Source organism: Mustela lutreola, chromosome 1, assembly GCF_030435805.1.
Source record: "Mustela lutreola isolate mMusLut2 chromosome 1, mMusLut2.pri, whole genome shotgun sequence".
Lineage (NCBI taxonomy): Eukaryota > Metazoa > Chordata > Mammalia > Carnivora > Mustelidae > Mustela > Mustela lutreola.
In genome coordinates, this window is record NC_081290.1 from 151163681 (window position 1) to 151452038 (window position 288358).

The window sequence follows — 288358 nt, forward strand, 5'->3', positions numbered from 1 at the left end:
CATTGGGGTGGCGACAGGGAGAGGTGTCAGGAAAATTGCAAAAATAGTTTGAGCCACTGGCCAGCACTATCAATTTACAAGGCACCCCCACCCCAACTCCCTTCCACCCCCAGCCCCCCTCCCCACCCTGAGGATAGAGCTCTAAAGGTAATGGTCACGAAGACACCCCCCTCCATTGATTGGTTAAAAATTCAGTCTCGATACTAGAAGGTCAGACCTCGTACAAGAGGGCAGTTTGCCAAGGCTCAGCCTTCCCCACAGTGCAGCTGCCAACCCACAACTGAGTCAGAAATGTCCTCATCATTTTTAGTGACTGAACCTTCCGACCATCTCTGGGAAGCAGCTCTGATTTGAGGCTCCGTTTCACAGAGGGAAAACACAGGAGTAGTAATAATAATAAAATAGCTAGGGGATGAGATGGAGGAGCAGACAGGAGGAGGAGGAGGAGAGGGGGTACTAAGGGTAGGGGAAAGGGAGAGGCAGGAAGTGGAAGAAAACACTTTATCATGGAGTCTATGCCATGTGTTAGGCCATTCAGAGGGCTTTCCATATATTAACCCTGTGAGGTAGGTCCTGTTATTATTTCCACTTGTAGAGACAGAGACACTTAGTAACTTGTCCAAGGTCAAACAGCATAGAGCATCAGAGCTGGATTCTGCCCTAGGCAACGTTTCAGTACCCTAACCATGAAAAAGTATCCTTTAGTTCCCCATCAATTCACAAACCTCCCTAGGAATGCAATCTTAAAAACAGCTAGAACTGTGCTCAACACGTTCTGTCCACTGATCTTTGATGTGGGGATGTGCCTATTGGCAAGAAATGCCTGTGGGTTAGTAAGACCTCGGTGATGTCCTCCTTCGCCTAAACAAAGAATACTTTTTAATACTTCCACACTGGTGTGCCCTCGCTTGGAGGAAGGGCAGGAGGGGGACCCAAATGCAGTCCCAGCTATTGGCTGAGCCTCTCCTTAACACTGATAATCAATGATACACAATTGGCAGAGTCTGGTGTCTGCCCATGAGACCCACACGTAGGCACAGAACCGTTAAACTGTAACATTTCAGGAGGAGCAAATCTTATCCTTTTAAACCCTGTAGCTTCAGGCAAAGGGCCATTTCTGTCTTTTGTTTCTGGTTCACTGCACTTCTTATAGTGGTAAGATTTGTCCATGCTGTTGCATATACAGTGATTCCTTCTTTGATTTTTATTTTGTGCTGAGTAATATTCCATAGACCACAATTTGCTTATTCCCTTATTGAAGAGCATTTGGGCTGTTTCCGATCTTTTGTCTGCTCTGAGTACAGCCACCCAAACAAGCAAGGGCACATTTGATAGTGAAGTACAAGAATGACCCGCAGGCCAAGTTTTCTAATGGCTGAGAGTCCTTCAGACAGGTGGTAGCTCAAATGACACCTCCTTGTCACCTAAAATCAGAATGGCCCCAAAACTGTTTTGTTTCCATTCAATCACAGAAGGCATTTATAATAGGCATTCCCTCCCACCCCCCGAAAGTATTATGAAAATGCGATTACATTGAAGGAGAGTTGAACACACTTCTGACTCTGGCTGCGGAAGCTAGTCAGGCCCACCGGAACACAGTCCATATGCTCACTTTTCCTGCAGTCTTTGAATGATTTCATTTGATTGACCCAGTAACTTTCTAGGGTGGAGGTGGGGAGGGAGTTATCATCCCCTGTCTGCGTAGGGAGGAACTGAGTAGTGTTGAACCTGAATGGCACAATGCTGGGCTCCTGGACACAACATCCACAACTGTCCTTGACCTCCAGAGCATCTACATCTGCAAGGAATGCTTCCATACATTCCGTTATTCATTCAACAAACATCTGTTGTGTACCTTTAGGCAGTGTATTCCAAATCTTCTTACGAACATGAATTAGACCCAGAGCCCATCCTTCAGCATCTGGCCCAGGGGTCAGAGTCCGTCAGAGTCAGACTAGTGGCCTAGTCACTCTAATATTTTTTACCTGAAGTCGGAGTCTGTAATTCCTGCTCTCTGTGCCTCTCCATGGACACCAACCGATCTCTGCCTGGTGGATTTCCGTGGGCAGTTCCATGTGCCTGGAATGACTCCCCCAGATGTTTGCAAGTCTCACTCCTTTGCATCCCTCCAGCCGTTTCTCCAATGTCACCTTCTCAGGGAAGCTAAACCTAGTGGTTCAGTTTCAAATTGCTGTCTACCCCTGAGCACAGCTAATTCTCCTTACCCTGTTCCACTTTCTTTTTCTTTTCCATCACCCTCATTGACTTAACTTACTATGTAGTTCGCTAGCTTGTCAGTGATCACTAATGTATTATTTATGGTCTGTAGAAGATCAGCTCCATAAAGGCAGCTCACTTACGCCTCCCAAAGGCCTGGAACAGTGGCTGGTGCATACTAAGTGCTCAATAAATATTTGTTGGCTGAAGATCTGTGGAAAGTGCATCCTAGGTCCTGGGAACAAGGCAGTTCGAAGGTCCCAGTATGGAAACACAGTGGACATTCTAGAGGGGCAGGCAGGAGGCCTGTGTGGCTGGAGAACAGAAAATTCAGATGAAGGCAAAGAGCCACAGAGCCCAAGTCTTATTCTGAGTAGAGTTAGAAACCCAGGCTGCTGCTCTTTCTATGTGACTACCTCTTCTCCCAGAGCACACAAATGTTATTATGTTATATCTTCACTCTAGTTTGCTATTTCTTTAATTTCTAAAAATTTTTAGTTGTACTAAAGTACACATGACATAAAATAGACCACCCTAACCATTTTTAAGAGTATAGATAGCTTAGAAACACGTTGACACTGTGTGCAACCACCATTCCCACCCAACTGCAGAACTCTTTTCATCTTACAGAACTACACTTTGAACTAACTACTCACTAACTAACTACCCACTGAACACTAACTCCGCGTTTCCCCCACCTCCTGGCCACTGGCAGCCCCCAGTCTGCTTTCTGTCTCTACAAACTTGACTGTCTAGTGACATTGCTGTTTCTTCGTTTGTGGATTTGTGGCCTGCTCCATAAAACATATATATATTATTTTTTTAACATATATTCTTTTTAAAGAAAAGATTTTATTTATTTATTGGACAGAGAGAGAGCGAGCACTGGCAAGGGGAGTTAGAGGCAGAGGGTGAGGGAAAAGCAGGCTCCCCACTGAGCAGAGAACCAGACGTGGTGCTCGATCCCCAGACCTTGAGATCATGACCTGAGCCAAGGGCAGATGCTTAACTGACTGAGACACCCAGGTATCCCCAAAATATATATTCTTAATTTTTGTCTTTAGAATTTTCTTTTTCTCTAGTTTTTAATGCAATGTATGTGAAATATAAATATTTCAAAAACAGTTTTTGTCCATTGTTCACAAACCACTGTGCATCTTTTTCTGTTGTTCAGCTTTGCAGAATATCCTGGTGACAACTATGTCATCTCTCAAAACCCAGAATTTGGAGTTGCCTATTTTTTTCAAAGTAACTACTGTTTAATGATACAATGAATCCCATCAACTTAGGGCTTTTTAAGGAGATAGTTTTGGTTAAAAAACGGTTATTATACACACAAAATGGTATCAGAATTTGGCTTTTGTGACTTTATAACATTTTTGTATGCCTTCTGACTCGCCATCTTGTTGTTTTTCTGAAATCGCTCATCTGATCTCAACTGAAACCCACTTAATCACCACAGACAGCAACCCCTCTGCCAATAAGAGCTAAATGTGAGGGAGTGAAGACAGATCCAAAAAATAGGGCTTCCAAGTGAAAAAACAGCCCAAACCTCTGGGAGAGTCTACGCCTGATCGGCCTGAAGTCATTCTTGGTGATTTTTAGTTCTTCCTGTAGAACTTCCTATATCTTCTCCCACAAAATAATTATGCATACTCTATTAATTAGAAAAAATATAATAACCTCTTTAAAAATGGCTCAGGGCACCTGGGTGGCTCAGTGGGTTAAAGCTTCTGCCTTCTGCTCAGGTCATGATCCCAGGGTTCTGGGATTGAGCCCCCCATTGGGCTCTCTGCTCAGCAAGGAGCCTGTGCCCCCCCTTCTCTCTGCCTACGTGTGATCTCTGTCTGTCAAATAAATAAATAAAATCTTAAAAAAAAAAAAAGATGGCTCAGACTTTGTAAGGCTGAATTAGGGACAATGACCTAGATTTAAAGTGTCAAGTCCAAACTCTAATCTGACCGTTCCTGGTTGCATGTCCTTGGGCAATCACCAGACTTCTTGGTCTCAATATTCTCAGTAGACCTAAAGATAATCATCTCTTATCACAGGGTAGTTGTGAGGATCAGATGGGATAAATTAGATGATAGTATGAGCCTACAAGTATCATAAGATGTTCCTAGGAGGGTCCTGAAAAAGCATTCTCTGGTCAAAGCAAAAGGTGTTCCTTATTTACAGGACTTATCAGAGCCTTTAAAATGCTATTGAGCATGGTGACTTTCCACAAAGGTAGGGGCAGGGGGAATGTAGTCTTAAGGCTTTTCCATTTTTAACTGAACACAGAGAACAGGGCTAGTATTCCACAGGATGCACTGAAGGAAGTTCTGAGCTAAGGTAGTCAGGTGACTTGTTTACAATTTAAACAAAAACAAATTTTAAGAAAACTGGAAGGTCTTTCCTCTGAGTGCCAGTCAGTGAAGATGTCTTATGCTACTGAAGTGTGGGGAGAAGCCATTTATTCTGAAAGGACAATAATACAATCCTGCCTGTCACCTTCCTGAGGGAGCGACCATGTCGCACTTGCCCTCATCATCCCGTCTTGTAGTGTAGCGCAGAATGTCCGTGAGCTGGACACCCAAAGCATGAGTTTCAGCTCTTTGCACCAGGCCAATGGCTGTCCACTCAGTCTTGTTTTCTTTCACTTTGACCACTACCCCCTTCTTTCTTGGCACTTAGGCCCGTCCCTTCTCTACACCCCCCTACCGAGACTTCACCCACTGCCCACTGGATAGCTCTATCTTCCCGGACTTTCAAACACAACTCGTGCCTCGGGGCCAGATCAAGTTCTGTCCCTCACCTGGCACCTTCTCCACTGGGCCTCCTCTTCTTTGGAGGACTATTGTTTTCAGAGACTGTTCCATCTGCTCAGGTCCCTGAAGAGACTGTTTTAGGTTGCTCAGAGCTCACTGAGGTCGGAGTTCATGTGTTATACTCTTGCACATCCCCGCCCCTAGCATGGAGCCCAGTGACAGGCCCAAAGCAGCTGACAGATCAACACTTACTTATTGGTGACGGGGACAGTAGGCTTCAGAGATGCCATGTGGTGAAGAGAGCGGATTCCCAGGCAGGACAGCCAGCCTGTTCTCCCGGGTCCGCCCCCCACCCCCAGCATCGTGGGTACAGGCAAATCACTAGACATCTTCGAATCATCCTTTCCTCATCTGTAAAACTGGGTTACTGCTTCCTGGCCTTCCTATCTCCAGGGTTATTGCAAGGAAGAGGGATGTTGAAAACTCAAAGCACTTCACGAACGTTAGCCACCGTTAATATTTTTCACGGTTGACAGACCCTGACAAATGAAGTATTCATCATAACGCGGTTCTCGCTCTAGCGTCCAGCTGCTGACAGCTGGTGCTGAGTCTAAGACGGTGGGAACAAGGGCCTCCGCCTTGTGGAGTTCCCTGCTCCTCCTGCATCATGGAACCCACCCAACCATCTGCTTCATCTCCATGGGCTCGGCTCATTTTCATTCATTTCCCAGAAGGTGTGGGGATGATAAATTACATCAGACAGCCCAGGTTTTCTGACGCTGGTCCAGGTTGGAGGCGGCAAGGCTAGAGAGCCCTCTCCCACCATGTGCACAGGCCAGAGACCCAAGGGAAGGGCTTGCCCGCACCTCTTTCTGTTATAAAATTTAATGGCCCAGTGTACTCGTAACGGGTCATAGAGTGAGGGGCTCCAAGTGGATCTGTCCTGGAGCTGAGATGATGTAAATTTTGTTTGGGAATTGGATGATGAAGTAATTTGAATGTGTGAGCAATTTTCAGTTTGTAGCCAGACGTGTTCATTCAAGTGAATCATAAGAAACTTCTCAAAACTAGGGTGAGAATGTGGGCCAAAACCGCGAAGGAAAGATTTTAGCGGAATAAATGTACAACAGACAGCAATGTTAGAAAAATTCATCTGCTCACTAACAAGGTAGGAAGCAACAGGTTTCCCAGAGGCATGTAAGAGAAACTTAAGATTTTAGGTGACTGAGGTTCATGTGAGACTTGAGAGAAATGACAATTTCAAAACTTAGGCTGTGTTAATAGAAGCATGGCGAGCAGAAAAACGGAGGTGACAAAGTTCCTGCAGTCTGCACTGGAGAGCTTATACCTGGTAAAGTATGTTCAGTTCTAGGTGCCTCTGGCTGAAAAACTAAGTCCCAGCTTGGAGGTTGCCCATGGGAGTGACCAGGGACATGAAGGATCCAGAAACCAACAGGGAAGAACAGTGTTTAGCCCAGAGAAGACCCAGTCAAGGGGACAAGATTTCTGTTTGCAGATATATTGAAGGCTGTTATGGGGAGCCATGTTGGTATTTTTTTTTTAATCATAGTAGAGAGAGAGGCAGACTTCCACTCAACATATAGAAGCTCTTATTCCCAGTAGAGCCATCTGGATCCGGGTGTCTTGGCTGATGACTGCAAAGTCCCCAATCATGTTGTTTAATCAGAGCCTGGGTAGTGTCTGCCAGACAGAATAACCACAGCAGGGTCTCCTACATTAGTGGACTGGGTGGACCCAGTGACCTTTGATATCTCACCCAAGTCTAGGAGAACCTTCACACAAAAATTTTCTCCACCTTACTAGAAAATAACCTGCCACCGATATTGCTTCTTAGATTGCTTCAGTTGGGGGAGAAAAAGAGCAGTCCATGCATGCTCTTCACATTAAGAACTAAGAACAGGAAACATTATATTCAGTTTATTTAATAAGTAATAATAATAAAGATATTTCAGCTGCATATTATGCCAGGAGGAGAGTAAAGGAGAAAAAAGGAAAAAGGAAAAAAGGTTGCAGGAAAATTTGAGAAAGAATGATGGAAATAAAGGAGAGGAGAACAAGGCAGATCAGTGGGATAAGAGAGAAAGAGGCAGAGGCAAGAAAAGAATGAAGACCCAGAATATACAGTGATAAAATATTTTCCTTTCTTTTTCTGCCTTCTTGAAGCACGATACATACCATGATTAGTGCAAGATGGAGCTCTTCTGTTTCTAATTTAGATTTTACATTTATCAAAGATATGCATACATTTTAATAATCTTCTCAAATAATCTTATATCAAATAGCTTATTACAAGCTTATTATGGGAGCAGCAGCTCCTAACCTCTCATACCCACGTCCTGCTTAACCACAGGCACCTGGTTCAACCTTTAAACAGTAACTTTTTATATTTATTTCCACATTTGTAAATAATACAGTTATACCACTATTTCTTAACTTTTGTTCTGTTTTATTAAATGGATTGTCTCTTCCCGCTATGGAGAAAAGAGTTAACTTTTTTTACTCTATTTCTCATTTAACACACATTCTTTCTCCTATCTTCATGATGCAGTTATATCATGCTTTCTTTTAGGTTGTTTTTTTAGTTTACTTTATTAGGATTGTACAACCAAGCCATGCACTGTATTTTCTTATGTAACATTTAATTTTTCCCTAGAGTTCATAATGATCTTCTTTTTCTATTTATCCATCATCAATTCTTCTTCCATTTCCCCCACCCCAACCCCTATACCATTTTCATTCATCTCCTCTAGATATAGTCAAATACATCAGATATTCTAATTTATATTTTTGTAGATATCTCCCCTAAATGTTCTGATTTGCTTCATACTGGACCCATTGCTCTCCATATCCAGCTCATAGATGTTATCCAGAGATTTTCTTTCACTTTAATCCTGGAGCTTCTCCTTAATTCTGCTTTGGGTCAGGGCCTCTGTCTTCTTACTATACTGCCTTTCTCTTTCTTAATTTACCTCCCTGTTTTGGTGGAGCACATTTACCGTGGGATACATTTATGGAGACCTTCCATGTCTGAAAGCATCTCTACACTCTTACCATTACCCTTGACTGATAGTTTGTCTGGGTATAAAATTCTAATTGAGATTGCCTGCAAATTTTGAAGGCATTCTACCATTGTTCTCTGCCTTCCAATTGTATGAAGTCCAAAACTTATTCCCATTCCTGACCTTTATATAGGACCTTCTTTTCCTCTCTAGAAATATTTGAAATTTCCTCTGTCCCCACTGTTTTAAAATTTTTGCAAAGTAAGTTTTGGTACGGGTCAGTTTTTATCCTTTATCCTGGGTACTCAGTGAGACCTTTCAATCTGGAATCTCGGGTTCTTTATTTCTGGGAAATTTTCTTGAATTATTTCCTTCATATTTTCCTTCCCTTCCCCCTCACCCCTTTCTTTTCCCCAAACTCCTATTATTTAGATATTGGACTTCCTGGTCATTTTCTCTCATTTTCCTAACTTTTATCCCCTAGCTTCCATCTTCTCATTTTTTTTTCCTGTTTTACCCTTGGGGAGATTTCCTTAAGCCTTTTTTAATTTTTAAAAGAATTCCTGCTAGCAGTTTTTTTTAATTTCCAAGAGTTTCTTATTCTGCAATAATTTTTTCATCATACCACTTTCTTGTCTCATTGATGCAATATCTTTATATCTCCCTGAAGATACTGTTTTTAAGGATCAGCTTTAAAGAATATTTTCTTTTCCCAGCAATTGCCTCTATTTCCTCTAAGCTACTTATATTCTGTTTATTTATCTTTCTCTTTCACATGAGTCTTTAGCTTTCACATGAGAGACTTATTGTCTAAAATATTGGTTGTCTCCTCATATTTAAGAGTGAAGGGCTAGAAAATCTATTTGAAAGCTCTGTGGACATGGGCAGGTCAGCTCAGGGTTTCACTATGGAGAGACTTCAGATGGGTTTTTCTACTAGCAAATCCCCCATGTTTGTCTCTAAGATTTCTTTTTTGTTGTTTGATCATCTTCGGTCTTCTGTTTGGAGAGTCTAGGAGTGGCAGCTAATCTTCGAAGAGCTGAAGGGGGAAAAACAGCTGGCAAGTCGGTCTTAGCATTCTGTATGTCCACTTAATCAACTTGCTTTCAGCGTGGCATAACCAGGCTGATGCCCCTCAGTCCAGACAGCTTCCAGAGGGGAAGGAACAGTTACCCAGAAGTGTGCAGTCAGAGAGGCTAGCTGGGAGTTGAAATGCTTAATAAGCCTATTCTCAACAAATCATTTGGTTTTAAGTCTCACCTTCAACCCAGTTCAAGAGGAACCTGGTGCTGTCCGTTCCTGAGACTTTGGGGAGTTTTATGGTATGTACCAATTACTATTTCTGTGTAACAAATCATCTAAAAACCCATTCTAGTAAGTTCCTGGGTTCCATGGGTTGGGAATGTGGACAGGCCAGGCAAGGGCTTCTTTCTAATATGCAATGTTTGGAGCTTCAGTTGGGCAAACTCAGATGGCTAGAAGTGACTCAAATGGCTGCAGGCTAAAACAGCTATGGTTGGAAGACCCATTTCCAGGATGGTTTCATCATCATCTACCTAGTATTTGGGCTGTGATGACCTTCAGAATGGGTTCAGCCAGGACTGCCTACTGGAGCAACTATACCTGGTCTCTTCATGTGGTTTAGGTCTCCCACAACATGACAGCTGTGATCTGAGAGCAAGTATTCCAAGAAGACCAGGTAGAGTTTGCATGAAATGACCTTTTATGAATTCACTTCAGAAGTCAGGGGCACCTGACTGGGTGGCTCAGTTGGTTAAGCAGCTGCCTTCTGCTCAGGTCATGATCTCCAGGTCCTGGGATTGAGCCCCACATGGGGGTTCCTGCTCATCAGGAACCTTGCTTCTCCCTCTCCTCCCGACTTGTGCTCTCTCTTGCTATCTCTTAAAAAAAGAAGAAGAAGGAGTCAGACAGCATCATTTTTGCTATACTCTATTGATCGAAGAAGTCACAAGCCCTTCTAGATCAAGGGGAGAGGACAGAGATATGTCAAAGCATTTGGGGGCTGTTTTAAAATGACATTATGTTTCAAATTAGATTGTTGCTCAGCCTCTCTGCTTTCCCCACTCCCAACTTAGGGTTCAATTTTCTTGAACTGTCAGCATCAGGTTCAACAGCAGTAACAACAAAATATCAAAAACCCTTTTATGGTTTTCTTAGTGGGGTTCTAAAGGCAGAGGAGATAATTGTTTATATTCAATCTGCCATATTTATCCAAAAGTCCCATTTACTTAATTGATATAATTCTTTACACATACAATTTTATACTAAGTCATTGATTTTATCACCCATGATTTTTTCAACCAATTTTTAACTGTATTTATCATTTTACATATGGCATTGTATTGAGACCCTTTACCATTTTGGTCACATTTCTCTGGATAACCTATTCTTTCTCAAAAAGCTTGTTGAGATGAACCACCCAACATTGAACCCAGATCTGTGGAAATATAGCACCTTGAAACAATTGCCTCCTTGCTTTGGATGCAAGATTTTGCTTTGCAGCCTGAGACCAAATGATGTTTCTTGGCTGCTACTTCACACTGTTGACCAAGTCACCCAAACCACCTTTACACATGAGCTATTAAACCAGGTTTTCTCCCTCTTGTTCTTGTGCAGTTGACTTGCAAATTCTGAGTGAGAGTCTACTTTACATTTATTCCTAGTTATATTTAATCTTGTTAGCTTCAGTTCATTACTCCAATCTGTTCAGTTCTTTTGAATTTTGATTCTATCTTCCATACTATTAGCTAATTCTAGCTTTGTGTCATTTACAAATCTGACAAGCCTGCTACACGCTACAACAAAGCCACTGATAATATGCTGAAAATCTCAGGACTAAGGCTCTGGGTGACTTCACCAGCCTTCTCCCCAAGATAACGCCAAGTCACTGAGCAACTGTGCTTGGTTCTTATAACTCAACATGTTTATATTCTTGGAATTCAACCCACGTTTCTCCATCATGACCACAGAAATATCATGAGTCTTTTTGTTTCTCTATGTCAATGGAAAATTTTCAAGATATAAGGTATCAGTGGACTTGAAGTACACTAAGGCCAATAGATCAGGACATAATTGCCACTGAAAAGATAGCTTGTTCCTCAGAGCTCTCAAGAAGGAGCATGCCACACCATGGCGCTGGGTTTGGGGGGGGGGGCACCTGGGAAACACCAGGGTTGGTTAGGAGGCAAAGGAAGTGAGGGGAAAATGTGGGGAAGAGACTTTGTTGTGATTTCCTTGGAAGGAACAAATTAAACAGGGTAATCAGGTTTAGGATGGGCTAATTTTAGTAATTCCAGCATGATCTAGGGCTTGGGAACTGTCCCTAGTTGTCTGGTAACTGGCCCTGGGATGATTAGTGGAGGAGGATAGTGGCCCAGAGTATAATAGCCCAATAAAGAAGGTGGTTTTCAGTGTCCGTTGTGGACTGATAGGTTTGCATTTGAAAAACACATCACACTTACCAGAAGGCAAGTTTTTTACTATCTCTAGGAATTGGGGTGGAGCCTATTCCCTCCAGAGTCAGCAAGGTCCCAGATGTCAAAGTATCAGAATATAGCAAATAAATGGTGTGAATCATACACAAATATAGTGTGTTAGTACACAAATACAGTGAGCTAATGTTGATGCAAGGTGAGTCTGTGGACAGTCTCTGAAGAGTCCTGCCACAGTGCTCATGACTATAAATGCCACCAAATATTTCCTTCCACATTCCTCATCCAAAAGAAGGGGAAGAAAGGGTCAGAATAATCTGGCCACTATTTCCACAGACTATTCCTGACTCCTCTCTACTCATCAGCTTTGGGGGTGCTCCGTGGAGGGGCACAGCAGAGGTCCAGCATGCAGGGAGTAGCCGCCACTGAAGATCCCTTCCCTGCATCCCTCAGGCTTCTCCTTATAAAGCATGTGCACACGTGGGTGTATTTCTCAAGATGGATTCATTCCTAGATCAATAGTTTTCCCTTTCCCCAATTCCTATGGAAACTTATGCATGGAAACCTCAAATCCAAGTTAAAGGCAATGAGTTAGAATTAAAACTGTCTGGGATGAAGTGTCTGCTCCCTAAGATCCACCAGGATGAGCTTTTGGCAAGGGCGGGTGAGTATCCTTGCCGTAGGTTATCTCTCCTTTCCTCTGTTGGATAACTTTTGCCACTTCCCCAGCAGATCCTGGCTCTCTGCCACACACATGCCCCTGTGCCCCTGACAGGGCAGACCACATCCGCCAGAATTTTAGCACATGCGAGAACAGACTGTGAAGCTCATTGTCTTTCTCTAGAAACTCTTCCCGTCCCTTGAATGGGTAGAGGGAAGCTGCTGAGGACACAGACTGAAGACGGCCAGATCTCAGCCAGAGGCAGGAGCTGAGCCAGGAAAACTTTTCAGGAGCAATTACAACTTTTCCACCCTGGAAAGACCCTTTCCACGTCTTTATGAGTCATGTCACCAGATGAAGCCAGGGTGCCAGCAGGTGGCTTATTTGTGTGAGCATAATCCTCTCTCCATTTGGTCACATTTCCTTAGGCCGCTGTCTATTGCCACAGGAGATGGAGAGACACAGCTCATCCAGCCCCATCTCCCTCCATACCCTTCCTTGGAGCCTGCCTCCCCTGCAGGTACATCTTGGATCAGAGATTCATCAGAATCCCTTCTACCTCTTCTGCTCTCTGACTGTGAGTTTTGATTGTAAGATCCCTTCAGAGGGATCCTTTAGAGGACACCCTCCAGGGAGGAAGATCTGTTCAGATTTTCTTCTTTGCAGGGTCCTCTATCCAGCCATGTCCCTGACTTTGGGCACATAGAGAGCCCATTCCACTGCATAACTGATCTTCAGAGTGTGTAACAGTAGCTCTCGAGACAACAGACACATTGCTGAGGGGCTGAAGCCCAAGCATCCAGATGCTGACATGCCAAGCCCACACCCTTGGCCTCTCTGAGCCCTGGTGGCTTTCCGGATTCGTTTGGTGGTGACACTACATTACTCAGTTCAGCCATTCAAGCATGCAGTCTCCTATGACTAGCATAGCTTGGCATACTTTCAAAGCACTTCACAGTCACTCCCAAGCTTCCCCTTCTAGACACCATGTCCCCTTCTGTCTAATCTTATCTGGTGGAAAGGGAAAGGCCCTTCTCAGGGTGTCCGGGGACCTGCCATGGGTGGGCTATTGGAAGAGTATTGATCTTCCAAGCATACAGCAGTCCGCTTAAAAATTGCCAATGTAGTCTACATGGAAAGGAACTTTTGTGGGCACTCAAAAGTTAAAAGAATAAACAGAACCAGGAAGGTTTGCCTGGCAGTCCCAGGGCTGCTCCATTGTACAAATCTAGGTGATACCACTCACATGAGATTTGCTGGGATTTGCATTCTGGGAGTTGAGCCCAGCTACCTGCTGATTCTTCATCTGGTCTCATTGCCATTTAGGACACATTTTGCCCTACCTCTTGACAAACTTCAAGTTAGCCTTTTAGGCTATGAGAGCAAGATGGGACTTAGAGCTTAGCAACACACTATTAGCTCATTTTGAGATGGGGAGATTGTAGCCCAAAGAGGTGAAGTAACAGGTGCAGGCATCCCAGGAAGAAGAGGCAGAAGTGGCTCCCAAGGCTCTTGACTTCCTCTTTACCTTTGCTCCCAAAGAATGGTCTAGAGACCAGCAGCATGAGCAGATCCAGGAGCCTGCTGCAAAGGCAATGTCTCCAGCTCCAGCCCCAGCTGAATCAGAACCTGCCTTAAAGACTTCCTGGTCACTCGCATGTGCACATGAAATTTCACCAGACCTAGGAAGGACCAGTGGAGACTTCTAAGCATATTCTTATTTTTAACGTGACCCAAACCCCCCATTGGAGAAAAAAAGGATGGATATTGTACATGGAGAAGGAAAGGGGGCTAAGATGTGTGCATTTTATGAATCTGTTCATCTGGAGAGACTAACCCTTCCAGGTAGATGGCCTCAGAGGGGACATCTGTGGGACAGGCTCCTGTAAGTCTGGGGAGCTGTGACCTCACGTCCTCTCTCATTCTCTTACTTGAGTAGGTTTTTGTTTTGGCTTCTGCCTGATTGAACAAAGGCTCAACCTTTTGGCTTCTCACCCTCTTGATATCAGGAGCATGACTCTTTTGCAGAGGGGGAGGCCCTGGTATCTGAAGCAGCTCAGCTCAGCTACTGTCTCCTGGTGCCATTGCTCTGCAGGAAGAAACTGCAGCTTCTGGGGGGCTAGAGACTGCATATTTGTGTTCCCCAAAATTCATAAGTTGAAACCTAATCCCCCATGATGGAGATAGGAGGCGGGGTCTTTGGGAGGTGATTAGCTCAAGAGGGTGGAGCTTTTATGAATGGGTCAATGATCTTATAAAAGGAACCCCAGAGAGCTGCCTTTCCCCTCCTGCCATGTGAGGACACAGTGAGAAGACAGCCATCTATGAACCAGGAGGAAGGTTCTCATCAAACTTTAAATATGCCAGCACATTGATCTTGGACTTCTAGCCTCCAGAACTGTGGAATAAATTTCTGTTGTTTAGAAGCCACCCAGCCTATGGCATTGTTACAGCAGCCTGGATGGACTAGGACACAAGACACATGCTCCTCTCCCCACCAAACTCCGTAACTCTTTGGACCTCTCTTTAGAATCTGTTTGTTTCCTCAAAGTCATCCCCACATCTCCACTATACTGCAAGCTGCGTTGAGGGGGAACTGCTTCCAATGCATTGCAGCCTTAATTGGATTTAGCAGATAGGCAGTGCTGACCACAGATTCGCAGAAGGACTGGTAAAGAAAACACGTCTGCAGAGTGGGATCAGCCCCCTCCAAGAGGCCAGCATCTGAGGACTTGACCAGGTGTGCCCTGGGCCTCCCTTGGTTCTGGGAAGACTGGCCCATTGTTATGGACTGAATGGTGCCCTACTCACACACATTCATGTGCTGAAGCTTAATACCTTCCCCCCCATGGCCTTAGAATGTGACTGTAATTGGGGATAGTGCTTTTAAAGGGGCAGTCAAGTTAAAATGAGGTTAGGGTTGCCCCTAATCCAATCTGACTGGGAGCCTTATATAAACAGGAAATTAGGACCCACAAAAGACACCAGGGCATGCCGACAAAGGTAGACTATGTGAGGACACAGGAAGAAGGCGGCCATCTACAAACCCAGCAGAGAGGTCTTACAAGAAACCAACCCTGCTGACACTTTGCTCTTGAACTTCTAGTTTCCAGAATTGTAGAAAGTACATCTCTGGTGTTTCAGCCACACTGTCTGTGGTATTTGATTACAACAGCTTCCACAAACTAAAATACTCATGAACATGCATAGTGACCCAGATCCTGAATCACCAAGAACTAAATATCTAAGCACTTATCATAGTCCATTTCCATGAAGAACAGCGATTTCTAAGCTCCAAATGGAAAGAATTACTTTGATATAAACAAGTGATAGAAGGAAGTAGAAATTTGTGGACAAAACATAAAACGTTCTCCCCACCCGGAAAAGAACCCGCAATGTTTTGGACTGTCTTATGGCTGTGGTCTTTATTAGCATATTTTGCAACAAAGAGTGTATATGCTCACTTTTCCAGGCATAATTAGATTTCCTTTAAAGTTGGAAAACCAACAGTCTGGATCTGATTTGATGCTTTGCTTATCAGCTTATTACCAATATTTCTAAAACTCTATGCCCAGAAAGGCAACACTTAAAAAAAAAAAAAGTAGTTTTATTTTATCTCTTAAGTGCATGGCTGTTTTCAAATATGTGGGTCATATTTGTACTTCCAGGACCCTGAGATCATGACCTGAGCCTAAGGCAGATGCCTGGGCTCAGAGTCTGACTGAGCCACCCAGGCGCCCCAGGCTTCTCTTTTTTTTTAACTAACAGTCATGTTACAATGTCAAAGAGGCTCCCCATCCCTATTATAGAAGGCAAACCTAGAGCTGTTGGCGAGTTCTGTATTCATGGCCCCTCCTTAACCATCTATTTGTAGATACCAGGTGTGATTCTAAGGTAATTCTGACTTCTTTCCTGACCTAAGATTCTAAGTTTCCTCCTTTCTCAACCCCATGTCCTCAGTGGGAACAGACTTGGAAACTCAAGAGACAGCACTGATTTTCCTAGCAGGGGAAGAATACAAACTCCAAGTTCCAAGAAGATGCCCGTCACTGAGGGAGTGGGAACCCTCACCCACAGATATGGGCCAAACAGAGTGCTATTTAAAAAAAGAAAAAGAAAGTTCTTATTTATTTATTTGTGTGTGTGTGTGAGAGAGAGAGAGAGAAAGAGAGAGAGAGAGAGCGCACAAGCAGGGGGAGCAGTAGGCAGGAGAAGCAGGCTCTCTGCTGACCAAGGAACGCGATATGCAACTCAGTGCCAAGACCCTGAGATCATGACCCAAGCTGAAGGCAGACATTCAACTGACTGAGCCTCCCAGGTGCCCAAACAGAGTGCTTGAATCCACCCACAGTGTCTAGGTCCTTTGGTCAGCACCCATCTCTTCTACCCTATACATCACCGCCGGGTTATTCTTTTCTTCTGAATCAGTCTTTCTGGACCCATAACCCACACCAGTCATCAGAACAGAGAGAATTTAAAATAAAGACTTGTTTACTAGGTATAAAGTTGATAAATAGGTAACAGAAAGAAGAAAAGACAAACCCTGCATACAGTTGCCATCAGTGTATGTGTGAGTGTGAGTGGGGTTGGGGGGTCCTTCTCCTCCTCTTCATACCTGTGTGGGAGAGTGAAAGCATTCTCCTTCCCCTCTGCCTCAACTCAGCTCTCATCTCTGTGCAAACCTACACAAGGCCTGCCCTCTCCATCATCTGCTGAAAATTGCTCCAAAATTAACCTTCGAGGATAGATTTTTAACAATCACTGCAACCTAATGGGGTTGAACTCTAAGACACAGATAGTTTCAGAATTTAAACTATTCCAGCTTTTAAAACTTTTTCCTACTATAGGTTTAAATTTCAGGGGAAGAGAGGGAGAGAGAGAGAGAGAGAGAAAGAGAGAGAGAGAGAGAGAGAGAGAGAGAAGCGATTGCCTTGAACTTGTCTCCCAGACAGCAGTCCTCAGCTTTCTTCCTACCAGTTATATACAGCCATACCACCATCTCTTATCTTCTAGCTCGAGGCAAAATCTGCCTTTCCCCCCCCCCATGATGCCAAAAGATAAAGATCATGGTCATATGACTTGTCTCCTTTCCAGCAGCAAGAGCCCTCATGTTTTTTCCAGGGCGAAAAATAAGTGAAAGAACTTTTATATAGGCAATGCGGCAAGAGTTTAAAACAGAGATTTAAAGTGGTTTTTATCACTGATGGGATCTCGGATACAGTCTTACCCAGATTTTGTGAATCATTATCAACTCTCTCTTTGTCCCTAATCAGATTAGACTGTGAGATTTAGGAGAAGGGGGGATATCCTAAGTTTTGATGTGATACTTAGATAGAAGAAAATAAACCAGCACAAATTCATCCTACTCTGAGTAATTCAATTGGAAGGGAGAGAAATGTAAAAGAAACAAAAGACCAAAAGGTCAATTAATAACACTGGTTTCACTTGATACCACATTTTCAGAGAAAGTGAGGGGTCTCTTCTCAATGGTCTTCTTGACGTGGAAGTGTTGATTTTATATTTTAATAATAACACCTCCTTCAGCAATCAGGTATGAGGTGCTCGACACATAACACATCCCCTGATGTCATTGGGCACAGAAAATGTTTTATTTTTACAATTTGGATGCTGTTCTAAATGTTCATTTCCCTTTGCTTAAGCAGAACTTACTTGGCTGTAATTTAACATTTTTAATGAATCAGAACTTACTTGGCTATAATTTAACATTTTTAATGAATCAGAACTTACTTGGCTATAATTTAACATTTTTAATGAATCAATCACCATTTTTGACTATCGTAATGTCATTCAGGCAGGATACAGCCCCCAAGGAAGATACCTGGGGATAAGAAAAAAGCTACTTGAAGCTGGCATGACCCAGCTGAGACAGATAGGGTAGATAGATAGATAGATAGATAGATATAGATGACAGATAGATAGATGATCCAGATAGATAGATAGATAGATGATAGATAGATAGATAGATATAAATAATAGATAGATAGATAGATAGATAGATAGATATAAATAATAGATAGATAGATAGATAGATAGATAGATAGATGAATGATAGATTAGAACAGAGTCTATCTCAGGCTTTAGTGACATCAGCCCAGAACAGGAGGGCATACAGGGGCCTTAGCGCAATCACACCAAGAAACAATCCAAAAGTACACTCTCCTTCTATGAGCTAAGGCAGTGCTGAGTTGAAATAATGATAGTAATAATAATAATAGTAACAATAATAATAATATTTGCTTTGAGAAATGTGCTTGCTCACAGGTAATGTACAAGGTCACACAGTTTTGGATATGAGTATAAGAGTATTTTAGTCTCAAACCGTTTTCCAGAAACACTGTCTAATTACTAGCAAGAATGGGAACTGCCGTGATGCTGATGTTTGTCCTTTAACCAAAAATGGATATTATTGTTTTCTGTAGAGGGAGAATGGGACCCGGTTATTAGCATTACCATCTGGCACTGCTCACTTTCTTTTTGCCATTTATCCTTAAACTCTGAAAAAATTTCAAACATACCAAAAAGTTGTAGTGCTAGTAGCTGGGTCCTCAGTCAGTTAAGTGTCTGACTCTTGATTTCAGCTCAGGTCATGATCTCAGGGTCATGAGACTGAGCCCCATGTCAGGCTCTGCACTCTACAGAGAATCTGCTTGAGATTCTCATTCTATCTCTCTCCCTCTGCCCCTCCCCTTACCCATGCTCTCTCTCTCAAATAAATAAATAAATTTTAACAAAAATTACTCTCAAGAAAAAAAATCAGAGATAGGGACAAAGATTTCTATACAAGAATATTCTCTACAATGTTATTTACAATGGGAAAAAATAGCACCTTCTAAATGTCTAATAATAGAATAACAGTGGAAGTAATGATAGTGCATCTATACACCTCACAGTCTTCTGAGCAACACACCTGCTTCCCTCCTCTCCTCTAGAACTAAGGCCAGCCCTGAACCACACAGCCTTGCTGTCTCTGTCGGTAGCATACAGCTCAACCCTTTCCTGGGGACAGGGATCTGTTGTGACTTAGAACCCATGATGGAATTCATGGGCTAGACTAAGGAACACGATGAAAGACTGTTTCTCCTAATATTAACTTTCTAAACCTAATATTAACTTCTCCTAATATTAACTTCCCAAACCATTACATTCTGAGGTTCCTGTATCCCTCTTGAATCTACCCTTAGTGTCAAAAGTTTTTCCTTTCCTTTTGGCATCAGTTCTGACCTTTCTTGGATTCGTGTTTGTATCAATCTGATGCCTCCTGCCAGGACTTAAAGCTCTGCCTCAGTTTCCTCCTCATTCTCTCTTCTCCACCAGTGCTGGTGCCTGTCTGATGGGCAGCTCTTGGTTATATCCTTCAGGCAGTGACCATATAGCCCTATTGCCAGTGCCAGCTCTGACTCACTTTCCAAGCTTTGGCTGGAGTTAATGCCATTGCTCCTCACAATAACAAGGTAATTTCATCTGGGCAAAACTGAGATTTAGACAAGAGAGATTTAAATCCAACACGACGTTAATAAACGGCCCATACTTGGCATCAAGGTTATGTAGAAGTATGTTCTTTACTTTCCAAATATTCAGTAATTTTACAGATTTCTTTAAATTCCACTGGGATCAGAGAATAAACTCTGTGATTTCAATACTTTTATATTTATTGAGATTTGTCTGGTGGCTCAGGATCGGGTCTATGTTGGTAAATGTTCCAAGGACCTAGAAATGAATGTGTACTCTGATGCTGTTGAGTAGAGTGTTCAGTAAATACCCACTTATAAAGTTGGTTGATAGATTGTTCAAGTCTTCTATATTTTTCCTGAGTTATCAATAGAAGGTGTTGAAATTTCCAACAATAATTGTGGATCTGGCTATTTTTCCTCTACGTTCTATGAGCTCGTGCTCCATGTATTGTGAAACTTTCTTATTAAGTGAATAACAAGGTTGGTATGTCCTCTTGATTACTTTACAAGTTTATCATACATAGTGTCTCTCATTATCCCTGGAAATACACCATGCTCTGAAGTTTACTTTGCCTCATATTAATACAGCTACTCTTTAGGTTAAGATTTGCAAGTATGTATTTTAAAACTTTTAACCTACGTGTATCTTTACATTTAAAGTGCGTTTCTTGTAGACAATGTATCATTGGATCTTGTTTTTTAAAATTCAGTCTGATCATCTCTGCCTTTTAATTAGTGTTTTAGACCATACACACTTAATGTGATTATGTGGTTGGTTTTAAATCTACTATCTGGCTATTTTTTTTCTATTTTATCTTCTGTTATTTGTTCTTTTTTCTTCTTTTCTGAATATTTAGGATTTTGAGTATTTTTAATTTCCCATTTATCTTCTTAAGTGGTTTATTAGATATGTCTCTACTTGTTTCTAGTGGTTGCTTTATGGTTTCTAGTATACATCTTTAACTTATCACACTCTACCTCCAAGTAATATTATATCACTTTAGGTACAGCATAATAACTGAGAATTTTTCAAACAACAATATACTACCATTTCCTCTGGCCTTTGTTTTATTGTCATATATTTTACTTCTACGTGATATAAACCTCATAATATAAAACTTATTGTTATTTTTGTTTTAAACAATATTTTAATTCTTTTAAAGAAATTAAAGAAAAATAAGAAAAAGTCTTTTATGTTTACCCACATATTTACTATTTCCAGTGCTCTGCATTTTTTAATGTAGATCAAAATTTTCATTTGGTGCCATTATCCTTTCAATTGCAGGACTTCCTTAACATTTCTTATAGTACTAGTCTTCTTGTAATAAATCCTGTCAGCTTTTGTATGTCTGAATCATTTCACTTTTGAAAAATGTTGTCTTCTGAGTATAGAATTCTAGGTTAACAGTTTTGTTCAGTTCTTTAAAGAGATTCCTTGTTTTCTGGATTGCATTTCTGAAGAAATGTCTGCTGTCATTCTTATTTTTAATCCTCTGTATGTAATATTTCCTCTTAAAATCTGCCTGATTTTAAGGTTTTCTCTTCATCACCGGTTTTCAGCAATTTGATTATAATGTGTCTAGGTGTGATTTTCCTGTTGTGCTTGGTATTCACTGAGAATTTTGGATCATTGAGCATCTTGGATATATGTTTATAGTTTTTACCCGGTTTGAAAAATTCTCAGTCATTATGTTTTCAAATATTTTTTCTGCATGTCCCTATCTCTTTTATCCTCTGTGATTCTAGTAATACATGTTTTGGGGGTGCCTGGGTGGCTCAGATGATTAAGCATCTACCTTCAGGTCAGGTCATGATCCCAGGGTTCTGGGATCAAGCCCTGCATTGGACTCCCTGCTCCACAGGGAGCCTGCTTCTCCCTCTCCTTCTGCTGTGCTTCCTCCTTGTGCTTTCTCACTCTCTGTCATATAAATAAATAAAATCTTTTTTTAAAAAAAGAAAGAATAATACATGTTTTAGGCTGTGCAATGCTGTCCTATAGTTCATTGATATTCTCTTGATTTTTAAAACTTTTTTACTCTCTGTGTTTCATTTTTGCTCTTTTCTATTGCTCTATCTTCAGGTTCATTGATCTTTTCTTTTTTTCAGTTTTAATAAAGTATATCAACAAATTAAATTGTAAGATAATTGAAGTGTACAAAGTTTTATTTTATTTTTTGTTTTCATTTCAATTTTTATTTAAATTCCAGTTAGTTGTCATATATGTTAACATTGGTTTCAGGTGTAGAATTTAGTGATTCATCACTTACATACAACACCCAGTGTTCATCACAACAAGTGCCCTCCTTAATACCCATCACCCATCTAGTCCATCTCCCAATCACATCTCTCCATCAATCCTCAATTTGTTTCTCTATCACTAAAAGTCTCTTATGGTTTGCTTCCCCCTCTCTATCTCACTCTCTTTTTTTTTTCTTTCCCTTATGTTCATCTTACAACATCTTACAACATGATGTTTTGATACAATTTCACAGATGTATACATTGTAAAGAATTTTCTCCCATCAAGTTAATTAATATTGATTACTTCAAAGATATCAATTTACCTTTTCTAAAGTAATATTTTCTTTTTTAGTGTCTATTCTATTGTTATTCCCATCTGAACATTAAATCTTCAATCTCTAGAAGTTCTCTAGGTCTTTTTAAAGTTTTTCCATTTCTCTCCTTATGTTAATGCTTTATTCTATCTTCTTCAGTGTTTGGAGTAAATTTATGATAGCCATTTTAATATCTTTATCTGTTAATTCTATCACCTGTGTCATTTCTAGGTCTCTTTTATTGATTTTTCTCTTCATTATAGGTCATATTTCCCTGTTTATTTGCCTGCCTGGTAATTTTTGTTTGGATATTATATATTGTGAATTTTCTGTTGTTGGGTGCTGGAACTTTTTATTCCTTTAAATGTTTTTGTATTTTGTTCTAGGATTTAGTTAATCACAGACTTTGATCCTTCTGAGGCTTGTTTTTAATCTCTGTTAGGTGGGTGGACTAGGATTATCGTGGACCCACTACTAAGACAAGATTCTTCTGAGGACTCTGTTTGATGCCCCATGTGTAAGGAGATTTGTCCACTCTAGCTACTCCTAACCTGATATAGGATTTGGGGATTTTTCTGCCTGTTTCTTTCCAGTGGTTCTTTCTTGGTAGTTTTATGTACTAATCGGTATTCAGTTAAAGATTCAAGAGAGTTCTACTTCATATCTCTGGAGCTTTCTGTCTGTATTGCTCTCTTCTCCACAGTAATCCACCCTATTAATTCTAACCATCGCGGACTTCCCAAACTCTGAACACTGTCTCTTCAACTCAAGGAGACTGTCAGGCTCTGAATAGATTCCCCTTCCCTGTATAGTGGCCTGGAAACTCTATCTAGGCAGCAGGAGGGGGTAATTTTAGGGATTACCTTGTTTGTTTCCTTGCTTTCAAGGATCATTGTCCTATACTATTTTCCTATACCTGAAAATTGCTGTTTCATAAATTTTGTTTGTTTTTTAATAGCTTAACATCAGAGATAAACCTAGTCCCTGTTACTCCTACTCCTACATGGCTGGAAGTTCAAGTCTTCCACATCCCTCACTTGAAAAATAAAAAGTGAAACTATACAAACTGCAGTCAACCTGTGTGTTTAGAAGTTTAAAATGGAAAGGGTCTGAGACCCAGGGAGACCCACCTACATGGATGAATACTTTTTTTTCTTACTCAGGCAAAAAAACATTAAAATAAAAGTGGAAGGATTTCAAATCCTAGAATATCAAAGCAGCCAAGACTTTTTAATCTTCTAGTTCACTTCCTTCATTTGGTATATGAGGAAATGAAATCTTAGAGATGTTAAGGAACTGTCAAAGGTCTTATTAGTACTAAGCAGAGATGGGATTGAAACTCAAGTCTCCTGACAAACTACCATTAAACCATGCCACCTCTATTCTACCCCAAAATAACCACTTATCAAGTGCCATTAAGATTAAGTACCACATGTCAATATTTTGTAAGCATAATTTCAAATTTCATGACAACTCTAGTAGTGTTGTTGTAGGTATTAACCATTATCGCCATTTTACAGATAAATAACCTGAAGCTCAAATAGTTTAAATAATTTATCCAGTAGTTCTCAAAATGCAGCCCTTAAAACACTTCTCTGGGTCTCCCAGGTGAGGCTTTCTTCATGATAAGATTAAGATGCTGTTTGTTTCTTTGTTGTTTTGACCATGTTGACACTTGTGCTAGAGATTTAAAAACAAAGGTGAAATTTGAACAAAACCACTGACACCTTAGCATGAACCAAGGTAATGGCACCAAACTATACTAGTAGCTTTTGTTTTTTCACTGCATACTTTCAGTTTTTTGGTTTTTTATTTTAAAGCAAATTTCACTTAAGAATGCTCCTAATGGAGCAGCTGGGTGGCTCAGTGGGTTAAGCCTCTGCCTTTGGCTCAGGTCATGATCTCAGGGTCCTGGGATAGAGCATCACATGGGGCTCTCTGCTCGGCAGGGCACCTACTTCTCCCTCTGCCTGCCTTTCTGTCTATTTGTGATCTCTCTCTCTCTGTGTCAAATAATTAAAAAAATCTTAAAAAAAAAAGAATGTTCCTAATGAAAGAGTAGAAGTTATTTGTTCCATTAATTATTGATTCTTAAGAAGATGCTGTTTTGTTATTTCGTGTGACCAAAAGGGCAGCACAACTTAAGGCACTTTTACTACCTTAAAGGCAAATACTTGTGTGATTGAGTTGTCAGCTGTACTTGACTTTTTCCCCACAAAACATGATTTAGAATTGAAATAATAATTGACAAACTATGGTTAATCATACTTGATTATGTGGCGGACATTTTCTCAAAAATAAACAAAAATGAACTTACCACTTCAAAGAAAGCAAATGACAATATTTGTTGCCAATCATAAGATAAACTTTAAGGGGAAAATCGAGATTTTTATAAAATTGTATCCTTTACCATGAACTTGACAGCTTCTTGAAGAATACTTCAAGACTTTCCTGATTAAGTTGGTAGAGATATTAACAAGTCTGATTTTGTAGTATATTATATAATGAAATATGTCATTTGGAAGATCCGCTTAATTCAGTGGACAGATATTTTCAAAATGACCAATGCCACAAAATCATGGACGTAAAAGATACATTCAGATTGTGAGCTAGAAATATATTTTAATGTAATAAAATATCAAACAGCTCACCAATATTTCAGATTTTATATGGCAACTAGCCGTTAAGAAACTATCTTCTGTCAAGATTGGATCAAAGAAGAATATCCAGAAATTATTTGAAAAGGCTACAAAGTGCTCTTCCACATTCCAACTCTAAATCTGTGTGAATCTGTATTTTCTTCATATACATCAACTGAAAACATGTGACAAGGCAGAAACAGATAATAGAATCCAGCTGTCTTTTATAAAGCCAGAGAATAAAGAGATTTGCAGAAGTGTAAATAATGTCACTCTTCTCACTAAATTTTTTTGAATATAGTTTTTCCATAAAAATATGTTTTTATATTAACATATAAAAAGTTTATTAAATGAGTTAGTAAATAATTGTTTCCTATTTTTCTCAGTTTTAATTTTGAATACAGCAAATATCTTGAAAGAAGTTGCTGTGGCCGATGTCAAAGAGGCTATGTTCTCCTATGCTCTCCTCTAGGATTCTGATAGATTCCTGCCTCACGTTGAGGTCTTTTATCAATTTCAAGTTTATCTTTGTGTATGGTGTAAAAGAATGGTCAAGTTCCATTCTTCCACACATAGCTGTCTAATTTTCCCAGCACCATTTATTGAAGAGACTAGACTGTCTTTTTTCCACTGTATATTTTTTTCTGCTTTGTCGAAGATTAGTTGACCATAGATTTGAGGGTCCCTCTCTGGGCTCTCTACTCTGTTCCATTGGTCTATGAATACAGTAAATATCAATCCACATTAACAAAAACTCTTTAGGTTTCTCAATAAATTTTTACTAAAATGTTTGAGAAGTACTGATCTTAAATAACACCCCTGGGAAATGGTAAAGCCAGGTCTCTTCTTGTCTGTCTGCCCTAAAACACATGTTGCTTCCATGGCACGCTGTTACCTTCTTACCCAAAAGTCTCATTAGTATTAAAATGGGAAATAGAATTGGGGCCCCATAGCTTTCTTATGCAATGTCTTTTTCCATAATATTTATTTTTCAATGTTTAGTATTTTTCTTTGCTGAAGCACGAGTTTCTAGACCCTAAAATTTTAGAACTCCGTTAGGGACTCAAGATGATTTTTTTTTACTATTGAATAAAAATGAAATGGTGTTTCTCAGCAGTCAGCTGATGCCAGAAGTAACAATATTTTGCATTTTATATTCTATATAAAGGCCAAACAATTGGAAGATGTTCTTTATTCGATTTTTAAAAACAGAAGTGATTCTGGTTCTTTGGCACCAGGCTTATTTTTCATCTACTTGGTGCTAAGCCCTGAGAATTAAATTTAGGCTTTGTGGGGAACAGCTTTGCTTGGGGACATTCTCAGAAGGAAATCTTGCATGCCTCTCCGCAGCACCGCATTTTCAGCAACCTCTTTCAGGGTTCTGTGTAGCTTTTCCATCTCCTTGTATTCACTTTTGACATCTACAGAAGAGCAAAAGGCATACATCAGGAATTAGTGTCCTTTTCAGAAATGTCCACAGAAAACAAATCTCCTGAGGATCTCATCACTTGTCCCAGAATGTGATATCTGGGATGGAACTTAGAGATCAGATAGTCTGATCAATTTCTTTTACTCAAAACCTGATCAAACTGGGCATTCATGCTCTTACCTTAAGGCTCATCTCAGCCTAGGGGTCACCCTCCAAAGAAACACAAACCTACCCATAAAAAGGTCCAGGAGATCACTGGGTCTTTACTAAGTCTTTGCAAGAGCTCGGTGAAAGGAGATACAAACCCCACCACACAATAAACCTCCCCTAAGTCCTCTCCAGGCTTCTCTCTCCTTCCTATGACCTCTGCTCTCAGCAGTTCTCATTCTAGGTGAATTTCTCTGTTTTGGCCTCTTGGGTTTTCACCTCATGAATGGCAACGAAATTAAATCCTTACAATGGTGAATTTTAGGTGTCATCTTGTCCGGGCTATGGTGCCCAGATATTTTGCCAAACATTATTCTGGAAGTTTCTGTGAGCATATTTTTGAATAAGATATTCATTTAAATCAGCAGACTTTGAGTAAAGCAGACCATCCTCCACGACATGGGTGGGTCTCCTCTAATTAGGTGGTGGTCTAGCCATATCAAATGTTGGTCTCCTGCAAACAAGAGGGAATTCTCCAGATGACCACCTTTGGACTTCATCAGCAACATTAGCTCTTCCTTCTTCTACAGCAAACTGCTTTGTACTTGAACTCAATCAAGTCTTTCCTGTGTGTCTAGCCTGTTGGCATCCCCCATCAGATTTTGGACTAAGCAAACCTTCATATTCATATGGGCCAAGTTCTTAAAAGAAATCTATCTATCCATCTGCTTATCTATCTATCTCTCCACACATATTCATATCCTATTGGTTCTGTTTCTCTAGAGAACTCACAGTAATATGGTCCTCTTTGAGGGACACTTCAGACTGGCCCTGAGGTTGGTTCTGGCATTGCTCCTGAATGCTTTTCCAGTCCACCTGGGCTCTACATGTTCCATATCATTACCCAGACTCACCCGCCCTGAGCCTGGCCAATGATGAGACTCATGACCAAGAAGGGTATTAGAACCTTGAGTCTATCTGTCTTGCTCCTGAGTCTGGAAAGTCTCTCTTCTCCTCATTGCTTCATAAATCCAACCTATCTTTTCATGCTCTACTCCAGGATCCAGATTATATGGAGCTTCACCCAAGATCCTGGTGCTGAATAACCACTGTCTTCTGAATAATCTGGTGGCCAACTGTGTTCCCTCTGTCAGGTTTTTGTTTTTTTTTAAATGTCACATTCCTAGTGAGACTTTCCTTGATTACCCACTCCCAGCCTTCCCTCTCCCCTTTCTCTGCTTTATTCTTCTCCATAGAACTTACTACCTTTCACATGTCACATATTTTATTTATTGTTCTGCTCATTGCCTACCTTCTGCCCACTGGGCTGGAAGCTCCATGAAGGCAGAGATTTTTGTCTTTTTTGATCACTGCAGTATTCTCGACACCAAGAATACTACTCAATACCTAGGAGGAGGTCATTATAATCACTTGTGCAATGAATGCATACTATCTTCTATTTTAATATACATGATCACACACCTTGTTTTACCAAGCAGGTAAGACTCAGAGCAGGGACTCTTATAGACCTCTTTGGCTCCTGGCACAGTACACCCTACATAGTATATATCTGCCATTGATGGAAAGAAAGGGAAATGATCTTAAATTATGGCAGGAGCAATTTACATCAAATTCAGTGGAACTTTTTTTTTTTTTTTTTTTTTTTTTTTGTGGGAGACCTGGGCAGTTGGAAGAACTTGGCGAGTAGGAGTTCTTTATTCTTTTTTTAAAGATTGTATTTGTTTATTTATTTGAGAGGGAGTGAGAGAGCAGGGAGAGAGGCAGAGGGAGGGGGAGAAGCAGACTCCCCATGAATCAGGAAACTTAACAAGGGGTTTGATCCCAGGACCCTGGGATCATGACCAGAGCCAAAATCAGACACTTAACCAACTGACCCACCCAGGAGCCCCAGGAGTTCTTTAAAGAAGACTTAACTGGATAACTATAATCTTGAAACAGTCTCCTGTGAAGGCCTAGTCAGAAGGTCATGAGAGAGTTCAATAAAGTATAGTATAAGGGAATTTTATCACCTTCCTGGGAGACTATTGGGCACAGGTTAGATGTGTTTCTCACCAACCAGAGACAGAGAGTAGTAAGTTTCAGAGCAAGAGAGAAGTGTAAGATAGATGCTTAGAAGCAGCAGCTGTGGCTTTTACTCTGGAAATAGCTCTGACCACTTTCTTTTATTATTATTATTATTATTATTATTATGTTATGTTAGTCACTATAGAGTACATCATTAGTTTTTGATGTGGTTTTCCATGATTCATTGTTTGTATATAATACCCAATGCTCCATGCAATATGTGCCCTCCTTAATACCCATCACCCAGCCAACCCATCCCCCCACCCCTCTAAAACCCTCAGTTTGTTTCTCAGAGTCCATAGTCTCTCATGGTTTGTCTCCCCCTCCGACTGACCCCTTCATTTTTCCCTTTCTTCTCGTAATGTCCTCCATGCTATTCGTTATGTTCCCCAAATAAGTGAAACCATATGATAATTGACTTTCTCTGCTTGACTTATTTCACTTAGCATAATCTTCTCTAGTTCTGTCCATGTTGATGCAAAAGCTGGGTATTCATCCCTTCGGATAGCTGAGTAATATTCCGTGCATATGGACAACATCTTCTTTATCCATTCATCTGTTGAAGGACATCTTGACTCCTTCCACAGTTTGGCTATCATGGACATTGCTGTTATGAATATTGGGGCACATATGGCCCTTCTTTTCCCTACACCTGTATCTTTGGGGAAAATACCCAGTAATGAAATTGCCAAGTTGTAGGGTAGCTCTTTTTAAAAATTTTTTGAGGAAGCTCCACGCTGTTTTCTAAAGTGACGGCACCAACTTGCATTCCCAGCAACAGTGTAAGAGGGTTCCCCTTTCTCCACAGCTTCTCCAAAGTTTGTTGTTTCTTGCCTTGTCAATTTTGGCCATTCTAACTGGTGTAAGGTGGTATCTCAATGCGGTTTTGATTGAGTCTTCCTGATGGCTAATGATGGTGAACATTTTTTCATGTGTCTGTTAGCCATTTGTATGTCTTCATTGGAGAAGTGTCTGCTCACATCTTCTGCCCATTTTTGACTTAACTATTTGTTTTTGGGCGTGGAGTTTGGGAAGTTCTTTATAGATCTTGGATATCACTCTTTGTCTCTAGCATCATTGGCAAATACCTTCTCCCATTCTGTAGGTTGCCTCTTTGTTTCGTTGACTGTTTCCTTTGCTGTGCCAAAGCTTTCACTGTGACATACTCAATGACATACAGCAATGACATCAGGTCAACTTTTTTTTTTCCCCAAGCAGGCAACTGTGCCCACAGTTTAAAATTTAAAAGGCACAAAAGAAGGGTGCCTTGGTGACTTAGTTAAAGTGACTAACTCCTGACTTGGGCTCAAGGTCATGATTTCAGGGAGGTGGAATTGAGCCCCACATCAGGCTCGACACTCAGTGGAGACTGTGGAGAAGAGGAGGAGATTCTCTCCTTCTCCCTCTGCTCCTACCCCCTGCCACTGTCATGCTAATACATGCATGTTCTCTCTCTTTATAAAATAAATTAATAAATCTTTAAAAGAATAAAAATATTTTTAAAAAGACACAAAACATACAGATTGCAAAATAAATTTCCCACCTTCCCTGTCCTCCAGGCTCCTGGTTCCTCTCCTTGTAGATAGTCAGTGTGGCCTGTTTCTTGTGTATCTCAGGCAATTTTTATGCCTATACATATGTGTTTCCTTTTCTTCCCTCACAGATGGCAACATATTACACACAGTTTTTCACTTTGCCTTTTTTCACTTTACCATATATTTTGAAGATTGTTTCATACTGCTACTCTGCATTTTTTAAAAAGCCACTTTCTTCTTTCTAGCAATTGCACGGTCCTCCACTTGGTTGTGTTACCTAAGTCAACCAGTGCTCTACTGATGGATATTTGAATTTTCCAATGTTTGACATCATAAGCAACGCTACCCTGAATAACTTCGTCTACATGCCATTCTGCACATGTATGAGGATACCATGGGATAAAATCCCAGAAGTAGGATTGCTGGGCCAAAGGATATGTGAATTTTTAATTTTGCTAGAAATTTCCCAATTGCTTTTGTACTAGTTTACCCTCTCCAGTTTATACCAGGAGGTCTGTTGGAGCACATGGCAAGGAGGAGATTTGATTACATGCAACAAGGCATAGGCAGCTGGTCATGCATCCCCAGTCTCCTGGGAGATGAAGAGAAACCTTTCTCTACCACCACCAGTAAGTGAGCCTTTTCATGAGAAGCCATCTACTTCAAAGAATGGGTGTATGGAGGTGGCAGAGCCACTTTCCAGCTATGCATCCTTGGGCACATTATCTAATCTGAGTCTCTGTTTCTGCATGTGCAAAATGGAGCATTAACATCTCCCTCTGAGGGCTAATATGAGAACGTTATAAGATGTTGCACACAAAGCCTGAGTATAATGTGTGGTCTCAAGTGGGTGCTCCACAAAGAGTGGGGCACCCATGAACTTCTCCATCCCATACCCTGGAAATTCATCCTAACTTGACTTCTTTAAATCCTGCAAAGGGCAACCACCGCTAGGGGGTGTCTTCAAGGTCACCGCTTATGCAAAAGTTTTATGTATTCACCTGCAAGCTCCTTGTAGAGACCATCCCCCTGGGATGAAGCGAGAGTCAGCATGGTGGCGATACTGCCCTTCACTTTCTCCGTGATTCCATTCTGTACAACAAAACATGGTCATTCTGTTAGGATGGCACAGCCCAAGGGAAAGTTCAGATTATGAAAGGGAACCCACCTAATCCTGCAACCAGAGAGTGTATAGACTGGGGTTGCTAAAATCAAAGTCAATTCCAAGGGTGGGCCACCGTAGCACACAGCGAATGGCTCAGGAGTCATCAGGACAACGTTTTGGGGGGTTCCACTCGTCTCAGCATCTCCTTTCCTGCCTATCAAGACTTACAAGGGATTGGACCTCTGGTGCTGCCCAGCCTTGAGTCAGGAGCTAACGAGGCTTCATGGAGGTAGAGGGAGGGGGAGAGAACAGCATTTACAGAGATGGAAAAAGAGGGAAAGTGCTGGTCACTAACCACCAACATTTTGCTCATTCGGTCACTGGATATATGTTTACTGAGTACCTGCTTTGTGCAACATACCACGCTTGACATTCCTGATGCTCTGTCCAGGCTGCCTAAGAAATGTCTTCTTTCTTATTTCAGTCCTGCAACCAATGAAAACCCTTTTCCCTCTTCTAACCATTTCTTGACTACCTTTGAAAAATACCTGACTCTTCCCTTTAGCCTCACACAGCCTCATTTTAAGGCTGGATCTCCTCACTCTTGCTTTTTTTCCTCAACACATCAGGCCAAGAACCCTCAGCTCTAGTCTCAGGTCTAGCTGTGAGCCTTGAGCTAGTAATGTAGGCCATCTGGGCTTCAGCCCCCTTGTCCATAAGATCAGGGAATGGGGATGCTCTGTGGCCTTGCCCAGTTTCAACTTTCTACATTCTGTCATTTAAGATGCGTTTGTACATGGCCAAAGTACAAATCACTTTTTTTTTTTTTTTTTTTTTTAGTGGAGTTGTTTTGGGGGAGTTCCTTCAGGGTCAATTTCTATACACCCAATAAGGACCACATGCTGTAGGGTTTAGCCAATTTTCTGCATGTGTTTGTAGACTGTGATAATATGTTAAATGACAGAGAGTAAACTGCTACTGGCAAATGAGATGCCTCTTAGCCTACTCCAAGAGAAATGATATGCTTCATATTGTGGAGAAAGGTATTTTTCCAAAAGTACATTGGGGTGGGGGACAGGGGCACAGGGCTGAGCAGAAGCGGGGTGGAAACATTTGAGGACGTAGGTTGGTTCAGAGGTGAATGGAAAAAACAACTAGCCAGCTTCCTTAGCTATTTAGGAGAGGGTCAACTAAGACCCAACTGAGGCAGAAGACCATGGAAACTCACATGGCCAGGAGGGGCCAACAGTGGCTTGAACAAAAACAAAGAACTTATATTACTTGGGAAGGTTGTAGTCTGCAAAGAAAACCAGAACTCAGACACAATGACCCAAGGGTACTTGATAGATGCTTTAGTTTCAAGGAAAGTTTCAGGAACTGTTTTCTGAGATAAACAGAATCAAACCAAGATTCTCTGCTCGGTGTCATACCTGACTGACCTATAATAGTTTATTGGCATTGATTGATTGATTGATATGTTATGCAGACCAGACATTTCCCTCTTTAAAAAAGGAAAAATCTGCCTGGAGATTAGCTATTGTGGGAGACCCTGGAACCAGGTTATCTAGTCCCAGATCCTAGTGCTGCAACTTCATAGCTATGGGGCCTGTTGTTACATCTCCCTCTCTCTCTGCCTCAGTCTTCTTACCTGTAAAATGGGAACAACAATAGTCCCTACCTCACAGGATTGCTGGGGGGTTAAATGAGCTCATGTACGTCAAGAGGTAAGGACCCCCATCTGGTATCACAGTTGTTCTACTGATGACCCAGTAAAGAGGAAGGGTGTGAGAGAGAGCCAGAGGGGCTGCGTTTCTGAAGTCACACCCCACAGAGATCCTGTGCATTTGGGCACAGTGAAGGGACAATGTGCAGCGCCAGCTGGTCTTCTTTTTTGGTGTCATGGGCACGAAATCCACCTCCCTTCACCCCCCGCCCTGCAGAAGCCATCGGCTCTACATGGGCCTGAATGACTTACTATGTCTCCCATTTCTTTTTTTTTTTTTTTTAAGATTTTATTTATTTATTTGACAGAGCAAGATCACAGGTAGGTAGAGAGGCAGGCAGAGAGAGAGAGAGGGAAGCAGGCTCCCCGCTGAGCAGAGAGCCCGATGTGGGACTCGATCCCAGGACTCTGAGATCATGACCTGAGCCGAAGGCAGAGGCTTAACCCACTGAGCCACCCAGGCGCCCTATGTCTCCCATTTCTGTATCTCTTCTTTGACTCCCCCAAGGGGCCTGACTGGAGTTCAGACTATGAATGTATCATACCTTCAGTAGCTGAAATTGGTGCCGCATCCTTTCTTGAGCCCTTTCAAACATGCCCTCGGCCACCTGCCGCTCCACCCCTCTTCTGAGGACATCTTTCATCCTCTCACAGGCTTTTTTGCCAGCGATCTGAGCTGCCTCTGGCAAAAATGATAGCCATGGTCACGCCACAGCAAGGACTTGCTCAGACATCTTCAGCATCAAAAAGAAAGGTAAGCAAACAAAAAATATATATACACAGAGTGTACAGAGGTCTACATCCACACATACACACACATGCATACACACATACACAGACACATGCATACACACATGTATTCATATATGCAGCACCATTTTCCACACAGTGGAAATTGTTTAATAATCGCATGGTAGAAAAAGATCAACACTCTCCACATTTAGGTAACTATCATTCAGAAAATCTAATAAGTGAATTAAGCAGTAGTTTACAAAATTCCAATGCCCCCCCAGCAGAAAAATCAATGGGACCGCCAAAATGAGAAGGAGTTGGAAAAAGGGTTTACAAACAGTTCAGGGGCATAAGAATGAGAATTGGATAAGGGGTTTTATAGTTTAGTTAGCGGAGATGCAGCAAGGACAGGAGAAGCAAGACAAATTGACAAAGAAAGGGTGGTCAGAAAGCACTGGAAACACACAGATAAAAAATGACTCATGCATCACCTCTCCCCACACCCTTGCCATTATTTGGTTTTCAGTTCATGGAGTAAGTGTCTGAGAAGGACTAAGGATACAGGAGAGCAAATGCTTTGAGGGGGAAAGCAGAAGAAGACGCCGCCAAAGAAGCTGAGAGAAAGAGCCCAGAGGGAGTGGATGGGTTGCCCTCTGGAGCCCCTACCTTCATAACAGGGCTTCAGGTCATTCTGAACAGAAGTGGTGAGAGATTCATAGATCCTCCTCTTCTTTCTGAGGATGTAATCCTCTAGGCCTCCCAGGATGGCGCTTATCTGCAAATCCGCATTAACAAAAGGCCATTGAATCATGAGAGACTATGGACTCTGAAAAACAATCTGAGGGGTTTGAAGTGGCGGGGGTGAGGGGGGTGGGAGGTTGGGGTACCAGGTGGTGGGTATTATAGAGGGCACGGATTGCATGGAGCACTGGGTGTGGTGAAAAAATAATGAATACTGTTTTTCTGAAAATAAACAAATCAATTTAAAAAAAAATAATAAGAAATACTTTAAAAAAAAAAAAAGGCCATTGGTGCCAAATCCTTCCACAGAAGCAGGTCAGGGGCTCCCACATGTGGTCACCTTTCCCCTCCGCCTTCTATTATGCTTGGCCGTCCACATGGCGTTTCCTCCACTAGGCTGTGAGCTTCTCATAGGCAGGAGCTTTGTCTTAAGGGGGAGGCACGGGACCGTTCTCTAGCGTTGCCATGTCATTTGGGCTGGGCCTGTGCTATGGGCCCAATATCTGTGTCACCCAACATTCATGTATTAAAATCCTGATCCTCAAGGTGATGGCATGAGAGGTGGGGCCTTTGGGACATGATGAGGTCATAAGGACAGAGCCCCCAGGATTGGGACTATCCTCCTTACAGAAGAGATTCTAGCAAATTCCTCTGTCCCTTCCACAATGTGAAGTGACAGTGAAAAGACAGTCATCTATGAACTGGGAAGTGGACTCTCACCAGGCACCAAATCTGCCTGAACCTTGACCTTGCACCTCCAGCTTCCTGTGAGGAATACATTTCTGTTATTTATAACCTACCTAGCTTATGCTATTTTGTTACAGCAGCCTGAAGAGACTAAGACAGCCTAAAGGAAAATGGGTCACATAAAAGAATATTGGCTACTCAGAATTTTTAAATGATCTGCAAGAAAAATGACATGTCTTTCAAGTTTCCCTGCTTTGGATAATACTTCATAATTTTGGCAAAAATGATAGAAGGTTAGTGAAAGTGTTACAGGTGCATTCTAGTGTTTGTACATCTTAGGATTCTTTGGAGATTCTTCCTAGACACTGAGTCTCCTTTCCAACCTCAGCATTCCCTGCTGGTTGCCTCGAAAAGGCACAGAGCCCACCCGGTGTCCCACCCCCCACCCCCCATGGCAGTCTCAGGGCTGCTCTTCCCCACCCCATCCCACTGTGCTTTGTGCCCCAGACCACCTGCTGTGTGAGACATGCCTAGACCTGGACACTCCAGGGGAACAAGGGGGGAGAGGCCCATAACTTGTTCAAACTCCTGCTGGAAAGAAAGCACTGCCCAACCTCCCTGCCCTCTCCCCCTTACGACAATCACACCTCCTGGATCAGGAAACTTTTTTTGTAGCTTTCATATTTCCAGCCATTTCTTACTCCAATTTCCATCATTTTCTCCTGCAGGGAGTGCTTAAAAGCTTCTATGTGAGGCAGCAAAGTGGAACCAGTGGGCATTCCAGCTCTATAGAAGAAACAAAATAAAATGTTAAGGAACAACAGTGGCTACTGTGGGGCTAAAACAAAGAAGGAACTAGCTGGTCCCCTTCCATTCGCTTTTAAGCCAGGGGGATGAGAACCAATAGTTATGGAGTTCCTACCATGTGCCAGGCACTGTGCTGGGCCAGGTCCTGGACATCAAAGCCTATGAAACCAGTGTAGTGATGCCCATTTTACAGACAAGAAAACTGAGGTTCACAGACGATTGCTGATGTGTGCCCAGACAAATGGCTAGTAAGTGACAGAGCCAGACTTTGGACACTGATCTGTTCAACCTCAAAAGTCAGTCTCCCCACTGCCAGGGGGTTTCCTCTTGAAAGGGAGAGACTTCAGAGATGTGGAAGATTTGGGAAAGTAAAAAGGAGGAGGAGTTATTTCCTGTGGGGACAACACAATGAACGAAATTTCAGAATCTCCCAAGAATAAGAAACAGTCGGTTATAAAGGAGAGGGCATAGGTTTAAAATCCTGGCTCTCTACCCCTGAGCCGAGTGACCCTGGAAAAACTACATCAAGTCCTCTGAATCTCAGCTTGTCCCTTGTAAATGGCCAGAAGCTACTTGGGAGGGCCATTGAGAGATCTAATGAGATCATGCATGCACAGTGCTTAGCACAGGCCCTCACACCTGTCAGTTGCTCTCTGCAACCCTCCAGGCTGGTTGGAGCCGGGAGCGGGCACTGAGCAACAGGGTGGGCGGAGGGAGGAAAGGCCAGCTGGAGGCCGGTAGAATGTCTTGAATTGCATCTTTTTTTAAAGATTTTATTTATTTGAGAAAAAGAGAGCTGCAGGAGGGGCACAGAGAGAGAGAGAGAGAGAATCCCAAACAGATTCCCTACTGTGCATAGAGCCAAACATGGGGCTTGATCCCAGAATCCTGAGATCACAACCTGAACTGAAATCAAGAGTCCAGACACTTGCCTGAGCCACCCAGATGCCTGCCCTTTGAATGCTGTTCTAAGGAATTCGGAGTTTTTGCTATAGACCTGTAAACAGGATAGGGGAGACAGATGGCATGAGCCCAAAGGAGTTTAAAGGAAGATGGGGGCAGGGCAGGGGAACATGAGTAAGAATCCAGCAAAGGAAGAATGGTTTGAGTAGGAGCAGGTGACGAAATGCCAGAGGCGAAGGAGGGGGACTGGGCGCAGGCTCCTGCACTGGGGGATGAGAACAGTCTGCTTCTGTTGATGGAGAAAAGGACTGAAGGTCAAGGAAGGAACAGGCACTGTGAAGCTCACACAGCTAGTAAGGGAGCAAGCACGTGGTATGTCAAAGACAAACAGAGTCATCGGTCAGCCTCTTTGCCTTTTTGCATTCAGGAAAATTTATAAAGGCCGTGTGTTTGCTTTAACTCCACACTCTCCAACCAAAATAACCTGCCCGGGGCTGGGATCCACAAGAAAATATATCTCTTGCTGCTTGTATGAGATATTTGAAAAATACTGGAAATCATAATATTAGTCTGAAAGCAACAACTCTGTCTGCACTCCAGGTCACCGTGAGAAATGAAGGAAACTCAACCAAGAAGGCTTTTGTGTTTTGCCAGACCCTAAGCTCTCCTCCTCCGGTTGCAAGCTACTCTTTACACTTCCAGATCCAAAGCACAAATTCTTCTAACGATGAGACTCTGGCCCAGTGCTCTTCAGTTGTTTGTTCGTGAAGGAGCAAGAGAAAGAATCCTTTACCTAAAAATGCCTCCAAAAACGGGGTCAATCTGGTCATAGATGGGCTGAGTGATGGCTTCATTCAGATCTATTCTTGCGAGGGTCCTGGAGGCATAGACGCCATTTTTCAGGCAAACAGCTTTCAGAGTCTGGTGAAAGCCCTGGTTTCCTCTACTCCTCTAGGTAATTAAACAATAGAGTTAGTTGAGTTAGTACAGGTTCACTAGAATGCCATGGGATCAGAATCAGATTGCCTTTGGCCAAAGCCTATGACCAAGAATCACAGGGAAGAGTACGACAACGTGATCTTTTAACATAGGCTTAAGCTAGGCAGAGGGCATAGCAGTCATGTCTTGAGTTCCAGAGCGCCCTATGCTTCTTTGATCCCCACCTCCTCATACAGTTTATAATTGTCTGTTTACTCATCGGGCTTCTCTGCCCAAACACCAGCTTGTTGGGAAAAGGCACGGCATCGTATCCAGCCTGATGTACTCACCATCTGTCCACAGTGTAAGTAGTACTTGATGAACAGTTGTTAAAGGAACAATTTTTAAATGAAAATGTGCTATGACTCTACCAGGGATATAGGTTTCACATTTTCCAAGCGTAACCCAGGTGTTTTTTTTTTTTTTTGGTACTCTTTGTTAAATGTCTAATGAAATGTAATTTGATTTCTGAATCTTCATATTTTTTCCCAGAGAAATAAATTCACAAATCAGAGGCAAAAAATATATGATGAAGTGAGAGCCACAAGAGATATTGATAAACCTTACCAGATGGTGATCCCTAGTAAAAAGAATAAAAATACATTTGCACAGACCGAAATTTCAGTAGAGGTTCTTGTGATCAATGATACATGCTTTAAGGAATTCTGTTTCAAGTGCAAGGATATGTCCCATGCTATGACTAGCAACATACCGTATGTATGTTTTAATATTCTGTCCTTTTCACTTAGTATTATAGTAAGGACATTTCCTCAATTCATTGCAAATATTTTCAAAAATTACTTCAATATCCACAAAATATAATATCATATAGCTATAACCTAATTCATTTTACCACTCTCTTATTATTACACATTTTAGGTTATTTTTCTATATTATATAGCAATATGACATCAGCATTATAAATGTTTGCCCAAATTTCTGACCATAAAGGAAAGTGGCCTATCAAAGATACCTCAGACATGTTTGGAGTCACCAAGAAAAATGCCTTTACAGAACTGATGAGACGAGACAGTTCATGGGACAACATCCTGTGAAGGTCTGGGGATGGCTGAACCGCTCCTTTCTTTCATGGAGATGAAAGGAATGGTCTCCACTTTGTGTCTTCACCTTCTCAGAATGCTTTTACTCACTTTGGGTGATCTGGGATCTTTCAGCATCATACAGAAGCCATTCTCCACCAGAGTGACTTACTTATCTATTGCTATGAAACAAGTTACCCCAAACCTAATGGCTTAACAAAAAAACATTTATTGAGTATCGCTCACTAGTTTTGTAGGTCAGGAATTCATATATGGTTTGGCTGTTTCACGATTCACAAGATAGCCAAGCTGTGAAGCTAAGGTCAAAAGGCAGATAAAGGCCACTAGAGAAGAGATGAGGGCATGATTCAAGGTCACGGAGAACAGACATTCTGTACACTAGGCTCAAGTGGTACAGCGTTTACTGACAGCAAGAGGAGAAATGTGTGCACACGATCCAGCCTTATGCATGGGTCCCTTATGGCCAGCAGACCCATGCCACAGCCACTGTGGGTGACAGTCCTGCACACATCCCACATTGTGTGCAGTACCAAGACCCAAGCTTTCCCCCACAGAATCTGAGATACAGACAACTGGGAGCTTGCCCAAGGGCCTTGGATGCCTATACCAAGCAGAACAAAGAAGTATTCACTGAGCATAAAGCAGAGAACAATATTCCCAAGCAAGTCGATAAGCCCCGTACAGGCTAAAGGCTCTTTTATCTCTCCATAAGGAAGTGTTCCCGGCCCAAAGCCCATTCTTATGTGGCCAAGTTGAGGGAGGGAGGGGTGGAAAGTCTACATGCCCAGGCTGACTCTACCCCCAGCTGGCCGGTGCTGGCTCAGGGCTCCTCTGTGAGGCTCCATCCAGCGTTGGCTGGGGGTACAGTCACCTGAATGGGGCTGGAGGATCTGCTCCCAGGGTGGCCTGCTACAGAGCTGGCCAGGTGACACTGGCTACCTGTGGATCAAATTTCGTACTTTTATGGGGACTGACACATTTGAAACGACGTAACTGGTCAGCCATTACAAGTAGATGCCATAGTTTGCCGAGCACATTTAGGGGGTGCAACAGGCACGTGTGGGGGTTGGGCATCTGGGCTCTGAAGACAGATGGGCCTGTGGTAGACGTGGATGCCATATGAGGCCACAGAGAGTTGTTCGGCCTCTGTAAGTCTGTAAAATTAAACAATAATAAGAGTGTTTAGCATCCAGAATTGCTGTGAGGATGGAATCAAGTAATGTACAGTATCTGGCACCAGAGTAAGCATTTCATCCACATTGGCTGGATGCATGAGGGAGTGCGTGTGCACATACTATATTCATGGACATTCAGCCCCCGGACAGCCATAGGGAAGGCATTCTTGTCTCTCATTCTCCTGTGTCAAAACTCTAACAGTCCTCTCCAGGGACCCCACGATCATTCCCACTGCTTTATTCCTTCAGCCCACGGAAATGTAGAGCTCCATTACACACCACCTTCTCACTGCCAACGTTCTAACTCTCCAACTCATATCACAACAATGGCAACAACATACAATCTATGCACTACTCCCAGGTCTAGAGACTTCTGCACTGTCCTTGTCACATGAGCAGTGTTGTTAATCACTCCTTACTCTTAACTGGTGTCATGGCGTGACCTGTATTCCTCTGACTTGACCTGTTGAAGCTCTGAGCCCAGATGTGACTATGTTTGAAGACAGGGCCTTTGGGGGGGGGGGGTCTAAGTGAGGGCATAAGTGGTATCCTTATAAGAGAGGGAGAGACTCCAGGGATGGACACACAGAGAAAAGACAATGGGAGGACACAGCGAGAAGATGGCCATGTTCAAGCCAAAAAGAGAAGCCCCAGGAGAAACCAACGTTACACTGCCTTGATCTTGGGCTTCTAACCTTCACAACTGTGAGAAGAAATGTCTGCCCTTTAAATGACCCAGTCAATGGTATTTTATGTTATAGCAGCCCTAGGAAACTGATATGAGAAGCCTCTTTTTTCAACAGTTAGCCTTAAATAAATACAACCTGGCACTTATATCTTTATCCTTCAGAAGCCATGTAATAGTGCAAAAAGAGCTTGGAGATAAGGTGAATGTCATTGAATAACACAGGTCCTCCCTGGAGAGGCTCACTCACCACCAGGCATGCCCCAAGGATCCGTCGGTAGGAAGTCCTGGCATTTCGGACTCCTTCTTGCAGAGGCTGCTCTATGTGGGCAAAGCACTGGTCAATGGCCTTCTCCAGCAACTGTATCTTTTCTTCCACAAATCTCCGCAGGCCACTCATGTGCAAGTATTCATTCTAGGGACAAGGGCCATAAGAAGCATGAGGCCATCTCCTCCCTAAGGGCACTTTCTCTTCAAATTTTGCTTCCTTTATGCTTGCCCACCAACACAAGATTTAGTTTGAGCTAACCATCCTTAGTTGACTTCTTTCCCCCCAATAAAGCATCCCTCAGTGGAGAGACCTCCTTAAGCTTTGTGAGTTGGAGGACACATATAAATATATATATATGTATATATATTCCTCCTGCAACTTACTTTAGGTATCTAATCCATTAGGCTATTTCAGGGAGTAACTAAAATAAAATCCAGTTGCTGTTAAAATGCATTTTTTCAATGACAACTGATTCTACATCCTTTAGCAGCCTTTATGTACAAAACAGTTTTTGAGGATCACGTTTCTCAAACTTTAACATGTGTACAAATCACTGGTAGAATTTGTTCAAATCCAAGGACCTGAGATTCTGTAACTCTAGCAAGCTCCTAAGTGATGCTAGTCTTCTGGGCCCTGGACCACACTTTGAAGAACAAAACTACAGGACACAATAATAAAGACATCATCCTTTCTTCAAAGGAGAATACAGTCTAGTCGAGGAGGAAAAGATCTCCTCAATTAATACAAGGGAGAGAGAGCCTTGACCTCTTGATTTCAAACTGGGAACTCGGTAGTGCTGTTCTCTGGGTGAGAATCTTGGGGACCCCACAATGCCTACAGCAGATGGAAGCCACACTACTTAGCCCAGCACTTAAGGGCCTCTCACAGCCAGGACGCAGCCAACTTCTCCAGCACCCCCAGTTGTTTACCCAAAACGTCATCCCATCCCCGGGTAGCTGCTCCTGAACTTGCTACTATGCCCCAAATGTGTCTTCCATTTTGTACTCCATACTTTTGCACATGCTTTTCCCATCCTTCCAGACAAAACTCAAAACCCACTCCCTGTGCGATGCTTCCCCTGACCTCACCAAGTGAATCTGAGGCTCTCTTTCCGGTGCTGTCACTGATTCTTGTAAACCCCTGCATTACAGCCCTCCTCTTGCTGTGCTATGTCTGTCTCATTCCATAGCTCCTTCCCTGGACTAGGAACTTGCGGACTGAGTTATTCATGTTTGTTTATTCCGAGTTATGGCACAGAGTGCGCCGTGGGTAAACATTTTGGAGAGAATGAAGACCAGAGAGAAACTGATAGATAATGTGAGCTTTTAAATTCTATTCTAAATCTGATGACATAAATTGCTCTAAATTGATATGTGACCTTATATAAATGACAGCTTTTCTAGATCTTGACTGCATTGGAGTGAATGAGGCTGAATGTTCTTAAAAACACCCTTAAACTCCCATAGTCCTCAAGACTTAGAGTACGTGAATATTAGAGTTTATAGAGACTATTCCACAGATTCTCATAGTTTTTCCACTAGTAAGAATTCCATAAGCCATACTTTTCTTTCAGAGTGCCCTCTGGATTCTTCTGAGTTTGTGATTTCACTGGTGGTCAAAAGAAAATAAGAAAGATGTCATCAACAGAAACTTTACGGGTGAGGTACCTGGGTGGCTCAGTGGGTTAAGCCTCTGCCTTCAGCTCAGGTCATGATCTCAGGGTCCTGGGATCGAACCCCGCATTGGGCTCTCTGCTCAGCAGGGAGCCTCCTTCCCCCTCTCTCTCTCTGCCTGCCTCTGTGCTTCTTGCGATCGCTCTCTTTATCAAATAAATAAATAAAATCTTTAAAAAAAAAAAAGAAAAAGAAACTCTACAGGAAAGATTCTCACAATGTTTCATACTCAATAGATCATTGTTAAACAAAGGAATGATAAGAAGGAGCAAGTCTGGGAATATAAGAACAGTAAGAAAAGGAAAAGCTTACAGCTACTATGAATAAATGCAGGGTTCGTTTGACATTGAGATGTCATAATCAGCTTCCTACTGATTCATAAAAAGAATAACTAGATCCTTACTCATTTAGAATCACTAACTACCCAGACTCTTTTTTTGTTTGTATGAGTCATAATCTTAAAAAATGACCAATCACTGCATTTTTTCAGAATGCAAAGGAACTGACAAAACTCTCGCCTTCCAACTTTCCATCAATGAACTAAGACTGAGACCAATATCTGAGGCCAAAGGATTTTGAGGAAAAATGCTGGCTGATGCTCATGTGAAAGGCTACCCCAGAAGTGCCAACCAGCCCCCTTCTCTGTGTTTTCTGCCACCTACAGCCTGGCCTCTAGGGAGGATGGCACAGAGTCCCTCCATAGGCTGCCCACCCCTCCCCCTTAGCAGAGAAGAGGACCAAGGCAGGCATTTCTCAGTTTGATTGCAAAATGCCTTGTCCTTGTGTTTATAAAACAAACCAACCACACACAGTACCACATCTGATATGTTTTCCATCGACACTTCCAAAAGCAATCTTTCGCTGGGCAGAGAGGCAATTTTCACCCTGAAGAACATTTTCGGGAAGTTAGAAGGTCAAATACTTCCCTGCTATTTCAGAGGACAAAGTTAGATTAGAAAATCCAACTTGTTGCTGTTGTTTTGTTTTTCTTTTTCCCTCATAGAATAAGAAATATGGTGAAAAAGACAGGGAACCTTGTTCTGTATGTCATTTTTATATAGAATTTTTTAAAATGCAGACATTTGACCAAAACTGTGATGACTATCTACAGTTGGCATGTCTTACTTTTCACATTGAAGTCAGGTCTCCATTATCTGCCTCCCGTGGCCACGCCATAGGGCCTTTCCCATATTCTCAGGACCAGCCCCTTAAACTCTCAGAGAGCCCTACTGGTCCACTTTCTTTGCTCCCTCCTTGTTCAGCATAACAAAAAGTTGGACAATTTGGTTGAACAAATCTGATGGTTGATAACAAGTGTGGAAATAAACACCAACCAAATGAGAACATGTGAAGGCTATTTATTCAGAGCTTGCTAGAGCAAGAGAGTCAGCCATCAGCACTTGTGTTTGGCAGAGATTCAAAGGCAGGCTGAGGAGTGGGAAGGCGTCATATGCCCTCATCAGAGGCCGCTGGCATAGGGGAGCTGTGGGTAAACAAACTAGAAGTGAGGATCCTATGTGATTCATTAGGGTGCATGTTTGACTTCTCTGATTGGAAGCAGGAATAAAGATTAGGGAAATTGGCAGGGGTGGTGAACCATGAGAGACTCTGGACTCTGAAAAACAATCTGAGGGTTTTGAAGGGGTGGAGGGTGGGAGGTTGGGGGAACCAGGTGGTGGGTATTGGAGAGGGCACGGATTGCATGGAGCACTGGGTGTGGTACAAAAACAATGAATACTGTTACGCTGAAAAAAATAAGTAAATTTAAAAAAAATTAGGGAAGCTGTCAGTTAGTAACCATCAGCCCATTTGGGTCTGATTATTACAAACATTATTGCTTAGGTTCTTGGATTGTTACTAGAGATAGCAGTTTGATTCCCTATGAATCTAACTTACAGCAGGCCGCCCTCCTGAGCTGTTTATTGTAGATATGGAGTTGGTTTCCCAGGCAGGTTACTGCAGACTGTGGGTCAGAGTTCTGTTTTACAATAGGACTGCCCATTTATATATTCAAATGCAATTCAAATGTAAATGCCTCACAAAGAAGCAGTATAGTTGGTGATTGATTGGAATGACAGATTTTTCTCCAAAACTCTCCCTTGCCTCTAACTTAGCAGCCAATCCATCTTATTTTAGGGTAAAAACAACAACAACAACAAATCATCAGGGCAGCTGGGTGGCTCAGTGGGTTGGGGCCTCCGCCTTCAGCTCAGGTCGTGGTCTCAGGGTCCTGGGGTCGAGCCCTGCATTGGGCTCTCTGCTCGGCGGGGAGCCTGCTTCCTCCTTTCTCCCTCTCTGCCTGCCTCTCTGCCTGCTTGTGATCTCTGTCTGTCAAATAAATAAATAAAATCTTTTTTAAAAAATCATCTATCAAAGAGATACATTTGTCTATTCCCACGAGAAGAGTAATTTGGAACTGGTCATTCAGCAGCCACCATTCCAGACTGTGAAAATATATACCTAAACTCTTTGCTGAATGTCCCTGTTAGCTCCCTTCCTCTCACATTATTGTACTAGGCTGCTCTGAGTTTGAGATTCTGATAGCAGCTAAGTATAAATGAAATCCATAGAAAGATGAAAAAATTTTTGGACGTATGCATAACCATGTTTCTGTAGGATAACCAAGAATTGTATTTTACGAGGGTGAAACAAATCACTTCTGTTATCACTTAAACACATTCCATCTTATTCAAGTTCCCAGGAGAGGTGAAAGTAGCTGCTGATCATTTCTACATCTTCCTCTCTCAACCCATCTGTCTCAGGCAAAATATCATTCCTTCATTTTTTACTCAAATGTCACCATTGTAACCCTCGAATTATCTTTTTGTTCTCTTTAGATTTTCTGAGCTTAGTATCTTCCTTTGATATGAAAAGAAAAAAAAAAATATCAGAAGTTATTTTCCTAACTCAGTAAAAGGGAATGTTTTGTCCAGGCTGGGAGGCAGAGATTAAGTTTCTTCCATACCGGCGGGTTTTCCATGCAGTTGAAACTGTCTGTGAGGAGCAATAAACCAAAGGCTTCAGTCACATACTTGGTCACCATCCTCCTCTTCTTGTCCAGGAGCCTTTTCCGGATATAGCCTCTTAACCTGGGGATTTCTGGAATTCACAGGCAGCACAAACAATTTGAAAAGGGCAGAGTTCACAGCAAAGAGAATTCACAAAAATGAACAGATCGGAATGGCAGTCAGCCTTAACTACAGCTAAAGTCCTACGTGGGATGACTGCCCACTCCACCAACTTTTCTGGGGATGTTTTTTCTATGTCTAGGATCAACAATGATAAATGGTAGATCAGCAATCATGAATACTAACTTTTATTTAGTGGTATAAGTCCAACTAAGTAGAAAAGTGCAGGCTGGTTAGAAACATTGGCACTTCCCTCTGGAATGCTACTCACAAAGAATTGAACCAAAGGTGCTCACAGTCCCAGAGTCTCAGCTCTTCCCTCCCCCAGACTTTTCCATCTATATCAAAAAACCCATAATACAAAAATCACTCATGCTTGCTGTAGGAAGGATGAGAATCTCTGCTGAATGGGATTTCTGGATTAGAAATTCATCTCAGCCCTAACCTTTTGTTAGTCAGAAGATAAAAGGCGTCATCCGACTTTTCTCCCCATTATTCCTATAAATGGAAATGCTTCTGTATCATTTCTTGCATATGCCATGCTGATTATTTCTTTTATATCCTTGTTCAAGAAGTTCCCCCATTTCTAGCAACATTTTATACTTTCTGCCCCTTTGCCTCCTCTCCCACGCAGACGTGTATGGTAAAATGCCTGCACATCTTAAGCCATTTTAAGCTCAGGACAATGTCAAGTTCAGAGCCTGCCTGCTTGCCTACTTCCTACTGCGTGCTCCAGTCACACAGACCTCTAGGTTCTCTAGGCTTCTATCATATTCATGGCACCATTTAACTAAGCCTTATTTGTACCTTGATTTTTACACATGGCTTAGTACGAGCTCCTCATCTTGGTTTTAAGTTCTGGGAAGAAAGGGGTCATGTCTTCTGCTTTTTCTTTTTTAGGGACAAAGCATATACCAGATGCTGGATAAATACATCTAATACTTGCAGCTAGGTGAGTGCAGAATTGCAAACCAAATACTTAGGAAATAACAACCCAATCTCTGACCTCCACCAACTCTTGGTAAAAATTGGATGAAAGAGGAACTGTGGTCTCAGGCACCACAGCAATGCAGAGAGAAAAACGGATACATCTGCTAATATGTATAGAATCTGTGACAATCTGGAAATGTCACAGAAAATTCTAGAGAGGGAAATTCAGCATGCCAAGCTTCATCTTGAGAATTCCAGTAATTGAGATTAAAAAAAAAACATATATATATATATATATATATATATATATATATATATATATATATAAATTACCAGTTTCCTCCTCAGTGAGGAGAGCCTGCTGCCAGTATTCCTGGGCGCTGACTGTATACACCAGGTCAGAAGCCTCCAGAACCTTGGAGTCACCGGGCAGTTTTCTCTGACGTGTGAGAGATACAGGGAACAGAATAGTTCAATCATGGTGAAGGAAACAACACACAGGCCTTATAAGAACTGTCAGCAAGCTTCAGCTCACTCACTTTCAACCCTGCAAGAGCCCCATAAGGAACACAGCACACCCGTACATCAGGTGTTCCCATCTGTCCACACCCCACAAGGTTGGACATTGTAAGAAAACCCCTGCAGAAAAACTATTCTCTTGGGAGTTAAGAATAACAATTCTAGGGGCACCTGGATGGCTCAGTGGGTTAAAGCCTCTGCCTTCGGCTCTGGTCATGATCCTAGGGTTGTGGGATTGAGCCCCACGTAGGGCTCTCTGCTCAGTGGGGAACCTGCTTCCTCCTCTCTCTGCCTGCTTGTCTGCCTACTTGTGATCTCTGTCTGTCAAATAAATAAATAAAATCTTTTAAAAAATTATTTTAAAAGAATAACAATTCAAAAGGAAATATATAGAGAAAATAGTTCAAGGTGTACTGAAATGTTCAGAGAAGGGGAAAGTACCCAGGATGCTTTACGGGAAAAACAAAAAGAGCTAGAGCTGGCTGTAATCAATTCTGCCTTTAGTGACATCACCCTGGTACCTTGAACTTGGCAACGGTGGGAGTATTACACCTTGGGAACCAACAAATGCTAGAAATCAGGGCTTTTTTGCTTTGTTTCTTTTCTTTTTAAACAGAGATCTGGTTGTTAAATATTTATCTACACCATACAACATGGGACAAAGGTGCTGTGAAAATGCAAGTTTCTTAGCTGGGTACTTAGTAATCAGATGCATTTAAAAGCAGGGCAATGTATAAGTAAAGTATGGTCTTAAATGTCAAGGAGTTATGAATGTGAGAAAATCTTTTTTATGATTAGAAAATTCATCATCACAGAGAAGTCCCACTGGGATTAGACACAAATATTGTTCCATAATCGCTCCTTACTTTCACTTACCAGAAAAGAAGGGGCACCTGGGTGGCTCAGTTGGTTAAGCATCCGACTCCTGGTTTCCGCTCAGGTCATGGTCTCAGAGTCATGAGACTGAGCCCTGAGTCAGGCTCCATGCTGAACACAAAGTCTGCTAAAGCTTCTCTCTCCTTCTCCCTCTGCCCCTTCCCGCCTCACTCTCTCTCTCAAATAAATAAATAAATAAATCTTTAAAAAAACGAAAGAAAGAAAGAAAAGAGAAAAACTATAAAGGGTTGTGTGTTTGTGTGCATGGGTGTTTGGGGTCGGTCATTAGAGAACCATGGAGAATTGTCCATCTCTTTCTGATGCAAAGACACAACAGAGCCGAGCGAGTAGTCCACCAGGAGAAGCGAGAGACCACATGTCTGGCAATCTGTGAGCCCGTGCAGTCAAGGCTGGGATAGAGATGCCTGGGTAGGCTTCCAGAAGCCCCACACACAACAGTCAGGGCTGAAATAATACAAAAGATCTGCCAAGATTAACTTTTTTCCCTTTCTGATAGAGTTTTGACTCTAGCAAAAAAGTTTAGGGAAAGCTGAAACTATTTTCTACTAGGAGATGAAACGGATGTGGAATTAAATCTAAGTAGGGTTTTAGAACAATTGAAAGAAAGAAGTATGCCTCACTTTGCCTAGGTGCTTACATTATTTAAAATCTTGCTCTAAATTCTGTGTACCTCTTCTAAAAATTTCTGACAATTAGTTAACACTTATGCTTTCATTATAGTACAGAGAAATATTTTTATAGTGCCAATGAAGCGACTATAGTATGCAGGTTCTGTGTCATTATAAGAGATATAGAAACAGTTACAACTGGAAAGTAGGATCCAAGAGGTGAGTGGATACTCATCAGATTATCCCATGGAAAGATGAGTCACTGTTATAATTTACACACAGTGTTTGTTAGAACAGTGTATAGCACCATAGATATTAAAGTTTGTAAGAAGATATGATATATGAGGAGAAAGCTTGTAGCCCAAAACAGGAGGGATATTAGATGAAAGCAGAATCAAAAAAGGGATAGTAAAGTTGGAGGTAGCTTGAGATCAGTAATATAAATCATGACCCATTTTCAAAAAAAAAAAATCTCTTTTATAGCTTCATCATTAAAATAATTTTGCAGTGATATCACCCTACCCACTGCTTTTGCTTTCATTTGATATGGATCCCTAGCACCCCAACTTTTATTTTTAGCATGGTTCTTTACTAAAAGAAACCCAGGTTTATTTGAGAGTAGGAGGTCTCCCTATCTTGTGGCAGGGAAAAATAAAAGGAGCCTGAGTATCTTGTTGTTGCCAAAGAACAAAAATATTTTTTAAAAAATGTCTGGGTAAGGCTAAAAGGAACCAGCTTAAATTACAGACTCCCATTGGCCAAGAGGTGAACGGAAACAATAAAAAGAACACAGTATTTCCGTGAAAAGCCATGAGTCCTCAAACCAAGTAAAATAATAATAAGAAAAATATATATGTATTGGTCTCTGCCCCCAGATTCTGACACAGGAATTCCTTATAAATTGGGGTGCTAGGACAATCTTTGGTTCTAACATTAGTCCTGGACCCCAGTTCTCAGTACAGAGCTCCTAAAACCATTGTCATTTCCTAAGTGGTAAGAGCCTTAGAACTATCTCTTTTTCTAATATTTGGTCTTTGACTCTAGTACCTGACACAGATCCTAAATCCCTTAGAATTAGTCCTCAGTGAGAGGAGTGTCTTCTTTTTCTAATGAGGCAACTCTGGGTGAGCTCCTGAATAGGGGCTGGTTACAGAAGTTCAGGTCATTAGAAGTTTGGAATTTTCAGCTCTACTCCACCCACACCCCATTCTCCAGAGATGGTAGAGGGGCTAGAAATAGAGTAATTGACAATGACTCTGTGAGGAAGCCTCCGTAAAACCCCAACAGGATGGGGTTCAAAGAGCTTCCAAGTGGGCAAACACATCCCCATAACAAGAGGGTGATGTAGCCCAATGCCATGAGGACAGAAGTTCTTGCATTTGGACCCCTCCCAGACCTTTCCCTTTCATCTTGCTGTTCATCTGTATCTTTATTCTTTATTGTATAAAAAAAACTGGTAAGGGGCTCCTGGGTGGCTCAGTGGGTTAAAGCCTCTGCCTTCAGCCCAGGTCATGATCTCAGGGTCCTGGGATCGAGGCAGGCTTCCCCCCCTCTCTCTGCCTGCCTCTCTGCCTACTTGTGATCTCTGTCTGTCAAATAAATAAATAATATCTTTAAAAAAAAAACCCTGGTAAATGTAAGTAATTATTTCCCTGCATTCTGCGAGCTGTTCTAGTTAATAATTGAATCCAAGGGGAAAGAGATCATGGGGACCTTCAATTTGTAGCTAAGTCAGATGGAAGTTGTGGGTAAACTAGGGACTTACTATTTGCAGTTGGCATCTGAAGTAGGGGGAAGTATTGTGGGACTGAGCCCTTCACCTGTAGAATCTGATGCTATGTCCAGGAAAATATTTTCAACTAAATTTCAATTAAATTGTAGGATGCCCTACCTCATGACCCAGTAATTGCACTACTAGGTATCTATCCAAAGGATACAAAAATAGTGATTCAAAGGGGTACATGCACCCTAATGTTTATAGCGGCACTGTCCACAATAGCCAAAATATGGAAAGACCCCAGTTGTCCACTGACAGATGAATAGATAAAAAAGATGTGGCATCACACACACACACGCGCGCACACACACACACACACACACACACACATATATATATATAAAACACAGCCATCAAAAAGGATGAAGTCTTGCCATTTGCAAGAACGTGGGTAGAACTAGAGGCTATTATGCTAAGTGAAATAAGCCAGTCAGAGAAAGACAAATACCATATGATTTCACTAAACGTGGAATTTAAGAAACAAAACAGATGAACATAGGGGAAGGGAAGGAAAGGAAAAATAAAATAAGATAAAAACAGAGAGGGAGGCAAACCCTAAAAGACTCTTCACTCTAGGAAACAAACTGAGAGTTGCTGGAGGGGAGGTGGGTAGGGGATGGCGTGACTGGGTGATGGGCAATAAGCAGGGCATGGGATGTAATAAGTAACGAGCACTGGGTGTTATGTGCAACTGATGAATCACTAAATTCTACCCCTGAAACTAATAATACACTACATGTTAACCTAAAAAAAAAAAAAAAAAAAAAAAAGAATGTAGTGTCACAGAGAACTGCTCAGTGTGGGGGAAAAAATCCCAACACCGATGTCAGAGTGTTGTTAATTGTGTTAGCATAGACTGGAAGAATTAATACCATTAAAATGTGCATCCTGCCCAAAGCAATCTACAAATTCAAGGCAATCCCTATCAAAATACCAAAAGCATTTTTCATAGAACTAAAACCAATAATACAAAAATTTGTATGAAACCACAGAAGAGCCCAAATAGCCAAAGCAATGTTGAGAAAGAAAAACAGCTAGACGTGTCACAAGTCCGGATTTCAAACCATACTACAAAACTATAGTCATCGAAACAGTATGATACTGGCACAAAAACCAACACATAGATAATGGAAGAGAAAAGACAGCCCAGAAATAAACCCATGCTTGCATGGTCAATTAAACTACCATAAAAGAGGCAAAAATATACAATGGGGAAAACACAGTCTCTTCAATAAATGGTGTTGGGAAAGCTGGTCAGCTACATGCAAAAGAATGAAACTTGACTACTTTTTTAAACCATATACAAAAATAAGCTCAAAATGGATTAAGACCTAAATGTAAGGCCTGAAATCATAAAACTCCTAAAAGAACAGATAGGCAGTAAACATTTGGACATTGTATTTATTTGGATCTCTATCCTCAGGCAAAGACAACAGAAGCAAAAAGAAACAACTGGGCAGCCATCAAAAGAAATGAAATCTTGCCATTTGCGACGACGTGGATGGAACTAGAGGGTATCATGCTTAGCAAAATAAGTCAATCAGAGAAAGACAACTATCATATGATCTCCCTGACATGAGGAAGTGGAGTGCAACATGGGGGTTTTCGTCGGTAGGAGAAGAATGAATGAAACAAGATGGGATTGGGAGGGAGACAAACCATAAGTGACTCAATCTCACAAAACAAACTGAGGGTTGCTGGGGGGAGGCGGTTTGGGAGAGGAGGGTGGGGTTATAGACATTGGGGAGGGTATGTGCTATGGTAAGTGCTGTGAAGTGTGTAAACCTGGCGATTCACAGACATGTACCCCTGGGGATAAAAATACATTATATGTTTATAAAAAAATAAAAATAAAATTAAAATAAACTGGGACTACATCAAACTAAAGAGCTTTTGCCCAGAGAAAGAAACAGTCAACCAAAAAAAAGGCAACCTACTGAATGGAAGAACATATTTGCAAATCCTACATGGGATAAGAGGTTAATATCCAAAATATATAAAGAATTCATGGGAGAATACACCAAAAAAAACCAAATAATCCAATTAAAAATGGGTAGAGGAAAACAAAAAGATGAATAAGGAAACTGCACAGACATTTTTCCAAAGAAGACATATAGATGGTCAGCAGACAAATGAGAAATGCTCAACATCACTAGTCACCATGAAAATGCTACTTACAACGGCAAGATATCATCTTACACCAATCAGATCTTTTTTTATCAAAAAGATAAGAAATAATAAGTGTTAGTGAGGCTGTGGAGGAAAAAGAACCCTCATGCACTGTTGATGGGATTGTAAATAGGTGCAGTCACTGTGGAAATAAGCATGGAGTTTCCTGAAAAAATTAAAAATAGAAATACCATATGATCCAGCAATTCCCCTTCTGGCTACTTATTTGAAGAAAATGAAAACACTGATTTAAAAAAATCTATGCACCCTCTTGCTCACTGCAACATTATTCATAGTAGCCAAGATATGGAAGTGACCTAAGTGTCCATTGATGGATGAATGGATAGGGAAGATATGTTATAGACACATACAGTGGCATACTACTCAGCTCTAAAAATGAATGGAATCTTGCCACTTGCAGCAACACAGATGGACCTACAGGAAGTAACACTAAGAGAAACAAGTCAGATGAAGGAAGACAAATACCATATGATTTCACTTATAAGGAATATAAGAAACAAAACAAATGAACAAACAAAACAAAATAGAAACAGATTCACAAATGTGGAGAACAGACAGGTGTTTGCGGGAGGGGAGGGGGATGGATGGATGGGCAAAACAGGTGAAGGGGATTAAGAGGTACAAAATTCCAGCTACAAACTAAGTCAGTCATGGGGATGTGAAGTACGGCATAAGGACTAAAGTCACTAACACTGGAACAACATGGGGACAGATGGTAACTAGGCTTACTTGGTGGTGATGGTTTTCTGATGTATAGAACTGTCAAATTACTATGTTGTACCCCAGAAACTAATATAATATTGTGAGTTGACTGTACTTCAATTAAAAAAAAAATTGTCGTGAGTGTGTTAATAGCGTGAGAGGAAAGGAGAGACACACCGGAGGAGTGGGATGGTTTTCATTCCAGGTACCCTAAAGCTGTGTCATACCTAGCTCCAAGGACGCACCTGAGAACAGAAACACCCAGCTCTCTTTCACCGGTCACATAAAATTAGTCATCCGGACTTGGGGGTATAAGCTCCCTAACATCTCTCGAAGGTCTCTCCTCTCCTCCAGGGCTGTAGTGACTGCCTTGTTCAAGCTCTTAGCTCTTCCAGCGGGATTACAGGAAAAGCCTCCCCAACAGGTCTCTCTCGGCATCTGGTCTTCACTTGCCCCTCCCCCCACCCATTCTCCTTAACGCTGAGAAAACAATCTTTCTAAAATACATAGTATTTCCAGACTACGCTCTACAAAAGGAGCCTCAGGGATCTGTCCTTTTTCTTACAATACATTTTCCTAATTTTTATTTTTATAATAAAAAATCAGCATAGACATCTATAGGAATGACTGCTTTATAATCAACTTCTGCCTCATATTTTCTATGATTAAGATTCAATTTGCTCCAATGAAGGCATGCAGTACAGGGGAAGGGTTCACAATAATTCAGCTGAAGTCAAGTGGTCAGAGAATTAAGGTATCACCTGGCCCTCAGAGGTGTAGGCGTGCAGACCTGTATGATAGAACCCTAGTCACCCAGCAAGCTGACTCACTGTTGTCCAAACCCTATTTCATATGCACCAACGCACCACATTTATTAGCAATAAATGTAGTTGTGAATTGTGTATTGAAATACTTTGTGTTTTTGTTTCCAGAAACAAAATGATGAGGTACTCGTTAAATGCATATTTCTTGAATGCCAGCAAGAAAGCTGAAGAGAATAGGAACAGGTTTGCTCACTTATTGCCTCATTAAAAGCAGCATTTAAGAATTGGTTGGTCAAAGGTTTTGGCTTAAGTACAAGGTCTGATTATTCTGAATTAGAGACAAAAGTTTTGAAAATTTCAATTCCACTTTGTACATCAGACGTTTTCTGCATCAATGTAATTGAATTCAAACTGCAGAATGCAATTAAATATAGAACTGGACCTCGGGCCATATGTTTTTACTATTACCCAGAGCCAAAGATTTAGTTTCAGCAAAACCAAAACATCTATCCCATTATGCTGACCCCAATATACCACTTCTATGTTTTGTTTGTAGTTTATCTTAAAACTGCTTTCAGTTTTATCATTGTATAAGACAATTATAGTAAGGAGATTTATGTCTGTAACTTTATTTCAGTGGCAGAATAACAAAAAATAATTTGAGAAAATACAGAGATTCCCACAGAACAGGGGAATCGCCCCAGGGGGGCGCCTGGGGGTGCTCAGTCAGTCAAGCATCTGACTCTTGATTTCAGCTCAGGTCATGATCTCAGGGTCATGAGATCAAGTCCCGTGTGCTCTGGGCACAGAAACAGCTTAAGATATTCTCTCTCTCTCCTTCTGCCCTTCCTGTCCTCCATCTCCTCAACCCCTTGCTCCAGCTCTCTCTCTCTAAAAAATGAAAAAAATAGCTCCAGCCGCATCTCCCAATGCTTCTGCAGAAGGCCCTTTCGCCCACATCCTCACCTTACTAAAGACTACTGGTTCTTTATAATTCTGCCCAAGGGCATGAGGAGTTTTCCCTGCACCTCTCTGCAACACCGCCTCTCTGCCTGCTAGTGAGATCTGGAGAAGATCGTGTGTCCCCACAGCACCCTATGCATTCCTCCCTCGAATCATCCTCGAACAGTGTGATGACCTCTGATATCACCTATGGGTATCTCTCTCTCAGTGGACCGTATGCTCATCCCATCCTTCCAGCAACCACGGGAGGTAGATGTTATCAACTCCCCATTTTACAGATGAGAAAGTGGAGGCTCAGGGAGAAGTAATTTGCCAAAAGTCACAAAGTTATTAACCAGGAGGACTAAGTTGACTCCAAACTGTTTGTTCCAAAGCTTTTGATGTGGCAACTACACAAGACCCAGTAGACATCTGTTTCTGAAAATCTGAGTGGTTGAAAAGCCAGAAAACACATTTGGAAATCTGTTAACTCACCTTGAGCTTTTCCTTGAGAATTCTATTCCTTTGTAGTTTTATCATTTCATTTCTTTCTAAAACAGCCTCCCGCTGACTCAAAATAGCTCCCTAGGTTGGGAAAAGAAATGAAAGCATGACAAAGAGTCCAAGGTTATCGAGAGTGATATGGTGATAAGCTACACAGTTATTTCTGGCATAACTTCATTTGGCCCAGACAAATGTGTATGGCTTTGAATTTTATAGTATTAATCATGAAAAGTATTATTAAAAATAGCGAGTTCTTGCATATGTCCAAACTCATTAAGTTGTTATATGAAATGCATGCAATTATTTGTGTATCAATTGTATACCAATGGAGCTTAAAAAATAAAAATAAGTAGTCCGTACTTACATTTCTCACTTTTCTTTCCCTGAAAAGAAAATTGTAACAATTACTTAACTCGTTTTGTGTGTCACAGCAGTCTTTCGACTTTCCCTGAAAGCAGTATATACGGTTGTGCCTTAATTCTTTCACATAAGCTTTCTTTGGTCCAAATGTCCTCTCTTCTGATCTACCTCCAGTGTCCACTTGAAACAAGGGTCTTTATTTCTCATTGTTTTGTTGGTGCTGGAATTTTCTGTGGCCCCATCCCCCGGCCCAATCAAAATGCAGCCCCCTCTCTCTGGGTCCCCATAACACTTTGCTTGTCCCTCTCTTATAACCTTTAACCTTCTTGTAAGAAAGCAGACTTGGTGACTAGGTGCTGTGCCCTTCTGAATGTGCAGCCCCTACCACAGTGTTCAATAAGGGCTTCATAAATCTGATGGTAATGTTCAGTTGCAGAGTTGGCACTGGAAGGGAGCACTGGAGATACTATTCTGGGGCAGGGGGCGGGGCGAAAAAAGCCTGCAGGCCAAAAAAAAAAAAAAAAATTGAAGCTGAAGTTCCAACCTAACCCATGAGAGCAAGAAGCAGGGGAAACATCCTTGGTCTTTTTCTTTAACCTAGACGGTGTCTCTGCTTCATGAATTCCTGGAGACACGGGTGCAAGTTTCAGTGGGGGGCGGGGGGGGGGAAGGGCAGAGATGACAGGTGACCGGTAAGGATGCTCTAATTAGAGCAGGGAAGCATTAACAACATTCTCTCTGGTGACCATAGGCCCGTGTACCCAGGACAGACAGGTTGATACTTGCTGTAAGGGTTAAGAACACCCCCTTTCCACTTTCAAAGCATGCCAGTTGAGAAGGTAAGTTATGGCTCTCTTGGTTACAGAGATCCACGTGGAAATGGGCACACTTAACATCTATTAAACTCTAAATGCTTACCTTCCACTAAAATTTAGTCAGAATGCTGTTACTTTTGGCCAAAGCTCTGAAACATCGAGAACCTTGTTCCACAGGGGTTTAAAGCCTAAAACAGAATCTGACACTTTAAGGTTGTGCAATGTCAGATAGCACTCTAGACACTGCCTACCAGCTGTGGGGGCGTCTCCACATCCCATATCTGTGGGGCGCCACCACAAGTCTGAGAGGTGCTCTTTGCATCTCCTACACATGAGTGGCACCCTGTATGGGGACAGCCTACTGGGTATGGAGCAGCTACTCTGTTAGAGGGCCCACAGTGTTCAGATTCCCAAGGCAATCTACCTAAGGTCCCAAGGGTCCTAATGTCCTTGGAGGTTCCCCAGACTTCTCTTTTATCCCCAGCAGTTGCTTCCCTGGGTCTGAAATGCCCAGGAGTCAAAGCTCTGTCATTACAGCAGTTGGGACCCATAGAGGAAAGCCCACAGACCCTCGAGCCCAGCCCTGTACCTCAGATATTCCGGCAGGTGGAGTTTGTCAGTCTTGGTGACCACCAGTGCCACGTCTCTGCAGAAGCCCCTTTGGCAGGCTTTGATGCTCTCGTTCAGCAGGTCTTCATGGGCTCTCCCTCCAGAAACTCTTTCAATGTCACAGATCACCCAGATCACTGAGCATTTATCAATGGTCTGTGAAACAGAACCACAATAATTTTAAGAATGTAAGTGGCATCTCAGTTGTAGAGGACATGAGCCCTTAATGTATCATTTATGTCCTCCGCCCATTTATGTTGCTCTGTACCATCTCTCCTCCAGTCCTGCCTCTCAGCTCTCCCCACCACATTCTCCATGTACCAGCTAGGCTGAGCTTCTTGAATTTTCTCAGATGTAACTTGGTCTTTCATCCCTCAGGACCTTTACACTTGCCGTGACCTCTGCTTGACCCCCATTCGCCCTTTGGATTTGACCACCCCTCCTCTGCACCCTCCAGCACCTGGACTTACCTGTTATGGTATCATGGTATCTCTCAGGCTTAGTGCTAGGCTGGGCTCTCTGTACCTCTTCACCCCGCCTGACCCCACATCACCTCTAGACTGTGAGGTACTTGAAAAGAAGAGGTTGCACTTTGCGGCTTAGAATTCACATCCCCCTTTGGCACAGCGATTGATCCCTCCTGGAGGCTTCATAGCTATTTGTGGCATTACTGATTGATAGAATTCAAGAAATCAGACCTCCAGCCCCAGATCTATCACTGGCTTGCTTTACCTCAGTTGTCTCCTAGGGAAAATTATTGTCTTTCCAGAACTAGTTACTGGTCATGCATTGACCTCAAAGTTACCAGCACAGGGCATCAGTTCCATGTTTGCCCCTGCGTATGCAGCACACTGCCACCACGTGGGGGCAAGGAGCCCCTGGAGACATTTTTAATTGTTACAACTTGGGGTAAGCTAGTGGGCGGGGGTAGAGGACAGGAATGCTGTTAAAACATTCTTTAGCGCCCAGGTAAGCAGCCCCCCAAAATGTCAACAGTGCTGAGGCTGAGAAATCTTGGGTTTTGAGTTTGTTTTTACCAGTGGAGTCTTTTTCAACTGAAATCTTAGGACAATTTCCAAAAGATTTTTTAAAATTGAACTGCTTTAATTGAATTGGAGATGGAGGGTTTGGAGCCCCCCACCTCCTCAGCATCCTCAATCCTCTGTCCATGCACCTCTTGGCTTTGTGGATCATTATTTTTAAACTGTCTATCTCCAGAGTTAGACAAACTTCACCATTTTACAGAGGTAAAAGGTCAGGAGGCTAAAGATCAGTTTGAAGGCCATACAACTATGGGCCCTGAGCCTCCTCCTTATGGATGGACTCCCCTTGAGGCAGGAAAATAAAAACTGGCTCCCTCCATTTCCCAAGCTATAAACTATCTAGGGAAGATCGCAGGATAGCAGGCTACCAGCTCCCCCAGGGCAAGGCCTCTTTCACCTTTGTATTCCCATGGTCCTGGGAAACTGCAGGTGCTTCCTAAATGTTTATTAACATAAGAGGACTGCAAATTTCTGGCCCTACACAAGGCTCTGACTGCCAGGACTTGGTCAAGTTAGAGGCTCAGAAGAATGAAAAACACTACCTAGAGCAACTAAATTTAGGAATGAGTGGGGTGACATCCGTGCCAGCCCAACCCTCCCTCCCATGAGAACAGGGCCTCAGAGGGCTCAGGCGACAGGCTGAAGGTGTCATGACTTCAAGGCGGCAGAAAGAGACACAGGAATTCATAATAGTCTTAGCTTAGGGACAGCAAGGCGGGAAGCTAGAGGGAGGAGGAAGGGGGCATTCTGCTCTGTTCTCCTAAAAAGTGGGGAGTCTTTAGTCACTCCACGTGAGAGAGTCTCACAAAACCACAGGCATGCAGGGGAGCTGAGGCCAAGCAGAACAGGCCAGGAACCATCCCTTCACTGTAGCCCGACCTCCTCAGAGAGGCTGATCTGGGCCAGATCTGCCGGCTCCTCTGTTCTGAGCGGCCTTTGACAGGCTGCCCAGCATATCGCAACTGGCAGCAGCCATGGCTCCCTCCAGGGAGAGAGGCTGGCTGCCTCCTTACGCTGCTGCTCCCAGGCCTAGCCTGCAACTAGCCAAGGCTGGCTATTTCACTTCAAGAGTGACAAGAACCTCAAGAAACAAAGGCCCTCATGTCAGGACTTGAGCAGACCGCCAAGGGGAAGGACATTCAGACTGCCTGTATCTTAAAGAACTGTTGCGGGAGGTCCTGTGGGAGAGAGAGAGAGAGCCTCAGCTGGGAAGGTGGGGACCTGCTCTCAGGTTCAAATTCTGCCTTTCGATAGCTGTGTGGTCTTGGGAAAATTACTTCCCCTCTCTGAGCCTTCATTTCCTCATCCATAAAATCAGGCTGATTATCTGTCAGCTGTCCTCCTTTCATCCCGATCTTGACTGCAAACTAGTCTCAAAGCTCCCCTGACCCACAGTCATGCATTTAGCACAAATCCGCAGAATTTAAAGTTTGCATATATCAGAGAATTGATGGTTCTTTATGGAGCCTTCTACAGTGCAGGACTGATCATGACTCACTGATCCCAGCCCTCATGCCCAGTCTTCTTTCAGCTCCTGTCCTATGCCTCATTTCCATGTTCCCTCCCCATGCTTCTGAGCTCCTCACCTGAAGATACCCTTTCTCTCTCTATCACATACCCCAGTACCTCTCGTCATTCGAGCTTCCCCAGGAAGGGTAGTGTTTAAGCCCAACTTTTGGGTTTGCCTTCTGTAACCCTCTCCTCTGTACCCCACAATCCTTTCCTCCAGCCACCCCCAAAAGACTCATCCTTCCCCCAAAACTTGGCTCCTTCGTTTCTCTGGGTCTTTGCTGCTGTCTGACCTATGACAGTGCTCAGGGGTCCCATTCTCAACAATCTTCTCTGGTGACAACTGGGCTTAAGCGCCCTCTCTGAAGCTATCCTCACATGCAAAAAGAATGCACTCTCATTGTTAAGTAACCTGGTTTGTTAAGTACTATAACTAATTAGATTCTCTCCCAGACTACAAGATTGCCAAGGGCAAGGACTCTGTTTCCCTCCATCCAAAACCTAATGCAAAACTGAGGAGAGGCTCAGTGGGTGTTTGCTGAAGGAATGAGGTCTCTCGTTGAAGGTAATTTCTATTTTTGAGCGTTGATAGCACCTTAGACTTCTCGTGTCTCACAATCTGCCAAGGATTTAGTCATCTGTAGGTATCTCCTCTCCTGTTAGACCCTAAGCCCCTTGTAGGAAGGTTCTGCTTCTCGTTCAACATTGATTTATTTTGTTTTCAGCTTTTTAGTTTTTTTGTTATATAGGGATTACACGTTCATGCAAAATATAACAAACAATACACAGGTGTGTGTAGTAAAGAGTAGTAGTAAACATAGAAACTCGTTAACAGTTGGGTGTCTATCCTTCCAAAAGGCAAGAATCTCCTTTTGCTGTTCATTTACAAACATTACACACACACACACACACACACACACACACACGCATGCGTGCACATGCATTCGCGCAATTCTTAACATTAAAGACCATGTTCTGCATCTTTTAATTTCGTTTTGTTTTACCGCATAAGTTTATAGAGTTGAAGAGAAGAGAGGCTTTTGAGCCATCCTGCCTGGGTTAAAATCCCCAGAGTGATAATGGGCAACTTCCTTCACTGAGATCAGTACATAGTATAAAATATATGCTTGGTAAATGTCTGCTATCATTATTATTATTGGCTATAATCTTTGCATCCTCAGTACATTGTCTTACATATTATATGTGTTTGATGAATGAAAAGCAAATGAACAAAGAGATAAATTCTTAAAAGATGTTTCAAACTCTAATCATTAGGTACAGATCTAACCACCCCAATGCTTAACTCTCTGGCTGTAGACATATCCGGGGGTGCCCCATCAGCTCTGACTTCATCTGCCGAGATTTGAAACCCTACCCAAGATTTTGGCTGAAAGGACAGACTTTCAACCACCACTTCAGCCACAGCTGATTGCACTAAAGATTGATGCTTACACCAGAGAGGGTGAAGCATTAGCTGGGAAGTACTTAATCCCATTTTCCTTCTTAGGAATTTGAACTAAAACACATAGAGACTGAAGTCAAACAGTCATAGGCGGAGGTGGGGGGTCATTCTCCACGACGTGGAACCTAAGGACTAAGTAGAGAAAGCTAAGTGAAAAGCAGGACTTTGCAGAGAGATGCTCAAAGAGGAATAGTCCCAAGAGCCAGGCAGAGGGTGAGAGAGACAATGGCAGCTTCTGTCCTGATAGGAGGCCCTGAGGTCTGGCTGTTTCAGGAGATGCTCAGATACTTTTTCAATTAATCCCTCTTGGCTTGGGATTGCTTTATTGGGCCTCTGTGCCTTACAGCTAAACACCTTAGTGGCCTCCTGGTTCCTTGGTGCTTAGCTCTCAGCTTCTCCACTTTGTACCCACCCCTTGGCCTCCCTCTCCCCCTGTCTGCATTTCCTCTGCTTACTCCTAGACCGCACTACTTGGTTGCTGACCTTTCTCCTGTTCTTCCTACTCTTGTTCTAGCTTCCAGGCCTGCCTCACGATTCCTCCCTCCCCAGTTTCTCTGGCCACCTCTCTCCTGCCATTGACCTGGATAGACCTAGCAAGTAGAAGAATCTAAGCCCTTGAGCTCCTACAACCCCAGCAGCTGAAGCAGAGCATTCTTTGTTGCTTTAGAAAGGGTGGAGGAATTTGAGGGAGGAGGGAATGAAGTCACAGGAAAGAGAATCACCTTTTTCCACATTTCATCCCTCTTGCTGTTGAAGTCGCCTGTGCCTGGGATGTCCACCAGCACAACGCCTTCTGGAATCAGCTCTGATTTGGGAAGAGTTACTTCCACGTGTTTGATCAAGGGCCAAATTTGTGTCTGAGCTGACTCTCCATCCAAGTCTCTCCTCTGAGTCCGGATGTAGGGGTCCAGCTTGACAGACAGCTCTCCTGCCTGAGGAAGAAGGACAAAGTCACACACACCAGATGTTCTCCCAGTTCCTCGATCCCGGATCAGCTGTGATTTGTGTTCAGTGATGGTACACTGAGTAGTGGCAGGAAACAGCACTGGGCAACGGGCTGCAGGAGGCCTGTGATCCCACCTGCAAAGGCCCTATGCTCTGAGAGCCAGAAAGGACCCTGGAGATCAGAAAGTGCAAGCTCCTTAAATGTATGTTGAAAAAAACCAGAACCAGTTAGAATGGGGCTTCAGCAAAGTTATAGCTTCACTGGATAATGAATTCAACCTCTAAATTCCATTTCAATTCTAAAATTAACATTATTAATATGCAATTGTCTACATTTTGGGGAGAGGGCATTCTTCCCCCATGGCTAATGCAAACATTTGGATTACCAGAAAGCCCTGACTTTGGAAAATTGATGGTGACATGGTGACCATATTTTCCAAACTGAAAATTAGTCTGAAATTGATCTTTAAAAATGTTTTTAAAATTTTTCTTCCAAATACAAAAAAAAATCTTGATGTGTAGGCATTTCCAGAATGTTTTAATGATGGGGGGTGATGGGGACTTGTTCTCTGCCCATTATTCCTAGCATGGGACACATTCATGCCAGCAACCATGTGTGGCAGCAAATCTCTACCAGGATACTACTTCAAAAGACAGATGATTTGGGATATATGATAGTCGTTTTTTAAAAAGATTTATTTATTTATTTTAGAGAGAGAGAGAGAGCACACTGGGGGTGCAGGGGAGAAGGGCAGAGGGAGAGAGAGAGAGAGAGAGAGAGAGAGAGAGAATCTCCAGCAGAACCCCTGCTGAGCATGGAGATTTATCCCATGAAAACTAAGATCATGACCTGAGACAAAATCAAGAGTTGGACGCTTAACTAACTGAGCCACCCAGGCACCCCTTTGGTGGTCATTGTTAATAAATATCTATAAAATAGTCCTGAAAGAAAGATAAGAACAGAAATTCTTAAGAGAGTTGAGATTAAATCAGGGGGTTTGTTGCAATATGGGTAGGGAGTCACAGAATTCATCAATTCTAATCAAATAATAGGAAAATGTGAAAGAAAAGTTCTTTAAGATATTTAATTTAAAAAACAAAAGAGATACTGGGGGTGTTTAGGTGGTGCAGTTGGTTGGGCGGCTGACTCTTGGTTTCAGTTCAGGTCATGACTTCATGGTCATGAGATTGGGCCCTGTGTTGGGCTCCCTGCTCAGTGCAGAGTCTGCTTGGGATTCTCTCTCTCCTTCTGCCCCTCCACTCACGCTCTCTCTTTCTCTCTCTCTCTGAAGTAAATAAATAAATCTTTAAAAGAATAAATAAAGCAGATACCCTAAAGGCAGTGTGAAAGAAAAAGCATGTCCTTGAAAAGTCCCTTTGTCTAAGACGGTGGCTCAACCCAATAAACTGGCTCAGGACAAACTATTCTGGAAGGCAAGCTTGGTTTCCCTCAGTCCGATCTAGAACCCTGGACTCAGACTTTGAATCAGTGCCCTCATTCACTGAGATGTAACTGTGGTATTTCAACTCCTAGTTTCAAGGGGCAAATTTGTAACACTGAGAAGGAATATTTCTAAATACAGGGTAGTGAAGAAATGGTTACTATATTGGTACCTTGGTGTAGCTTACTTGGTGTAAATTGTGTGTGTGCTGATAAAGTAACCAGTTTTGTAATCATTGTTTCTTTGGACATGCTCAGTCTATGTTTTAGACAAAATAAGAGTGTAATTATTTTGAAGAGTGATATCCATTTAAATATAAGAAGTGGCTATTACATTTGATTTCCTAGATTTACAAGAGCTAAGTGCCTTGAAAGATTCCATTTATTTGACCTCTAAATGTGCCTGGTCAAGTATTTAAAAATTTTGGAGAGAATGGACTATATTAAATCTGAACCATAACACAGAAAGTCTAAGGAAACTCGATTAATTATACAAGTAAGCATTAGCTACTTAAGGAGAGACTTGCTATGTTAACCTTGGGAGATAATTGAAAACATTAAAATTTAGAACAAGTTTAAGTAATTGTTCTTACTTCATACCAAGAAAATGTCAGATTTATATACAGAATAACAATATTTTAAACACGAATCTTAAGAGACAAGAAACATTAGGCTTTAAATGTATAATTGTAATAAAATTATGCATTAGTTCTACAAGTGTTTTACTTTACTTTAAAAAGAAATTTAAAACGAATATTGATGATAGATGTGAGGAGAGCATTGTTCTACTAGCTGCATATCCAATATCCATCCCGTGCTTCACCCGTGCTAGCAGAATAGTGTTTGTTTGTTTGTTTGGGCAGTGGATTCAAATTGGCCTCAGCCAATCACAACATATTTGCTTCTCGCTTTAGACTCCCTTTCAGCTAGAAAGGCCATGTGACTGAATCCTCTGAACAGGAAATTCTACCCAGAAGTTTACTGGGGATGTTTCTGAGAAAGTTTTTACTTTCCCAGGAAAGAGGAGATGTTGGTGCCAACTTTTTATCCATTGCTTTCTTCTATGAAGCCAACTGTGAAGTCTAGCACTTCAGTAGCATCTTATGAGTAGGAGGCAACAAGTCTGAGGACAGGCCAAGGGCGCCCAGGAGGTGTTGATCTTGACATTGATGAGCCACTGAACCAACCCACAAACCCAGCTGCTTCCAGGCTTTTTATATAAGAAAATGAATAAATCCCTATTCATCTAAGCCACTATAAATCGGATGGTTTTGTTTTTAGACATTTGTACCCCCAAGCATCCTTAATTAATCCTCAAGTAACTGTAAATAGTCTTCCCTGGGCACTAAAGACCCCCAGTCAGACACTAACATTTCTCATTTTACAACCATAAATAATGAAAAAGAACTCGGGCAGGGATACTTCTGGTTTGGGTATCAACTCGTTTCCAACAAAAATACCGTGCTGTGAGCCAATTTCCTCAATGGATTTGATTCTTAAACTTGTGACTCATGATAAAATGAAGAAAGAAATCTCAGGGCTACCTCTTCTGCCTTGAGGGTGATGATTCTGGAGGTGGGAATCTTTCCTTTGGGCCTTGCCCTCAGTAGCTCTTCATAGCTCTTTCTTTCCGCTCCATTTCCGTAAAACATCTGTAGCTTCCAGATGGCTTCCTCTACAGCATCATCCCTGTCCCACACGTCTGCCTCTTCTCTGTCTGGTTCCTCTGTCCTGTGCAGGAGTTTAGTCAAGTTCTTCAGCTCCTCCTTCCACTCCTGCCAAGGGAGAGTAGGGCCAAGCCCCTCATGACACAGACATGGAAAACAAGGAAAAAGGGGAATCCATTCCTGGAGGGACTGCCTATTCAGAAACTCTAACATCATGGAATCCAGCAGGGAATCATCTAATCCAAACCCCTTGTTTTGTCATTCAGGAATCAGGAGCCCAAGGAGGGAAATGGCTTGCCCAAAGCCCCGTAACAACAGTGACAGGATGCAGGCTAGAACCCCCATCTTGCTCTACAGAACTCTCTCATTCTGTACTATGTTCTTTTCTTTTGACAAAGGCATACACTATATCTACAAGGAATATTATGTTCATCTCTAGGAGAGAAGGAAAAGAAAAGAAAGAAAAGGAAGGAAAGAGAGCGGGAAGGAGGAAAGAAAGGAGGAAGGGGACAATTACCTGGTCCGAGAGAAGGTGGATTTTAGCCTCATACTGCTCACAGCAGCCTGAGCTCACTTGTACAATACATGACGTACATATACTTTCTCCAGATACTGGTAGAAACATTGCTTGCTGGATGATAGCGTTGATCAAGGAGCTCTTCCCAGCCCCTGTGCTTCCGAATAATCCAATGTAGATTGGGTCCAATGATGGTTTTTCAATCAAGGCAAGAAGCCTGTTTCTAAATTGATTTTTAAATGCACATGGTCAGGGTCATCAAAGCATAGTGGGAAGAGTACCAAAATAGAACATGAAGGAACTGAGTTGCAATCCCAGGCAAATCATCCATCTTTTTGAATCTCTGAGACTTTCTTGATCAGGAGGGAATATTAGTCCCCGTTTCCTACATAGAGGCGTCCTGAGCCTCAAAGGAGATTATGCAAAAATACATGGTAGTGATGATTCTATACAAACTCTGTAATGCCTACCCGGATGTAAAGCATCCTTGTTTGTGCTCTATGGAAATTATATAGTCTGGATCCTGGAAATAAATTTTAGGAAGAGGTACAGTATTACTGGCAGCAACCTGGAGACTTTTGTGAGTAAGAGATTCAGCCCGGGCACCAATCAAGTGCTTCAAGTCAGCTCAGCCCAGTGGTTGAGGCCACAGGCTAGAGTTTCACACAGCATGCGTTGGATTCAGGCCCTTTCGTTTACCAACAGTGTGACCTTGGTCCATGTCTTGGTCTCTCTAAGCCACAAGTTCAGTAAAATTGGGAAGATAATAATAGTTCCTACTTTATAGGGGTATTGGGACAAGTAAATGAAATTTGATATATGTAAAATATTTAACAGGGTACCTAGCAAGTGTGACAACCCCATGAATGGCAATAATAATCAATCAATCAATAATAAATAATAGCCCATAGCTAATGAATGTTCAGCCTTCTTTGCTTAGTTTCTAACTAAGAATTCCTCTTCATTGTTGGAGAAAAGCACTTACAATCACCTAAGGAAAGAATGGATGGAAGATTTGATGGGGAGCTGATACCAGACTCACATGAGATATTCGACTCCATTAGGAATGCTGTCATCCAGGAAGACAGACTGAATAAGTTTCTGATAAGTGTTGCTCAAAACCCTTCTGGTCCGTGACTCTAATTTTTCATCTGGAATCAACAGGAATGTATTAGCCAACACATACCTGGCAGAGATGAAGTACTACATCTCCAGAAGAGGAATGTGCTCAATACCACACAGAAAGGAAAGAAAGAAATGAAGTGAAATGAAAAGCCAATTAAATATGATAGCAAGTTATCTGACACTAGCAATGATTGCTCATGGGAGATAGCAATTATTGATTGTGAGAGCCTCCCAAGGGCCCAGTCTGCTCCGAAACCCCTTGTAACAGAAGTCGGCATATCTTTGCTGTGGGCTATAGCCCTTCTAAATTCTTCTCTCCTGTGGTCATAAAAAGAAAAACTGCCAGGGCATCATAGAAACACTCACCAAGGCACCAAACCAACCATTTTCACAGTCATTTTCCTAATCAGGAAGAGGTTATTTTGACAATCTCTTATTTTGACAACAACTCTCCTATCCAGAGACTCATAGAGATGCATTGTCAAATTATATATCCCTGCCCCAAGGCCTCCTTTTCTGGCTCAGGATCATTTGAAAATATTTCATCCTTCTTTCCAACTGAACATTCTCCTCCTTTGAGCATTTTCACACATTTGGAAAAGAACAGAGCCACATTAATACAAGCCACACAGCAGGGTCATAATACTCACATTCCTTAAGAGCACTTTGTTCCACAGAGGGAAATGCGCGGAACCTCTGGTCTCTATCTGAACGTTTTCTTTTTTTCATTGGTTCTTTAAATACATCATCGTCAACTAGAGATAAACAGAGGTTATATAAAATTAGAGGTCTTGGGCACAGCATACTTGCCTGACCTCTATCAGAACACAAACCCAAAGAATCTAAGAATTCTTTTGCCACCTCTGCAGGCCTGTTAACTCCTATCAGAGATAGGCACTGCTGGACCATTCTAGTCTGGTTCTTACTTCCCAGAGTCATAGGACTTCGCATCTAGCTCCAAAATGCAGTCTAATGTATCTCCCCAGGACATATGTTGAAATGAAATGAAAAGTCTGGAAATCCCGAGCCACCAGAATGGCTGGATATTCTTCACTAAACGCCAACTGTGTACAGAGAAGCCCAAGATACAACTAAGTGTGGGGTGAAGGAAGGCCTCTAGGAAGTTTCTCCAGACTGGGAAAGAAACTGATCAGGAGCAGAATGCAGAAAAAAGAACGGACCACATGATCAGGGCAAATCACTTCTCCTTGACTACCTGTAAGATGAGAGGCCTGACAAGAATATACTCGATGTAAGAGCGTGGGAGGGTGTTCTACCAGGGGATGCCCTTCCAAGGTTAAATTTGGAAGAATTTTCCCCTTCCTCACTGAAAGTCATTAGCAGCTGCTTCCTTACATAAAAAAGAAGAGAAATCCCCAAGCAGCAAATCTTTGTAGTACTCCAGAGATTTATTCCTTTTAATGGTTTCCCTTGGTTATGAAGTGAAGGGCTGGTAGGATCCATAATCCTCAGAAGGGTACAACCAAAACATTGTGCTTTGGCTGTGTCTTAGAAAATACCCACTGGTGGTCTTCACCTGGTTAGAAAAGGGCCATAGGTGGGTCTTTAAGTCAAGGTGATTGACAAGGATCCTAACCCAGTGTTCTTAGAATCAGTTTAGGCCTTGGGAAACGGCCATGAGAGTGATGAGGGAGCAGAAGGCTGGCTGAGGACAAAGCAAAAGGCTGACACCTTGCAATCTCCCCCTCACCCCCACCACTACTGGGTGGGACAAATGTGACATTCTTTAGGAATCTCCCAACTATCTTGATGTTAATGGCTTGCTAAAAGGGAAAGACAACCTTGATCAAGCCGCAAGACCTCTGGTATCCCGGCACCTTGTAGGCCCTCTTTAGCATATGAAATCTCTGTTGAAATCTCCCTTTCCCTAACCTTCCCCCAACCACATAGTACATAACCTGCCATCCCTCACAACCTGGGGCAGCAGCTCTTCCTGCCCACAGGTACTGTCCCTGTGCTTTATAAACCACCTTTTTGCAGAGACATCTTAAGAATTCTTTCTTAGCCATCGGCTCTGGACCTCACCCCACCGAACCTCACCTAGATTCTAGAACTTCATCAAAATGAACTCTTAAAGTTGATTCCCAAGAGTCAAGGCACTCCAAGTTCATTTAGGAGTGTGAGGCCCCAAGACTGTGCATGACATTGAGAAGTCATCTTTCCTGAAGAACCGCAGAGAAGTTTCACTCTGATACCCAAGATGGCAGCCTGTGCAGAAGGCCTAGCCTCCACCATTGGGCTCCAGACAGCAGATGTTCCAGATGGTTATTCTGTCGTTCCCCCTTGCAAAAAAGAGCTTTTGGGTTCCGAAGTTGAGATCAAAGCCCGACATCCTTCACTTTCCTCAGCAGGTTGTAGAAACTTCTTGGAATCCTGAGACACCTTTTATAACGTGGTTCAGCCTTATGGCTTCCAGCACAAACCCTGCCAGGTCCTGGAGGCTGCTCAGAAGGGTATTTCAGACCCTTCTGCCTCAGACATTTTAGCTTCTTTAATTGAGCTCAACTCAAAGAATTCATCATGGCTTAGTTGAAGGACTGCCTAGAATTAAATACCAAGCTGCTGGCTCAGTGGTTGGAACTGGAGAAGAAGCAGGGGAAAAAAAAAGAATCTACCACTTAGGCCTCCCTAGGCCAGCGATAGGCCGAAGAATATTTTAGTCCACGTTATAAAAGGTGTCTCAGGATTCCAAGAAGTTTCTACAACCTGCTGAGGAAAGTGAAGGATGTCGGGCTTTGATCTCGACTTCGGAACCCAAAAGCTCTTTTTTGCAAACAATATGTGCATAGTATCTCAGCCACGTGTATAAAACAAGGGATGGGTCCATGCATCCATGGCCTTTATTTCCATTTTATAAGCACTGGCAATTAATGTGATAAATGATCGGGAGCTTATTTCTCAACTAAAGCAAAGGCTAAGAAGTCAGATGAAACAGCAGGGTTTAAACTTTGTCTTCAGTTTCTGAAAAGAAAAGCCACTTGGAAAGGAGAAAGTTTACTATCTGGGATTTAGACCATTTCAGGTTAGTCTTGCTATATAGATTGTAACTGGAATGAACTGGTCTGAACCGGCCACACCTCGTCTCATTCCCTATAACTGCTCAAGCACTCCCTCCCCCTTTTCAGCATTTTAAAGGGAATCACCCAAGAAAAAGAGCAGTGGGAGTGGGAGGGCATCCGAAGCTAGTCTACTGCTGCTGTTGCTTCTTGCTGCCACAAGGTGTCGCGTTTGAAATGTCCCTAAAAGCTGGACAAAGGATACCGGCTCGTTAAGCCCGGACAGCGGCGGGTCTTCCAAGCAAGTTCTCTCAGGGCTAAGCTCAACCAAGAGAGCCCCAGTGTTATCTTTCTTTCCATTTACGTGCCCAGCCATGTCTCGGATGCTAGCCACCACCCCCACTGACTCAGAAACTGCGTACCCCTTGCCCCTAAGGGTTTTCATCCCCTGTGAGTGAGGAATTTTTCCTCTCAAAACACAAAGGAGGTGATACCCCCTGTTTTCTGTACCTAGGGGTTACTCTCCTGCATCCTCCTAGGGAAGGCTCCCTCCTTAGCTCCGGGGCCCTACATCAGCCTTCTGGGGAGGGAGGCCGCCCTCACTGACTCCAAAGGCACTCACTCTATAACTCCCCTTCTAAGAAAACCACCTGATATGATTCCAGGGGCCTTACATTGCTCACTCTAAGAGAGATTACCCTCAGAAAATCCAAGATGGCTTTCTGGAACCTCCTTTTAAAAGGGAGGGGAATGGGGCACCTGGATGGCTCAATGGGTTAAGCCTCTGCCTTCAGCTCAGGTCATGATCCTAGGGTCCTGGGATGGAGCCTGGCATTGGGCTCCCTGCTCAGCAGGGAGTCTGCTTATTCCTCACCCCTCCACCCCCGCCACCTGCCTACTTGTGATCTCTCTCTTTCTCTCTCTATTAAATAAATAAAATCTTTTTAAAGTTTTTTTTTTTTTTTTAAATAAAAGGAAGGGGAGCCTGGATATACAAATATAATTGCTGGTTGGACAGGCCACTACATTATGAATAGCTCTATTTTAAGCTATTGTTGAAATAATTGACATTCATTCACTGTTATGTCATAAGAAAGCAGCTTTTGAATAAAGATGAAGGAACACTGATGATAATTAAATACAGTCTCAACCCATCAGCCCTCTATTATATAATGATAAATAGGAACTATTTACTCCATCAGGGGATGTTGTAGGGATATTACCTGGATGTGGCCCCTTACTCACAAAATCCTCAGTGTCTTCCATTTCCTGATAGGCAAACGTCTGCTTTTGTCCACTTAGGAGAACCAGCCTGAAAATATATACAAAGGATGGGGGTGGGGGGCAGGTGGATAACAGCAGAAATTGTAAGTACAAAAAGCAAAAGAGTAACAGCAACAACAATGTGTCAATCTGCTTATGCTTTGTTTCTCCAACTAGATTCCAACCTCCTAAAGGCCAATAGCCATTCTAATTTGTCTTTGAATTCCTCACAACACCACATATACTACACGTCTATTTAAATAAGACAAAGATCCATGTTTGGCCATTAGTTTTCAATTGTAGTTACATCTGTAGAAATTTAAACTGATACTATCTGAGATCTTTAAGACAATCCACTCTGACAATCAGCCTCTGGTGACCAGAACCATAAAGGTGAGATGATACGGTTTTGCTCCTTTGGGTGACATCAGGGGCCCAATCGTGTAAGCCTCAGGTTCAGTTGTATTTAGTTCCACAGGTCTCAGCAAGAATCTGGAAGATGGATGGAATATTTGATATTCCCAGGGTTCCCTGGGGTGGCTTTGGAAGCTACTGAGTGGGGCAGTAGAGATGCGATACCCAGGTTCTCTGGATCTTCTTCTTTTTTTTTTTTTTTTTAAGATTTTATTTATTTACTTGAGGAAGAAAGATAGAAACAAAGCACAAGCAGGTGGAGGGACAGAGGAAGAGGCAGAAGCAGACTCCCCGCTGAGCAGGGATTCCCAGGACCCCAGGATCTGTCGGAGGCAGACACTCAACCAGCTGAGCCACCCAGACGCCCCTACTCTGGGTTTTCCTTGCCACCTCACTCCACTTCAATGAAGAACACACCCCTACTTGGCTCTATACGCAACCCCTCAGTTTGGGGCATCTGCCGGGTTAGGGGGTGGGGGAAGAGAGGCACACCCAAAAGGAGAAGTGTCAGACCCCACCTGTCTGCAGTCCACAGGCTGATAAAGCTTGGGCATGGAGGGAGAACGGAGCCCAGAGAGGACCAGAACAGACTGCACAGCACAGACTGGGTAGAGGTGTGCTATCTTAGAGCTTCTTCGTCTCCACACATAGAGAGGAATTTGAGCAACACACGTGAGGAGCACCTAAAGGGCTTCCTCTCCTTATCTGATGTCGCTGTGTGGATCACTCAGCCGTGTACTTCAAAAGCAGACAGTCACTGGCCCTTTTGAAAAATGCAAAATCTGATCTGTCAACTGCCACTAGCCCCCTGGGCTGTTAAGAGTCAAAATAGCCTCTTCTGCCTAGCTTGGCTGGTGGATATTAACTGGCGGATGGTTTCTGTACTTGGTGGGTGTTGGCTGGATGTGGTGGGAATTCCTACTATGTGCAAAGTCCTGAGGCTTAGGTGGAGTTCCTCATCTCTCTATTCCTGATCTTGAGGCTCCCTCTCAGGACTCCCCAAACTCCTTACAGTTTCCCAATGCAGGGTCTCCTAATCCATGCAGTTTAGTGTACGCTGTTCCCTCTGGGGAGTACCCTTCCCTTCTTTCTCCCAGTGAATTCCTACTCTTCTGTTAAGATCCTGTTTTAGCATATGCTCTGTGAAACTGTCCTGATTCCCAGTCATTCCCTTCTTTTGTCACCACTGCTCCAAGCACACCTTTGTTATAATTCTTTCTTGCCCCTTGTCATATCCACATTCGTTTCAGTGTTGTGTTTCCATCATGAAGTACAATCACTAACAATAAATACTGAATGAATGAATAAAATAATGGATAGGAAGCTTCTGATGAGATTCTACACCATAGGATGTTTTAAGCCAATTAGTTTTTTAAAATTTTTATTTAAACCAATTTAGTTTACATAATTAGAGTCCCAGCTTTAAGAGTAAAGCGAAGAGTAGGAACAAAAGGACAAGTGTACAAATGGAGCAGCATCAACCACAAAGAGTGTTGGGAATCCTGAACTTGATAAAGGGATGACATGGCAAAGGCAGAAGATATGGACAGGAATTCATAGTTGTCTCCAAATACATGACCTTAGAGTTGATTATACAAGAGGGATGATACATGTTTTCTGTGATCCCAAGGGAGGACCACTAGGGCTTTTGGTTTCTGTGGAAGGTATATTTGGCTTAACATTCTCTAGTAGTTAGAGTTGTCCAAAATACAAGGAGCTCCTTTAGAAAGTAATGAATTTTCTGCCACTAAAGGTATCTAAAGGTATGACCTGATAACAATCGCAACAGACTAGATGTATTGTAAGACCTCTTCAAATCCCAAGATTCTATGTTCTTACTTGAAATGTTCACCAGCAAAGCTAGTAGTAGAAGTTCTCTGAGAGGTCACAAGAATTCACGAGAGACCCAAGCAGCTCCTGGTTTGTAATGCTGAGTTAGAAGAGCTAAACTACATCAAAACCTAGCTAAGATAGGAAAACAAACAGGTAGATGAGCTCTAATGTATGCAAGTACATGGCAGTGCCTATCAATAACCCATTTTTTTTAAAAAGTAGGCTCTATACCCAATGTGAGGCTCGAACTCATGACCCAAAGATCAAGAATCGTGCTTTACCGACTGAGCTGGCCAGGGGACTCCCCTCATCAATAACTTTAGATACAGAACTAAGAATTACCCTAAGAAAGAAACCAATCTGTTGTTTTCTGAAGACAGTAGCTCAATGAGCCACAGCCACAGTCACACAAAATGCTAGGCACTATATCATAGGGAGTGCTGGAAACAAAACAAAATATATGGTCCTAGCAATAGACAAATCCACTGTAGAACCTCTAGAATAATTTGTGTTCTGGTAGCCACAATCCAGGAAGAAATAGAGAGGTCAGATGAAGTCCAAAAAAACAAAAAACAATTTGGTAAGCGTTACCACCATACAAATGCTGAGATGAAGGCCCTTCAATCTGAGAAAGAAGGAGATTTAGAGGAGAAGCAGACATGTTCACCAAATCCTGGGCACTAGTTTTGACTTCTTTTAGAGTCCCAGCAACGTCAGTTCATCTAACTTCATTTATGAAATCAACAGTACACAATGACCAGCAAGGGCTGTTACCATGTAACTATCTGTGTTTGGGCTGGGCTTAGCTGCTACATGCCGCAGAGACACCAAACCATTGGTCTCCCAACGCCGGGGCAGCTATGGTACCAGTACCTGAGTAATTTGTGATCCCTAACTGAAATGTGGAGAAACTGGAAGTGATTTGAGTTGTGGTGTGGCGAATCGGGCTTCCAATTCCTTCTGCCAGTGTTCAAAGACTGGCAGGAAGAGATCATTTGATCGGCGAACCAAGACACTGGAAAGTGGAAGGTATCAGCAAGAAAAAGGCTGAGAAAGTAGAATGAAAGAAACACCGCGCACTTAAAAGGAAAGATTTAAACAAATATATCACTAGGGAGGGTAGTATGCTGCAGACCGTGAGTACCTAGTCACTGAGCTCAACTCCGTGATGGTAGGAAGGGTAGTAAGCTACCAAGCAGGTGTGGAAGGTACAGCTCTGGTTTTGCTACCAGTGAAAGGAGCTGGCAGCACTTCAGCCAAGCCATTTTATCACCCTGGGTCTTAGTTTCCCCATATGAATGAGAGATTGAACTAGTCCTTCTCGGATTTAGTTGGATGCCAAAAAGATTAAAATTCTTAATATGAAATGTCACCTGCCGTGTAATTAGGGCTCCCGTGTCATCAAAAGTAGCACAACCAAGATTCCTGTAATTTCGGGTTCATTTCACTTTCAGGAGCAAACAAACCATGGGGGCACAGTCCTTCCTCAAACGATGTAGGCATCGACTTTACCCCCAAGAAGACACAGTGGTGATAGTTGCATTTTGTGAAAGTTTGGCTGCTGCAAAGAAGCAACTGAAAAGAGTTCAAATTGATTGCTCATACAGGCCAGGTTTTCACGTGTGGTTTATTTCACTTGTATTGCAACTATGCGGTTAGCAGTGAAGTTTTGATTTTAGTACTTATTTACATTCATGTGCACTGAGCCTAAGAATAGCATCTTTTAAATGAGACTCTCTGCATATTTAGCTTGATATGGGAAAGTTGCACAGAACGCATTTCCTGTTAAACAACTGTGACTTTTGACAGTTGTTTTTGCTTCTCCCACTCTCCCTCTCTTGTTTGTGTTTACTTGATGTCTTTTTTTTTTTTTTTTTACATCAAATGCACAAATGCAATAGTTATTCCTTTACTAGAACATCTTCATATAGTGGAAGTAAGTAAAGAATGCTCCTGAGCTCCTTCTTCTACAGATATGGACAATGAGGCCCAGAGAGGGAAAGGAACTTGTCCAAGGTCAGAGCAACTCCGAGTTCACTGTTCTCTCCATTCCACCAAGCAGCCTCTCACAGGTACTATATAAATAAAGCCTCTGGAGCTTAAATGCAGGAGAAGAAAGGGAACAGCACTCCCTTCAAATACATGACAAAAAGGCATTTTGGGAATGAAGGCTATTGTGTTGGACTAAGACAAGCTACTCAATAAAATTGTACTTGGGGCTTAAACTGAAGCTTTTGATTGAACATTCATTCTTCACTGCCCTCAGAAGTAAAACAAGCCAGTGTGTGTGTGTGTGTGTGCGTGTGTGTGTGTGTGTGTGAGAGAGAGAGAGAGAGAGAGAGAGAGAAGAGAGAGAGGTGGGCATGAGAGACTGAGGAGAACACTTACACTACATTCCGTTTGTGATGCGGAATTGAATGTGCGTAAGAATTGCAAACATCCTGTCCTTGTCCCCCTAGCTCTTCTCTTACAGCCAGAATCTCAGCTCACCCTTCCTTGCTTCACAGCATCAGGCTCCCCTGCTCAGCAGGGAGCCTACTTCCTCCTCTCTCTCTGCCTGCTTCTCTCCTACTTGTGATCTCTGTCTGTCAAATAAATAAATAAAATCTTAAAAAAATATATTTGTTGCATGTCCATTATGTGCCAGGCATTGTTCCTAGGTGCTGGAGCTACATCAGGGTATGAAGGGGGAAGGTGTCTATACACACAGAGCTTACATGCCAAAATGTGAACGGCGTAGTGGAAATTACTCAGGATTTGGCATCAGAATGTCTGGATGCGGGGATCATGTTCCAGGACTCCAACATAACACTGAACAAATCACCTGACCTCTGTAAGCCTCAGTTTATCTACATATAAATAAGTATCTCAAGTACAAAGAGACCTATTTCAGGAGTTCATTGTGATGAGTAAATGTGATATTGCATGCACGGTTGGTCTGTAGGCACTTAAGCGGCTGTAAAAATGTTATTTATTTTTAGAATATTTGATGAAGACAGTTAAATTAGAAATCAGTACAAGGATTCACCAGGGTCAAGTCTATTTAGTTTTGAGAGTACATATGCCATTTTCACTGATAATCTGACTCCATTCTTGTCCACATCAATCAGTCAATCACCTCGAGAGTTCTATCTCATTGTCCTTCGAGAGTCCTTGGTGAAATCTTAACCTCCTTGCACAGAGAGGTGGGCTGGAGTATGAAATAAGAAGGAGAGTCTTAATAAACTGATGGAATGTTGGTGACATTTAGGATTTATTTCCTTTCTTCTTAAGTTGTAAGTACATTTGGTATTGGCAACACGTCCTAACCACTTTATTGGACGTTGCACTGCTCTTCCAAGCTAGCTATGTGCCAAAAAAGCCATTTAAACACATGAGCTCTGAAGCAAAAGTGAAACAAAGGCCTTCAAATCCCCAAAGGTTAAGACCTACATTTTCAGCATTAACACACAAGCTAGTACTGTAACCTGAGAAGGGAAGCCCACAGAAGTACATACAGAAAAGGAGCTATTAGAATAACATGATTTTCTCCCCCTTCACACCCACACCATGAAGAGGTAAGTAAAATAAGCACATATTTTCATAACGTGCATTATTAGAGTCTAACAAAATGAATTCCAATTCTCTCACACCACTTCCCCAAGCTTACCAAAGCTAATGAGGCATAAGATGGCATTAATAGGGGCGCCTGGGTGGCTCAGTCAGTTAAGTGGCTGCCTTTGGCTCAGGTTATGATCTCAGGGTCCTGGGATCAAGTCCCGTGTCAGGCTCCCTGCTCAGTGGGAAGTCTGCTTCTTCTGCTCCCTCTGCCCCCCAACCCCATGTTCATCCTCTCTCTCTCTCTCTCTCAAGTGAATAAATAAATGTGATATTAATACTACCCCTAATGATGACTGAAATTGCTGTGTTTTTTAGAAGGGAGGAATGATTAGTAACTTGCCTAAAATCACATTCTTATGTAAAATTCAAGCAAAAACCTGATCCTCTGAATTCTAGTTTATTGGTCTTTGCATAGCCTTATGATTCAGAAAGTGATACCCACTTTCCCTCATGAAAAAACTACTTTAAGATGATTAAGAGAGGGAAAAGAAACAAGTTTTCCATATAGAAAAATTCCAAATATTTTTTGTAGGTACTCTACCCTCAAGAAGAGGGAGCATAACCATCTACTCCTTAAGTGTGGGCTTTGCAGAGGGACTCCCTTCCAAAGAGGGCAATACAAAAAGGAGGCAAGAAGAGTAACTTTACAGTAAAGAGACCTGGACACACACTGCACACAGCCAGGTGATGAAGGTCAACATGAATATTAATAGATCAAATCATCTGTATGTACCCTTGACCTGATATGATGAGAGCAGCCCTTTAACTCTGTGATCTCCCTCCCCTAAACCCATCACTTCAATCTAATCATGAGAAAAACAGTTACATCTCAATAGGGGTTAAGCCTACATAATATCTGACCAGCACTCCTCAAAACTGTCAAGGTCATTAAAAACAAAGTCTGAGAAACTGTCGCAGCCAAGAGGAGCCTAAGGAGACACAACAATTAAATGTAATATGGTGTCCTGGATGGGATCCTACAACACAAAAAGGACAGTAGGAAAAAAAAAAAACAACTAAGACAACCTGAATAACTTTTAGCTCTTAGTTAATAATAATGCTATAAATATGGATTTATTTATTGCAACAAATGTACCATTCTGATGTAAGATAGGAGAGAAACTTGGGTGTGGGTTATATGGGGACTCTTATCTTCTCAATGTTTCTGTAAATCTGAATTCTATCTCTTTAAACCAAGCACACATTACAGCAAAAATTACATAAGAGAAATGACTTACCAGATGTCACTTTTTCTGCTTTGGCTCTAGGAGTCCACAGAGGGGATGGTGGCAGTTTCTCCACCTTGGTAGAGATATGTGGAACCAGCTGGGGTATATAGCCCTTTGTGGCTGCAGTCACAAGCCACATTCACACAAGCAGAAGTGAAACTAACTTGCCATCCGAGGGCTATTTATGAGGATCTCCCCCTTCAGAAATTGATTCGTACTATTTCCCCCTTTTCATTTAAACTTAAATTGTGTGTTAATTGGGGATCTTACATCCTTCTCAGCCCTATTCCTACAAGCAGGCAGGTATTAGTCATTATTAGTCATTCTTTTCTTTCCAAATAAATTATAGCATCCATTCTGCAGCATCCTTTCTTTGAGGGGGAATTTTACTCTGATGAATCTTCATTTTAAGACTTGTTTTATTTATTTATTTGAGAGAAAAAGAGAGATCACAAGCAAGGGGGAAGGATAGGGAGGAAAGCAGATACCCCGCTGAGCAGGAAGCCTGACTCAGACCTCAATCCCAGGACCCTGAGATCATGACCTGAGTGGAAGGCAGATACTTAACCAACTGAACCACCGAAGTGCCCTATTCTGATGGATCTAACTTACTTGAGCAGATAGGAAAAATACCCCAGATCGAAGAGAAACAATGCACTTATTCCTGCACCACACCCCAAATACAAGATCACTGCCCAAGATAGATGACGCAGATGAAAAAGATAAACTGACTCTTGGTAACGAAGCCTTGAAACTCACCAAAAACCAAACACCATTGGATTGTTTGTAGAAATGAGGGTCATACAGTTTTAAAGATCTCTTTGGAATTTAAATTTTACATCCATATTTTAAAAAAGAGAGAGAGAGAGAAAGAGAGGTGCCTGAGTGGCTCAGTTGGTTAGACATCCTACTCTTGATTTCAGCTCAGGTCATGAACTCAGGGTCGTGAGATCAAGTCCCAGGTCAGGCTCCATGCTCAGCAGGAGTCTGCTTGAAATTGTCTCCCTTCCTCTCCCTCTGCCCCTCCCCCCCCATACTTGCGTGCACGCCCCCTCTCTCTCTCTCTGCAAAAATCAATTAATCAATCAATCTTTTTTTAAAATCAGAAAAACAAATAGTTTTAGAATGCTATCCAATGGAGAAGAAGGAGAATCTACTCTACTTTGCTATGTTTGGCCACCTAAATAAGCACATCATGTAAGGGGAAATAAAGGAACTTTTAACCTTCAGCTTCAGGTAGCATTTGACCTTCAAAGGCAGAGTCAATCATTACCAGGATTACTGTCAGTACCTGTAGATATTTTTTAGTCCAAAGTGGGGATTCAGACAGCAAAGAGGTTAAAAAGAATTAAAGACAAATATTTAGACTGTGATCTTAAAGGTTGCTTTGAAGTTTTAGCAAGATGGTATGCCTCGTCCATAAGAGAACCATAGAAATAACAGTATAAAGTTCAAAGCAAAGAACATCAACATGAATACCATCATCAGTGTTGGATCTTCTGTTTCTGGGCAAAATCACACCTTAGTCTTGTGTTCACGTCACATATACTTAGGTCTCCCCCTACCGGCTGTTTCTTTGCTCCAACAGTTAACCATATTCTAAATCAGAGGTACTACTAAAGTACCTAATAACTAAAATTAATTTTGATCATTTTTAAAGCTGCCTGGGTTATTTATGGTGGTCCTTCATGCCTGCTATCAGACACTTGAATGCTAGGTCTGTTAAAAGTTTGGGAAATCTACCAGGCTGCATTTTCATTGAATTCACTGGAAACACTGAAGCAATTGAAATAAAACTTGCTCAGAGTCCCATCACCACACCAACCATCTCTCAGAATCTGCACCCCTGTGCTCTGCCTTCCAGCCTGTTACTAGAAGAACTATCCATGCACCCATCAAAAGCAAATCCCTTCTTCTGTGGTCCTCTCTCCAAATGCAGGACTAGGAAGAATAGTTTTCTCTTACAATTCATCAGATTTTCACTCTCCATTGGATTATTCCCATTGGCATAAAAACTGGCTATTATTTATTATTATGTTTTATTTTATTGTGAAAGATTGTATTTATTTATTTGGGAGAGAGAGAGAGTGCATGAGTGGGGAGGGGAGGCAGCGGGAGAGGGTCAAGCAGACTCCATGCTGAGCACAGAGCCCAGTGTGAAGCTCTACCCCAGGACTCTGAAGTCATGACCTAAACCAAAGTGAGTTGTTAAACTGACTGACTCACCAAGTGTTTATTTTAATAAACACTTCCTTTGACACCATTTTCCCTGCTGCCTACTACCCCAATTCTCTGTACTTCTTGAAGACAAAATCCTTCAAGAGTTGTCTAAACTCACTGTCTCAAGTTCCTCTCCTCTCGATCTGTCATAAACCTTTCGAGACAAGCCTTCACATCTACACTTTCATAAAACTCTTGTTGTCAAAGTCCCCAGGATCTTAGTTTTCAGCCCTCATCTGACTTGACCCTTCAACAGCAGCATTTGATCCAGTAGATCACTTCATCTTCCTTAACACACTTGCACTTGGCTCCCAGGTAACCACCACTCTCCTCCTAGTTTTCTTCCCACGTCCCTGGGGGTACCTCCTCAGCTTCCTTTGCTGATTATTCCTCATCTCCTCAACCTGCTAAGAATCGAATGTCCCCAAAGCTTGGTCTTTAGTCCTCTCTTTCTTTTCCACTCTTACTCTGTTTTGTAGCTTTAAATTTCATCTATGTGCCTGTAACTCTCACTTGGTAGGTCCAGCCTGAACTTTTTCATGGCTTACTGCTCGCTAGGATCCCAAACATGACAAGTATGGATTGACCTCCTCACACGCCCCTGCAAAACCCCACTCTGTCAACAAGCTTCTCCATTTTAGCCAACGGCAACTTCCTGGTTCCAGTCCCTTTGTCCAAAAGTTTCAGTGTCAGTCTTGATGTTGAGGTCTTTCTTTCTCTTATATCTCACATCTGGTGGATCAGGAAAGCTTGTTGAAATCTTCAAAATGTTTTCAGGTTCTGAACACTTCTCATCACATCTACAGCCTACAACCCTGACTCAAATTATAATCATTTCTGGGCTCGTTTAGTAGTTCTCAAACTTTGCTTCCCATTGGAATCACCCAGGGATCTTTAAAACCTGACTGGCTCCCACCCCTTGATATTTTTATTTAATTGGTATGATATGTGATCCAGGTAATGGGATTTTTCACTGTTCTCTAGGTGATTCCAATGTGCAGCCAACTTTGGGAATCTGTAGCATAGGTAAGAAAATAGCCACCTAATTGATCTCTCTGCTTCTGCCCATGCCCACCTCCAGGGCTATTTCTAACACAGCAAATAGAGACAATGTTATTTTACTTAAAAAAAAAATATGTATTTATTTGACAGAGAGAGAGAGACACAGCAAGAGAGGGAACACAAGCACGGGAGTGGGAGAGGGAGAAGCAGGCCTCCTGCAGAGCAGGAAGCCCAATGAGGGGCTCTATCCCAGGATCCTGGGAACATGACCTGAGCCGAAGGCAGGCACTTAACAACTGAGCCACCCAAGCGCCCCGAGAGAGATAATTTTAAGTTATAAATCAGATCATGTCTCTGCTAAAAAGTCTCCAACAGCTTCCCACATCATTTAGAGTAAAAGGCAAGGGCTTTTGGCCTACAGGGTCTTATATAAACTGCTCTGTCCCTGACCCACCCCACCCCACCTCATCACCTCTCTATTACACATCCCTCACTCAGTGCTCCATTGATGCTGGCTTCGTTACTTTCCCTGAACATACAAGGCACCCCCTCACCCCAGGACTTTTGCACTAACCATTCGCTTTACCTGAAATACTCTTCCCCTTGATATCTGCATATCAAACATTAGCTCAAATAACATATTCTCAATAAGGCCTACCCTAACCATGTTTTAAAATTTACCACTGTACTTCTACCTCACTTATTCTCTTGTGTGAGTCAAAAGAGTGATAAGGTGAATGACCGTGACTTCAGATAAAGAAGAGTGGGAAACAGGCAGATATGGAATAAAAATAGAGTTGTTTGAGATGCCCAAAACTAGATACCAAGATCTAACCAGAGGTCAAATGGGGAAGCTGGCCTATAAAAGTGGAGGCAGATAGATGGTATTTATTTATTTTTAAAGATTTTTATTTGACAGAGATCGCAAGTAGGCAGAGAAGCAGGCAGAGAGAGAGGAGGAAGCAGGCTCCCTGCTGAGCAGAGAGCCCGATGCCGATGCCGAGCTCCATCCCAGGACTCTGGGATGAAGGCAGAGGCTTTAACCCACTGAGCCACCCAGGCGGCCCTGGATAGATGGTATTTAAAGCTTTGATACTCTTGGGATCACCTTGGGAAGAGACAAGGATGAGAAGTGAAGCCTGTGCTACACCAATATTTTGAGGTGAGGTGAGGTAGAGGAGGAATCCACCAAAGAGATGGGGAAAAAAATAGAAGAAAAACCAAGAGTGTGGAGGGTCCGATCATGAAAGACTTTCAAGGAAGCTAATGTTCTTTGGTACCAGCATGACAATAAGGACAAATACTAGTGAATTTGGTTTGATGGGAAGTCACAAAACTTGGCCAAGACTGTTTCATTGTCACGGTGGGGTCAAAGACCTGGGGTTACCTCAGTTCTAGTGGGAAGAAAGGGACTGGAAGCAGCACCTGTTCCTGTCTTTATGTTAATGAAAGGAGTTCTATGTTTCTGGCCCATGAACAAAGATCACGGATGGCTTTCAGGAAAGCGTCTTCCCAAGTCCTGTCTCCAAACTCTGCAAAACTTCGTGCGTGTGCTAGTTTTTCTGGAGTTATTTTCATTGCTTTCATGATGTTTATCGATAATTTGTGCCATTCATCTGAGACTAAGGTGATTAACTGGTGTCAAAGCCTGCCCCTCAGACTGATACTCGATTCCTGTATGGTCTCTTCCAGGCTCTGATTTAGTTTCCAACACACTAGGTGGTTACCCTCAGACGATCGATCTCCCACTCGCCTTTCAGCCCCGCCTCCTTGGACATGGCGCGTCCAGGGCTCCTCTTTAGAGACCACCTACATTCACACTCCCATCTATGCCTGCTAGCGCAGCTCCTATTCATAAGCATTGTCCGGCCGCTCTGTTATTCAGGTCGAGCTTTCCAACGCCCAAGCCCCAGCTGTCCTTTACCGTCAGCCCATCCCCTGTACCGCCCTTAAACCCCAGCAGAAACCTCCCAGGCGAGCACATTTTCCCCGCCTCCTGCAACTTCGGGAGCCGCCGCTGAGGGGCGGGGCGGGCCTTGGCGCGGGCTGTCTTCGGGGAACAGCTTTACGATACGTTGACCGTCATTTTACGACAGGCTGGGGTTGCTTTGTGGCTGTCAACTTTCCCCGAGGTCCGAGTTGGTAGCTACCCAGCGTGCAACGGCGGTTACTGCCGCGGCGGAGAAATGAAGCAGAAGCGGAAAGGTACCGAAGGGAGGGAGAGGAAGTAGAGGCAAGCAGGGTGATAGGGAAGGGGCGAACACCTAGGCGGTCAGGTGCTGAACGCTGTTTTTCCCGCGGAAATCGTCCGCCTGAGCCAGTCGCCCTGCCACCCTAGGGTCAGTCCCTGTGTCGGCTCCAGCCTCTTGCCTTCTCGTTTTACCTGTTGCGCCTTTTAAACCCAGCCTACCCTTACCGTCTTCCTTTTTGGTAGTCATTTGGTGTCTTTTGCACCGGTGGCAGGAAAAGCTGTATTCCAAGGTGTGTCCTCCAAGGAGTTAACGTGGTCGGTGGATTTAACGTGCTCTCGGGTCTCTTAATTTGCTAAAATTTGTTTTAGGATACATTTCATGTATTTTTTTCAGGTTTTTTTTTTCTTTTTTTTAAGATCTGGGTTTGAAAAAAAAAAGGAAGAGTCTGAGTTCTTGAGTTTTTTGTGGGTCAGCTATGTAGTTTTTTTCGTTTATACTACCTCCTCAGTTACCCTGGAGAAGTTCCATCTTTCGTTTTCAACAGGATGGAGTCAAATTTTCAAGTCTTTTCTCACAAGTTCTAAACTTATCTCTGTACACTCATCTGAGCAGTCGGTCTGATCATGATCGATGGCTATTGATAATAATAGCTACTAGTTATTGAGCCTTTGCTAATAATTTTTGAAGTTGATATCATTTCCACTGTGATGGAAAGTAGAATCATTCCCACGGGAGATTCGAAGAATTAAGTAACTTTCCCATCGCATCCCATCTATATCCCATAGGAAGTAGAACTGATGGTCAGACTGTGTGTGTGCACCCAAAAAACCACAATTTTTTCTTTTAAATCTGTCTTTGATCACTGTGCCTCTGGGCATCCACTACCATTTCTTGGAACAACAGCTCCAGTTGCCCAGGTTATTTTCAGGTGTCTTATGGCATCAAATTACATGCCCCCAGTTAGTCATCTTCTTCCTCTGCCCTGCTCTTCCTCACACTATCAGGCCAGACAGCTTCACACTCTTCCCTTAATCTATCACTAAGCCCTGCCTCTTGACACAGTTTATTATTCATCATTTAGGCCACCATCCTCCTAAACCACCTTCATCAATAACTAATATTTGAACATACTTTGGCTTTCCTATGTGTTATTTCATTTGGTTCTTGCAATAGTCTTGTCAAGTGAGTATGTTTTATCCCAATTTGGCAGGCAGGGAAATGGGCGTACAGAAGTCTTTGATCTTCCCATTATCACACAGCCAGTAGGGGTTGGTTGGCATCTAGGGATGGGAGCCTAATGTCCGAGGTTTTTTTACTTAAAATCTTGTGGGGTTTTTTTTTTACATTGTTGCCTTTCAAGGGCCTTTTATTTAGTATCAAATTATATGTATTCTCTTCACCTTCTGAATTATTTTTATATCATTTTCTTTATTTTATATACTTTTTAAAAACACTACTTTCATCTTTTTACTCCCAAACCTGAAAATATATAATTCTCCACTCCATTTAAATGCCTTTTTCCAGTAGTCAATGTACCCTGTAATCTGTTTTTTATCGAACCTTATCAGAAAGCCTATATTCTTGTCAGGCGACACTTCTTCACACAAAGATAGGTAATTCCTACACCTGACATTGTTCCTTCTGAATTCCCCTCTGTTTTGCTTGTCCCCTCCTTTCCTTTCTTTAAAGACCCCTGTGCCATTTCCTCCATGAAGCCTTTTCTTACTAATTTGCTTCTCTAGTTAATTTTTTATATACTCAAGAGCTATACATTTGTGGTTTTCAAATCTTTATTTTTATCACCTGAATCCTCTTTTCCTCGCTTCAGTATATTAAAGATGCAAAAGCTGAGCTGCTTTGGTTTAATGAAGAAAGAGACCCTCCTTTTCTTTCCTTTCCTCCCTTTTCCTCTTCTGGCACCACCACCAATCCTATCTCTGTTATATTGTTCTTGAAGCGCCTTTTTGGAACTCTGGAGGGCTGAATTACATGGTTTCGAAAGCATTTAGCCTCTGATTATAGATGGACTTTTTTTTCTCTCAACATTGTATGTGTTAACTTTGTTTCATTAAGTAAGAAGCAGCCTAGTTTAGTGATAAAAGGGTGGAAGTTGTGGAGAAAAACCTGGATTTGAGTCTTAACTATGCCATTTACAATGGCATCTTAACTTACTTTAATTTTTAACATCTGTAAAAGGGGCTAACAACATCTACTTTACAGTGTTGTGAGGTTTCGAATGAGATAAAGTAAATGAAGGGGCTCCATAACTGCCAGAGCTTTCTCGTCTATACTTCTCTCTGATGATTCCATCGTCTCTGCGCACTAGCTTTCTCTACAGGCCGGCATTATGTTTGGTGGCAGTTCCCAAGCCATAGTCTCATGGCTTTTATCAGTGGTGGGAAACTGGCATTTTTTTGTCTTGAAGAAAGAGCTCCGCTTGGCCTGACTTGGGTAGGTGCCCATCCTTGAACCAATCTACTGTAATTGGAATGGGGTCATGTAAGAACATGTCGGCTTCTGCTTGTCTCGTCAGCCTCAGTTGCCAGAAGGTCATGATGGTGAATAGATTATATTTTAGAGGTGCATTAAGATCCTTAAGCAAGTACAGAACCAACATCCTTTGTATTACAAGGTAGCATTGCATTCCTTTGTAATATTACTTCTGTGGATACCTGGATTTGAGTTTCAGCCTTGCCACTTGGTGGCATTTTTAATGGAAAAGCAAATATTCCTGTTCTATGTACTGCATTCTGAGAGTTAGGTGAAAGAATGCATCTAAATGTCATTACAATTCTGGAGATAAAGGGAAGCTATTTTAACCACTTTGGTGCTTTCTTGTGCAATTAGGTTCTTTCTCCGCAAGTTTGTCTCTCTTCTTCCCTGTATTTATCGTTCTTACAATGTTTGTGCTTCTAAAGTGAGTTCTTCCCATGTATAGGTGAAGCAAGTTTGTTCTAATTAAAGTTACAAAAGATACATCAAACTGTAAACAGTGGAAGTTTGGTGTTTTTTTGTAAATTTGAGCTGTTCATCTGGGATGGTTGGAATTATTTTGGGAGGAAAAAATAAATACAAAAAACTTTACTGGGTAAAATGAATTTTTATATTGTTAAATATTATTTTTCTAGGAGATCTCAGCCCTGCTGAGCTGATGATGCTGACTATAGGAGACGTTATTAAACAACTAATTGAAGCCCATGAACAGGGGAAAGACATCGATCTGAATAAGTAAGTTGATTTATAAAACAAAGAAGGCGATCCTGTTCTTAGGTGGTAGATATTTTTATTGAAATTATAAATACTACTTGTTTTCTTTCTCACATTTTAAATTTAAATAAGAACTTAGCTTTCTGCTCTGCCCTACTCTGCCCTGTCTCTCATTTATGGCAAAATTCTCTCATAGTAGGCTATGAGCTTCTAATATTCATTGGGCACTTACTATGTCCCAATCACTGTTAGTAGTTTATTATATTAGTTCAGTTGGTCCTCTCAAAAACTGTGGGAGTTAGGTACTTACTCACTTGCACATTTAGCTTTGTGAATGCCCATCTGAAAACATGCAAACATACAAACATAGAGCGTGAAACAACTATGCCTTATACCTTTTGGCATACCAAGTACTTAGGTACTTTTTATGAATCATGTACTAAATTAACATCGTTTGAAAATGATGCAAGTACTTCACAATATTTTTAGATGGATTAAAATGAGAAATTAGGGTTTGCTAGCAGCAAAGAAACAAGAAACCAATAAAATAATAGAGAAAAGCAAGGAATTATTGGCTGGGCTGAAGGTTATTTCTAGGAATTAGGGATAAAGTTATAATCGGGAAAGGGTATAGTCTTCTGAAGTGCTGATCATATTCTGTTCCTTGGAGTGCAGTAACATAAGTGTTTGCTTCATAAATGTTAAAGAATGTTTATATGTTTTATGTTCTGTTTTTTATGTATACACTACTTTATATTAGAAAAAATTTTAAAACACTAAGAATATATGTACTTTATTTACTATTCAGTTCTGCTCACCTTTCCTTTAAATTATTTTTTGTTTGTTTGTCTGGTCTAAGACCATGGCTCATAACCAGTCATGATACCCACCCTCCCACCCACCCAGGAGATGTTTCACAATGTCAGGAGACATTTTTAGTTGTTAACAATGGAAAGTAGGGTGCTGGTGGGTAGAGGCTGATGAAGCTGCCAAAAATCCTGCAGTGTAATAAACAGTCCCTTACATCAGAATTAATCCCAGATGCTGTAGTGTTGAGGTTGAGGAAAGGGTGGAACCCTTGAAAGCCAGAGCACTTTGTTGAATGAGGCCTACCTTGTGTCACTGTCCTGCCACCCTTCCCTTTAGTCATCTTGTTTTCTTTCTGGTACTCCAGGCTAAGAGAAGAAGTCGTTGATATGATTTCCTGATTTTCTGATACTCACAAATGTTAAAGCCACTGTTGTCATCGCCTAGGGTGACAGGAGTTGATGATGTCATCTGTAGGTCATTCTTTTGGTAGTTTCAAGTTTATGCCTTGAAATATTATGATTTTGATAATGCTAGGTGCTTTACTTCCAGGGTGAAAACCAGGACAGCTGCCAAATATGGCCTTTCAGCACAGCCCCGCCTGGTGGATATCATCGCTGCTGTCCCACCTCAGTATCGAAAGGTCTTAGTCCCCAAATTAAAGGCAAAACCCATCAGAACTGCCAGTGGGGTGAGTAGTTTGGTTCATGAAATATTGATTGTGTATCTCTTCTGCCAGAAATCCTTGCCTCCATGTAACATCCTAGATTCAGTTTAATAAAATCCATGTATTATGATTTGTGCTGCAGTAGAAACACGTGCAGAATGTTATGAGGTCATGGTGAGGAAAAACACTCATGCTTAAAGGAGTAGATGATATTCTGAAGGCCATAAAGGTATAAATTGAGACATGGTGACTATCTCAATATGATAAATATTGTTGGCCATTTTAAGCTCATGGCTTTCGATACAATTGATACTTATAAAAGGTACTTTTATTTTTAAAAGATTTTGTTTGTTTGAGAGAGACGGAGAGAGAGCACATGAGCAAGGGAAGAGGTAGAGGGAGAAGGAGAGAATCGGGCAGACTCTGTGCTGCGTGCAGAGCCCGATACTGGGCCCAATCTCACAGTCACGACCTGAGCTGAAATCACGAGTAGGACTCTCAACAGACTGAGCCACCCAGTCACCCCTTGTACTTTTGAAAGGTAATTAATAGTACAAAGGCATTCTGTATATGGTATTTGTGAAGTGACTGACATCGTGGGAAGCATTATGGAAGTCCAGAGGACAAAGATGTCCCTGAAGTAAAAGAGACTAGGGAAAGCCCAAGAGAAAGCATGGCACTCACTTGACATATAAGCTGAGAAGAGTAGGCTTGAAAAATAATGGGACCAAAGGCACAAGGAACTAAGGCACTAAGAGGTGTTATAAGAGTATGATGTGTGGGGCGCCTGGGTGGCTCAGTAGGTTAAAGCCTCTGCCTTCTGCTCGGATCATGATCCCATCCCAGAGTCCTGGGATGGAGCCCCGCAACAGGCTCTCTGCTCGGCGGGGAGCCTGCTTCCTCCTCTCTCTCTGCCTGCCTCTCTGCCTGCTTGTCATCTCTCTCTGTCAAATAAATAAATAATAAAATCTTAAAAAAAAAAAAAAAAGAGTATGATGTGTGCAGGGAACAGTTAGTATCTCAGATTGACTGGGGTTGATAATTGATTTGAGAAAGCAGTAGAACATTAGGGTAAAGAGTTAGTTTGGGAATGAGCTTGTAAAAGATCTTAAATGTCCTGTAAAGAAGCTGGGTAATAGGAACCTGTTAAAGATATTTGAGGAGAGTGATAAGAACAAAATAGACTTCCAGGAAATTAATTTGGATCCAAGATGTGGAGTAGCTTGCTGCCAAAAAGACCAGTTAGGATACTCTTGGCTTGATCAAGGAGTAAGGTTAAGAGCTAGAATTAGGGTAGGGGCTTTAGGATAAAAGAGATGAGTGTGAAAGATAGGATTTGGACCCTCTTAAAACATGATATCCAGAATTAAATTGTGTGTGTGTGGTATGATCATAGAAATTCAATCTGTTATTTGGATAGGAGTATTATACTTGGTAATAACAGTTTATGTTGACTTGTTTGGTAGTCTTATCTCCTGGATCATATTGCGTTTGTGATTAATTAAACCCTAAAACTTTCATATACAATGTATCACCAATCCTGGTCTCTTCTCCCTGTACTTAAGTGGGTTTTTTTTTTATTTATTTGTATCTAGTGTAAAGGTTTCTTTAAGAGAAATTAATACCGTTGAACAACATGGGTTTGAACTGCATGGGTCCACTTACAGGCAGATTTTTTTCCCATAGGTACAGTACTACAGATGTATTTTCTTTCTTTTTTTTTTTTTTTTTTAAGTTTTTATTTATTTATTTGACAGAGAGAGAGATCACAAGTAGGCAGAGAGAGGAGGGGAAGTAGGCTCCCCGCTGAGCAGAGAGCCCAATGTGGGGCTCTATCCCAGGACCCTGAGACCATGACCTGAGCTGAAGGCAGAGGCTTAACCCACTGAGCCACCCAGGTGCCCCTACAGATGTATTCTCTTTATGATTTTCCTGAAACTTCCTTTTTGTGTAGCTTACTTTATTGTAAGAATACAGTGTATAATACCTATAGCATGCAAAGTATGTATTAATTGATGGTTTCTGTTACCAGTAAAGCTTCTGATCAACAGTAAGCTATGAAAGTAATTAAAAAAGTTTCTGGGTAGTCAAAAGTTATATGTAGATACTCAACTGAGTTGAGTGGTTGTCATCCCTCAACTCCTGCTTGTTCAAAGGTCAACTATATTTTCAAACCCCTTACCTCCCATTTTTCCCCTCAGGGCAAGCACTTTTAACTCTTAGCTGATTTCTTGGTGTCTGCTTCCATATCCCCAGATAACACACTCTGTAGATAAGCCTTGATGTTTCGTTTTTCAGCATTATGTATGAGCTTGCCACTATGGAAGACAAAACCTTATCAAACTTTCAACCTAATAAGCCTGGCTTCCATGACACCATTCTCTCTCTTCTTTTACTCCTACCTCTGATTACTTTCCTTTCTTTAAGGTCTATTCTTGTTCTGCTTGCTTCTAAAAATTGTTGTTTTCTGTGATCCAGGGTCCACTGTTCTTAGTACCATACATGCCTTCTTTGGTGATTACCCATTGACATTTCTAAGTATTGTTATATGCTGACTTCCAGCTCTGACCACTCCTCAAGCTTCAGGCATTTATCGAAGTGCCTGTTAAACATCTCTCTTTTGACTGCCTGTATATCCTCAAGTATAACATAACCAAAACTAACCTCAAACTTGCTCATGCATCTTTTGTCTCCATCCTAGTCCATGGTGCCTCTGTCCATTCAGTTTCCAAAAGATGTGAAATGCATTGTTCATTCCTACCACCAATGGTAGCAATATTTTGGCCTTCATTATTTCTTGTTTAGATTATTTTGGTCTTTTCCTAACTAGTCTGCTTTTTCTTACCTGCACCAAATCCATCTTTGATAGCGTCACAGAGTGAATTATTAAAAATATCAGAAGTACAGGGAGAGGTTAGAAGATGACAGAGTAGGAGGAACCTAGGCTCACCTCATCCCACAAATATAACTAGGTAACTATCAGATCATCCTAAATACTCCAGAAATTGACCTGAATAATTGCAGAACAAACTACACAACTAAAGGTAGAGAAGAGGCCACGCTGAAGAAGGTAGTAAGTGTAGAGATACAGTTTGGGAGAGAAAGATATCATGCCACTGTGGTTGAGAGTGAGCCGCAGTGGCAGAGAAGGGTGAGAGACAAACTAACACTGTCATACCAAGGAAGACACAGGGAAAATGAATCCCCATAGCAATTGGCTTGGCAAGTTAGAGGGGCTGAATTTGGGGAGTTCTTGCTACCAGCGGACATAAAATCTGGAATTTTAAAGGTCAGTGGGCTTGGCTACGATAGAGCCCAGAGGGCATTGCACTGCTCTTATAAGTTAGGCAAACAACCTATGACATACAGTGTATAAACAGTAATCTGAAGAGCACCTGGAACACACAGTGCAGAGGTTATTTGCTCATCTCAAGAACACATCCCAGAGAAGTAGAGTTCGAGGGGAGACCCTTCCATGAACAAGGAACTAACAGGCACCATTTCCCTCCTGCATCCCTCATATGAGCACACGGCCACCGTGGGAATCAGTGTAGCGCCCACACTTGCTACCTAACTTGCTTATACCAACCTTACTTCAAGTGCCTTTTCTCCTATGGAACTGCTTTTCTATGTCATGCTTGCCTCAGTCCCAACTTGGCCAGTCCCCTCCCCAGAAGACAGATCCAAAGTCCTGCTTATACTGTGTCTCCTGACTCAGAAGTTTTGTGGAGCCCCTGTTCAGATAGCAGTGGTGACAGGTCTCATTCACAAGCTGACCAGAGCACACGTAGTTAAAATGTACTATATTCAGGTCAGGGCCAAGCACTACTCACAAAAGGCAAAGAGAGCCTTTGAAGATGACTTGCCTAAAGGGTAGATCAGCTAGGATAAAACAGCAAGCATGTGCACCACACATTGGTGACATTCCCAGAAGCACCAGGCCCTGCGGAGCTGGGTACAGTACACAGTAGTGCAGTACAGGACTTTTTCATAAGGCCATAACCCTCAACAGGAGATATAGCTGACTTTCCTAACACACAGAAACAGGCACAGAGACTTAGAAAGAATAGGACAGAAAAGGAAAGAAAGGAAAAAGATAAGGCTACAGCCAGAGATCTAAGTGAAGCAGATATAAGTAACATGTGAGGACTGAATTAATGACCTATAAGATAAAGTAATGGAAAATAATCAAGCTGAACAAAAGAGAGAAAAAAGAATTATGAAAAATTGGAGTAGAGTTAGGGAACTCAGTGGAACCCAGTGGCTCCATCAAATATAATAACCTTCATATTATAGGTGTCCCAGAAGAGGAAGAGAGATCAAGGGGGGTGGAGAATTTATTTGAGGAAGTCATAGCTAAAAACTTATCTAATTTGTGGAAGGAAACAGATATCCACATCCAGGAGCAATGTGAACATCCAATAAAAGCAACAAAAGCAGATCCACCCCAAGATGTAATGTAATTAAAATGGCAAAAAGTAGTGATTAAATATATATATATATATATCTTAAAAGCAGCAGAGGATAAGAAGACAGTTCAAACAAGGGGAAACCCCCCATAAGGCTATCAGTGGATTTTTCTGCAGAAGACTTGCAAGGCAGAAGAGAGTGGCATGATATATCCAAAGTGCTGAATGGAAAAAATCTTCAGTCAAGAATACTCTATCCAGTAAGGCTATCATTCAAAATAAAAGAGGAGATAAAGAGTTTCCCAGATAGGGGTGCCCAGGTGGCTCAGTTGGTTAAGACTGCCTTCGACTTAGGTCATGATCCTGGAGTCCGTGGATCGAGTCCTGCTTTGGGCTCCCTGATCAGTGGGGAGTCTGCTTCTCTGACCCTTTCTCATACTGTCTCTTACTCTGTCTTTCTCAAATAAATAAAATCTTAACCAAAAAAAAAAAAAAAGAGGACTCTTGGAGTGGAAAGGAAGATCAAAAGTGACAATATGAAGGTAGAAAACAACAAAAGCCGTAAAAGTGAATATTTATGTAAAAAATTTGGTTATGTAGAAAATCACAAAATAAAAGGATATAAAATATAACACCATATAGCTAAAACATAGGGAGGAGAGGAGTAAAGAATGGGTTCAAACTCAAACAGCCATCAACTTAATATAGATGGCTATATGCATGCAAACCTAATGGTATCCACAAATCAAAAAATAATAGGTATGCCAAGAATAAAAAGAAAGGAATCCATATATATCACTAAAGAAGACTAGCAAACCATGAAATAGAAAAAGAGAAGAAAGGACCAGAAAAAACATCAGAAACAACCACAAAACAAGGAATAAAGTGGCAATAAATACGTATCTATCAATAATGACTTTGAATATAAATGGACTAAATTCTCCAAAAGACGCAGGGTGACAAAATGAGTTAAAAAACAAGACCCACCTATATGCTGCTTACAGGAAACTCATTCTAGACCAACTGACACCTGCAGACTGAACGTGAGGGGATGGAGGAATATCTCTCATGCAAATGTGTATCAAAAGAAATCCGGAGTAGTGATACTTATATTGGACAAAATAGACTTTTTAAGGGCGCCTGGGTAGCTCAGTGGGTTAAGCCTCTACCTTCGGCTCAGGTCATGATCTTAGGGTCCTGGGATCGAGTCCCAAGTCGGGCTCTCTGCTCAGCAGGGAGCCTGCTCCCTCCTCTCTCTCTGCCTACCTCTCTGCCTACTTGTGATCTCTCTGTCAAATAAATAAATAAAATCCTTTAAAAAAATAGACTTTAAAACAAAGACAGTAATACGAGACAAAGAAGGACACTATATAATAATAAAGGGGACAATCCAACAGAAGATAAAACAATTGTAAATATTTATGCACCCAACATGGGAGCATCCAGATACATTAAACAGTTGATAACAAACATAAATGAAAAACCATAGTAATGCAATAATAACAATAATAACACAGGGCTTTTCCAGCCCCCTTAAATTGATGGGCATATCATCCAACCAGAAACAAGGAAATAGTAGCTTTCAATGACACATTGGACTAGATGGGTTTAACAGATATATTCAGAACATTCTATCCTAAGATAGCAGAATACACATTTTCCAGAAAAGATCACATATTAGGCCACCAAAAAGCCTCAGCAAATTCAAGAATATCATACCATGCATCTTTCCTGACCATAACACTATGAACCTAGAAGTCAACCACAAGAAAAGATCTGGAAAGGCTACAAATACATGGAGGCTAAATAACATGCTACTGAACAATGAACGGATTAATCAGGAAATAAAAAATTTAAAAGTACATGGAGATAAATAAAAATGAAGACACAATATTCCAAAACCTTGGGATGCACCAAAAGCAGTTCTAACGGGGAAGTAACAATACAGACCTACCTCGGGAAGCAAGAAAAATCTCAAATTAACAACCTACTCTTACACCCAGAGGAGCTAGAAAAAGAACAAATGAAACCTAAAAGTAGCAGAAGGAAGGAAATAATAAAGATTAGAGCAGAAATAAATGATACAGAAACTAAGCAAATAATAGAACAGATCAATGAAACCAGGAGCTGGTTCTTTGAAAAAAATCAATAAAATTGATAAGCCTCTAACCAGACTTATCAAGAAGAAAACAAGAGAAAGGACTCAAAATCACAAATCAGGAGAAATAACCAACATCATAGAAATACAAGAAAATATTATGAAAAACTATATGCCAACAGATTAGACAGTGTACAAGAAATAAATTCCTAGAAACATGTAAACTACCAAAACTGAAACAGGAAGAAATGAAAAATCTCAAGAGACTGATCACCAACGAAGAAATTGAATCAGTTAAGAAAAAAACTCTCAACAAACAAAAGCCCAGGACTGGATGGTTTCACAGGCAAATTCTACCCAATTTTTTTTTTTTAAAGATTTAATTTATTATTTGACAGAGAGAGACACAGTGCGATAGGGAACACAAGCAGGGAGGGTGGGAGAGGGAGAAGCAGGCTTCCCGCTGAGCAGGGAGCCTGATCCAGGGCTCGGCTCGACTCCAGGATCCTGGGATCAGTACCTGAGCCGAAGGCAGACGCTTAACCGACTGAGCCACCCAAGTGCTCTCTCTCTCTATTGCACTTTTATACACCAATAATGAAACATCAGAGAGCAAAATTAAGGGGTGCCTAGGTGGCTGTCAGTTAAGCATCTGACTCTTGATTATAGCTCAGGTCATGATCGCAGGGTCATGAGATCAAGCCCCATGTCAGGCTCCATGCTCGGCATGGAATCTGCTTGAGATTTTTTTTCTCCCTCTGTCCCTACCATACCCTCCCCCGGTCCCTGTTCTTTCTCTCTCTCTCAAAGAAATAAAATCTAAGGAAAATAAAATTAAGAAACCAGTCCCATCTACAATGACACCAAAAATAGTAAGATACCTAAGAATAAACCTAACCAAAGGGGTGAAAGACCTGAACTCTGGCAACTGCAAAACACTAAAGCAAGAAATTAAAGAGGACACAAAAAAATGTAAAGACATCCCATGCTCATTGATTAGAAGAACAAATATTGTTAAAATCTCCATCCTATCTAAAATCTACACATTTAATTCAATCCCTATCAAAATGCCAATAGCATTTTTCTTAGGACTGGAACAAGCAATCCTAAAATTCATATGGAATCACTAAGACTCCAAATAGCCAAAACAACCTTGGTTGGGGAGTGGGGAGCAAAGCTGGAGGGATCACCATTCCAGACTTAAAGTTCTATTACAAAGCTGTAGTAATCGAAACAGCATGATACTGGCACAAAAATAGACACAAAGATCAGTGAAACATAATGGAAAGCCCAGAAATAAACGTCCAGCTGTATGGTCAATTAATGTTTGACAAAGCAGGAAAGAATATCCACCGGGGAAAAGACCGTCTCTTCAACAAACCAGGTATTGGAAAACTGGGCGGCAACAGGCAGCCAAAAGAAAACTGGACCACTTTTTTCCACCATACACAAAAATAAATTCAAAATGGATTAAAGACCTAAATGTGAGACTTGAAACCATAAAAATCCCAGAAGAAAACACAGGCTATAACTTCTTTGATATCAGCCATAGCAACTTCTTTCTAGATATATCTTCTATTATGGGGATATTGTGGCTACATCAAAATAAAAAGTTTCTGCACATCAAAGGAAACAAGAAGCTACTGAGTGGGAGAAGATATTTGCAAACAACATATCTGATATAAAGAACTGATACAACTCAATGTCCACCCAATTAAAATGGAATAAAAATGGGCAGAAAATGGATAAAAAATGGGCAGAAAACATAAGCAGACATTTCTTCAAGGAAGATATCTAGATGGCCGAAAGACATGAAAAGGTGCTCATAATGACTTACCATCAGAGATAGGCAAATTAAAACCACAATGATGGGGCGCCTGGGTGGCTCAGTGGGTTAAGCCGCTGCCTTCGGCTCAGGTCATGATCTCAGGGTCCTGGGATCGAGTCCCGCATCGGGCTCTCTGCTCAGCAGGGAGCCTGCTTCCTCCTCTCTCTGCCTGCCTCTCTGCCTACTTGTGATCTTTCTCTGTCAAATAAATAAATAAAAATCTTAAAAAAAAAAAAAACCACAATGATTTATCTCCTCACATTTGTCAGAATGGCTAAAAGCGGCAGCACAAGTTATAGCAGGTGTTGACAAGGATGTGGAGAAAAAGGAACCCTCTTGTACTGCTGGTGGGAATGCAAACTGGTGTAGCCACTGGAAAATAGTATGGAGGTTCCTCAAAAATTTAAAAGTAGAACGACGCTACAAACCAGTAATCACACTACCAGGTATTTACCCAAAGAATACAAAAACGGTTACTCAGAGGGGAACATGCACCCCTATATTTATTGTGGAATTATTTATAATAGCCAAATTATGGAAGCAATAGCCAAATTATGGATAATATTGATGAATTATCCATCAATTCATGGATGGATAAAGGAGTTGTGAGATATATAGATACAGACATATGATGGAATATTATTCAGTCATTAAAAAGAAGGAAATCTTGCCATTTGCAATGACATAGATATATGGAGTTAGAGATATGCTAAGTGAAATGAGGCAGTCAGAAGAAGACAAATACTATATGATTCTTCTCGTGTGGAATTTGAGAAACAAAATAAATGAGCAAAGGGAAAAAAAGAAAGAGAAATTAGGAAACTGCCATGAAGTATATAGTACAAACTGAGGGTTACCAGAGGAGAGGGGTTTAGTGGGATGGGTTAAATAGGTAATCAGATTAAGGAATGCATTTGTTGTGATGAGCACCAGGTGATATATGGAATTGTTGAATCACTGTGCTGTACACCTGAAACATGTAATACAATGCTGAATGTTAACTAACTGGAATCAAAATAAAAACTTTCAAAAAATTAAAAATACAGGGGCGCCTGGGTGGCTCAGTGGGTGAAAGCCTCTGCCTTCGGCTCGGGTCATGGTCTCAAGGTCCTGGGATCGAGCCCCATGTTGGGCTTTCTGCTCAGCGGGGAGCCTGCTTCCCTTCCTCTCTCTCTGCCTGCTTCTCTGCCAATTGTGATCTCTGTCAAATAAATAAAAATCTTTAAAAAAAAAAAAAAAAGAAAAATTAAAAATACAAAAATACCAGAAGTACATACACAGGTGATTGTTATTCCCTATCTGCTATGCATCCTGATCTTCATGCCTTTTTTTTTTTTTTTTTAAAGATTTTGATTATGTATTCATGAGAGACAGAGAGAAACAGAGGCATTAGGAAAAGCAGGCTCCCTGTTGAAGGACTCAATTCCAGGACCTTGGGATCAATCTGAGCCAAAGGCAGACGTTTATAATCCACCGAGTCAGCCAGGCACCCCATCTTCGTGCTTTTATTCCTGATGTTACCCTGCTTTGTTGTTATGTGTGTTTTTTTTTTTTTTCCTGTTTTTAACAGAGCAGTTTTAGGTTTACCTAAAAATTTAGCAGAAAGTATGCAGGGTTCCCCTATACTTCCTTTCCTTCCTGCCCAGGTTGCCCTTGGCATTGGTTTGCACATTTGTTAAAATTGATGAACCAATATTGCTACATTATTATTAAGTGAAGCTTATAGTTTATATTGGGGTCACTCACAGTAGTGTGTATTGTGGGGTTTTTTTGTGTGTGTGTTTTTTTAAAGATTTTATTTATTTATTTGACAGACAGAGATTACAAGTAGGCAGAGAGGCAGGCAAAGAGAGAGGGGGAAGCAGGCTCCCCGCGGAGCAGAGAGCCTGATGCAGGGCTCAATCCCAGAAGCCTGGGATCATGACCTGAGCCGAAGGCAGAGGCTTTAACCCACTGAGCCACCCAGGCGCCCCTGTATTGTGGGTTTTACCAATGCATAATGTCATGTGTCCACCATTTCAAGATCATGAGGATTAGTTTCCCTTCCCTAAAACTCCTCTATTCATCCTTTCTTTTGCTCCAAACTTCTGGCAAACTGATCTATTTACTGTCTCTGTAGTTTTACCTTTTTCAGAAAGATGTAGTTGGAATCAAACAGTAGGTAGCCTTTTCAGATTGGCTTCTTTCACTTAGCAATATGCGTTTAAGGTTCGCCACGTCTTTTTAGTGGCTTGGTGCAGCTCATTTGTTTTTAGAACTGAATAATATTCCATTGTCTGAATGTACCACAGTTTATCCCTTCACCTATTGAAGGGCATCTGGGTTGCTTCCAGTTTTTGGCAATTATGAACAGGACTGCTATACACATTGTTTGAAGGGTTTTGTGTACATCTAAGTTTTCAACTCATTTGGGTGAATACCTAGGAGCATGGTTGCTGGATTATATCATAATCCATAAAACTAAACCTTTGTGAAATTGCCAAACTGTCATCCAAGTGGCTGTGCCATTTTGTATTCTCACCAAAAGTGAGAATTCCTGTTGCTCAGCATGCTTGCTAGCATTTGGTATTGTCCATGTTCTGGGTTTTGGCCATTCGGATAGGTGGGTGGTAGTATTTCGTTTCAGTTTGCTATTCTAACAGGTAATATCTCATGGTTTTAATGTGCATTTCCCTGATAATTATTGATATTGAACATCTTTTCATGTATCTGCTGGTCATCTGTATGTCTTTGGGAAAATGTTCAAGTCCTCTGCTCATTATTTAATCATATGTAGTTTTGCTATTGAGCTGAGTTTGTAGTGTATTTTGGATATTAAACCCTTATTGAATATATGATTTACAAATATTTTCTCCCAGTCAGTAGGTTGCTTTTTCCTTTTGTTGATGGTTTACTTGGCTATGCAGAACCTTTGTAGTCTGATGTAGTACCACTTACTTATTTTTGCTTTTGGAGTCAGTTCCAAAACTTCAGCACCCAGACCAATGTCAGGGAACTTCCGCCTGTGTTTTTTTTCTAGGAGTTTTTATGGTTTCGGGTCTTAGCATTCAAGTCTTTAATCTATCTTGAGTTAATTTTTTGCGTATTATATAAGATAGTGGTCTAGTGTTGTCGTTTTGCATGTGGGTATACTGTTTTCCCAGCACCATTTATTGAGAAGACTGTCCTTTCCCCCACTTGTATATTCTTGGTTCCTTTGTTGTAAATTAACTGATCATATATGAGGGGTTTATTTCTGGACTTTCTGTTCTGTTGATCTATTTGTCTGTTTTTATGCCAGTATCATATTGTGTAGTACAATTTGAAATCAGGGAGCATGATACCTTCGTCTTTATTCTTCTTTCCAATATTGTCCACTTTGAGCAAGTTAGCATCTCCTAGGCTTCTCCTCTGTAAAGTTAATCTTTTCCATTTTGTAATTAAGAAGCTTTGTGCAGGGGGCACCTAGGTGGCTCAGTGGGTTAAAGCCTCTGCCTTCGGCTCAGGTCATGATCCCAGGATCTTGGGATCGAGCCCCGCCTCGGGCTCTCTGCTCAGCGGGGAGCCTGCTTCCCCATCTCTCTCTGCCTGCCTCTCTGTCTACTTGTGATCTCTCTCTCTCTCTGTCAAATAAATAAAATCTTAAAAAAAAAGCTTTGTGCGGTGAAGTACTTTGAATTCCTTATCACATTTTCAGTTTACTCATTCATTTATTTGTATGAATGGTTTAATGATTTCCAGTTTGATGGTTATAATCTGTTACTATCATTATTTATTTTGACTACAGATGATTCCTGATTTGACCAGTGAGAGCCTTTAGGCTGGTTTCTGTGTCTTTCTAAAATGTCCCCATCATTTTTCGAGCAGTTTCTAGCTTTCTGTTCTAATAAAATGTTCCAGGTTCATTTTGTCCTTTCTTTGCTCCATGTCTGGAATCAGCTGTTTCTCCACAGACCGCTGGTTTTTTTTTTCAGTGGAGAAAGGTATTTAGAAACCAAGATCTGAGTGCTAATACACTCGTTGATATTAGGGTGTTGCTGCTCCTAGCCCATGTCCGTGAGCCAAGCTAGGAAATATGTATGTATACATACATATGTATGTGGATACACATATACTAACACATTTAACATTTATATTTATTTGTATATGAGTATACTTATTGAAAACTGTGAGTTCACAGCAATACCTTCTATCACATCCAAGTTCTCTCCCTTTTCATATTTATAACTTCCTTCTCCAATACTAAGAAACCTGGCTTGCATTCACCTTAGTCTATACCCTTATTTGGCCAATTCCCCACGTATGTAACCATACTTCTATCTCTGTCATCACCTCCTTTCTGAGGCACATACTGTCCTCAGATCAGGAAGGCTCTGACAGACCCCTCTGAGAATATTTTGCACACACTCTGAAGTATAGCTCCTAGCTTAATACTGTGCTCTAAATATTGAGGTCCAATATTTCCATGAGGAGGTTGAGTTACAAAGATTAGGCTTAGATACAATTTTATATCTTTAATGCACAAAGTAATTTTTTCTTGTAGGCTATTTTAGTAAAATAAAGAGAGTGAGAGAATGGAATCACTTTGACTTTGAAAAGTATTAATTCCTTACATTTCACTTAATTTATAGGTAAAATATAATCCAAGCTAGTATATAAGTGCATTTGTGTATTTTAGAGATTTAAAACACTCAAAAGAGGTCACCCTTACACCTACTGCTCAGCTTAAGAAATACAGCATTACAGATACACTGAAGCCCCTTTTGAGCCATTTTCTTTTTTTGTATCTTTCCTTATGTACCATTTCCTGATTGCATTCATTTCCCTCCTTCTGTGAGATAATCACTCTCCAGGATTTTATATTCATTATTCCATGATAACTTTTTTATTAATTTTTTTTTGTAGATTGCTGTTGTGGCTGTGATGTGCAAACCCCACAGATGCCCACACATCAGTTTTACAGGAAATATATGTGTGTAAGTGTGGATGCTTTTCATAAGTTGTGTGCATGTGTACTTTAAATGAATTAGTTAACCCCCTAGAATCTTAATCAGTATATGCTGGTTAATATTTAAAACTTTGGTTCAATAGATTCATAAGTTAGTTCTTTGAAACAAACAGCCATTGATAGGATGTTTCACTGCTTTAAAAATGAAACATATAAAGATTTTAATCTGTTGCAGTAAACAAAAAAAATACTTAAGTTATAGAACTCAAGAGTGACAGTCTGTCAACTTCATAAATGAAACATGGAAATATGAGCTGCCTAAATTCTAAATGTCAGAAATTTAAAATGACTTTGGATCAGAAAAGTATCATTACAAAGTTATAATAAACTATAAATATATAAACTATATATAAACTATAAATAACCTTTAAACATTTAATTTTAGATAATTGGAAAAATAGGCAGAAGAATATGCATGATTCTAGGTAGGAAGATTAAATGAGAGAAAGGTTTTCCTAAGTGTAGTTACCGAGAGCACTGTATCATTCCAAACCTAGGAAAACTTAAATCCTCTTACTTGTCCCTAAAAGCTTAAACTTCTAAAATAGCAGTGACTGCAACATTCTGAAAACGACTACAATAATGTAGACATATAATGTTCCTTATATGTTTCCTGTGTTTACTTGTTCATAGAAAATAAATTAGTTGTAGATACTGCAAAGATAGACCCTTCTATTAGGATTGGAAAATGAAGCTTGTTTGCTCTCGGGATTTTATGGAGACTGCAGATACTTGATCTAGACTGTTGGACTGAGTTTTGTATCTGACATCCTTCTTTGGTTGTATTGGCAGATACTGCCCTGGTGGACCAGATTCAGATTTTGAATATTCAACCCAGTCTTATACTGGATATGAGGTAAAGTGATGTGAAGTCATCCTGAGGAAGTGTAACATTGTACTTTGACCTATAGTGTGCTTGTAGAAGTACTGGCTTTCTTAAATTTTTTAATTTTATATTTTTCTCCTGAAGATAGAAGTTGTTCATTCATCAAATATTTGCTGACTATCTACATATACTGCTCTAGTCACTAGAAAAATACTTACATAAGCATTTGTTATATATGTCAACTATTCCAAGTGCTTTACAACTTTAAACCATATAGCAGCATCTTAAAGGTAGATACTGTTATTATCCTGGTTTTATGAATAAGGAAATAGGCTTAGAAGTCCTAAACATCAGGCCCAGAGACACACTGCTAAGTGTGACAGAGCCAGGTTTTGAATTCTTTGTTCCTTACCACCACATTATACTGCCTCTACAGCAGTGAAAAATGGACAAGGTCCGTGATCTTACAGAATTTACGTTCTAATGGAGATAGAGAAGAAAGAAGAAAATATCAGGTACTAGTAAATGCTAAGCCAAGAAGTAAAATAGAGTTAGATTTGTAGAAGCTGAGTAGGTACTTTAGCCTTGGTGGCTGGCAAGTGACTGTCTAGGAGATGATATTTGGACTGAATTCCTGAATGACATGAAGGAGCCATGCAGGAATATCAGGAGAGGTTCCCAGCGGGGAGGATATCTAGAACAAGGAGCTGTAGCAGGAATGACAGTGGGGTATACCAGGACTTATGGGTAAGGGGAAGAATGAGATTGGAAAGACAGATGACATAGGGAGTTTGTAAGCTGCTCGGAGAGTTTGGATTTTATTACAGGTGTCATGAGAAGCCATTATGGTTGAAGGCAGAGGGATGGTCTGTTCCAGTGTAGGGTTTTAAAAAGATCATTTGATGCTGTGTGGGTAAGGATTAGAGTAAGGACAGGGTGCAAGCAGGAGAACAGCAAGCAGGCTTTTGAAGCAGTGAGCCTCTGCAGAAGAGGTCAGCAGCCAGCAAACCACTGGACGTTTTCTTATATATGGGATTTCACTTTTTACTTGTTTTCCATTGTTCAAATTGTTAAAAATACAAAAGGAATATTCAGTAAAAAAGCTCCCTCTCATTTCTGTCCCCTAGCCACCCCTTTCTGCTCTAGCAGAAAGTGACCCTGGAGGTTTCATAAGTGTTTACACAAAGATAAATATGATTCAAGGAGATGCCCTGCTGGTCAGATACTTAAGACAGTTGGGTAGGAGCTAGCCAGATGCTATTCAGAACATTAGTTTGATCCCTAACAAGACTGAAAAAGGAAGGAGCACAAAAGAAGTTTATTTTTAATACAGTCCTTTTGAAACTACTTATTATTTTTATTGAATGTGGGCCCAGCAGGAGATTTTTCTCTTTTTTTCTTAGCCAACCTCCATGCGAGCTATCCGCGCTAGATATGACCCTTATCTACAGACAAGACACCGAATAGAACAGGTAAGTTTTTAAAAAGCATTTTTAAATTCAGTTTTTGTACACTGAAGGTATTATTGTTTGATTTGAGTTGAACCTGAAATAACTAAAAGAGTGTCTTTCCCCTTGGTAAGTTTAAATATCCATCTGAAGGAGGGAGACTCGTTTGCAATACCCAGCAAGGTCAGAAACGCTACTTCCTTTCGTGACTCTATTATTGCTTTAAGGTTTTATATTCTCTAAGTTTCTTTCAAATTGTACAAACTCATTTACCAGACGAAATTTACAGATGTAGATATGTGGAAGTCCTTAGATAGTAGGTGGATGGATTGAATATTTGCTTCCATATGCCACATAAAAAGTACCATGCCTGGTTGGCCAGGGTGGGAATAGAGAATTGACTGCAAAAGGGTATGAGGAACTTCTGAGAGTTGTGAAATTGACTGTGGTGGTAATTACACAACCCTAAACAAGTTCTCTAAACACGTAACCAAACTCATCTGGTTGTACACTTAAAAATAATTGATTTTATTTTATGTAAATTATACTCCAATATAACCAATTAAAAACAAGTCCTATGTCAACAGCCTTGCTCTGTTTGGGAAATCCAAATGTTAATATAGTTTTTCTCTTTTATAATTCTATTTTGAACTTATCCAACTTAAAAAAGTGTGACCATTAATTTTTACAGTGATATCTGATAGGGCAACTACGAAATCTCCAATGGAAAGTAATACATTCATGTCCTTAAGTCATTTCTGTGTTTGTTTAACTAGTATTAGTGAATGCCAGCCAGTTCAGATTTTTCACTTCACTGTCACCCAAGCACATGTTCATCACGATTGTCAGCTGTAGGAAAGGACCCCTGCCTGGGTGGAACCTACATAGTTTAGAAAAGCATCTTCTAAGCTGACCGTTGCTTCAGTTTCTTTTTTAACTGTGGCATTTAATTCATTTAAAATGTTTCAATAGCATATGAAATTTTTATGTTTACTGGAAAGGGAATGGGTTTTAAAAGATTTGGAAACTACTGTAGAACATAAACAATGAATTTTGGAACACTGGAAAAAAATAAAATTAAAAAAAAAAGGAAAAGAAACTACTGTAAGCAATGATTCTTTTCTTAACTGTAAATGCACTTGAATCACCTGAGTATCTTTTCCAAAACATATGCCAGCATTTCACCTTTAGAGTTCAATTTATACGTTTACGGTTCTGGCAAGATATTTTGAAAAAGCTACCAGAATGATTTTGTTGTGTATTCCCAGATAGAAAGCTTGCTTTATGTGTGTGTGTGTGTGTGTGTGTGTACACACTTACATACACATTTTATCAAATACATATTTGTGTGTGCATGTGTATGTATATATGAATATTAACATACATAAAGATATACATATGCATAAATTGTTATCTGCCATTCTGAGAAACAAACATTTTAAAAGGTGCCTTTTTGTCCATATTAAGTGTAGACATCCTTTACACAGTGCATTAATTTGAGTTCATAATTTGGTAGTCCCCTTGACCCAGTTTCTCTCAAACCTAAAATATGGCAAGAAATTTTTTTTAATTGAAGTGTAGTTGGCACACAATATTACATTAGTTTCAGGCATCCAGCCTAGTGGTTCAACATGTCTATTTGTTATGCTCACCCTACAGTGCTGTTACGATATCATTGACTATATTTTCTATGCTGTACTTTTTATCCCCGTGACTCATTCATTCTGTAACTGGAAGCCAGTTATCTCCTACTGCCTTTCAGCCATTTTTTCCATCCCTTCACCACTTACTCTCTGGCAACCGTTAGTGTGTTCTCTGCATTTATGGCTCTTTCTGCTTTTTGTTTATCCGTTGTTTTTCAGATTTCACATATAAATGAAATCATATGGCATTTGTTTTTCCTCTATCTGACTTAGCACAATACCCTCTAGTTCCCTCCATGTTTTTGTAAATGACAAGAGCTCATTCTTTTTTATGGCTGATTTATATTCCATTGTATTTATATATACCACATCTTCATCCCTTTGTCTATCAGTGGACACTTGGATTGCTTTCATCTTGGCTATTGTAAAAATGCTGTAGTAAATAGAGGAGTGCATATATCTTTCCGAATTTGTGTTTTTGTTTTTCTTTGGGTACCTACCTAGTAGTGGAATTGCTCATACTGATTTTCTATTTTTAATTTTTTGAGGAAACTAAGAAATTTAAATACCCGTTTTTTAAAATTTAGAATCTTGGCTTGTTATGGCTGACAAAATGAAAAATCTGTTTTATTCTCTCCCCTAGAGAGAGATACTATTTCATATTTTATCAGACTTTTATTTTCCTTTTTTCCTCCAGAGAGCAGTGCTACCTGTGCTCCTAATCTTCACAACTGATTTAAAACTTCTAAGTTTTGATTTAAATTTGCCTTCTTAATTTTTCTTTGTAATGTAGTGTTCTTTTTCTTCCATTGGCATCAAGTTTTGATTATGTTGCATATAGTCATCTTTTTTGTCCCCAAAGCTTACCGCAAGTTCTGAAATAAATATTTATTATATTGCATATTGTATTGTATTATTATATTTGCCTTTCCTGCTTTCTAGTTTATATTCTCCATGTTTTTAAATTCCCACATATGTATTGATGTTATGCTTCTTTCTGATTCTTTATAATTCTCCCTTTCCCTCCATGAGCTAGAATTTTTTTTCCTTTCAGACTCTGGAGTCTATTTTTTTAATCCACAGAATTTGCTAAATATGTTCAATTGCTTTTCATTTTTAAACTATACTGATGAAAATGCTCCAAAATAAAATTAGAAATTCGCAGTGCCTCCTTAGGGTAGTTGACTATGTCTAATGCTGATGAATTTATATGTATTTCAGTTAAAACAACTTGGTCACAGTGTGGATAAAGTGGAGTTTATTGTGATGGGTGGAACATTTATGGCCCTTCCAGAAGAATACAGAGATTATTTTATTCGAAATTTACATGATGCCTTATCAGGACATACCTCCAACAATATTTACGAGGCAGTCAAGTAAGAAATCCTTATTTTACCATATTCTTCAGAATGGTTATCAGCTTATCCTCCTAGCCGCAGCCTTTGAGAATTCCTTCTGCTCTACATCTATGTTCCTAGTTCTTTTTTGGTGGGGCAGGGAGGCGGGGGCGGTGGTAGATTTTGTTCATTTTATTTGCATATTTTTGATGGGTTATAATTAAAATACATTTTTCTAGTTTATTGAGATATAATTGATGTACAGCATTGTAAAATTTATGGTGTACAGAATAAAGACTTACATATATTGTGAGATGGCCACCACAGTCAGCTTAATTAGCATCCATCACCTTACGCATTCCTAGTTCTCATAGTTATGTCTGTTTGTGGTAAAGGACTGTTTTCATTGAAAAAATTATTTTTTTAAATAAGTGCATATGGTTCACTGACATTAGTATCCTCTGAGAAAGAACGATTCATAAAATCACTGAAGGTTTTTCAACCATAGGCTGGTCTAAACCACTAAACTAAAACTAAACTAGTTGAGTCTTTAAACCACTCAAAAAGAGCACTGAGGGTACACTTTATGTAAAACATCTGGCTGCCATGAAATCAATGAAACAAGTGATTATTATTTAATAATTTATTATTAACTACTAAATAATTTCTATTCATGAATGAGATGACTTATTCATTGTAGTTGATAAAGCAAAAGAGAATTATACATTCTTTTGATATCTCATATCTCAGTTTTTAAGCAGGAAGAAGAAGTTTTATATATAGTTATTTAAAAAGTAGGTTTGAAAGTAGGTTTTATTTTCAGAAGTTTCAGGAAAACCTAGTTAATTACTGTATGCTATTCCCTCTTATTTACTCAGTATTTATGGAGGGCCCACTAGGTGTTGTGTGCTGCGTTCAGCACTAGGAATAAGGATGTTGTCTTCACTCTTGAGGTGCTTATTTCTACTAGTTCAACAAATAAATAGGAATACTATAGTAGAAATAGACTACTATGATAAAGAACAAGATTATTCTCTGGACAACATGGTAGTATTTAAGCTGAGACCCAATGTATAAGGAATAATTAGGCCAAGAGCAGAAAAAACAAGACAAAAATCACTGAAATGGGGAAGATCTTGGGGTCTTCTAGGAACAGAGAGGAGGCCACTGTGACTAGACTCCAGTGAACAAAGGAGAGAATAATTATGAGGTGAGCTTGCAAAGTTAAATACGTATGGGCCAGAAAATATAATGCTTTTGAGGAGCCAAAATTTTATTTGAAATGCAGTAGAAAGTAGATGGTTTTAAGCAGGAGAGTGACACATTCAGGTTGATGAGGTCATTCTGTCTGTTGTCTGGGTAATGGGTTGGAGGATTACAAGAGTAAAAGTGAGAAGCCAGATAGAAGACTATTATGTCCATCATAGCTCACTTGAGGGTGGTGGCAGTGATGATGGAGAAGAGAGGATGGATTAGAACTCTGTTTTATTGCTGCAAATGACAGGACTTTGGGTTGGGTTGGGGGTAAGAAAGAGGAAAGAATCAAGCACGATACCCAACTTTTGGTTATAGGAAATGGTTGATGGGTGGGGCCATATGCTGAGATGAAAAAGACAGAGAAGAGCAGGTATATAGGAGAAAACCAATAATTTTACTTTGGATATGTTAAATTTGAAATATCTAAGGCACATTCAAGTGGAGATTTGGGTAGATTGTACAAGAGACATCTGGGCTGGCAGTGCAAAATTGGGGGTTATCAACCTATACATGGCCTTTGTAGCCATGCAGACAGATAAGATCACCTAATATGATAAAGTTATCAGTCTCTGAGGTATATATACTATGTGAAAAAGCAATTTTTAGAGCCAGTTCTTACAGTATGGATCCCGTCAGTTTTGTGTACCTGCACATAAATGTAAATGCAGGGACATATGTGTAAATGCTTAGAAAATGTAAGTGCATGGAAGAGATATTAGAGTGATGATGGTTATTACGGGCATTAGAGCTGAGGAGGAAGAGACATGGCAGATGGGGATAAAGGAGGACATTCATGTTTGTATATCATGTGCTGGGCATTGTGGTAAGTATTCATTTTTTTAAAACTTACAGTAAACCTTTGAATTAAGTATTTATTTGTTTTTAAAGATTTTATTTACCTATTTGAGAGAAAGAGAGCACGAGAGAGCACAAGCAGGGGGTGGGGCAGAGGGAGTGAGAGAAGCAGGCTCCCTGCTCAGGGAGCCAGATGCCAGGACCCATGGATCATGACGTGAGTTAAAGGCAGGCACTTAACCAACTGAGCCACCCAGGCATCCTGAGTTAAGTATGTAAACTACCCCTGTTTTACAGATAAGGAAACTAAGGTACAGAGATTAAGCAACTTGTCAAAATTACACAGGTAGTTGGTGGCCAAGTGAGGCTGTGAAACCAGTCAGCTTTGCTTTCAGAGCCTGAGCTTTGCTCTAATGCAAGAAACTGTGCTAGATACAAAAAATGTATGAAAGTTTGTGTGTCTATGTGTATATGAGCACACATGTGTGTACATCATTAGAACTTCAAAATATTGGAAGAAATAGGATCTCTCTGGAGTTTTTTTTAATACTCCTCTTCCTGTGTTCAGGCTTTTTTCTGGTTTCTCTTTTATATTGCGGAGGGAGGGTCACATAGGTAAGGACAAAGTTGTTCAAATAGTGCCCCTCTTAGAGAATTTTTTGTAGAGTCGTAAGTGCAGCCAAAGTTCGAATGAACCTAAGGTATTATAAATAAAATGGTTCTTGGCACATAGTAGCCATAAGTATATGTGTGAATACATTTTGAATGAATGATCAGTCTGTAGGTGAAATACTGACAGCTAACAACAGGTAGGGCAACCTCTTAGATTAGGGACACTTTTTGTCTTCTTTCTACTTTCCCTGTCCCCTTAGCTATCAAGGGTATCTTGAGACATCTGTATAGAGTTCAGCAACTGGGAGAGTGTGTGAGGAACCTACTTTGTTTGATTGGTTCTAGAGAATGTGATGGGTTAATTCTATGTCCATGAATCTAGACTTTTAATAACAGCTGGCTAGTGTGATCTCTTCCTCCTATAGGACCTTTAGTAGGAAGATGAGATGATGACCATATTTTTACTGCTTATTTGAAATCTTGATCATTCATGAATATAAGTCATGCTTAGTAAAACACTGAAATCTTTGAAACTTTAGAGGAATAATGTAGTCCAACCCATTCTTCTTAATGCTGAAAATCAGGTGATAGCTTAAAATAAAATGTAATTTAAGAGGAAACAACATTAATTTGTTCAAAGCCCCATGACATTGAAATGGCAACTGTACTTCAGAATTACTAAAATTCATTTAAATCTGAGAATTCTGTAACAGGATAATCTGTCAAGACCATTGAATTTTTCTACCCACACTTAGATATTACACACTCTTTTCTCAGTGCAGCTCTTCTCGTGTTGAAGACCTTATTTGCTAAGTATAACGGAGTAGACTGTCTTGGACTTGCCCCACCCTCCCAACCTTCATAAAAGTTTGTCACAAAACTTTTCGCAGTGTATAGTTGGAGTCCCCTGGGCCATATAAGCTAAGTTGATTGAAGATCTGTATAATTAATTTTTAGGATGCAGCTAGTTTGACATTTTTATCAGTTGAAACTTTAAAATTTTGCTTTATTCTTAGTATGAAGTTTTAGCTTTATTTTTGCAGAAATGTTCTAGTGCCTTTTATAAGTTGTCTGTTATTGGTGTGAAAATAGAGTTTATATTAAAACTCTCCAGTTTCAGAGCATGATAGGTTTGTAGAAAAAGCCCTTTGGAGAAGGAAGCCTCTTTCTATAATGGACTAGGCCAAGCCAGCGTTGTTTTATTTCTGTTCTTGAATTTGCCTCAAGAGGGCAACAAACACTCTACTTCCAGATGAAAATTTATATATGATTTGAGTCTTCATTGCAACAAATCTCATGAACAGCTCTTGGGAAGTAATAAAAGTACAATCTGGGAGCCATAAAACCATCCATGAATGTTACACCGAATCATGGCAACCTACATTTGACATGTTTTGTTCTTTCTCTTGGTCTCTATACTTTTATGAGATAATCTGGAAAAAGCTGATTTGTGGTATCTTATTTTGTTTGAGGTAAATTTTTTGCTACTACTACATTTTTGCTACCATACTTAAAGATGGCATTTAGTTTTTCAGAAAATGTTATATAGTTTAAAGAAATAGCAGTCTGGATTGTGCTATAGAACTAGAGACCTAGAAGACGATTCTCAAATGTTAACATTTTGTGAAATAAAGAGCAGCCCAGAGATGATGTGTTTTGAACATAATGTGTTTTCTTCAAAAATTTTTGGATGAGCTCTTTACCTCTCTGTTTTCTATGTTCTCTTGCACTAAGGGTATTTGTGAAGACTGGCTGGGTTACCCAGTGTGGCTGAACTTTCCCAGACGTTAAGTAATGAGCTTCATGTTTATTTTAATGTTCGTTGCTATTAGTTTATTATTGCTGAGTACAAATATGCAATACTGATTTTAATTAGCACAGCAGAGGTTTTAATTTAAAAGCTTAATTTCAAATTAAGTTAAAAATTACATCGTGACAGATGAGTCCGTAATAATGTTTAAGGTTAAAAGTCTTCATTCAAATTGCAGTTACCTCATGTTACCCTCCTTTGTTACTCAGTGTCTAACCTGATCAAAGTTTAAGCCATGTTTAAGCCTGATCAAAATTTTGCTTTTACTTAAAAGATCAAAAGTTAAGGTAAGGAAAAGCCCCCCCAGAGTGAACCTGGTTTCTATTTACAGCAAGTTAGTAGCAAAAAGTATGATCTATCCTTGCAAATAGAAAAATTGGAAAACTGAGTAAAAGAGTTCAAGGACAAAGCAGGTGTGGTTTCTGTCAAGGTGCATTAAATCAAGCAAAGTGATAATCACTCATTTCTATCAGCTAGACTAAAACTCCAGTTGTCTCCAGAGAGCAACAACTTCTGGTGACTGTTGTCCTCTAAAAATCATAGCTTGGAGATGAAAAGGACCGGCAGTAAGATCTGAGTCACCCATTCACTGGAATGCAAATATTGCCAAATAACTCAGAATAACCTTTTAAAATAGTTTTATTCCTTTTTAATCAGTCCTGCCCAGTAGCAGTTTTACATTCAATCTTTAATGCTTTTTGGCTGTTTTTAAAAGATGCAATTTCAAAGGGTGGTTACCCATCAAGAAGTGGGTGAGTCATACCTTCTCCCAGTGGAATTTTTAATTCATTTCCGTTTCTTCCTCTTTTTGCCCCTCATCAATGACTTTAAATCCTCCAGCTGTGTCCTTATGTGTCTTGGAAAAGCTGGTGTGCTAGATAATGCTGGGTACCAGGCCTACAAGACAGTTTCGTAGATTTGCAGAAGTTAGGAAGAAAGCAAAAGCAACCTCAGAGGGCTTGAAAGTGATTATTTTCTTCCTTGCTGCCCTGGGCTTTATTTTCTGGCACACTTCAGACTTCATGCATTTCTGGTCTTTGGCTTTAATATATTCCTCACCCCTCACTTTATATACTGACCTCTTTTGCTTCCTCCCTTGATCAACCAGATTTTCATGGATGGTGACCAGGATCCTTAACTTTGGCAGTCCAACCTAAAATATGATCTCAGTCATATTAGCTGCTGTATTTCTTCCAACATACAGAATTTTTCAGTGAGCACTACATGCTTTTCACCTGGATTCTGCAGTACTTCCTTTATCACATACTTATCCAACTATCCCTTTTTCTACCCATCCATGGATCCCTCTTTTATTTTTAATGTATTTCAAAGGCTTCAGTACATTTCTTTCCATATATAGTCCACTGTGTTTTCTTTTGAAGTACATTTACATACAATGAAGTGCAAAGATCTTAAGTGTATCATTTGATGAGTTCTAATAAACATATATACCTGTGCATCAAAACGCTGTCATGATATAGAACATAACCGTCATCCCAGAAATCTTCCTCATGCCCCTTCCCAGTAAATTCTCAACTGTATCTCCCAAAGGCAACCATTATTCCCCTTTTTCCCCCTTCCATACAGCCATATACTGTTTTGTATAAGGTTTCTTCATTGAGCTTAATATTTGGAGATTCATCAGTGTTGTTGGGTATTTCAGTGGTTGCGCTGAGCAGTATTCCATTGTATGCATGACCACAGCTTATCCATTCTATCAGTGGACACCTGGGCTATTTCCAGTTTGCAGTTATTGTGATAAAACTTCAGTGAACATACTCATACAAGTCTTAGTGTGAATACTGCATTTATTTTTGTTGGGTAAGCCAGAAGTAGAATTGCTACATCTATGTTTAATTTTTTAAGAAACTGCTAGACATTTTTCCAAAGTAGTTGTATCATTTGTACTCTGACCTGTGATGTATGAGTATTTGGTTTTTCCACATCCTCACCAACATGGTGGTGTCAGTCTTTTTAATTTTAGCCATTCTAGTAGGTGTGTAATGGTTTCTCATTGTGGCTTTAATTTGCATTTTCCTGATGACTAATGATGATGAGCACTTTATCATGTGCTTATGCTTTCTGTGTATACTTCCTTCGTGAAGTGTCTGTTAAAATGTTTTGCCTATTTTTTATTGGACTGTTATAAATCCTGGATACCAGTCCTTTGCTAGATCTGTATTTTACAAATACGAAAACCCAGTCTGTGGCTTGAGTATTATTATATTAAGATTAACTTTAAGCTGAAGTTTTTATTTTGATGAAGTCTAATTTAGCAGTTTTTTGCTTTAATAGTTACTGCTTTTGTATTGTCTCTATTAAACCTGGGCTTACTCCCAAGACAAGAAGATACTCTCCTGTGTTTTCTTCTAGTTCTCGTTTTAGGTTTTTATATTTAGCTTGCCTGTTCAGGCTTGTGATCCATCTTGAATTAATTTTTATATGTAGTGTGAAGTAAGTCAAAGTTTCTTTTTTCCCTTATAGGTAGGCATCTAATTGTTTCAACATTACTTCTTTAAAAATGTCCCCATTTTTTTGTTTCAACATTACTTTTTTAAAAACTTCCCCATTTTTCCCATAAAAACTCTCCCATTTAGATTATATTGGTGGCTTTGTCAAAAATTGATGGACTATAAATGTGGAACTGGGCTCTGTTCTGTCCCATTGATCCATTTTTTAGTTCTTATGCCAGTAACATACTGTCTGATCATGGTAGCTTCATAGTATATCTTGAAGACAAGTAGTTTGAGTCATCTTTGTCATTGTTTTTCAGGATTGTCTTGCATATTCTAGTTCCTTTGCATTTTTACTTAAAGTTTAGAATCAGCTTATCAATTTCTACTAAAAAGTGTGTTGGGATTGGGATCGTGTTAAAACTATAAAACAATTTGGAGAAAATTGACAATGATATTGAGTCTTCTGATCAATGAACATAGTCTATCTCTTCATTTACTTAGATCTTCTTTAATTCCTTGTAGAAGTCTCCAGTGTAGAGCTCTTATTAGCCTTTTGTTAAATTTACTCCAAAATATTTTTGTGTCTGTTCATGCTATAGAAATTGAACTTCTTACCCCTGGGGATAAAAATATATTATATGTTTATAAAAAATAAAAAAGAAAATAAAAAAAAAAAAGAAATTGAACTTCTTAAAAATTTCATTTTCAGATTTTTTACAGATAGTATATAGATATATCATTGGTTTTTGTATATTAACCTAGTATCATATTACCTTAATAAATTCACTACTCAGTTCTAAAAGCTCTTTTTGTAAATTTGCTAAGATTTTCTTCATAAGCAATCACTTAATTTGCAAATGCAGTAGGCTTTAATTTTTCTTTTTGGATTTGCATCCTTTATCTTGCTTTGTTGTAATGGCAAGGACATTAAGACAGTGTTAAATATAAGAGGACTTTGTTTTCTTATCTTATCTTGAGGGGTTTTTTGTAGGCACTTTTATTAGATTGAAGAAGTTTGCTGAGAGGTTTTATCATTAATTCATTTGTCTAATGACTTCTCTGTATCTGTTCAGATGATCACATATTTCTCCTACTTTATTTTTATCAGTTAGATTACTTTTTTGTTTGTTTTGTTTTTACCTACTTTTACCTACTTTTTTTTTTAATTTTTTATTTTTTATAAACATATATTTTTATCCCCAGGGGTACAAGTCTGTGAATCACCAGGTTTACACACTTCATAACACTCACCATAGCACATACCCTCCCCAATGTCCATAATCCCACCCCTTTCTCCCAAACCCCCTCCCCCCAGCAACCCTCAGTTTGTTTTGTGAGATTAAGAGTCACTTATGGTTTGTCTCCCTCCCAATCCCATCTTGTTTCATTGATTCTTCTCCTACCCACTTAAGCCCCCATGTTGCATCACCACTTCCTCATATCAGGGAGATCATATGATAGTTGTCTTTCTCTGCTTGACTTATTTCGCTAAGCATGATACGCTCTAGTTCCATCCATATTGTCGCAAATGGCAAGATTTCATTTCTTTTGATGGCTGCATAGTATTCCATTGTGTATATATACCACATCTTCTTGATCCATTCATCTGTTGATGGACATCTAGGTTCTTTCCATAGTTTGGCTATTGTGGACATTGCTGCTATAAACATTCGGGTGCATGTGCCCCTTTGGATCACTACGTTTGTATCTTTAGGGTAAATACCCAATAGTGCAATTGCTGGGTCATAGGGCAGTTCTATTTTCAACATTTTGAGGAACCTCCATGCTGTTTTCCAGAATGGCTGCACCAGCTTGCATTCCCACCAACAGTGTAGGAGGGTTCCCCTTTCTCCACATCCTCGCCAGCATCTGTCATTTCCTGACTTGTTTATTTTAGCCATTCTAACTGGTGTGAGGTGATATCTCATTGTGGTTTTGATTTGTATTTCCCTGATGCCAAGTGATATGGAGCACTTTTTCATGTGTCTGTTGGCCATCTGGATGTCTTCTTTGCAGAAATGTCTGTTCATGTGCTCTGCCCATTTCTTGATTGGATTATTTGTTCTTTGGGTGTTGAGTTTGCTAAGTTCTTTATAGATTCTGGACACTAGTCCTTTATCTGATATGTCGTTTACAAATCTCTTCTCCCATTCCGTCAGTTGTCTTTTGATTTTGTTAACTGTTTCCTTTGCTGTGCAAAAGCTTTTGATCTTGATGAAATCCCAATAGTTCATTTTTGCCCTTGCTTCCCTTGCCTTTGGTGTTGTTCCTAGGAAGATGTTGCTGCGGCTGAAGTCGAAGAGGTTGTTGCCTGTGTTCTCCTCAAGGATTTTGATGGATTCCTTTCGCATATTGAGGTCCTTCATCCATTTTGAGTCTATTTTTGTGTGTGGTATAAGGAAATGGTCCAAATTCATTTTTCTGCATGTGGCTGTCCAATTTTCCCAGCACCATTTATTGAAGAGGCTGTCTTTTTTCCATTGGACATTCTTTCCTGCTTTGTCGAAGATTAGTTGACTGTAGAGTTGAGGGTCTATTTCTGGGCTCTCTATTCTGTTCCATTGATCTATGTGTCTGTTTTTGTGTCAGTACCATGCTGTCTTGATGATGACAGCTTTGTAATAGAGCTTGAAGTCCGGAATTGTGATGCCACCAACATTGGCTTTCTTTTTCAATATCCCTTTGGCTATTCGAGGTCTTTTCTGGTTCCATATAAATTTTAGAATTATTTGTTCCATTTCTTTGAAAAAGATGGATGGTACTTTGATAGGAATTGCATTAAATGTGTAGATTGCTTTAGGTAGCATAGACATTTTCACAATATTTATTCTTCCAATCCAGGAGCATGGAACATTTTTCCATTTCTTTGTGTCTTCCTCAATTTCTTTCATGAGTACTTTATAGTTTTCTGAGTATAGATTCTGTGCCTCTTTGGTTAGGTTTATTCCTAGGTATCTTGTGGTTTTGGGTGCAATTGTAAATGGGATGGACTCCTTGATTTCTCTTTTTTCTGTCTTGCTGTTGGTGTAGAGAAATGCAACTGATTTCTGTGCATTGATTTTATATCCTGACACTTTACTGAATTCCTGTATAAGTTCTACAGTTTTGGAGTGGAGTCTTTTGGGTTTTCCACATACAGTATAATATCATCTGCAAAGAGTGATAATTTGACTTCTTCTTTGCCGATTTGAATGCCTTTAATTTCCTTTTGTTGTCTGATTGCTGAGGCTAGGACCTCTAGTACTATGTTGAATAGCAGTGGTGATAATGGACATCCCTGCCGTGTTCCTGACCTTAGCGGAAAAGCTTTCAGTTTTTCTCCATTGAGAATGATATTTGCGGTGGGTTTTTCATAGATGGCTTTGATGATATTGAGGTATGTGCCCTCTATCCCTACACTTTGAAGAGTTTTGATCAGGAAGGGATGCTGTACTTTGTCAAATGCTTTTTCAGCATCTATTGAGAGTATCATATGGTTCTTGTTCTTTCTTTTATTGATGTGTTGTATCACATTGACTGATTTGCGGATGTTGAACCAACCTTGCAGCCCTGGAATAAATCCCACTTGGTCGTGGTAAATAATCCTTTTAATGTACTGTTGAATCCTATTGGCTAGTATTTTGTTGAGTATTTTCGCATCTGTGTTCATCAAGGATATTGGTCTATAGCTCTGTTTTTTGTTGGGGTGCTTGTCTGGTTTGGGGATCAAGGTGATGCTGGCCTCATAAAATGAGTTTGGAAGTTTTCCTTCCATTTCTATTTTTTGGAACAGTTTCAGGAGAATAGGAATTAGTTCTTCTTTAAATGTTTGGTAGAATTCCCCCGGGAAGCCGTCTGGCCCTGGGCTTTTGTTTGTTTGGAGATTTTTAATGACTGTTTCAATCTCCTTACTGGTTATGGGTCTGTTCAGGCTTTCTACTTCTTCCTGGTTCAGTTGTGGTAGTTTATATGTTTCTAGGAATGCATCCATTTCTTCCAGATTGTCAAATTTGTTGGCGTAGAGATGCTCATAGTATGTTCTTATAATAGTTTGTATTTCTTTGGTGTTAGTTGTGATCTCTCCTCTTACATTCATGATTTTATTTATTTGGGTCCTTTCTCTTTTCTTTTTGATAAGTCTGGCCAGGGGTTTATCAATTTTATTAATTCTTTCAAAGAACCAGCTCCTAGTTTCGTTGATTTGCTCTATTGTCTTTTTGGTTTCTATTTCATTGATTTCTGCTCTGATCTTTATGATTTCTCTTCTCCTGCTTGGCTTAGGGTTTCTTTCTTGTTCTTTCTCCAGCTCCTTTAGGTGTAGGGTTAGGTTGTGTACCTGAGACCTTTCTTATTTCTTGAGAAAGGCTTGTACCGCTATATATTTTCCTCTCAGGACTGCCTTTCTTGTGTCCCACAGATTTTAAACCGTTGTATTTTCATTATCATTTGTTTCCATGATTTTTTTCAATTCTTCTTTAATTTCCCGGTTGACCCATTCATTCTTTAGAAGGATGCTGTTTAGTCTCCATGTATTTGGGTTCTTTTCAAACTTCCTTTTGTGGTTCTAGCTTTAGAGCATTGTGGTCTGAAAATATGCAGGGAATGATCCCAATCTTTTGATACCGATTGAGTCCTGATTTAGAACCGAGGATGTGATCTATTCTGGAGAATGTTCCATGTGCACTAGAGAAGAATGTGTATTCTGTTGCTTTGGGATGAAATGTTCTGAGTATATCTGTGATGTCCATCTGGTCCAGTGTGTCGTTTAAGGCCTTTATTTCCTTGCTGATCTTTTGCTTGGATGATCTGTCCATTTCAGTCAGGGGAGTGTTAAATTCCCCTACTATTATTGTATTATTGTTGATGTGTTTCTTTGATTTTGTTATTAATTGGTTTATATAGTTGGCTGCTCCCACGTTGGGGGAATAGATATTTAAAATTGTTAAATCTTCTTGGTGGACAGACCCTTTGAGTATGATATAGTGTCCTTCCTCATCTCTTATTATAGTTTTTGGCTTAAAATCTAATTGATCTGATATAAGGATTGCCACTCCTGCTTTCTTCTGATGTCCATTAGCATGGTAAATTCTTTTCCACCCCCTCACTTTAAATCTGGAGGTGTCTTCGGGCTTAAAATGAGTTTCTTGGAGGCAACATATAGATGGGTTTTGTTTTTTTATCCATTCTGATGCCCTGTGTCTTTTGACAGGGGCATTTAGCCCATTAACATTCAGGGTAACTATTGAGAGATATGAATTTAGTGCCATTGTATTGCCTGTAAGGTGACTGTTACTGTATATGGTCTCTGTACCTTTCTGATCTACCACTTGTAGGCTCTCTCTTTGCTTAGAGGACCCCTTTCAATATTTCCTGTAGAGCTGGTTTGGTGTTTGCAAATTCTTTCAGTTTTTGTTTGTCCTGGAAGCTTTTAATCTCTCCTTCTATTTTCAATGATAGCCTAGCTGGATATAGTATTCTTGGCTGCATGTTTTTCTCGTTTAGTGCTCTGAAAATATCATGCCAGCTCTTTCTGGCCTGCCAGGTCTCTGTGGATAAGTCAGCTGCCAATCTAATATTTTTACCATTGTATGTTACAGACTTCTTTTCCAGGGCTGCTTTCAGGATTTTCTCTTTGTCACTGAGACTTGTAAATTTTACTATTAGGTGACGGGGTGTGGGCCTATTCTTATTGATTTTGAGGGGCGTTCTCTGAACCTCCTGAATTTTGATGCTCCTTCCCTTTGCCATATTGGGGAAATTCTCCCCAATAATTCTCTCCAGTATACCTTCTGCTCCCCTCTCTCTTCTTCTTCTGGAATTCCAATTATTCTAATGTTGTTTCATCTTATGGTGTCACTTATCTCTCGAATTCTCCCCTCATGGTCCAGTAGCTGTTTGTCCCTCTTTTGCTCAGCTTCTTTATTCTCTGTCATTTGGTGTTCTATATCACTAATTCTTTCTTCTGCCTCATTTATCCTAGCAGTGAGAGCCTCCATTTTTGATTGCACCTCATTAATAGCTTTTTTGATTTCAACTTGGTTAGATTTTAGTTCTTTTATTTCTCCAGAAAGGGCTTTTAGATCTCTCGAGAAGGTTTCTCTAATATCTTCCATTCCTTTTTCGAGCCCGGCTAGAACCTTGAGAATTGTCATTCTGAACTCTGGATCTGACATATTACCAATGTCTGTATTGATTAGGACCCTAGCCTTCAGTACTGCCTCTTGTTCTTTTTTTTGTGTTGAATTTTTCCGTCTTGTCATTTTGTCCAGATAAGAGTATATGAAGGAGCAAGTAAAATACTAAAAGGGTGGCAACAACCCCAGGAAATATGCTTTAACCAAATTAGAAGAGATCCCAAATCGTGAGGGGGTAGAAAGGGGATAAAAAGAGGTTCACAAAGGAAGAAAGAAAAAAAAAAGAAAAAAGAAAAAAGAAAAAAAAAAGAAAAGAAAAGAATTTAAAAAAAGAAAACAAATAAGAAAAATATAAAAAAGAAAAAATATATATATTGGATAAACTAGTTAAAAAACGTTAAAAAAGAAAAAGGTAAAAGTTAAAAAAAAAATTTACCAGAAGGTGAGAAAAAAAAAAAAACAAAAAATGAAAAAGAAAAAAATCAAATTAACTGCAAGACTAAAAAAAATCACAGGGAAAAAACCATGAGTTCCTGCTTTGCTTTCTCCTCCTCTGGAATTCTGCTGCTCTCCTTGGTATTGAAACCGCACTCCTTGGTAGGTGAACTTGGTCTAGGCTGGATTTCTTATTGATCTTCTGGGGGAGGGGCCTGTTGTAGTGATCTCAAGTGTCTTTGCCCCAGGCGGAATTGCACCGCCCTTATCAGGGGCTGGGGTGAGTAATCCGCTCGGGTTTGCTTTCAGGAGCTTTTGTTCCCTGAGCTTTCCGTAGAGTTCTGGAGGATGGGGAATACAAATGGCGGCCTCCTGGTCTCTGGCCCAGAGGAGCTGAGAGCCCAGGGCCCCACTCCTCAGTGCGCCCTCAGAGAACAGCGCCCAGTTACTCCCGTCTGCCTGACCTCCGGCTGCGCTCCGAGCTCACCGAGCCTGCGACCGGTTCAAGGTAACACCGAGCTGTGAGCTTACTGTCGGCTCTGTCTCTGTAGCCGGCTTTCCCGTTCCAATACCCGCAAGCTCTGCGACACTCAAGACACCCCCGATCCTTCTGTGACCCTGCGGGACCTGAGGCCACGCTGACCCCGCGTGGGCTTCGCCCCGGTTTAGCCTCTGGAGCGATGTCCCTCAGTGGAACAGACTTTTAAAAGTCCTGATTTTGTGCGCCGTTGCTCCGCCGCTTGCCGGGAGCCGGCCCCTCCCCACGGGGTCTGTCTTCCCGTCGCTTTGGATTCACTTCTCCGCCGGTCCTACCTTTCAGAAAGTGGTTGTTTTTCTGTTTCCAGAATTGCTGTTCTTCTTCTCTTCCATCTGCCGATGGATTTTCAGGTGTTTGCAATCTTTAGATAAGCTTAGATTACTTTTTTTAAAAATTTTAAACCTACCTTACATTTGTAGGATAAACCCTATTTATCATAATGTGTTAATCCTTTTTATATATCATCTTGTTAATACTTTGGAAAGGATTTGTATATATATGTTCTTGAACAGGGGTGGTTTGTAATCTCCTTTTTTGTAATTTTTTTGTTAGGTTTCGGTATTAGTGTTATTATGCTGGCCCCATTAAACATGTTAGGAAGTGTGTCCTCCTCTGTTTTCTGAAAGTTCATGTAAAATCAGTGTTTTTTCTTCCTTAAGTGTTTACTAAAACTCACCAGTAGAATGATCCAAGGCTGAAGTTTTCCTTATGGAAGGGTTTTAGATAATTAAGTCAGTTCCTAACTAAGGAAGGGTTTTAGATAATTAAGTCAGTTCCTAACTAAGGATATTCAGATTTTCTGTTTTATCTGTATCCATTTTGGTAAGTTATATTTTTCAGGGAATTTGTCTACTTCATCCGGGTTGTTGAACTTTTTTGGCATTAAGTTGTTCATAATATTCCCTTATGCTTTTAATATCTGTAGGATGTTAGTGATCACCCCTCTTTCAATCCTGATACTGATAATCTGTGTTCTCTCTTTTTTTTCTTGATTAGTCTACTTGGGGGTTTATCAATTTTGTTGTTCCTTTCAAAGAACTGACTTGACTTTATGTCCTCTACTTCATTAATTTTTGTTTTACTTTTTTATTGTTGTCTTCTCCTTTCTTTGGCATGCTTCATGGTTCTTTTTCTATGACTTAGTAAGGTATAGAGGCTTGGCCATTATTATAGACCTTTTTTCTTTTCTGATGTAAGTATTTAAACCTTTAAGTTTTCCTCTAAGCATTGCTTTGGCAGAATCCCATAAACTTTGATATGTGGTATTATAATTATTATTCTCTTAAAGTATTTTTTTAAATCCTTTATATTTGGACCCATGGATTATATAGAAATGGGTTGTTTGATTTCCAGATTTCCAAAAACAGAGGTTTTTTTGGTATCTCATTGTTGTCAGTTTCTAATTTAATGCCATTTTGGTCAGAGAGAAGCTATTCTGTATGGGTTCTGTTCTTGTTTTGGAGGGAGATTTTTTTAAAAAGATATTTATTTATTTATTTAAGGGAGAGAGAGAGAGAGAGAGAGAGAGAGAGCGAGCATGGTAGGGGCTGAGGAAGAGGAAAGAGAGAATCTGAAGCAGACTCCACAGTAGATGAGGAGCCTCATGTGGGGCTCAGTCTCACGACCCTGAGATCATGACCTGAGCTGAAATTGGGATTTGGATACTTAACTGTGAGCCACCTAGGCACCCCTTCCTAAATAGGAAATTAACCTTCTTAAGAGAAAAAGTCCCTTATATCTAGCATAATGTTTTATGGATAGAGAGTACTAAGTAAGTGTTATTAAATGAACCCAGTGGAAAGAACTGTGCATGAAGAATCAGAAGACTTAGTTTCCACACTTAATTCTGTGATCATCTTACATTATTACGTGATTTAAACCAGTTATGTGTTCTGTGCTTATGTTTACTCATCTATAAAAATGAGGTGGGACTAGATTATCTCTGAAATTACTACTTTCTCCGACATTCTGTAGTTTGAAGATTTCTGTTGGAATGAGAATGTTTATCTAAAAGATGTATTTGGAAGTTACTTTTAATCTGGCAGTCACTTTCTGACAATGACTTTTCTATAATGCATTTATAGTCCTTATATGTAGTCCTTAAAGTAGAATATGAATGCAGTGTTAAAAGAATATGTAATAACTCTTTTTTTTTCTTTTCTATTAATAATGCATTGCAATTGGTTCTTCAGCTGTCTGATAGCATTCTTGTCAGCTGTTGAAAGAATCAAAAACCAAAATGTTATGGGTTGTTTTGTCTGTATATATCTTACTGTCTTATACCTTATCAACTAGCATGATAGGGAGCAAAGGTCCCTTATTAGTCTCTAAACTTACAAGGTCACCAGGTTAGTTTTTCATTGGTTGTGCTCATTTAAAAATCAGAATTCTCTTTGTTTCTGTTTCCTTGGTTTGTGTCGGGCAGAACTTTGTTTTATAGACCTCATTGACATAACAACCAATGTCCAGGAAGCAAACTTGACCACTGTCTCAAAAGGGGAAAATAAATTGTTACTTTTAAATCATCAAACACCCAACTCAGTCATTTTTAAGTCTAGAATATCACCAGCACAGCATTGTACAGAGCATAAAATTTTATTGAAATATATTTTCCAGATATGACAATAGCAAAAAAAGAATTTGGTCTGTGGTGCTACTCCAGAGAAATTGCATCATGAACCCCTGGTGTTATTTGGCATTTCAAGCAAATTTTTGGCTTTCCAAGAATTTTGTAAATTCTAATTAGCCAAGTTTGGGGTTGTAGATATGGAAGAGAGTTTCACATTATGACTAATCAAAATTAACATTTCTTCTGTGTACCATTTTTATTTACTTTGCCATTTGGTTTGAGCAGGTTGAGGTTCTGTAGGATTTTCAGGAATTTGGGCCTTGAGCTCTAGTAAGATTTCACACAGGAGTAGACTAAGACACATTGACGTTATTAATGACAGAGGTTTTAAAAGTTGTTTTTGTTTTTAAGATTTTATTTATTTCTCAGAGAGAGATACAGCAAGAGAAGGAACATAAGTAGGGGAACTGAGAGAGGGAGAAAGAGGCTTCCCGCTGAGCAGAGAGCCTGATGTGAGACTTGATCCCAGGACCCTGGGATTATGACCTGAGCTGAAGGTGGACACTTAATGACTGAGCCACCCAGGCACCATTGACAGAGGTTTTAAAAGAGGACTGCAACAAACTGATAGCAATGAAAAGCGTTCTTTGATGCTATAATCTTCCTGGAGTGAATCATATAAACAGTTTCCAGAAGACTTTAACATTGGTTTGCTGTCTTCCTTCAGTGTCCCCTTTGTTGGGGCCCTTCAGGCAAGGAGTTAGTAATAATGGATACCACTTTTATAGTTTACTTTTTTCCTTCTATAAATAGAACCAAGAAATAATATGTGTTCATATTTCTGCCCCTTTTAGGTGTTTGTTCTTAAGTGGTTCTTGATTTCATCTGTGTCTTTTTCTTAGAGCTAGATTGTTAAGCATCTCTGGGACAAGAACTAGTGTATTATTTCTTTCTATAGAATCCCTGGTCTAGTTTGAGGCATCCTCTAGGGTTGATTCTTTGCAAGAGGAAAGATAACCAGCAGAATTACCTAGAGGCTGCTGTGGGAAGGTAAAGAAAGACCTGTCTTTAGTTACGCTTGATTATTTATTCATTCTTTGTAGTTGTATTTTTTTATACTGAAGTAGAGTTTTTGATGCTGAAGACTTTAAGCAGTTACCGCCAAACATATTCGAGCCTACTGCCTTCAAGGTGCCTCCTGTCTAGATGCACAGACAAACATCCACCAATAACAAGGCAAACCGTATTCATATTATGGGCAAGGTGGCTCTGGGAATGGTAGCACAAAGTGATGAAAGGTTCTGGGAAGATGTTGTGGGAGGAGAAATATATTTGAGCTATGTTTTGAAGACCAGCTAACATATAGTTTTTGTGTACTTTCAAACTCTGAAGGTATTGTCCCACCCCACTTGCACCCGCCCAACCTTCTTAAAAAAAAGAAAAAGTCAGCATAAGTTATTGGCTTCAATTATAGTTGGCTTTACAGAGCATATTAGCTAGCATCTTTTGTAGTTGGTGCCACTACTGTGGCATACAGAAATGTGTAGGATTCAGTATAGCCCTGCACAGTAGGGTCCAGACTTACTTAAGATGACCCTGTAATGGCATAAAAAGAGCAGTGGAGTCGGAATTAGAAGACCTGGGTATGAGTCCTAACTTGGCCTTTAGAAGTTTATGATCAGGGTTGGAAAATGTGTAGTGCATTTCCTGGGTGCCCAAGAACTTAAGAATTTTGTGGTCCCCAGAAGATATGGGAGTTGAAGTGGGTACTAACAGAGAGGCACCCTATAGGATGGCTACCTAAAATGATATGAGAGTTATGGCAGGCCCTAAAAATTGCCCCGAAGTTGCTTGGACTAGTTGAAAGCTTTCATGCAAATATTTGCATATTAAAGAACAATCATTAATATCTTTACACTGCTGTTCAATGAAGAGGTACATTCAGTGACTGTAGGACTAAATGTAGCATTAACAAAAATCCCAATAAAAATACAGTTATCCTATAGGAAGGATGACCTTAAACTCTGTTCTTTTAGGAAAATACCCCATTAATTTGTCATTCGGATTAAGAGTTTCTGCTAAATTGCTTTGCAAATGAAAATACAATTCTGAAAAGAAGGTAGTGGTAAAAGCTTTTTGTAAATACAAAATGTTAGCTTTTTAAAACTTACTTTTTAATTTTTCCATTTCTTACCCTGCAAAAGGTAATGACATTTCCCTTAAGAGGAAAGACATTTTTAAATGGAGTTAAATTATTGTTTGAGAATAAGGCTTGTCTCTCTCCTTATACTATATTCCAATTACTAAGAAAGAGATTTCTTACAGTCCTTGCAGCATGCCTTTCGTGATCTGTGTCTGCATGCCTTTCGTGATCTGGACAAGAGAAAGATTTGCTGGTGATTTTCTCTTTCCTGTGGACAGATTCCCACTTGCCCAGTTGCCCATCCTCTAGTTTTTTCCCAGTGATCCAAGGTACTCTTGTGCTGCTGAGCTTTCTTTTAAGAAAAACTGGAAGCTTTGAAACAGTCAGTTAATAGGGAGATATATGGTACAATTTTAGAATGCCTGATTCTATTATGTTCTTCTTTACTTTCTTAAATACACAAATTTAGAGTTTCTTGCTTTCCTTTCTTTTTAAATCAATCTTCATGTGATTTTTTTTCTCCATAATATGAGTATTTTAATTTTTTAAATATGGTTTTCCTCAAACACAATAATTGATATTTAAGGAAAATTATATTTAACCATGGCATTATATACTTCTTTCTGTTAGTGCAGGTCTTAGTACCCACCTATTTGAGAGGCATGGGACTTTCTGATTTATTTCAAAGATGTATAGTGATTTATATCCTGTCTTAGGCAAGATTTGATAAATATCTGAGCACTTTATCTCTCTTGTGATTCAGTTTTCAGTAACTGTGGACCACTTATTTACTTTTTAGGTCTGTTGCCTCTGGTAATTCCATATAAAACTTTATAGGTAATAAACAGTGCAAAAGAGTTGGAATATCAAGAATGAAAAATTTCAGAATCAGTGTTCCAGTTCAGTGATTAACTTTGTTAATAACTGTTATTAAAATTAAGTCAGCTTTTATTGACAGTTAATGAAGAAGTGAAACTAAAGGAATAGTTTTAAAATTTTGGAAACTTGATTATTTTTATACTTGAAGAAAGGACTTTGAACTTCTTTGAAAGGAAGAAAATCAAATAGGGGGTGGGGTGGGGGAGAAAAGAGGTTTCCCTTACCCTCCCAGGGAATTGAGAAAGTTGTAGAAGGGTGCACCAAGAAGAATCACTGGGTTCTAGGATGTTAGAGAAGCTGAAAAGAGAAATCTGATGTTCCTTGCTGAATTGTCTAAGCAGTGCTATAAAGTGAAGTGAAGAATAAGAATTTAGAAGTCTGATAGACCCAATTTCAAATCCTGACTTGGATATTATGAGCTCTGTGTCCTTAGACATGGTATTCATCTCTTTGAACCTCAGTTTCTTCTGTGAAATGGAGATAAGAAGACATGCTTCATTGAGCTGATGGAGCATTCCATATATGTACAGAGTATCTAACATAGTACTTGGTGCAGTGGCCCCCGGAAATGTTAGGTCCTCTGCTCACATTAGCAGCCCCCTCGGTAGGTCCCTTTTACTTCCCTGGATTCTCAGCCAGCAGTAAAGCCATTAACTCAAGCAGCTTGAGTCTGAAGTATTACTCACTACTTTGATACCTAGTGTTAGTGAAAGAGAAGAATGATGCCTAATTTTGTAAATTATTGCTAAGATTAATAGGCTTGGCAGAATGACTTGTGTGTGTATATAGAAGACATTTTATCTAAATTATTCCTATGATCATTATACATACTTCCCTTGCCCTTCTTTTTTTTTTCTTTTATTTAACATGGCATAAAATATGGAGTAGGAAATAAATAAGGCAGATACTTTTCACTTATATGAAAAGTGGTTACTAGAGTTTCCACAGTTGCATTCGCTGTTTCAAGGAGATTATGGTTACTAGCGTCCTGTAGGGGGATAAGAATGATAATGATGGTAGTAACAGTACTGTGTGCTAGTTCAGTCATGTCAGTCCTATGAGGTATGGCTTCTATTAGGCTCATTCTGCACATAATGAGACCGAAGCACAGAGAGGTTAATAACATTTCTGTGCGCATAGTTAAGAAGTAGCAGAGCCAGGATTTGAAGTAGGCCACGCTCTTAACCACTGTCTTACAGGACTAAGCGAAAACAGTCGTTCAAATGGGAGCAAATGTCCTAAAGCTGTGGAAGGTTGCTTACTTTTAGATTTGCTCTGCAGGTATTCTGAAAGAAGCCTCACAAAGTGTATTGGAATTACAATTGAGACCAGACCAGATTACTGCATGAAGCGGCATTTAAGTGACATGTTGACCTATGGCTGCACAAGGCTGGAGATTGGGGTACAGAGTGTCTACGAAGATGTGGCCAGAGATACCAACAGGTAAAATGAAGACAAATGATTTCACACAAGCTTCCTTCTAACTCCCCCTGATTATATCTATATTTATACTCATCCTCTTCTCCTTCCTACCAATATCAGAGAAAGAGGTATAGGTATTCCTTCTTCTCAGAGTCATTCTTCTGTCTCTGCTCTTAATTTCCACCCCCTTTCCATTTTTCTTGTCTTTACTGGCTCTTTTCCAGTAGCTTGTAAATGTGCTCTTTTCTCTTCCTGTTCTTGTCATAAACAGCCTTTTCCATATGGAAAGGGGAAGGCAGGGCTTCAAGGTCAGTCATCTAAAGCAGAAGAGAAGGCCAGGAGCATGGAAACAAAGAGAAGGGTTTGAACAAGAAGGAAATCAGGGTGCTATTTAAAAGATTGGTTTTTGTGACATGGATGCCAATTAATAGAGTAGTGAGAGAAGGGTTGTTGAGCAATGGGTGTAAACTTTGAGAAATTTAGGAAGTTAAGAAAGAATAGAAATAGGGGTTGACAGAGCCATATAAAGTTCTCTTGAAGAACTCTAGAAATAGATCACTGAGTTGAAGAGAAACGTACACATGAAAGATTAGCTGTATAAGGAACTTTATGATTAATTGATAAATTAGAGAAAAACAAAAGATTTCAGGAGTCTGTTAGGCAGCAGAGATCATTGATTGAGGATGTAAAGTCAGGTTTCAGGGAGTTGGTATATGATCAGTTGGACTTTAAAGGCTACTTTACCAGGAGAGGCAGACGTGATTGGGGGTTGTGGTAGGAGAAGGAAGGCAACTAGGAAGTAAAAGGCTTACACTGGTCAGCATCTTAGAAACCACCAGAAGAATGCCAGGCTAAGGAGAGAGGAATCTTTCCTTTAGGTACTAGAGATCTGTTGGATAGTTTTGATCACAGGGAAGAATTACACAGATATCAGGCTTAAGAAAGATTAACATGAATAAAATGTACCCTTGTAGGGTGAGTCTTAAACCGGAAACACTGGTTGGCCTGCTGCAGTGATCACGTGTTGTACCTGTGGAGATGGGAAGAGTCTCTTGAAAGTCAGAGAAGCTTTCTGAAAAGAATGGCATCAGACCTGAGACTTAGAGGAAGAGTATGACTCAGATGGGGAAGAAGAAGATTATTTCAGGCAGAAAGAAACATACAAGCAAATGCCTAACGATGAGAGCACTTGGCAAATTTAGGGGACTTGGAGCAGGTTAGCTTGGTTAAGAGTGTAGAGCATGAGGTAGGATAGTGGTAAGAGGTGAGGCAGAAGAGGTTAGCCGTGGTGGCCAAATAATGAGGAACCTTAGAAGTCAGCCCAGGGAGTTTCGGCTTTAGTCTGAGGACAGGCTGTAAGATAAGTTGTGATAGGAGCATATCTGCATTTTAGATCCCTTTGGAAGGATCACAGTTTGCAGGTGGAGAAGGAAGATCAGTTAAGAGGCTATTGTACTCATTTAAACAAGAAATGATGTCTTAAAAAGAAGCAAATGACAGTGTTTGGTGAGTAGATGGACATGGGGGTAGGAGAGAATGGGAAGTAGAGGAGTCGTGGAGGGAAGGTGAGTTTCATTGTTGGATGTACTCAATTCTAGATACTTGTAGAACAACAATTTGAGGGTTTGCTTTAGAGCAGAGCTGTCCAGAACCTTGTACAGTGATTGAAGTAGTCTACATCTGCATTGTCCAATATGATAGTGCAACTGAGGAACTGAATTGTTCATTTTAATTAATTGAAGTATAAACTGAGTAACTACATGTGCCTAGGGACCGTGGTGTTGTACAGTAGAACTTTCGAGTACTGGATATTTGGATGGAGTATCAGGAGAGAGGCCTCACCTAGTCATATAAATCGGGAAGTGGTTAGCAAAAAGAGATTGGAAATGGATTAATGGAAATGCATGGTAATATCCAGAGTGGGATGAAGTCCATGTTTCTAGGAATATTTTGTGTGTGGTTTTTGTTGTTTATTCATTTGTTTATTTGTGGTGGTGGTGAATGGGAATGTCCTGGAGGTAAAAGGATTGGCATAGGGCTTTGGTTTACAGTAGCCCCAAACTGTTATTAGGGCTTGCTTCCTATTAGATGTGGTGCTAGAATGTTAAAATGATTTACCCAGCTGGCCCCAGATGATTCTGCCTTGTCAGTAAATCATTCACTCTTCTCACTTTTTAAAAGACATTGGAGACCACCAGAATGAAATCTATTTTGTATGTAGGTGACATTCTTCATCTCCCTCTCTCTCCAAATAATTTCAGAAAAATTTTAAAGGAAAGAGCATAATAAGAGGCTGCTTCTGCATGGTTTTGAGCTCATTATTTTTGTTTTTAACTTAAATATTTATATTAGTAAGCTTACTCCAGCTGATGATGCTAAACCAAATAATTTTTTTTATAGTCCAAATAATTTTTGTGTGCATTAACTCTGGTTAACCCATTCATTTACTGTCACAGCCGTGAGTTAGGTACCTGGGGAATTTCTGAGAAATATCTCAGAAGTGAACTGATTTATTTCCAGGCCTTTTCACAGCCAGAAATATAAAAATGATTTTCTGAGATTCTTATTCCCCAGCCATATTATTCTTCATTATAAAACTACCATTACATGTCTCCAAGATTGTTTTCCCTCTGTTCCTTGTGTTAACCTTCTTGCCCATTTATTTGTATAACAGGAGTGAATTTTCTTTCCTCAGGGGCCACACTGTGAAGGCAGTGTGTGAGTCATTTCACCTGGCCAAGGATTCTGGTTTCAAAGTTGTGGCTCATATGATGCCTGATCTGCCAAATGTGGGACTAGAGAGAGACATCGAACAGTTTATAGTAAGTGTTGCCTTAAAAAGGCTAATTTCAAGTGCCTCTGCATGTTGCTCTATCTATCCTCTCTGTTCTTTTTGATTATTTACTGCTAATTTCCCCCTCATTATTTAAGCAATATGTCCTCATTATAGAATAGTAGAAACACTATAGTGAAAGAAAAGTCATTCACAGCCCCAACACCAAATAAAACCCTAACATTTTAATATGTTTCCTTCTAGGAATTTTTTTTATGCTTAGGCTATTTGGAGGGTTGAGGTGGTTTATACATATACACACAGAGAGACACACATGCTTACATATATATGATAAGTAATTTTAATGGCCTTTTCACTTAATGTTATGCAAGCATTTATCTGTTATGTAGCCGGTCTCTGTTAAAATGTTAACGTATTTAAATTTGTACTTAATTTCCATGGAATAAATATTCCATACTTTGCTTAATTCCTTCCAAATTTTTTTAAATTGAAGGTATTGCCAGTTGTTAATATTGTAAATGGCACTGCAGGTGAACAGTTTTATGCCTATAACTTTTTATAGTTCTTAGGATTATTTCTTTAGGATAAATTCCGTGCGGTAGAATTATCAGGTAAAGGTATAAACACTTCAAGAATCCCACCATATTACTTAGTTGCTTTTCAGAGGTTATAACAATTTACAGTCATTTTAGCAGCGTTATCTTTTTCCCCAAATAATTCTCTCCTATTTATGCATTTGCACACACACAGATACAGTGTTTCTCTCTTTGCTGACTTGGTGGATTAAAGTGCCATTTCAATTTGTATTTTGTAATTACGGTAATACATTTTTCAGTTTTGCATGTAATAATAATTCTTTCATCTTTTGGAATAGTATGTTTTTGTTCTCTGACCAATTACTCTGTTGGATATAAACATTTTTTATGTTAATTTAGATGAACTTTCTAGGTAAGGACATTCTGGATTCATTTGGGTTTTTTGTTTTTTAAAGATTTTATTCATCAGAGAGAGCAAGCAAATGCATGAGCAGGGGGGAGGGGCAGGGGAGAGGCAGCAGCAGAGGCAGAGCTCAGCTCCTGCTGAGCCTGGAGGCTGATGTGGGGCTTGACCCCAGAACTCTAAAATCACGGCCTAAGCCAAGGGCAGAAGTTTAACCAACCGAGGCACATAGGCGTCCCTCATTGATTTTTTTTTTTTTAAATAGTTGTTACAAATATTTTTGCCCACTCTATCTTGGGCTTTTCATTTTTCTATCTGTTGTTAGATCCATCCTTTATGATTTCTTCAGATGCTTCTGAACTGAGAGCTGCTTTTCTCTTCCAGGATTTCATTAAATAGTGAAAGAAAATACTTGGTTTTTTTCTAGGTTTCCTGTTCTTTAAATTTGAATACCTACTCTGGGTTGGTTGGTTTTGGGTTTTGTTATTTGTTTTTTTGTTTTGGGTTTTTTTTTTTTTTTTAAGATTTTATTTATTTATTTGACAGACAGAGATCACAAGTAGGCAGAGAGGCAGGCAGAGAGGGAGGGGGAAGCAGGCTCCCTGCTGAACAGAGAGACCACTGCGGGGCTTCCATCCCAGAACCCTGGGATCATGACCTGAGCTGAAGGCAGAGGCTCTAACCCACTGAGCCACCCAGGCGCCCCTATTTTGGGAGTGTTTTTTGTTACTCTATCACATGTTTGCTTGATCTGTGTTCCTGTTGTCTTAGGAAATGAGATTGATCAGAACTCTTTTTTTTTTTTTCTCCTTCAAATTCTTAGCTAGAGAAAGTGCCTTTGGGATATTCTTTTAGAGAAGAGAGTGAAAGTATTTATAAAATTATTTCATTCACAGAAATACTTAATTTTTCTATTTAGAAAAATGGAATTCACCTGGCCTCATTTGGAACATAGTTAATAATTCATTCTTTCCTTACCAAAAGTTTATCTTTACAATTTTTAGGCCAGTGAATTACAACTGAAGGCCTGTTTATAATATAGTACTAATTCATAAATGTCCCTATTACTAATTCCCCTGTGTTAGCTGTGTAGATTTTGAGTCTAATGGCCTCTCCTCAGTAGTTAATAGCGAGGTATCTAGACTCGAAGCCTTAAAGTCCCCTGAAACACTTTTCTTTAACACAGCTCCTCGGTGTACCAGTAATCAGAATTCATTACTTTAGGTATCCTTAGAAGAAAATACGGCACGTTTCAAATAATACCAAATAGCTGAGTCTTACTATTCATTTTCCTTAGTATCCTCAGAATAAAGAACAGTTCAGTGATAATATTGCAAAGACAATTCTTCACGTTAACAGATCTTGTTTGTAATCTTTTCAGAAAAACTCAAAAGGGAATATGAATGGACTGTATGCCTCTTCTGACTGCATCCCAACAAATAAATGAGTGACAAAATAGAGCTAACATTTCTCTCTTGAGCAAAATTAAATTGCCCTAAAATAAAGAATTTCTACAAATCAGTAAGAAAAAAGCAGACAGCCCAGTAGGAGAATGGGCAAAAATACTTGAACAAACACTTCACAAATAGGATATTCAAACAGCCAATAAACGTACTTAAAAGTTCTCAAAGTCATTAATCTTCAAAGAAATGAAATTTAAAACTATGATGCATTCCTACTATATACTCACCAGAAAAGCTAAGAATAGCTAAAATGAAAAAAGACAAAACCAAGTGTTGATAAGAGGATTGAGCAACTGGAATTCTTCATTTCCTGCTAGTACATTGGTACATCATGTTGGACATTATCTACTAAGGGTGAATATATATGCATACCCCAAGACCCAGCAATTGTACTGCTAAGGGTGAATATATATGCATACCCCAAGACCCAGCAATTATACTCCTAGATGTATACTCAACAGAAATACCTACACATATTTACCAAAAGTCACAGTCACAAGTTATTGTTGGTAATATCAGAGCGGCAACAAGTGTCCATCAACAATAGAATGCATAAATAAATTGTGATGTAGTCATACAGTGAAATATTATGAAAAATAAAAAATTAATTACAACCTCATGAAACAACATGGCTGATTTTTTTCAACATAAAATTGAGCAAAGGAAACCAGATCCAAAAGACTACCTAATATACAATTCTGTTAATATGAAGTCCAAAAACTTTGGGTGGAATTGTAACTGGAAACACGCATGAGGTGGACTTCTAAGATTTTGATATTCTTTTTCTTAATTTGAATGTCCGGGTGCTGGTTATGAGATATGTAAAAATCTTTCAAGATACACACTTAGAGTTTGTGTACTTTTTTCTATCTAAGATACACTCCGGTAAAAGTTTGCACAAAAACTTCTTAAACTAATTTTTGTTTTAGGAAATATTGTTGGGCCCATTTGGAATTCACAAGCTTTCCTGAATTAGTAGGACTAGCAGAGGAAGAGGGAGCAGCCTCCCCACTGAGCAGGGAACCCCATGGACGGCCCAATCCCAGGACACTGAGAACATGACCTGCGCCAAAGGCAGATTCTGACCCGACAGAGCCACCCAGGCACCCCTGTTTTATACTTCAAAAACTTTTTTCCCTACTTTATTTTACTGTTCCACCATTAGCAACCCACAGGTATTTTTTCCTTAATTAATGTGTTTTGTTCTGCCAGAAGGGTTGCTAAATCGGGAGACTGCTTGTATAATTACAGAAGTGTAGCAAATGTTACCTTTATAGAGGACGTGATAGCCTTGCCTGGCATAGATCCATAAATCTACTACCTAGCCTGCTGAGGTATCACAGCTATATCTTGGGTTGTATGCCTGCAGTGTGCTAGTTATAAATTGGCTTAGATCTCATGCTTTGTTGTTTAGGTCAGCTCTGGGTCACTACTCTTAGTATCTGTTTACGCATCTGTTCATGACACATTCACACTCTTACCTAGTGGTAGGTGCAGAGCTTGTAGCTGTGCATGATAAATAGCATTTGCTTTATTTTCCAGGAACTCAGAAATGAAGTTTTCTTTTTTTTTTTTTATAAAGCTAGAAGCCCTTGTTGTGGTGGAAATTCAGAAATTTATCCTAAAAGCATTAGCTTTGCCCTTTCCACCTATCCTCAAATAGAACTTATTTATTACTCAAAGTAACCTTTATCTGTTTTGGTGTTTTATTCCTTTAATAATTAGACTGCTCTTGAATATCCAATCTTAAGATTGCTGAAAATGCTTGAAGAATATGTTTCTCTTCCAAATCTGTCAGTTAGCGGAAGTCTTTCAAAGTCCATTAACATCTGACACAAGTTCTTTTTTTTTCCCCACTGAGCCAATCTGATTGAATTACTATGTGGCAGGGATGGCTAGTGGTATTTGTTGTTACTTGGTTTTTAATATAAAGGCTTGTTACTGAAGATAGTGGCATAGGATACAAGTCACTGTAGCATTCTGTCAGGAAAGACCACCTGATGTAGTCTCTTCAGGTAAGGAAGTGGGCCTGATGAGTTTAAGTAACCAGTCAAGTCAGTGGTGAGTCTTGTGGACGTCTTATCTTCCAACTCCAAACTGGCAGTTCTCTGTGCCTGGTTCATAACTGTCCTCTTGGAGGTCTTCTCTTCACCAATCTCCTGGATTGGATTCTTTGTTTTCTGGATTCCAAGTTAACCCTTTTTATTTGTTTATTCCTTGACTTTACTAAAACACATTTTCTACCAGGTTCCTTAGGAAAGGTTCCTCATAGAAAGTAAGCCTTTGGTGTACTCAAAAAATGGCTCTATGCAACCTTCGCACTTACAGACTTGTGTAAAGACTTTTTTTTAAGGATTGCACCATTGCCTTGTAGCTTTTAGCATTGTTGTTAAGTAGCATAATGTGTTTTTATTCCTAATCCTGTATTCCTTATTCTTTAATCCTGTGATCTATGTAACCTGGGTGTTTTGTTTTGTTAACTCTGTTTAAGAAATTGTCTTTATCCCATGTATTGCGAAATTTCACAGTGCTGTATCTTGGCAAGAGTTTTTTTTAACTAATTGTACTAGATTTTTGAAGAATCTGTCATCTGGGAAATTTCCTTGTACAACTGGTTAATTTTCCCCTTTCATTTTCTATGTTCTCTTTTTTAAACTCCTCTTAGGCAAATGTTGGATCTCCCATATTCATCAAATATTTTTTACCTATTTTTTCCTATTTTTACCTATTTTTTCCTTTTTTTTCTGCTTTCTTCTACTCTTATATTTATCTTTCAACTTTTCAGTTAGATGTTTTTATTTTTGTTATAGCTTGCTTTGATTTTCAGGAGTTCTTTCTTACCTTCTGGTTGTGTGATTTTTCCCTACCATCCTGTTCTTGTATAATGGATGTAATAGATCTTCTCTCTCTGAGGGAATTACAGGGTTTGTTTTTTAAGTTTTATTTTCCTTTATACAATGCATCTTTCCTCCACATTCCTTTTTTTTTTTTTTCTTTTTGTTTTGTTTTGCCCTTTATTTTCTAGGCTTCCTCCAAATTTCTGGTGATCCTTAGCCAGATGGTCATACTTTAAAAGTAGGTGACCAGGGGGACCTGGGTAGCTTAGTCTGTTAAGCATCCAACTCTTAATTTCACCTCTGGGTTGTGAGATTGAGCCCCATGTCAGGCTCCTTGCTGGGCGTGGAGCCTGCTTAAGATTCTCTCTCTCCCTCTCCCTCTGCTCCATTACCCTCTTTTTCTCCTCTCTTAGAAAAAATAAATAAAATTAAAATTAAAAAAGTAAGGGACTGAAAGACTGCAAGTTCTGGGTGGCTAGCTACTGGTATACCTCATTGAAAGATATTCATGTAATAAGCTTTCCTTTTCTTGTTTTAAGGTTTTATTTTGTTTATATTTTTTAAGATTTTTATTTTTTAGTAATCTACACCAACATGGGCCTCGAACTCACAACCCCAAAATCAAGAGTCACATGCTCTACTGACTGAGCCAGCCATCCATGCCCCAGCTCTCCTTTTCTTTAGGGGATTCTCAAATGTCAGTATCTTGAACTCTTATTTAGGGCTGTTTGCTGAATCCAGAGATGAACTCTCCAACTTCCTGCTTGGAAGTGGCTGGTATGAGTAGATCACAAAATTGACTGCTGGCATCCAGGAAGCAAGGCAGGGAATTCACCAATGTGCTGGCTTTCACTTAATCTCTCTGTTTTCAGCCTTTATCCTCACCTAGGCCTTCCTTTGTACCTGGAATCACAGCATTCAGGAGTTTCTCCAGGAACAAATGGGCATGGCAGAACAAATGCCTTGTAGGCAGGGCAAAAGAATAAGGGATAAATCCCTCCATCTTCAGACTTTGATCCCATGATTTCTTCCGTCCTGCCTGGTTAATGGTACATTTGACCCATGAGCCTTTCTGGGACTCTAATGTGACTGAGCTGGACCTTCATTGGTATTCACTTTTGCAGATACTTTGCTTATAGCTCTATTTACCTGCAAAGTCATTTGCCAATCTTCATTCATTTTCTGTCTTTCAAAAATTTATTACTATCACTGGTCCTGTACTCAAACCCCCAATCCGCATCTCCTCTGATGTTCTTTTGTTCTTCTGGGTTTATACTTTTATAAAAGTTCATCTCTTATTATTACTATGATTTTGGAGGGAAAGAAGGAAGCACATGTTTTAATTCTTGCTTAACCAGAAGTCCAGAACCAATTTCATCTATCATCATTCTTATTAGCCCATCTATCTTCTAAATTTATCATAGAAGCACTTGAACTACTTCTCTGAAATCCTGTATTCCAACATGCATTCAAACTAGGTATAGAATGACTTGCATACATGTTCTTTTGGGTGGCTATAGACTACTTATAAAGGCTTAATGAATTGTTAATATATAAATGGTACACAGAAAATTACATGCAATTACAGAAGAATATCTCTAAAACCAAATGATGCACAAAGAATACAGCATTTAAGAATATGACAAAAATTAGTGAGAGAGATTGAAAAATTAGTGAGAGAGAGTTACATTTCTTTGAAAAGCAAGTTAAGCAGTGGAAAGCTCTGCAAGAATAATGTAGCACGAGATAAAAAGCATTGTTATAGTCACAAGATACAGTACAGCTAGCTCTATAGATACCAATGCCGGGGTGGAGTGAGAGGAAACTGAGTCCACCTTCATTCCTCTATTACACAGTGTGCTAAATTAAGAGCAAATGAGCAGTGCAAAGTCATGGAAAGGATAATGCCTGGTGTCTCCATGCTTTATCCCAAATAAAGCCAGCTGGGATGATAGAGTACAGGAAATGACTGTGTCAAAGTAGATAAATTAGATGTATTTCTCAGTGTCTAGATAACAAATAGTGTGTATCCCAGGTTAGGAATGGTGCCAGCTGGCCTGAAGACAAAATAGGCATATCCAGGGACTGGCATACTCTTCCTGCTAAGGGCTGTATAGTAAACATTTTAGGTTTTGTAGGCAAGTGATGATCTCTGTCACGACTTTTTTAGAAGTTTAAACTAAGTATATTCTATATGAAAGTAGGATGCAGTCTAGAGGCAGGCATCGAATAAATTACCAGTGTGATATTAAGAAAGCAGTATTATAGAATTCAATATGAATTTTTTTTTAAGTGAGGCAACTTGTATTTGAAGGTCAGGAAGGCCTCTCTGAAGAATTGGCATTCATGCCGAGACCTAGAGATTAGCTAGATGAAGTAAAATTGATGTACTCTCCAGACAGAGGAAATTGCCTTTGCAAAAGGCAGAAAGGCAAGGTCTACTGGATTAAACAGGGGCTTTGTAAACCAGCACACACACATTTTGTTCCAGGGAGATTGTAAGAACAATGAGTTGCTGTTTTATCTGCATCCCCTCCCTTGAAGGAAAGGAAAGGCAGTCTAAGGACTTGGTAGGTATGTGCAAGAAGCTGGCCCAGGACTGAAACTTGACCATGGAAAACTTCATCAATCTCTGCATAACTGATGGAGTGGTAATTTTCTCTTCTCCATTCACAGGAATTTTTTGAGAACCCTGCTTTTCGTCCTGATGGTTTGAAACTCTACCCTACCCTGGTGATTCGTGGAACTGGGCTTTATGAGCTCTGGAAATCAGGAAGATATAAGAGTTATTCTCCTAGCGACCTGATTGAATTGGTGGCTCGGATCCTTGCCCTCGTGCCTCCATGGACTCGAGTGTACCGAGTGCAGAGGTAGTGTGTTACCTTTTATGCTGGAAATAATAATCAATAATAAAAATGAGTCTATTTAATTTCTAATGAGAACAGTCCAAATTAATATTGAGGAGTTTGAATCTTTTTTTTTTTTTTTTTTTTAATTAGAAATGAGACCTGGAATTCTGTCTATACATAGAGATGGAAATGAAAGGACAGCATGTCCAAGCCACTTTGCCAGTATCTTATTTATTCATGTATTCATCTCTCCATTGATTCACGTGCCAGGCGATGAAATTACGATGGTACATATGCATGATGTTGGTTCCAGAATTTCCTTTTCCAGGCCTACTTCAGTCTGGATACAGTAGTGAGTACGGAGGAAGGAAGTGTAGGCATATATCTGTTATCCCTGTTGTAGAGCCTCTAAAGGAAAAAAGAAAGAGTAGTAATAACCATTCTTCACAGATATTAATGTAAATGTGGAGAAAGAGTGAACTATTCCTGATGACATGAAGGAAATCATTTCAACTGCTTTTTTCCTAGAGGAGAGAAAAACTAAGATGTCATTTGCATTCATGACCTTTACTTATTTATTTATTTTATAAGAAACATAACACTGAAGAAAAATTTTAGGAGCCATAAAGTTACAGATCTACCTACAATCCTGACAGAGCCATGCCTGTATTTGCTGGTGAGGAAGGCACATTTCCACCACCTTGCCAAAAGCTGCCTAGATTCTAGTACAAACAAAAGGGGGAAAGGTGACTAGTGAATATGTGTACAATTAGTTGCTGTGACTATTAACTCCACTGAGCATAAAAATTGTGTTCCTAATAATATAAAACAGTGAGTACTGAAAATAAGCAGAATGACCAACTAAAGGACAATTATCAAGAATATAAAGTAATGGATTTGCTTAAAAGTTGAAGGATATTTACACTAGTGATTTCTTAAATTTTTTAAATTATTGGCCCAATGTAAGGATCTAAATTGCCTGTATGATCTGGTTTTTTCTTTTAATACTGAAGAAAACTAAGCTGCCAAAACTGTTTGTGTTGTCCTTCCCCTTCTTTTTCCAACCCTTCTCAAACAACTCAGTTCAAAAGACATTAGAAGGTGCTCACAATGCAGCCATCTGCCCAGAAGTAGGGAGCCACAGGGCATGGAGGTCGCTGTTGTGGAGGAGGCAGTGCTATTGTGTGGTCTCTGGCAGCCTGGATGTGGTAGTGAGGGCATTCTTGGTGAGTTCTGGTCTGGCGCAGGATGTCAGTACTGAGCAGGGTGAGGACACGTCCTGGAGTAGGTGGGGAATGGGGTGCAGAGAAGAGAACAGCAGTGGAAGATTGGTTACTTGTAGAAGGTTGATCTAGGAAGTAGATAATATTAAGGATAATGGGAGCTAGGCTTTGTGTTATCTGGAATGGGAATTAGAAATGTGAAAAAGGAGAAAATTGGAATGTACCCCATGATGTTTTAGAATAGGAGATACTGGTGTGAACTCATGGTTTTCAGCATATGGGTAGATACAGAAATAATTATAAATAGTATAATAAATAATAAATATAGTGTGTGTGTCTTTTTCACAGTCTTTAATGCAATGGTATTTTGCATTTTTGTGCTATTTTTTGGTCATTTCACTATTTAAAATGACCCTTAAAGGTGGTACTGAAATGTTGTGTACTGTTCCTAAGTGCAAGAAGGCTATGACATGCCTTATGGAGAAATGACATGTGTTATATAAGCTTCATTTGGCCTTGAGTATAGCACTGTTGGCCGGGAGTTCAGTGTTGTATCAACAATTTTATATATATATATGGTGTTCTTAAACACATGTGAAGCAAGGTTATATGTTGATTATTAAATGAAAATGTTGTGACTAGAGGCTCACAGGAACCTAGCCCTGTATTTCCCCTAGGAGCAATATTTTAATATTCACTAACTCAGCATTCGTGGAAACTTTGTAGAATATAGTTACTGAGAATAAGGCATATTGACTGTACATTGTTTCAGAATCCCTCCCTATAACATGCTTATTAATTACAGAGCAGAAATAAGTAACTTGACTGTGGAGAAGACTGGCAGCTGGTGAAAGTGAATACCATCAGTAATCGTACAAGTCATTTAATGTGTCACATGATAGTATGACGGTATCACTTCTGTGTTACTCAGCCAAAACTCCATAATCTGAATTTAATTATGAGGAAACAACAGACAATCCCAAATTGAGAGGTACTCTAAAAAATAGTGTGAAATCTTCAGAATTATAAGAATTAAGGAAAGAGTTTCATTTTGAAGGAGACTAAAAAGTCATGACACCTAAATACAACACAGGGTTCTGACTGGACCCTTTTGCCATAAAGGACATTGTTTAGACACTGGTGAGCCTGCAGTGGAGTCCAGGATTAGACAGTAGTAAAGTACTGTTGTTAACTTCCTGATTTTGGTGGTTGTATTATGGTTGTGTAAGAGAATATCCCTGTTATATACTGGAAATACTTCCAGTATTCTGAGGGTGTTGGAACATCTTGTTCCCAATTTGCCATCAAATAATTTAAGAAAATAGTTATTTGTACTGCACTTGGGACTTTTTCTGTAACTTTGAGATTGTTTCAAAAAATGTAAACTAATACAATAGAAAACAAAGATGCAATAAGTAGTATTAACAAAAACAAAAGATAAAGATTATTTGCATTTAACTGACTTGAGCAACGAGATAAAAGTGAAGATACTACTTCCCAGCAGCTGAGTATGAAAAAGCAAATCTGTTGTGTTGACATCAACTTAATGATGGTGATCTTATCAGATCTGAGTACCTGAGATACTCACCTGACCCTTATTACTCATATTGGGCCCCAACACATATTTCCCCCATGGGGGCCAGTGTTGCTGGACTAGCCCCTATGCTGCTTATTATAACTGCAAGACACACTTCAGCAAAAACCATCAGGGGACTTAGAGAAACAAGACTCAAGTGTCCTGGAAGGTCCCCAGCAAACCCAATAGGTACACAGTGAACTTGATGGGGAAGGCGGGAAAGGCATGAACCTGCCTTTATTAGGATCCAAGGGTAGAGTGTCTAGGGTTTTGTGGGTTCATTCACTGATTAATTTAAAGAACAAAAATGGGAATTAAGGTGTGATAAGGAAGAAAATGGGGCCACTATGAGGGTCAGTTATGTAGGTTACCAACTGCTTTCTCAAAGAGAGAACTTCATGGGGGGAAGGGACTGTCTAAATCCTTATCTGGTCATTTTGCTAGTAGCTGTGTCACACAGCTAGCAATATGTTTACTCAGGATAGATGTCTTTTGAAATGGATGCCTCAACAATCAAAAACTTAATGTCAAGCACTCATGCTACAGAAAGCTTAATGTCAGGCACTTACACTGCAGGGCAGCCAGAAAATAATACTTCCCAGCAGCAGCGAATGGCAGCAGATATCACAGAGTAGATAGAAATGTCACAGCCATAGACACCATAGTTTTCTTACCATAAGTAACAAGGCATAGCTCACACAATCAGGTGAAGAATTTGCATTCTCCCCCTTCACTTTTAGTTTTAAATTTCTTACTGCTGTAACCAGTGATTCAAAACCAACAGAGACATTGCTATAACATTAAAAGCTTAAGTTTATAGACTATGAAATATCACCATGGGACATTATCCTGGCCTACCACCAACTAAGAAAATAAAGACTTTGAGAAAATAAGAGCAGCAAAATAATCTCTATAGGAAAATTGTAAGGGCATCATGACCAGAAGAATTAAGAACATGTGTGTTAATACTTCCAAAGGTTGTGTGTGAGAAGGGCATATTATGGGTAACCAACATGAGGCTGAGGAGAGAAAATCTGTTCTCAGTTCTCCTGTCATGACCCCAGTAGAGCTCTCTCTGGAGAATCTGGCAATAAAAGTGTCCCCCAGCTCTAATTCCAAGAAGCCAAACTGTCAGTTCTATTTCTCTATCAATACATCACTTAAAAGATTTATGCAGGACAAATGGTACAGGTGGGTGTAGGCTTGAGATTTTGAAGTGACACTCTTTTTTTACTTTACAATGTGTGGGTGAATTAAAACTTAACAGAATGCTGTAAAACAAGAGGTACAATCTCTTTTAAAACATGGAATTAGTAATATCCTCAGACACACTCAATTTATTTCAAAATCATGATGACTCAGTTCCTAACATAGCAAATGCCTTTGGTGGAGAGAGTCATGCAGTCTACCTGTGATGTCAGATTTGCATGCTTTGGGACTGATAATTTACTCAATTTCGAATGTGATTATTTCTGAGTTTTTTAGAATAAAGATTAAAATCTTTATGATACTTTCTATTTTATTTTTTGTTTCCAATATAACAATGCTATTGTTAAACAAGTTTCTGTTAGAATTCTTTATTTTTTTAATGTACCATGCACTAATTTAAAGCATTTGTTTCCGAATAAGCCTGGACAGAATTCCTTCAAATTAGTTTATTTTTTGCGTTGAATATTAGTGAGCTATTACTATGGCTGCCTGCATAAGAATTCATTCAGATTTATGTTTTGCTACTTGCTTTTTGCCCATTTTTATTTACATACTTTCTTTGTGTATACTGCATAAAAAATTATTCAAATTTATTTTATATTGACTTGTTTTTTGTTATCAATAATCACTGAAATTCTAGCCTAGACTTTACAGTGCTGAGGTAGAGTGTTTCTGTGTACCACAGTTCACTGATCACAATGCATTTCTTTTGGAGCATGTGATTTTATGATTTTTTTCCAACAGAGTTCGTAGGATATTACTAGCTATCCAGAACTCGTATTTTCTACTTAAGTTCCAGCCATAAAGCACTGTATTTACATGAACAAAATAACTTCTCGATAAAGCTACTTTAAAAGCACTTTCAAAATATGTATTAATAATGGGCTTATTTTATTTTCCCAAAAATTTCCTTGTATGTTTGGGATGCATCTCTACATAGCAATACATTTTATACACTGGCAAATATTTTGTTTGCATTTTTGTGTTCCATTTCTCATTAAAGACTTAGAATAATCTTCATAGTTATAATTTTAATGGCAGCACCGTAGTTTAGCATTTCATTCTGTCTCATTTAGTCTGTTCCCTAATGTTGGACATTTAGGTTGCTTCTAACTTTTTTTTTTTTAAATCATTATCCTAACCTTCATGACAACTAAAATCCATGTAGATAGAAAAATCTATTTTTAGTTTTGATGAAGCCTTCTATTAGGGTAGTATAATCTAGGAGAAGGATCACTCATGATAAAGGAACCAAGTAAGATGGTGATGAATATACTTTATGGAACAAGGGGAGTATAAATGAATTTTGTGGTTATTGCTATGTATAGTAATAAAGTTTTCCAAAGGAATTAGGATAAGCTACCAATTTAGAGTAATAAGCAGTTATTGGCTTAATCACAATCTCTATAGAATCAGATGCTTATATTTTTTATTTATCTAGGGGTTTTAATTTGCATTTCTGTAGTTATTAGTGAAGATTAACACTTTTTTCCTATAACTGATTATTATTTCTGCTTCTTCTTCAGTCAGTTGTCTGTTTATATATAAGTTGCCAGTCATGGAATTTGGGAATAAAGGAGATGGTGCTTTTTCTTGAGATAACTCAGAGAAAATCTCAGTTTTACCTTTCAGAGGCCTTTTGAATTATCTTCATTCTTCTAGACAAAGACAAAGACTAGGGAGATAAAAAGCCATATTCACATAGTACATTTAACACTTAATAACAGTCTGATAGCTGTTTTCTGGTAAAAGCTTCATGTCTCAGCTTAATATTTTATATTTTATTCATTTTATATTTGGTTATAGCTCAAATTTGGTGTATCTGGACCTCTAGAAGGAAATTTGTATTGGTAACTAGAAAGTAAAATTTTGAAATAGAGGTGCTAAAGAAAGTTTTAGTGGGTAACTGAAACATTATATACAGATGTGTACAAGAAAAGGCTGGGTCTTTAGAGAGTGTTAATAAGTAACTGAGAAACCTGATTTGTGCAAAGGGAATCATATGGTTTTGACTCCACAATGTTCCTTCCAGCTTCAGTTTTAAACTTTTAGAGCAACTCTGAGAATGTAGAAAACTGATAAACCATTGGCAAGGGAAAAAAGTCCCTCCCAGAATGTTGAATCTAGGTAATTTAATAATTATAGTTTATTTTTGTTTTAAACCATAGTAAAGGCAAATCATGTGTGTCTTTGTGTTCTGTGCATTTAGGATATCTGGCTATTTCTATGTAGGGTCCCCTAGTGATAACTTCTACCAATTACAGATAATAAACTTAGCACTGACTGGTGAATCTAAACATACAGGGAGATTTTAGGAATTGTTTTTCAGATAGGTGTTAGAAGGGGAGAGAAGAAGGAAAGTAGGAGAGAAGGTGTTTCAAGTGAAAATACAATGTTTTATACTTGGCCTTTTTTTTAAATGCTGTATTTTACTAATAGATTAGTTGGTATTTTTTAATTAGACATTTCCCCCACCTTTTCTTTTCTTAACTAATTTATAATTTACACTTTTAATTTTATGACACTTGAATCAGTAACATCTGATTCAAGTAACATCTTACTTATTTTTATGAAGCAGTATTCTAATAGATGATTCTGTGTTGTGCCCCTGAAGGATGCAGTGAATGATTGAATGTAAAATTCTGTCCAGACACATGATGGAGCCACATTAAAGTGCTGCCGCCTGCGGGCTCTTTGACAGCTGTCTGCCTCAGTGTGATATTTAAGTCACTGTGAACCATTAGAAGAGGAATACCAATTTGCAACCAAAACATGCTTCTGAAGCTTGAGAACCTTCAGACCAAAAAAGCTCTAGACATCACTTTGAAAGGTTTCTGATGAGCAAATTGCAAATATTAGCACCTCTAAGCTTAAAATGTTACCTACTGAAATAGGAAAGTGAATAAATATTCTTGAGTTATAATCTCTTTTCAAGTCAAGAAAGTGAAACTTGATTGAAACAAATTGAGAAAACCTAAAAATAATTTTAACTCCTACCTAGATGGAGTTCAGATGGTCAGTAATCTCACCTGGGCTTTGAACTCCTAGAAAAACTGTAACAGTATTTGTCTCTCTTTATATATTCCAGATTGCTTAATACACTCCTTTGCACATAAAAGGTGCTCAGGATACATAGAATTCTGTCCCTTTGTTTTCACTGAAAGAAACCTTTGCTTTCGTTGAAAGAGATACTTTCGCTAAAAGTGGAGAGTGCCACATTTCTATTCCTTAATGAGGAAGAACTCACATCTGATACACTCCAAGCACATCACTGCCAAAGACTACTAAAACCATGTTGCAGAGCTTCTGGGTGGCTCAGTCAGTTAAATATCTGCCTTCCTCTCAGATCATGATCTCAGGGTTGCCCCACATTGTCAGGGCTCCCTGTTCAGCAGGGCGTCTGCTTCTCCCACTCCGTCTGCCCTTCCCCCCAGCTCATGCTCACTTGTGTGTGCGTTCTTTCTCTCTCTCAAATGAATAAATAAAATCTTATTTATTTACTTGATAGACATCACATGCAGGCAGAGAGGCAGAGGGGTGAGGGGGAAGCAGGCTTCCCAGTGAGCAGAGAGCCCGATGTGGGGCTTGATCCCTGGACCCTGGGATCATGACCTGAGCTGAAGGCAGAGGCTTTAACCCACTGAGCCACCCAGGCACCCCTAAATAAAATCTTTAAAAAGAAAAATGTTGAATTTTTATATTGATAGACATAAATTTAACAATATTTATGAATTGTTCACATCATTAAAAAGCTCTCTATTACTAGGTCCTCTCTGGTTTGTGCTTCGTGGTAATCAGAGCTAGCTTCTGGGAAATGTAAGCTGTGTAGTCTCATAGCTCCTTGAACTTGGCTTAATGCTTTGCTTTCACCATCGTGAAATTATTAATAATTTCTTAACAAGAGGCTATTGTCATTGTACTAGGCCCCACAAATTATTAGCCAGCTCTCTTGGTAATTATTTCTGTCATATAATTCTGCTTAACGACACTATATGATAAAACCAATCCCTTAGAGAGTTTACTTCCTTTGAAATTTTTAGTGTCTTTTAAAAGTACTGCTTTATTATTAAAATATTTGTACAGAGCTCATCTTTCTTTCCCTTCCCATCTCTCCATCCCATCACCTATGGAGGCAATGCCATGGAGGCATTTACCGCTCATATCTGTCATCTGAAGAAATGGAGAAGGGTAGAGAGTGCAGTGGTGGCAGCTTGAGCAGTTAGGAGATTAGCAGATAAACTATTTGACTTAGCAAATAAGTCAATATACTAAAGATAAGAGAGCCAGATTTCTCATCATCTGATTTGAAAGGTGGAAAGTTGAGCGCTGGACTAGAATTGTAATTATCAGCATGAACTCATGAACTTTTTAAATTTACATACAGAAATAGTTATAAATGTACATTTATGTATATTCATATATGAGTGCCTATATGCACATACAAGTATGTACGTATATACATAAATTTCTTAGTTATTTACACTGTGTTTGGAGGCAATGATACCTCAGTAGTAATGAGCACAGTGAATGAATGCTTAGATCTTGATTTCTAAATACCATTCCCCACTAAAAGGAATCAGGGCTGCTTGGAACATTGGCCAATTACAGGGTTGGAGCAGCAAACATACAAAATAAACCTGGAACATATTGTTGTTTCAGAAAGTAAGGAAATATTCAAAGAAGGTGAACATGTCAAAAGGACCTAGAAACCAGCCTGAATACATACCCACAGGCCAAATCTAATTTAAGCAACAAAATAAATAACATTAGCATCAGGTTACAACTCTTTGAATAAAAAAGGAATCCATGAGTTCATAAATGAATAAATAAATGGAGAAAAGAAAGCTCTTCCTTGTAATACAAGCCCAACTAATAAATGTAGGAGGGATGATTGATAATCACCAGTTTGACAGTCATAATAGGGATGGTGAAACAGGAGTCATCGGTGCATGTTAGACTAGTATTTGGAGGGTTGTTGAGGAACAAGATACTGTTCTGATACTGTGCAAACAGGTGTCCTTTTCACAATCTTACTAAATAATCCATTTTTCACATTTTTGTGCTTTGTGTTGATTTTTGCATTTTAAAAGGGCCCCAAGCATAGTGCAGAATTGCTGTATAGCATTCCTAAGCACAAGCTGTAATAAACCTTCTGAAGAAAATAAATATTAGATGAGCTTCATTAAGGCATAAATTTAACTGCTGTTAGCCACAAGTGTTAGGTTAATGAGTCAGATACATGTTAAATAAAGTATTTTTACATAGAAATAAAATAAAAGAGGGTTATGTATCGATCAGTTGAAGAAAATGTAAGTGAGGCTCACAGAAACCTAACCCTGTGTTTTCTGTAGGAACAGTGTTTGAGTAATTGCGAATACAGTACTCAGGGCACCTTTATAGAATTTATGCCTAGTGAATAACGAGAATCAAATGTATCTGCCATTCAATGAGTACTAATAGTGATTGCCAGTGATTTTATCAGATTAATATCATGTATAACAGGATTTTAAATTTTACCTGTAAGACATGGAAGTACATGTATTCCTGAGTTGTTTATAAAATGTTTCAGGGTAAATGGGGCGCCTGGGTGGCTCGGTTGGTTAAGCATCTGACTTCAGCTCAGGTCATAATCTCAGGGTTCTGAGTTCGAGCCCCAGAGGCCCACATCAGGCTCCACGGAGTGGGGAATTTGCTCCCTTTGCCACTGCCCCTCCTCCCGTTTGTGCATGTGCACGTGCACATGCGCGTGCATGCTCAAATAAAACCTTAAAAAATGTTTCAGGGTAAAAAAGGGCACTTAGAAGACTTGATCTTTGGCTTATATAATATGAAACAGTAAAATATTTAAAACAGTATATTTGCACATTCCTGGCCAAAATAAATCTCATATAGATATAGATATATTTATTTATTTATTTTGCTTCAGTAACCTTCGTTTAGTTTTATGTGATTATTAATTTGTTTGTTTGTTTGTTTTTGAAGAGAGAGAGAGAGCACATGACAGGGAGGGGCAGAGCGAGAGGAAGAGAAGGTCACAATCAGACTGCTTGCTGAACACAGAGCCCTATGCAGGGCTCCATCTCAACCCTGAGATCATGACCTGAGCTGAAACCAAGAGACGGCCACTTAATTGGCTATACCACCCAGGCGCCCCTGCAACTGATTTAAAATGTACTTGATTTTAAGAAATTATAGTTTCAAAATAGAAAGTTAATTTTTTTTGCTAAGAACTTTAAGTATACCATATATATTAACTAATCCCTCTAAAATATATTCTTTAATATCACTCTTACACTGAACTCACTGATGTGTCATTGTCTTAAAGAATTTTGGCTTATCATTGCTTTATGTAATGTTTCATGGAAACTCTGCTGGCTTCCAGAGCCTAATAGATTTACTGTGTATATCTTTTAATGATAATTGATTGGCTGTTGATATTTTTGAGTGAGAAATATCTTACTAGAATCAAATGGGTGAATTAGCTAATTGTATATATTTAACATTTGGAGGGATAAGTAAAAAGAAAAAAATTCAAGTTGATTCAAAAACAAATGAGAAGAAAAGATATATTCTTCATATCTTTCTCCTAATGAATCAAATATTAGACAAAACAAATTGAGGACTTGCCTTTGAATAGGAAGTAGATGTGCTAAGCATATTCTTCAGATTTTTTTTTTTTTTAACTTTTATCATCAGATGCTGATTTTTGTCTAGAAAAGGATGTTGGGGCTTCTAAAATAGAGCTCATAACTTTAGCTTTTGATTGAAATCTCCTTTATGCCTGGCACTTTATGCTGTATTGATGCCAGGAAATAAAATTTATCTCCTCTTATCTTTAGGCAAGCTGTTAATCTTCTAATGCAGAGTCACTTCTAATTTAGATTTCTAGGAAACAGGGAGATGCGGGGGAGTATTCTTTGAGTCCATTTGTTGGCTGAGCTAGGCTTTTGAGCTTCCTGGTTACTTGTCATTCAGCAACTGTATGGGCAAGTGTTTTTAAGCTATTAATAAAGAAGTACATTAACAATTGCTATTTCTCCTCTTTAAACAAATTGGATTTTACTTAAAAAGACAGTTGTATTTCTTATTTTGCTTAGTGCAAATTTATCTCTTCAGCCAAAAATCATTACTGATGGCTATCAGACATTTATTTTATACTTTGTAATCTTATAAAGTTATTTTCATTGGGTGTTTCCTCACAAAAACCCTGAGTGGTAGGTGAAAATCATTATTTCATGGATGGGAAAACAAACAGAGAAGCCCTGAACCTTGCTTCCTGTTTAGAATAATTCTGCTTTTCTGATCTGCTTTGTAGGTTTTTGTTTGTTTCCTTTTTTATATATCCCTGCCTTACTGCTGTAGAGAATGATTTGTATTTTACAACAGCTGACGTCTTTCTTTTGCAGAGATATTCCAATGCCCTTAGTCAGTTCAGGGGTAGAGCATGGTAATTTGAGAGAGCTGGCATTTGCAAGAATGAAAGACCTTGGAATACAGGTAAGAGTTTGACTAGAACTGTTAAGATCAAAGTAATCTGAAACACAAAACACTTTGATACATACTTACAGACTCACAAGTTTGGTCAAAAAGTTTCACATACTGAAGGTATTGTACTCTGTAACATGAAGTTGAAACTAGTGGTTACAAAGGCTGCATCTTGTCCCTTACACCCGTCTGCTTTCTTCTAAAAGGGCAGTTTTGCTGATTTAAGGGTTGCTTTTTCACCTACTCAGATGCCAACTATGTGCTCAACTCTCCCTTTTAAATTATGAAGTATTTCTTTTTTTCTTTCTTTTAGAGTATTGGGTGTTCAATTCTTGACTAGCGGTGGTAGACAATATGCATATACATTTGAAGAAATAAGGATTACATGTGTAAAATGATTACCCAACAGTGTTGTTGCCCACATATTCCAGTGTCCCTTGCCCCACTCCATCCCTTTGTCTGTTCAGGTACTTACTTCTTCTGCAGATATTTACTAAACATCTTTCTTCTGACCCTGAAGTACTAAAGAACCCAGAATCTGTGACAGTCTCTGCAGATGACTCTTAAATACAGAAGATGATTATGACATAAATTCACAGCCCCCTAGAAACTTCTTAATAGATCTGCTAAAGGAAAAAAGCCAGGAGTGGGCTCAAGGGGTGAGCATTAATTCCTGGGCTCCGCTTTCAGCATTTGGATTCACCAGGTTTGGGATAGAGCCATGGGATGTTCTCATGCACAATCCAGACATGGACCACACTTTGAGAGATACCATTTCAAGGACTGCATATCATGTTTGTGGACTTGCCCAAGATATTTTATTCTTTTAGTCCATTGTTTGTCCAAAGAAGAGTTTGTGAACATGATTGGCTTATTCTTTTTAAAAAACAAAAACAAAAACAATTTTAAGTTCTAGAAAAAGGGCAAATTTATTATCTATAGTAATTAATAGTACCAAATGAAACTATGTGCCTGTTCTGCTTCCCGTTTTCCAGCTGTCCTTCTTCCAACCCCTCTCCCCTCTGAGTATACCACAGCCAAAGTGATTGACCTGGCCTGGTTAGCCTGATAATCTCATCATCTAGCTATCATCTCTAACCTAGTATCCCTTTTAAACCGTAATAGCCTCTCTTAAACTGGAAAGACTAAAATTCAGTGAAAGCCCAAAGACACCTAGTTCACATAGGCAATGTCTTTACCAGAAAATAAGTACACACCAGTCTCTGCTTTTTTAAAAAGCTTTCTCTGGGCAGCTTGGTGGCTCAGTCAGTTAGGTTTCTGATCTTGATTTTGGCTTGGCCTGTGATCTCAGGGTTTTGGGATTGGGCCCCACACCAGGCTTGTACACTGGGCATGGAGCCACCTTGGGATTCTCTCTCACTCTCTCCCTCTGCGCTCCCCCCCAAAGCATTATCTCATAGCCCCCCTCCTGGAGGAATGCAGGTGTTCATTAAGAGCATATAACTATGGTGCGTTCACATGCAAACTACTATATAGATCTGCTGTAGTTAAAAGACAACATCTAAATTTAATAGATTTGTAATTACAGAGACTTCTGATCTTTGTTTGCTATATAATTTTTGAGTTCATAGAAACCACATTAACAAAGCACTATTATCTGGGGCTAGTTCCTGGGACATGGAAATAGGTTTGCTTTTACAGAACTGAATAATGAGATTTTCTCATGGAATTCTATACGTATGTAACAGTACTTCATAAATATGCTATTTTAGTAATAGAACTTGCATGACATCATCACGTTTCCTAGGATGATCTTTTCTCACTGGTAGAAAATGTTAGAATCCTCCGGGCGGCTGTGTGGCTCAGTGGGTTAAAGCCTCTGCATTTGTCTCAGGTCATGATCCCAGGGTCCTGGGATGGAGCCCTGCATCGGGCTCTCTGCTCAGCAGGGAGCCTGCTTCCCTTCCTCTCTCTGCCTGCCTCTCTGCCTACTTGTGATCTCTGTCTTTCAAATAAATAAATAAAATCTTTAAAAAAAAAAAAAAGAAAATGTTAGAGTCCTGACAGTAATTTTTATAATTTATTCTGAAGGGGAAAAATACTATATTACATATAATGTAATACTGTGAGGATTTTGTAATTATAAATGTCCGGCTATATAGTGTACACACTGGGTTGTGGAATAAGAGTGAGAGTTGTATCACATGAGCTTGGCCTTGCAGAGACCAGGCATTGCATGTGTATCATGTGCAGGCAGCTCTGTGCCTCCTAGTGATGATCTCATGACTATGGTTTGGACTGTATAATAAATAGCTCTGGGTTCCTTCTTTTCTTCCTTTTTAACCTCTTCCTTTCTCCCAGCCTTTCTTCCACAATGCAAAAAAACAAAAACAAAACACGGCAGTCTTCCAGCATCCTTCTTTTTGACATTGTAAAATGACAGAAACATGATGATGCTAAAAATTTTAACTGCCATAAAATGGTGAAGGTTTTAAAAAATGAGGAATTTTCTTCTTATTCTTCTATATACATAGTTTTGGATTATACTTTCAGGTTTAGTTATATCCCCTGGGTAAAACTGTTGTCAGATTTTAGAACATACATTATTTACTTTGAGTATTACATATTGCTCTCAGAATTCTTTTTTTTTTTTTTTAAGATTTTATTTATTTATTTGAGAGAGAGAGACAGTGAGAGAGAGCATGAGTGAGGAGAAGGTCAGAGGGAGAAGCAGACTCCCCATGGAGCCGGGAGCCCGATGTGGGATTCGATCCCGGGACTCTGGGATCATGACCTGAGCCGAAGGCAGTCGTCCAACCAACTGAGCCACCCAGGCATCCCTGCTCTCAGAATTCTAAGCTTGTTTTTAAAGCACTACCATTTCCCCCTATCCTCAGACTTAGTAAAGATGGTTTTATTTTGAAATTTAATTCTTTTTAATCTCCTTGTAAATTGTGTCCAAACTTAATTTTGAGCCCAGGATTTGATGGAAAGGTGTGAATAAAAATTTAGTTACCAGTTTTATACTTGCCCCTCTCCTCCACCTTTTTTTAATTTTTAATTTTTTTTTGGGCAGTGTCGAGATGTAAGAACCAGAGAGGTTGGAATCCAAGAAATTCATCACAAAGTACGGCCATACCAGGTTAGTTTCTTCATTTTATAGAGAGAGTGGGCCCTGATCATTAATCTTTGGCAAGCCTGGATCCATACTTTCTAACCAACAGGACTGATCCCTAGAAGTTAGTAAGTAAACTAAGCAAAGTAATTGAGGATCAGATAGAGATGACAAGACAGGAGAGGCAAATATGAGGGTGGGTGAATTGTAGAAGAGCCAGGCTAGGAAATACAACCCTGAGCTTCATTCTGGATCAGCACAATCCACCAGAACTTTCTGCAGGGTTGAAAATGTTCTGTAATTTGCACCATCCAGTATAGTGTCAGCCACAGTCACATGTGACATGTGACTAGTGCAGCTAAGGAACTGAGTTTTTAATTTTATTTGTTTTAATTCAAATATAAATAGCCACATGCAGCTGGTGGCTACCTTCAGGAAGAGCTAAATGAGATGTTTATTTCTGTGTATACAGCTATTAAATTCTACTCTATTGGTGATAATCAAATGGATAGGCCTTTATCAACAGGGGTTCCACAAAACTTAAGCCTAATGCCCTAAAAGGTTCATTGTTTATAACGAGTTAACTTCTCTCCTATTTACGTATAATGCCTAGCTATGTGCCATATTTCCTATGAGTTAACTCTCTTGTAGAACCCCATTTGAGAAAGACTAGATGATACCTGCATTGATATTTTTAACATTTGGGACCTCTTGAGGAAAAAAGTCAACCCAAACAAAGTTAATCATTTTTCCACATTCCTTTGCAGTCCAGTTAGTTAGCAAACATTAAGTTTGAGAAGAAAGAAACATAACCATCATTCTGAATTGTTCACTCACTACAGTTCACTCACTACAGTCATAATCCACCCATTTTTGGAAAGTGTCTGGATGTGACCTTGTCCACATATGTAGGTTTTTCTGTGCATACTGTTAAATATTGCTTATATAAATGCAAAGGTCAAGGGGCACTTGAACAATGAGTTGAAGAGTGAAAAGCCTATGTAGATTGCTATAACAGGAGCTTCCCCCAAAAGCTACTTTCCGGTGCTTGAATTTCTTTGATGTTCTAATCTTATCACTAACTAGGTATAATATTTTAAAGGCTTATCCCTTTAAAGGGATTCCATACTTTCTTAAAATCCCATCAAGAAACAAGTGACCAATAGCACATTTTTCCCCCAAAAGCAGGTTTTCATAGAAGAGATAAAGGCTAGGAAATGAAACTGTTGCGCCACCTGACTGTTATGGGGCTCAGTGGTGCTCCCAAGAGCTACACATGTGATATAATATATAATTTTATTAGAGACTCTTCTTGGAGAATCCAAAGATATAAGTACATTGAAGCCTTTACTGAGCCAGATTTCTGCAAGAATTTCAAGGTTAATGAAGTTCAAATGTGTTTTCCTTTTATAATATTCCTTGAATAAGGCCTGAACTCTTATTTAATCAATGATATGTGAGAGTAGACAAGAAGGAACATAATTCATGATTATTCATTCTTTATCCTTAATTGGGTATATTAGCCTAAATAAGTAAATACTTATAAAAATGAATTCTATTCCCTGATTAAGGGTTTGTTTGTTTGTTTTTTGTCTAACTTAAAAGAAGTTTTTATTTTTATTCAACAGGTTGAATTGGTGAGGAGAGATTATGTTGCAAATGGTGGCTGGGAAACATTCTTATCATATGAAGACCCAGATCAAGACATATTGATTGGCCTCCTGCGATTACGAAAGTGTTCAGAAGAAACGTTCCGTTTTGAATTGGTTGGAGGTGTTTCCATAGTTCGAGAGCTGCATGTGTATGGAAGTGTTGTCCCTGTGAGCAGTCGAGATCCTACTAAATTTCAGCATCAGGTATCCTGTATTCCATCTCTCTTTGACTATAATTAAGAAATTGCCCAGGGGCACTTGGGTGGCTCGGTCAGTTAAGCGTCTGACTCTTGATTTTGGTTCAGGTCATGATTTCAGAGTCATGAGATCAAGCCCAGCATTGGGTTCTGTGCTGATCTAGGAGCTTTGTGAGATTCTCTCTCCTCCTCAGACCCTCCCTCCACCCCGCCCCCTTACCCTGCTCCCTCTCCGGGGAACATGCACACACACACTCTCTCTCTCAAAAATAGATTAGGAAGGAAGGAGAGGAAGGAACAAAGGAAGGAGAAAGAAATTGCCCAAGGGAGGAAAAGTGAAAAAGAGTGGGTAGCGGGAGGGGCTGGAGGAAGAGACAGTGAAAGAGGGAAGAGGAAGGGGAAAGGCAAATACAGAAATGGAGAAACTAATAGTTGATGTTCAGGGATGTTTTCTCTCCGACTTGTATCCTTTTGGGTGTGAGAGGGAAGGAGTGAGTGACAAATTTGAGAGTCAAGTAGGATACAGTATTAGGTTAAACCACATGAAATTTCTATTTTTGAAAGTCAGAAGTGGTTTAATACCAGCAATTTCTTATGGTTCAACTACGTATTATGAAATCAAAGCAGATGATAATGTAAAGCACTTGTGAAATATTAAAGCTCTTCATAGACGCAAGCTCTATCTGATATATAGTGGAATGCTATTCCGCTCCCCACGAACAACCTAAATAAATAACTCACTTTTTCAAATTTCCACAAAATAGCTTAAAACCACTAATGGTGGATATAGCGTAAACCCCAGACTTGGTGATTTAAGAATATTGCCTGGTTTCAAAACCTTTTAGAAATTGGAGGGGTGACTAATAGATTAAAGATTGGATGCCCCAGACTTCATCACCTGGAGATTGCCTAGAGCTTATTTAAAAACAGACAGGGGAGCCTGGGTGGCTCAGTGGGTTAAGCCGCTGCCTTCGGCTCAGGTCATGATCTCAGGGTCCTGGGATCGAGTCCCACATCGGGTTCTCTGCTCAGCAGGGAGCCTGCTTCCCTCTCTCTCTGCCTGCCTCTCTGCCTCCTTGTGACCTCTGCCTGTCAAATAAATAAATAAATAAAACCTTTAAAAAAAATTAAAAGAGACAGAAGTTGAGAGGCAATTACCACCAGCCTGTAATGAGATTACATGATCCATAGATTACCTTTTGATGACTTTTGTTGCAAAATTATTGCCTTTTTTTACTAGTCTGCTATAGTGTATTTTTGGTATAATTGAATGGTTTCTGTATTCTTATCCCCATAATTTTTTTTGGTCACTCTTATTTTAACAGATTTTAGCAACTACTGAATATTATCCCTTTTGTTTTACATATCCTCATAATGACTTCCTTCCTTCTTAATTCCCTAACCCCTCTTTTGCTCTTTCCAGGGATTTGGCATGCTGCTGATGGAGGAGGCAGAAAGAATAGCTAGAGAAGAACATGGATCTGGGAAAATAGCTGTTATATCAGGTAACTGGAGGAAGACAGAGTTCATGATTCATTCACGTTTTTAACTTGGTAGCACAATTAAAATGATCTCAGGCCTCTCTTGCCCCCATTTATGATTATTCACAATTGGACAGAGTATAATAGTGAAAGACTCATGGTCAGACACAGAATTACTGCAAACAGTTTGGTGGCATAGTTTCAGAAGCACTCCATCTCTAAGTGGCAAGACCAGTAATCTGGATCCTGCCTTCCTTGCTGTCTGTCACACCAGTCATCTGTCTGTCCCACTAGTTGTCATGGTCATTTCCTCTCTTGTGCTTTGTGCCCACTCTGTCTGGGAAGATGAAATTTGGTGATAAAGATCCAAGAAAAAGGGGCGCCTGGGTGGCTCAGTGGGTTAAGCCGCTGCCTTCGGCTCAGGTCATGATCCCAGGGTCCTGGGATCGAGTCCCGCATCGGGCTCTCTGCTCAGCAGGGAGCCTGCTTCCCTCTCTCTCTCTCTCTGCCTGCCTCTCTGTCTACTTGTAATCTCTGTCAAATAAACAAATAAAATCTTTAAAAAAAATAAAAATAAAAATAAAATCTTTAAAAAAAAAAAATCCAAGAAAAAGTAAACCAGTGTGGCCATTATCAATATTGTTGTTCAGAAACTTAAAATGGTGGGGGTATAGCTCAGTGGTAGAGCATTTGACTGCAGAAACTTAAAATGGATCTCAGGCACCAGTACAAGATGTTTAAAGGTAGTGTTTTTTGCTCCTTAAGTATTGCCCTCAGTGACTTTGCTTGTGGGAAATAGCTTTCCCTTGTTTGGAAGTTTCCCCGTACTTTGTCTAGGTAATTGAGGAAGTGGGCACGAAAAGGAAATTCTAGTATGAATGGAGCAAAAACAACCTTATGTATACCCTTTCATTCCTACACTTTAGTAGTATATCCTTACAAAAATTGCTGTTCCCAGTAAGAAGCTTGCATGGGGGAAAGCTATGATCAGAATATAGGTTGTTTTCCCTCCAGAATTTGTTTTTCCATTAGAAAATATTTTCTCTTAGAGGCAGATTATTTTCTTTGAAGATCTTTTAAATAATCTTTTCTGAAAGGTTTTTTAATCAATAAGTTGCTGCTAATCAATAAATCAATAACCTTACCTGGGTTTTAACAATTATAATTATGAAAATATAATGACACAGGCTTACTTAATCGCTTAGTGTGGTTGTGGTTTTCTTGGCATTATCCAGACAGATAAGTAAAACATTTCTCAACATGGCTTTATATATTTTCCTCTGTTATCTTTAATTTCACTAAAGAGGGACTTAATGAGGCTCATCTGATTGATACTGATATTTGTAATAAGAAATGTTTACCTTTCAACTGTTTAACCTGTGGTGGTTCAGAAGTTAACATTTCCCAGTACCAGGAAAGGGCCGCCTGACTCAGGACTCCTTCTACACACATCTGTGAAGAATTGAAAGCACCTGAAATTTCAGTGGTCCCTTTTGCTAGACGCTGTCAGTGTTTTCAGCACAGTACTTCTCAAGCTTTAAATGTGCTTGTGCTTCACATGGAGATATTGTTAGAATGAAGATTCTGTTTCAGTCTGGGATGGGGCTTGAGAACCTGCATTTCTAACCAGTTCTCAGTGATACCTCTGCCAAGGTGATACCTTCAGACCACACTTCGAGTAGCAAGGTTCTCATATTCTCTTCCAAATCATTAAGGTCTGGATACTCTCCGTGACCCTGGCAGTGCCTACACTCCCACAGTCTGCTTTGCAGTCACATGGTTTTCTCGTATCTGTGGGAACGTCTTCAATTTTAAAACGGAAGAACATTGGTAATCTATCACTTCTCCACATTATTTCATTAGCCTTCCTAATATCTTTCTTTTGAGAAATGTTACATGCACAAAGGGCCCCTGACTGGCCTGAGGTTCTATTCAGTTGCACGTAAGAGCCTCAGTTATTGTTTTTTATGAGCAGGGTGTCTAAGTGGAAATCAGCACCTGTCCTTTTTCTGGCTTTTTATCATAATCTAAAAGCTCAATTTCAGATCGTCTGCCTGTAGGATTTTTAAAATAATAAGAAGAGACTTACTGAAAGCAGGGAAGAACCTTTCTGCTTATCAGCACTACAGTAGGACCACTAGATTTCTGTATAGGAGATTTCTTTTGGCCAGTGGGTTTCTGTAGTCCTGGATTGTCTTTTTGAAACCAGAGTTCTGTGGGAGGAAGGAAGCGTTACTTCGGGTCACTCTAGTCTATATACTAGACCATTGCTTTCTACTGAGGAAAGCACACAAGGCCTTAACTTTCTCTTTGACTCAACATCTGATCAAAAAGCCAAGAACATTTGCTCTTTGTATGCATTTTATTGCTGTAATTTAGTATTTACTATTTCAGTTAGGCTTGTGAATTAGATACCTGAGATGTCCATTATTCAGAACTTTGAGCAGTGCAGATTTAATGTATTATCATCACCTGTCTTTTATGTTGCTTTTGTCCTTCCATGTTTGTTCATTCTTTACTTTACTTTATAGTGTGTGTGTGTTTTATTAACATAATGTACTATTTGTTTTAGGGGTACAGGTCTGTGATTCATCAGTCTTAAACAATTCACAGTACTCACCATAGCACATACTGTCCTCAGTGTCCATCACCCAGCCACCCTATCCCTCCCCTCGACCACCAGCAACCCTCAGTATGTTCCCTAAGATTAAGAGTCTCTTATGGTTTATCTCCCTTTCTGGTTTCTGGTTTCATCTTGTTTCATTTTTCTCTTCCTTCCCCTATGATCCTGTCTTGTTTCTCAAATTCCTCATATCAGTAAGATCATATGCTAATTGTCTTTCTCTGATTGACTTATTTTGCTCAGTTCTAGTTCTCTTATTACCCTCTTGTTCCAGCCATGTTGTTGCAAATGGCAAGATTTCATTTCTTTTGATGGCTGCATAGTATTCCATTGTATATATATACACACCCCATCTTCTTTATCCTTTCATCCATTGATGGACATCTAGGCTCTTTCCATAGTTGGGCTATTGTGGACATTGCTGCTATAAACATTGGGGTGCGTGTGCCTCTTCAGATCACTACATTTGTATCTGTAGGGTAAATACCCAGTAGTGTGATTGCTGGGTTATAAGGTAGCTCTATTTTCAACTTTTTGAGGAACCTCCATACTGTTTTCCAGAGTGGCTGCACCAGCTTGCATTCCCACCAAGAGAGTAGGAGTTTCCCCTTTCTCCACATCCTCACCAACACCTAGCTGGTTAATTTTAGCCATTCTGATTGGTGTAAGGTGTATCTCACTGTGGTTTAAGAATATGGAATGCTTCACGAATTTGCGTGTCATCTTTGCACAGGGGCCATGCTAATCTTCTCTGTATCATTCCAATTTTAGTATATATGCTGCTGATGCAAGTACATGTGTGTGTGTTTTAATTTGTTTTTGTAAAAAGTCAGGCAGTTGTTCTCCATAAATCAATCCTTAGAATGAAAAACTCTGTGATCACATTAGTGTTTGTGCACTGTGCTTTTTCACAGTGTGTCATTAGTTGGGCTGTATAAGAGGAGACGTTTGGGGGGTGGTTGGATTCCATTCCTTTGTTGATTGTAGCATTCCTTGTGATCTTGGATAACTTTACTTGATCGCCATGGACCTTTCTTTCCTTACTAAAAACAATGGAGGTAGGTTATCTTTTACAGTTATAGAATCTAGAATTCGGCCCTTCAGTGTCTTAATCTGTTGTAGTGCTCAGAGTAACCAGTTATGTTTTACTGATTACGTCTAAAGTAGATTCTTTTCTGAAACCATGTTAGGAAGCCCTTTGGTTTCATTAGTATTTGAGTTCCATCTCCTTGTACATTGGGTATTTGATGGTGAAAATTAACACAGCTTCCCATAGGTAGGTTATCCTATCCATGATTTGTGGATGCATATTGACTTCAGTCACAATTTGGTGATACTTTTTTTTATGACCTTGTCCTTAATTTGTAAATCCATCCTTGTTCTGTCTGTAGGCTTTTGTACACAGTGGTGGCCTAGATATTCTGTTCTGCCATAACTAGTAGCTTGAGCAAGGAAGAGACAGGTCATTTATCATTCTGGTTACTATGACTATAAGAGTAATGCACTTATGTAGAGGTTTTTTTTAATTACATTCTGATTCATTATTACTTCCCCTCAACTTGCCAGCAGATTTTCTGTTACTTGGATTTATGATCTTTGATTCTGTCTCAGACAATATGATTAACTGCACAGTAGATCTGATTTGAAACACTAGTCAGAAGGATTCCATGTGCTCTATTTTTCTCTATTAAAAACAAATCGTTTTTTTATCTTAAACCAATCGGCCATTTTATCTTTGTTACCTTAATATATTTTGTTTCTAGAGGGTATATACTGAATATTTTACAGCTGATTGATCCTTTTTTTAAAAGATTAACTTTATAGCTTCATGAGAAAATTACAAATTTTCTTGTTTATTGGAGTCAAATGAAGCACTTTCTTAGACTTTTAAAAATAATTCTTTCTATTTTTTAAAGCACACGTATTTGTCTTGGGAAGTAAACTGTGTTTTTAAATTAACCATCAACTCCAAATGTGAGTATTAAAGCAAAAATGAAATGTTTGGCTTCCCCTAAGTTCAAGGAACCAGCACTGAGAGGGCAGAGGAGTACAAAGTGCTACCCTATGTTTGAGGGATGTTTCTATTAAGCCGCACAGCTAACTCAGTCCTCACCACGTGGATTATCTTTAACTGCAGAAAAAGATAGATTTTTCTCTCTACTTACATTACATCTCAGTTCATGACTAATTGCCTCAGAATAGGAAAATAATCTTTTTCTGCATACAAAAATGAGTAAATCAATAGGATAAGAACAACCAATTTACAAAATAATGTGTAGGCAGTTAATTACTGCTAAATATCTAAGCAATTAATTAGTCCCCATTATATCCAAGTGCTTTAGGATCTCTCCCCAACTTACTCATGTAGGTTCTGTCAACATACATCTGTTTAAGATTAACAAATTCTGTCTACTTGAAAAGCTGTGATGTTTAAGTGGATGATGAACATTCTTTAATGTGTTAAGATAAAGCAGTTTTTTCTCTGCCCTGTCTTATGGTGTAAAGTGAAGTGATTATACTGTAGAATCTAACTACAACATTTGAAATGCCATTACTAATAATCACCATGGAAACTGGAGATCTCTGATGTTATACTGCCCATACCCTTTCCAAAAGGGCAAATATAACTGATGATAGCTACTATTTAAAAAGCCACTTAATACCCCCAACAGAATGACTTTTTTTTTTCCCTTTTGGCAATTTTGGCTAGGTATCAGATCCAGTCATGTTACCGTTTCTGTTTGCCAGGCTAATTGCTATGCATCAAGACGAACAGCTATTCCCCAAGCTCCCCCTAGTACCTTCGTCATAAGCACTATTCTATTTGTGTTCTTTCAAGTAGAAAATTAATATGGCCATTGGCCAAGAATTGTACCAGGCTGATAGATCACACAGTGGTGGTGAGAAATGAGGAAAATGTCTGAATGGTTGATGACAGAAATCACTGAAGTCAGAGACTGTTAGCCATTTTGCTTAAACTCATTAAACAGGCACAGAAGAGGGAAGGGGGGAAGGGGAGAAGGTAAATATACAGGGTGAATAAAACTTAAACCTTAAATATAGAATGAGTAAACAAGTCCCTGTGGAGATGAGATCATTCTAAATCATGATGCTCAGAATACGATTCTAAAACTATATCTACAACTCCTACCAGTGAAAAAACATCAACATGCCTGTGCCTTACGTAACCCAGTATGGTTTCCTAGGACCCAAATTAATGGTCTGGTACCCCAGAGCCAGTGTTTAATGATATGTGGGCAGAAAATAACAGTCATTTGGTTTCATTAAACTACAAATGGCTTAGGTTTACTTATGGGACCCCAGAAACTTCACCTGTATTCCAAGCAGCAACCATCTCTCTTAATTTAAGGTGAAGGTAGCTTTACTTTATTCTTTGCATGAAAATCTAGGTGAAAAGAAGCATGTATTTGTAACAGGTTCTGTCTGGTAGTGGAATCATAATCCTAACCAAAATGCCTAGAAAAACCTTCCTTGTTTTGGCTTATCTGTTTGCTGATGGGCACAGGAAGCCTGCCAAAGGCAAACCAGTCTGTGCTGCACGTGCATGTGTGCCCAGCACTTCTCAGTAAGGAAGGGAGGAGATGGTTCGCTCTTCTTTCTGTCTCATCTCTTTCATAATTTCTCTTTAATAAATTATCCTCTAATGAAATGCACGGTTAGGGTTCTGTATATTCCTCTATTTCTCCCATTTTGGTGTTCTAACAATTATACATACTTCTTTTTTGTTCCATGTTCCCACAGGATTTTATCATGATGGTGGCTAGTATCTTCCTCTTTTTTTTTTTTTTTAAGATTTTATTTATTTATTTGCCAGAGAGAGAGAGAGAGAGCGAGCACAGGCAGGCAGAGTCGCAGCAGAGGCAGAGGGAGAAGCAGGCTCCCCGCTGAGCAAGGAGCCCGATGTAGGACTCGATCTCAGGATGCTGGGGATCATGACCTAAGCCGAAGGCAGCCGCTTAACCAACTGAGCCACCCAGGTGTCCCTAGTATCTTCCTTTTTAAAGTCAATAGATAGAACATAAAATATTGCTGTGCAATCAGGATTTTCTTAATTTTAGCATCATTATTAACTAGCATTGATGATATACTACTTTGCTGGATAAGAAATTAGCTAAATGTTTGCTAATTGGTGTCTGTATTGCACTGTTGCCCAGCTCCTCTCAGGGCCATTATTCCTGACTTGATATTTATTCAATTTGTAGATGAATCAGGTACCAGATTGTAGTACTTTGCATACCAAGTGCGTTATACTCATCCCTCTCTTGGTATTCATGACTATATTTATTAAGGCATGTTTTTCAAGTATTCCTGAATAAGCCACTAGTGAGTTTCCGCTGTTTGGATCTTGTCGGCAACTGAATTTATGATGAGATTTCCTAAGCCAAAGCTAGTGATCCAGGTAGGTAGTAGCTTGTTGGCTCTTGAGGAACAATCTCTGGCAAGTGCTGTTGCTCTTCCCAGGTCCTTGCTAGCAAGTCTCCTTGCATCTCAGAAATGTGCACATGAGCATCCCAGAGGACAGCCTTGCTAATGTTGACACACATTTGTATACTTTTTCTCCCCATTCTTATTCCTCTTAGTTTTGGGGTATTGGGAATTACGACTGTGTGCATCTGCTTGGGAGGAGGAATAGTGTTATGTCACGTGGCCTCTAATAATATTCCCAAGAGGTCTGGGAGCTTGGATAGAAATGACTGCTTTTATTGTAAAGTTAGACACTTCACAGGCTTTTTTCTGAGGAAGAAGGCCTTCTCCAAAGTGGTCTAGTCTGGACTACTTATCATATGCTCTCTGTCACAAAGTCAGTTTTTAGTTTGTTACCATGTTAACTCCTTATCAGTGTAACTTTCATATAATTAGTATGGTTCTTTTCTGTAAATATATGACATTGCTATAATCCCTTCAGTTTGATAAAACTTTCCTCTTTCAGATCTATTAGAGGCAGGAATTTGGCAGCTTCTTGCCTTTTGGGTGAGCAGATCACTAAATAATGCTGGAAAACATTTGCTGCCTTCTTTGGCAACTGAGATACTGCTTTTATGGAGTCTTTTAGTTTAAACATTTCTCATTCCAACAGGGTATAACACAGGGGACTTTTTATTTTTTGGTCAGCCTGGCTTAAACTGTTGTCTCTAATAGCTCACATTTCCAAGACATTAACTGGTAGATTTAGGGTTTTAGATAGTGGCCGTGGGATATGTTTCCTTATATCCCCCCCCAACCACCACCACCACCATTTTCTCCCACTCTGAGCATCCAGTTGTTCAGTTTTTCCACTATGTATGAATGAATCATGGATGTTTGGTGTATCTAAGCCTCAGATCTAGACCCTGTGTGCTCTGTAACCTCTTACTGCAAATCCTACTAATTAGTGATTGTTTTGGTTACTTCTTGTTGTCTAACACACCACACCAAAATTTGGTGGCTTAACAGAACAAGCATTTCATTTTCTTAGTGATTCTGTAGGTCAGAAATTCAGCAGGGAATAGAAAGGATGGCTCATTTCTGTTTCATGATGTCTGGAGCCTTAGCTGGGGTGGCTTAAATGGCTGTTAACTGACTAGGTTGGCTTGTCTGGAGTCTCAGTTCTAGCCGGTAGCAGGTGCACAGTGGAGGCTATTAACATGAGCACCTTGGTTCCTTTCCAGATGACTTGCATGTCCCATGGCTTGAAAGGCTGGGCTCGAAGAGGAAGGAAACAAAGACTTGGGCTTAGAAGTCCCAGAAATCTTATATTCATATCTGTCTCTGTGTAATAAATAACCACAAAACTTAGTGGCTGAAAACAAGCAGTTACCACACAGTTTCTGTAGGTCAGAAATCTAGAAGCAACTTAGCCCGGTACCTCTGGCCCACAGTGTCTCACAAAGCTGCAGTTAAGGTATCAGCTGGGGATGTAATCATTTCAGGATTCAATTGGGGTTGAAAGATGCACTGCCAGTTTTACTGTGTGGTTTTGGCAGGCTTCAGTTCCTCACAGGCTGTTGGTCTAGGGCCACAGTTTCTCACCATGCCACACAGGCCTCTCTGTAGAGCTGCTCATCACATGTCAGCTTGCTTCCCCCCTTAGAGCGATCACAGAGACAGAGAGCCCCTCAAGATGGAAGCCATAGTCCTTGTACCTGGTCTTAGAAAAGAGTCAAGTCCAGCCCACTCTCAAGGGGAAGGGATTATATAAGACTGAATACCAGTAGACAGGGACTCTGGAAGTCGTCTTAGACACTGCCTGCCTTAGGCCCCATTCTGTTGCTTACCCAGCATCACTGGGCCAGCGTGGATTTAAAGGGTGAGAGAATACATCCCCTTATAAAGAGAGGATCTGGTGACAGCTCTTTTTTGCCTACTAAGTTAAATATGTTTTCATTAACTTGAGATTAACAGGCATACAGTCCCTTTCTACAGGAAACTTCATTTAGCCTTCTCCCAGGATAGACTCTCTTTGGGCCAACGTAGGTTCAAGGGTTCTTATCCCAAACCCAATATCAAATTTTCATAGAAACAGTTATGGCAGCACAGTTATACCTAACACTGTCCTAAGCAGACTTTGGCGGGCCTTCCTCACAAGTTGCCCCTGCATCTGACCTTTTGTCTGTCATCTTTCTTCCATGAGGACATGTCTGTATTTCCCTTTACAAGCCTATCTAAATCCTGTCTGATCCTTTAGATCTATGATATTGGCCATTTATATCTTCTAGGTTATGGAATATAGAAGATTATCTTTGGGCTGAGGGTACATGGTTTCTCTTCAGAGATATCCCACTCTTATCCACACCCCCTTCCCCCCCATAAACACCTGAAAATAGTTAATGAACCTTTAAAGTCTTTTTTTTTAATTTGGGGAGGTAGTAAATTGTATATGACAAAATTTACCATTATAACCATTTTCTAAAAAAGATTTTTATTTATTTATTTGACAGACAGAGATCACAAGTAGGCAGAGAGGCAGGCAGAGAGAGAGGAAGGGAAGCAGGCTCCCCACTGAGCAGAGATCCCGATGCGGGGCTCGATCCCAGGACCCGGGCATCATGACCTGAGAGTCTGTTTTTCCCTCTCCCTCTCTCCTCCACCACCCCACCGGCTCATGCATGCTCGCTCACTCTCCCTCTATCTCAGATAAATAAGTCTTTAAAAAAAAAAAAAAAAAAGTAGAGTTGCTGGATAAAACTCTTTTTAACTTTTTCAGGAATCACCAAACTTTTCTACAATGGCCACATCACTCATTTTATGTTCCCTATCAGCAATGCATGAGTTCTCATTTCTCCGCATCCTTGCCAACACTTGTTTTCCCTTTTTTCTTTTTTTAAATAACCATCCTAGTAGGTGTGGAGTGTTGTTTTACTGGGGTTTTAACTTTGATTTCCTTAATGTCTTTTTTGTGCTTGTCATTTGTGTATCTTCTTTTTTTTTTTTTTTTTTTTTTTGTCATTTGTGTATCTTCTTTAGAAAAACATCTGTTCAAGTCCTTTGCTTATTACTTAATTGGGTTCTCTTTCTGTTGTTGAATTTTAGGGATTCTTCATATTTTCTGGATACTGTTATAAGACCTGTGATTTGCAAGTATTTTCTTCCATATACATTCATAAAGTTAGAGGTTTGTAGTTTTCTTTGTACTGTCTTTGTATAGCTTCATTATCAAGGTGTTGCTAGGCACATATGCTAAGTTAGGAAGTGTCCCTCCTTTTAAGTTTTTTGGAAATGTTTGAGGATTGGTGTTAATTCTATAAACATTTAGTAGAAATCACCAGTAAAGCCATCTAGTCCTAGGTTTTCCTTTGTTTGGAGGATTTTGATTCCCTGACTTGTTAGAGGACTATATAGACCTTTTCTTTCTTCTTGAGTCAGTGTTTGTAGTTTGTGTTTCTGGGATTTGTCCATTTTAACTGGATTATCCAGTATACTGGTGTATGCACACATCCAAGTTGTTGTCATAGTATTCTTATAATTCTTTTTATTTCTATAAAGCCAGTAATATCTCTTTCATTTCTAATTTTAGTGATTTCAGGTTTTTTCTTTATACTTTTTTCCATACTTTGTAAGATTTCAGTCTTAATAAATTTATTAAGATTTGTTTTATGACCTGATAATATGATCCAAGTTGTAGGACCCTCCATGTCCACTGTGGAAAATGTATATTCTGCTGTTGTTGAGTGATGTGTTCTATATGTGTCTGGTAGGTCTAATTGGTTTAAAGGGTTTTTCAAGTCTTCTATTTCCTTACTGATCTTCTGTCTTATTTTTCAAGAAATTATTAAAAATGTGCATTGAGATGTCCAGTTCTTAATGTAGACCTATTTATTTCTCCCTTCAGTTCTGTCCATTTTTGCTTCATGTATTTTGGGGCTCTGTTGTTAGGTATAAATATGTTTATAATTGTTAAACCTTGATGAATTGAACTTTTTATCAATACATAACATTTTTCTTCACCTCCTGTACATTTTTTTGGCTTAATATATCTTTTCTTTGGGGCACCAGGGTGGCTCAGTCGGTTAAGCATCTGCCTTTGGCTCAGGTCATGATCCCAGGGCCCTGGGATCGAGCCCCCGATTGGACTCCCTGCTCAGTGGGAAGCCTGCTTTTCCTTCTCCTTCTGCCTGCTGATCCACCTGCTTATAATATCTTTCTCTCTGTAAATGAATGAATAAAATCTTTAAAAAAAAAAAAAAACTAGGGGCGCCTGGGTGGCTCAGTGGGTTAAGCCTCTGCCTTGGGCTCAGGTCATGGTCCCAGGGTCCTGGGATCGAGCCCCGCATCAGGCCCTCCGCTCCGCGGGGGGCCTGCTTCCTCCTCTCTCTCTCTGCCTGCCTGCCTCTCTGCCTACTTGTGATCTCTGTCTGTCAGGTGGATAAATAAAATCTTTAAAAAAAAAAAAAAACTAGCTTTCTAAAAAAATGAAAAAAAAAATCTTTTCTTTGGTAGTATATCCACCTCAGCTCTCTTTTGGTTACTAGCTATTTTCTTAGTGATTACCTGAGGGATTACAATTAACATCTTAAACTTAGAGCAACCTAGTTTGAATAATATGAATTTAGTTTTCATAGTATGCAAACATTTTGCTCCATACATATCGGTTTCTGTTTTGCCTTGTTCCTGTCATAAATTATATATATATATATATATAATATCTTTATACCTATAAGTCTCTTAACAAATTTATAATTACTGTTTTATGAATTTGTATTTTAAATTATATAGGGGAAAAGAGGAGTTACAAACCAGTACAATAATATTGGCTTTTGTATTTACCTATGTAGTTAATGTTTAGCAGTGTTCATTCATTCTTTGTTCTTCTTCCCTCCTTCCTTCCTTCACATGGCTTTGACTTACTGTCTAATGTCCTTCTGTTTTGATCTGAAGGATTCTTGCAGGGTAAGTCTAGTGGTACAACCTTTCCTAGCTTTGGTTTATTTGGAGATATCTTAATTTCTTCTTTATCCATGAGAGATAATTTTGCTGTATATAAAATTCTTAGTTGACAGGTTTGTTTTTTGCTTTCTTTACTTTAAATGTGTCAGCCCATGCCTTCTGACCTCCATGGTTTCTGAGATTAGCTGTTGATACTATTGAGGATCCCTTGTATTTGATGAGTCACTCCTCCCTGCTTTCAAGATTCTTTGGCTTTTGATGATTTGTCTGTAATGTGCCTTGATAGATCTTTTTGAGTTTATCCTACTTGAAACTTTTGAGCTTCTTAGGAGTGTAGTTTCATATCTTTCATCAAATTTGGGAAATTTTGGCCATTTTTTTCTTAAATTTTTTTTTCTACCCTTTATCTGTCTCATCTCCCTCTGAGACTTCCATTATGTGTATGTTAGTATGCTTCATGGTGTTTCAACAGGTCTCTTAGGTTCCTTGTTCTTTTTTCTTTCTGCTCCTTAGACTGGATAAATTCAATCACATTATCTTTAAGTTCACTGATTCTGTTTTCTGTCTGCTCAGATCTGCAATTGAACTCCTCTATTAAATTTTAAATCTTTTTGCTACTGTACTTTTCAGCTCTAATATTTCTGTTCAGTTTCTTTTTATAATTTCTCTTTATTGACATTCCTCCTTTGTACATAGAGTGTTTGATTTCTTTTAGTTCTTGTTTTGAAGTATATATAACATTGTATAAATTTAAAGCATACAATATGTTGATTTGATAAATTTATATATTGTAATATGATTCACATTATGGCATTAATAACACCTCTAACATACCACATTATTATCATTTCTTTTTTGTGGTAGGATTAAGATCTAATCTTTTAGCAAGTTTGATGTTTATAATATTGCTGTCTATAATCACTATGCTGTGCATTAGATCTTCAAGAATTATTTATCTACAAGTTGCAAGTTTGTACCCTGGTACAGTATAGCTCCTATTCCTCCACCCTCCCAGCCCCTGGCAACTAACATTCAACTATTTTTTAAGGTTCTGTATATAAGTGATATCATACACCATTTGTCTTTGTCTGATTTTATCACCTAGCATAATGGCCTTAAGGTCCATCCGTGTTGCAAATGGCAAGATTTTTTTCTTTCCCATGGCTGAATAATACTCTGTTGCATGTACTGTATACCCTACACCACAATGGGTCCATTCACCCATTGACAGACACAAAAGTTGTTTTCATATTTTGGCTAGTGTCAATAATGCTGCAGTGAACATGGAGTAAATATATCTCTTCAGTGTCTTGTTTTCATGACTTTTGGATGTTTATACCCAGAAGAAGAATTACTGGATCATGTGATAATTCCTTTTTTTTTTCCTGGTAATTCTGTTTTTAATTTTCTGATGACTCCATACTGTTTTCCAGAGGAGCAGCACCAATTTATATTCCCACCAGCATGCACAAGGGCTCCCTTTTCTCCACAGTCTTGCCAACACTTGTTCTTTTGTCTTCTTGCTGGTGGCCATACTAACATGTGCGAGGTCATATCATTGTGGTTTTGATTTCCATTTCCCTGATGAATAGTGATGTTGAACACCTTTTCATGTACCTGTTGGCTGCGTGGATATTTTCTTTGGAGAAATGTCAGTTTAGTCTCTCTGCCCATTTGTAATCATTGTTTTTTGTTACTCAGTTGTATGGTTAAGTATTATGGATATTAACCCCTTATTCATATATGAATTGCATATATTTTTTCCCATTCTGTAGGTTTTTTCATTGTTTTAATTATTTCTTTTGCTATAGAGAAGCTTCTTAATTGCAGTCCCCCTTATTTTTGCTTTTGTTGTTTGTGCTCCTTTGGTTCTTTGTCCATTGTTTCCTTCAGCTTCTGAGCATATTTAATACAGTTGATTTTGCCTGGTAATGCCAGTGTCTAGGCTTAAGCATAGCTTTTGTCAAATTCTTTTTTTCCTGGATTTTCTATTGTTGTTAAGATCTGCACATTTGAATATTATACAGGTCAGACTGTCCTCCTCTGTAGGGTTGCTTTTAAGGGCTACAGTCGTCCATTTGTGTAGTGACTTTTCCAAACTGTTTTTGTAAAGTTGATTCTTCATTGCATGTGGCCCCTGAAGTTTTTGTTCTCTCTGCAGTCAGCTTGTGACCCAACAGGGATTTTCTTAAATGTCTGGATCTTTAAAAGCGGGAGAGGGTAGTGTATGTCTCCTCAAATCTTACAATAAATACCCCAGGGAAGCCACAGCAAGGAGGGAACAGAACAAAAACACTAGTCCCCCCAAGAGCCTCCAAACCAAACAAAACATACAGCCTCACATTCTTAGAGAAAAGGGTTTATTGCCCACCATGGCTGCAGCCAGCTACATAGAAATCAGGAATAGTAGGTGCTTTGCATCTGCTGCTTTCCTGTCATAGTTGAGCAGCCCCTTCCTCAGGCACCCCCCTGGATGCTATAAAGTTCCATTGTCCCAAAATAGTTGGTTCTGTTTTTTTCCAGTTTAGTAGTAGATTCAGTGGAGCAACTGATCTCTGCAGTTTCCTACTCCACCATTTGCTCTTTTAAAGTCTGTTTTTTAAAAGACTATAAATAGAAGGGATCCCACTTCCTATACCAGGTTACCAATGGCACAGTCTTTAACTACTGTAGAGACACTAATGATTTGGGACATGAACAAAGTAGTGAGAATGATCTGTGACATACACATATTCTGCACTGATATGAACAGAGCCACTTCATTTCTGAATTAGAAGATTGTGGGTTCTCCTATATCAAATCTGTGTCTGCTTTATAAGTTACCTACTTTTATTTTTTGTTCAATTTGTCTTTGTTCTTATCTTAGTATAGCCATTTCAGAATGGCTAGAGGAACTTTCAGGCCGCCTGGTAGCAGGTTGGGTCTTAGAGCTCTACTCAGGTAGTCTCTGTATCTTCCAAGATCATGGAGAATAAGGTACTAATGTGCTGTATTTTTGACTTGGAATAATCAACTGCTTTCAAGAACTAAGATTATCTGTGGGTAACTTTATAAGTTTTTTTTTTTTTTTTTTTTTTTTAGAATAAGGGAAGAAAACCTCTTTCAAAGATTTCAGGTCATTGAGTTTATTGGTTCATTTTCAAACGTTCGGAATAAAAGCCTTTCCCCAACTCTCATATGTGTGCATTATTGAAGAGTGAAATATTGCCATCCAACTAAGAGATCAATGAGATGTAATAAAGTCTCATTTCAATAGCAAATGAATGAAACTAATGAATACATTTGCCTTGTATTAATGCTGCTAGGCACATATCAAGCACTCAGTAAATAGTTGATTAATTGAACCCAAAACTAATTAAAACAGTTTCTTTATTTTTATTCCATGATTTTTTAAAAATGATCATGAATCATCATCTCAGTCTTTTGCGCCTAGTTGGAAAAATCAGATTTAAGTTTCAAAAGATAGATTTAGCATATTTTCTCTTTTCATGTTTGGCTCTAGGAATGTGATGTAGGCTGAATTTTAATTCAGTCCAACACATGACTAGCGATGAAGGGGACAGCCTTGTGTCTTAGCTGAGGTAGTGTCAAAGAACTGGAATGCTCCAGATTTCAAATTCATTTTCCTACTTCAGACATGAAAGCTTCTAAATTATTAGGTCAGAAATTTTCTTTCCTTGAAGAATTCTAGCAGATAAAACTCTTAATTTCTAGCTCCTAGTACATACTCAATAATTACATGATATTAAATATTTTTTCCTGTATTAAATCACATTAGTAATTTCATGTGCTTCCTTTGTCCAGTTGGAATCACTAAACCCAAGTTTTTCTGATATTCCACATACATGAGGCATATATTTCCTTATTTAATAAACAATAGTTAAAATTACCAAATCTTAACTAATCTGTCATTTTTAAAAGTTGACAGTAAACTGTAACAAATAGGACAGTTCATTAACTGCTAAACAAGAAATTGTTTAACCAATGCCTATGTCGTCCTTACTTAGGTCAAGAACATACGCAGCATCCATATAATAAGTACCCTCTCTTGACCCCTCCCATCATCCTCTCCTTCCACCTCCTTGCGTTCTTCCTTCTAGCAGCAGCCTGGCTTTTTTGGTATTTTCTTCCATGTATTCTTTTTATACTCCCATTACCTAACTATGAATCCCTAAACTGTAGTATAGTTTTGTTGTTAGTTTTAGATAAATGAAATCATTTTAGTAAATTTGTTGTTCTGGCTGCTTGTGTGCAATATAATGAGATGAAGTCACGTTGTGTGTGGCTGTGTTCATTTTCACTCATTTTCATTGATATATAGGATTCCGTTATGCAAATATCTCACATTTTTTTTTGATTCTTGCTGGATATTTGTATAGCTTCCAGTTTGGGCTCATGAATATTCTGATATATGTATCGTGGGGCCCATGTGCAGACATGTTTGTGGGCAGTGCACTAAGAGTGGCTTGTTGGATTACAGAGAGTTACAGGTGTTTATAAGAATCTACAAAGTGGTTTCCTATACTGCTACCAATTTTTACTCCCACGAGGAATATGTAAGAGTTTTAGTTGTTCAGTATGTATGTGGTGGTATTTTCTGTAGTTTTAATCTATATTTCCTGATGACTGATGTAGTTGACTGCCTTTTCATATGTTTATTGGTCATTTAGATATTTTTTGAACTTTCTCCATGTGTGATACTTTTTAAAAAATCCACAAGACATTATTACTAATATTATTGTTATATACATTTAATATTCATTTGAACTTACTGTTACATTTATTACTTTCTTTGCTCTTTATTTTCATTGATATATAGGATCCTATGATATGAATATATCACATTTTATCTGTTTTATTGTTGATGGGTAATCAGGTAATTTGCAAATACTATTTTCTTTATGCCTAAAGAATTTACTTTAGTGAACTAAATTTGATTATATGACATGTCATTATCTGATTCTGTTCTTGAATGCAGTTTTCACTAAGAATTCTGGGTTTGTATTTTTTGGCTTTCAGCACCTTGAGACTTTTTCCACTGTCTTTGGCTTTTAATGATACAGTTAAGAACTCTCAGGTCTGTCTTCAGGATATCTCTCTGGCTGCTTTTATGATTTTGTTTTTTAATATTGTCTGGTTTAGAGTGTGTTTTCTGTAGTTTTACTATGGTGTTCCTGGGTATGGGTTTTCTATGCTTGGGTTTCTTTCATGGGGGAGTTGATTTTTTTCTTTTTTAAATGAGTAATTTTCAGCCTCTATCCCATATTGTCTCTATCCTATTTTCTCCCCACTTCCTGGAACTGCTGGTAAACATACATTAGACCTACTCATTATATCCATTGTGTCCCATACCCTCTTTCCCTACCCCCATTGCTTTGTTTCTCCATGTGTCATCATTGATAGTTTCTTCTAATTCGGTATAACCTACTGCTAAACTCACTCACTGATGCCTTAGTCCTCATTTTTCAGTTCTCTGATTCTAGTATCTTTTTCAACTGTTCTATCATGTTTTAGTTTTTTGTTGCTTTTAAATAGTCTTAAATTCGGTCTCTATCTCAGTGAACTGTAGGAAGCATAGTTCTTCTACAATTTGCATCAGAGGACCTCAGATCTGGAATACCTGCAGCCTTTTGTTACCCTGTTGTCTTGTTTAAAAGTATATCTCATCACTTCTTATTTGCAGAACATTTTATGAGAGAATTTGCTTTCAAGAATACTTCAAAACCTAGATGATGTTAGCTTCATCCAAGTAGGATCTCTGTTTCCTTTAGCCAGGGCATCTAAGAGCACTAGTTGTCCAAGAACAAGGCTTGAGGTTTATCCAGGTCATGTGAATGACCTCCCCCCCCCCCCCAGCAGTCTGAGGGGGTCAGAAAAGTGGAGGCATTTTCACCCACTGTGAGGGGTTTGAAGCTTGAAGGTATTGGGTACAGAAAAAGGATCAGAGAAATACTCTATCCCCTGGTTTCCCCTAAGTGATAGGGTCCTAGGAGGTAGGCAGCTCATGGCAGCCAGCCTTGAAGCAATTAGCTGGAGATCACAGTTGGGTAAGGAGCACTTCCACATAGTGCTGACCAGCTCTCTCTTCCTGTCACCCCATCAGAGTGCATGGCATCCCAGGTCTTTACCTCTGTCCTGGGGCTGCGTTCTGTGTAAAGTTCCTGCACACAAGTAACCAGGTTTATGTTCTCCTCCAAAAGAGCTATAGATCCTGGGGCACAGGTGAAAGCCAGGAGGGTAACTATAGAGGCTGGTCGCTGAAACCGAATCACAGAGTATCACTCCAACACATTTCAAGATACTCTTCTTTCACCATATCTCATCATCATCAGAGCCTGCAAAGTGGTGAAGATAGAACATTTATCCAGCCTCTGAGAGTAGGAAAGAGGCCCCCAAGATCTACGTAACTTCTGGTTGTGGGTTACAGAACTTGGAGGATGAAAGGAAGCAGGCATTTGGCCCACCCCCACTACTCCCCATCCTGACTGCTCTGCTGACAACTGGCCATAGGGCACCCTGAGGGCTGCTGTGTGTCTGTGCAAGTCCTGCTCGTTCCCCAGCCCAAGGCTTTGCAGACCCAAGAACTCAGTTACATGCACAGCCCACTGCATCTCTCCTCAAGGGCAGGAGCAGCTTTAACGCTGAGGCCTGTGACACAGCCTGCCGACATCAGTCTGGGAGGCTGGCTGACGTCAGTTGTGACACGTAATTGCTTGTTGTTGGCCGAATAACAAGAGGAAAGTTACTGTGACAGGACTGTTTAGAGCCCTGCTCAGCACGGAGTGGGGATGGGAGCAGGTGTGACCTGCACCCAGTCTGGGTGATGGTGTGTTCTCCTTCAAGCTGGCTAAGAGCACTAATGCTTTTGGCAGTCTGTTCTGCAGATTGTAGAAAGAGGGGGGGGGCACATAGAAATATAAATGGGGAGTATTTTTGCTTAGTTGGTTAATACCCAGTGGAGGTCAGACTTCTCTCCCCCAAATTCTTAAAAGTTCTCAGAGCCTCTAGAAGTAGATTTTCCATCTCAGTGCTACTGCATGTTACTGAAAACAAAGAAAGGAGCTTGAAAGTATACCTTTCCTTCAAAAAAGCACAAAGCCTAAATGTGTCTTCTCAAGCTGGTAATGATTTCTAGGGTGTGTGCCCTGTATACAGGCAGAAAGGGAGAGCTCAGGGAGTCTGTATGCTCACTGGGAGTCACGACTGAGGAAGGCTTCATTGTGCCCCTGTAGACCTGTTCTTCTCAGCAACGTGCTTAGGAAATCTGGACACCCTCAAGGTGAGGAACTTTTGCAGTTATCCGAGGCCTGGCTAGTCCTGTCTGGGAGCGGCTTCTGTGTCACCTCTGCTACTGGTTGTGGTGGATAGATACGGGTTGTAGCATGTCTCAGGAAGTAAAGTCCACTGATCAACAGGACATCTTCAGTCTGGAAATTGATGGTGAAGAAAATATCATCATCTTTATTTGAAAGAAGGCAATTAAACTATGTCTCCAGTGACTAAGCTGAGCAGAACTGGAAGGAAACAGATGTATTATGTGACTTCCTCTGAGTAGAAAGCTGGAAGCATTAACAATCTGGCGGATGAACTGATAATTGTTGAAGGAGCTGGGTAATGGGTATGTGGAGGTTCAATATACTATCATTTTTACTTTTATATATCTGAAATTCTTCATAGTGGATTAAGTCCATGGAAAATGGCATCTGCTTTGTGAAATTAGAATATATAAAAAAACAAATATTTCTTTAAAAATTGGGGGCAGTTTTATTAGATATAATAGTATAAATTGAAAAACAGACTCTTAATCTTTAACATAACAAGGTGGAAAATTTGTAACTTGATGAAGAAGTCCTGCCCTTAATGCCTTTTACATTGAGTCATTCCCACTGACTGGGCACCTAACAACACAGTGGCAATTTTTTCTTTTTCTTTTTTTAAAGACATCCCCCAGGAGCACAGTTCTCTGTATGTATACCACATAATAACTGTGAATACAGTACAGTATATCTGTAAGCATTCATTGCATGTTCATGATATGCCAGGCGCTTATTAAGCCCTAATGATGGAAGTCATGGACTTTAAAGAGCTTACATTCTGGGAGGGGAGCTAGACATGCAAGTAAAATAAAGCACAGCATGATTACCAAAACAACAGGGCGGTAAGGAAGGGATGAAGCTAGCATAGAAAGAGGGGCTATGATTTCTTGCTTCTTTGTGGATAGTGGATGTATGTGCAAGAGTCTCCTGGTGGTTTGTCCAAGTGGGCGGTTCAGTGTGAAGTGGGCCGCTCATCCTATTCCTTCTACCTTATTTTACTGAATTCTCTAGACAAATTGACCTCTCAAAATACATTGAAACAGGGGCGCCTGGGTGGCTCAGTGGGTTAAAGCCTCTGCCTTCGGCTCAGGTCATGGTCTCAGGGTCCTAGGACCGAGCCCCACATCGGGCTCTCTGCTCAGCGGGGAGTCTGTTTCCTCCTCTCTCTCTCTGCCTGCCTCTCTGACTACTTGTGATCTGTCAAATAAATAAGTAAAAATCCTTAAAAAAAAAAATACATTGAAACATCTATTAAATGGAGTGTCCCTCTGAAGCTTTATTTTTTTAATTGAGATACGTATACATGTTAAGCACACCACTTAATTTTTTTAATTTTAATTTTTTTTATTTTTTTTTATAAACATATAATGTATTATTAGCCCCAGGGGTACAGGTCTATGAATCGCCAGGTTTACACACTTCACAGCACTCACCATAGCACATACCCTCCCCAATGTCCATAACCCCACCACTCTCTTCCTACCTCCCTCCCCCCGGCCACTCTCAGTTTGTTTTGTGACATTAAGAGTCTCTTATGGTTTGTCTCCCTCCCAAGCCCATCTTGTTTCATTTTTTCTTTTCCTACCCTCCAAATCCCCCACATTGCATCTCCATTTTCTCATATCAGGGAGATCATATGATAGTTGTCTTTCTTCGATTGACTTATTTCGCTAAGCATAATACCCTCTAGTTCCATCCATGTCGTCACAAATGGCAAGATTTCCTTTCTTTTGATGGCTGCATAGTATTCCATTGTGTATATATACCACCTCTTGTTGATCCATTCATCTGTTGATGGACATCTAGGTTCTTTCCATAGTTTGGCTATTGTGGACATTGCTGCTATAAACATTTGGGTGCACATGCCCCTTTGGATCACTACATTTGTATCTTTTAGTGTAAATACCCAGTAGTGCAATTGCTGGGTTGTAAGGTAGCTCTGTTTTCAGCTTTTTGAGGAACCTCCATGCTCTTTTCTAGAGTGGCTGCACCAGCTTGCATTCCCACCAGCAGTGTAGGAGGGTTCCCCTTTTTCTGCATCCTCACCAGCATCTGTCATTTCCTGACTTGTTAATTTTAGCCATTCTGACTGGAAGCACACCACTTAATTTTTACATTTAGCTACATGTTCCGATGTAGCTACTAGATTTAGAACATTTTCAGCACTCCAGAAAGACTTTGTTCCCTCATTCAGTCCATACTGTCTTCCATATGAAACCAGTACTCTGACCTCTAGGACGATAAAATTAGTTTTGCCTCTGTCTGAACATTGTGTTAACAGGTGAACTTATGTTAACCTTTTATATCTGGTTTCTTTCATATACATTAGGTCTGTGAGGTTCATCCATGTTCTTACAGAGAAAGTTCCTTTTTCAATGCTGTTTAGTATTCTGTTATGTGAAAATACAGTTTATCCATTCTGTTGATAGATATTTGGGATATTTCCTGTTTGGATATTATAAATTATATCTTTTGTTGGATGTAAGCATTCATTTCTCTTTTCACTCAGGAGCAGAATTGCTAGGTTATAGGATATGCTTACAGATACAGAACTTTAGAAGAGGTTGTGTACCTCTGGGGGTCTGAGCTGCCACCTGACCTGTGCGGTGTTTTTGTTTTCCCCTTGCTCTACCCTAAGTCACAGTGTTGAACAGAAGTAATGATTAGAACAGAGACACGGTACAATTATGCGAGATGGAGTATTAGTAATCCTTGATTTCAAGGGGAAAGTCTCCAGTGACCTGTTCTCACGGGTCAGTTTTGTGACTTTTGTCATGCCAGCTTTAGTTCCATTTTCTAAACACTTGAAAAATTTTGAAGGGGATGGGAAACAAAACATGGTGGGAAGGCCTATTTCTAAATAGCAAATGTTTGGACTAAAGAACTAAGCTAGACTTGAAAGAGCTAACAATTATTTGATTCCAGGCACAGGCCTCTGCACTAGAAATACACTTGATCAACAAGGTAAATAGAACTTCCATCACACAGGGAGGCAAGCAGCACATAGTCAACCAGGGGGTGGGGAGAGCCGTGGGCGGCAAAGCACCATAAAGACACATGTTGTTGTTTTCACTCACATTGCACACAGTGCTCTGTGAATACTTACATTACCGACACCAGAGGCAGCAGTTTTCCACACATCAAGCAATTCTGCAATACCAGCTGTAATTCAACTCCATTCCAACACTGTCTCCCTGGAGTTAGCATCAGATCCCATGGGCTAAGGGCTCAAGCCTGCAAGAATGTCTTTACTTCAGATGCCCATTGCAAGTCCAGCTTGTTACCTGTGTGACCTATAAATGGAAGTTTGCATTACCCCCCTCCTCAGGTTCAACTAATTTGGTAGGGGGAACAGCATAAGCAAAGAGACCTGGAAGCAAGAGAAAGAGCCAGACATGCAGAGAGCCTGGAAAAATTTTAGATTCACCAAGGCTGAAGCGCATAATGTTAGGGAGAGAGTTGTAGCAAGAGATGAAGCTAGAAATATAAGCAGTTACCAGTTCATAAAAAACTTTTAAAAGAGTAACAACAGCAGCCAGTGTTTCTGAGGAATCGGCCTTTTTCAGACTCTGAACTAATCACATTTCATAGACAGTCTCGTTTAATACTTGACACCCTTAAAACTTAAGTATGTTATTACAGACGATCAAATAATAGGGAAGTTAAGTAAGTGGCGCAGGCCACAGACCTATACAATGACAGGTCTAGGTCTCAGACCCATAGCGGACTGATCCAAAGTCCATCCTCTTAACCACCCCTGGAGATACTGCCTGAGTTACTGTGCTCTATCCTCTTAGGAGCTCAGCGTCTTATGTGTAAGACTGTTTTTACTTTAGGAACACCACTTAGGATAGTGTTTCTCTAAAGAAACTAAGTTCCTGGATCTTTAGTACTGACTTAAATCAGCTACGTTGTTTAAATGCGTGCAAACTTAAAACTGGTATGAACTCCTCGTACTTACACTGCTCATACATGAAAGTAAATATGCCAGTTAAGACAAACAAAACTTTAGTAAAGTGCAAATTGAGTAGCATTGATTTAATGTGACCAATATTTTGCTGAAATTGTCACTCACACTGCGGAGGCTGGCGCAGACACTAAAGCGCAGCTCTTCCTTCCGGGCCCTTTTCCTCCGGGCATTCTGTGCAGACCCCGTTTCCCATGACTCTTCTCACAGCTTCCTGGAAACGCTACTGCTGTTTGGCTCCATTGAGAGTGTGGACATTTCTCACACAGATCCACCTCCTCTCACAGGGAGGTGTCCGCAGGATTGCAACACGCGAGGCTCTGAAATACAGTTTCTGTGTTTTAATACAGCTTGAATTCAAAATAATAAAAATGTTCCAAACTTGTTAAGGTAAGATTCAGTCTGGACTGGAATTTGGTCTGTGAATGAGTGGAAGAGGGCAGCTGTGAGGGGGGAGTTTGCTGGCTTTTGAGGGTTTTACGAAAGTTAGACTTTGTAGACTTTTCTTAACTTCAGTTTTCTGCTGCTTCACAGGGGTCGGCACCAGGAATTATTACAGAAAGATTGGCTACAGATTACAAGGTCCGTACATGGTAAAGACACTAAAGTAATGGCCACACCAGCTCACCTTGATGCAGTCTCCTCCCGGCAGAAAATAAAAATTCAAGATATTTTGAATACTCAGCAGAGAGGCTGAGCTAAACAAATGGACCCAGCCTGTCTCCCTGGCAAGGAGCTTCTCCCTCATCCTACAGCTGCGGAGACTGGAATCTGCTCGCAGGGCCAGGCTGGGTGTCTGCTGACCAAGCCCACCGAGCTTCGGTGCTCAGAGCTCCCGTTCGCCCTCCTCTGCATCTTCTCAAGTCACATATCCAGTTCCTAAAGTCTGCATGAAGCCTCCAGTTGACCTGCCTTGACTCATGCACAGTGACGAAAGCAAAGTAACTCATTTGGACACCAGCATTCGTGAAATAAAGCTAGCTATTGTCATTCAAGGAATAAACTTAGGAGTAGGTTATTTATGTCCTGTAGGGACAGAAGGATTGGAACATGGGAAAACTGTTTGACTTTGATCTCTGTCCTTTTATTTGATATAAATTCCGGCACAAGAAAATGAGCTTTTGTTTTAATGGAAATCACTCTGATTCCTGTGCTGATATTTGAAAGAACAGTGTGATGGGGAGAGAGGAACTGAAGTTGTCAGTTGGTGTTTCCAGCCTGAAACCAGCCTTCCTCACTTGGGAGTCTGCCATCTGCAATGGGCCGTTATAGACAACCTTTGTTTCACAATTTGTCTTGTCTATACTCTCTTGACCCCTACAAAGCAGCGAGGGTACCACTTCTCCCCAGAAGTGGCTTCCCCTGTTGTCTGTCCTGAGCAGGGAGAGTCTGAGCCGCCCTGCCTGGGCAGGAGTGGCTCTGAGTCCAGATGCGCTTCCACAGAAGCCATTTCCTGCACCATAATTCTTTAAGATGGGTTTCGGTTTGCTTTAACAGAAGAAAGGTAAGAGTTACATGCCCTTGAAAGCAAAAATGTGGGAAACAAGCCCAAATCTAAAAATAGGGAAAAGACTGGTTTTTTCAAAGGTTCATATTCTAGAACTGCCTCTTTGTAACTTCCAGGTGATCTTTGAGGGAGACTCTGCCTGGAGATGGCCAGTTCTTCAGAGCATGGCTTACCCCTCTGCCCTCGGCTTCTGTGGCATTTTACAAAGGTTTAGTAAATGGAATTAATTCCCCTGAAAGGTTCGAAAAATAAAATCTTCAGCCTACAGAGAGGAATCATACAAGGTGTTTCTCCTTTCCCTGTTACACACATAGTGACATTTGCTGTGAATTCGTGACGCCGCTGACTTCCTCTGGGTGCCACGTACTGTTTCATTTGGCGGCCACACAGCGCTTAACCTGGGTGTTCTCAGGGGCGCACTGTGTAATCTAGCTACTTCTCACTTTTGCTTGTTTTTCCTCCAAAATTGAAATTGTTAAACTCACGGTGCGTACACTGCACTAGCTGTTAGTACACGTAACGGGGGGCAAGGGAATGGCGAGCACGCTGGCCCAGCCTTGCCTCTGCCTGCAGTGTGGCCGCAGCTTCCACAAGAGCTTCTGTGCCTCCAGTTGCTCGTCCTCAGTGTCCTGCTGCCCTAAAGGGATCCACACGTGTAATGTACAAACTGGTCCCTTATAAAATTGTAAAAAGGCTTATTTTAAAGTAATAACTCAGAGCAAGATTTTAAGACGAAATTCCCTAAGAACATGCCCATTTCTGGTGGCTGTCAGCCAGTGTCCCATCTGGGTTTTCATCTCAGGCACAGGAAAATAGCTTGCTTTCTAGCTCATCCTCAGCCTTCCTTGGAGTGAGTCTCCTAAGCTTGTGTAAAAGCTGCAGAACTTTTAAAGCTACGAGGGTTAGAGGGAGAGCAGGCAGAACTCTTGCGGCCTCTCCTGCCAGGAGAGGCTTCAACTGCTCTTCTGACTACCCAAGGCTTTTCCTGGCGAGTGTGGTGCTCGGCGCCTCCACAGCCTGGCCAGCCTGGCCCTCTCAAAAACGTACCCCTCGGTCCCACGGGCTGCTTCTTGAGAAGGGTCAGCCGGGCAGGACCTGCCAGCCTCAGCACGGAAGCTTTAAAGCTTGTGTTTCTGATCCATATTGAGCATACCTTAGTAACCACCTCAAGCCTAGTCAAATAGCTCTGCTTTTAGTTCCCCTTGTTAATTCCCCTGGGTATTAAGCCATATCAAAAACAGACTAAAAACAGACTGAAATCTGAGTAGAAAATAGATTTTAAAAATAGGTTATCACCAAGTGAAGGAGCCTGGTAAAGATATGGTTTCTTAAAGTTGAGAATGGATCAGATCCCGTTAATGGAAAGATTTCTACTGACCCAAAGGAATAACTTAAAAGTACAACTTAAGAACTAAAACCTGTTCTAGGAAAATAGCTTCAGATTGCAAATTTCTATTTCCAAAGGTATGTGGGTATACCTGTTTTAGAGATTATCATCTAATCGAAAGCACAATTTGTTCATAAAGAACTTATAAACCCCTGAGTTTAAGAAAGAGCTCAAGACCTTGATTCTGAAAACCCTGAGGCTCTGGGGATGCCCCCTTCACCTTTTGAGCTGCATTTAAAGATTTATTTACTTACTTGAGAGAGAGAGTGTTGGGGGCAGGGGAGAGGGAGAACAAGTTTTAAGCAGACTCTGTGCCAAGCACAGAGTCCAGTGTGGGGCTCGATCTCATGACGAGATCACAACCTGAGCCGAAATCAAGAGTCAATCACTTAACTGGGCCAGCCAGGCACCCCTACGATCCCTGTTCTAATGGGAGATAAACACCCAGCTCCTTGGGCAAGTGCGAGGATCAGATGTGGTCATACTGGAGAAACAACGCATAACCATGACATTCTCATATATAAACAGTTGTTACTCTAGTGAATGGACTTCTCGACAGGAGCGTGACCTCGGGCACGTAAACTTCCTCTGCTTCTCAGCAAGTTCCCAAAGATGACAGTCACTCCCTCCTGCGGTAGTTGTGCGGATTAAATAAGCTCATGTATGTGAGGCTCTTAGTACACGGTCTGTTCAACATAAAACACTGCCAGTACTAGGCGTTATTACATCTAACAAAGTGTAGTCTTTGGCCCATTTTAAAAAGGGAGTTTCATATCTGTTGGCAATAAAATGTGGCTTTTTGCTAGAATCTCTAAATTTTGCTAGAAGCCAGTCAGGAAAATAATACCTCTGGTGCTCTGAGACCTTTTGTCCCATCCTCTAGTTGGTCCTTCTAGCTCATTCATCTAAGTCTAGGGTTGCAAACTCTCAGATCCATGCCTGGAGGGACAAGAGACTAGCTGAGATTGGAGCAGCAAAAAGCATTTTAAAATAGCACTGTAGGGACGCCTGGGGGGTTAAGCCAGTGGGTTAAGGCTCTGCTTTCCGCTCAGGTCCTGATCTCCGGGTCCTGGGATGGAGCCCCACATCTGGTTCCCTGCTCAGCAGGACACTGCTTCTCCCTTCTCTCTGCCCCTCTGCTCTGCTCATGCTCTCTCACACTCTCTCTCAAATAAGTAAATAAAATCTCCAAAAAATATAAAATTAAAATATCACTGTAATTCTGAGAGCTTCCCAGGATGTTGTCCAGTACCAGTATGGCCTCCAGTCCCCCCGTGTGTGCTGGTGGCTGTGCGTTCAGGGAGACCCTCCAAGGGAGTTGGGGAGCGGCATAGTGCCACACTTCTGTGTATGCCAGCAATGCATTTGTGTTTCATTCTGGGCAGGCTGTTTCAAGAACTAAGTTTACAGACTCTTCAAAGAAACTGATTTTAACATCGACAGTCAAACTCATGCCCATTAGAAATAACAAACTGGCTGCTTTTTTATGTCCGAACATGTATGATTGCTCTTGCATCTCTTCACAAGCCTAGAATACCCTCGTGGTCCATCTGGAAAACTCCCTCAAGGGAAGGAGCTAGGATCTGCTGAGCCCCACAGGGCTGGGCCCTGCCTTGGGCCCTTCCCACGCCTGATGAGGCAGTCCTCACCCAAAGGGGAATGCCACACTCCCCCACGTGACAAAGGACCACACTGCCTGGTGTCCTCACCTCTGGGCCTTCAGTCCCAGGCCGGGCCACCACACTGCGCAGCTCCAGTCGGTGGCCATCCCATAGTGTCTGGGTCACACACAAGGGAATAAGAAAAGTGCCCACACCGCCCAGCATGGCAGCCCAGGTCTGCAGCTCAACGGATTGAGGGTTCGAACACAAGTCAGTGACTCGGCCTCTCTCGCCCTCTTCTACCCACCATGTTTCCTGTTGTAAGGGGAAAAAAACTTTCAGCCCACCTGTGTTTAAAGTTGTTTCAGTCAGCAGGTTCAACGGAGCAACGAGGCTGTGCTTTCATGTTATTTCATCCTCCTACCAACCAACCTGTGAGGAAAATCCTGTCATTGTGCCAGTTGCGAAAACTGCACATAACAGAAGTCAATGAGGTCATCAAGAAAGAATGCAAAGCAGAGAGGCTTTTTCTTTAAGTGAACATAGCTTGTGGTTCTAAAAATTATATATGTCCACTGTAACTAATTGAAAGAAAAGCCCAAAGTCCCCTGAGATCCCACCGTCAGAGACAACCACGGTAAACACCGACAAACAGCCTCCATCCGTCTCCCGCACACACATGAGCAGCCCCACATAAAATGCGCGCGCTGTGCACATGACTTTGTAATGCAACAAAAGTAAACCTCTTTCCGTGTCGCTACACATAGATCCGCTGAATCCTTTTTAATAACTACCTATAATTAATATACCTACAACTTCTATTCTGTTGTCACAGATGCCACAGTTTAAGCCAGTCTTTCATATCTTATATTGTCTTACATGTCTTACATTCTCATTGTCACAAGAGCTAGAATCCTGAATGAAGCATGGGAGCAGCACACGTAAGTGTATTCAACACTGAGATGTGCTTCTTTACGCCTTTTCTCTACAAGCATTCATTCATCCATCCGTGGCAGGTCTCTTCCCTGTCTGCCCCCAAGTCCCTCAGTCCCACATTCACAACCATCTGACAGGAGCAGGGGGAAGGAGCAAACCTGTCTCGCACTCGCCCTTTTTCACTCAGAAAGCAGCAGCACAGCTGATTGTGAGCAAGCCCCATGATGAGAAATGTCAAGCAGCCTGTTCGCAGAAAGACACTGGAGCGTGAACATCCTCTCGTGGAGATTAGAAGTGACCAAACCTTATCTTTTCTCCCCTGATGGAATTACTGTTTTGAGTCAGAGCTTTTGCCAGCTAAAGCGCTGCAGTGAAGGTTATCCTCTTGTCTCAGGGATGATCTTATCTGTGAGGCTAGCAGCTACAAGATGAGGAAGATGACAGTTCCTGCAGTCCCAGCCAGGGCAGGTGGCGAAGGGCTCCACACCTGAACCTCTAGGAAAAGCCAGTCTGCTTTAAGCTGCCTGGGATCAAGTCTCGTTTCCACCTGTTGTCAAGCTTTCCAAGAACCGGGGTCTCAGACCACTACGTTTTTGGGGTGCTAAGGCAACAGGCAAAGGATGGTTTATGTCCATCTGAGGAAGGAAGGCTTGGAAAGCAGGGGTTGGTGGGGGGCGGCAGAGAAAGGAAAGTAGTACCTGTTGAACAGACAGTCCTGGTATTGCCTCTCCCAACAACCTTCTGAGGAATGATGGCCTCCATTTTACACACTAGAAACCAAGGTCCCAAACAGTGAAGTGAGTTAACCAAGGCCACAAAACTAGGAAGTGAAGAGCTGAACATAAAGGCAACAGTTTGGCATTCACAAACCAGCAAAGATCTAAGGACTCTAAAACCTAGGAGGAGTGGTAGCTCTAGAAGTTCTAAAACAAAGGGCTTCAGGGGTGCCTGGCTGGCTCAGTCGGTTGAGCTTCCGACTTGATTTCAGCTCAGGTTGTGATATCAGGGTCATGAGACCAAGGCCAGCATCAGGCTCCATGATTGGCAGGGAGCCTGCTTGAGATTCTCTCTCTCCCTCTGCCCCTCCTCCACCCCCATGCTTTCTCTCTCTCTCTCTCTCTCTCTCTCTCTCTCTCTTTCTCTAAAACAAATAAATAAATCTTTAGAAAGGGCGGCGGCTTCGGGCTGGCAATTGGGTTAGAAAAGGATTTTTTTTAAAGCTACTTTTGCCTAGCAGCCACTGTCTGCCTTCACTCCACCTACCCCAAGCTACCTCTTGGCACAACTGCCAGTAAACTCTTCCTTAAAAAACAACTTGATGAAGAAATGCAGCCAAAAAGTACATCCAAATAAAGAACTTCGGACCAAGGGGCAATATGGAATGAAAGAACCGGCAGTAAGTAATCAATCTATTTAATTAGAGAACTGAAACTAACTCTGAAAGCTACTGCTACAGAAAAGAATGGACGCTTCTGGGTTAAAATGGAAGACTGAGCACACAGATCTAGTTTGGTTCCCACCAAAGCTCACAAACACAGACTAAAGGGGATTTTTAAAAATCCATACCACAGGAAGAGTAGAAGAGACAAAAGTGGTAAGATTTTGGAAGGTAAATAGTAACTCACTTAGCAGTTGAAATGAGCAATGGAGAAAGTTCACAGCGAATACAGCTCATACCACAGAAACCAAAAGCCACAAGAACGGACAGCAGCAAACACTGGAGAGGAAGGGAAGAGGCCAAAGTGAGGAGGACTGATAGTGGGAGTCATCTGACAGCAAGTAGGTCCTTGGGTCCCTATGCCAGCTCCCTCCATTCAGCAGATGCTCTGTTCCCACCTCAGCAATAGCCTGGGGGGTTATTTTCTGAAGAGGGTCAAACAGGATCTTTGAAAGAGAACCAACCGCAGACAAAGTTGAAGGCTGGTATAATGTGATTGAAAACAGGATGATTAAGGGAACCCACGCACACCAAATAGCGAGTACTAAAAGTTCCAGTCCTCTTCCCCAAGTCAATTTTCAGAATTTTGGCAGCTAAAATTTTCCCTGCAGGCCAGAAATTGAAAGGCTCTTCCGGAGACTCTAACAAACCCCAGAGGAAAGACCAAAAAGGCTGTCATTTGGAGTTCCTCAAAAAAACAACCCAGATAGCAAGATCAGTAAGCCCCAGAGCCACATACTGTATGTTTGTATCCCTCCCCACCAACTCATGTATTGAAGCCTCAAATCCCAATGTAACAATATTTGGAGATAAAACTTTTCTTTTTTTTTTTTTTTTTAAAGATTATTTATTTATTTATTTGACAGAGAGAGATCACAAGTAGGCAGAGAGGCAGGCAGAGAGAGAGAGAGGAGGAAGCAGGCCCCCTGCTGAGCAGAGAGCCCAATGCGGGACTCGATCCCAGAACCCTGAGATCATGGCCTGAGCCGAAGGCAGCGGCTTAACCCACTGAGCCACCCAGGCGCCCTGGAGATAAAACTTTTAAAGAGGTAATAATGGCAAAGTGAGGTACCAAGGGTGGAACCTTGACCCAATAGTATTAGTGTCCTTATAAGGAGAAAACAGGGGAGAGTGACATCAACAAGATGGTGAAGTAGGTTGTTCTGACTTGCTCCCCCTCACAAGGAGAACAGCTGACAATTGTTCATAGGCAAGACACCACTGAGAATTCTAGAACATGGGGATGAGGCTGAAGCATTCCCCCAAACCACAAGAGACCAAGACAGACAGCACTAGAAGGGTGAAGGGAGTGGCCCATGTGGATTGTACTGCCCCTCACCCAGGCTGGAACAGCACTGCACCAAGAGGTCTGCCCTGAGCCTATGGTACCTCCAGTGAGAAAAGAAAGCCTATGGTGGACATCCAGCTCCCCCAGCAATGTGGGTGGCTTCCTGGGAGCCCTATCGGGATTACAGGGGAAAATGAGGAGTTCAACCACTAAGAATCAGATTGTGATGGAGAAGGGGGAGGAGCTCACAACAACTAGCAATAGGATCGTGACCCAGTTCCTATCGCAGCACCCTAGTAGTAGTACCAATGCTGCAGCTGCTTTGTTCATTTGCAGAGCCAAGATGGCATAGTCTGGCCAGAGAACTTGGCACATTCTAGGTCTACCTAATTCGGGTCCTCAAACAGAGTTTTGCTGGGCTTGGAGCCTGGTCTGCCTTCACCCAGACAGGGAATCTGAGTTATAGCCCAATCCATTGCTGAGTATAGCTCCTGGACCCTCCTGACCAGAAAGTCAGATCAGGAACACTGGGAAGCTGCATGGCCCAACATGCTGAAGATGAGCAGAGAGAATGGAAGGCAGAGCTGATCTGCAGAGCAAAGCCAGTGACACCATTTGGCCAGAGAACTTAGGGGAGCCGGTTGGTTTGAGTTGAGACCACAAAGAGTCTTGCCAGGCTTGGAGGGTTCCTCAGCTTTGTCCAGGCAGGGAAGCTGAGACATAGCCCAGCTCACTGCTGAGTATAGCTTCTGGACCCTCCTGACCAGAAAGCCTGACAAAAACACCAGGAAGCTGTGTATCCCAGCAACACTCTAGCAGAGAGTGTAACACGCAGAACTGATCATCTGCAGAGCAAAGCCAGTGACACTATTTGGCCAGGACACTTGGGGCATAGGTTGGCCAGTGCAACAGACAAAGAGCCTTGTTGGTCTTGGAGCTGATTGGCTACTCTGCCTGCACAGGGAAACTAATTTGTATCTCCACATATTGTTAGGTGCAGCCTTGAGCCCACTTTAAGATCCTAACCAGAGCATCTGGGAAGCTGCATTGCCCACTAATGGCCCTGCTGAGAGAGACACTTCAACAAAGTACCCTATGGCTTTCCCCATTTGCAGAAACAAAACCAGTGGCCCCAGCTGGCAAGGAAATTCGGGACATAGTCTTGCTACACAGTAAGCCATGTGGGCTCTGGGGCATACCTCTGCTTCACTGCCAGAGCAAGGAAGCAAATTCATAGTTCTACTTACTTCTGACTATAGTACCCAATCTGAACCATCTAGTGAGCCTTACTACAGAACACAGGCAGCCACAGATCTCATCCTACAGTACTGCTTGAGCAGGGAACCAAGCCAGCAGTCTTATCCAAATGTTCTAAGCTAGTGATACATCCCCCAACCTCAGAGGTTAGGCTTTGGCCTCACCCCCCAAAATAGAACCCTGTTTAGCAAGCTCCACCTGCCCAAGAAAGTTACCAGCACACACACCCAGAAACCCAAACTGAGCTAACTGGTAAGTAACTATCTCTGCCAAAGGAAACCTGTAAAGTCTGGAAAAGACCACTTACCCAAATGTATAGACACAAATGTAAGTAAACAAAAATTATTTAAAAACAAGAAAACATGACACAGCCAAAGGAAACTAGTAAATCTCCAATAACTGACCCTAAGAAAAAAGAGATCCATGAACTGTCAAAGAATTCAGAATAATTATCTTAAGCTTATTGACTACCAAAACACACAACTAAATTTGGGAGCAATGCACTAAAAATAAGTTCAACAGGGGACACCTGGGTGGTTCCATTGGTTAAGTGATTTCAGCTCAGGTTGTGATCCCCGAATCCTGGGACCAAGAGCCAAATTGGGCTCCCTGCTCAGAAGGGGAATCTGCCTCTCCCCTTCTCCTGCTCATGCGCTCTCTCGCTCGCTCACTCTCTCTCGCTTGCTCACTCTCTTTCAAATAAATAAAATATTTTTTAAGAAAGTTCAGCAAAGAAGTAGAAACCATCAAAGAATTTTTTTTTTTAATCTAGAGCTAAAAATACAATGACTAAAGTGAAGAATTCAATAGACAGCTTCAAAAGTAGATTTGGCCATGTAGAAGAATCAGTGACCTAGAACACAGGACATTTGAAATTATCCAGACAGAGGAGAAAAAGGAAAAAAGAATGGAAAAAGACTGAAGAAAACCTATGGGATTTATGGTACACAATCAAAAGAAAGAGACAAAGCAATTGAAAGCAATAATGGCCGAAAACTTCCCAAACCTGGAGAGAGAAATGGACATCAAATCCATGAAACTCAAAAGACCACAAACAGGTTGAACCTGAATAGGGCTACAACAACAATTACTGTAGTTGACTGTCAAAAGTCAAACACACAGATTTCTTTTTTTTTTTTTAAGATTTTTATTTATTTATTTGACAGAGAGAGAGATCACAAGTAGACAGAGAGGCAGGGAGAGAGAGAGGAGGAAGCAGGCTCCCCGCCATGCAGAGAGCCCGATGTGGGGCTCGATCCCAGGACCCTGGGATCATGACCTGAGCCAAAGGCAGAGGCTTAATCCACTGAGCCACCCAGTTGCCCCCAAACACACAGGTTTCTTAAAACAGCAAGAGAAAAGAGAGAAGCTATGTATAACAGAAGCCCTCCAAGATTATTGGCAGATTTCTTAATAGAAACTTTTCAGGCCAGTAAAAGAATAGGATGAGATATTCAAAATATTGAAAGACAAAAACTGCTAGCTAAGAATTCAACACCTGGCAAAACCATCCTTCAGAAATGAAGAGGACATAAAGACTTTCCCAAACAAAAGCTGAGGGAGTTCATCACTGCTAGTCTTGCCTTATAATAAAAGCTAAAGGGAGGTCTCTAACTTGACGTAAAATGATGTTAATTAACATCATAAAAACATTAAATGGTAGCATAAAACTCACTGGTAATGGTAAATATAAGTTAGATTCTATAATATGCTAATGGTGGTGCATAATTCACTTATAAATAGTTTAAAAGTTAAAAAAAGACAAATGTGAAAATAACCACAACTATAATAATTGGTTATACAATATAAGGATATATAAACTGTAACATCAATAAAATAAAATGTGAAGGGGAGGAGAAAATTATAAGGTTTGGGAATACTGTTGAAGTTTGCAGTCTGTTCAAAATAGGCTGTTATAATTTCAAAATATTTTATGTAAGCCTCATGGTAACCACAAAGGAAAAACCTGTAGTAATTACATACAAGAATATGATAAAGAAGAAAAAGCAGATTAATACCAAAAGACATTAAAACACACACACACACACACACACACACACACAAACCACAACAGGATTAAAAACAAGGAACAAGTCTACCAAACATCCAGTACACAATAAAATGACAATAGTGTATCCTTATCTATAATTACTTTAAATGTAAATGGATTAAATTCTCCAATAAAAAGACATAAAAGAGCTAAAGGATTTAAAAAACAATTTCCAGGGGTATGCTCCACAGAATAGCCTCAGTCTAGCCTCAAAGACACACATAGAATGAAGGGATTGAAAAATATGTATCAAGCAAATATGTATATAGATGTATATATTTCACACATACATATAAATTTATATTTATACAAAATAAAAACTAACAAAGCTAAAGGATAAAGAATAATGTAATAATAATTGAGGACATTTATACCCCACTCTCAGCAATCATCCAAACAATAAGCAACAAAACTATAGACCCCAATGGATCTGACATATGCCAAACATTCTGACAACAGCAGAATACACATTCTTCTTAAGTACACATGGAATATTTTCTGGGATAGACCATAAGTTAGGACACAAAAAGATCTTAGCAAATTTAGGAAGACTGAAATCATGCCAAATATCTTCTCTCACAAAAATGGTATGGGACTAGAAATCAATACCAGGAGGAAAACTGGAAAGCAAACATGAATGATAAAAATTAGAAAATTTTCTAAACAAATGGATCAAATAGAGAATTAGAGAGGAAATTAAAAAGTACTTTGAGACAAACAAAAATGGAAACACACCATACCAAAATGTATGAGATGCAGCAAAAGCAGTTCTAAGAGGGAAACTTCTACTAAAAAACACATTAAGAAATGAGAAGGATGGAGAGGAAGGTGGCAGCAGGGTAGGAGGACCCTAGGCTCGCCTCATTCCACAAATACAACTAGATAACCATCAAATCATCCTAAATACCCCCAAAACAAACCTTAAGACTGGCAGAACAAACTCCAGAGCTAAAGATAGAGAAGAGGTGGCCTTGAAGAAGGTAGGAAGTATGGAGATGCAGTTTGGGAGAGAAATGGATTATAGCTGCTGCAGTGGGGAGAGAGCCACAGTCCTAGAGAAGGGTGAGAGACAGACTAGCACACAGGGAAAACAAATCCCATAGCAATTGGCTTGAAAAGCAAGAGAGGGTGAATTTCAGGAGTACTGCAACCAGCACGTCTTAAAGCATGAAGTCTTAAAGGTTAGCAGAGATGGCTTGGATAGAGCCAGGGGAGCATTAGGGCTTCTCTTAAAGAGAAGGCAGGGCAAATAGTCCCTGGACAATCAGCATGAAGACATCAATCTGAAGGAGGTTATTTTTTCATCTCAGAGAGGCCAGCATTCATGGAGAAATCCCAATGGGAACAAAGGAACTGACCAAAGTCATTTCTCCTCCCATCATGTCCCTCAGCATAAGCACAGGGCACCTTCAGGAACCAGCACAGTGCCCACACTTGCTACCTCATTTGCTTACACAAAGCCCTGCCCCCCTCTATTCCAGTGAAACTGCCATGCCCAGTCCCACTTGCCTCAGTCTTGGCTCCATCCCAGAAGACCAGCCCAAAACCCTGCAAACACCATTCTTCCCAACCCATGAATAGTGGGGATGCTCGGTTCTGGTAGTGGTGGTGACAGGTCTCATTTCACAAGCAGATCAGAGCACCTAGTTACCTAGATCAGAGATCTAGTTAAAACATGCCACAATGAGGCTAGGGATAACCATGCTGCCCACAACAAAGACGGGCTCTACAGACCTCTTACCTGAAGGATTGAGTGGCCAGAACACAACAGTAGAGCACACAAAGAACATACTGAAGACACTGACAGAAGTGTCAGACCCTGGTGAATAGGGGATACTAAACTGTAGGGCACTACAGGAACTCTTCTTCATAAGGCCATTATCAGGAACAAGAGACATGGCTGACTTTCATAACACAGAGAAACAGGCACACAGACTTAGAGAAAATAAGAAGACAAAGAAATTTATTACAAATGAAAGAACAGGACAAGGTTACAGCCAGATATCTTGACAAAACAGTCATAAGTAACAAGCCTGATGGAGTATTTAAAGCAATGGTCATAAGGATATTCACTGGACTTGAGAAAAGAGTGGAAGACATCATGAAACCCTTAACAGAGAGATAAAAAAGAACCATTTGGAAACAAAGAGTATAATGAACTTCGTTAGAAACATCCCTGATGCAAAGAACAGCAGGCAAAAAGAAGCAGAGGAATAAATTAATGACCTAGAATATAGAGTAATGAAAAATAATCAAGCTGAACAAAACAGAGAAAACAGGATTATGCAAAACTAGAATAGGGAACACCGTGACTCTATCAAACTTAATGACATTATTATTATAGGAATTCCAGAAGAAGAAAGACAAAGGGGGCAGAAAAATTATTTGAAGAGACACTAGCTGAAAACTTCCCTAAGCTGGGTAAGGAAATGGATATCCAGATCCAGGAAGCATAGAGAACCCCCAACAAAATCAAAAGTAGAGTCACACCAAGACACACTATAATTCAACCAGACAACAGAGGACAGTAAAATATGTGAGTAACCCCAAAAGACTATTGGCAGGTTTTTCAGCAGAAACTTTCCAAGCCAGAAGAGAACGGCATGATATATTCAAAGTGCTGAATGGGGAAAATCTGCAGTCAAGATTATTCTATCTAGTAGGCTTACTATTCAGAATAGAAGGGAAGAGAGAGAAAACATTTCTTGGACAGACAAAAACTAAAAGAGTTTGTGATCACCAAACCAGCCCTGCAAGAAATATTAGAGGGGACTTTTTAAGTGGAAAGAACAAAAGTGACAGTATGAAAACAGGAAGCACAAAAGCAGTTATGAATGAATATTTTTGTATTAAAAACATCAGGTAATCCACAATCAAGTAATCCACAAAATAAAAGGAGGCAAAAAATGACACCATATACCTAAAATATGGGGAAGAAAGGGGAAAAGAATGAGTTGAAACTTACATGACCATTAAGTTAATATAGACTACTATATGAGGAAGATGTTATATACAAATATAATGGTAACCACAAATCAAAAACCACTAATATGCAAAGAATAAAAAGAAAGGAATCCCAATATATCACAAAAGAAAACCAGCAAACCATGAAAGAAAGCAAGACAAGAAAGCATCAGAGAAAAACTCCAGAAACAACCACAAAAGGAATAAAATGGCAATAAATATGTATCTATAAATAATGACTTTGAATGTAAATGGACTAACTGTTCCAATCACAAGGTATGGGGTGACAGAATGGATAATAAAATAAAATAAACAACAACAACAACAAAAAAAACAAGACCCACCTATACACCACCTACAAGAGACTCATTTTAGATCTAAAGACCTGGAGATTGAAAGTGAGGAGATAAAGAAACATCTATCATACAAATGGGTATCAAAAGAAAATCTAATCTGTATAGCAAAATTTCTATTGGACAAAATAAACTTTAAAATAAAGACTGTAACAAGAGACAAAGAAGAACACTGTGTAACAATAAAAGGGACAACCCAACAAGAATATACATTTGTAAATATTTATGCACCCAACAAAGGAACACCCAAATACATAAAACAATTAATTATAAACATAATGGAGCTAATCAATAATAATACAATGATAGTAAGAGACTTTAAAACCCCACTTACATCAATAGACAGATCATTCAAACAGAAAATCAACAAGAAAACAATGGCTTTGGAGGACAAACTGGACCAGATGGATTTAACAGATACATGCAGAACATTCCATCCTAAAATAGCAGAATACACATTATTTTTAGAGGCACATAAAACACTGTTCAGAATAAGTCTTGTATTTGGTCACAAAACAAGCCTCAACAAACTCAAGATGATAGAAGTCATGTCATGCAGCTTTTCTTACCACAACATCATGAAACTAGAAATCAACCATAAGAAAAAAATCTGGAAAGACCACAAATACATGAAGGTTAAATAGCATGCTACTAAACAACAAATGGGTCAAAAATTAAATAAAAAACAAATTTTTTAAGTACATGAAAATGAAAACACAATAGTCCAAAATCTTTGGGAAGCAGCAAAAGTGGTTCCAAGAGGGAAGTTTATAATAATACAAGCCTACATCAAGAAGCAAGAAAAATCTAATAAACAACTAAACCTTACAACTGAAGGAGCTAGAAAAAGAATGACAAACAAAATAAAACCAGTAGAAGGAATAAAATAATAAAGATTACAGCAGAAATAAATTATATAGAAACTAAAAAACAAAATATAATCAAAACAATAAACAAATCAATGAAACCAGGAGCTGGTACTTAAAAAAAAAAAAATCAATGAAATTGAGAACCCTTTAAGTGGACTTAATCAAGAAAAAAAAAGAGGGCTCAAATAAATAAAATCACAAATCAGAGAGAAGAAATAACAACCAATACCACAGAAATACAAATTATAAGAAATACTGTGAAAAACTATATGTTAACAAATTGGACAGCCTAGAAGTAATGGATAAGTTCCTAGAAACATATGACCCACCAAAATTGAAAAAGGAAGAAATGGAAAATTTGAACAGACTGATAACCAGCAAAGAAATTAAATCAGTAATCAAAACATTCCCCAAAAAACAAAAGTCCAGGACCAGATGGTTTCACAGATGAATTCTAACAAACATTTAAAGAAGAGTTAATATCCTTCTTTTCCAACTATTCCAAAAAACAGGAAAGAAAGGGAAACTTCCAAATTCATTTCATGAGGTCAGCATTACCCTGATACCAAAACCATAGAAAAAGAGAATAGGCCAATATTTCTGATGATAAGATATGGGTGCAGCCTTTGTCCGTTGGTTGATGAAAGGGTAAAGAAGACATCCTATATAACTATACAATGGAATACTATTCAGCCATAAAAAGGAATGAAATCTTGCCTTTTCCAAAGACATGGATGGAGCTAAAAAGTATAATGGTAAGCAAAAATAAGTCTTTCAGAGAAGGATAAATACCATATAATTTCACTCACACGTGGAAGTTAAGAAACAAAACAAATGAATAAAGGGAGAAAAAGAGAGAGAGAGAGACAAACCCAGAAACAGACTCTTAATTATAGAGAACAAACTGATGGTTACCAGAAGAGAGCGGGGTGGGCTCATAGCTTAAGTAGATGATAGGATTAGTGAGTGCACTTGTCAGCGATGAGCACCTGGTGGTGTATGGAATTGCTGAATCACCATATTGCACACTTGAAACTAATATAACACTGTATGTTACCTAGGTGTAGTTAAAATGAAAAGCTTAAAAAATGAGAAAATTCTCAAAAAAACAACTTAAATCTCTGTCTTAAAGAATTAGAAAAAGAAAAGAAAACTGAGCCTCAAATTTGCAGAACAAAAGAAACTAAAAGATTAGAGCATAAATAAATGAAAGGAGAACAGGAAAACAATAATAAAATTAACAAAACTTGGTTCCTTAAAAGTTAAAGTTGGTTGGTTCCTTGAAAAGATAAACAAAATTGACAAACTTTGAGCTAGACTAACCAAGGAAAAAAGAAAGAGGACCCAAATAAAATTATAAGTGAAAAAGAAGACTTAAAACTGATACCACAAAATACAAAGCATCATCAAGACTACCAGGAAAAACTGTATGCCAGCAAACTGAACAATATAGTAGAAATGGAAAAATTCTTAGAAACATACAACCTACCAAGAGCAAAGTGGAAAGAAATAGAAAATCTGGACAGACCAATTACAAGTAAGAAGATTGAATCAGTAATCAATCAAAAATTTCCCAGCCATGAAAATCCCAAGACCAAATGGTTTCATTGAATTTTACCAAACGTTTAAAGAAAAATCAACACCGGGCACCTGGGTGGCTCAGTGGGTTAGGCCGCTGCCTTCGGCTCAGGTCATGATCTCAGGGTCCTGGGATCGAGTCCCGCATCGGGCTCTCTGCTCAGCAGGGAGTCTGCTTCCTTCTCTCTCTCTCTCTGCCTACTTGTGATCTCTCTCTGTCAAATAAATAAATAAAATCTTTAAAAAAAAAAAACAAATAAAATCTTTAAAAAAAAAAAAAAAAGAAAAATCAACACCAATCCTTCACCAACTTTTCCAAAAAAAGAAGAAAAGAGAACAGTCTGCAATGCATTTTATGTGTCCCAGAATTACCCAAGAAAAAAGTCAGAAAAGGACCCTATCATAAAGAAAACTATAGGCCCATATCCCTGATGAATATAAATTTTAAAATCTCTATAAGATATTAAAGCAAACCAAATTAGCATCACATTAAGAGGATTATTCACCATGATCAAGTAGGATTTATCCCAGGGATGTAAGGATGGCACAACATACACAATTTAACCAATGTGATACATAACAATAAAATGAAAGAAAAAAGTGGTATGATCATCTCTATAGATGTAGAAAAATATTTTGACAAAATATTCATAATAAAAAACCAACAAATTAGGTATGAAAGGAACATATCTCAACAAGGCCATATATGACAATTCCACAGCCAACATTATATTCAATGGTGAATATAGAAATACCTATTCAATGGTGAATCAGATATGGAAAAAAAAAGCCAACAGAACTGGAAAGAAAGAAGTAAAATCATCTCTAGCAACATGATTATATATAGAAAATCCAAAAAGACTCCAAAAAACAGTTAGCTGTGATCAATGAATTCAGTAAAGTTGCAGGTTACAAAATTAACATATAAAATCATTAGCATTTCTATATACAATATATCATCAGAAAAAGAAACTTTAAAAAACATTCCATTTACAATTTACATTTACAATAGCATCAAAAGCAATAAAATACTTAGGAATAAATTTAACCAAGCGGGTGAAAGATCTGCAGATTGAAAACTATAAGAAACTGATGAAAGAAATCAAAGACAAACAGGAAAGGTATTTTATATTCATGTATCAGAAGAATTATTATTAAAATGTCCATGTTATCTAAAGCCACCTATAGATTCAATACAATCCTTATCAAGATTCCAATGGCATTTTTATGAAAGTAGAAAAAACAATCGCAAAAGACCACAAATACCTGTCAATCCTAAGAAAGATAAACCAAGTGGGAGTCACCATACTTTGTGATTTTGAGCAATATTATAAGCCTTTAACAGTATGGTTCTGGCATTAAAAACAGACACATTGACAAATGGAACAGAATTAGAAGTCCAGAAATAAACCATATAGTCAAGTAATATTTGACAAGGATGCCAAGAACACTCAATGCAAAAAAGAAAGTCTCTTCGATGGTGCTGGAAAAATTGGATATTCATTTGTAAAAGAATAAAACTAGACCCTTAACTTGCATCACTCACAAAAAATAACTTGAAATGGCTTAAAGATTTAAACGTAAGACCAGAAGTCAGAAAACTCCTACAAGAAAACATAGGGAATAATAGCTCTATGACTTGGGTCTAGGCAGTGATTTTTGAGATATGACACCTTAATGCACAAGCGACAAAATAAAAGATAAACAAGTGGGACTATATCAAACTAAAAAGTTGTGCACAGCAAAAGAAATGATCAATAAAATAAAGACAACCTATGGAATGGGAAAGAAATATTTGCAAATGATATATCTGATAAGGGGTTAATATCCAAAATACATAAAGATCTCATACAACTCAATAGTAAAAAGCAAACAATAATCCAATTTAGAAATGGGCAACAGACCTAAGTAGATGTTTTTCCAAGGAAAATACACAAATGGCCAACAGGTACAGAAAAAGATGCTCAACATGGCTAATCATTAGAGAAATGCAAATCAAAACCACAATGAAATATTACCTCGTGCCTATTAGAATCATCAAAAAGACAAGAGAAGGGGCACCTGAGTGGCTCAGTTGATTAAGTGTCTGCCTTCAGCTTGGGTCATGATCCTAGCTAGCATCCTGGGATGGAGCCCCACATAAGGCTCCCTGCTCAGCAGGGAGCATGCTTCTCCCTCTCCCTCTGCTGCTCCCCCTGTTTGTGCTGTGTGTCAAATAAATTAATTAAAAAAAAAAAAAAAAAACAAGAGAAAACAAATGCTACTAAGGATATGGGTGGGAAAAAAAGGAACCCTTGTGCACTGTTGATGGGAATGTAAATTGCTGCAGCCGCTATGAAAAGGAGTATGGAGGTTTCTCAAATATTAAAAACAGAACTGCCATATGTTCCAGTGATTCCACTTATGGGAATATATCTTAAGGAAATGAAAGCGCTCCGTCAAAAAGATATCTGCACCACCTCCATGTTCACAGCAGCATCACTTACCATAGCCAAGACATGGAAACAACCTAAATTCCCTTCAATGGATGAATGAATAAAGAAGTTGGGGGGGGTGTCTGTATATATGTGTGTGTGTGTATATATCTGTACACAATGCAGTATTATTCATCCATAATAAAGAAGGAAATCCTGCCATTTGTGACAATGTGAATGGATCTTAAGGGCATTATCCTAAGTGAAATAAGTCAGAGAAAGACAAGTACTATATAATCTCATTTATATGTGGACTCTTAAAGGAAAGAAAAAACCAAAGTCATAGAAAAAGAGATCAAATTTATGATTACCCAAAGCAGGAGATGGGAGGAGTAACTGGATAAAACCAGTCAAAAGGTGCAGTATAAATTAGGACTAGGGATATGTGTATAACATGGTGGCTATAGCTAGCATTGCTGTATGACAGTGGACATGAAAGTTGCTAGAGTAAATCCCAAGAGTTCTCCCACAAGGAAAAACACATTTTTTTTTCTTTTTTTCATTTTTGTATCTCTATGAGATGATGGATGTTAACTAAGTTTATTGCGGAAGTCGTGTCACGGTAGATGCAAACCAAGTCATTACATTACACACCTTAGATGTTATAGAGCTACATGTCAGTTATATCTCAATAAAACGGACAGGGGCAGAAGAGATGATAGAGAACCTGCTTGCTCTCTCTCACAACCATGTTGAGGACACAGTGAGATTTGTGAGTCATCTGTAAGCCAGGGAGTTCTTTTTTTTTTTTTTTTTTTAAGATTTTTATTTATTTGACAGACAGATCACAAGTAGGCAGAGAGGCAGGCAGAGAGAGAGAGGAGGAGGAGGCAGGCTTCCAAGCCAGGGAGTTCTTCTCAGGAGCCAAGCTTTGCCAAAACTTTGATCTTTGATTTCCCAGCCTCCAGAACTGTGAGAAAAGAACTTTGTTATTTTATAATTTTTGTTATTTTGTTAAGCCACTCAGTCTGTTAGAGCACCCCAAGCAAATTAAGACACTCACTATACACACAGAGCTTCTTATCAACTTTTAGTTTCTCTTCTCCTCTTAATCATGAGCAGACAACCAAGAATTATTTGATTTCTGAAGAAAATCCTCTATAGTGGAAGTAAGAAACAAACAAAAGAAACAAACAAAAAAACCACAGGAGAAAATGAGTTGGAGAAAACACTCAAAAATCACTAACAGCATCAAAGAGAGACTGATGACAATATGTACATAAAATAACAAGATATAGATGGTATATATGGTATATGTTATATGTTTTATATATATAGTATATATATATAGTAGGTATGATCATATATACAAATATATATATATCTGTATTCACATACATATTCACAGAGGTAAACAGAAACACTAGGAAAGAAAAGTATGGAACTAAAGTGAAAAGCTCAGAAAATCGGAAGACCAGTTCATGAGGGCCAACACCTGAATAGGAGTTGCAGAATGACGGAACAGAGAGAAAAAGAGAAAAGAGACTAACAAAAGCATTAAAAATGTTTTCCCAAATCTGAAGGATATGAATTTTCAGACTGAAACGGAATTATGATTTTCAAATTTGATAGTTTGAAAACGGATGCATACCAAAGTACAGGACTGAAATTTCAAGATAGTGGAGAGCACAAGACAACCCACCAGGTTTTGATGGGACTAAGATAACAAGTTATATATACAAAGGATCAAAAATCAGAATGGCTTTGGACTTCTCAGCAGTGACACTGAAGGCAAGACAGAAAGGAAGCAATGCCTCAACTTTCCCAAGGGAAAGATTTCCAAATCCTATTTCCAGCCAGATTATCAATTAAATGTAAGGACAGTATAAAGACACTTTCAGATATTTAAGGTGTCAAAAAATTTACTTCCCATGGACTTTCTCAAGAAGCTACTGAGGATGTGCACTATGAAAGCAAAGGAGTAAACCCCAGAAAGAAGATTTCATTACAGACATGTGAAAGGATACCCAACATATGAGAACAGAGATGAAAATCTTCCACGTGATGGTGAAGTAGAGGTCCCAGAATGATGGTTGTACACAGAACAGAGAGGAACAAATCCAAACTGAAGTGGGGTGACTCAAGACACAGTCATGTTGGGGTGTCTGGCTGGCTCAGTAGGTGTGCAGCTCTTGATCTCGGGGTTGTAAGTTTGAGCCCCACATTAGGGGTGGAGATTGCTTAAAAATAAAATCCTTAAGGGGTGCCTGCGTGGCTCAGTCGTTAGGTGTCTGCTTTCGACTCGGGTCATGATCCCAGGGTCCTGAGATGGAGCCCCACATCCAGCTCCCTGCTCAGTGGGGAGCCTGCTTCCTCCCTCTTCCACTCCCCCTGCTTGTATTCCCTCTCCTGCTGTCCCTCTCTCTGGCAAATAAATAAATAAAATATTTTTAAAAATTTTAAAAAATTCCTTAAAAAAAAAAAAAGACAAGACACAGTCATGTTGAAGAACGTCATCTTCAACGTCCCACAGCAACTGCACCCTGAGGCTAGAATGCGCACTCGAGTCTCAGTATATATTTCATATACCCTAAAATATAATATTCCCAGTTATTTAAATGGATTAAAAAGAAAAAACTATACAATGTAAGAGAATTGTAATATAACCCTCATGGACTTAGTCTACTATGAAGAAAAATCAGGAAGTAGAAGAAATGAAGGAAAGAAAGCTATAAATGAGTATACTGAATTCCTCATATTTAATAACAAGAATCGGTAGATTCAGCTTCATTTTTTACCTTGCAAATCAAGAAACAGAGGTCAAAGCTATAATGGTCATTAACAGAAGAACTAAAAATAATCGATAAACTTTCAGTGTGCAGGGGAAATGGCAGGAGAGAAGGTGTACAGCAAAGACCACGAGCCTCTGGGAAGCAAGACTGATGAGGAGGCCAGAAGACCTGAGAATGCAATCATTCCTTGCATGATTTTACTTGGAAAATAGAATTGTTAAAAAAGTAACAAAAGAAAATCACAAGGAAGTATTGAAGTCAAAACAAAGCAAAAAGATAACAGCATTAAGACCAAACACATACTTTAATTTTAACATGTATATGGAACAAATTCACGTTAGGTCAAATAATAAAGCCCAAGTAAATGTTGAATAGGAGATATTTAAGAACAAGTGGCTCAGAAAGATGGGAATTAACAAGTGTCTAACCTGTCTATTTAACCCACCATGTCTTAAACATCAACCAAAAGCAGAAGCAGTATGATGTTAATATCAGACAAAGCTGAATTTGAGACAGAAAGTACTAAACACGTAAAAGAAAGCTTCATCACGATAGAGCTGATGTTTCACAATGAGGTCATAACTGACATCAATTATTATGTACCACAGAAAAGTACCAAGTAAATAAATGGTTAAAGTGTAGTTTTCTTTCTTTTTTTTTTTTTTTAAAGACTTTTTATTTATTTATTTGACAGACAGAGATCACAAGTAGGCAGAGAGGCAGGCAGAGAGAGAGGAGTAAGCAGGCTCCCTGCTGAGCAGAGAGCCCGATGTGGGACTCGATCCCAGGACCCTGAGATCATGACCTGAGCCGAAGGCAGCGGCTTAACCCACTGAGCCACCCAGGCGCCCTAAAGTGTAGTTTTCAAATAGGTAAAAATCTGAACTCTCAGCAAATACAGGAAGAACACATGTCAAAAATTGACTTTAACTATTTAATGAGAGAACCAGAAAATTGTAAAACTAATCAAAAGACCATGTGAGAAGCTAGATATGTACATACAGTTAATTTAATAGGTTATGGGTTAGATGCAAAACTAGTTAATGTCCAGCAGGGCCATAAACTGTAACCTTTGGGGTTATCTGTTCCTCTGCACAGAACATATTTCCAGCTCTACCTGACAACCATCTAGAAGTTAACTTCTGCCCTACCAGACTTAGAAAATACCTAGCAAATAGAGTCAAGCCCAGCACTGCACTGAAAGAACACCTAGTAATCTCTTTTGCCTCTTTCCAAGTTTCAAATAACTTTTCTTACAAAAGCACAAAAAGCCATACCTGCAAGGGAAAGCTGACAAAACACAATAGCAATGGGAGACAAATTCATCTTTGTCAAAGCAAGACCAAACAATCTTTTTTTAAAATAAGTAAAAATAGGGGCGCCTGGGTGGCTCAGATGGTTAAGCCTCTTCCTTCAGTTCAGGCCATGATCCCAGGGTCCTGGGATTGAGCTCCGAATCGGGCTCTCTGATCAGCAGGGAGCCTGCTTCCCCATCTCTCTCTGCCTCTATGCCTACTTGTGTTCTCTCTCTCTGTGTCAAATAAATAAATAAATAAAATCTTCAAAAAAAAAAAATAAAATAAGTAAAAATACAGAGCAGGGGTGATAATTTCAAATGCCTACAGGGCCCAAGGGATTAACATAAATGATGGATTTAAGAAAAAGACCAACTTCCAAAACTATGGTTAAGTATGTGCCTCAAGCAAGATGTGAAGATGTTCTTCCAGTTGTTGCAGAATTTTGGCCAAAGTCCCTCAGCTGAGGAGGCGAGTGATGAAGACCTCTACTACTACAGAAAACAGAGATTCAACAAACTGGAGGGGTTAATAAACCACAGAACCAACCTACCTGGACACCCCCAGCCTAAAAAGGGGAGACTGAAACAGAAAAGGAAAATTATTGGAAGGGAATTCATGGGAAGAGAGGGGGGCAGGGACCTCCCACAAGCCAACTGAATGGTCTCCGAGAGAACTATGAGGCAAGATGGGGGTCCCCTGGAAAGGGGAGCCTTGTGTCTCCCTTCAGCTGTAGAAACCTGCGGGCCAATTTCTTTGCTGCCCCCAGGACGTACATAGTGAGAGAGGGTTTGGGGAGAAACTGGATACATGTGAGCATGAAGCCTGGTGCCTGCCTCTGAAAGAGAATTCTCAAGTGGGAGCCAAGTGGGACAGCCAGGACAGCAGGGGAGAGTGGACAGCAGTGACTACCAGTGCGCGGATGAACCTGTCCTAGCCACAGACTGAGGGAACACAGACTGCTGGACACATCTCCAAGTTAGAGTCCTCCCAAGAGAAGTGTCGGCAGCAATAAAGGGAGTCAGAGGGAGGAGACTGTTTTGGAAGCTGGGAAGTCCAAGGTCAGGCACAGACCAATTTGGTGTTTGATGAGAGCCCCCATGCTGATTCACAGATGGCCATCGTTAGGGGAAGGGATCTCTTTGGGGTTTCTTTTATAGGGGCTCTATTCCCACTCATGAGGGCTCCACCCCCATGATCTAAACACCCCAGAGGTCCCATCTCCAGATACCAATCACAGGAAGGGTTAGAATTCCAATATATATATTTTGGAGGGACTCAGACATTCAGACCATAACAGAAACTAGAGCTACAGATTCCGGGGTAGGGAGGTGGTAAGATCAGGGTAGGAGATAACCTGCCAGATAACAGGGAGGACCGTGGCACAGAGGTCCTTGCAAAAGTCTTCCCAAAACCCTGAAATGCATATCGTGCATTTAGAGTTAAAGATGCTGGTGATGTCATCGCAGCACCTCCTTTCATAGACTGCTTTACCTCTCCTCCTCTCTGGCCCCTGTCCTCCCCACACCTTTAAGGGTCCTGCAGCAGGAAGAGGTACAGAGAGCAACAGAGTGAGACAAAGACAGAACAAGAGTGAGAAGACATCTAGGCCCCTTCCTCACAGCTAGAGGAGGGGACAGGTCTGGAAATGGGTGTTACAGTGCATTGCTTACTTAGACTGGTTTTTTTTAAACATGTACAAAAGGAGACTGCTCTTACAGCCAAAAGAGGAAAACCCTGGATCTGAGATATCTTGGAGGAACAAGGAAGAAGTTGAATGGAACCATGTAAAGGCAATGGTGGGTTTAAAAAAATATATATATATACATATATATATTTTAGTGTGTGTGTGTATAAAAAATATATACATAAAATAAAATTTAAATATATATATATAAATATAAATATAAAATTTAAATATATATATAAAATAAAGGAAGCTGCAGTAGAGTTCCTGAGAAGGGAGCTATCCAAATGAGATACTTACCTCACATGGTTGGAGATACTTACCTCACACTGATCTTAAATCTCTCATCTAGATAAGGATGTAGAAAGTCAGACTGGAGAATGAGATTTTTTAAAAAGGATTTTTTTAAGGAGAGACCCATGCCTTTTCTCGAAGAAGAGAGGTAAAGGTTTGCCCCTCACCTGAATAAAACTTCAACAAGACCCTCTGAAATCTAGCTATGTGCCCCATCCTACATGGGCATGGTATCTCCCTCTAGGGAAATCCAGAAGGTTCTGACAGCCTCTCCAGGGAGAGTGAGAGGAACAGGAATAAAGAGAGAGATGAGGGAAGGATGTGTGCTCTTGGGATGTGTCTGGATATGCGTGTTCAAGTGTTCCCAGTAACCAGAGAAAGCCGCACAGGAAAGGAAGCCAGCATGGGGTGTCTAGAGCTTCCCAGAAGGGCAAATATGTCTTAGCCAGGAGAAACTGAAAGCACCCCCAGATTCCAAGGATTGGAGAAACAGCAAGTGGCCCACCAGCATAAGATGCATGACCTTCTGTCAAGTTGGCTTAACCCTCTGCTGACCCAGAGAACACAGAGGCAGCTCAGGACTGGCCTAGCCTATTAAAACCCTTCCTCACACCTGACTTATCTCTAGACCCAGGCCTTCATCCAGCAGGGAATGGGCATGAGAAGGAGGCACTGCCCCCCAGGGCAGCAGGTCCCCGCTGGGGAAAGGGCAGAGGTCAAGCCTTTGAAGTGTGGATATTACATGGAACAGGACATTCTAATTGTTGAACTAAGATTGTGTTGAGTGACTCAAAGAAAAGACAGGATGTTCAGCACCTAAGAGAGGTCATGAAAGTCACGGGCATCCCCTGAGAACCTTCCATCAGCTGAGCTCCTTCAAGACAACAGGGACATTGTGGTCACGCTCCATCTGCTCAGCCTCTTCGACTGGCGTGAACAACACTAGATTTCCACTTTAAACTGAAAATTGAATGCAAAATGAAGAACAGGTAGTTAACGGTCATTTTCGGTTGAATAATTTATTACCCCTGTTGGTGCCAGGTGTGCAATTTGACATTGCTCTGTAATTGCAGAATTCAGCCTTCAGCCCTGAGACGGAGATCACAGAAGGTATTGTGAAATCCTTTTTAACAACAGAAAAGTTTATAATGGAATGAAGTTCTTACTATCAATACTTTGGGGTTAAAGATGGTCTGTGTATTTAAAGTGTCATTTTTCAGACAATTTGACACTTGGGATTATATGACAGATTAGTTTGGGATTCCAATTTAAAATGTGCAGTTGGTTTTTAGACATGATTTTAAGTTGGATGGTGTGAGAGAATTTGACTTAATTTGTAAACAATCCTAGAATATTTAAGTTGAGTACATTTACATTTTTAGGTATTTGATTTAGAAGATTTTTTTTTTAATTGCCTGGGAAGGTGTTGCTTGTTGAGGTCATCAACTGACCAGTCTGGCATTGGAAGTGCATACAAACAAAATCAAGTTTACTGAATTTATATGAATGTTGGACTGTGAATTACAACATTTAAGGAAATTTCACTAACTGAGTTAAAAATAGGACTGACTTTGAATATTTATCCTTAAGCTGCACACCAAATAGGAAACAATAGGAAACAACAACTTCTCATAATCTACGATCTCACTTAATACTCTTATCCTTCATCTAGAAATTATATAACGAGTTTAGCTACCTCGGAAAAGCCAACACTCAAACTGTCCATTAGCGATCAGATGACACATTTGTATATTACCAAGAGCTTCCTGAAGCGGAAAGTCTATAGAACGTGAGGGAGTGCACTCAAGGAGAAGAATCCGGAAAGCTTTCTATGGGAAGGTCCATGAGGGTAACAAGAGTTTGCCCTGGGAAGCAGGGATGCAGAGAGAATTCTAGGCTGAGGGCATCTCACAAGCCAGCAGCATGTGTCCCCCAGAGGTGGCTGGAGCTGGAAAGAGGGTGAAAAAAAAGACCGGTTTTAGACAAAAATAGGCTGAACAAAGGTGAAGGAGAGAAGGCATCTGAGAACTCGAAATGAAGCAGCCAATGGACAAAAAGCCGAATGGGAGGGGTGGAGGAGGGGGTGCCATGCAGGGAGACAGAGCTGCAAATGCAGTGTCCTTAACCCCAATTTACTCCTGCTCAGTGACACCAGTGTTTTTTAATCCTGTCTAAGCAGGGCCTGGAGACTCACTTGCTGATGCCGTCTAGGCTGTGAGCTGCTATGCGCCCAAGACCACACCTTTGGATTCCCAGAACCCAGCTGACACCCAAGAAGCCTTAGGAAGTATTTGTGGAAGAAGTGCAGGAATGCCTGGGTGGCTCAGTCCCTTAAGCATCTGCCTTTGGCTCTGTAAGGGCCCATTTAGCCAGAGCGATTCCATCTGGTTAAACAGTGATTTTGTTGTTTATGCAGTAAAACTTAAACTACCCTCCCCCCCCCCCCCCCAACTCAGGGAACTTAAAAGCAAATCCGGATAACCAGTCCCAGGTAACAAAGCCTGAATACAAGGGCGGGTCAGACAAGGTGGAGACATCCAATCAGTGGGGAGCGCATACTGTCTCCCTAGCTACCAAGGAGTGTGGGTCCCACCTTTTGGGTGCCAATTCTGACCAAGGTGATAGGCTAGTTCAAATATCTACTATAGGGTAAATTATAATTCAGTTGATCACTTATGTGTGACGTAAAATGACTGTGCAGCTTTCTCTCTGTGTTACAATCTCATTGGCCACCTGTGTATGGCCAGGCCCAACCACATGGCCTTTGCCCTTAAAAGCTAGTCTGTAAGGCAGAGAGGGGTCGCCTCTTAGTAAGACAGCCCTGGCCGGCTGGTTTGATTCTCAATGCTTGGAGCGAAATAAAGCTTTGCTTGACCTTCACTTTGTATCGGTCTCGCTCCCTTGATTATGGACCTAACAGGCTCAGGTCATGATCCTGCGTCCTGGGATGGAGATCAACTCACTGGGGAACCTGCTCCCCTCCCCCTGCTTGCTGCTCCCTCTGCTTGTACACTCTTTCTCTCGGACAAAAAAAAAAATAAATCTTAAAATAAAAAAATAAAAATAAAAACAAATGCCAGGAATGACAGTCATTCTGTTCTGCTGCAGAATTAGGGAGACACTAGAAAGAAGCCGAGGGTATTATGCTCCATTAAGATGTCGTTTCTCTGAAATCCTTTTTGCGTTGTCTTCCTGAACACAGAATGAACCAAAGCTGCTGTACATTTTATAGCTTGCTTTTAACATAGTAAGCCAGGGAGATTTTACTCCAAGTGCTTTTATGAAAAAGTTTTCCATGCTTTCAAATGTCAACACTGATCTCCTGCTTTGAACTCCAAGTGGCCTTTCCTCCTGTTTTTCCTCCTGAGCCTCTTTGTCCTGGATTACGATGATCCTTTGCACTTTTCTTAAGCTTATATGACATTATACATTTTATGACTGAACCTCCCCAGTGCCCTCCCCTCCGCCTCCTCCCGCACCCTTTCCACACAGACAATGCATCCATTCTGGTCTAAGGTACAATGTGACTCTATTAGTGACAACCGTGTCCCCTCTTCGTGAGCTCCAGTCACCCATTTCCAATTGCATACTTGACATTTCTACTGTAATGGCCCACTGTTAGCTCAAAGTCATCTGAAATTAACCTGGACTCCATCCATCCCCATAAAAGTGCTGCCCTGCCTGACTTCCATTTCTGTTAATGGCTTCAGTACTGTCCCAACCTCCCAGACTAAGTCTTCGTCACTGTGGACTTTACTCTCTGCCTTGACTCTCCCCACTGCCCCTGCCCCCATAGGTAGCCAGTTTGGGAGTTCTTTCCTCAAACTTTCTCTAGAATTCATCTACATTTGCCTTGCCCATTTTTTAACATTAAAAAGGAAACCACAGATCCAAAATTTGTCTGATGGACATATTGCTTCCCCAGCTTTCTCTTCGCCCCCATCTGCCTGATAGAGGTTTCTCTACCCTCTCACTTTCAATCTCCATGTGTCTTTAGGCCTATAGGAGACTCATTTCAGACAACATATAATGGGGACTTGTTTTTGTTTTTGTTTTTGTTTTTTTTAGATCCATTCCATTAATCTGTCTTTTGGAGCATTTAGTCCATTTAAATTCAGTTATTAATAGGTATCTATTGCCATTTTGTTATTTGTTTTGTGCTTGTGCTTGTGTGGATCTTCTCTGTTCCTTTCTTCCCTCGCTCTCTTCTCTCACCATAGGTTTGCTTTCTTTATCGATACACTTGAATTCCTTTCTCTCTTTCTGTGTATATATTACTGGTTTTTGATTTGTTGTTCCCATTGTTGCTGCATATAGCTGTCTGTATTACCTTGAGGGTCACTTAAGTTTGAACCCATTCTTTACTCCTCTCCTCCACGTGTTTTGGCACATGGGGTCATACTTTACATCCTTTTACGTTGTGAATTCCTTGACTGATTTTTATTAATGTATTTTACTGCTTTTGTGCTTCCTGCTTTCCTTACTCCTACTTATGGTCTTTCTGTCTCAAAGAGTCCCCTTTAACATTTCTTTTAGGGCTGGCTTGGTGGTGATGAACTCCTTTAGCTTTTGTTTGGAAAATTCTTCCTCTCTCCTTCTATTCTGAATGACAGCTTTGCTGCATAAAATATTCTTAGCTGCAGATTTTTCCCTTTCGGCACTTTGAGTCTATTATGCCATGTTCTCCTGGCCTGCAAAGTTTCTGCTAAAAAATCAGGTGATAGCCTTGTGAGGTTTCCCTTGTATGTAATGGTTTTATTTTCTCTTGCTGCTTTTAAACTTATCACTGCTTTCTGCCATTTTTATTACTATGTGTCTTGATGTGGACCTCCTTGGGTTGATTTTGTTAGGGGAACTCTGTGCCTCCTGGATCTGAATTTCTATTTCCTTCCCCAAATTCAGGAAGTTTTAAGTATTATTTCTTCAAATAAATTTCTATCTCCTTTTCGCTCTTCTTCTGGGATGCCTATAATGTGCACATTTGCATACTCGATGGAGTCACTGAGTTCCCTAAGTCTATTCTCATTTTATATATTTTTTTCTCTCCTCTGCTCAGCTTGATTACTTTTCATTACTCTATCTTACTGGTCACTGATTTGTTCTTTTGCTCCTTCTAGCTGGCTAGAAGTGTATTTTTACTTTCAATAATTTTATTCTTCATCCCTGATTTGTTCTTTTTTTATCTCTTTGTTAAGGGCCTCAATGAGGTCCTCCCTCTTTTCTCAAGTCCAATGAGTATCTTCATGATCATTAAATTCTTTATCAGTCATATCAGTTATCTCCATTTCCCTGATGCCTCTTGCTGTGATTTTTGCTCTGTTTTTTCATTTGGGACATATTCCTGAGTCTCCACATTTTGTCTAACTCTGTTTTTCTGTGTTAGGAAATTTAGCTGCATCTCACGCCCTTCAATGTTGCGGTGGGGAACATGGTTTTAACAAGGTGAACCATTGCTTTACAGGAGGTGATCAGCCACTACCAAGATCAAGGCCCACAAAGTGTGCAATCAGGAGATGCAATGTTGGCAAGGTTTCCACTGGTCTTCTGGCAGGGTGGAGGTTGGGGGGCAACCTAAGGAATGAGGGGAGCCTGGCTGGAGGGGGCAGGACACAGTGGAAGCAAGTTTTAAGTAGCGAGTGTCTGAACACTGCTCGTTCCTACAGGTGTGTTTATGCTGGGGCTGGGGGAGGGAAATGGCACCTGCAGCTCCTTTGTCCCTAGAGAAGTCCCTCAGCTAATTCAGAGATTAGCAAATAACTCCCTCCCATGTACCTCAGACATTTTTCAAACTGTTGCTCCTATGCTCTGTCTCCACTATCTTGTTTTCTGTGCTGTCTCTTTAAGGGCAGGGACTCTATTTCCTCTCATTCTCCCAGCTCTCCTAAGGCTGAGCCTGAAATTCTTTTTTTTTTTTTTTTAAGATTTTATTTATTTATTTGACAGAGAGAGAGATCACAAGGAGGCACAGAGGCAGGCAGAGAAAGAGAGAGGAGGAAGCAGGCTCCCCGCTGAGCAGAGAGCCCGATGTGGGGCTCGATCCCAGGACCCTGGGATCATGACCTGAGCCGAAGGTAGAGGCTTTAACCCGCTGAGCCACCATGTTCCAGGCTTTATGTCCTGCTGGTTGTAAGAACTCATGAAATTTGACCCCTCTGGTTTTCAAGCCCAGATGTTATGGGGAATTGCCTTCCCTATGCAGGCTCCCCAGGGTGATAGTCTGTCTATTCTTCTCCCCCTCTCTGGGCCAGTGGCTCCCTCCCTCCAGGGACCACACCCATGGAACTTAGCTACCCACCACTTCTCCCCCTTCCTACTGTCCTTCCATGTGGCCTCTTCTCTATATGGAATTTTGGAGTTTGTTCTGCAGTCTTTGGGTCATTTCCTGGGTTATTTAAATTGATGTGAGAGTTTTCTGGTTGTATCCATGGGACAAGTGAGCTTAGAGTCCTTCTACTCTGCCATCTTCCCCAGAAATCTAATACTGCGTACCATTTTGCCATTTTTACCATAATTCTAAGGAAAGACTCTGATGTCAAATGGTGACATTGGTATGTCCATGCATCTCCCCACTCCAAGATCTCTGCAAAAGGTACTATGTCTTCTAAAGTAGTCCTCCATCAACTGCAGTTTTATATTCCATGGTTTCAATCAACCATGCTCCAGAAGCAGAGGATTCACCTTTCCATGTGTTGTCAGGTCAATAGTAACCTAACACTACATCACAATGCCTGTCATTCACCTCATTTCATCTCATCATGTAGACATTTTATCATCTCACATCATCACAAGAAGGGTGAGTACAGAACAATATTTTGAGAGAGTCACATGGTTTTTATTACAGTGTGCTCCTATAATTTTTGTTATGCTCCTACCATGCCAATTTATAAATTAAACTTTATCATAGTTGTGGGGGTGCCTGGGTGGCTCAATGGGTTAAAGCCTCTGCCTTCAGCTCAGGTCATGATCTCAGGGTCCTGGGATAGAGCCCTGCATCACATCAGTCTGTCTGCTCAGCAGGGAGCCTACTACCCTCTCACTCTCTGCCTGTGTCTCTGACTATTTGTGATCTCTGTCTGTCGAATAAACAAATAAACTCTAAAAAAATACATTTTAAACTTTATCATAGGTGTGTATACATAGGGGAAAATAGTGTATAGAGGGTTCAGTACTATCTGCAGTTTTAGGAATCCACTAGGTGTCTTATTCATCCATGGATAGGGGGGTGATGTGAGGTGGTGTGATGTGATGTGGGGTCCGGGAGCGAATGGTCAAAGAATTCTTGAGATATTTTTAATGTTAAAAAAAAAAAAAAAAAGGTGGTTTTACTAAGCACAGGAATAGGACTCAGCATGCAGGAAGAGCTGCCCTGGGATTGTGAGGCGCAATTGGTTATACACCTTTAAGTTGGGGGTGGCAGAGTAGAAACAAAGGAAATTTCCAAAAGGATTTTCATATATTAAAGAAGACTTAACAGGATCCTGGAGGCCTGGCTATTATCAAGCTAAGGTTTTGTTTTGTTTTGCTTTTTGCCTCTAGCAAAACATTAAGACAGTTGGGAGTTCCTGGAGGAATGTCATACTCTGCCTGTCTCAAGTATTTGTCAATGGACTGCAAGATGTAAGAAAATTTAATTCTATCTACATTTCCTTTTGCCTTTGTTCTCCACATTAAGGGCTGCTACTGTATAATTTCTTTACCTCTGCTCCCATCTTCCCCAATGCTCAGAGCTGGTCGGTCCAGTGTCTGGGCTCAGAGCAGATATTCAATCTAATTTGAGTTGGGGGATCAATGAAGACTCCAACCTAAATCAAGGGAGGAAGCTGAGTGAGAAGCAGAGTGGGAAGAGAGGGGCAGGAGAGGAGGAAAGATGGAAGATAAACCCAGGAAAGAATCAGAGTCATAAGAAAAATAGGACTGATGTAGACAGGTGATTTCAATTGCTGCTGCTGCTTACCATCCCACCTACCACTACATTGATGGGCCATGACGGTGAACCATTGGAGAGGCCCCACATTACTTTCTGCAAAGATCTCATTCCTCCACCCTGATCTCTTGAGCAAAAGGAGCACCAGCTTTACCCACCTTCAATGTCATTTTTCCACTTTGCAGAACTGGGCTTAACTTGGCTTACCAGGCCCCATTCCTCAAACAGTCCTCACCATTCCTTTGAGAAAATTGCTTCTGTGATGACTCACAGAAAAGGAGCCATAAAGCACTGAATTACCAATGCCCCCTCCTGCCCTGCTCAGTAGCTTCTGCTTTGTGTTTTCCCTTCCAAAGACAATTTAGGATCTGCTTCTGTGCTTTTGGCCCCATACAACAGCTGCCGCTGCTGGCTAAACAAAAATCAGCAGTAATCTTTCCCCCACCTCATTGTTTACCTAAAACTGGTTGTCACTGATAAATGCCCTGCCTTGCCTGGCTACTAGCCAGGCTGAAAAAGAAAAGAAAATCAGATCAGCAAGAGAACTGATCTGTGCTTGGCTGATGCCCACGCTGTTTCTAAATGATAAGCAAGAAGTTCATGCCCCTGACTGAAACTCTGAGAAAATCTTTCTCTGTTTGGGAAAACTGTTTAAGAATAATTTGAATGATGTAGCTTTGAAAGGCCTACACTGAAAGGTAAAAAAACATTCCTTTAAAACAATTTTTTTTCTAAAAATTACCCAGCAATCTGCATACACAAAAAATGAATCTAGATACAGAATTTATATCCTTCCCACAAATTAACTCAAAATGGATCAGAGACCTAAATGTAAAATGCAAAACTACAAAAATCCTAGAAGATAACCAGGAGAAAACCTAGATGACCTTGGGTATGCAGTAAGTTTTAGATATGACACCAAAGACACTATCCATGAAAAAAACTTGATAAGCTGGGATTCACTGAAATTAAAAACTGCTCTGTGAAAGACACTAACAAGAGAATGAGAAGATAAAGCCACAGACTGGGAGAAAATATTTGCAAAAGACACAACTGAGGGGGTGAGTTCACAAGAGTCTCCACTAAATGAGTGATACTACTCTCCTCAGGGTTCGACGTGCTGGTGAGCCCCATTTTTTATATTTCTCCCTCCACCTTGACAGCTCATGAGGAAGCAGTGTCCATGCACAATAGCCAGCTAGGGCTAACCTAACAAACCCTAGTCCCTTGGTTTACATGAGCTCCAGCCTTCCTCTCAAGGCAGCCCTGGCATAGCATGTACCACACTCCTAGCCTGTGCCTGATCCAGCTGTCCCATCAGGGCTGCATCAGTGGAGCATCTCCAGGATCCCCCTACCCTGTACCTGCTCCAGCTCCAGCCATCTCAAGATAGCCCTAGCATGATATGCCCTGAGACAAATCTGGCCTGCACCCAATCCAGCTGTCCAGCTAAGAAGGCCCCAGCACAGGATCCCCACAGCATATAGACCTGCTCCACTTCCAGCCATCTCACCAAGGCAACCTCAATGTAGAGCACCTCATGACCCCCAGCCTATGTCTGCTCCACCTGCAGCTAACCTGTCAAAGCCACCAGGTGCAATCATAAAGGTGATACTTCTACACAAGGTCATTCCTTCAAGACTGGGAGAAATAGATGTCCTGCCTAATATAGAGATCAAACACAGAAAGTCAAACAAAGTGAGGGGGCAGAGGAATATACTCTAAATGAAAGAACAAGATAAGTCTGTGGGAGTCAGAGGGAATCTCTATTAAAATGGTAATAAGTAATTTACCTGACAAACAGTTCAAATAGTCATAGATATGCTTACCAAACTCAAGAGAAGAATGGAGCAATAAAGTGAGAACTTCAACAGAGTTAAATATAAGAAATGGAAACTTCAACAAAAACAAAACATAAGAATCAATCAGAGCTGAAGTACACAATAACTGAAATGAAAAATACACTGGAGAGAATTAATAGCAGATTAGATGATAAAAAACATATCACTGATCTGGACAAGAGAATAGTGGATATTACCCAATCAGAACTGAAGAAAAAAAAAATTTCAAATGAGGATAACTTAAGGACTTTAAGGACAACATCAAGCATCCTGACATTTGCATTTTAGAGGTTCCAGGAGAAGACAGAGAGAAAGAAGCAGAAAACGTATTTGAAGAAATAATAGCTGAAAACGTCACTAATCTGGAGAAGAAAACAGATGAATCTAGATATCCAAACCAAGACATATTGAAATTAAAATAGCAAAATTTAAAAAGAAGATCTTAATAATCTAATTAAAAAATGGACCGAGAACCTGAGTAAACCTATCTCCAAAGAAGATATACAGATGGTCAATAGACACATGAAAAGATGCTCAATATCACTAATCATCAGGGAAATGCAAATCAAAACCTCAGTGAACTATCACCTCATACCTGGCAGAATGGCTAAAATAAAAAACATAAGAAACAAGAAATGTTGGTGAAGATGTGGAAAAAATGGGAACCTTTAGACACTGCAGGTAGAAATGTAAATTGATACAGCCACCATGGAGATTCCTCACAATATTAAAAAGAGAACTATGATACAATCCCGTAATTTTTCCTCTGGGTATTTATCTGAAGAAAATGAAAACACTCCTTTGACACGACATATGCACCCTCTGCTCATTACATCATTATTTACAATAGCCAAGACGTGGAAACAACCAAAATGGTTGAATAAAGAAGATGTGGTAGATGTGTGTGTGTGTGTGTGTGTGTGTGTGCGTGCATGTGTGTGTCTGTGTATATACACAAACACATATGTATAATGGAATATTATTCAGCCATTAAAAAATAAAATCTTGCTATTTTTGGCAACGATGGACTTAGAGGGTATTATGCAAAGTGAAATATGTCAGAGAAAGACAAAAACCATATGATTTCACTTAAATGTGTAATCTAAAACAAATGAACAAAAACAGGAAAAGACTCCTAGATACAAAGAAAAATCTGGTGGTAGCCAGAGGGGAGGAGATGGGAGATGGGCAAAAAAGGGAAACGCTATTCAAAAGATACAAACTTCCAGTTTTGAAATAATAGAGACATGAAAATACACGTCTAAATACATATCTAAAGCATAGGGAATACAGTTAATACATAACAAATTTGGTGACACATGGTAGCTATATTTACCATGGTGATCATTTCATGACCTATATAAGTATTGAATCCCAAGGCTTCAAACCTGAAACTAATAATACTGTGTGTTAATGACACTTTAATTTTTAAAAACAGAGATAAAATCTTAAAAGCAGCAATAGCAAAAATAGTCTCATACATGGGAAAAACCACAAGATTATCAGCTGAATCTCCAGCAAGGAGTGGCAGGATATAGTTAAATACTGAAAGAGAAATACTACAACCAAGACTACTCAACCTAGCAAGATTACCATTCAAAACTGAAAGAGAGTTAGTCTCCTTGACAATCAAAAGCTAGAGGAGATGATTACCACTAAACTGGCATTATGAGGAATGTTAAGGGATCTCCTTTAAAGAAAAGATAAAGCCATAAAGAAATATGAAAATATCTGAGAGAAAAAAATCTCACCAGTAAAGCAAATACATAGGCAAATATATAGTAAAGACAGTGGAACAGTCACTTTGAAAGCTAGTATAGAAGTTAAAAGACAGGGGCGCCTGGGTGGCTCAGTGGGTTAAAGCCTCTGCCTTCGGCTCAGGACACGATCTCAGGGTTCTGGGATCGAGCCCCGCATCGGGCTCTCTGCTCAGCAGGGAGCCTGCTTCCCTTCCTCTCTCTCTGCCTGCCTCTCTGCCTACTTGTGATCTCTGTCAAATAAATAAATAAAATCTTTAAAAAAAAAAAAGAAGTTAAAAGACAAAAATAGTAAAATCAACTATCACTAGTAGTTAAGGGATACACAAAATTAAAAATGTAAAATACTATGTCAAAAATATAAAACATGGGAGGGGTAAAAATGTAATGTTATTAGGATGCATTCAAGTGCATCCTAAAATTAAATGACTATTAGTTGAAAATAGACAGAAATATGCATATATGAATTTCATGGTAATCATAAACCAAAATCTACAAAACACACACACACACACACACACACACACAAATAAAGAGAAAGGAATCTAAACATAACACTAAAGGAAATCAACAAACCACAAGGGAAAAGATCAAGAGAAAAAGAAAGGAACAGGAAACTACAAAACAATCCAAAAATAATTCATAAATGGAAGTACAAACCTTTCAAGAATTACTTTAAGTGTAAATGGACTAAACATTCCAACCAAAAGACACAGTGTGGCTTGAAGGATTTAAAAAAAAAAAAAAAAGCCCTCTATATGCTACCTACAAAAGAAGCACTTCTGATCCAAGACACACAAACTTGAAAGTGAAAAAGATATTTCATGTGAACAGAAAGAAAGCTGGAATGGTGGAATAACAATACTTATATGAGACAAAATAACCTAAAACAAAGACTACTGTAATGGAGAAAGAAGAAAATTCTATAAAAATAGTCAACACAAGAAGACGATATAACTTACATAAACATTTATGCACTTAATGTAGGAGTACGTAAATATATGAGGCAAATATTAACATACATAAAAGGAGAAATTGGCAGTGATAGGAGTAGCATAATAGGTGAATTTAATATCCCACTTATATTCAATGGATAAATCACCCAGACAGGAAATCAATAAGGCAATATTGGTCTTAAATGACACAACAGACAGATACACTAAATAGATACTTATAAAACATTTCATCCCCAAAGCGTAGAATATACATTCTTTTTAAGTGCACACAGAACATTCTACAAAATAGATCACATGTTAGCCCACAAATCAAATTTCAGTAAAGTCAAGACAACTGAAATCATATAAAGCATCCTTTCCAATCACAATGGTATTAAACTATAAATAAATTATAAGAAGAAAACTGGAAAAAAACACAAAACACAAACATAAGGAGACTAAACAACATGCTACTAAAGAACCAATAGGCCAATGAAGAAATCAAGGAGGAAGTAAAAAAAATGCCAGGAAGCTAATGAAAATGGAAACATAACTTTCCAAAACCTTTGGGACACAGCAATAGTAGTTCTAAGAGGAAAATTCAGGCCGACCTCAAGAAGCAAGAAATATGTAAATATTCCTTACATCTAGAGAAACTACAAACAGATAATAAACACAGTGCAAAGGTAATAGATGGAAGGAAATGATAAAGACCAGAGCAAAAATAAATGAAATAGAGACTAAACAGTAGAAAAGATCAGTAAAACTAAAAACTGCTTCCTTGAAAAGATAAACAGAATGGATAAACCTCTAGACAGATTCATTAAGGAATCGAGAGAGCCAAATAAATGAAAGATATTAAAACAGACATCACAGAAATACAAAAAATCATAAGACACTACTATGAACAATTATATGTCAACAAATTAGAAAACTTAGAATGGATAAATTCTTAGATACACACAATCTTCTAAGAATAAATCATGAAGAAATAGGAAATCTAAACAAATTACAAGTAGTGAAACTGAAGTGTTAATTGAAATCTCTCAAAAAACAGAAGTCGAGGACCAAACAGCTTCACAAGTGAATTCTGCCAAACATGTAAAGAAGAGTGACTCAATTACTTCTTCCGTTGTTCCAAAAAAGTTGAGGAGGAAGAAATGATTCCAACTCATTTTATGAGGCCAGCATTATCTGATACAAAACTAGACAAGGACACCACAGAAAAAAAGAGGAGGGATTACAGGCCAACAACCTTGATCAACATAGATACAAAAGTCCTGAACAAAATATTAGCAAATCAAATTCAACGACACATTGAAAGGACTGTTCAACATCCACAAATCAACCAACATGATACACTACAAAATAAAGGATAAAAATCATAGGATCATCTCAGTAGATGCAAAAAAAAAGTATTTGACAAGATTCAACATCAATTTATGACAAAAACTCTCAACAAAGTGGATATGGGGAACACCTCAACATGACATATATATGACAAGACCATATATGACAAACCCACAGCCAACATCGTAATGCTAAAAAGCTGAAAGCCAGGGACGCCTGGGTGGCTCAGTTGGTTAAGCAGCTGCCTTCGGCTCAGGTCATGATCCCAGCGTCCTGGGATCGAGTCCCACATCAGGCTCCTTGCTTGGCAGGAACCTCTGTCTCTGCCTGCCACTCTGTCTGCCTGTGCTCGCTCTTTCCCTCTCTCTCTCTTTGACAAATAAATAAAATCTTTAAAAAAAAAAAAAAAAGCTGAAAGCCATTCTTCTAACATCAGGAACAAGGGAAGAATGTCCATTTCACCACATTTATTCAATATCGTATTGGAAGTCTTACCCATAGCAATTAGGCAAGAAAATGAAACATATGCCAGTTGACAGGAAAAAGTAAAATTGTCACTATTTGCAAATGACATGATACTATATATAGAAAACCCTAAAGGCTCCACCAAAAAAAATTTAGAATAAGTGAATTCAGTCAAGTCACTCAGTACAAAATTAACCTACAGAAATTGGTTATGTATCCATACATTTAGAGTGATCTATCAGGAGGAGAAGAAAACAATCCCATTTAAAATCACACCAAAAAAGATAAAATACCTAGGAATAAATTTAAACAAGTAGGCAAAAAACCCATATTCTGAAAATGCTATGACACTGGGGAAAGAAATTGAAGAAGATGCACATAAATGTGAAGACATTCCATACTCATGGGTTGGAAAATTTTATATTGTTAAAATGTCCATACTACACAAAGCAATCTGCAGATTCAATGCAATCCCTATCAAAATACTAGTAGTACTTTTCACAGAATTAACAATGCTAAGATTATAGGAAACCACAAAAGACTCTGAACATCCCAAGAAGTCTTGAGACAGAAGAACATAGCAACAGGTATCACATTCCAAGATTGCAAACTATTCTACAAAACTATAGTGATCAAAATAATATGGTACTGGTACACAAACAGACACACAGACAGGGATGCCCAGGTGGTGTAGTTGGTTAAGCATCTGATTCTTGGTTTTGGCCCAGGTTGTGATCTCAGAGTCATGGGATCAAGCCCCACACTGGGCTCTCCACTCAGTGTGAAATCTATTTGAGATTCTCTCTCCCTCTGTGCCCCCACACTTGTGCTCTCTCAATAAATAAACCTTTAGAATATAAATAAATTGACACAAAGACCAATAGAAGAGAATAGAGAGCCTAGAAAGAAATCTATGACAAAGGTGGCAAGAATATACAACATGGAAAAGACAGTGTTTTCAATATATGGTGTTGGGAAAACTGGACAGCTACATGCCAAAGAATGAAACTGGACTATTATCTTGCACCATGTAAAAAACAAATTCAAAATGGATTAAAAACTTGAATGTAGGGGCACCTGGGTAGCTCAGTGGATTAAGCCGCTGCCTTGGCTCAGGTCATGATCTCAGGGTCCTGGGATCGAGTCCCGCATCAGGCTCTCTGCTCAGCAGGGAGCCTGCTTCCTCCTCTCTCTCTCTCTGCCTGCCTCTCTGCCTACTTGTGATCTCTCTCTGTCAAATAAATAAATAAAATCTTTAAAAAAAAAAAAACTTGAATGTAACACCTGAAACCATAAAACTCCTAGAAGAAAATATAGGCAGTAAAGCTCTTTAATATCCTCTTAACAGCATTGTTTTGGATCAGTCTCCTCAGGCCAAGAGCAATAAAAGTTTAAAAAGATTTTTGAAAAGAGATTACATTAGGGGCACTTAGGTGGTGTAGTCATTAAGTGACTGACTCTTGTTTGGGCTCAGGTCATGATCTCAGGGTAGTGTGATTGAGCCCTGTGTCAGGCTCTCTGCTCAGCACGGCTTGAGATTCTCTCTCTCTCTCTCCTTCTGCCCTTCACGCTCTCTAAAAACAAATAAATAAATCTTTTTAGAAAAAGAGACAGAGAGAGATTATATCAAACTAGAGTTTTTCGCAGTGAAGAAAGCCATCAGCAAAAAAAGGCAACCTACTAAATGAGAAATACTTGCAAATCATATATCTGATAAGGGGTGAATATCCAAAATATATAAGGAACTTACACAACTTACCATTAAAAACACTAAACAACCCAATTAAAAAATAGACAGAGGACTTAATAGACATTTTCCCAAAGATGACTTCCCTATGGCTAATAGTCACATGAAAAGATGTTTAACATTAACAATCAGGGAAATCCAAATCAAAACCACAATGAGATCACCTCATACTTGTGAGAATGGCTAGTACCTAAAAGATAAGAAATAACTAGTGTTGGCAAAACATGGAAAAGGGGAATTCTCATGCACTATTGGTGGGAATGTAAATTGGTACAGCCACAGTGAGAAACAATGTGAGTGTTCCTCAAATAATAATAAATAACTACCATATGATCCAGAAACTTCTGGGTATTTATTTGCAAAAAACAAAAACACCAATTCAAAGAAATACATGCACACCTATGTTTATTGCAGCATTATTTACAATGGCTAAAATATGGAAGTAATTTAAGTATTCATTGATAGATGAATAGATAAGCCATGGTGTATGTGTATATATGTATATTTATCTATATATACACACATACACACAAACAATGGAAAATTATTCAGCCATAACGAAAAGGAATCTTGCCATTTAGGACAACAAATACCCTCAAGGACCTAGAGGGTATGAATAAGAAATCAGACATAGACAAATATCATATGATTGCACTTAAATGTGGAAACTAAAAAACCAAAACAAACAAAAAAGCAAAACAGAAACAATCTCAAAGATACAAGAAATGAACTGCTAGTTACCAGAGTTGGGGGAGGTAGACAGATGATCAAAATAGGTGAAGGGGATTAAGAAATACAAACTAGCACTTATAAGTTATGGAAATGTAATTGTACAGCATGGAGAATATAGAAAATAATATAACAACTTTTTATGGTGACAGATGGTAACCAGACTTGTCATGAATATCATTTCCTAATGTATAAACATATCAAATTACTATGGTTTACATCTGAAACCAATAGGGTATTGAATGTTGATTACACTTCAATTTTTTTTTAAGATTCTATGTATTTATTTGACAGAGATCACAAGTAGGCAGAGAGGCAGGCAGAGAGAGAGAAGGAAGCGGGCTTCCTCCTAAGCAGAGAGCCCAATGCAGGGCTTGATCCCAGGACCCTGAGATCATGACCTGAGCAGAAGGCAGAGGCTTAACCCACTGAGCCACCCAGGCACCCCTACACTTTAATTTTTAAAAAGATATCTGATAAAGGACTTTTACCCAAAATATACCAAATAATCAAAAAAACTAAAAATCAACAATAAGAAAACCAAGAACCCAATTAGGAATACGAAATGAGATCTGAACAGACACCTCATCAAAGAAGATATACAAATGGAAAATAAGTATGTAGAAAGATACTCAACATCGTAAGACATTCAGGAATTATAAATTAAAAAAAAAAAAAAACAATGAGGAGTGTCTGGATGACTCAGTTGGTGGAGCATGTGACTTTTGTGCTTGACGTTGCAAGTTCAAGCCCCACACTGGGTGTAGAGATTACTTAAAAATAAATAAATAAGAACAATAAGATACCACTACACATATATCAGAATAACCAAATCCAGAGTAATGACAATATTGAATGCTGGCGAAGATGTAGAGCAACAGGGACTCTCATTCACTATAGGTGAGAATGCAGGTTGGTATGTGGGGAACTAACTGCAAGCTAACACGGTCCTTGCAGTCATGGGAGTCTTGCCAAAGGCTAGATCCTGCTAGTCTCCTCTGCAGGAAATCTCTGCAGTTCCCTCACTACTTCATTTGGCTCACATAAATGCTCTGGTTCACACTGACACAGTCCTTGAGCTTGACACATGCTTGAGAAAACTTTTGTTTTGAAGCAAGGCAGTCATGTGGGACTTATGTTGAACTCCTTGATAAACATTCTTGTTACTGAACTATAAAATTAAGTCTCATGCATGTTGGGGGTCCACTGGGTCATTAGTCCATGGAGACCTCCTGATCCCAGTTTTCTGTCTCTTGTTTTTTCTTAACTCCACACTGTTCTCTCTTGGTCTTCCCTGGGACTTCTCACACTGATCTGCAACAATAGTACACCATTTGGAGGACAATTTGATAGTTCTTTATAAACTTAAACATTTTCTGGGGTCCCTGGGTGGCTCAGTCATTAAGTGTCTGCCTTTGGCTCAGGTCATGATCCCAGACTCCTGGGATCGAGCCCCGCATCGGGCTCCCCGCTCTGCCAGAAGCCTGCTTCTCCCTCTCCTACTTTCCTTTGTGTTCCCTCTCTTGATGCGTCTCTGTCAAATAAATAAATAATAAATAAATAAAATCTTTATAAAAAATTAAACTAAACATTTTTTAACCATATGATCCAGCAATAACTGTTCTTAGTACTTTCCCAGAATTGAAAACTTATGTCCAAACAAAAATCCACACATGGATATTTACGATAGCTTTATTCATAGTTGCCAGAACTTGAAAGCAAATAAGATGCCCTTCAGCAGGTGAATAGGTAAATAACCTGTGGCACATCCAGACAACAATTTTTATTATTCAGCACTACAAAGACATGAAAAAACATGGAATAATCTTAAATACATATCACTAAGTGAAAGAAGCCAACCTGAAAAGACTACATAATGTACGACTTCAGCTACATGACATTCTGGAAAAGCAAAACTATGGGAAGATGAACAAGTAGGAGGATCCTGAGCTCATCTAGTCCCATAGATGGAGATAACAGCTACATTGGTGTAACTAGGTCTGAAAATGACCCGAAGACTGGCAGAACAGACATTCCACAGTTATTCATAGATAAGAGGCACAGTAAAAAGGGTGGAAGGGGTAGAGATGCAATTGGGAACAAAACCCCTGGGTGACAAATCACAAAGAAGTGGGATACAACAAGCATGGAGAAGGATCAGATCCCACACCACGTGCTAGACACCAGCACTGGGAAGACAAGTCCCCACAACATCCAGCTTTCAAAAACTAGTGGAGCTTAACTCCAAAAGAGCTGGAGGGTAATAAGAAACAGTCTCCACCTTTAAAGAGCCAGCAATAATAAATAATCTGGCCAAGATACAGCATAGAAGCAGCAGTTTGAAAAGTACCTCAGGTATAGGTGAAGGAGACTTACCTACTAATCTCAGAATGTGCCCTGGAGATACAGAGATCTTCAGGAGACTTCTTCAAAAACAAACGTACTGGTGGGCACTATTTTTCCCCTCCCCCAGCCTAGATAACTAGACATTTGTGGGAGCCAGTGCTAAAACTCTCCATCTTTCTTGCTAACATCATCATGTGTCTGTCCCTTATATTCTCCAGTGTACCTGTCCCATCTACAGACATCCCTCCAAAGTGATTTCTCCCTGCCACACCCTGCAAGCAATGCTATCAGGGACCAGCACCACTTCAAATTCCTGCCCTAGAGAAAGGAGGCGATAACCCCATACACCAGTGCAACCCCAGTTGCAGCAGCCAAGCCTTTAGCTGACTGTGCCAGGAAAGCACTCTGGTGATCAGTGTGACACCTGTTGTGGTAGAGAGACCACATGCAGACCACAAGTTCGAGAGCTAGCCTGGTCACCCATAAGCCCCTGTTGGCCTGAGACTGGTCCCTCAACAGCATGGGGACAAAACTCTGTCCACTCTGCCCACAACAGGCAAAGCAGGTCATTGAAGCTGACAGGACTGAAGACAAACACAGCTCAGCCACAACATTAAGGCACATGCAGCCCACTCTGGAGTGTCCCATGGTGACATGGGAACATGGTGCTACAGGGCACCACAGGAACTCTTCTATACAAGCCCACTGCTTCAAGGCCAGGAGATGTACCTGACCTCCCTAGCACATAGAAACAAACCCAGAGAATGAGACAAAATGGAGAGAAGAGTATGTCCCAAATGAAAGAACAGGAAAAAATCACAACAAAAGGACTGAATAAAATAGAGATAAGCAAAATGCCCAGTAAAGAAATCAAAGTAATGATCAGAAAGAGACTGGCTGGACTTGAGGAAAGAGTGAAGGATCTCAGTGAAACCATCAATAATCAAAATATAAAAAAGATGAAGAACCAATATCTGAAATATACTAGAAGGAATCAATAGCAGATTAGAGGATGCAAAAGAACATATCAGTCATCTGGAAGACAGGGTGATGGAAAGCAACCAAGCTGAACAGCAAAAAGAAAAGAAAAGAATAAATAATGAAAATAGATTAAGGGAACTTAGTGACATCATCAAGTGTAATAACATTCACATTATAGGGATTCCAGACAGAGAAGGAGGTTGTGGGGGGCGGTGCAAAAAACATTTGAAGAAATAACAGTTGAATACTTGCCTAAGCTGAGAAAGGAAACAGACATCCAGATCCAGGAGGCACAGAAAGTCCCCTAAGAAAATTAACCCAAGGAGGTCCACACAAAGACATAATAATTAAAATGGCAAAAAGTAATGGTAAAGAGAAAATTCTAAAAGCAGCAAGAGAAAATAACTGAATGCAAAAGAAACCCCATAAGGCTATCAGCTGATTTTCAGTAGAAACTGCAGGCTGGAAGGAAGAGCCATGGTATATTCAAAGTGCTGAAAGGAAAAAAACCTGCAGCCAAAGAATACTCTGTGCAGCAAGTTTATCATTCAGAATAGAAGGAGAGAGAATTTCTTCCAACAAACAAAAGTTAAAAGACTTTAACACCACTAAATCAACCTTACAATAAATGTTAAAAGAAATTTTTAATGGAAAGAAAAGACCATAGCTGAAGTAAACATATTATGAAAGGAAAAATATCCACAGCTAAATGCAAACATTTAATAAAAGTAGTTGATTAATCACTTATAAATGCAGTATGGAAGTTAAAACACAAGTAGTAAAATCATATCTATCAAAATCAAAGTGTTATATATGAACTTATTATCAACCACAGTTAAAAACCTAAAATAGATACACAAAATATAAAGGGAAAGGAATCCAAGCATAATATTACAAAAATCTGTAAAATCACAAAAGAAGAGAGCAAGAGAAGAAGAAAGGAACAAAGAAGAATTACAAAATCAACCAAAAAACAAGTAATAAAATGGCAAGTACATACCTATCAATAATTACTTTTCATGTAAATGGACTAAATACTTCAGTCAAAAGACATAAATTGGTTAAAAAATAATACCATCTATATGCCATCTACAAGAGAGTCATTTCAGACCTAAAGACACCTACAGACTGAAAGCAAAAGACTGGAAAAACATATATCATTTCCATGCAAATGGAAGCAGAAAAAAAAAAAAAAAGCTGGGGTAGCAATACTTTTATCAGACAAAATAGACTTTATTTTTTCTAAAGATTTTATTTATTTATTTGACAGACAGAGATCACAAGTAGGCAGAGAGGCAGGCAGAGAGAAAGAGAGGGAAGCAGACTCCCCACTGAGCAGAGAGCCCGATGCGGGACTCGATTCCAGAACCCTGAGATCATGACCTGAGCCAAAGGCAGCGGCTCAACCCACCAAGCCACCCAGGCACCCCAAAATAGACTTTAAAGCAAAGACTACAGCAAGAGACAAAGAAGAGCAATACATAATGATAAAGAGAACAATCCAACAAAAGGATATAATTGTAAATATCTATGCATTAAACATGGAAGTACCCAAATACATAAATTAACAGATAAAACCAGAGAAATTGGCAGTGATGCAATAATAGTAGGGGTTTTTAATACCCTACTTCCATCAATAGGTAGATCATCCAGACAGAAAATTAACAAGGAAACAGTGGCTTTAAACCACACAATATATTAGATGGACATAAAAAGCTATACGGAATACCTCATCCAAAACCAGCAGAATATACTTTCTTTTCAAGTTCATGGAATATTCTCCAGCATAGATCACATGTATGCCACAAAACAAGTCTCAATAAATCCAAGAAGACTGAGATCGTATCAAGCATCTGTTCTGACTACAATGGTATGAAACTGAAATCAATTACAAAAAAAAAAACAAAAACAAAAACCTCTGGAAGGAACACCAATACAGGGAGGCTAAACAACATGCTACTCAACAACAAATAGGTCAACCAAGAAGTCAAAGAGGAATAAAAAATACCTGGAGAAAAATGAAAACACAACAGTCCAAAATCTTTATAGGAATCCCAGAAGAAGAGAGAAAAAATGGGATAGAATATTTATTTGAAGAAGTAATAGCTGAAAACTCTAATCTGGAAAGGAAAAAGATACACAGACCCAGGAGGCACAGAGATCCTCCAGCAAAATCAACTCAAGGAGGTCCACACAAAGTAATTAAAATAGCAAACAGTAATGATAAAAAGATTTTAAAGCAGCAAGAGAAAAGATGACAGTTATATATCAGGGAAACCCATAGACTATCTGTGGATTCTTCAGCAGAAATTTGGCAGGCCAAAAGAAAATGACAAAATATATTCGAAATGCTCAATGGGAAAAATCTGTACCAAGAATACTCTATCCAGCAGGGCTATCATTCAGAATAGAAGGAGAAATAGAGTTTCCCAAGCAAATAAAAATTAAGAGAATTCATGGCCACTAAACCTGACCTACAAGAAATATTAAAAGGGACTCTTTGAATGGAAAGGAAAGATCATAAATGAGAGTACGAAAAGTAGAAAACACAAAAGCAGTAAAGTAAGTGTATCTGTAAAAATTAGTCAAAGGACCTACAAAATAAAAAGATATGAAATGACACTAATACCTAAAATGTGGGGGAGGGGGAGGGGAGAAAAATGGGTTCAAATTTAAGCAATCATCAACTTCATATAGACTACTATATGCAGAAGATGTTATATACAAACCTAGTGGTAAACACAAATCAAAAACCAGTAATATACATGCAAAAAATAAAGAGAAAAGAATCCAAGTATATCACTAAAAGTCAGCAGGCCATGAAAGAGCAAGAGAAGGATCATAGAAAAACCACAAAGCAAGTAATAAAATAGCAATAAGTCCATACCTATCAATAATTACTTTGAATGTAAATGGACTAAAAGCTTCAATCAAAGGGCTAGGGTGACAGAATGGGGGAAAAAAAAAAAAAGACCCATCTATATGCTACCTATAAGAGACTCACTTGAGACCTAACACTTATCGATTGAAAGTGAGGGGATGGAGAAACATCTACCTATCATGCAAATAGATGTCAAAAGAAAACCAAGGTAGCAATACTTAAATCAGACAAAATAGATTTTAAAACAAAGACTGTAACAAGAGACAAAGAAGGACACTATATAATAATAAAGGGGGCAATCCATAAGAAGATACAACAATTGTAAAGATTTATGCATCTAACATGGGAGCACGCAAATACATAAAACAGCCAATAACAAACATAAAGGACTAATCCATAGTAATACAATAACAGCAGGGGACTTTAACAGCCCACTTATATCAATGGGCAGATCATTCAACCAGAAAATCAACAAAAAAGCAATGGCTTTGACTAACACACTGGACCTGATGAATTTAACAGATATATTCAGAACATTCCATATTAAAATAGCAGAATATACATTCTTTTCAAGTGCACATGGAACATTCTCCAGGAGAGATTACATACTCGGTCACAAAACAAGTCTCAAAAAATTCAAAAAGACTGAAGCTATACCATGCTATACGATGCATCTTTTCTGATCACAATGCTATGAAAGCAGAAATCAACCACAAGAAAAAAAATCTGGAAAGAGTACAAAAACATGGAGATTAAATACATACTACTAAACAATGAATGGGTCAACCAAGAAAGCAAAAAGGAATTCAAAAAGTTTGGAAATAAATGGAAATGAAAACACAATGGTCCAAAACCTTTGGGATGCAGCAAAAGCAATTCTAAAAAGGAAGTTTATGACAATACAGGCATAACTCAAGAAGCAGGAAAAATCTCAAGCAACCTGACCTTATATTTAAAGAAGCTAGAAAAGAACAAAACCAAAATCCAGCAGAAGAAAGGAAACAATGAAGATTAGAGTGGAAATAAATTATATAAAAACTAAAGGAGCAATAGAACAGATCAATGAAACGAGGAGCTGGTTCTGTGAAAAGATAAACTGAACTGATAAATCTCTACCCAAACTAATTAAAAAAAAAAAAAAAAGTGTGGCTTATAGGTGTCCTGTATACAGCTTGACATAGTACTGATAGTAAGCAAGGTTAATTCCCCTGCCAATTTCCTCCAGGCACGTCACAGATATAGGAAGCTTTGAGGCTCAGTTATTTGCAAACCTGCCTTGAAGTGACCAGATGTTTTCCATCCTAAGTTTAACAGCACTTCATTTTTCCTCAGTTTCAAATAGAAGATTTCCCAGAGCTTATGATAATGAGACTTACTTATATAGTTAATTATTAATAAATTATTTACCTTGTTAAAAAAAATGGAGGGGGAGAGAAAAAGAGGAGGGAGAGAACAAAATCATAAATGAAAGAACAGCCAACACTACAGGAATACAAAGGATGGTAAAAGAATATTATAAAAAATTATATGCCAACAAATTGGACAACCTAAGAAGAAATGAATAAATTCCTAGAAACATATAACCTACCAAAACTGAAACAGGAAGAAATAGAGACTTGAACAGACCAATTACTGGCAATGATATTGAATCAGTAATCAAAAACTCCCAAACAAAAGTCCAGAACCAGATGGTTTCACAAGGCAAGTTCTACCAAACATTTAAAAAGAGTTAATACCTATTTTTCTCCAAATCTTTGAAAAAAATCAAAGAGGAAGGAAAATTTCTAAATGCATTCTTCGAGGCCAGCATTACCCTGATACCCAAACCAAAAAAAAAAAAAAAAAGACACCAAAAAAAAAAAAAAAGAGAGAGAGAGAGAGAAATACAGGTCAATATCTCTGATGAGCAAAAATGCAAAAATCCTCAGTAAAATGCCAGCAAACAAATCCAACAATACATTAAAAAAAATAATTCACCACAATGAAGTGGGATTTATTCTCAGGATCCAAGGGTGGTTTGATATTTACAAACCTATCTACATGATACACCATATCAACAGGAGAAAGGATAAAAATCATACAGTCATTTCATAAATACAGAAAAAGCATTTGACAAAGTACGGCATCCATTCGTGATAAAAAAAAAAAAAAAGCCTTAACAAAATAGGTTTTGAGCAATCATACCTCAACATAATAAAGACCACATATGAAAAACCCACAGCTAACATCATACTCAATCGTGAAAACCTGAGAAATTTTCCCCTAAGTTCAGGAACAAGGTAAGGTTATCCACACTCACATTTGTTCAACATAGTACTGTGGAAGTGCTAGCCACTGCAACCAGACAAAACAAGAAAAAAAAGGTATCCAAATTGATAAGAAGTAAAACTTCCACTAATTGCAGATAACATGATACTATATAGAGAAAACCCTAAGACTTCCCCCAAAACATTACTAGAACTGATACATGAATTCAGTAAAGTTGCAGAATATAAAATCCAATGTACAGAAATCTGTTGCATTTCTATACATTAATAATAAAGAAGCAAAGAGAAATTAAGAAAACTCCATTTACAGTTGTATCAAAAATAATAAAATACCTAGGAATAAACTTAACCAAAGAGGTGAAAGACCTGAACTCTGAAACTATAAAACAGTGATGAAAGACACTGAAGATGACACAAAGATATTGGAAAAATATTGTTAAAATGTCTATACTACCAAATCTATAGATTTGATGCACTCCCTATCAAAGTACCAATCGCATTTTTCACTGAAGAAATAATAGAAGAAATAATACTAAAGAAGAAACACTAGAAGAAATAATACTAAAATTTGTATGGAACCACAAAAGACCTTGACCAGCCAAAGCAATCTTGAGAAAGAACAAAACTAGAGGTATTATAATCCCAGGTGTTAAGATATACTACAAAACTGTAGGAATCAAAACAGTATGGTACCAACATAAATATAGACACATAGATCAATAGAACAGAGAACCCAGAAATGCATGCATATATGGTCAATTAATCTATGACAAAGAAAACAAGAATATATAATGGCAAAAAGACGGTCTTTTCAGTAAGTGGTGCTGGGAAAACTGGACAATAACATAAATTAATGAAACTGAACCACTTTTTCTCACCATATACAAAAAGAAATTCCAAATGGATTAAAGACCTAATGTAAGGCATGAAACCATAAAACTCCTAGAAGAGAACATAGGCAATAATTTCTTTGACATTGGCCTTAGCAACATTTTTCTAGCTACATCTCCTGAGGCAAGGGAAATAAAAGCAAAAATAAACTACTGGACCTACATCAAAATAAAAAAGCTTTTGTACAGTGAAGGAAACCATCAACAAACAACAAGTCAGCCCTACTGAATGGGAGAAGATATTTGCAAATGATATTGTCAATAATGGTTAATATCCAACATATACCAAGAACTTACAAAACTCAACTCCAGAAAAACAAATAATCTGAAAAAAAATGGTCAGAGGACATGAAGATCTATCTTTCCAAAAACGATGGCCATCAGGCACATTTAAAGATGCTCAATCTCACTAATCCACAGGGAAATGCAAATCAAAACCACAATGAAATATCACCTCACAGCTTGCAGAATAGCTCAGATAAAAAAGAAATAATGAGTGTTGGTGAAAATTTCAAGAAAAATTTCATGCTCTGTAAGGGGGAATGTAAATTGGTGCAGCCACTGTGGGAAACAATATGGTAGGTCCTCAAAAACTTAAAAACTGATCTACCATATGATCCAGTAATTCCACTACTGGGTATTTCCCCAATGAAAATGAAAACACTAATTCAAGAAGATAAGTGTGCTCCTAGGTTTATTGCAGCATTATTTATAGTAGTCAAAATATGTAAACAACCTAATTGTTTATCAATGAATGAATGGGTAGAGAAGATGTGGTACATACTATGATGGAATAGTACCCAGCAACAAAAATGAATGAGATCTTGCCATTTGTGCAACATGATGGACCTACAGGTATCATGTTAAGTGAAATAATTCAGAGCAAGAAAACACCATGTGATTTCTTTTCTATGTGGAATCTAAAAAAGGAAATGACTCTTACATAGAGAGAACAAACTAATGACTGTCAGAGGGAGGTCGTTAGGAGGATGGGTGAAATAGATAAAGGGTATTAGAAGGTACTAACTTCTTATGAAATATGAAGTTATATAATAAGTCACAGAGCTGAAAAGTACAGCATAAGGAATATAGTCAATAATACTGTAATAACACATTTGGTTGACATTTGGTGACTATAATAACATTTGATTGACAGATAGTAATTGTGCTTAAGTACTGAGCAATGTGTTGAATTATTGAATATGATATACACCTGAAACTAATATAACATTGTATGTTCATTATACTTGTATTTAAAAAAAAAAAAAACTAAAAAGACCCACAAAACAAAAAACTATGGAGACAGTAAAAGGATCAGGGATTGGGGGTAGGAAGAGATAACTCCATAGAGGACAGAGGATTTTTAAGACAGTGAGGCTATTCTGGATGATACTGGGATGATGGCTATAAACTCAACAAGAGTGAACCCTAGTGTAAACTACAGACTGTAGATTATTATAATGATGTGTCCATGAAGGCCCGTTGGTTGCAACGAATGTACCATTGTGGTGAGGTGTGTTGTTTATGGAGAGGCTGTGTATGGGACAAGGGATATAAGGAAACTTTGTACTTTTCTGTTCAATTATGTGGTGAACCTAAAACCATTCTAAAAAAGAAAGCCTCTTTAAAAAATCATAACGGCGGGGCGCCTGGGTGGCTCAGTGGGTTGAGCTGCTGCCTGGGTCCTGGGATCGAGTCCCACATCGGGCTCTCTGCTCAGCAGGGAGCCTGCTTCCCTCTCTCACTCTCTCTCTGCCTGCCTCTCTGCCTACTTGTGATCTCTGTCTGTAAAATAAATAAATAAAATTTTTAAAAAAATCATAACGGCAAAGATTTTAAGAATGTTTCTCCAGGTCACGTGAGGGAAAGTACATGCCTCAATGATAAAGGATCACATGATCACACGAAATTTTCAGGTCAGGAGGCAAAGTATTCTCCACATACATCAGGTTCTTTCTGGACCTTTTGGAATGTGTGAGTTCCGGTGTTTTTGTTTTTGTTTTGTTTTTTTAATTTATTTTCAGCATAACAGTATCATTATTTTTTCACCACACCCAGTGCTCCATGCAATCCGTGCCCTCTATAATACCCACCACCTGGTACCCCGACCTCCCACCCCTCCGCCCCTTCAAAACCCTCAGATTGTTTTTCAGAGTTCATAGTCTCTCATGGTTCACCTCCCCTTCCAATTTACCCCAACCTCCTTCTGTCTAACTTCCCATGTCCTCCATGCTTTTTGTTATGCTCCACAAATAAGTGAAACCATATGATAATTGACTCTCTCTGCTTGACTTAATTCACTCAGCATAATCTCTTCCAGTCCCGTCCATGTTGCTACAAAAGTTGGGTATTCGTCCTTTCTGATGGAGGCATAATACTCCATAGTGTATATGGACCACATCTTCCTTATCCATTCGTCCGTTGAAGGGCATCTTGGTTCTTTCCACAGTTTGGCGACCATGGCCATTGCTGCTATAAACATTGGGGTACAGATGGCCCTTCTTTTCATGACATCTGTATCTTTGGGGTAAATACCCAGGAGTGCAATGGCAGGGTCATAGGGAAGTTCTATTTTTAATTTCTTGAGGAATCTCCACACTGTTCTCCAAAGAGGCTGAACCAACTTGCATTCCCACCAACAGTGGAAGAGGGTTCCCCTTTCTCCACATCCCCTCCAACACATGTTGTTTCCTGTCTTGCTAATTTTGGCCATTCTAACTGGTGTAAGGTGATATCTCAATGTGGTTTTAATTTGAATCTCCCTGAGGGCTAGTGATGATGAACATTTTTTCATGTGTCTGATAGCCATTTGTATGTCTTCATTGGAGAAGTGTCTGTCCATATCTTCTGCCTATTTTTTGATATGTCTGTTTTGTGTGTGTTGAGTTTGAGGAGTTCTTTATAGATATCAACCTTTTGTCTGTACTGTCATTTGCAAATATCTTCTCTCATTCCGTGGGTTGCCTCTTTGTTTTCTTGACTGTTTTCTTTGCTGTGCAGAAGCTTTTGATTTTGATGAAGTCCCAAAAGTTCATCTTTGCTTTTGTTTCCTTTGCCTTTGGAGACATATCTTGAAAGAAGTTGCTGTGGCTGATATCGAAGAGATTACTGCCTATGTTCTCCTCTAGGATTCTGATGGATTCCTGTCTCACGTTGAGGTCTTTTATCCATTTTGAGTTTATCTTTGTGTACGGTGTAAGAGAATGGTCGAGTTTCATTCTTCTACATATAGCTGTCCAGTTTTCCCAGCACCATTTATTGAAGAGACTTTTTTCCACTGTATTTTTTTTCCTGCTTTGTCTAAGATTATTTGACCATAGAGTTGAGGGTCCATATCTGGGCTCTCTACTCTGTTCCACTGGTGTATGTGTTTGTATGCCAGTACCATGCTGTCTTGGTGATCACAGCTTTGTAGTAAAGCTTGAAATCAGGTAATGTGATGCCCCCAGTTTTATTTTTGTTTTTCAACATTTCCTTAGCGATTCGGGGTCTCTTCTGATTCCATACAAATTTTTGGATTATTTGCTCCAGTTCTTTGAAGAATACCAGTGGAATTTTGATCGGAATAGCATTAAAAGTATAGATTGCTCTAGGCAGTATAGACATTTTAACAATGTTTATTCTTCTGATCCAAGAGCACGGAATGGTCTTCCATCTTTTTGTGTCTTCTTCAATTTCTTTCATGAGTGTTCTGTAGTTCCTCGAGTACAGATCCTTTACTTCTTTGGTTAGGTTTATTCCCAGGTATCTTATGGTTCTTGGTGCTATAGTAAATGGAATCGATTCTCTAATTTCCCTTTCTGTATTTTCATTGTTAGTGTATAAAAAAGCCACTGATTTCTGTACATTGACTTTGTATCCTGCCACGTTGCTGAATTGCTGTATGAGTTCTAGTAGTTTGGGGGTGGAGTCTTTTGGGTTTTCCATATAAAGAATCATGTCATCTGCAAAGAGAGCGAGTTTGACTTCTTCATTACCAATTTGGATACCTTATATTTCCCTTTGTTGTCTGATTGCTGTTGCTAGGACTTCTAATACTATGTTGAACAAGAGTGGTGAGAGTGGGCTGATACTGCACAAGTTCCGGTGTTTTAAACCAAACCATCAAAATGCAGTACAGATTTTTTTCTGAAAAATTGCTTCCCTCCTTGTGGTTTTTCCTTGCCTCTTCCCCACTCTAATGGGCTCCGTTCTAAGTCTCAGGATGTAAACTTTTATCACCAGTTCTTTGGTTGAATTAACAAATGGATTGGCCAGACTGTAAAAGACTTTAGGGAAATAGGAGCTGGAACCCAGAAGGAATTAGATGCTGTGCATAGGAAGTTTCCAAATGCAAGGTCCATCAGTTGCTCGTGGTTATTCACAAAATCAAGGGCATTCTGCATATAATCCAAGGAAGGAAAACAAGCATAGCCACTAAGAAACAAAAAAGGATCTGGCCAGCAGTTTGCTGATCTCTGCCTGTGAGTATCTAAAACATGTACATGTATGCCTCTGAGGTTATACATAGAGTATATGCCCAAAATGTGTAGCTACGCACTCGTGGGCACATATGTATGTGGAAGAGATCAGAAGATGCTCTCCTGAGTTTGTACCTTCAGCCAAAATGCAAAAGAAAATATCTCCAGTTTTCATCGAGCAGATTTATTGCAATGTAATGCCAGGTGGTAGGTTTATCTGGACAAAAAGCTATGCACTAAAACAGAGCTTTGTGCTGTTTTGTTTTCTGAAGGTATTCTGTTACTTTTTCTTTTAAAATTAGAAGCAGAGTTCCACATCAGTAATTATCCTGGCTTTTTCTTAAATCCTTCTGAATCCAGAATAGCTTACACTATAAATGTATTTATACTAACATCTTTCTTTTTTAAAGCAGCTTATTGAGATGTGATTTACATAATACAATTCACCCATTTAAGATGGACAGTTCAATGTTCTTCAGCATCCTCAGAGCTGCACAACTGCTACCACAACCAATTTTAGAATGTTTTCATCCACACAAACAGAAACCCTAAACCCTTTAGTTATCACCCAGCCATACGCCCCCTCCCACCAGCCCCCAGCAAACTCTATTTTCTGTGTCTTTAGATTGGCCAGTTCTGAATACTTCACAGAAATGGAATCCTAGGGTCACCTGGGTGGCTCAGTGGGTTAAGCTTCTGCCTTCGGCTCAGGTCAGTTCGTGATCTCAGAGTCCTGGGATTAAGCCCCGAATCGCATTGCATGGCATCCGGCTCTCTACTCAGCAGGGAGCCTGCTTCCTCCTCTCCCTGCCTGCCTCTCTGCCTACTTGTGATCTCTGTCAAATAAATAAAATCTTCAAGAAAAGAAAAAAGAAACAGAATCCTAGAATACATGGCCTTCTCTTACTGCCTTCTTTGAGTACAAGGTTTCTGAGGTTCGTCAGGTTGTAGCATGGACCACTCGGTTGGACGTACATACCACTTTTTGTTGACTCACTTACTTGTTGATGGACACTCATTTGTTTCCATCTTTTGGCCGTTGTAAGTAATGCTGCCATGAACATTGGTGAACAGATATCATTGTGTCTGTTTTCAATTCTTTTGAGGATATACAGAAGAGTGGAATTGCCGGGTTCTACCGTAGTTCTGTGCTTTTTGAGAACTGCCAAATAATTTGCCACAGTGGCTCTACCATTTTATGTTCCCAGCAGTGATGGGCTATAATTTCTCCACATCCTCACCAGTACTTATTCGTTTCCTTTATGATGAAGGTGATAATGATCACAAAAGCCATTTTAGTGGATATAAAATAATATTTCATGATGATTTTCATCTAGATGGCTCTCATGAATAAAGATGCTGAGCATTCTTTCATGTACTTGTGCCCATTTGGAAAAGGGTGTATTCAAGTCCTCTATTTCTTAGCATTATCTTTTTGTTGAGTCCATTTTTTTTAAGATTTTATTTCTATATTTTTCAGAGAGAGAGAGAGAGAGAGAGCGAATGAGCAGGGGGAGTAGCAGGCAGAGGGAGAAGCAGACTCCCAGCTAAGTAGGGAGCTTGATGCAGGGATGGATCCCAGGACCCCAGGATCATGACCTGAACCCAAGGCAGATGCTTGACCAACTGAGTCACCCAGGCATCCCAAGTCCATTTTTTCTTTGTGGCTGTTGTATTTAGCCCAACTGGCCATATCTGTTAACAAGGCCCTGACGTACAGGTTACATTTCATGACTCTCTCCTACTTCTGTGACTTCAGTAAGATGAACAAGTTTATTCTGGACTGTGCAACCACAGTGCATTGCCCTGTGGTAATTAACTACATGTTCTGTCTTTATGTCATTTGGGGGCTCAGAGTAAAGGCTGATATTTACACTCTGTACCACTCTAAGACAGATCTAGGCAAAGCATAATCATTGCTTGAAGAGAGTCTGACAGAAGACTATGGCTAATTTTGTGAAACCAAGGGCCTCATTCTCCCTTTTTAATAAACTGAAACTAAGAAAAAATTGTAATTTATACCTCCCACAGAAGGGTAGTCAGTAATACCTGCTATCACTCATGACTTAATCTTGATGTAAAATGTGAGCTGCAATGAAAGATAAGTTATATTTAAATGGGGAAAAATAAGATTGATTCATCACTAACTGCCGAGGCATGGGAGACATAGTCTGTGCTGGATAGACTTGAACATGAAGGGCAGGTACCCATCCACCAGGCAGAAGATACTCCATTAACATGTATTGTGGTTCCTCAGAGGGGGGGTTCATGTGTGCCCTGCATGAGAAGCACCTGGTGGGCTAGATAAGAATGCATATTCCCAGGGTCCCACCCTAATCCCAAATTGGGCTTTCTGCAGGTGAGCTCAGGAGTCTAAATTTTAACATATTTTCTAGGCAATTCATTTGTAGAGGGCACTTTTACAGCATGCGGTTATAAGGACTTTATCAGCCTCTAAGAAATCTTGAACATTTAATGTACAAGAAGAGTGATCATTTTTTAAATCCTTCAATTGAACAGGTACATTAAGCGTCCCTCCTTCAAACAGGTGCTCAAGATTTTAAGAAGGCTGGCAGATTAGAATTATCCTGATTATCTTATTTCCAGTTGTTATCTATTAAACTGAAGTGTGGGCTGGGGCTCTGGACACATGTTAACCTTGAAATACTATTTCCATATTTCCAACACTTGCCATCCTTTAGAGGACTTTTTCTGTCCTTCTCTCTAACTCATGTCATGAAAGGGTAGAAACCACCATGTGTCCAATAGGGGAATGCTAAACTCTCACATCAATACAACTATGCAGTTATTTAAATTATACCTATAAAGACTAGACAATATTCAAGCATGTTTGCAATATGGTGTTAAGGAAAACAGTCTATATAGACTCTAGCTTTATAGGATAGAAATTACAAACATACACAAAAAGAAACTAGAAATAAGTTACCTAAAGTATGAACATCTTTAGATGACAGGACTACAGAAAATGTGTTTTCTTCCTACTCTTCAAAATGCCCAGCTTTAAGGACTATTATTTTTATAATATAAAAACTTTTTTCCTAATAAAAAGGACATTTTATTGTCATGAATAATTACTATGACTCAATTCAATTTCTCTGCACATTGGCTTAGCAGCAACCACTATCTTGCCTGCAGGGTGGTTCACCTAATCAAAACGTCTTAGAAGCGGAGTCTTCTGGAAATTGAGAGCTTGAATTTTTCTCTTTCATCTTTCACTGGGCTGGTTTCCCGGGAGCAAAATGCTGAAGACATTTGTTTACCCCGAATGGTGTCTCTCACCAAACTGAAGGATATCACCTAGGCAGGGTGTAGTGCTTTGCAGATATAAAATCCACCAACTAAAGGGACTGGACTCAATGTATTTGAAAGCAACTTGGTGAACTCATGTTCTGAACCCTGATTGGTGCTCAGCTGGCTTTGTAATGTTGAGGAATTACTTCTCCTCTCTTGGCCTTCATTTATGTGAAAGGGAGAAGGTTTGATCAAATCTGTAAGGTCTTTCCAGCCCTAACAATGTATGAACCCTACTTAGAGAAGTCAACAGTCCAAGCACATCACTCACTGTTTTATAGAAAAGATCCTTTTGGATGTATGGATATGTGGGAGCATGAGAGGGTAGCCAGGAAAATTTATCCTTAAGAAATCATAGATATGTGAAGCCTGGGTGGCTCAGTCAAACATTTGCCTTCAGCTTAGGTCATGATCTCAGGGTCCTGGGATCTAGCCCCATGTTGGGCTCTTTGCTCAGGGGAGACTCTGCTTCACCCTCTCCCTGCCACTCCCCCTGCTTGTGTTCTGTGTGTGAAGTAAATAAGATCTTTAATTAAAATATTTTTTAAAAATCATTGACACGGGGGCACCTGCATGGCTCAGTCAGTTAAATGACTGACTCTTGATCTCAGCTCAGGTCTTGATCTCAGGGGTTAGGACTTCAAGCCCCATGGTTCAAGCCCAGCATGGAGCCTACTTAAAAAACAAAAACAAAAACAAAAAAAAACATAGGGCTCCTGGGTGCCTCAGTGGGTTAAAGCTTCTGCCTTCAGCCCAGGTCATGATCCCAGAGTCCTGGGATCGAGCTCCAAATTGGGCTCTCTGCTCAGCAGGGAACATGCTTCCCCTCCTCACTCTCTCTGTCTGCCTCTCTGCCTACTTATGATCTAATAAATAAATAAAATCTTAAAAAAAAATTCATAGACAAAGGGCACAAAGACATGTGCACAGATGTTTTCAGTGTTTATTAAAATGAAAATAGTGAGACAATATAACCTTTCAGCACTAGAGGAAGGATTAAAGAAATTATGGTAGACCAAAAAATGTAATATTTGCTAATCATTCAAAATTATATCTGTACCTATTGACATAGAAAGCTATTCATAATATAATAAGTAGAAAAGCTACTTAAAAATGTATAAAATATACCTCTTTGAAATATGTATATCTACACACAGCTCTTGAAAGGTTAATAGTGATTATTTTGTGATGGTGATAAAATTGCTGGTAAGATTTTTCTTTTGATTTGTAATTTTCTATATTAACCATGCCTCATTTATGTAAGTTAAACAAATACACAGGGTTTATCTGTCAAGGTTCTCCAGAGAAACCAAATAAAAAGGATATATAGAGAACCAGTAGGAAAGAATAGATAGAGGGACGCCTGGGTGGCTCAGTTGGTTAAGCGACTACCTTTGGCACAGGTCATGATCCTGGGGTCCTGGGATCGAGTCCCACATCGGACTCTCTGCTCAGCAGGGAGTCTGCTTCTCCCACTGATCTCTCTCCTCTCATGCTCTCTCTCTCTCAAAATAAATAAATAAAATCATTAAAAAAAAATAAGGAAAGAATAGATAGGAGATACACGTATATACAGGAGATATTCATAGGTGTATATGTATGTGTGTGTTTGTATAGAGATCTTTAAGGAATTGGATCGCATAACCGTGGCAAGTCCAAAATCTATAGGGCAGACTGTTAACTCCAATAGGAGTTAATATTGCAGTCTTGAGGCAGAATTTCCTCTCAGGAAAGACCTCGGTTTTGGTCTTAAAGCCTCCAACTGATTGGATGCAACCCACCCATATGGAGGATCTCCTTTAAAGTCAACCAATTGTAGATGTTAACCACATCTACAAAATATCTCCACAGTGACACCTAGATTCATAATTGATTAAATAATTGGGTACAACAGCCCAGCCAAGGGGACATATAAAACCAACCATCATGCAAGAGCATCCTTATCCAGTAATAAAGTGACAAAACAAGTTGGAGAGGTTTTAATTCCCTGGGACCTCAGTGGGCTGGGGAGAGGCAATCTGGTGTGAAGAGAACCCTTGGGAGCCTGGAGGGGTCCCCCTGCATGTGGGTGGTCAGGCAGGTGTGAGTGCAGGGAGGCGGGTGGGGTGGGTGGGTTGGAGGGGAGACAGGAGAGCGGTGGGAGGTGAGGGATGCACGGAAATGGTCCCTCCCTGTGAACTTCAGTTACCAGATTCATCAGGTAATGATGTAAATCAGGGTCATTGATGTGACGTGAGAACGCAAGAAGCAAGGCACAAGGAAACAAAAACAGGAAGTTTAAAGGAGCTCAATGTCCCAGGCTACAGAAAGGATTTCGGGTCAAGTTCCACCAGACTTCCAAGGTGTGCCTGCGACCTGATGACACCCGGTTTTTACCAGTCAACCCTGGATCTAAAGGTTCTGTAGAGTTCCTTTTCTCCCCATGGGGATGCCAATCAAGTGGCATAGACTGCTGTAACATTAGGTCTCACCTTTTTTTTTTTTTTTTTGAGAGGGAGACAGAGGCGGGAGGGGAAGGAAGAGAATCCTAAACCTACGCCTGGCCCAGTGCAGAGCCCCATATGGAGCCCAATTTCATGAAGCCCTCCTCTTCCCCTATCCCCGCATCATCATTCCAGCAGAAACCAAGAGTTAGGCGCTTAACTGACTGAGCCACCCAGGTGCCCCTCATATAGATTTTTAAGTCATTAGCAGTTCTAAAAGGACTAGCTGAATGATCTTCCCTGCATGAAAGAACTGGCATGATCAACGGGTCCCGGGGTACTGGTTGTTCAGGAACACAGCGAGGCCAAAGAAAGATGTTGGGGAAAGTGAAATTATAGGAGCACCAGGATCACAGGAAAATAACCAAAATAAAATCTGGCTGCTTCAGTTGGGAAAATTATCAGGCAAAACTGGATCATCTTGGTTTCTCAATATTTTTGGCAAATGAGAGAAAGAGGTGGTTTCTTTCCCATTTCCCCAGTCCTGGCAGATGAGATACCAAAAAGGCTTCTCACCCACTGCCCATAGAACAGACTGCTCTGGCCAGTGTGCTCAGATCTCTAGGCCTTTTCAAAAAGCTCAGGTGTTTTTCTCTTCGCTTCACACTGCTTCTAAAATGAGCATGCATTACTTTTATAATCAGGAAGAAAAAAACAATTTACATTTTTAAAAGCTGGCAGCACCCCCCCCCTCCGCCCCACTTTCAAGATGGTAATTTGAAGATACACTCTGTACCACTTGCCTAATGCAAAAATCCTGTGAAATATTCCAATAACTAGTAACAGAAGGTGATCTATCTGTAGCAGGGCTGGAAAACAGAAAAGGGTACCATTAACAAGCCAGCAGGTCTGGGAATTTCCTAGAACTGAAGCAGATAGGAGCAGGGAGACACACCGGAGAGCATCAACTGGTAACGCTTTTCTGGAGGGGGATTTAACACTTTATTAATTCTAAGTGTGCCCACATATTTGCAGCTACCCAGCCCCTGAGGATTTATCCTAAAGAAATAATGGGACATATGGCCAAAGATGTATATTATAATGATAATTATAGCTTTCACTTTTTAGAATATTTTTTCAAGGCTTATTAAGCTTTACTTCTGTCCTTCAACTATTTCCCCATCCCTATGTACACTCTAAAAGTTGAAATCCATAAAAGCAATTTATTACTATGGTTATACAAATTTTTCCCCATGCTGGGCTGCATGGTGTCATAGAATTGCATCGATTCCTCTGTGGATTCAATTTTATGATGTCAGACCACTTGAAAGACAGGATCTCTAGCATCGAGGAAAAATAAGATTCTCTATTTTTACACTCCATTAATTCCTTATAATTTTGTCATGTTTTATGTTGGTTTATAGGTTTCTTGTGCAGTTTTAGCCTTTACAATCCCTTACATTTGCTCATTTTATTTTCTTGAATGATCTGCCTCCCCTCCCCCCACCAAACTTTCAGTTTACTCTCCATTTGGTGGACTAACCCTATTTTTCCACCCCTCTGAAGAAGACCTTTGGTCCTTTTCTCCTTTGTGGGTTGAGACTTTCAAAATCCACCACACAGGTATCCCCCAGAACATTCCTGCCCTGCCCATTAGGGTTGGAGTCCACCAATTCAATGTTTTCCCCTTTCCTGGTTTACAGTCTTGTTTTGCTGGAGAACATCCTCATTTCCATCTGAAGTAATAAATACTAGAAATGAGAAAGGAAACACCTCCCAAAGCTGTGGAAATAAAGGAAGATATGGAATGTATATTGTGAGCTTATTTATTAAATTTGAAAAATTCACTGAAATGTATCAATTTAAAAAGTGGAGCCTACCCAAATTGATAAGAAATAGAATACCTCACTCCATAACCACTTCATTGAATAGTTAAAAATCCTTCTACAAAGAAGCAGTCAGACAGCTTCAGTGGAAAAAAAATCAACTGCTCATTTAAAAAAATGGGTGAATTTCAGTCTTACCCAAATGCTTCCAAGAAAAAATACTACTACTCCCAATCTATATCTTTTAGGACTGCATAACCTAACCTTGAATGTCAAACACCAGACAAGAAACGTATGAAAAGGAAAGTTAAAAGCCAATCTCACTCATAAACACTATGGTAAGGATAGCAGCTATTCAACAAAATCCATGCTCCCTTTCCTTCCTGGGCACCGAGATTACCCAATCCGGCTTCCCTTGTTGTTTATGTGGTCAGGGGATGACATTCTAATCAGTGAAATGTGAGCCATGTGTGCAATTTCAGGTCAAGGCTTTGAAGTATCCATAATTTCCCTATACTCCCTCCCCTCTCCCACCCCACAGTGGCTGAAGGCAGAGGATTATAAGGCCGTAGGGGATCTTGGATCCACAAAACAAAGGAGCCTCCTTGCCACCAGCTGGATTGTTACACAAGGAAGAAATGAACTTCAATCATGTTAAACCATGGAAATTTCTGGGTGGGGGGATTGGTAGGGCAGCTAGTATTATCCCTTACCAGAAATTCCTACTTTGAAGTAGGGTGCTGCTATACTAAAACCAAAATGTGTCACCATAGCTCAGCAATTGAGGGGCAAGCTGCAAGAAGACAGATTGCACAGGCCAAACCAACCTTTGGTTAAACTATTGGTGAAAGTCACCTGGAGTAACTTGGAAGACTGATTGAGTGCCCACATGAGCCTCTGGTCCCAAGAATAACAGCTGGACAAGCCACAGGGCTAGTGTGGATCGGTCTTTATTTGCTGCATTCAGCAAGAACGGTGAAGAAGAGTTGAGCACAGGTGACAAACCTTGGTTTGAGAACAGAGATGAGGAAATAGCACAAAAATTGGGGTTAGAAAAGCTGAACCAAGAATCTAAACTCTAAGAGCGTCTCTAGTATACCCAGGTACCTTCATTACTCAGAGGGACTCAGCAGCACAGGAAAATCAGGTGAGTAGTGAGGAATGCCACCACCCACTCCACTGCTCACGGCCACCAGGTGAGTCCCCAGGAAGTTGAAAGACAGGCTGGAGGGTGAGGAAGCAAATAATGCACATTTGAGAATTACATCTAGAACTATGTGGTCTCATACAAGTGGCGAACACCAGAGAGCTGGCTAGTCAAAATAATTTTAGATGTACAAGAAGTGTGAAATAAACACCAGATTTCAAAGACTCAGTAAGAAAAAAAGCTAAAACATCTTAACGAGTTGTTATGTTGGTTACATGTTGAAATGATAATATTTTAGAATTATACCACCAGCAGGAAAAAAAAAATCAGGCCCAGTCTTAAGAAGGCATGACTGCAGGGTCCAGCATCTGCCTTCATCTCCAGTCATGATCCCAGGATCCTGGGATTGAGCCTCACGTAAAGATCTCCACTCAGAGGGGAGTCTCATCTCCCTCTCCCTCTCCCTCACTCTCTCTCAAATAAATAAATAAAATCTTAAAAAAAAATGATAGAAAATAGAACTGTCCTATGACCCAGCAATTGCACTACTGGGTATTTACCCTAAAGACAAACGTAGTGATCCGAAGGGGCACGTGCACCCAAATGTTTATAGCAGCAATGTCCACAATAGCCAAACTATGGAAAGAACCTAGATGTCCATCAACAGATGAATGGATCAAGAAGATGTGGTATATATACACAATGGAATACTATGCAGCCATCAAAAGAAATGAAATCTTGCCATTTGCGACAACATGGATGGAATTAGAGCGTATCATGCTTAGCAAAATAAGTCAAGCAGAGAAAGACAACTATCATATGATCTCCCTGATATGAGGAAGTGGTGATGCAACATGGGGGCTTAAGTGGGTAGAAGAAGAATCAATGAAACAAGATGGAATTGGGAGGGAGACAAACCATAAGTGACTCTTAATCTCACAAAACAAACTGAGGGTTGCTGGGGGGAGGGGGTTTGGGAGAAGGGGGTGGGATTATGGACATTGGGGAGAGTATGTGCTTTGGTGAGTGCTGTGAAGTGTGTAAACCTGGCGATTCACAGACCTGTACCCCTGGGGATAAAAATATATGTTTATAAAAAAATTAAAAATTAAAAAAAATGATAGAGAAAACGGGGTGCCCAAACACATTTTGCATTTACTCATCAAATTCAAAACAACAGATTTCATAAGAGTACTTTAAGAAGACAATTCCCTATAGTTTGTGATCTAGAGAAGCTGAAATTTTAAAATAAAAGCTGTGTAAATATGATTCCTGGAGAATGCTGTCTGCAGGTAGAGAAGAGGGCTTTTTAGATTGCCTCAAGCTAGGACCCCTTGGTACCCAATTACTTCTAGAAAACAGGCTAATTAAAATACTAACCTATTTTCTGCTGTGCCCTTGGCCTCTGAGCTGGTGGTACAGCCACTTAGGGGAACATGTATCTTGTTTTTAGAAATACCTCTGTTTCAGAACAGGGTTTCCTGAGAGCCATCTTTGCAGAGTTCTGTGGATCAGGCCTGAAGGAAGATGCATCTTAACAGGTGTACAGCCAAAACGTGGAGCTGTGCAGGATGGACGGACCGCCCTGCCCTGCCCTGACAGGGACCGTGGCTTTGTGCACCCACCTGGACTCCTGCTGGCCGTCTCCTCACAGAGCCCAGGAGCCATGACCTGCTCCTTCCTGTGAGGCTTAACATCAGCCAGGAGGCCCTACTATAAGCATTGAAGTGGTAAAAGGCTTCACAAGGAAGGCCTGTGATCTGTTGTTCTTAAAGAGCCTGAGTTTTTTTCCTAAACACATGGAGTTGTTGTAGCAAAGTATTCTTGAATGGAAATGTCTGTCACATATTTTAGAATTTTCCATGACATAACTTGCTTTTCCTTGGTTGGTTGCTGCTAGTCTGAGCTGACAGTGCCTGTTTCTCTGGCCAGCCGGCATCTTGTAGGCTACCTCTTTCCTGAGGCACAGGTGTGGACACTTTGGAGGGTCCTGTAGGGCTCAGCAGGTGTCTTCTGGAGTACCTTGTATTTTCCGTTTTCTCGTGCCTGTTGCTGAGGTACATCTTGCAATCATGGGAACCACAGGGCCGATCCAGCCACAACGTTGGCTCCAAACAGGAAAATGTGTGTAAGGGCTCATCATAAAAGGATTATTTTTTTTTTTTGATGTGTCATTAAAAGTCAGCACCTATTGGACATTGCAAATGTGCCACATAGCAATAAGCGGAAGAAAAGTAGTTGCTAAGTGTGAGGCATTATTATTATTCCTGCACTGGGGTGTTATACTTTTAGAATTTGAATTCAAAACTTTCAATAACAAAAATATAATAATATTCCTTTGTAGGCTTGGTCTTGAGGACCAGTGGGGACCAGCGTGGACATTTATCCTGAAGTCCTGGCGGAGAGTCCTGCCTCACCAATATGGTGGAACAGCCTTGTTTGCATTCTGGGGCTGTCCCTCTGGAGATGCTAATGCCGGTGCCCCCTCAGATACAGGCCATCAGCATGGTTCAGCCCCCTACATTCTCAAACCTATTGACCTTAGATGGAGATAGTTTGACATATCTACTGTAGTTTTGAAAATGTACCTCAGACATTTGATGACCCTACGCCAGTTTTAGTTGTAGACTTTCGGCTGAAGGTTTGAACAAGAGATTAACTCAGAACCAGAGAATGTCTATCAACTTATGGTAACTTCACTAGTGAAAAAACACTAGGATATTCACTGAGTTAATTAGAAAATTGATTATTTTTCAATCTTTCTCTAGATTGTTTTAAAATTGAGTTATAACGTAGTTTTAGATATACAACATTTAACAATTCAATACTTGTATTTATTGCAAATAATCACCACAGTAAGTCATTAGCATCTGTCACCATACATATTTAATACGTTTTTTTCTTATGATGAGAACCTTTAAGATTTGCTCTAGCAACTTTCAAATATGCCATACAGTATTAATAACTAGAGTTTCCCTGCTGTACATTACATCCTCATGACACTTATTTTCAAATAGCAAGTTGTACCCTTGGAGTCCCTTCACCTATTTCTCCCAGCCTCCACCCTTCACTTCTGGCAACCACTAATCTATTCTCCATGACTATGGGCTTGTTGTTTTGTTTTATTTTGTTTTGTTTTTTAATTCCACATGTAAGTGAGATCATATGGTACTTATCTTTGTCTGATTTATTTCACTTAGCATGATACCCTCATGGTCCATCCATATTGTAGCAAATGGCAAGATTTCATTCTTTTATGGCTGAATAACATTTCAGAGTGTGTGTGTGTGTGTGTGTGTGTGTGTGTATACCACATCTACTTTATCCTTTCTTTTTTTTTTTTTTTAAGACTTGATTTATTTATTTGACAGACAGAGATCACAAGTAGGCAGAGAGGCAGGTGGAGGAGGGAGGGAAGCAGGCTCCCTGCTGAGCAGAGAGCCAGATGCAGGGCTCGATCCCAGGACCCTGAGATCATGACCTGAGCCAAAGGCAGAGGGTTAACCCACTGAGCCACCTAGGCGCCCCTACTTTATCTTTTCACCCATTGATGGACACATAGGTTGTTTCCATATCTGGGCTATTATAAACATGCTGCAGTGAACATGGGAGTTACAAATATTTCTTCAAGTTAGGGTTTTCATTTCCTTTGGATAAATACCCAGAAATGGAATTGCTGGATTCTATGGTGACCTATTTCTAATTTTTTGAGAAACTGCCATACTGTCTTCCACAGTGGCTGCACCAATTTACATCCCTGCCAACAGTGTATGAGTTTTCTCTTTTCTCCACCTTCTTGCCAGCACTTTTTATTTCTTGTCTTTTTGATACTAGCCATTCTGACAGGTGTGAGGTGATATTTCATTGTGGTTCTGATTTGCATTTCCCTGATGATTAGTGATGTTGAAGATCTTTTCATGTGTGATTTTTTAATTAAATTTTTATTTTGGAATAAATTTTCACTTTACAGAAAAGTTGCAAAGATAGTTCCGAGTTCTTTAAACCCTTCACCCAAGTTCCTCTAACATTAACATCTTACATAACCATGGTACATTTGTCAAAACTAAGAAATTAACACTAGTACAAAGCTATTGAACTACAGACACTGTGTGAATCTCAGTCGTTTTCCCATTAAGGTCCCTCCTCTGTCTCAAGATCTGATCCAGGATTCTGATTTGAATTTTATCACCCTTTTTTTTTTAAGGCAATTCAATTTATTTAATTTTTTAAATTTAATTAGCCAGCATATATTAGTACAACATTAGTTTCAGATGTAGATTTCAATAATTCGTCAGTTGCATATCACACCCAGTGGTCATTACATCACATGCCTCTTTAGTCTTCTCTGGTCTGTGACAGTTTTTCATGACCTTGAAAGTTCAAGTTTATCGTAGAAGTCCCTCAAGTTGGATTTGTCTGATGTTTTCTCATTATTAGACTAGGGTTATGGATTTGGCAAGAATGCCACTGGGATAAAGGGCCATTCTCATCATTTCATGGCAAAGAATACACATCAACATAATTTATCACTGGTGGTGTTAACCTTGGTCGTTTAATTAAGGCCATGCCTGCCAGGTTTCTGTGCTGTCAAGTTACTAATTTTTCCTCTTCCATCCTCTATTTTTTGGAAGTGAGTCACTAAGCCCACACTCAAGAGTGTATGGGAATTAAGCTCCATTCCTGGAGAGGGGAGAATCCATGTATATAATTTGGTATTATTCTCTTTACAGATGGTTTTTCCCTTCTCGCCCATTTATTTATTCAATCACTTATGTCCATACGGATTAATGGACAGTTATTTTATTTTTTAGGTTATAATCCATTACTGTTATCATTTCTTTTGTTCAATATTTTCTAGCTTTGGCCTTTGGGAGTTCTTTCAGTTGGCTCCTGTGTCCCGTTGACATTCCCCCATCCTTCCTCCCTTCCTTCTTGACTATTTTTTTTTCTCTCCACCTCCCCTCCATTTCTGTTTCTCTTTCTCTCTCCCTCCATCTCTCTTCCTTCTTATTTCCTGACTCTCTTATTTATTTAGTGAGGACTTCCTTATTTCCCTTCTTCAAGATGTTCCAAGATCAGCTCAGTTCTCTGCTCAGTTCTCTCGGCAGTAATTTTAATATTAAGATTTTAAATACACGGAGAGCAGGATACAAAGCAGCCATAGTTCACAATATTGATACTGACTAATTTGGAGGAGATCCGTATAATGTGGTTTGGGGACGGAAAGGTGATATTCCAACTGCCTTTATTGGAAAAGTATCCGATAACTCTCTAAAAGATGAATTCACATATGAAGAAAGAGGTGACATTATCTCAGTTCCAGAATTAAGCTGACTTCTGGAATTCTACCTTCTTTTTCATATCAGACATTTATCTCATCATGACACTCATCTTTATAGTTACACAATTTTTCCTGGATGGACATCCAACTAGAAGAAATATTTTATAAAGTTCATCTTAAGAAACTTTGTCTTTCATTTCCAGGAAGGAGATAAGTATAATGCATGTGCTATCTGCTTAGATAAATGTTGAAATGGGACCAGCTCAGCAACCTTCTCAATATCCATGTTTATCATGTAAACATGCAGTTTGGTTAAACACATCCAAAAACAATTTGTCTCATCTGTGAACAAACAAAAAAAAGTGTGCCTTCTCAGGAGAACTGACTCTGACACAGAGTGGTCATGAACTTTCCAAGCATACCTCATTGACCTTTAGCTTGGGTCAAAACCTAGCTGTCGTGGGCTGAATAGTGTCTTCCCCAAACCTACATGTTGAAGTCCTAACCCCATTCCCTTAGAATGTGACTGTATTTGGAGATGGAGCCTTTAAAGGTATAATTAAGGTGAAATGAGGTCATTGGAGTGGATCCTAATCTAAGACTGGTACCTTTATAAGAGAAGATTAGGATACAGACACACACAGAGGGAAGACCAACTGAAGGCACAGGGAGAAGATGACCATTTACAAGCTGAGGAGAAAAGCCTCAGGTGAAACTAACCCTGATTTTGTACTTTCAGCTTCCAGAATTGTGAAAAAATAAGTTCCTGTTGTTGAAGCCACCCGGTCTATTGTACTTTATAAGGGCAGCCCAGGAAAACTAATACACTTGTCACTTGGGGCTCTGTGGGAATCCTGCTCTTAACAGAACATGACAGCATCTTCAGTCTGTGAAAAAGATGACTTGTAGAATTCCAACAGTATTGACACAACACAAAAGTAATGAACTCAATGTCATGGTCTAACCACAGCCCACTGGGGGAACAAGATGACAGTGTAGCAAACACTGACCTACAGAGGCTGATCAACTTGTCTCCCTTTAAAATGTTATTTAGGAATATTATTTGATTTTTCCCCCATTCAAGTGTTTCTATAAAATAACTTGTGTTAGCATTCTATAGTTTAACCAGATTATTGAAAGGGGAGCTTTGATTAGGTTTTGACAGTAAGACTATGCCTCATTTCACTATTAAGTATATATATTTTTTTAAATAGACTTTATTTTTTAGAGCAGTTTTAGGTTCACAGGAAAACTGAGTAAAAAGTACAGAGATTTCCTACATCCCTCTGCCCCAACCATGCATATCCTCCCCTATTATGAACATCTCCTCCACCAAAGTGGTACATTTATTACAGCTGATGGACCTACATTGACACACATAATCCACATTAATCACCCAAAGTCCACAGTTTATATTGGGATTCACTCTTGGTGTTGTACATCTTATAAGTTTGGACCACCATGTGCAATGATGTAAATCCATCATTATAATACCATATAAAATAGTTTCATTGCCCTGAAAATCTTCCGTATTTCACCCATTCATCCTTCCTTCCTCCCTTCTAATCCTTGGCAACCCACTGATCTTCTTATCATCTCCATAGCTTTGCCTTTCCAAAATGCCGCTTAGTTGGAATCGTAGTATGTAGACTTTTCAGGTTGGCTTCTTTCAGTGATATACATTTAAAATTTCCTCCATATCTATTCATGGTTAAATAGCTCATTTCTTTTTAGCACTGAATAATATTCCGCTGTCTAGATGTACCACAGTTTTATTTCTCTGTTCACTGATTAAAGGACATCTTGGTTGCTTTCAAGTTTTGGCAGCTGTAAATAAAGCTGTTTTACACATATGTGTGCAGATATCTGTATAGACATGAGTTTTTAGCTCCTCTGGGTAAATACAAAAGAGTGTGATTGCTGTGTATCATATGAGACTATGTTTAGTTTTGTAAGAAACTTCTAAACTGTACTAAGTATAATTTAAAGATACAGTCAAATAAAATTCTCTTTTGAAGTGAAATACAGCCAAAATGTGTTTGTAAATGCCTAGTAGAGCTAGTATATATAAGACCTAGATCGGGGCGCCTGGGTGGCTCAGTGGGTTGAGCCGCTGCCTTCGGCTTGGGTCATGATCTCAGGGTCCTGGGATTGAGCCCCGCGTCAGGCTCTCTGCTCTGCGGGGAGCCTGCTTCCTCCTCTCTGCCTGCCTCTCTGCCTACTTGTGATCTCTGTCTGTCAAATAAATAAATAAATAATCTTAAAAAAAAAAAAAAAAAAAGACCTAGATCAGAGTACACAGAGGTGTTTTCCATATGGACCCATTCAGTTTCCACTATGCATGGCCTAAGCCAACTCCCAACAGAAAAAACAAAACAAAACAAAACATGGATTCACTGACCTGGAAACTGTTTGTTCCTGGATTTCCTGAAATTGCCATTATTCAGGAGAGAAGACAAACTAATTTAGTATTTAGTATTACTATTTAGTATTCAATAGAACACTACAAAGAAAAAGAAATATACTCAACAAGTATCTTCCTCTTTTCTGTTCCCAAAGTAAGAACAGTCTGTGTTGGTACAGATCTTGAAATGGTAATTTAAAGAAGGTTTCAAGCATTGTTATGCATGAGTTTGATCCAGCAGCTAAGTAAATACACTCTGGCCTTTATCTCCTAAACTTTCAGTACTCTTAAGCATTTTGTGGGTATCATCAAAGTGCAAGATGGAAACACCATGGGGAAATTCAGAACTTCAGCAACTGTCCAGTGGATACCCCCTACTAAAGCATATGGGTCCCTCAGCTATAACTGTGTACAGGCAAATTGTACATGGAGATTAACAGATGTGAAAAGGTGTGTTTATGCTTAACAGAACTCAGGATGTATCTAAACAAATTATCAAAAACTGAATTGTTATGCAAAATTGTAACTGTGCAAGCTCTATATACGTTTTACCAAATACCAAGAATTTTAATATAGCTGTGTTTGAGGCTACATAATAAATGCATGTTTTTCACTTTCAGTGGAAGTTTAAATTTTTCAAATTTAGTAAAATGTCAGATTCATTCTTATCTCCTATAAGCTCTTACTATGATAGTGATAATTGGCTTCTGCCCATTTGAGCTAAATGTTGAGTTTTTGCCCTTAGCTATTTGGAGATCAACCAAAATGAATCTTCAGTGCACCTCAGTAAAGTCCACTTAAAGCACCCATTCTCCTGCAGTGTTAATTTAAAGAAACTGGGACTTTCATTTCTATGTCAGTTCAACATCATAGATCAGGTTATGAACAGCCAGAGATGCTGTAAAGAGCCCAAATGCACAGAGTTCTAGCTTCTGTTATCTCTGTGGTGCCCACAGAGAACAGGGTTTATGGGGGCCTCGCCAGGAACAGGCCAGTTTTTCCTCTCTCCCCTGCACCAGTGAGGCATGTAGGAAAGTGCCTGCAACCCTACAGAGACCGATGCTGGACTTTAGAGACCCAGACACACAAACAGAAAATAAACTCTCTCCATAGTAGCAAGCAGAAATCGATCTTACTCACTGAGAGAGAGCTTCAGGGGGCCCAACGGACTCTCCTTAGGTACTTTCGAAGTTCCTGAAATTGGATGATTTTGCTTCTCACCTTGTGGTCATGCAATTTCCTCCACAAAATAAAACCAAGAATAAATAGGGTATAGAAACCAATAGAAACTTCTGTGTCTCTTCTCAGGTAAGAATAAAACTTTATCAAGGTGAAAGAAATTGTATGAGTCATCATTTGGCAGGATGAGAGGTGATGTTGTTAATAAATATATATATTTTTAAATTGTCCTACTATTACTTTAACCTGTGAGCCTTTGCTTTGCAAGCCAGGAAATTCCCGACTGATATCCCAAAGGGAAAGGAGTGATGGAGAAACTGGAGGGAAATTTAGGTTTACAAAATCCCAGTTAAATTCCACATACACTGAAAGTTATGCAAAACTCTGCCCCTTCTAAAACAATAAAAACTGGACAAAATACGTGAAAAAAAATTTTCAAGACAGTGGACCTCAGGAAAGGAGTGATCCCCAAGAGAGGAAACAGGTGACCCCATGACTGCCCCAGGTAAAGCCTTGGGATAGTTTCTGAGACATGGTGCAAGGTGGGGGATCAGGTGAAACCCAGAAGGCTTCCTAAATTGGAAAGCCGGACCTGAGAATCTAGAGAGATCAGGAGGTTAGAGTTTGCAGGACATTGAGCTGTACAGGAAGGGCACTCCTGGAGCCCTGCAGAGGGTCTCCCTCAGTATTCAGCTGAGTGCGGACAGTGCACACAAGTGAGGAGACTCCTCAGGCTACCTGACAGTTTGAGAGTGAACCCTGCCTAATGATTACAGTCTGCTGGGAATAGAGCCTGGGATTAATACCAAAGCTTGATAGTAATAATTTCAGATAATTTCAAAGCAGTACCCCTTTTTAATCAAAAACTTTATATGGATATGTGCCCCCCAAAGGAAGAATACATGGCCTGGTGACATCACTAATCATCACATCCACTGACCCACATAGGAAATTTGTGCTTCCTGTCCTTGAAACTCCAGGCTCTGCAACTCAAGCTTCCCGAAGGGAGAACACCTCTTCCAGGAGACATAACAAAATTCCCCTTAGGCTTAAGCTGTGACTACCACCTGTGTCCTTCAATTCCTTGAGCCAAGGGACCACAATGGAAGGAGAGACACCAGCCTGTCAGGGTTAATTTTTTTTTTGAGGTACAATTGACATACAACATTACATTGATTTCAGGTGTACAATGTAATGATTCTATATCTGTTTATGCTACAAAGTGATCATCAAAATAAGCCTAGCTACCATCCATCATCATCATACAAAGTCACAAAATTTTTTCTTGTGATGAGAACTTTTAAGATTTACTCTCCTGGTAGCTTTCAAATATGCAATACAATATTATTGACTACACTGACCATACTGTATATTACATCTCCGAGACTTATTTATTCTGTAAACGAAAGTTTGTATCTCTTGACTTTCCTCACCCATTTCACATAGTCCCTAGCCCCCACGGTCCCCTTTGCCAATCACCATTCTGTTCTCTGTGCTTAGGAGTTTTATTTTGATTTCTCATTTGTTTTTCAGATTCTACATGAAAGTGAGATCATACAGTATTTTTCCTTCCCCGTTTATTTTATTTCACTTAGCATAATAGCCTCTAGGTTTATCCATGTTGTTCCAAATGGCAAAGTGTCATTTTCTATGGCTAAATAGTATTCCATTGTCCATATTCCACATATTTATCCAGTCATTCATCAATGAACAATTAGGTTGTTTCCATATATTGGCTATTATAAATAATGCTGCAGTGATGATAGGTGTTCATGCATCTTTTTGAATTAGTATTTTCATTTTCTTTGGATAAGTACTCAGAAATGGAATTGCTGAATCGTATGCTAGTTTTACTCCTAATTTTTTATTTTCCATGGTGGCTCCATCAATTTACATTTCCACCAACAGTGCACATGGGTTCCCTTTTCTCCACATCCTCACCAACACTTGTTATTTCTTATGTTTTTTATACTAGCCATTTTAATAGGTGCAAAGCAATATCTCATTGTGGATTTGATTTACATTTCCCTGATGATTAGTGATGTTTGCATCTTTTTATGTGCATGTTTGTAATTTTTGTGCCTTCTTTAGAAAAATGTCTATTCAGGCTGCTAGTGAAGATGGCGGAGAACTAGGAGGCGGCGCCATTTCAACCTGTACCCTAAAGTGAGTTGATTACCTACCAAACAACTCTGATTACCCATGAAATCAGCTTGAGATTAGAATTATAGACGTCTGGATCTCTAATAGGGCAGAAGACGCCAGTGGGCAGGTAAAGTGGAGTGGGAACGTCGGACTGATATCGGAAGATAAACAAAAGGGGGAGAGAGCCACCAGAAGTGACCCATTGGAAAGTAATACCCCAATACGAGAGTATTGGGGACCAGCATTAACTTGGAGTCTGGTTGAAAGCACTCAAAAAGAGCAAAGGATCATGGGGGGGAAATTGTGGGAATTGGGGCGGCTGGGGACAGGGGCTTAAGTTCCCGGACCAAGGATAGCCACCACTGGTGCTGAGCCAGAGAGAGTGTGGTGAAGAAACCAGGTCTTGGTCCCTGAGCCACGAGCGCGCCTGAGAACAGCTGCGTGGCGGCTCCCATGAGGGGCTGTGAGCATCGCCAGCCAGCAGAACCACACACAGCCTCTTTGCAACTCTCCACGTGCAGGCTGCGCCCTGCTATCAGAGTCTGAGTCGCGCCCCACACCCTCCCCTGAGAGAGGTGTGCTCAGGCCCCAGCCCGGCACTCTCAGACCCAGAAGTCTGAACACTCCCAGCCTGGGCCAGTGGGAAAATCTCAGTGTGCTATCGCTGCTTGGGACCTCTCTGGCAGTCTGGAGCTCCCAGACAGCCACCACTGTCCTGGTTTTGGGTACAAGCAGAAGCTCCTGTGTCCTCAGGGATGGCGATTGGGAACGTGCTCTGCCAGTGGCCGAGAGGGAATTTATGTGCTCTGCAGCACCCAGAGGGGAACAGACTGAGGCTTCTCCCTGAAAGGGAGGTCTGGGTGCAGTTTGCTTTCCTCTAAATCTTTAAAAAACCATCAAAAATTGTCAAGGCGAGAGAAAACAAATGAACAAACAAACAAAAAAACCTCCAGAGAACAAAAGTCTGAAAAACCGGTTTCCTCAGAGCCCACCGCCTGAGGAGGGCGGGAGGACTTAACTCAGGAAACAGCCTGAAAACCCACGCTGCAGGCCCCTCCCCAAGAAAGCCAAGGGCGGGTGGGGAGGTGGGGGGGTACAGGAGAACAACCACCACTACTTCATAGATACAACTTTTATTTTTAATTCATTCCCACTATTCTGCTTAATTTTTTTAATAGATAATTTTTTAACCTATTTATCATCACAGTGAGATGTCCAGTACATCAAATTCCATAATAACCTTTTAACCTGAGCTTTTTGATACATAAACCCGTGGTTTTTTGTTTTTTTTTGTTTTTTTTTTTTTGCTTTTCTATTTTTTAATTTTTTTACATTTTAGTTTAGTTTAATTTAGTTTATTCTTTTTTTAATTTTTATTTTTTAATATTCATATAGAGTTAAAATTCAAGGTAATCCCCTTTCCTCAATCAATGCTACTCCTATAGGTAAACCAATTTTTAATCCCCCTTTATCTTAGGAAAGTTGAGTCCTTTAACAAAGATATCAAGATACGTCCAGGAAGAATCAAAATAAACTTCCTCGCCCACACTGAGAATTTATAACCACTCTCCCATCTTTTTCTTCCGCCAGTATTTCTGTGTATTTGTGTTTGTCCTGGTAGTATATAAATCTTATACTTGGAGTTCTTTTTGATGAGGTTCTTTTTTTGTTTTGCTTTTATATATATATTTTTTTCTCTTGTCATCTACTTTTATTACTCTTTTTGTTTGTCTGTTTTTGTTTGTATACTTCATAAATCTTACCTTGGGGCCCATTTGGGCTGGGCCTTCTCTTTAATTTTGTCTTTCTTTTTTTCCTGTCTCTCTCTCTCTTTTTTTCATTTTTTATTCTTTCTTTTTTCCTTTTTTCTTTTTTTATTCTTTATTTCCCCCCCCCCCCATTTGGGTGGGGATTCTTGATGGCTCAGAAGTGTTCCAAGGGTGCACCTTGACTGCACCACGGTTGATACATCCAGCTACATCTGTTCAGCCATCTCTCACCAAAATGACTAGGAGGAGGAATGCCAAGCAGAAGAAAAATTCAGAGGCTGTGCCTTCTGCAACAGAGCTAATGGCTATCAACATAGACAGTATGTCGGAAAGGGAATTCAGGCTAACAATTATCCAGGCAATAGCTAGGTTGGAGAAAGCCATGGATGACAAAACAGAATTGATTAGGGCAGAACTGAAAACCGCCAGGGATAATGTTCACAATGTTCTCAATGAGTTCCAGTCTAATCTAAATTCTCTAAAAGCTAGGGTCACTGAGACAGAAGATAGAATTAGTGATCTGGAGGACAAACACATAGAGGGAAAGGATCAGGAGAAAGCCTGGAACAAACAGCTTAGAAGCCACGAAAACAGGATTAAATGATTAAGGAAAATAAATGATGCCATGAAACATTCCAATGTCAGAATTATTGGAATCCCTGAGGGGAAGGAGAAAGAAAGAAGACTAGAAGATATAGTGGAAAAAATTCTCCATGAAAATTTTCCCAAACTCGTGAATGGAACCAGAGTTCATGTACTAGAGGCAGAACGGTCTCCTCCCAAGATTATAGAATCTCAAAAATCCTCGAGACACCTGATAGTGAAAATGAGGAATCATAATTGTAGACAGGCTCTCTTGAAGGCAGCTAGGACAAAGAAGCTCCTTACATACAGAGGAAAGCCCATCAGAATAACGTCAGACCTGTCCACAGAAACCTGGCAAGCCAGAAAGGTTTGGTAAGATATATTCAGGGCACTAAATGAGAAGAACATGCAGCCAAGATAATTTATCCAGCAAGACTAACATTCAAAGTGAATGGAGAGATAAAGAGTTTCCAAGATCGGCAAGGCTTAAAAGAGTAGGCAACCACCAAGTTGACACTGAAGGAAATATTAAGGGGGAGTTCTAGAAAAGAGGAAAAATCCTAAGAATATCAATGAACAGAAATATGGAGACAATCTACAGAAATAAAGACTTCAAAGGTAACAAGAGATGTTAATAAAAACGTATCTATCAATAATCACTGTCAATATGAATGGTCTAAATGCGCCCATAAAATGACACAGGGTTGCAGATTGGATAAAATGACAGGACCCATCCATAGTTGTCTACAAGAGACCCATTTCAAACCTAAGGATACACCCAGACTGAAAGTGAAGGGATGGAGAAGCATCTTTTATGCCAATGGGCCTCAAAAGAAGGCTGGGGTAGCAATTCTCATATCAGATAAATTAGATTTTAAACTAAAGACTGTGGTCAGAGATACAGAAGGACACTACATAATTCTTAAAGGGACTATTTACCAAGATGATCTAACAATTGTAAATATCTATGCCCCCACTATGGGAGTAGCCAATTACATAAGAAAACTATTAATCAAGATAAAAAGTCATACTGATATGAATACATTAATAGTAGGAGATCTTAACATGCCTCTCTCAGTAATAGAGATAATCCAAGCAGAAATCAATAAAGAAACAAGAGCATTGAATGACACATTGGACCAGATGGACCTCATAGATATATACAGAACATTCCCCTAAAACAACAGAATACTCATTCTTCTCAAGTGCACATGGAGCCTTCTCCAGAATAGACCACATCCTGGGTCACAAATCAGAGCTCAACCAATACCAAAAGACTGAGATTATTCCCTCCAGATTCTCAGATCGGAATGCTTTGAAACTGGAGCTCAATCACAAGGAAAAGTTTGGAAGGAACTCAAACACCTGGAAGCTATAGACCACCTTGCTTAAGAATGCTTGGATCAACCAGGAGATCAAAGAAGAATTTAAACAATTCATGGAAACCAATGAGAATGAAGACACTTCAGTCCAAAACCTATGGGATACAGCAAAGGCGGTCCTAAGGGGGAAATACATAGCCATCCAAGCCTCCCTGAAAAAAAAAAAAATAGAAAAATCCAGAATACACCAGCTGTCTCTATCCCTTAAAGAACTGGAGAATCAACAACAAATTAAACCAACTCCATACATAAGGGAAATAATCAAGATTAGAGCAGAGATCAATGAGGTAGAAACTAGAGATACAGTAGAACATATCAATGAAACTAGAAGCTGGTTTTTTGAAAAAATCAATAAGATCAATAAACCATTGGTGACACTAATCCAAAAGAAAAGAGAGAAAGCTCAAATAAATAAAATTATGAATGAAAAGGGAGAGATCACAACTAACACCAAGGAAATAGAAACAATCATCAGAAGTTATTATCAACAGTTATATGCCAATAAATTTAGCAACCTAGATGAAATGGATGCATTCCTGGAAAACTATAAACTCCCAAAATTGAACCAGGAAGAAATTGACAACCTAAATAGACTGATACCGAGTAACAAGATTGAAGCAGTGATCAAAAACCTCCCAAAAAACAAGAGCCCAAGGCCTGACAGATTCCCTGGGGAATTCTACCAAACTTTCAAAGAAGAAATAACACCTATTCTCCTGAAGCTGTTTCCAAAAATTGAAGCAGAAGGAAAACTTCCAGACTCTTTCTATGAAGCCAGCATTACCCTGATCCCCAAACCAGGCAAAGACCACACCAAAAAGGAGAAATTCAGACTAATATCACTGATGAATATGGATGTTAAGATTCTCAACAAGATCCTAGCAAATAGGATCCAACAGCACATTAAAAAGATTATCCACCATGACCAAGTGGGATTCATCCCTGGGTTACAAGGATGGTTCAACATTCGCAAATCAATCAATGTGATAGAACAGATCAATAAGAGAAGAGAGAACCACATGGTCCTCTCAATTGATGCAGAAAAAGCAATTGACAAAATCCAGCATCCACTCCTGATTAAAACACTTCAAAGTATAGGAATAGAGGGAACATTCCTGAACTTCATAAAATATATCTATGAAAAACTCACAGCAAATATTATCCTCCATGGGAAAAAGCTCACAGCCTTCCCATTGAGATGAGGAACACAAGGATGCCCACTCTCACCACTCTTGTTCAACATAGTATTAGAAGTCCTAGAAACAGCAATCATACAACAAAGAGAAATAAAAGGTATCCAATTTGGTAATGAAAAAGTCAAACTCTCTCTTTTCACAGATGACATGATACTTTATATGGGAAACCCAAAGACTCCACCCCCAAACTACTAGAACTCATACAGCAATTCAGTAATGTGGCAGGATACAAAGCCAATGTACAGAAATCAGTTACTTTCTTTTACACTAACAATGAAAATACAGAAGGGAAATTAGAGAATCAATTCCATTTACTATAGCACCAAGAACCATAAGATACCTGGGAATAAACCTAACCAAAGAAGTAAAGGATCTGTACTTGAGGAACTACAGAACACTCATGAAAGAAATTGAAGAAGACACAAAAAGATGGAAGACCATTCCATGCTCTTGGATCAGAAGAATAAACATTGTTAAAATGTCTATACTGCCTAGAGCAATCTATACCTTTAATGCCATTCTGATCAAAATTCCACCGGTATTTTTCAAAGAGCTAAAGCAAATAATCCTAAAATTTGTATGGAACCAGAAGAGACCCTTAATTGCTAAGGAAATGTTGAAAAAGAAAAACAAAACTGGGAGCATCATGTTACCTGATTTCAAGCTTTACTACAAAGCTGTGATCACCAAGACAGCATGGTACTGGCATAAAAACAGACACATAGACCAGTGGAACAGAGTAGAGAGCCCTGATATGGACCCTAAATTCTATGGTCAAATAATCTTAGACAAAGCAGGAAAAAATATACAGTGGGAAAAAGACAGTCTCTTCAATAAATGGTGCTGGGAAAACTGGGCAGCTATATGTAGAAGAATGAAACTCGACCATTCTCTTACACCATACACAAAGATAAACCCAAAATGGATAAAAGACCTCAACGTGAGACAGGAATCCATCAGAATCCTAGAGGAGAACATAGGCAGTAACCTCTTCGATATCAGCCACAGCAACTTCTTTCAAGATATGTCTCCAAAGGCAAAGGAAACAAAAGCAAAGATGAACTTTTGGGACTTCATCAAGATCAAAAGTTTCTGCACAGCAAAGGAAACAGTCAAAAAAACAAAGAGGAACTCACAAAATGGGAGAAGATATTTGCAAATGACAGTACAGACAAAAGGTTGATATCTAGGATCTATAAAGAACTTCTCAAACTCAACACACACAAAACAGATAATCATGTCAAAAAATGGGCAGAAGACATGAACAGACACTTCTCCAATGAAGACATACAAATGGCTATCAGACACATGAAAAAATGTTCATCATCACTAGCCCTCAGGGAGATACAAATTAAAACCACATTGAGATACCACCTTATCCCAGTTAGAATGGCCAAAATTAACAAGACAAGAAACAACGTGTGTTGGAGAGGATGTGGAGAAAGGGGAACCCTTTTACACTGTTGGTGGGAATGCAAGTTGGTTCAGCCACTTTGGAGAACAGTGTGGAGATTCCTTAAGAAATTAAAAATAGAGCTTCCCTATGACTCTGCAATTGCACTACTGGGTATTTACCCCAATGTTGGAGGCTACGGCATGGTTGGAATTGAGGATCAAACCAGGCCCTGACTTGTATCTCCTTCAAAGTCCAGACACCTTGACAAGGTTAAGGACGGGAAAGTTGAGTAACACTGAGAAAAGGGTCTGTGCTATGTGTAGTGCACTCGCCTATGTGACTTTCCACACACTCTCTCTATAGAAGGGAACAATGTGGTCAGGGTCATGAATTCTTAGTTGGTCCTTGTTGTTCAGTACCTTCCATAACCAACTCCCTGGTTGATTGTCTTGCTAATGGCTTTAGCCGAAACTACCTGGTATCATGAGGTTTGCTTGTAGTTAATGTAAACTTGTTACAGAAACTTGCGGTCATCTGACTAGGTACTGATGTATTACTCCTCCTATTCTTGTCTGCCTTATAAATGATTGTAAGATGTGGAATAAAATTGGCACTGTTGGACATCATCTTCAGTGTCCCTCCTGCCCCCATCTCTTTGTCTCTTAATTTCTTTTCACCATCCTCTTAGCCCTCACATTTTCCTGGTCGATTTGTCGCGCTGGCCATGACACCCCAAAGATACAGATGTAGTGAAAATAAAGGCCATCTGTACCCCAATGTTTATAGCAGCAATGGCCACGGTCGCCAAACTGTGGAAAGAACCAAGATGCCCTTCAACGGACGAATGGATAAGGAAGATGTGGTCCATATACACTAAGGAGTATTATGCCTCCATCAGAAAGGATGAATACCCAACTTTTGTAGCAACATGGACGGGACTGGAAGAGATTATGCTGAGTGAAATAAGTCAAGCAGAGAGTCAATTATCATATGGTTTCACTTATATGTGGAGCATAACAAATAACATGGAGGACATGGGGAGATGGAGAGGAGAGGGGAGTTGAGGGAAATTGGAAGGGGAGATGAACCATGAGAGACTATGGACTCTGAAAAACAACCTGAGGGTTTTGAAGGGGTGGGGGGTGGGAGGTTGGGGGACCCAGGTGGTGGGTATTATGGAGGGCATGTATTGCATGGAACACTGGGTGTGGTGCATAAACAATGAATTCTGTTACGCTGAAAAGAAATAAATTTTTTTAAAAAAGAAAGAAAAAAAGAAAAATACTATTCAGATCCTCCGCATAATTTAAATTGTTTGGGGTTGTTCGGGGTTTTTTGCTATTGAGTTGTATGAGTTCCTTATACTCTTTGGATATTAACTCTTTATCAGATATATTATTTGCCAGTAACTTCTTTTTTTTTTTTTTTTTTTTTTTTTTTTTTTTGTCAGTAACTTCTCCCAATCAGTAGGTTGACTTTTCATTTTATTGATGGTTTCTTTTTCTGTGCAGAAGATTTTTAGTCTGATAAAGCTATACTTTTTCACAGCTGATCCTTGAACAATGTGGAGGTTGGGGCACTTATTTCACTTATTTCTACACAGTACAAAATCATGTATAACTTTTGGCCCCCCAAAACATAACTACTAATAGCCCACTGTTGACTGGAATTCTTACTGATAACATGAACAGCCAATAATACTTATTTTGTGTGTTTGTACATATAGTACATATATTCTGTATTCTTACAATAAAGCTAGAGAAAAGAAAATATTAAGAACATAATAAGAGAAAATGCATTTACAGTATTGTACTGCATTTATTGAAAAAATCAAGATGTAAGTGGACCTACATTGTTTAGTCTGCTTTTTTTCAGTCTTTTGCTTTTTTTCTTTGCTTTTGTTGCCTTTGTTGTTAAAGTCAGGTCCAAAGACTCATCTCTAAGAACAATGTCATGGAGTCTACTGTCTTTGTTTTCTTCTAAAAGTTTTATGGTTTCAGGTCTTACATTCAAGTCTTTAGTCCATTTTGAGTTAAATTTTGCGTATGGTATAATATAGCCTAGTTTCATTCTTTTGCATGTGGATGTTCAGTTTTCCCAACATCATTTATTGAAAAAACTGCCCTTTCCACTTTGAATTTTTTTTTTTTTTTTATTTTTATATTTTTTTTTTTTTATTTTTTATAAACATATATTTTTTATATACATATATTTTTATCCCCAGGTCTGTGAATCACCAGGTTTACACACTTCACAGCACTCACCAAATCACATACCCTCCCCAATGTCCATAATCCCACCCCCTTCTCCCCAACCCCCTCCCCCCGGCAACCCTCAGTTTGTTTTGTGAGATTAAGAGTCACTTATGGTTTGTCTCCCTCCCAATCCCATCTTGTTTCATTTATTCTTCTACCCACTTAAGCCTCCATGTTGCATCACCACTTCCTCATATCAGGGAGATCATATGATAGTTGTCTTTCTCTGCTTGACTTATTTCGCTAAGCATGATACGCTCTAGTTCCATCCATGTTGTTGCAAATGGCAAGATTTCATTTCTTTTGATGGCTGCATAGTATTCCATTGTGTATATATACCACATCTTCTTGATCCATTCATCTGTTGATGGACATCTAGGTTCTTTCCATAGTTTGGCTATTGTGGACATTGCTGCTATAAACATTCGGGTGCATGTGTCCCTTTGGATCACTACATTTGTATCTTTAGGGTAAATACCCAATAGTGCAATTGCTGGGTCATAGGGCAGTTCTATTTTCAACATTTTGAGGAACCTCCATGCTGTTTTCCAGAGTGGCTGCACCAGCTTGCATTCCCACCAACAGTGTAGGAGGGTTCCCCTTTCTCCGCATCCTCGCCAGCATCTGTCATTTCCTGACTTGTTGATTTTAGCCATTCTGACTGGTGTGAGGTGATATCTCATTGTGGTTTTGATTTGTATTTCCCTGATGCCAAGTGATATGGAGCACTTTTTCATGTGTCTGTTGGCCATCTGGATGTCTTCTTTGCAGAAATGTCTGTTCATGTCTTCTGCCCATTTCTTGATTGGATTATTTGTTCTTTGGGTGTTGAGTTTGCTAAGTTCTTTATAGATTCTGGACACTAGTCCTTTATCTGATATGTCGTTTGCAAATATCTTCTCCCATTCTGTCAGTTGTCTTTTGATTTTGTTAACTGTTTCCTTTGCTGTGCAAAAGCTTTTGATCTTGATGAAATCCCAGTAGTTCATTTTTTCCCTTGCTTCCCTTGCCTTTTGCGTTGTTCCTAGGAAGATGTTGCTGCGGCAGAGGTCGAAGAGGTTGCTGCCCGTGTTCTCCTCAAGGATTTTGATGGATTCCTTTCGTACATTGAGGTCCTTCATCCATTTTGAGTCTATTTTTGTGTGTGGTGTAAGGAAATGGTCCAATTTCATTTTTCTGCATGTGGCTGTCCAATTTTCCCAGCACCATTTATTGAAAAGGCTGTCTTTTTTCCATTGGACATTCTTTCCTGCTTTGTCGAAGATTAGTTGACCATAGAGTTGAGGGTCTATTTCTGGGCTCTCTATTCTGTTCCATTGATCTATGTGTCTGTTTTTGTGCCAGTACCATGCTGTCTTGATGATGACAGCTTTGTAATAGAGCTTGAAGTCCGGAATTGTGATGCCACCAACGTTGGCTTTCTTTTTCAATATCCCTTTGGCTATTCGAGGTCTTTTCTGGTTCCATATAAATTTTAGAATTATTTGTTCCATTTCTTTGAAAAAGATGGATGGTACTTTGATAGGAATTGCATTAAATGTGTAGATTGCTTTAGGTAGCATAGACATTTTCACAATATTTATTCTTCCAATCCAGGAGCATGGAACATTTTTCCATTTCTTTGTGTCTTCCTCAATTTCTTTCATGAGTACTTTATAGTTTTCTGAGTATAGATTCTGTGTCTCTTTGGTTAGGTTTATTCCTAGGTATCTTATGGTTTTGGATGCAATTGTAAATGGGATTGACTCCTTAATATCTCTTTCTTCTGTCTTGCTGTTGGTGTAGAGAAATGCAACTGATTTCTGTGCATTGATTTTATATCCTGACACTTTACTGAATTCCTGTATAAGTTCTAGCAGTTTTGGAGTGGAGTCTTTTGGGTTTTCCACATATAGTATCATATCATCTGCGAAGAGTGATAATTTGACTTCTTCTTTGCCGATTTGGATGCCTTTAATTTCCTTTTGTTGTCTGATTGCTGAGGCTAGGACCTCTAGTACGATGTTGAATAGCAGTGGTGATAATGGACATCCCTGCCGTGTTCCTGACCTTAGCGGAAAAGCTTTCAGTTTTTCTCCATTGAGAATGATATTTGCGGTGGGTTTTTCATAGATGGCTTTGATGATATTGAGGTATGTGCCCTCTATCCCTACACTTTGAAGAGTTTTGATCAGGAAGGGATGTTGTACTTTGTCAAATGCTTTTTCAGCATCTATTGAGAGTATCATATGGTTCTTGTTCTTACTTTTATTGATGTGTTGTATCACATTGACTGATTTGCGGATGTTGAACCAACCTTGCAGCCCTGGAATAAATCCCACTTGGTCGTGGTGAATAATCTTTTTAATGTACTGTTGAATCCGATTGGCTAGTATTTTGTTGAGTATTTTCGCATCTGTGTTCATCAAGGATATCGGTCTATAGCTCTCTTTTTTGGTGGGATCCTTGTCTGGTTTTGGGATCAAGGTGATGCTGGCCTCATAAAATGAGTTTGGAAGTTTTCCTTCCATTTCTATTTTTTGGAACAGTTTCAGGAGAATAGGAATTAGTTCTTCTTTAAATGTTTGGTAGAATTCCCCCGGGAAGCCGTCTGGCCCTGGGCTTTTGTTTGTTTGGAGATTTTTAATGACTGTTTCAATCTCCTTACTGGTTATGGGTCTGTTCAGGCTTTCTATTTCTTCATGGTTCAGTTGTGGTAGTTTATATGTTTCTAGGAATGCATCCATTTCTTCCAGATTGTCAAATTTATTGCCGTAGAGTTGCTCATAGTATGTTCTTATAATAGTTTGTATTTCCTTGGTGTTAGTTGTGATCTCTCCTCTTTCATTCATTATTTTATTTATTTGGGTCCTTTCTCTTTTCTTTTTGATAAGTCGGGCCAGGGGTTTATCAATTTTATTAATTCTTTCAAAGAACCAGCTCCTAGTTTCGTTGATTTGTTCTATTGTTTTTTTGGTTTCTATTTCATTGATTTCTGCTCTGATCTTTATGATTTCTCTTCTCCTGCTGGGCTTAGGGTTTCTTTCTTGTTCCTTCTCCAGCTCCTTTAGGTGTAGGGTTAGGTTGTGTACCTGAGACCTTTCTTGTTTCTTGAGAAAGGCTTGTACCGCTATATATTTTCCTCTCAGGACTGCCTTTGTTGTGTCCCACAGATTTTGAACCGTTGTATTTTCATTATCATTTGTTTCCATGATTTTTTTCAATTCTTCTTTAATTTCCCGGTTGACCCATTCATTCTTTAGAAGGATACTGTTTAGTCTCCATGTATTTGGGTTCTTTCCAAACTTCCTTTTGTGGTTGAGTTCTAGCTTTAGAGCATTGTGGTCTGAAAATATGCAGGGAATGATCCCAATCTTTTGATACCGGTTGAGTCCTGATTTAGGACCGAGGATGTGATCTATTCTGGAGAATGTACCATGTGCACTAGAGAAGAATGTGTATTCTGTTGCTTTGGGATGAAATATTCTGAATATATCTGTGATGTCCATCTGGTCCAGTGTGTCATTTAAGGCCTTTATTTCCTTGCTGATCTTTTGCTTGGATGACCTGTCCATTTCAGTGAGGGGAATATTAAAGTCCCCTACTATTATTGTATTGTTGTTTATGTGTTTCTTTGATTTTGTTATTAATTGGTTTATATAGTTGGCTGCTCCCACGTTGGGGGCATAGATATTTAAAATTGTTAAATCTTCTTGTTGGACAGACCCTTTGAGTATGATATAGTGTCCTTCCTCATCTCTTATTACAGTCTTTGGCTTAAAATCTAATTGATCTGATATAAGGATTGCCACTCCTGCTTTCTTCTGATGTCCATTAGCATGGTAAATTCTTTTCCACCCCCTCACTTTAAATCTGGAGGTGTCTTCGGGCTTAAAATGTGTTTCTTGGAGGCAACATATAGATGGGTTTTGTTTTTTTATCCATTCTGATACCCTGTGTCTTTTGACAGGGGCATTTAGCCCATTCACATTCAGGGTAACTATTGAGAGATATGAATTTAGTGCCATTGTATTGCCTGTAAGGTGACTGTTACTGTATATGGTCTCTGTTCCTTTCTGATCTACCACTTGTAGGCTCTCTCTTTGCTTAGAGGACCCCTTTCAATATTTCCTGTAGAGCTGGTTTGGTATTTGCAAATTCTTTCAGTTGTTGTTTGTCCTGGAAGCTTTTAATCTCTCCTTCTATTTTCAATGATAGCCTAGCTGGATATAGTATTCTTGGCTGCATGTTTTTCTCGTTTAGTGCTCTGAAAATATCATGCCAGCTCTTTCTGGCCTGCCAGGTCTCTGTGGATAAGTCAGCTGCCAATCTAATATTTTTACCATTGTATGTTACAGACTTCTTTTCCCGGGCTGCTTTCAGGATTTTCTCTTTGTCATTGAGACTTGTAAATTTTACTATTATGTGACGGGGTGTGGGCCTATTCTTATTTATTTTGAGGGGCATTCTCTGAACCTCCTGAATTTTGATGCTTGTTCCCTTTGCCATATTGGGGAAATTCTCCCCAATAATTCTCTCCAGTATACCTTCTGCTCCCCTCTCACTTTCTTCTTCTTCTGGAATCCCAATTATTCTAATGTTGTTTCGTCTTATGGTGTCACTTATTTCTCGAATTCTCCCCTCGTGGTCCAGTAGCTGTTTGTCCCTCTTTTGATCAGCTTCTTTATTCTCTGTCATTTGGTCTTCTATATCACTAATTCTTTCTTCTGCCTCATTTATCCTAGCAGTGAGAGCCTCCATTTTTGATTGCACCTCATTAATAGCTTTTTTGATTTCAACTTGGTTAGATTTTAGTTCTTTTATTTCTCCAGAAAGGGCTTTTATATCTCTCGAGAGGGTTTCTCTAATATCTTCCATGCCTTTTTCGAGCCCGGCTAGAACCTTGAGAATTGTCATTCTGAACTCTAGATCTGACATATTACCGATGTCTGTATTGATTAGGTCCCTAGCCTTCGGTACTGCCTCTTGTTCTTTTTTTTGTGGTGAATTTTTACGTCTTGTCATTTTGTCCAGATAAGAGTAAATGAAGGGGCAAGTAAAATACTAAAAGGGTGGCAACAACCCCAGGAAAATATGCTTTAGCCAAATTAGAAGAGATCCAAAATCGTGAGTGGGGAGAAAGGGGATAAAAAGAGGTTCAAAAAGGAAGAAAGAAAAAAGAAAAAAAAAAAAAAAAAAAAGAAAAGAATTTTTTTTTAAAAAAGAAAACACCTAAGAAAAATGTAAAAAAATATATATATATATTAGATAAACTAGTAAAAAATCGTTAAAAAAGAAAAAGGTAACAGTTAAAAAAAAAAAATTTTACCCGAAGGCGAGGAAAAAAAAAAAAAAAAAAAATGAAAAAGAAAAAATTAAATTAACTGCAAGACTAAAAAAAAATCACAGGAAAAAAGCCATGAGTTCCGTGCTTGGCTTTCTCCTCCTCTGGAATTCTGCTGCTCTCCTTGGTATTGAAACCGCACTCCTTGGTAGGTGAGCTTGGTCTCGGCTGGATTTCTTGTTGATCTTCTGGGGGAGGGGCCTGTTGTAGTGATTTTCAAGTGTCTTTGCCCCAGGCGGAATTACACCGCCCTTACCCGGGGCCGGGGTGAGTAATCCGCTCGGGTTTGCTTTCAGGAGCTTTTGTTCCCTGAGCGCTTTCCGTAGAGTTCCAGAGGACGGGAATACAAATGGCGGCCTCCTGGTCTCCGGCCCGGAGGAGCCGAGAGCCCAGGGCCCCACTCCTCAGTGCGCCCTCAGAGAACAGCGCCCAGTTACTCCCGTCTGCCTGACCTCCGGCCGCGCTCCGAGCTCACCGAGCCTGCGACCGGTTCAAGGTAACACGGAGCTGCGAGCTTACTGTCGGCTCTGTCTCTGTAGCCGGCTTTCCCGTTCCAATACCCGCAAGCTCTGCGACACTCAGACACCCCCGATCCTTCTGTGACCCTGCGGGACCTGAGGCCACGCTGACCCCGCGTGGGCTTCGCTCCGGTTTAGCCTCTGGAGCGATGTCCCTCCGCGGAGCAGACTTTTAAAAGTCCTGATTTTGTGCGCGGTTGCTCCGCCGCTTGCCGGGAGCCGGCCCCTCCCCCCGGGGTCTATCTTCCCGTCGCTTTGGATTCACTTCTCCGCCGGTCCTACCTTTCAGAAAGTGGTTGTTTTTCTGTTTCCAGAATTGCTGTTCTTCTTCTCTTCGATCTGCCGATGGATTTTCAGGTGTTTGCAATCTTTAGATAAGCTATCTAGCTGATCTCCGGCTAGCTGAAGCAGTCTCAGCTTGCTACTTCTCCGCCATCTTGACTCCTCCCCCACTTTGAATTTTTTTAATGATTTTATTTATTTGACAGAGAGAGAGAGTAGGAGAGGGAGAGAGAGAAGCAGATTCCCTGCTGAGCAGGCAGCTCAATGCAGGACTGAATCCTAGGACCCTGGGATCATGATCTGAGCTGAAGACAGTTGCTTAACTGACTGAGCCATCCAGGTACCCGGTCTTTTCCACTTTGTACATTCTTGAATACTTTGTTATAAATTAATTGACTCTCCCTATATATACAATAATAATATATAGATATATAATTTCTGGGCTCTCTATTCTGCTCCATTGATCTGTGTGTCTGTTTTTAATGCCAATATCATATAGTTTTCATTGCTATAGTTTTGTCAAATATTAAAAAAAAAAAAACAGATATCATGACATCTCCAGCTTTGTTCTTTCTTAGGATTGATTTGGCTATTTGAGGTCTTTTCTAGTTTCATTTCAATAATAAGATTGCTCTAGTTCTATGGAAAATACCATTGGAATTTTGATAGGGATTGCATTGAAACTGGGTTTTTTTGAGTAATATAAATATTTTAACAGTATTAATTCTTCTAATCCATGAACATGGAATATCTTCTATTTATTTATGTCTTCTTCAATTTCTTTTCTCAATGTCATAATTTTCAGTGTATGGGTCTTTCATTTTCTTGGTTAAATTTATTCTTAGGTATTTTATTCTTTTGGATGCAATTAAGATTGTTTTCTTAATTTCTCTTTCTGGTACATAGTTCATTGCTAGTGATTAGAAACAGCATATTTTTATATGTTTATTTTGTATCATGCCATTGTACTGAATTTGTTTATTGTTCTGACAATTTTTTCATCAAGTCCTTAGGGTTTTCTGTGTATAAAATCATGTCATCTGCAAAGAGTGGCAGTTTTACTTCTTTCTTTCTGATTTGGATACCTTTCATTTCTTTTTCTTGTCTAATTTCTCTGGCTAGGCTTTTCAATTCTATGGTAAATAAAAGTGCAAGAGTGAGCCATCCTAGTCCTGTTCCTGACCTTAGAGGAAAAGCTTTCAGCTTTTCGCCATTGTGTATGTTAGCTGTGCGCTTATCATATATGGTCTTTATTATATTTAGGTACATTACCCCACATGTATTTCATTGAGAATTTTTATCATAAATGAATTTTGAATTTTGTCAGACTTTTTTCTTTATCTATGGAGATGATCATATGATTTTTATCCTTCGTTTTGTTAATGTGGTGTATCATATTGATTGATTTGTGGATGTTGAACCATCTTTGCATTTCTGGAATGAATTCCACTTGATTATGGTGCATGAGCCATTTAATGTATTATTGAATTCAGTTTGCTAATGTTTTGTTGAGGATTTTGCATCTATATTCATCAGAGATATTAGCCTGTAATTTTCTTTTTCTGGTGTTCTTATCTGGTTTTGATCTGTCAGGCTAACTGATACTATGTGTCTGCAGTAACAAAATGTAGGGAGGAAGGATCCATTTTGGTACCTCTCAGCACTCCCTTTTTCAGCCTGCATAGAAAATGGACAAGTGTAATAAATAAATAAATAAATAAATAAAAATGAACAAGTGTGGTTGGGAGCTAGGATGGCAGAGTAATAGGAGGACCCTAGGCTTGCCTCATCCCTTGAACACAGCTAGATAAATATCAAATCATTCTGAATATCTAAGAAATCGAACTGAAGACTGACAGAGCAAATTGTACAACTAAAGAGAGAGAGGTCACATCATGGAAGGTAGGAAGTGCAGAGATAGGGTTTGGGGGGAAAATGGATCACGGGTGATGTGGAGGGGAAGGAGTCCTTGTCATAGAGAGAGGCGAGAGACAGCGAGAGGAGCACACAAAGGATCACAAAAGGAAAACACTTCCCCCAAAGCTATTAACTAGGAAAATGAGAGGTTTTTTTTCCATGCGTTTTGCAATCAGCAACCCCAAGACTGGAGATTTAGAGGTCCGCCATATGGCTGGTATAGAGGCCCAAGGACACCACAGTACTCCCATAAAGAAGGCAGAAGGCACAGTGTGAGGATCACAATGGAACACATGTGAGTGAGGTAGCATTGCTTCTCCAAGAACAAAGGAACCAGTGAACACCATTTATCTCTCCCTTCCCTCAGCATAGGCACTGAGACACCTGCTAACCTGGGGGGCAGCTAATCTGGACTTTGGCTCTTCAGTGTGCTTTGCTCCAAACCCCACACTCCTGCACTCTGGTGCATTTCCTCTTCTGGGTAAAATCTGCATCAATCCCAGTGCAGAAGACCCTATCCCAGAAGACCAGGACAAGTCACCACCACACTGGTCACTAAAGTTTTGAATTTTAAAACTCAGGCACCCTGCCCAGGGTAGAACCCAAAGTACACTGTGCTGCTCCAGGCAAGCAAGCAATCTGGACACAGGCAGTGTGAAAACAGCAATCTGAAAAACACCTAGGACACATGAAGGGAAATTATTTGTTCTTCTGGAGGGCTTCCCTGACAGCAGCAAGCATGAACTCCCCTTTATAGGGACAAAGAAACTGGTTGATTCCATTTCCCTCCCCAACTCCTCAACATAAAATAACTTCAGTAAACAGCACAGTGCCAAAACTGGCGACCTAATCTGCTCACACCAAGTCTCACACCCTGCACTTTTTTTTTTCTAAAGATTTTATTTATTAATTTGACAGGGAGAAATCACAAGTAGACGGAGAGGCAGCCAGAGAGAGAGAGAGAGAGGGAAGCAGGCTCCCTGCTGAGCAGAGAGCCCGATGCGGGACTCGATCCCAGGACTCTGAGATCATGACCTGAGCCGAAGGCAGCGGCTTAACCCACTGAGCCACCCAGGCGCCCCCACACCCTGCACTTTGAAGGTGCTGCTTTTCTTAGACAAGTGTGCTGAGAGCCAATGCACAGACCCCTCCTCAGAAGACCAGTGCAAACCCCCATGCGCACCACAGAGTTATGTAAAGCCTCAGATCATGTGGAAATAGCACCAGATCTCTTTTAACAAGCAGACAAGAACACACCTAGTTAAAACTCATCACATTCTGGCCAAGCTCCAAATATTCCCCACTACAGGCAAGGAGAAACTCTGCAGAGAACTGAATTGAGGGAAAGAGCAACCATAATGCAGCCATAACACAGCAGCAGAGTGCACACAGCACACACTAGAGACCCTTTCTGAAGCACCAGGCCCAGAACAGTATATGACCTCTTCTTCATAACACCATTACTCTCAGGAGCAAGAAACATAATAAGCTTCCCTAACACGGAGAAGACAGAAACCTGGACAAAATGCCAAGACAGAGGAATTCATCCCAAAAGAAAGAACAAGAAAAGGTCATGGCCATCCCAAAAGAAAGAACAAGAAAAGGTCATGGCCATTTTGATATCTATTTATATCAAAATAGATATAGGTAATATGCCTGATTCAGAATTTTTTTTAAGATTTTATTTATTTATTTGACAGAGAGAGATCACAAGTAGATGGAGAGGCAGGCAGAGAGAGAGAGAGAGAGGGAAGCAGGCTCCCTGCTGAGCAGAGAGCCCAATGTGGGACTCGATCCCAGCACCCTGAGATCATGACCTGAGCTGAAGGCAGCAGCTTAACCCACTGAGCCACCCAGGTGCCCCCCTGATTCAGAATTTAAAGCAATAATCATAAAGATACTAACTAGACTTGAAAAAATGCATAGAACACATCAGGAATGCTCTTGCTACAGAAATAAAAGACCTAAAAACCAATCAGGCTGAAATGAAAAATATAATAACCAAGATTTAAAACCAGCTGGATGTAATGACTACAAAGATAGAAGAAGCAGAGGAATGAATAAGTGATATAGAAGATAAAATTCTGGAAAATAATGAGGCTGGGGATGCCTGAGTGGCTCAATTGTCTGCCTTCTGCTTAAGTCATGATCCCAGGATCCTGGGATTGAGTCCCACATCAGGCTCCTTGCTCAGTGGGGAGCCTACTTCTCCCTCAGCCTGCTGCTCCCCCTCCCTGTGCTCTCTCTCTGAAAAATAAACAAAATCTTGGAAGGAAGGAAGAAAGGAATAAAGGAAGGATTGTCATTAATCAAAAGAAGGTAAGAAAAATTTTGGATTATAAAAGAAGATTTAGGGCACTCACTGACTCCATGAAACATAATTACATTTGTATCATAGGAGTCACAGAAGAACAAGAGAAAGAAAAGGGGGAAGAAGGTTTATCTGAGGAAATTATAGGTGAAACTTCCCCAATTGGGGGAAGGAAACAGACTTCCAAATCCAGGAAGCAGAGAGAGCTCCCATCAAAATCAACAAGAGCAGGCTAGCACCAAGATATATTGTAGCTCAATTTGCAAAACATAGAGATAAAGAAAAAATCCTAAATGCAGCAAGACAAAAGAAGTCCCTAACTTACAAGGGAAGACCAGTAAGGCTAGCCACAGAACTCTCCACAGAAACTTGACAGGCCAGAACTTAGCGGCATGATATATTCAATATGCTGAATGGGAACAATCTGCAGCTAAGAATACTTTATCCAGCAAGGCTATCATTCAGAATAGAAGGAGAGAGAAAGAGTATCCCAGACAAACAAAACTAAAGGAGTTTATAACCACAACACCAGCCCTGCAAGAAATATTAAAGAGGACTCTTTTTTAAAAAAATTTTTCAATTTATTTATTTTCAGAAAAACAGTATTCATTATTTTTTCACCACACCCAGTGCTCCATTCATCAATAATCACCCTGCATGTAAATGGACTAAATGCTCCAATCAAAATACATAGTGTCAAAATGAATAAAACAAACAAAAAAAAATACAAAAAAACAAGACATCAATTTAGACTCATTTTAGACCTAAAGGCACCTGCAGATTGAGAGTGAGGAGATGGAGAAAACTTAACCATGCAAATGGACATCAAAAGAAAGCCAGAGTAGCAATACTTACAACACACAAACTAGATTTTTTAAAAAAGATTTTATTTATTTATTTGTCATAGAGAGAGAAGCGAGAGCAAGCACAGGCAGACAGAGTGGCAGGCAGAGGCAGAAGGAGAAGCAGGCTCCCTGCCAAGCAAGGAGCCCGATGTGGGACTCGATCCCAGGATGCTGGGATCATGACCTGAGCCGAAGGCAGCCGCCCAACCAACTGAGCCACCCAGGCATCCCCACAAACTATATTTTAAAACAAAGATTATAACAAGAGATAAAGAAGGGCACTATAGGCACTATATCATAATAAAGGGATCTATCTAACAAGAAGCTCTACTAATTATAAATATGTATGCCCCCAACTGGGGAGCACCCACATATATAAAGCAATTAATAACAAACATAAAAGAACACATTGAGGGGTGCCTGGGTGGCTCAGTGGGTTAAAGCCTCTGCCTTCAGCTCAGGTCATGATCCCAGGGTCCTGGGATCGAGCCCCGCATCGGGCTCTCTGCTCAGTGGGGAGCCTGCTTCTCCCTCTCTCTCTGCCTGCCTCTCTGCCTACTTGTGATCTCTGTCTGTCAAATAAATAAAATCTTAAAAAAAAAAAAAAAAGAACATATTGATAGGGGTGCCTGGGTGGCTCAGTGGGTTAAAGCCTCTGTCTCAACTTGGGTCATGATCTCAGGGTCCTGGAATCGAGTCCCACATTGGGCTCTCTACTCAGCAGGGAGCCTGCTTCCCCCTCTCTCTCTGCCTGCCCTCTACCTACCTGTGATCTCTGTCTGTCAAATAAGTAAATTTAAAAAAAAAAAAAGAACTCATTGATAATAATACAATAATAGTAGGGAACTTTAAGACCCCATTTAAACATCTTTGAATGACACACTGAATCAGATGGACTTAACAGGTATATTCAGAGCATTTGATCCTAAAGCAACAGATACGCATTCTTTTTAAGTGCCAATGGGACACTCTCCAGAATAGATCACATACTAGGTCACAATTCAGGCCTCAACAAGTACAAAAAAACTGAGATCATACCATGCATATTTTCAGACCACAACACTATGAAACAAATTTAACCACAAGAAAAAATTTTGAAAAGAATACAAATACATGAAGGTTAATGAATATCCTACTAAAGTTTGAATGAGTCAGCCAGGAAACTAAAGAAGAAAAAAAATACATGGAAACAAGTGAAAATGAAAAAACAAAAGCCAAAACCTTTGGGATACAGCAAAAGCAGTCTAAGAGGGAAGTATGTAGCAATACAGGCCTATTTCAAGAAGCAATAAAAATCTCAAATAAATAACCTAACATTACAACTAAAGGAGCTAGAAAAAGAATAACAAGTGAAGCTTCAGGTTAGCAGAAAGAGGAAAATAATAAGATTAGAACAGAAATAAATGATATAGAAATAAATAAATAATAGAACAGATCAATCAAACCAGCACTAGTTCTTTGGAAAGAATTAGTAAAAGTGATGAACCCCTAGCCAGATTGATCAAAAAGAAAAGGGAAAGAACCCAAATAAATAAAACCACTAATGAGACCAGAGAAATTACACCAATGCCACAGAAATATAAATAATTATAAGAAAATATTGTGAAAAATTATATGCCAAAAAATTGGGCAATATGGAAGAAATGGCTGCATTCCTAGAAACATATAAACTATCAAAACTGAAACAGGGAGAAATAGAAAACCTGAACAGACTGATAACCAGCAACAAAATTGCATCAGTAATCAAAAATCTCCCAACAATAAAAGTCCAGGGCCATATGGCTTCCTAAGGGAATTCTACCAAACATTTAAAGAAGAATTACTGCCTGCGGTACCTGGGTGACTCAGTGGGTTAGAACCTCTTCCTTCAGCTCAGGTCATGATCCCAGGCTCCTGGGATCGAGCCCCCCATTGGGCTCTCTGCCCAGCGGGGAGCCTGCTTCCCTCTCTCTCTCTGCCTGCCTCTCTGCCTACTTGTGATCTCTGTCTGTCAAATAAATAAATAAAAATCTTTAAAAAAAAAAAAAAAAGAATTACTATCTATTCTTTTCAAATTTTTCCAAAAAATAGAAATGGAAGGAAAAATTCCAAATTCATTTATGAAGCCAACATTACCCTGATTCTAAAACCAGACAAAGACTCCACTAAAAAAAGAAAACTACAAGCCAATATCCCAATGAACATGGACGTAAAAATTCTCAACAAAATACTAGCAAATCAAAAGTAATAGTACATTAAAAGAATCATTCACCCCAGTCAAGTGGGATTTATTCCTGGGTTGCAAGGGTAGTTCAATATTTGCAAATTAATCAAGGTGATACACCACATTAATAAAAGAAAGGATAAGTCCATATGATCCTCTCAATAGATGTAGTTAAAGCATTTTATAAAGTACAACATCCATTCTTGATTAAAAAAATAAAACAAACAAAAAAACCTCAACAAAATAGGGATAGAGGGAACATACCTCAACATCATTAAAGTAATATATGAAAATCCATACCAAATATCATCCTCAATGGGGAATAACAGAATGCTTTTCCTTGGTGGTCAGGAATAAGACAGGGTATCCACTCTCACCCTTGATTTAACATAGTACTATGGAAGTACTGGAAGTCCTAACCTTAGCCATCAGACAACAAAAAGAAATAAAAAGCATCCAAATTGGCAAGGAAGAAGTAGAATTTTCACTATTTACAGATGACATAATGCTCTATGTGGAAAACCCAAAAGACTTTACAAAAAAGTTGCTAGAACTGATACATGAATTCAGTAAAGTTGTAGGATACAAAATCAACATACAGAAATCTGTTGCATTTCTACACACCAACAATGAAGCAGCAAAAAGAGAAACTAAGGAATCAATCCCATTTACAGTTGCACCAAAAACCGTAAGATACATAGGAATGGTAAAAATCTGTACTCTGAAACTATAAAACACTGATGAAAGAAATTGAAGATGACACAAAGAAATAGAAAAACATTCCATGATCAGGATTGAAAGAAACAGTATTGTTAAAATCTGCATATCACCCAAAGCAATCTACACAGTTAATGCAATCCCTATCAAAATACCACCAGCATTTTTCACTGATCTAAAACAAATAATCCTAAAATTTTTATGGAACAACAAAAGAACCCAAGTAGCCAAAACAATCTTGGAAAAGAAAAACAAAGCTGGAGGCATCACAATTACAGACTTCAACCTATATTATAAAGCTGCAGTGATCAAGACATTATGATACCGACACAAAAACAGACACCTAGATCAATAGAATAGAATAGAAAATAGACCCACAAGTATATGGTCAACTAATCTTTGACAAAACAGAAAAAAATATTCAATGGAAAAAAGATAATCTGTTCAATAAATGGTATTGGGAAAACTGAGCAGCAAATGCAAAAGAAAAAAACTGGACCAAAATGGATGAAAGATCTAAATATGAGACAGGAAACCATCAAAATCCTAGAGGAGAACACAAGCAGTAACCTCTTTGACATCAGCCATAGCAACTTCTTACTGATATGTCTCCAGAGGCAAGAGAAACAAAAGGAAAAATAAACTACTGGGATTTCGTCAAGATAAAAAGCTTCTGTACAGTGAAGGAAACAATCAACAAAGATAAATGGCAACCTTCAGAGTAGAATATATTTGCAAATGATATAACTGACAAAGGGTTAGTATCCAAAACATACAAAGAACTTATAGAACTCAACATCCAAAAAAACAAATGATCCAGTTTAAAAATGCCCAGAAGACATGAACAGACATTTTTCCAAAGAAGACATACAGGTGGCCAATAGACACATGAAAAGATGTCCAACATCCTGCATCATTGGGGAAATGCAAATCAAAACTACAATGAGCTATCATCTCACACCTGTCAGAATGGCTAAAATCAAAAGCACAGGAAACAACAGATGTTGGTAAGGACATGAAGAAAGAGGAAGCCTCTTACACTGTTGGTGAGAATGCAAACTGGTGCAGCCACTCTGAAAAACAGCATGGAGCTTCTTCAAAACATTCGAAAATAGAGCTACCCTATGATCCAGCAATTGCACTACTAGGTATTTACACAAAGGATACAAAAATGCTCATTTAAAGGGATATATGCATCCTGATGTTTATAGCAGCCTTATTAAAAATAGCCAAACTATGGAAAGAACCCAAATGCCCCTCAACTAATGAATGGATAAAGAAGATGTGGTGTACACACACACACACACACACACACACACACACACACACACATATTAGTCATCAAAAAGAAGGAAATCTTGGGATACCTGGGTGGCTCAGTTGGTTAAGCAGCTGCCTTCAGCTCAGGTCATGATCCCAGCGTCCTGGGATCGAGTCCCACATCGGGCTCCTTGCTCGGCAAGGAGCCTGCTTCTCCCTCTGTCTCTAGCCTGCCACTCTGTCTGCCTGTGCTTTCTCTCTCTCTCTCTAACAAATAAATTAAAAATCTTAAAAAAAAAAAAAAAGAAGGAAATCTTGACACTTGCAATAATGTAGGTGGAGCTAGAGCATATTATGCTAAGCAAAACAAATCAGTCAGAGAAAGACAAATACCAAATGATTTCACTCATTGTAGAAACAAAATTGAATGTAGAGGGGAAAAGGAAAAAAAAAAGGGGCAAACCAGAAAACAGATTCTTAACTATAGAGAACAAACTGAGGGTTACTGGAAGGTAGGTGGAGAGGGATTGGTTAAATGAGTGATGGAGATTAAGGAGGTCACTGGCTGTGATGAGCACTGGGTGTTGATGTAAGTGATGAATCACTAAATTCTACACCTGAAACTAATATTACACTGTATGTTAAATAACTAGAATTTAAATAAAAACTTGAAAAATGAATAAAGAGAAAATGGACAAGTCTGGGAATCCCAGACGGAGAGGGGCTCAGACCCCTTCAAAGGTGAGAGTCCATGTTATGCCACTAGGTTAGCCACTGGGACCATCAAAAGTGCTAGCCAAGTTTGAAAGGAATCCAGAATGGAGAGTAGAAGAGGGAGATGATGAGTGTCAGTGTGGCCCAGAGGCCAGCTCAGAGGTAGTGTTGTAATTCATCTCAGAAATATTCCCCTTATAAATTTCCTGCAGGAGCTAAACTACACTGGCATCCTGGAGTAGCTGCTCCCAGAACAAAGATGGAAAAGTAAATCCAAGCAGCATGATGAACTATAGTGGACACTAAAACACCACCCAGATCTGCAGCCACTGATAGCCTTTAGCTGTCAGCTCCTTAAGGGACTGCTTCAGCTGCAGAGAGCAGTCTTCTCTAAGATCAATTCACTTCCCAGGGCAGCCCACATCCAATGATTGGCCAATCAGAGTATAAAGATCTGGCCATCTGGGCCCAACTTGGGACAACTCTGAAGGCTTACCTAGCTCTAGAGATCTCTGTGGGATTGATCAAAGCTGTCACTGAGCCTGCATCTCAGTTGGACATTTTGCTCTGTCCACTCCTGCTCTCTACCCGACCCTTTAACAGTATGGACCCTAGAAATCATACCCATTACAAAATATTTAGAATTAGTGAGATTTCACTATTAGAACTGAAGAAATAATCAGAATTATAGTACTTATATACACAAATACATAACTATTAGTGTACTTTCCCAGGAACTATTCAGTATGTCAGTCTACAAAGATCTTTCTGCATCCCAAACATGAAGGCATAGAACTAATGAGAAAATACCTGCAAGATATCCAACTCAAAGTCATTCTTAATCCTCTGTGGTAGGCTAACACAATGCTTTTCCAAAAGATATCTAAATCAAATCTGGAATCTGTGAATATGACCTTATTTGGAACAAAGAGTTTTGCAGGTGTATTAAAGATCTTGAAATGAGGATTATTCAGGTGGGCCCTAAATCCAACCACAGGTATTTTTATAAGAAAGAAGCAGAGGGAGATTTGTGACAGACAGAAGAGAAGACACACATAGAGGACAGGATGACTTGAAGATGGAAGCAGAGACTGGAGTGAGGCAGCCACAAGCCCAAGAATGCAGGAAGAGGCAGGGAATGGACTCTGCTTGGGCTCCTAGAGGAGCAAGAGAGATTCCAGACTTCTGGCCTTCAGAGATATCAAGCTATCAGAGCCACCACAAGCTATCAATCTTGTGGTAATTTGTTACAGCAGCCCCAGGACACCAACACACCCTCCCACCAATTGCATCAGAATATATCCTTGACTTTAAGAAATATACAGATTTATGTTCCTCAACTGGCCAAAGAAACAGTTGAAATAACAGGACTTTCCCCCAGGCATAAGTGCTATGGGTACAATCATTGTATAAAAAATGTGCACAGCTGAAGACATAGCAGTATTGATCTGCCTACGGATATGAATTACAGATCTTTTCCTAAGAGAATGTACAGGGTACTGAGGGTAGGTAGATTTTTATATCTTGAGTGTATTTCAGCCAGAACTATGCTCAAGGTTAAACAACTTAGAAACCCATAGACAATCAGCCTTACGTCCAAAGAATTTATCTTACTGGCATTCTGATAATAAAATAAAAAGTAAATCATTTACTATTCCATGACATGCAAGAAATTAATGTCACTCAGGGAATCAGGCCTTCACTTTGATCCCATTTTCCCCTGTAAAAATGGTATTGATACACTGGTAAGGATATCTGAATAAGGTAGAGGACACTTAGAAAGAAAGCCAAAGAGATATATTGTTCTTTCGCTTAGAGTAAAAGGGAGATTCATTCTACAAAGCACTGTTTTAATAGTGACATTGTATAAGAGCCTATTGTTCTCTCTCCCTCTGGGAGCATACAGAAAGATTTGGCCTTATCTCTGAGGCTCAGGAACCTCTTAGGTGTTGCTTAGGAGTCCCAAAGCTCAGCATCTTTTACTCTAAGGAGTGTGGGGGCAAGTGGAGGTGGGAGCAAATAATAAGTAAAGAATGTTTTTTTTTATTTATTTGAGAGATCACAAGGAGGCAGAGAGAGGAGGAAACAGGCTCCCCACCAAGCAGAGAGCCCAACACAGGGCTTGATCCCAGGACCCTGGGATTATGACCTGAGCTGAAGGCAGAGGTTTAACCCACTGAGCCACCCAGGTGCCCCTAAGAATGGTTTTTTTAAGGCCTTACACAAAACTCTCAAGTGAAGGCATATTATTTAGTGCAAAGGCACTAAATAAAAATAAAGTAACAAAAAATAAAGTGAATAGGCATGAGAAAAGAAATAATATTTTTATTTAACTCTCTGGACAATCTTGAGAGGTAGTTGTTATTGTTCACATTCTACATATGGGAAAAGGGAGGTTCTAAGAGACTGAGGGACCTGAGGTCAGAGTAAGAGAGGAGGCCAGCTTAGAATGCAAAATTGTATAATTCCAAAGGTCCTGATCCTTGAATTCTACCACATTTTCCCAAAGCCAAATATATACATAAAGGGGGTATGTATAAACCCCCTTGATAGAGAAGATAGTAAATTTTGTCCACCTCACAGCACATAAGATAGTGGAGCAAATAAGATGATTAATTCATTTCTATAATATAATGAGTTTTTTCTATGTTTAACCACCCCGTAAGTACACAGGGCATAGAAAGATGAAAAGGCACAGTTGCCTCTACCTTCAAGGAATATGTGATCTAGAAGGGGAAATGTGAAATACAAAAACACAAAGTGAGGAGATGGTGTGGATGCTAAAACACAGGTACAGATCCAACACAGAAACTCAGAAGAGAGAGGCTAATTTATATAGAGGTGACATTCTACCAAGTGTAAGGAATTTGGTCACATGGGGAAAGAAATTTTAGGCTAAAGAAGGTGTACACAAAGCTAGAGAGGTAAATGTGTTATGAAAGTGCTTTGAAATGTATAAAATGTAAGGAATTACTTAGAAGCTGATAAGAAAATAAATAGTGAACAGACTTCAACTTTTGAAATGTCCAGGGGGCAGACCTCATATATAGAAAAGTTTGGGACATGAAGAAAATGTTGAAAAAATAAACCATTGTGTGATATAATCTGCAGTGCAGATTTCCACTTCTGGAAAGAGGAAGAAGACATACTTTTCCCTATCTTTCCTACTAAGTTCAGAACTAAAGTTCAGAACTAAAATTCTGAACATTATATATGGAATAAAAAAAAAAGAAGAAGAAGAACAAGACCCTGAGAGGTGGAGAGATGATGGCCAAATACAAAGGGACTTTTGTTCCCAAGAAACTTAGTGGTGAACTCCCTGGGTTTTCTTTTTGCCTCATATACTACAGACCTGGAGCTAAGAAGCTGTCAACTTGGAAACACAAATGGGTGCAGACAAAAAAGCCCAAACAAAAGCATGCTCTCTTTAATAAAGGACCAGAAAAAGAGCATCCTAGTAAGATAGAAAACACTTAGACGGGACGCCTGGGTGGCTCAGTTGGTTAAGCAGCTGCCTTCGGCTCAGGTCATGATCCCAGCATCCTGGGATCGAGTCCCACATCGGGCTCCTTGCTCAGCAGGGAGCCTGCTTCTCCCTCTGCCTCTGCCTGCCATTCTGTCTGCCTGTGCTCGCCCTCTCTCCCTCTCTCTCTCTGATAAATAAATAAAATCTTTAAAAAAAAAAAAGAAAAGAAAACACTTAGACAACAATCACTCTTCTCCAGCCAAACACCCCATTTTAAAAAGTGTGGCCCCACTCCCACCCATGTCATCAAAGGCCAAGTGGAGAGCCCAGATTTCTACCTTGCCAGGCTGTCAAAAGGCACTCCAACATGTGCCTTCCAATTGTAGTAGTTTCAGAGTAGGCTGAGTACTGATTGGGGCATTTGACATTGCCAGGTGTTAATGATGTTTATCACCACCACCCCATTCCTGTAATGTCAGTAGAGACTACTCTGGGAGCCTGAACTTCTGCTCCTACCTGGTAGTAAAGAGACACTCCACTTCTTCCCTCTGGAATGCTATCAGGGATATCCTGGTGGAGAATCAAGACTTTCATCACCATAAAGCAAAAACAAAACCAGTTCCCACATCAAAACTCTCTGTGGAGACCACCTGGTGAGCAGTAGCAGGCATTCTTGCCTCTCATGGCCAAGTTAGTATCAATGGAAGTCTAGTAGGAAGATATAGCTCATACATCTCTCCAGTAGTAATGATGAAATCTCCACTGACATATCATCAGAAGCTGAGAGAGGAAAATGTAGCAACATCTCCCCTTCACCTAATAGGTGAGTAGCATCAGAGGAAGGCAACAAAAACAGAAAGCTTAAAGGATTCAGTCTCATAATAACCAAATGAAGGTTTCCATCAAAAATCACTTGTCTTAGGGAAGCAAGGGCAAAAATGAACTACTGGGACTTCATCAAAACCAAAAACTTTTGCACAGCAAAGGAAATAGTCAACAAAAACAAAAGACAACTGACAGAATGGGAGAAGATATTTACAAATGACATATCAGATAAAGGGCTAGTATCCAAAATATATAAAGAACTTATCAAACTCAACACCCAAAGAACAAATAACCCAATCAAGAAATGGGCAGAAGACATAAACAGACATTTCTGCAAAGAAGACATCCAGACGGCCAAGAGACACATGAAAAAGTGCTCCACATCACTCAGCATCAGAGAAATACAAATCAAAACCACAATGAGATACCACCTCACGCCAGTCAGAATGGCTAAAATTAACAAGTCAAGAAATAAAAGATGTTGGCAAGGATGCAGAGAAAGGGGAACCCTCCTACACTGTTGGTGGGAATGCAAGCTGGTGTAGCCACTCTGGAAAACAGCATGGAAGTTCCTCAAGAAATTGAAAATAGAGCTACCCTATGACCCAGCAAGCACACTACTGGGTATTTACCCTAAAGATACAAATGTAGTGATCAGAAGGGGCATAGACCCAAATGTTTACAGCAGCAATGTCCACAATAGTCAAACTATGGAAAGAACCTAGATGTCCACCAACAGATGAATGAATAATGTATATATATATATAGGTTATACATACACACACACACACACACCTACATACAATGGAATACTATGTAGCCATCAAAATAAATGAAATCTTGCCATTTGCAATGACGTGGATGGAACTAGAGGATATTATATTGAGTGAAATAAATCAATTGGAGAAAGAAAATTATCATATCAATCTCTCTGATATAAGGAATTTGAGAAGCAGGGTGGGGGTAGGGAAGGAAAAAATGAAACAAGGTGGGATCAGGAGGGAGACAGACCACAGGAGACTTTTAATCTCATGAAACAAACTGAGGGTTGCTGTGGTATGGGGGGGTAGGGATAGGATGGCTGGGTTATGGACATTGGGGAGGGTATATGCTATGTTGAGTGCTGTGAAATGTGTAAGCCTGATGATTCACAGACCTGTATCCTGGGGCAAATAATACATTATATGTAAATAAAAATAAATTGTATAGTGAAACTGGATATCTACATGCAGAAGAATGATATTGAACTCTTATCTCACAACATATATGAAAATCAACTCAAACTGGATTAAAGACTTAAACATGTGACCTGAAACTGCAAAACAACTAGAAGAAAATATAGGGGAAAACTTTTTGATATTAGTCTGTCCAATAATCTTTTGGATATAACACAAAAAGCACAGGCAACAAAACTAAAAACAGACAAATAGCATTACATCAAACTAAAAAGCTTTTACACAGCAAAGGAAACAATCAATGGGGTAAAAAGGAAAACTATGGGATAGGAAAGAAAATATTTGCAAACTATATATCTGACAAGGGTTTAATACTTAGAATAAATAAAGAACTCATACACCTCAAAAGCAAAATAATAATAATAATAACAATAACAAATAATCCAACTTTTAAAAATGGGCAAAGAATTTGAGTAGATACTTCTCAAAAGGAGATATACAAACGGCCAACAGGTATATGAAAAGGTGCTCAGTTTCACTAATCATCAGGGAAACACAAGTTAAAACCAAAATGAGATATCATGGCATACCTGTTAGAATGGCTATCATTAGAAAAATTGAAAGATAACCAGTGTTGATGAGGCTGTGAGGAAAAGGGAATCTTTCTGTACTGTTAATGTGAATGTAAATTTGTGCAGATACTATTAAAAGCAATATGGAGGCTTCTCAAAAAAAAAAAATAGATCTACTATATGATCCAGCAATCCTACTTCTGTGTATATATCCAAAAGGAATAAAATTTGTATCTAAAAGAGATATCTGTACTCCCATTTTCATGGAAACATTATGACAATAGCCAAGATATGGGAAAAAAACTAAATGTCTGTTAACAAATAAATGGATAAAGAAAATATTTTGTATAAATTATATTATATATATGATCATTATTGTACATATATTAGATAGATAGGTGATAGATAATAAATAGATGGTTGGTAGATAGATAGATGACAGACAGATAAAATTCAGCCTTTAAAAAAAAAAGGAAATCCTGCCATCTGTGATATCATGGATGAACCTGGAGGACATTCTGCTAAGTAAATTAAGCTAGACACAGAAAAACACATACTGCATGGTCTCACTTACATGTGGACTTCTAAAATTGTCAAGTTCATAGAAACAAAGAAGAGAATGGTTATTAACAGGGGTTAAGGGGAGGGGAAATTAGGAGATGTTGGTCAAGAGCTACAAAGTGTCAGTTTTGCAAAATGAGTAAGTTCTGTAGATCTAATGTACAACAATGTGACTATAGTTAACCTTGTATTTTATACTTGAAATTTGCTAACAGGTTATATCTTCAGTGTTCTCATCATCAAAAGAAAAGAAAGGAGATGAAAAAGATAAAGAATATGTTAAGTACCCTGATTGTGGTGAATATTTCATGATGTATACATATATCGAATTCCCAAATTGTACCCCTTACACATATATAATTTTAAATTGTCAACTAAACCTCACTAAGGCTGGGCAGGGGGAACTCAATAGACGGATTCAACAACAGAATGGAGAAACAGAAAAGAATCAGTGAACTTAAATATAGAACAATAGAAATCCCCCAGTCTGAACATCAAAAAAAAAAAAAAAAAAAAATAGACTAAGGGGAAAAAAAAAAAAATGAACAGCGCCTCAGTAAAATGTGGAACTAGAACAAAAGATCTAACATTTTTGTCATTGAAGTTCCAGGAGGAAAGAAGTAAAAGGGCTGAGTTAAAAAAACTACTTGAAGAAATAATGGCTGAAAACTTACCAAATTTGGCAAAAGACATAAGCCTACAAATTCAAGAAACTTAGCAAATCCCAAACAAAATAAATTTTAAAAGAAATCTATATGAAGACATATCACAATCAAATTTCTAAAATTTGAAGAATAAATCTTGAAAACAGTGAGGAAAAAAATGACACATTGTCTGTAAAGGGAAAACATTTCAAATTACAGTGGATTTCTCATGGCTAAAGGAAGTTTTCTAAATAGAAAGGGAACAATAAAGAACCCTTGGAACACCAGGAAGTAAGAAAAAACATGATAAACAAAAATATTGGTAATAGAGATGTTCCTTCTCTCCTTAAGTTTTCTAA

The 288358-nt window shown here is 39.7% G+C and overlaps 2 protein-coding genes, 1 long non-coding RNA gene and 1 other non-coding gene across 10 annotated transcripts; 1 reads left to right on the plus strand and 3 right to left on the minus strand.

Annotated features, from left to right (window-relative positions):
• Positions 1–25941: 25941 nt before the first annotated feature.
• Positions 25942–78449, minus strand: NUGGC (nuclear GTPase, germinal center associated). Of its 2 annotated transcripts, XM_059176576.1 has the most exons (19): positions 78322–78449; positions 71215–71285; positions 67607–67711; positions 66874–66982; positions 65832–66054; positions 65192–65422; positions 61984–62193; positions 57228–57403; positions 55828–55846; positions 55455–55544; positions 46894–46999; positions 45468–45601; positions 40809–40973; positions 37453–37610; positions 35597–35735; positions 34188–34296; positions 33335–33471; positions 30963–31053; positions 25942–26186 (listed from the first exon to the last, which is right to left on the minus strand). In XM_059176576.1, exons 2-19 carry the CDS (start codon positions 71237–71239, stop codon positions 26047–26049), a joined length of 2367 nt encoding a protein of 788 aa, XP_059032559.1. In that variant the 5' UTR covers positions 71240–71285; positions 78322–78449; the 3' UTR covers positions 25942–26046. The 2 variants fall into 2 exon arrangements, with proteins under 2 accessions (XP_059032559.1, XP_059032566.1); XM_059176583.1 differs by lacking the exons at positions 25942–26186; positions 30963–31053 and having other exon boundaries at positions 33389–33523.
• A 5186-nt stretch (positions 78450–83635) lies between these two features.
• Positions 83636–181861, plus strand: ELP3 (elongator acetyltransferase complex subunit 3). Of its 2 annotated transcripts, none has more exons than XM_059176594.1 (15): positions 83636–83739; positions 86855–86954; positions 88293–88431; positions 101627–101697; positions 102522–102585; positions 103959–104027; positions 106868–107022; positions 127872–128033; positions 130708–130834; positions 138722–138915; positions 150309–150399; positions 153425–153490; positions 155092–155319; positions 156736–156817; positions 180618–181861. In XM_059176594.1, exons 1-15 carry the CDS (start codon positions 83721–83723, stop codon positions 180692–180694), a joined length of 1644 nt encoding a protein of 547 aa, XP_059032577.1. In that variant the 5' UTR covers positions 83636–83720; the 3' UTR covers positions 180695–181861. The 2 variants fall into 2 exon arrangements, with proteins under 2 accessions (XP_059032577.1, XP_059032585.1); XM_059176602.1 differs by lacking the exon at positions 83636–83739 and adding an exon at positions 86074–86177.
• On the minus strand, positions 139119–187272 carry LOC131833414 (uncharacterized). Of its 5 annotated transcripts, XR_009354453.1 has the most exons (7): positions 187140–187272; positions 186213–186284; positions 184926–185010; positions 180192–180403; positions 179223–179409; positions 175876–176227; positions 174671–175135 (listed from the first exon to the last, which is right to left on the minus strand). It is a non-coding gene; the product is annotated as an uncharacterized LOC131833414 (long non-coding RNA). The 5 variants fall into 5 exon arrangements; XR_009354455.1 differs by lacking the exons at positions 174671–175135; positions 175876–176227; positions 186213–186284; positions 187140–187272 and adding exons at positions 139119–139302; positions 140004–140173; positions 185673–185827; XR_009354454.1 differs by lacking the exon at positions 186213–186284 and having other exon boundaries at positions 187140–187225.
• On the minus strand, positions 160105–160211 carry LOC131822862 (U6 spliceosomal RNA). The gene has a single exon (XR_009350347.1). It is a non-coding gene; the product is annotated as a U6 spliceosomal RNA (small nuclear RNA).
• Positions 187273–288358: the final 101086 nt, after the last annotated feature.

Excerpts from the sequence above, each read along its gene's own strand:
- NUGGC (XM_059176576.1), bottom strand. The coding sequence starts at position 71,239 with ATGGAAGACACTGAGGATTTTGTGA. Across the intron at positions 65,423-65,831 it reads TCCACCTTCTCTCGGACCAG|GAGTGGAAGGAGGAGCTGAA; the intron begins GTAATTGTCCCC and ends CTCCCTTGGCAG. Across the intron at positions 40,974-45,467 it reads ACTGCATGGAAAACCCGCCG|AATGAATACTTGCACATGAG; the intron begins GTATGGAAGAAA and ends CCTTGTCCCTAG.
- ELP3 (XM_059176594.1), top strand. Across the intron at positions 104,028-106,867 it reads CAAGACACCGAATAGAACAG|TTAAAACAACTTGGTCACAG; the intron begins GTAAGTTTTTAA and ends TATGTATTTCAG. Across the intron at positions 130,835-138,721 it reads GAGACATCGAACAGTTTATA|GAATTTTTTGAGAACCCTGC; the intron begins GTAAGTGTTGCC and ends CTCCATTCACAG.